General features: G+C 39.7%; 12 protein-coding genes and 1 long non-coding RNA gene across 18 annotated transcripts in view; 3 read left to right on the forward strand and 10 right to left on the reverse strand.

Moving 5' to 3' along the window:
- The window catches only part of LOC122053250 (aspartic proteinase nepenthesin-2-like), a 7,980-nt gene extending 2,201 nt beyond the window's left edge, over nucleotides 1-5,779 (reverse strand). Inside the window, exons 1-8 of the mRNA XM_042615207.1 lie at nucleotides 5,448-5,779; nucleotides 5,146-5,266; nucleotides 3,169-3,596; nucleotides 2,909-3,065; nucleotides 787-869; nucleotides 595-691; nucleotides 366-438; nucleotides 38-223 (exon numbers count right to left, since the gene is read on the reverse strand). Of these exons, the coding sequence (XP_042471141.1) occupies nucleotides 38-223; nucleotides 366-438; nucleotides 595-691; nucleotides 787-869; nucleotides 2,909-3,065; nucleotides 3,169-3,596; nucleotides 5,146-5,266; nucleotides 5,448-5,701 (1,399 nt within the window). The 5' untranslated portion in view covers nucleotides 5,702-5,779. The remainder of the gene's footprint in view (nucleotides 1-37; nucleotides 224-365; nucleotides 439-594; nucleotides 692-786; nucleotides 870-2,908; nucleotides 3,066-3,168; nucleotides 3,597-5,145; nucleotides 5,267-5,447) is intronic.
- A 312-nt stretch (nucleotides 5,780-6,091) lies between these two features.
- LOC122053252 (indole-3-acetic acid-amido synthetase GH3.8-like) lies at nucleotides 6,092-8,421 on the reverse strand. The gene is made up of 3 exons (XM_042615208.1): nucleotides 7,856-8,421; nucleotides 7,681-7,782; nucleotides 6,092-7,592 (listed from the first exon to the last, which is right to left on the reverse strand). Exons 1-3 carry the CDS (start codon nucleotides 8,290-8,292, stop codon nucleotides 6,215-6,217), a joined length of 1,917 nt encoding a protein of 638 aa, XP_042471142.1. The 5' UTR covers nucleotides 8,293-8,421; the 3' UTR covers nucleotides 6,092-6,214.
- A 1,626-nt stretch (nucleotides 8,422-10,047) lies between these two features.
- LOC122053253 lies at nucleotides 10,048-13,463 on the reverse strand. The gene is made up of 2 exons (XM_042615209.1): nucleotides 12,586-13,463; nucleotides 10,048-10,405 (listed from the first exon to the last, which is right to left on the reverse strand). The coding sequence occupies exons 1-2, from the start codon at nucleotides 13,417-13,419 to the stop codon at nucleotides 10,322-10,324; spliced, it is 918 nt and encodes a 305-aa protein (XP_042471143.1). The 5' UTR covers nucleotides 13,420-13,463; the 3' UTR covers nucleotides 10,048-10,321.
- A 12,960-nt stretch (nucleotides 13,464-26,423) lies between these two features.
- LOC122054221 lies at nucleotides 26,424-26,881 on the forward strand. Its single transcript, XR_006132605.1, has 2 exons — nucleotides 26,424-26,523; nucleotides 26,623-26,881. It is a non-coding gene; the product is annotated as an uncharacterized LOC122054221 (long non-coding RNA).
- Nucleotides 26,882-46,661: 19,780 nt separating this feature from the next.
- Nucleotides 46,662-52,200, reverse strand: LOC122053254 (probable WRKY transcription factor 4). Its single transcript, XM_042615210.1, has 4 exons — nucleotides 50,969-52,200; nucleotides 48,557-49,245; nucleotides 48,337-48,477; nucleotides 46,662-47,271 (listed from the first exon to the last, which is right to left on the reverse strand). The coding sequence occupies exons 1-4, from the start codon at nucleotides 51,437-51,439 to the stop codon at nucleotides 47,130-47,132; spliced, it is 1,443 nt and encodes a 480-aa protein (XP_042471144.1). The 5' UTR covers nucleotides 51,440-52,200; the 3' UTR covers nucleotides 46,662-47,129.
- A 3,818-nt stretch (nucleotides 52,201-56,018) lies between these two features.
- Nucleotides 56,019-58,644, forward strand: LOC122053255 (EID1-like F-box protein 2). Of its 6 annotated transcripts, none has more exons than XM_042615215.1 (3): nucleotides 56,019-56,247; nucleotides 56,964-57,367; nucleotides 57,500-58,644. In XM_042615215.1, the coding sequence occupies exons 2-3, from the start codon at nucleotides 57,043-57,045 to the stop codon at nucleotides 57,793-57,795; spliced, it is 621 nt and encodes a 206-aa protein (XP_042471149.1). In that variant the 5' UTR covers nucleotides 56,019-56,247; nucleotides 56,964-57,042; the 3' UTR covers nucleotides 57,796-58,644. The 6 variants fall into 6 exon arrangements, with proteins under 6 accessions (XP_042471149.1, XP_042471150.1, XP_042471146.1 ...); XM_042615212.1 differs by having other exon boundaries at nucleotides 56,023-56,247; nucleotides 56,964-57,825; nucleotides 58,273-58,644; XM_042615213.1 differs by having other exon boundaries at nucleotides 56,023-56,247; nucleotides 56,964-57,825; nucleotides 58,327-58,644.
- A 4,978-nt stretch (nucleotides 58,645-63,622) lies between these two features.
- Nucleotides 63,623-64,537, reverse strand: LOC122050867 (UDP-glycosyltransferase 83A1-like). The gene has a single exon (XM_042611735.1). The coding sequence runs from the start codon at nucleotides 64,535-64,537 to the stop codon at nucleotides 63,623-63,625; it is 915 nt and encodes a 304-aa protein (XP_042467669.1).
- A 30,810-nt stretch (nucleotides 64,538-95,347) lies between these two features.
- Nucleotides 95,348-95,869, reverse strand: LOC122050868 (UDP-glycosyltransferase 83A1-like). The gene is made up of 3 exons (XM_042611736.1): nucleotides 95,699-95,869; nucleotides 95,457-95,652; nucleotides 95,348-95,391 (listed from the first exon to the last, which is right to left on the reverse strand). The coding sequence occupies exons 1-3, from the start codon at nucleotides 95,867-95,869 to the stop codon at nucleotides 95,348-95,350; spliced, it is 411 nt and encodes a 136-aa protein (XP_042467670.1).
- A 7,337-nt stretch (nucleotides 95,870-103,206) lies between these two features.
- On the forward strand, nucleotides 103,207-104,271 carry LOC122050869. Its single transcript, XM_042611738.1, has one exon. It carries the CDS (start codon nucleotides 103,207-103,209, stop codon nucleotides 104,269-104,271), a length of 1,065 nt encoding a protein of 354 aa, XP_042467672.1.
- Nucleotides 104,272-113,025: 8,754 nt separating this feature from the next.
- LOC122050870 (UDP-glycosyltransferase 83A1-like) lies at nucleotides 113,026-205,126 on the reverse strand. The gene is made up of 3 exons (XM_042611739.1): nucleotides 204,933-205,126; nucleotides 154,528-154,548; nucleotides 113,026-113,662 (listed from the first exon to the last, which is right to left on the reverse strand). The coding sequence occupies exons 1-3, from the start codon at nucleotides 205,124-205,126 to the stop codon at nucleotides 113,026-113,028; spliced, it is 852 nt and encodes a 283-aa protein (XP_042467673.1).
- Nucleotides 205,127-205,211: 85 nt separating this feature from the next.
- Nucleotides 205,212-205,721, reverse strand: LOC122050871 (UDP-glycosyltransferase 83A1-like). Its single transcript, XM_042611740.1, has one exon. It carries the CDS (start codon nucleotides 205,719-205,721, stop codon nucleotides 205,212-205,214), a length of 510 nt encoding a protein of 169 aa, XP_042467674.1.
- A 13,011-nt stretch (nucleotides 205,722-218,732) lies between these two features.
- Nucleotides 218,733-219,724, reverse strand: LOC122050872 (UDP-glycosyltransferase 83A1-like). The gene is made up of 2 exons (XM_042611741.1): nucleotides 219,250-219,724; nucleotides 218,733-219,184 (listed from the first exon to the last, which is right to left on the reverse strand). Exons 1-2 carry the CDS (start codon nucleotides 219,722-219,724, stop codon nucleotides 218,733-218,735), a joined length of 927 nt encoding a protein of 308 aa, XP_042467675.1.
- Nucleotides 219,725-286,301: 66,577 nt separating this feature from the next.
- LOC122054222 (UDP-glycosyltransferase 83A1-like) lies at nucleotides 286,302-287,689 on the reverse strand. Its single transcript, XM_042616035.1, has 2 exons — nucleotides 287,077-287,689; nucleotides 286,302-286,999 (listed from the first exon to the last, which is right to left on the reverse strand). Exons 1-2 carry the CDS (start codon nucleotides 287,549-287,551, stop codon nucleotides 286,386-286,388), a joined length of 1,089 nt encoding a protein of 362 aa, XP_042471969.1. The 5' UTR covers nucleotides 287,552-287,689; the 3' UTR covers nucleotides 286,302-286,385.
- Between the last annotated feature and the right edge of the window lie 669 nt (nucleotides 287,690-288,358).

A 288,358-nucleotide genomic window follows, 5' to 3' on the forward strand; every position in this document is an offset into this window, starting at 1 on the left:
CATTGCTGACTAGCCTGCAATCGGATAACTTTCTTACCTGGCAAAACACTAGGAGAAGGAGCAGGTGAATCGAATATGGTGGAATTTGCTGACTGTGAAGGTGCAGGTGATGGGGCTCCACCCGCATGTAATCTCTCCCATAATTCAGAACAATTGGTTTTCCAAAATCCAATTCTCTCATTCTGACGATCATAAGTCACCAGTGTATTCCTAACAACAATACCTGAAATAGGAACAAGAAAATACAAGTTTAAAATGAGATATTAATATTAGTATAGAAGTAACATGGTTGAATTTAAAGAGGAATGAAGCTAGCATAAATGGGTGTTATTAAACTAAAGGTCTTAGGAGAACAATTGTTGTACCTCCTAAAAGTGTCGTTTGGTCTCTTCCATTCTGAAAAACTCCTAGGCAATAACCACCGCTAACCTTTGAGTGCTTTAGGATGGCAAAACACAAAACAGATGCAGGGAAAAAAGTTATTTAAAAGAATTTATAACAACATACAAGCAAGCCACACTAAAAAGGCAATGTCCATCTGCTAAATTACTAACTCTGATATATATATATATATATATATATTGCCATACTTACCCGAAACAAGTAGTTCTCTGGTGAAAGTGTTAGCTTTTCTCCATTACCAAATACCATATCAACCTTTGGGAAGATGTTTGAAAGTTGAGAGACATCACTGGGAACAGTTTCAAGATCTTGAATATAATGCATAACTAACAGGATCACACATTTGTAAGCAGAATAAATTTCTAAAATGAATGGCTATGATACCTTCCCGCACCAGAAAAGCAAATATCTTTATAATTTGGATCAGGTCCAGGAATTTGCTTAAGAGATTGTAACTTGCCCAGGATCTGTGAGATGTGAGGTAATATTAATCCAAGAATATATCTAAGTTGTGTAGCTTAGCTTCAATTGTAAATATATGCATGGACAAATAGATGACACTCATGAGTAGGTAATTCAGAAAAGTTCAACTTCACTATTCTGTAGCCATATTATATCTGGATCGGATTTTAGTATTACTACTTATGAACCTTCAACAAATGCAATACTTCAGAATGGCATAGAAAAGGTAGAGTTTTTACCAATCTCTAATTAGTAAAAACTTAGCCATTTATTGGGGGTGGATGCATCCACAATCAAAGCTCAGCATTATTTTTAAGTATCTGAAAACCAATTGGAATTAACATCCCAGGATAGGTTTCAAGTAGGCACCAAAGATAAGCCAATAGAGATAGAGTGCAAATGATGAAAATGAAACAACAAACAATGATATTAAATTTAAATGAAAAACTATAAAGATTTCCAGTCTCCTCTTATTTCTTCTCTAAAATCTCTACTCTTTTTACCTTAAATTTCACTCTCTCTCTCTCCCTTCTTTTGTTTCCTTTACATCAGGTAGATTCAAGATCCACATATAGAAAAGTATACATAATTGAATCATTTACTGCTAGAATTACCTGGGTTTGATTCCCATTAGAAAAAAACAAATGTAATTTTCAACTGGGGTAGCACTGAACCCCAAATTTAGAAGAAAAAAAAAATACTTCTCAGTTTGTTTCCTACTCTAAAACTACCAGGAAGCCAAACCTGAATCCGCTAATAAAGCATATAACTGACGTGTACAAATATAGAGGATTCAGGATTCTTTTGACTTCTTAGCCATTACCAACAACAGAAAGTTTAGTTTTGACTGGGATACCACTGAACCCCAAATTAAAATAAAAAATAAAAAAATACTTTTCAGTTTGTTCCCTACTCTAGAACAACTAGAAAACCAAACCTGAATCCACTAAATAAAGTATATAACAGATGTGTACAGATATAGAGGATTCAGAAATCTTTTGATTTCTTAGTCATCATTACCAACAACAGAAAGTTTCGTTTTGGTTAACATTTTGTTTAAACTTCTAGCGTATTTTGTTACGCGTTTCTTGTTTAAACTAGTACTATAAGTGGTAGAGTCCTTTAGACATTGACATAATCTATTGGTATTGGCCCTACTAACAAGCTAGATAAAAGAAAACATGATTAAATAAGGTAACTGCATTATTCCATTCCAACAGGCCATAAAGCCAGGCTTCTGTTCCATATTAAGAGGGTAGACTTGAATTCCATAACCTAAGAACTACAAGTTTGGCCTACAAGATGGATGAATTCCGAGTTTTTGTATGGGAAACTGAGTCACCAAAACATTACTACCCTGCCCATAGTGCAGTAACATCAAATTAAAAAATTTTCAATTTTATCCTAGCAATGAAATTGGAAATTGGAAATTGGAAAATATTAAAGAATCTTCGTAGCTAATATAACATTCACAAACAATCATCAGCTACTCTAAACGGGAAAGCAGCATTAGCAGTGTGCTTCCAGGTGCCAATTAAAAGTACTATCAAATAAAAGATTAATCAAATTGAATATTAATTGTCAAAATAAGCCAAAAATATTAGATAAAATTGAGAAGTGAAGAAAGCCATTGTATATTGCATGGGAAGATTTTTATTTATGGGAGTTGAATGGTATAGTCAATATTGTTTTCCCACCATCAAATATTTTCAGCAGTTAGTCCAGCTTTTAAGTTTCGTTGTCGATCCCAACCCCAACTGTTAAATAAGATTTTTCTACCATTAAATCCCCAAGTTCAACATAGTTGCATATGGTAATGTCCACTAAGATATTTCAACTTGCAAACAGAAACATTATTATATAATGAAAATAGATTATTAAACTATGAATGTTCCTATAGGTTCACTGATGCCAACTGTATTTCAAGTATGTTACAGTTGTCATCAGTTGCCGCCACTGATACCAACTGTAACATACTTGAAATACAATACCTGTTACTTGTGCAAATAAAGCATGTTAAAACAGAAAGTAAACAGATACTTACAGCGTCTTGAAAAGCTAAAAATGCTTCCTCTGGTAGATATGCATATGTGGTTCCGCTATCCAAGACTGTGCCATGCCTGCCATCAAATACTCTTGAATCTATTTGCAGTGGCCTACCATCCACATATATTCCCTTGAGCTCGATATTGTAGTATGCACTGTTGCCATCCGGAGATAAAAAAAAAATCTGGGAGATGCATTAAACGTATATGGAGAGAAAATCTAGTGTTCTTTATTCATATAAATGCAGATATGGCATACCTTCGAACAGGATCTGATCGGGAAAACACCATGTCAGTAGGTGGGGTTATCTCCCCAAGAACCATTGTACCTCCACCAATATCCATCCCTCCATAGCATAAAGAAAATGAATCACCAATAACACCCTTTTCAACAAGCTGGTCCATTAAACTGAGCGGTCCACGGCCCAGACCAATTATGCCATCAGCATGTTGACTAAATAAATCACCAGTTTCAGAATTTTCACACCCAAAAGTAGCACGCTGAGGTTTAAGTTCACTTTCTGTTCCAAATGATATAAGGTCCTCGCCGAGCACACCAGTACTAGAGCTCATTTCAGCATATTGCCTCTCATAAGTACACTGCTTTTGATCCTGGTCACAGGTACAAGCAACATTGCATTTTACAGGTTCATATGTGCTTGATAAATCAGGTTGAAATCTTGGGTCCTGCAGAACAAGATTAAATATAGATGAGAAGAAACATTGACCAAATCTGCTAGGTGTAGGCTAAGATAATCATAAAAGGTAATGAATAAAGCCAGGTTAAATAGTATTTACGTCATCTAGTTAATGAGCTAGGAAAATAACACTCCACTGTGTGAAGCAAAGGAAGTGTGCGCTAACTACAGAGTTCCTACTTTACTACAGTCTTTTTTGAAGTGTAAATACCACCTGAAATAGAAAAGACTGCACAACGGCTGTATGCGTGCTAAGCGCATGGATAGGAAATCTAACAGCTCAGAATCTCAAAAAAATTGTAACACAAAAGGACGCAGTTCATTTGTTGAAGGAGAATGGAATGCCTAAAAATTAACGGATGTATCATATAAGAGGCTTTTCTGATGAATAGAAGAATTCACTTGATAAAAGAAGAAACGGGAATAAAATAATTACACGTGAGTTTGCTACAGAAAAACCAGAATACTTCAGATTAAGATACATTTCACTAGCGGAACTTCGAAGAATCCAACTCAAAAAGAAAAATCTAATTTTCAATAAGAAACCATCTCCAAATACTCAAATAGGCTCAAGCATAGCTAAAGTTCCAAACCATTCAAGGATTGAGATGAAAGACCAGAAAATGCAGGCAAGGTTCTATTTGTCTATTCTGGGTAGAGGCCTACTAGACTATCAAACTTATCTAGAATAAACAAATTTTTAAATGGCACCTAGCCACTACCATTTGGCTTGTACTGTTGCATGATTTGTGCAATAGAAAATTTTTCTAATGTTTTGCACTCTAAAAGTTGGTTCGTTGTGAAAGAAAAAACATCACAATATAAAAATGGTAAGTTCTTTGTGAAATGTATATTATGACATGAAGTTGGATCCTCCCTAATCTTTAGAAAAGTTTTAACCATTTAGGAAGTTTAGCACGTAAATCCAACTTTCAGTTAGTTTTCACCATGATTATGAACATGTGCATAGTTCATGGTTTGGCAAAATAGTACCCCCGGAGCAGGGTTGAGTTGGTTAGTGCAGGGCAGAGTTGCTACTATAGGACAAGGGTTCGAATCTCGACAAAGCCGAGGAAACAAACCCTCCTCTACATTGGCCAACTACAGTTTTCCGATTTACCTTTTCACAGATGATCGTGGGGCCGACCGTGTGGGGCCGCTAGGGTGGCGGATTCCACCTTTTGCTACCATGGTCTGGCAAAATAGTAACTTGTTAATTCCACAAGGTAACCTAAATAAAGTGGTGCCACATACTATTATTTGGTAGATGTGATAATTAAAATTGTCTAAGCTGATTTCATTAGCTGATGCTAAACTTACAATTCAGTCTACTTGGCAAGCATTCCAAGAAGGAAATAGGTTTTAAATTTTTGGTATATCGTTTTACATTTCTACATCAATTCAGGAATTTAGACACAATAAAGGAAAGGAAGGGAACTTCGAGGAACCTGAAATAATGTCGGAAAAGCTGTCTCTCGTCGTATTTCATAAAGAAACATAAATGCGATGTAAAGAAGAGATCTAAGACGGAAAAACACCTGATGATTCCCACATTGCTCGCATGTGGAGCAAGGAACATATGTGACCGTACTCCCTGAATCGACAATCAAAGCAAATTTTTGAGGCGGCGAGCCGATAAAGAGCCTCGTAGTGTAATACCTAAACAAGAAAACAAACGGAAAGAAAATAATTATCAAACAGAGGCTCAATTGTGTATTCCCTAACGAGATCTACGATACATTAATCGGAATTATCCGATTTTATTTTATTTATTTTTTAAAAAAAAACTTAAATGTAAAGCGCAGCGGACGAGGAAAGGACGCTAGGGAGAGAGGCGCACCCGTTGGTGAGGAGATCATCGTAGAGCCTCATCCGAGCGTTGGCTGAAAGTTGACGGGAAAGAAAGCGCCTCGAACCGGGGGATCGGCGAGTTGAGTTCGCGCGGGAGAGGACTAGCGGCAGGACCAAGTGAGGTGACCCAGCGAGGGAGTGGAGCGGAGTTCCCGGCGCCGGTCCGGCGGCATCCACGGAGATGGAGAGGACGAAGAGGAAGAAGGAGACGGCGGCGGAGGCCCGATCCCTCGCGCGGTCCATCGAGGCGATTGCAAAAACGGGATCCGGCCACGGCGGAGGGAGGGGTTGGTCGTTCTGCGACGGGATCGATTTACGTTGTGCGCCTCCCCGTTGACGACCATCCCCATTGGCTCCTCACCGGCGGGCCCCGGCGAAACTGCCCACGTGGACCGTGAATAGCCGCGAACGGCTACGATCGATTGACTGAGAAATAGCGGACGAGATCTGAGGGAAGCAGATCGGTATGCATCCCAATCAAGATGTGGTCATAGGATTTAGGGTTGGGCCGACAAGGCCCATTAATAGTCCAAGATCTTGAGCCCAACAATGGCTGAAAGTTCCTCTTCTAATTAATTGTAAACAAACAAAGCAATTAACGCTTAAGATTCATTATATTAATATGATCTCAGCGATGCTAAAACCTTAATCGCATCCCCAGAAAGTAGAAAAAAAAATCCAGTGAAAGTCAAAGATTTAGTTGTCCTTCTCTCTCTCTCTCTGGACGACACGTCAGCCGTTGAGCTTCTTCGCTCTTCAGTTGCTGGGGTGCGGCGACCACCGGGGAAGGGCGGGGCTGAAGTGGGCGGAGACGAGGCGGGAATCGAGCAGCTCGAGGATTGGCGGGAAGGTGACGCAGCGCGGCACCTTGAACTGGTTGATGGATGCGCCCCTTGAGATGGCGTAGTCCATGAGCTCCTCGAACGTGCCCCCGCGGACCAGCCGTATCTCCAGCGGACCGATGGAGCCGTCGGCCGCGCGGCTCTGCCGGTACACCGAGTTCAGCGCTTCCTCCATCGCCAGGCAGCACCGCTCCATCACCCCTTCGCGCGTTAGCGCCTCCATTAGCGCCTCCGCCGACCTGCCCGCCTTGGTCAGAAGCTCCCAGTAGACGACGTAATGCCCCGGGATGGACTTGGTGCAGGCGTGGCTCGTGTACTCCACCACGCTGCCGCCGTACGGTCGAAGCAGCGCCGACGCGCTGTCCACCGCCTTCTGCAGCTCCGCCTCGTTGGTCTTGTCGGAGTCGATGCTCAGCAGCACGTTCTTGCGGCGGATGAAGCGGAACTGCGGCGCCGCGTTGTGGAAGCCGGTCACCCGCAGGATGTCGCCCACACGGTACCGGTTCAGGCCGGCGTAGGTGGTGATCACCAGCTCGTACTCCTTCCCGATCTCCACTTGGGCCAAATCCACCAGCTGCTCCGGCGCCGAGTGGCCGTGGGGCAGGAACTCGAAGTATGCCATGTTGGGCATGATGGTGTAGGAGACCTCGGAGGGGTTGCACATAGGCTTCAGGTTGAGGCCGAAGTAGCATTCGGAGGAAGCATACATGGTGCAGGCCATGGGGAGGCCGCCGCTGTAGTACTCCAGGGTGGGGATGTACTGCGCCATGGCCCCCGTCACGATCACGTCCAGGTACTTGGTGTTGGGCCAGATCCGGGTGATGATCCCCGCCCAATCCCCCTTGGCGCACTCGCCCGTCACGAATCGGGCCAGCTCCGGGTCCGGCAGGACCAGGAGCTCGCCGACAGCGGCCCGGATCGAAGGGTCGGTGACCTTGGCAGACAGCGCCCCGCTCGCGATGTCGTGGGACAGCTCCGGCCAGTGGAGCTGGAGGAAGCGGATGGCACGGAGTAGGCCGGAGGCGAAGACCGCGCCCACGCGGAGCACGTCGAGGCGCTGGAGCAGGCCGCAGAGCATCTGCGCGTACATGCTCTGGAACGCGTCGGTGCAGAGGATCGCTGCGGTCGGGCTGGTGTAGACGTTGTAGGGGTCGTAAGGGCGGCCCTTGAAGTGATCGCTTTTGTAGTAGCTCGTCAGCACCGGACGCGCCGTCAGCCCGCCGGGCGTCTTGGTCTCCGACTTCACGAATAGGAAATAGAGCCCCTTCCCTTTGTCCAGCCCCGGCATGTAACTGCCATCAAATGGAGGAGGATTAATTAAGAGGTGGTTTTCAAGCTTAATTATCCCTTTAAACAAATTAAAAAAAAAAAAACACTCACAGGTTCATCACCGGCATGAGAAGGCTGTAAAGGAGCTGCCTCCGATCGAGCTCCTCTTTGATGGTGGGCATCAGCTTCCGTTCTCCGGCAGACGTCCCCGAGCTTAAAGATTTTGGTTCCAATAATCGATGACAACGTGCTCCTTGAACAAGTTAAGAAGAGAATTTGGATGTACCTGGTGAGGAACTCGGATATGGGATGGGCGGAGAGGATGGCGGAGCGGTCGCCATTGGCAATCCTCTGAATCTCCGGCTGCAGGTCCTCGTAGGTGACCACGGGGACCTTGGCCTTGAAGGTGTCGCGGTCGGTGGCGCCGCCGAGCCTGTACCTCCGGAGGTACTCTGTCTCAGCGTTGCGCGTCAGTATCTTGGCGAGCACCTTCTCCTGCACCGCGTCGGCGTTGGCGGTCATTTCCTCTATGAACCTCAGCTTCTCGGCGTGTTTCTCGTTGGCCGCCGACCCAAGCTTACCCCCGTTCGCGGCAGCAGGCACCACGGTCTCCACTGCCATTGTCAACACTAATTCACTTCGATTCCGGCGAGAGCAGAAGAAATGGAGAAAGCAAGAGAAAACCCCGGGAAGCTCCGGAAAGAAGAGGATGATGGACGCCATGGCCACTGCGAGCCTTTTATAGGCGAACCCCGGGATGCCAGGTCGGCCGACGTCCACCAGAAAGCGAGGGCGGTGGAGCCACGCCAGGGCGTGTGACTCCCAGCCGCGACAGTGTGGTCCTTGCGGTCTCGTCGGCTTCCCGACATCTACCCGACAGGCGGACCCCCGCCAGCGCTCGCCAGGTCAGCACCCGTCAGAATCATATCCACGAATCCCGTCTCGACTGGCCTATCGGAGCCTACCGCTGTTACCCTGCCGGCGGCTGCTGCTGCTACTGCTTCGATACCGAGAGTTTGCGTCTCAAAATCTCCGTTGTTTCATTTGCTATCCAAATGATTCTCAACGCACGTCTGCTATCGAATTTAGATTCTGCTCGCAGAATACTGAATTCTGGTAGTAAACTGTGTTTTCTTTGAATCTCTGTACGGGTAATACCTCTAAGATTCTGCAGAGGAAACAATTACCATGAACTCCTGCCGATCGCGAGACTTGCAGAGAAGGTTCATACATATTATCCATTGAAGAAACTCCATGCTTCTGGGCGCAACTCTAGGGAATGCTTACAAGGCCGAAGAATATATGTGCAGACTGATATCTTTCTTTTGATCTGATGTTCCAAACCAGAACGAATTCATTTCTAAATCTTGTTTTCTCTAGAGGTGCAACAGCTCGACTGATGTACTTCTCTGTGTCCCCTCATTCCAAACCATGAGCCTAATGCTCCATGTCGTCGGAGATGCCTGTCATGGCCGTTGGTAGATCATACATGCTCGACCTCAAATTCATATACAATTAGTTGTAATTGTTTGATCATTCTTGATTTCTTTCTCGTCTCCACAGGTGCTGACCACTACAGTTTGCGACATATGTTGCAGTGGCTGCCTCCGGAAAGGGGGCTCAAAATGAGAGCGCACGCACGGGGAACCATGCGAGGCTGCTTTTGTACGCTTCTAACTATACACTTTCAGGTTTATCATTGAAGACCTTTTTTTGTCTCATCAGGAGTCTTTTCTTGCCGGAGGTCGCTAATCGTGATAATCAATCCCCACGAACTAATAAATATAAAAATTGATGCGGTGCGTGGATCGACAAGCCATGCAAAGTGAACGAGCGAACCTGGTCTCATTATTTTATCAGCACATGTGAGAATCGACTAATGAATGAGTCCGAATAAGTATACGGATATTGAGGAGAAAATAATGAGCGGAAACATGGAAATTTTCCGATGAGGTGATTGATAGATAGGGAATTCATTATGGCAGTCGATGGAAAATTAATGGTGGAGTCCGGTAAAAGTCATCTCAGAAAAGTGGTTTTTGTGTTGGAGTGGAGCTGTGTCTCCCCACGTGTCGAAGAATGAACTCCATGTGCAAGGGAGAGACAAAACCAAAGAGCAGGAACGAACTGCTGTGAATGGTGTGAGTGCGTGAGTTCCTCTGCTGCTACAGCAAGATAAGCACTAGCAAGCATCAGTGGTAGTATCTGATGCTTTGGGTTTCCAGGACAACACCAACACTGGCAATTGGATTAGGATGGACTTTAATCAGAAAAGGTGACGATCGAGATGAAGGAGGTGTCGGTGAACATGTCAATTTCATTTGCTTTTGCTGTTGCTGCAACTGCTGCTGATACTGCTACAGGATGATCGTGTGGAATGACAGGAGGTAGTTATCAGCGAATTAAAGAATAGCATCATACTTGCTCTGCTTTTTCCTCCATCAGTCGCTACAATTGTGTTTATTGCAGTCACACGTGTTGAATTTGACATGCTCCTCTAAATCCTCACCTTGTAGTTGGTGTATATCTGTCGCAATGAATACAAAATGACATTGTTCTTTAGCATAAATTTATTTACAACCACCAAGAAATGTGCGCTATTAATTTCTTGTCTATCGGAAATGTCTTTAACAAATGTAGAGTAAAGAAAACAACTACGTGGTGAGGGCAAATGATGAAATCCCATTGGGAGGCTCAGTTTGGATGCCCAAGGAGAGAACAGAAACGTAGTCAGGCACATAAGAATATATTTTCAGGTGTTCCTCAGAACAGAGACTTCATGGGCATTTATAATACGGCTCATCAATGCAATCTGATTCAGCAAATCTCGTATCCTCTGTAATATGAAAAGATGGATTAGCATGGTCTTTTGGCACCAAAGAGATGAAATGAATATCATTTATACATCAAACATAATCCTTCTAGAGAACTCTGTATATATTGTTGTTAGTAGTGGTAAAGAAGCACAACTATACAAATTAAAAGAGTGAAAGAAAGAGTTCATCAGGCCAGAATGAAAAGAAACAGGAAATCATCAATGAGTTTTGTGTATCAGATGGAGTTCCAATGTTAAAATGTTTCCTCATCATGCAAGCGAATTTTATTAGAAATACTAACAAGGTAGAGTGATTGCAGTAGATTTATATAGTTACTAATTCAGTAGACAACTAGGTAATTCATGATTTCATTTTTTTTTTTTGAAACATTCCCTTGTAATTATATCACAAACTGTTTCATATCCTAATATGCTTAAACATTTGCTATGCTCATGTTATTAAAAGTTAAAAATAATAACATTAGAAGTGCCTTGCCATTTTGCTAAACCCAGAGTGAGGAGAAATTCATTTATTCTATACCAAATTGCTATAACATATTACATAAGGCTATTTTCAGATAACTGAAATGAATTAGCTATTTTAAGAGAGCAAATACAAAGAATATAAATGTCACAAAATCAACAATGAAATATAAGTTCATGAAAAAGAGATTGAGCTTTAATGGCAAGGTTGGGAATATTTGTTCCCAGCCTGACAGGGATAACTAAATATATATACTCCATAACAAACCTTCAGACTTCTGACAGGTAATAGATTGAACAATTTAACTCAAGCTAACCTACATTTTCCATGATTTTTCAGCTGACAATTGTTAATATGATTAAAGTATCACTCCATCAGTTGATTTCTCACGTGATGGCACTATTACCTTGATTTGATTTATTTTCTCCCCTGATGGTTCTGGGATAACAAATTAAGCCATAACATGTTATTTTCATTTCATAACTTTGATAAACTTTAAACAATATTAATGTCTATGCTAATGAGGCATTTTGGTCTTTGACATAATATTATAAATCACTTCTAGTGCAATTCTTCTTAGCCAAATGACAAATCACTATTCTTTAATAATTCTCATTTTAGATTAAACAATTGAATTACTCATTATTTTATTTCTCATCTATCCCAATTCCCTAAAGAACATTAATAGATAGTGAATAGGTGTCCAATTATTTGATTATATACCTTTTTAATCAACAAAAGTGTATGGATATGTTTTGTTTCTCATCTCCACCACCATATAAGGCAAGAAGAGGAAAAGATTTCAAAGTCCAAACCCTTTTCCTTTCTTGTGCCCCCATTGCCATGGGCTTCGCCACCATGAAATCCTACCATCAGCCCCTCATTCTCTTCCTCCTCAAATGAGTAGGGCCAGGGAGTCCTCGTCAACATACCCCGCCACCACCCTTCTCCTCCTCTTTTAATTCCTTATCATAATTGTCAATTGTAGTTACTTAAGTAGCATCTTCCACCTCTTTCACTTAACCTTCCCGCCGCCCCCCGCCCCCCGCCCCCTCGAATTTGAGGTTCTGTTGCTTCTCGGCGTCAGGGAATAAGAACCTCAAGTGAATTTTCCATCTAGAACATGGCTGTGCAGCTTATTGTACTTGAAAAATGGCATGATAGAGGATGAGAGAAAAGAAGGAAAAGAGGTAGTGGTAGATGGATTGACTGAGGGAAAAGAGGAGCTTGTGGGTGACAAGGTAGCTGGATTGAAGTTGGCAGAGAAACCACAAGTCGTGTAGGTGAAGGAGGATCTTGGATGGATAAGGTGTCAAAGGTGAATGAGCTGGTGGAAGAATTCCAATAAATATTTGGTTGTTTATTTCAGCCCAAGAAAAGCGAAAGAAAATGATTCCTAGGTATTCTAATCCCTCTCTGGAAATGCATAATTGATTCTTTCCGATGAAACTTTTTCACAATAAAATCAAAGAAGAAGGTAAACTTTTAAGGCCTTTATCTTCAGTCCCAACTAAACAGATACAATTTATTCTTCAAGGCATAGCGAAACAGAGGTTCTGAGAAATCCCGAAACAATGCAGGAAACCATATCCTCAATCAGAGAAAACCAAAATGTAGCAACATCACGTATGGATTGACTTGAGCGAAAATTGACATCAAGGTAAATTATCAGGGAGCAAAGATTTGTTTAATTGTATAAAGGAGAAGACAAACTCACCTGATCTTTCTCTTGATACAAGAGGAAGAGCAGCTCCTTCTCTCGTCTGTGCCCCCGTCTCATAAAAATCAGAGCACCGACGAGTCCAGCCACAACTGCAAACGACCAAACTCCGACGGACAAACAACCTGACCCACCTCCTTCGTTTTCCCTGAAAAGAGTAATTCTTGCATGTATCGCCTCGAGACCCGACCTAATCAACCGCCACGCGGATTCCGAGAGCGGCCCCCATCGAGCAGGAACGATCTGACTGACCACCTCGTCCCCCGCGGAATCAGATGGCGACTCCTCGACAACGCAATCCTGGTCTTGGACAGGAGGGGAAGGGGCTAGGGTCGGAAGGGGGGCAGGGAGGAAGTGGAGTCCCTCATGGAGGATCGGGGGGAAGACGGAGCTGGGGCCCTCCGCCACCGTATCCCACCCTCTTGGGTGCTCCACGAATCGGGAATGCGCAACCGACTCCAAACTGTCAGCCTCTCCAGCAGGGCCGAGGGTCTCGTTGAAGGGTAAAAGCGTCGCCTCAGTCGAGGCGTCCATCGCGACCGCGGCCGGTGTGGTTTGGCCAAGGCAGGCAGGATGACAATCCTGGTCTTGGACAGGAGGTGAAGGGACTAGGGTTGGAAGGGGGTCAGGGAGGAAGCGGAGTCCCTCATGGAGGCTCGGCGGGAAAATGGAGCGATCGCCGTCCGAAGAGGGGCCGGTCGCCACCATCTCCCACCCTTGCCGGTGCTCCACGAATCGGGAATGCGCGACAGCCTCCCAGCCGTCGGCCTCTCCGGCACGGCCGCGGGTCTCGTCGAAGGGGAAAGGCGTCGCCTCAGTCAAGGCGTCCATCGCTGCTGCGGCGTATGTGGTTTGGCTTGGGCAGGATGAATCGCTACATTAGATTCAACCAAAAATTTATTCGAAAATAAATTATTTGATTTATATATTTATTCAATTTCTACCAAAGCTAATACGCCGAACATGTCATCACATGGAAAGGGTGTTTCCGAATGGACCAATCCATTTCTACACACAGGAAATAATACCTTGATCCCTTTATTTTCAATATAAATAGAATTTTACTCCTATGATCCTGTTTAAAAAAAAAAAACAAGACTAGCTGAAGATATGACTTCTCAGTTGATCATGTGAATACTCTCTTTTGATTTTTAATACAAGAAATGTCAGTGTTAGAGCAAGGAAAGAGTCTCAGTGTTAGTCCTCCGATGTTCAAATCAGTCATCGGAACAGTAGAAGAAGGCGGAGCAACGTAATAACAGTGATAGCCCAAGCATGAATAATGAATAGCACATGTCTTTGTCGGTGCATAGACCCCCTTTATATAGTGCTATAGTAGACAACGTGCACACTCCCCAAGGCATAGACACACTTTCTTAACGCTCTATGAAAAGACATGTCGGAAAAATATCTCTGACACCATACCTTAACAGGACATGCAAATCTCTAACAAGACAGTAGAAGATTCTGTCGTACGATTTACCTGTTGGTCATGTCTTGCTGTTAGGGGCATTACCTCCCAGAGAGATATTAAGAGATATGGGAGGGGTCCCACTATTTGGAAGGGCGGGGTAGCCGCTCGGCCTGGATTCCTGACCCGATCGACCTCGGTTGCTTTTCTTCGTAATGACGTGGTTTGACAGATTGTTTCTGGTCCGACCGGACATGAGCTCCGATCGGCCTGACACTCGCTTAGTCAATTGCGAGCATTTGATGTTCTGGCTATACTAATCCCATTCGGACGAACAATCTATCCCAATGAACCTGCAGGCCGATCGAACACTTCTAGACCGATCGGCAGTTGGCATCGAATATTGCGCGACCCACTTTTGGTGAACCTGTTGGTCCTCTGGCTTTGACTTTCCTAACTTTGATATCTACGTCGATTGTTGTCTTCGCCCTTGACTCATGCTCAGTGACCTCCCTTTATTACTGCATCATAAGTTTTCCCCTCAAGTTTAGTCAAAGGAGACTATAAGTCTGACTGACTGGACGAACAGTCTTCAATGACGTCCCTGTGACCGGACATTCTCTGTTATAGGGTTGTTGATCTGCTGACATCATCTTCATAGTAGTTGTTCTACTTTACCTTGTTGACTTGAGTTTAGAGTCACCGCTCGACTTTCAATTACTGACCTGAGTTTAGAGCCACTGCTCAGCTTTCAATTACTGATCTAGGTTTAGAGCCGACACTCGGCTCCATAAGTGTGTCTGGTTTCCCATCTTATAGTCTTGTAATCCTCGTAGAAATATTTTAAGTGTGAATCGTTGTGCTTTCGCTCTTCTATGTAACTAGTCGCTAAGATGTCCGACCGACCATTTCAGCGTAGGTCGAACGACCTCTTTGCCTTTCCAATTTAAAATCTTATCTGTCAATCGACAGTAAAATTGGGGTTTACCGTCGTCACTCAATTGTCCAATAACTTTCTTCTTATGTTTATACCTGTCGCTTGGTTATTGTCGTTGACTCTCAGGTTTATAGTCGTCGCTCGACTTTCTAACATACTCTCAGGTTTATAGCCGCCGCTCGGCTATTGATTTCGTCAACTCTTGGGTTTATAGTCGCCGCTCAACTTTAGTTGGCGTAGACTCTCGAGGTTATAACTGCCCTCGGCTGTTGATTTTCTTTGACTCAAGGGTTTATAGTCGCCGCTCAATTGTTGATTCAGGGTTTATAGTCATCGTTCGACTGTGAATTTCGTCAACTCTTGGGTTTATTGTCGTCACTCGACTGATGGTCTGAGGTTTATAGTCGCCGCTCGACTGTTGATTCATCAACTCCCGAGTTTATAGTCGTCGCTCGATTTTTGTTTGCAAAGACTCTTGGGTTTATAGAAGCCGCTCGACTGTTGAACTTTTCTTCAATAATTTCATATCAAGGGTTTATAGTCGCTGCTCAACTTTTAACTTGGCCGGTCGGTGCAAGAGTCTGGGACACTTGGAATTTTCATTCATCATTCCCTTGCAATTATAAAATAGATTTTTTTTTACAATTGTAGGTATTCGATTACGCACTTATCACCAGTCCAGGGTCACTCAAGATCTCTTCCGTTATCATCTTGTAAATAATAAGCTCCCAAGTGGAGCTTTCAAATAACTTTGTAGGGTCCTCCCTACGGGGCTTCTAATTTAGTGACATCGCCAACCAACTTAACTCTTTTCCATACCAAATCGCTGACCTGAAATAATCTTGGGATCACCCTTCGATTGTAGCTCTATTTCATGCGTTGCCGATATGTCATAAGCCGGATGGCTACCTTATCTCGTACTTCATCTACCAAGTCAAGTTTCATGAGCCTCCAATTGGCGTTTCCTTCATCGTAGAGCTGCACTCGGTCGGACTCTACTCCAACATCCACCAGAACAACTACTTCACCGCCGTACACCAGATGAAACGGGGTTATGTCAGTCGACACTCAGGGTGTGTTGCGATAAGGCCACAATATGCTCGGGAGTTCATCGACCCAGCTGCCCCTGGCCTGATCGAATCGAACTCATAACCCTCTAAGGATCTCCCTGTTAGTGACTTCTGCCTGATCATTACTTTGGGGGTAGGCCATTGAGGTGAAGGCCTGCAATATGACATAGCCCTCACGCCACTCCTTAAGCTTCCGTCCTACGAACTGCCTTTCATTGTCCAAGATAAATCAGTGAAGGATGCCGAACCAACATAGGATGTTTTACCATATGAACTTGACAACCATATGCTCGGTTATCTTGGCGAGCGGCTCGACCTTCACCTATTTTAAGAAATAATCTACCGCAATGAGTAGAAATCTTCTTTGCCCTGTCTTAATAGGAAATGGTCCAACAATGTCCATGCACCACTGGTCGAACGGACAAGACATGGTGGATGCTTTTGTTGGGACCCATTGGCTGACTAGAACGAGGATTGAATAGCCCTGCACAAAATCAAAGAAAAATGAACCTTTCTCGGACCTAAAAGAATACTTGCATAAAAATAATTGAATAAACAAAAAGACAGAGGCTCAAAGGATTTACTTAGTTACAACTGGGGAGGTTGTTAATCCAAGGAATAGAGTAGTACTAATTTCTCCTTCAGACGGAGAAGCCTCTTTACAACAGTGTAAAAAAACCTCTTTACAGCAGTGTAAGCACAGAAAATGAGAAGTTAAATGAAAACTAAGGTGTGTACAAGTGTTGATACAAGAATGCTTGTTATTTTTTAGCTTCTGAATCAAGGCTATATTTATAGCCTTGGTTGGGGCGCTTGGAAGGATTCCAGGCGCCTGTAGTGGGATAGAATTCTATCCTCGACAAGTCGGTCAACATCCACGTCGAACATGATAAAAATCAGGTTCCGAGCCTTTTGCTCCAGTTCTGCTCACCTTGGCCCGGGTCTTCCGCTCCGGCTCTACTCACTTGGGTAATTTCGGTCATCCAAAATAGGGCTCACCCGAACCCAACTTCTTACTTTCTCGAGCAACCTTCCGCTCCGGCTTCTTGCCCCTCGGAAACGTTGTGCGCCTCCTTCTTATCCGCTCACGTACTCTTCCGCATCACCTCATCCCTCAGATGCATCGAACCCATTGGCTCTCTCCCGTGTTGTCCTTCTCGCTAGCTGCGCCTTTTGTTCGACTTCTTGTGCTCCTAAGCTCTTGCACACTTAGACACAAGGTTAAACACAGCAGGACCTAACTTAACTTGTTTGATCACATCAAAACAACCTTGGGTACCAACAATCTCCCCCTTTTTGATGTGAGCAACCCAAGTTAAGTTAGGGTAAACCAACATAAAGTACTATAAAGTAAAAAATAATAAATTTTACAATAATGTGCAAGAAGTTAAAAAATTTAAGTCACCTCCCCTAGACTTAATTTTCTCTTCTGCCCCTTTGATCACATAAAAAATGGGATACCATAAAATCTAAGGGTACTTCTGAGTTTAAAATAATTTTGAAAAAACTTATAAAAAAAATTTAAGAAGAAAATTTTAAGCAGAAAAATTTTCTAAAATTAAAAACAAGTTTGTGCAATGTATAAAATTTTGGTAAAGCAAAGTTTATAAAATAACTTAAAAACTTTAAGTTAAACAGATTAAAAAAATGAGAAATTTTTCTAAGTTAAATAAATTTTTCAAAACCTAATTTTGTAGAAATTTATCAAAACTAAAGCTAATACTTAAAAAAAACCTTAAGCCTTTTTTTTTATTTATAAGTAAAAATTTTCTAAGAAGAAAAAAAAATCTAAATTAAGGGTACTGTAAAATATTTAATTAACTATTAGAGCATTCTCGAATTTCAATTTTAATACTCTATCAGTTAGTCAATTAAATATTTATCTCAATATTTAGCTTCTAAGTTGTAACGAGGCACTAGACCTTAAAAAAATTCAAACGTTTAATTTTTTTCACTGAAAGTGATAAGTCTAATTAAAGTTCAGGTTAAACAAGACTTTAAAACCCAATATAGGTTCCAACCAACTGGGTTAATTATGAATTTCTTAGGGGCATATTTCTTTGAAATGTTTCTAATTTATCCTTTATGATATTTAAAATACCAGTTTAAATTATATCTTCTTGTACTATATGTACATGTATGACTTTTCAAGTTTTTTATTTCTTTTTGTAAATTATCATTTTCTAGCTTTAATTTATCAAACTCTTCTAATGGACAAGATTTTGCTAGAATTACTTTTAATTTTTTAATTTCTTTTTTTAATTTACAACAATCTTTAGTAACAATTTAACAAACTTAAACAACTTGTCAAGTAGGAGAGATCGTACCTGACTTACCTTATCGATCTCGTTGTCCATAGCTCTCCCTGAACTGTTGTTTTCTTCCGATGTAGATCCCCCTTCATCGATGCTCTCGATGCTCATTTCGGACGAGCTTGCTTCGTGTTCATCTTCTTGATGACTTGCCATTAATGCAAGTCCGTAGAAAGCTTCAACTTCCGATTCGGACGACGTTTCTGTTGGTGCAGCGTAGACCGGCAAGAGTGGGGTGAATTGCTGAAAACAAAAACGAAAATACCCTCCTCGGATTTCAACTCAGAATAAACGCAGTAGTAAAATAATAAAGATAGAAACTAAAAGCAGAAACAGGAATTTAACCTGGTTACAACCAAGGAGGTTGTTAATCCAGGGCAGTGAAAAACGCACTAAGAAAATTCTCCTTCTCTGAAGGCGGAGAAGCCTTTTACACTCTAATTGCTCAGAACTACTGTTAGGAATTGCTTACAGATTGATTGCTTGAGTTGTTCTTTAATTCCTAGCTCCAGGGGCCTTTAAATAGCCTCTGGAAATTCTATCCCGAGGGTCCAAGGCGCCTCCACAGCTCGGTCAGCGGAAAGAACTCTATCCGAACGCAAACGGTCATTTTGACCTGTTGAAGGCGCCTCCAATCAGGCTGAAGGCGCCTCCAGCCTGGCTGAAGGCGCCTTCAAGCTGGAGGCGCCTCCAGCCAGGTTGGAGGCACCTCCAAGCTGGCAGCTGAGCTCTTTTGACTTCGTTTCCAGCTTGTTGCGACTTCCGATGCTCCGATCTTTTGGGTGATTGTGGCCAACCGAAATAGGGCTCACCCGAACCCAATTTCCGGCCTTCCTCGAGCAGCCTTCCGTCCCGGCTTAACATCCCTCGAACGCCGCGCACGCTCTTCACACCCACCGGAGTACTCTTCCGCAGCTCTCTCGTCCTTCGGACGCACCAAGCCCGTCGGCTCCCTTCCCGTGCCGTCCTTCTCGCTAGCTGCGTCTTCCGCTCGACTTCCTGTGCTCCTAAGCTCCTGCACACTCAGACACAGGAATCAAATACAACGCAGGACCTAACCAACTTGGTTGATCACATCAAAACTACCATGGGGTCCAACAGTTTCATCCTATGTCGCTTTTAAAGTCTTGTACTTGTTCGTTTGGATAGACTTCTTTCCTTTATCCTTGTTCCTTAGCTTAGAGCAGTTATCCTTAACGTGCTATTCTTCATTACAGTGGTAGCATCTGATTGTCCTTTTCTTTCTACCCTACGGATAGTTAGTTTTTCTTGATTTAAATAACTTTTAAAATGCCTTACCATCGTTACCATTTTTTCATCATCAAGAGAAAATTCTGACTCATGTTTGTTTCTCGTTGCCTTGAAGGCGATGTTGTGCTTCGGCTCCTTCGTACCTGCACATCTCGATTCATGCACTTCAAAAGTTGAAAATAATTCTTCTAACGTAATAGATTCTAAGTCCTTAGAGATATAGAAGGCACCTACTAGTGATGCTCATTTTATATTTCTAGAAAATGCATTAAGAGAGTACCTTAGTGAACCTCGGTTGCTTACCTTTTCTCCGAGATTCGAAAGGCCAATGATGAGCTCCTTTATCCTCGAGTGAAGGTGTGCAATCATTTCGTCTTCTTTAAATCGTAGGTTGGTGAGCTAGTTGCAAAGTAAGTCCCGTTTCGCGAGCTTGGCTTCAGACGTCCCTTCGTGTAGCTTAAGGAACTTCTCCCAAAGCTCCTTTACTGAGTTGTAGGTGCCGATCTGGTTGACTTCTTATCACAGAAGGACGCTCAGCAGATAGAATTCTGCTTTATCGATTGCCACGTAGTCAGCCTGCTCCTTCTTCATCCACTGGTATTCTTCCTTACCCTCGGGTGCTACAAACCCGAACTTCATTATTAAAAGTAATTCAAAGTCGATTTTAAAGAATGCCTGCATTCGCTTTTTCCAACTAACGAACTTCCCCTCGAATTTCGGTGGGTATATGGTCGGCCCGGACATTGATTCGGTGCTTCGATCGACGATGAGTCCTCTAAAAGCATCCTGGCTCTGATACCACTTGTTGGGATCCGTTGGTCGGCTAGAAGGGGGGTTGAATAGCCCTGCATAAAATCAAACAAAAATGAACCCTTCTCGAACTTAAAAGAACACTTGCATAAAAATAATTGAATAGACAAAAAGGCAGAAGCTCAGATGATTTACTTGGTTACAATCGGGGAGGTTGTTAATCCAAGGAATAGAGTAGCACTAATTTCTCCTTCAGACAGAGAAGTCTCTTTACAGCAATGTAAGCACAGAAAATGAGAAGCTAAATGAAAACTAAGGTGTGTACAAGTGTTGATACAAGAATGCTTGTTATTTTTTAGCTTCTGAACCAATGTTGTATTTATAGTTGACTTTTTCTGTCCGGACCCTTTGCTCCAGTTCTGCTCGGCTAGGTCTGGGTCTTCAGCTCCGGCTCTGCTTGCTTGGGTGATTTCGGCCATTCAGAATAGGGCTCACCCGAACCCAACTTCCGACCTTCTCGAGTAACCTTTCGCTCCGGCTTCTCGTCCCTTGGAAACGTCATGCACCTTCTTCTTGTCCGCTCGCGTACTCTTCCATAGCACCTTGTCCCTCAGACGCACCGAGCCCGTCGGCTCTCTCCCGTGCCGTCCTTCTCGCTAGCTGCGTCTTTTTCTCGACTTTTTATGCTCCTAAGCTCCTGCACACTTACACACAAGGTTAAATACAACAGGACTTAACTTAACTTGTTTGATCGTATCAAAACAACCTTGGGGTACCAATAGCTTTCAACTCTTCTGTAGGTCAGTGCGGGATATTCTGGTACTTTTGGCAGGACAAATAAGTGACAACCGTCCGAGCGGTGTCTTCTTGTAATGTTGGCTAGAAATATTCGGACAACAAGATCTTGAGGGCCAGTTATCTGCCGCCTGGATGACTACCGCAGGAGTTTTGATGAACCTCCTGCAAGATGTATTCAAGGTCCTCTGATCCGACGCACTTGATGTAACGCCCCAGATTTTTTTTATCCATAACTTTTAAGAAAATACATAAACTGCGGACGTCACTTGCTCATACTTCCATAGCAGGTTTTCAGTTCAAATAAAATTACATACACGGCTCGAAGAAAATAAACATAGCTAAATGCGGAAATTAAACTGGAAGGTCTTTGGGTTGTACTGTCATTGTTCCGAGCTGGCTCACTGGTCAACGCCACCTGTCTGAAAAAAAAGGTTAAAGTCTGGGAGTCGAGAGACTCAGCAAGTTCAAAACTATGTTATGCAATAATTAGCATCTATGACCTAGTATACTAAGGAAAAACATATGCTAGGTAACTTAGGACCTGATCACTGGCATATCCTAGATGTGAACACAAACATATGGGTCGATATAAGCATAAGAACATATAATAAACATAGACCTGATCATGTACATAGGCATATACATAAGTATAAATATGAACATAAACATAAACATAATAAGAAACATGAGCATAAATATAAGCATGAAAATGGATCTATGTATAATGATAGACTTTGATCATGAGCATGTACATAGGCATAGGTGTAAATGTTTGAACCTCAAGGTTGTTTTGGTGTGATCAACAAGTTAAATTAGATCCTGTGTGTCTCTAACCTTGTGTCTAAGTGTGCAGGAGCTTAGGAGCACAGGTACTCGAGCGGAAGACGCAGCTAGTGAGAAGGACGGCATGCGGTGCGACCGAGGGACGAAGACTACGGAAGAGTACGCCGGCGGACGAGAAGGAAGCGTGCGGTGGTTCCGAGGGACGAGAAGCCGGAGCGGAAGATTGCTCGGGGAGCAAGAGACGCAGCTAGCGAGAAGGTCGGCACGGGGTGCGATCGAGGGACGAAGACTGCGAATGAGTACGCTGGTGGACGAGAAGGAAGCACGCGACGATTCCGAGGGACGAGAAGTCGGAGGGAAGTCTGCTCGAGAAGACCGGAAGTTGGGTTCGGGTGAGCCCTTTTCCGGATGGCAGAGATCACCCAAGCGAGCGGATCCGGAGTAGAAGACCCGGACCGAGCCGAACCGAACTAGAGCAGTGGTCCCGGATGAAAAAGTCAACACGGGTTGACTTTACTAGTCCGGCCCCCGGACCATTGATTTTGACCAGATCGAGAGTTATCTCGACCTAAACGTTGGGGGATAAATTTTATCCCCCCATAGGGCGCCTGGAACCCTCAGGGCACTCCGACCAAGGCTATAAATATAGCTTTGGTCCAGAAGCTTAACAACGAACTCCAAGTAATCATTTTCAACGCTTGTATGCTTTAGAGTTTTAGTTAAGCTTTTGTTTCTGCGCGTCAACGTTGTAAGAGGCTTCTCCTCTTGAAGGAGTATTCTAGTGCTTTCAACTTCCTTAGATTAACAACCACATCGGTTGTAACCAAATAAATATCTTGTGCCTTGTTCTTTATGATTTTAATTATTGCTTTGCTTTATTTATGCAAGTATTAGCTTAAAAATTCGAGAAGAGTTTTTGCTTTTGCAGGCTATCCAACCCCCCTTCTAGCCGATCGCAACAGTCCTACAGTAAACATAAACATGAACATAAACATAAATATAAACATAAATATTAGTGTAAACATAAACATAACTTGAACATATCTGCATGCGTACTTATAAACGTATCGTGGTGGTGGCTTGGTTGTGTTGGTGCAATACCCCCTGGTTCAGGTTGACCAGATTGACTAAGCTTGAGTTGGCTCAAACTTGAGTCTTGATATTTGGGTTTCGATGTTTGGCAATACATGAAAATTGAAGATGTAATCATCTGATTGGGAAGATTGTTGATATATTTTTCTTTTGGTCAAAGACTGACCAGTTTGATGTGAAGAAAAGTCAAGTAGGTCAAATTGACCAGATACTTGACTGGGAAAGTCCTAACTGTAGGTTAGGCAATAGAAAATCCTGGTGAGTGAAGCCAGGCGAAAGACCTAGTGAGTGAAGCTACGCAGTTGGAAAATCCTGGTGAGTAAAGTCAAGTGAAAGACCTAGTGAGTGAAGCTAGGCAGGTGAAAGTCCCAGTGAGTGAAGTCGAGCAATGGGAAAATCCTGGTGATCAGGTGAAAATCCTAGTGAGTGAAGCTAGGTAAAAGTCCTGGTAAGTGAAGCCAGGCAGATGGAAGGCTCTAGTGAGTGAAGCTAGGCAGAAGGAAAGTCCTAGTGAGTGAAGCTAGGCAGATGGAAAGACCTTGTGAGTGAAGCCAGACATGTGGAAATCCAGGTGGATCAAGATTGACAGGACACTTGGTGTTAGGAAGTCCAAGTGGGTCAAAGGATTGATCGGATACTTGACACGAGGTAATTGGACATCTGGTGGAAGTCCAAGTGGGTCATGGAGGACCAGACACTTGGCACGAGATGGTAAGTCCAAGTGGATCAAGGTTGATCGGACACTTGGCATGAGGTGAAAAGTCCAAGTGGGTTAAAAAATTGACCGAACACTTGGCGAAAAAGTCTCGACAAGTCAAGGTTGACCGAATGCTAGGCATGAGAAGTTCCAACAGATCACGGTTGACCGGTTGTTGGAATTGGAGACCCTAGGCTTGAGTTAAGCAAGTTAAAGGGAAGTCAATCGATCAACCGATTGATTGAACTGTGGTTCAATCGATCAACCGATTGATTGAAATGTGGTTCAATCGATCAGCCGATCGATCGAAGGTGTGCTGTGAAGAAGGCTGACTCAATCGATCGGTCGATCGATTGGGAAGTGAAATCGCAAACACATAATGCTCCTCAATCGATCGCCCGATCGATTGGGCTCCCCAATCGATTGGTCAATATATTGGGACAAACACTACAAGAAAATTGGGATTCTACAACACTTAAACGACAACGCTTTTTTTAAAAAGCGTTGTCTATTTTTTTTTTAACAACGCTTTTAGTGAAAAGCGTTGTCTATTTCATTATTCTGTTATTAATAGACAACGCTTTTCTAAAAACCGTTGTCTATTAGTGATTTTTATTGGTCAAAGACAACGCTTTGTAAAAAGCGTTGTCTATTAGTTTTTTTTTAGTGTCTACGACAACGATTTTTAAAAAGCGTTGTCTACTGTCAAGTTATCATCTCAATCTTAAGTGATCTAGACCGCTTATCTCAAGATCTGATGGCTGGATCTTCATCCATCTTCATCACAATATGGACGGCCCAGATTAAAGGAGGAGAAAACTTCATTTCCTTTTACCCATGCGATGACACGGTGCTGTGATTCCTTTCTATTCGCGACATCTCCTCTCGCGCGGCTAGGGCACGCAGCCTCCCACCGCCGGCCGTCTCTTCTTCCTCACCAACGGTCGGCAGCTCTTTCTTCTCTTCACTGCCGCCGGCCGGACCTCCATAGCCCACCCTTCTTCTTGATTCCAGCGGCGACAGCAGCAAGCACCGACGACGACTCCGAGCATCCACCTCACCTGTACGCCATGTGGTTGAAGCACATCGATGCATCATACGGGTTCTCTACCTCAGGTCCGAAAGGCTATTTCCTTTTAGCTATTCCCCGTCCTTTCCGTGTCCTTCAAAGTTGGCTTTTTGGTTGATACGAGGAACATCTCCTAGTGGATTCTTATTCAGCTTCTGTGTGCCTAGTCTCTACCGATGAATTTAATTAATGGATATATGTGTTTGGTGCTACTTTTCGCAGGTAGGGTGTGCTGGGTGTGCAGACGTTGTTAATAGAATCCGGGGAGTGCTTGGCGGGAGAGGGGATTTTCGGGCTATCAGGGAGATGAACTACAGGAGCAGTTCGATTTCTTCAGGTTTGCTTCCCTTTGTTTCTTCCACTTTCGATCTCTTGTTTTCAGTGGGGATTGATTGATCTTATGCTTTTGGATTGAAATCAAGCTGCTAAGGCTTCTGCCAGGGCATTTGATTTCGGAAGGACCCATGTGGTTCAACCCAAGGGAAGGCATTTGGCCACTGTCATGTGGCTTCATGGCCTAGGTGATAATGGAGCAAGGTACTTGACATTCCCTTTGTTTTCCTTTCTTTGGTGTGTGTTCTCTATCTGTGATTACATATTCTGAATTATGGTATTAGCAAGACTGATTTTTGGTGTTTGCGAATCTTACCCATGATTTTTAATGGCTGCTTGTTCGGTAAGTGAAGTCAAAACTAATTCCCCTGCCTTTTGGTGTTCGGGGTACAACAATGACTACTATGCATTGTTTCCTTTGATATAGTAAGATGTGCTATGTGAATTAGAATCCATGCATGTTCGCCTGATGCTCATATGTTTGTTATCTTGCTTCTCAGGAAGTTAGTTATCTATACCATCTGTGCTCGTAGGAAATCTTTGTTCATCATAGGACGTTCATTTTATTGTGCTTGAGTTGACTGCTTGCTGAGACATTGACTCAATACACATTGAGAAGTGTAAAATTTTTCTTATGATGGTAATTCGAAAATTAGTTTGTATTCTTATTGATTTTAAATGAAGGAGATTTGCTCCTGTTCTTCTTGATCCTGCAATAGAATTCACGTTTCTAAATTACAATAGCAGGATGTTTTTAGCTTAGTTAGTTGGATTTGTATCATATGTAGTTCTTTTAGTGAGAACTCAAAATGATAAAATCATTAGATTCTGATTGAGTCTTTGCTATTTTAGAGCTTTATGTAGATTTCATTTCATGCTTTAGGTTTCGTTCTATGTTTTTCTTCATGTTGTCTTTCATATTGAATAATGTTTCATGTGAATGTTAAGTGCTTGTATTAATTTGACCTCCTATGTTTCAATTTACACACATTATGATTTTATTGACTCATGCCCATCAAATGTTTGATTAAATGTCTCTTCCATTATATAGATTTTAGTTGATACACAAGGAGAGCACCATTTCAAAGTTGAAGTTGGAACTATCAGTCGTGCACAACATCGCCATTTGGTTTCTCTTGTAGGTTACTGTGTATCAGAGAATCAGAGATTGCTCGTCTATGATTATGTGCCCAATAGAACTCTTTATTACCATCTCCATAGTGAGTAATGATTTTTATTCTTTTTTTTTCGGGACCAAGTTAATTCACACAGGTCTTCAAAGTCTACCATCAAATTATATTTAGTGATGCATGTATTCCAATCCTATCTGGCATTGCTTTTGCAGGAAAAGGAAGAGCAGTAATGCAATGGACCAAGAGGGTTAAGGTCGCTGTTGGGACAGCTCGTGGAATAACATACCTTCATGAGGAGTGTAATTTCTATTTTCTTTCTTGTTCCACTCAGCTTTGTTGACTTGAAATAAATCATACATTAAATCAGAAATTTTTGTCAATCTTATTTCTTGTATCAGGTAATCCTCGGATAATTCACAGAGCTATCAAGTCCTCAAACATTTTATTAGATTACAACTTTGAGGCTAAGGCTGCCATACATCTTATTTGGTGCACTGAAACTGCCAGAACTTTGAAATAGAACTATCTACTTTGTCATCATATGTTTTAAATTCGAATGTCATTATTTACTTTGAAACAGAACTATTTAGTTTTTGTGTATAGTTGAATTCTCTTGTAAATACTAATACTTTATAATTGAATTCTATTGTTTTGGTACGAGTTTGAAATCATTAGCTGAGCTAATTAATGTTATTTTATATGTCAAATTCAAATCTAGACATGGTAAAAGAAAATTAATAGTTTTGTAAATATAAAAAAATGATTTTGTAAATATATTTTTTTTTTTATTTTTATTTTAAAAAGACAACGCTTTTAAAGCGTTGCACAAGTGTTGTCTTTGCCAAAAACAACAACGCTTTTAAAGCGTTGCAAAGATGATGTTTTTTGCAAAAAAAAATACACAATGCTTTTAAAGCGTTGTCTTTGCTACAAACGACAACGCTTTAAAAGCGTTGTCGTTGAGCAAACTTTTAACAACAGTGCCTTTAACAACGCTTTTTCAGGCACAAAGACAACGTTTTAAAAGCGTTGTCTATTAGCTTTTTTCTTGTAGTGAAATTTTCTCGCGCAGACACAAGAGCACAGAAGAAGGTTGAATCGATCACTTCATAATCACTTCATTCCATAAATATAGACATAATCATAATCATGATCACTACATAGGCTTGAATATAAGCATGTACATAAACCTAAACATAATCCTTACATAGACATGCATATAAACATATACATAAACATGATCACTACATAAGTATAGAATGCAAATATTAACAGGTGCATCATCGTAAGTGGCTTAATTTCCTAAGCATTTAAGGTTATCATAATGAAAAGCAAGAAGCAACATGAACTTACCTAATCTAAAGGTCTGAAATCTAGATGTAGCATATATATATATATATGATGACTATATATATAGTTATGTTCTACTTATCATGATGACTATATATATATATATAGTCATCATGATAGGTAGAACATAACTAAAAATCAAAACCTCATTTAAAGTACCTAGACATGTGTGAACTTCAAGAACTAAAATAAAACAATAATTGTTAAACCTCTCAAATAGAATTTAACCCAAGCCTTAAAGAATCCGAAACTTGGAAGTCCTACTCTATAAATTGAGCATGCAAAGATCTTTAACTTTTAAGGATAAACAAGTAGTAAAACATGAAGAAACTTGTAGTGCAACATCATAATAATTAACTTTTAAAAATAGAATTTAAACATACCTTTATAAATATGAAATTTACTAATTTGCAAGTTGAATTAAGCATGGAAAAGTTTCCTATCTTCTAAAGGAAACAACTAAAAGCATGGAGCTAAAAAGGTAGTCAAACATCCATATACATACCTCTTAAAAACAAGACTTAAACCTACTTTTATCATGTCCAAAACTTGCAAGGTTTATAACTTATGTTGAGCATGCATAATTTCCTAGTTCCCAAGAGTATACAAATAGAAAGTATGTGGAACTACTTGTAGAGCAAGATCATGATGACTATGGTTCTACACAGAATTTAAAACTCACTACAAATAAACTGAAACATGGGAATCCTACTCTATAATTTGATCATGCAAGGTACTCCACCTTCTAGCGTAAACACATGGAAAACATGGAGCCATTGTGGAGGTATCTTTAGGATGAACTATCCCCTAAAATCAGTGACTAAATTTAAATCTTTAGAATATGAAATCCACACTAGCTAGAGCTTGAATCAAGGTAGGGAACTTGCACCATTTATTTGGGCGAAACATGAAATCCTTAGCAAGGAAAACAAGCCAACCTTATTGTTGGAACCCCAAGGTTATTTTGGTGTGATCAACTAGTTAAATTAGATCCTGTGTGTTTTTTAACTTGGTGTCTAAGTGTGCAGGAGCTTAGGAGCACAGGTAGTCGAGCAGAAGACGCAGTTAGCGAGAAGGACGACACGCGGTGCGTCCGAGGGACGAGGCATTGCGGAAGAGTACGCCGGCGGACGAGAAGGAAGTGTGCGATGGTTCCGAAGGACGAGAAGCCGGAGCGGAAGACTGCTCGAGGAGCAAGAGACGCAATTAGCAAGAAGGTCGGCACGGGGTGCGACCGAGGGACGAAGACTACGGATGAGTACGCTGGCGGACGAGAAGGAAGCACGCGGCGATTTCGAGGCACGAGAAACTGGAGCGGAAGCCTGCTCGAGAAGACCGGAAGTTGGGTTCGGGTGAGCCCTATTTCGGATGGCAGAGATGACCCAAGCGAGCGGAAGACTCAGTCTGAGGCGAATGAAGTCGGAGCAGAAGACCCGGGCTGGAAAAAGTCAACGAGATTGACTTTTCTAGCCAAGGCACTCAGACCCCTCCGAGGCGCCCGGACCCCTCCGGGGCGCCCGGAACCCTTCCGGGTGTCCGGAGTTGACTTTTTCACAGGATCAAGTTTTGACTCGATCTGAACATTGGGGGATAAAGTTTATCCCCAAAAGGGCGCCTAGAACCCTCAGGGGATAAATATAGCCTTGGTCCAGAAGCTTTTTAATAATCAGAACTCAGACAATTCTTTCAACATTTGTACTCCGTTTGTAGTTTAGCTTCTTTTTGTGCGCTTTATTACTGTAAGAGGCTTCTCCGCCTGAAGGAGATAGTAGTGTGATTATCTTCCTTGGATTAACAACCTCCCTGATTGTAACCAAGTCAAATATGGTGTGCCTCGTCTTTTCTGATTTACTTTCTGCTTTCATTATTTTACAAGTGTTAGTTTAAGAGTTCGAGAAGGGTTGTGTTTTATTTTTCAGGTTATTCAACCCCCCTTCTAGCCGGCCGCCGCGGTTCAACACTTACAAGCTATAAAATTCCCAAACTTCACAAGATTATAGAAACTAAACTAGAACACTAACATAATTGAAACCATGCACAATTCATATGGTGCGAAACATGATATCATAGCAAGAAAACAAACCAAAACCTTATGAGCCATAAAAGTCCGAAACTACACAAGACATAGAGGCTAATTTAAACAATAACATGGTTGAGGACATTTTTAGAGTATATACTAAAAGCCTAGCTTTTGTATAAATATTTATTTAGAAATAAAGAATCACAATGGTCAAATACCTACATTTATTTGTTAAATGTAATTTGTTCAATTAATTTATATAGTAGACAACATGGTGTGTGGTGTCACACACAGAAGATCATGTTGTCTGTTCTTTATAAATTATAAACAGTTGCTCGCGACTAAGATGGAAAGAAACAAACCGTTGAAGTAGTCGTAGTGTAATTAAGTATTAGTTTATCTTAATTAATAAATTACACTGATACACTCTAAATGTATTGAGTAGGACCATTTTAGGTATGTTCTTTTTGTACTGACTTTATAAAAGAACTAGGCCTTAGTTATTATGGAAGTATGTGCTCTTAATCCTAATATAATAACAAACACATATATTTAGTATTTATTTCTTTGACTTATCAATGGGTGAGATTTAACTCAATAAGTCAATAAGTCCGATAAGTTGGGAAATAATATTACTTATACTGTGTGTTGTTGATTATAGAAGGAATCTGTGTCCTAGTTATCTAGGTTGAGAATGTCCTCAAGAGGAGCTCATAAGGATTGTCATGTTAAACCCTGCAGGTGGACTTAGTCTGACATGACAATGAAGTTGAGTGGTACTACTCTTGGAGCTAGATATTAATTAAGTGAGTTGTCAGTAACTTACTTAATTAATGGGCATTCATTATCTTAAACACAGGGAGACTAACACACTCATGATAAGAAGGATCGCATAATGTAATTTGGGATTGGTGCGGTAGTGCGATAATAACTCTCTAGTGGAATGAGTTATTATCGATGAACTTGAGTTGTGTGTTCGGGGCGAACATGGGATACTTAAGCTCATCGGAAGGCCAAAACTAATTTCTCCTCTAGGTCCCTGTCGTAGCCTCATTAAAGCCTCAAGTCCATCCAAATATAAGTTCATCTTGGTGTCCAAGAAGGGGGCCGACTCAATGCTTGGTGACCAAGCAAGGGCCGACCACATTGTCCGCTTAAGGGGGCCGACCCCTTGCTTGGTGCCCAAGCAAGAGGGGGCCGACCACAATAATTCAAAATAGGAGGGGTGTTTTTAAAATTTTAAAATCTTCTCTTTATAAAAAACTACAAGTTTTAAAAGAGAGATTTTAAATTTAAAAACTTTCCTTATTTGAATTAAGCCACATGTTTTAAAAGAAAGTTTAAAAGTTTTAAAACTTTCCTTTTTTAACCATCCTCATGGTTTAGAAAAAAAGGAAGAGAAGTTTTAAAATTTAAATTTTCTATCACATGTTAAAAAACGAAATTTTATAAGAGAAGTTTTAAATTTTTAAACATGATTTTAATTTTTAAAACTTTCCTTTTTTAACTCCTACTTTAGGAAATTGAAAGAGAGTTTGTAAAATTTTATAAGAGGATTTCTTCTTGTAAAATTTTATAAAAAAAATATCTCCTTCCTTATAGGGGACGACCACCCTTGCTTGGTGCCCAATCAAGGGGCCGACCAATAGGATTAAATCATCATCCAATCAAATATATGATTGGTGATTGATTCAATCAAGAGGAAAGAAAAGGAAAAATTAAAAGGGAAAAGGAAAAACATGAGGAAGATTTTAATTTTTTTGTAAAAAGTTTTTCCTTATTTGTCTTGGACAAGTATTATATAAAAGAAGGGGAGGAGAGGTTTTATGAATTAATATATTTTTTTCCTTCTCTCTAGTCTCCTCCTTAGGGCCGGCCCCTAGCTCTTTATCATGCTAGGGCCGACCACATATTGCTTGTGGTTCCTTTAAGTGGCCGGATATAAGAAGGAGGAGAAGGAGAAGAAGAAGAAGAAGGAGGAGACATCTAATTCTAGTCTCTTGCTTGTGCTCTCTCATGATGGCCGGATCTCTTCCCTTCCCTTTTCCTTGCTCTCTTTGGTTCCTAAATTGGTGGTGGTGGCTGGATTTTAGAGGAGGAAGAAGAAAGCTTTTTGGGTGGCGTTCATCTTGGAGGATCGTCGCCCACACGACGTCTAAGGTGAGGCGAGGAATACGGCAGAAGATCTCGAGGTCATTAGCATACAAAGAGAAGGTATAATTAGCAATTGTTTTCCGCATCATGCTAGTTATTTCTCTTTGTAAGAATTTCAAACACAAGAGACATTCGATTTAGTATTTCGAATTAGTTTTTCGAGTTTGTGATTCAATTGTTCTTTTTGGTTAACCTAGAGTTATTTAAGGAAATTAAATATTAGTTTTCCTTAAAATGCTTTGTCTAGGCGGTGGTGGTTGCTCCCATATCCAAGAAGGCCATGTGCCTCGCCATACAGTCCTGGAAGATAATTTTGAAAATTAATATTTAATGAAATTAATAACATAGGTGGATTTGAATCAATATTGTTAAGTTCCGCTTGCGATTCAAATATAAACAATTAAGAACAGATAAGTTAAATTTGGAATCAATGATGTTAAGTTCCGTCTGCGATTCCTAATTTAACTTCTAAAGAACACAATAGGTTATTTAAGGAAAGGTTCGATACTTGTACAAAATTTGTGTATAGTGGAACCGGTACGATTTTCCTAGGACTAACCAACAGACATGCCTTAAGTATTTAGCTATTACTCCTTGGCTTCCCTTGAAACTCTAGTACCGGTGGAGAAAACCAAGAGTGGGGGAACCTCCTTAGGCTGGCGGCAACAAAAGGACAATGTGGAGTTGAGAGTTTAAATAAAAGAGGGAACTTATGACTTAGTCTCAAATTCTATTTCTATATCTATTCACATATAAATTAGTAATTTATATAAATGCTAAGTCATTTATTTTATTTTATTATTATTTATAAAACTTAATACCAAACCCCACCCATAGTTATATAATTCCGTATATATTTTATACGGTCATATAAATTTATTTATAATATATATAATTTATAATATATAGTTTCTTAACTAGTTTATATACATTATATATTTTTTACATGTTCTATATCTCATATTTTTCTTATTTAAATTTTATTTATGCTTTATAACTTATATTATACATTTTATATTATATATTATATAATATATTATTTATATAAAATTTTACACGTTCTATATCTTATATTTTCCTTATTTAATTTCTTTTATGCTTTATAATTTATATTATACATATTATATTATATAATATATTATTTATATTTTATTTCTATATTAATTAGATGAATTATTTATAAAAATTTATATTCCTTTATTAATATTAAGTCCTATAATCTTTATATACTAAGTTTTATCCATTCATAAATGCTAAATAGTATAATTTTTATATACTAAGTCATTAATTTGATATTAAATTAAATTTTCTATATATATATTATTTATATTTCATTTCCATATTGATTAGATGGACAATTTATACCCATAAATTGTATAAATACTAAGTCTTTATATATATTTGTATATTGCTATTTTTTAATATAATTCACTAATCCAAATTTTCTAATTGTTGGCTAACTTAATTAATTAAGTCTATCTATGTAAATAAATTCCTAATTAAATCAAATAAATAATTACAATTAACCCAATAAATATCCTTAATTAAATAAATTTGAAATCTAATTAAATTGTAATTTAATCCAATAACTCCTTTTAATTAAATAAGTGGTTTCGAACACTACACTTGAGCAACGACCATGAGAAAGATCTTTTATATAACTAGTCTCCAATTAGGGTGAACCGCCTGACCCTCTTTTTTTAACAAACGAGCTTTCTCCCGGTTGGCCGGTGTGAAACTCGATCGGAGGAACTCTATCAGAGGCGTCCTCCAGTCACTCGGAAAGGTCATTCTAGCTCTTCGGTCAATGTGTGCCACCGGCAAGGCCTGTTCGACTGGGTTATCTAGGATGATTGGAGATAAAGAATTAGCTAATTTAGCTAGCTCATCCGCATAGTGGTTCTCCGACCGAGAGATCTTCTATATAGCTACTTCTTGGAAACTTATCTTCAATTTCTCAAAAGCTTCGGCATACAATTTATTATTTATCTTGAACGTTCCCGATAGCTGCTAGGCTGTCAGTTGAGAATCTGAATAAATGAGGACTCTTGTGACTCCCACATGTCGAGCTGTCTGCAGGCCAGCTATCAAGGCGATCATATTATGTCTCATTATTTGTCACCCGATAATCTAGCCATACGGACAAATGCATCCTATCCTCGCACTGTGATATTAAAAGGATGCCTATTGCGCTGCCTTGTCGAGTGGATGAACCGTCCACATATATCTTCCAAGTCAAAACCAGCTCGATATTTTGAACCTCAGTGACAAAATCAGCTAAGATATGGGTCTTGATTATTGTATGTAGTTGATATTGTATGTCAAACTTGCTTAGCTCGGTGGTCCATTTGATCAGTCGTCCGGATGCCTCGGAGTTGAGGAGGCAATGCGCTGTTAGTCATCACCACAAATAGGATGTGAGAGAAAGTATGAACAAAGCTTTTAAGCGGCGAGTACTAACACGTATGCCAATTTTTCGAGACCAGTATAGCGGGATTCTGTATTTTTCAATATATGGCTAAGAAAGTACACCAACTGTTGTTCAGATCCATTCTACTACACCAACGCTGAGGCAACCACATGTTCTGTGGATGAGAAACAAATCAAGAGCGGCTCGTCGACATTGGGCTTTGCCAATACAAGTAGGGAGTTAAGATATTTCTTGAGCTCCTCCAGTGCCTTGTCACATTCCGTGTCCCACTAGAATTTCGTCTCATGGTGCAGTATCTTGAAGAATGGATGATTCCGGTTCAACGATTTGGAGATGAATCTTGACAACACAGTTATCTGTCCAGTCAGCCATTATGCCTCCTTCAAGTTTAGGGGTGGGGGCATGTCCTGCAACGCCTTTACCTTGCTTGGATTTGCCTCTATTCTCTGCTCAATCACTATGTACCCGAGGAACTAGCCACTCTTCTCCCTGAACAGGCATTTGCTCGGGTTCAACTTGATTTTGTACATCCTCAGGGTTGGGCAGGTTTCTTCATTGTCATAAAGGTCAGTGGCTCGGAGAGATTTTATTAATATGTCATCGACATATACCTCCATGTTACGGTTGTGTGCCGTTGGAATACCTTGTTCATCAGTCATTTATAAATGGCGTGGCGTTCTTCAATTCAAACGGCTAAATGTTGTAGTAGTAGGTTCCGTCGGCTGTAATGAAGCTAACATTCTCTTGGTCTTCCTTGGCGAGCGACACTTGATGGTAGACTTGGTACTATCAAGCATGCAGATCAGCTCACAGTCCACCTTGGAGTCTACCATTGATCTATTTGAGACAGGGGACAGAAGTCCTTTAGGAAGTCTTTATTTAAATCGTAGAAGTCGATGCAGACTCGTCACTTATTGCCTAGCTTAGAGACTAGCACGACATTGGCTAGCCAACTTAGAAATTGTACCTCGCGGATGTGACCAACATCCAATAATTTTTTTATCGCTGCTCGGATGATCTGATTTTACTCCAAGCTGAAGTCCCTCTTTCTCTGTTTCACCGGCCAAGCATCTGGTCAGACGTGAAACTCGTGCTAAGCCACGCTCGGAGAGATGCCTGGGAGCTCATGAGTTGACCAAGCAAACATGTCATGCTTTTGCCTAAGGTAGGCTACCAACTTTGCCTTCTTCTCGTCTGTCAGGTCCGCGACGACAAATGTCGTGTCTTTCGATCGATAAGGATGGATCCGAACCTCCTCTTTTTCACGTAGACCAACGTCGGTTGTTCTTCCATGATTGTGTTCACATCTAGATGTTGAGCATTTCAAACGGCCTTCATTCGATGTAGCACCGTTGAGCGGTCAATTGGTCGCCCTTGACTTCGCCTACCACATTATCCACTGGAAACTTGATTTTCTGGAAGAAGGTGGACACTACAGTATGAAACTCATTTAGGGCAGGTCGGCCCAATATTACGTTGTAGGCGGATGGAACATCAACCATGATAAAATTCGTGGTCCTTGTCCTCTTGAGAGACTCCTCTCTGAGCGATATGGCCAGTCGAGCCTGGCCAATCGGTAAGACTACATTGTCTGTGAACTCATACAGTGGGGTTGTCATGGTCTACAATTCACTCCAGTGGATCTGTAGCTGGTCGAATGTCTTCTTGAAGATGATATTCACTGAGCTGCCTGTGTCTACAAAAGTTTGGTAATAGTATAATTAGTTATTACCACTCAGATGATCAAGGCGTTGTCATGAGGGATCTCCACTCCCTCTAAGTCCCGAGGGCCAAAACTGATCTCTGGTCCCTCAGCCTTATCTTTGCTGCATCCCACAGCATGTATCTCAAGTCGTTGGGCGTGCGACTTCCTTGCTCGATTGGAATCACCGTCGATTAGCCCCTAGCGATCATTTCGATTTCACCCCGAACGCATTGCTTCAATTTCCCTCTTCTCGAACCGAAGGTCTGGTCTGCTCAACAAAAGCTTGAACGGGACTTGTGTTACCTCTCCATTGAGGCGAACGCTAATGCCGCTCGGCCTCCGCTCTTTCTTCTTCCTGCCGCCCATCTGATCAGCGTGGATGATGTCGATCAGGAGATGGTGACTGACGGCGATATCCTAGAGAAGGCGGTCAATTTGAAATTGGCCTCAAGTCATAACGATCTCAAGTGTTGCGTGTCATCGATTGATGGAACGAGCAAAACAATGGTGTCCAAGTCTTTCCTTTTGTAGCTTTCAGCCAATCTGCTGCTACGTGCCACACGGCATGAGTTCGGGGCTCTGGTACGATTGTGTGACTCTCGCTCGGGGGCCCTTTGGGGGTTGATGACTTCTATCTGGCCGTCATTCAAGGGCGGCGGTAGGTTTGGCGGGTGCCTCCTTCCTCCGTGCCATCTGCGCTTCCTCCACATTGATGTATTCGCTGGCGTACCTGAGCAGGTGGTCGAAGTCTTTAGGAGGCCTCTGGATGAGCGAGCTCTTGCCCTTTGAAAGTCCTTATGAGAAGGCACTTACTAATAAATCCAGCGAGGCCGATGGAATATCTATGACCACTTGGTTGAACATTTTAATATAGGGTCTTAGTGCCTTCTTGGGCCCTTACTTCAAAGCGAACAAGTTAATGCTCGTCTTCTGGTAGTGACGGCTGCTGGCGAAATGATGTAGGAACGCCGTCCGGAAGTCTCTGAAGTTGCAGATTGATCTAATCGACAACCGCCTAAACCACCGCTATGCCAATCCAGAGAGAGTGGTGAGGAAGACCCTATACTTCACTTCATATGTATACTGATGGAGCATTGTCGTATTATCAAACCTGGTCAGATGGTCCTCCGGGTTTGTCGTTCCATTGTACTCACCGATCGTCAATGGAGTGTAATGGCGTGGAAGTGGGTCGTCCAAGATCCCTTGCGAGAATTGCCTATTGACCTATTTTGGGGCATCATCGACCATTGGTGCCTTTTGTTAGGACCAAAAGTAGCTAGAGGGGGGGTGAATAGCTCGTCGCGTGCTCGTTGCTCGGTGTTGCTTGTTTCTTCAAGAATGCGCAGCGGAAAATACATAAACAAACACAAACACGCTAACACTAGGAGTTTACTTGGTATCCACCTCCAACGGAGATGACTAATCCAAGGATCTACACCACGCACGCACCCTCCACTATGAAAACACTCCTTTTCGGTAACTACCGAGGGCGGAGAAGCCCTACAAGACTCTCAGTACAAGAAGAAGAAAGGGTAGTAAAGAATAAGCAAAAGCTTACAAGAAATGCAGTAAAAACCCTAGCTTCTTCTTCTTCTCGTTGCAACTCGCCTCTAGACTTGGATGAACCTCCAAGAACCTTCAAGAACTGGCGGTGAGGAGCTTAGAGAGTGCTGGGGAGGAGCTGTGTTGAATCTGGAGTGAATCGGTGAAGTTCTGCTGAAGAAATCGCACGCCAACAGCTATAAACGACGCCAACGGTCGAATCCCAATCGATTGGATTGCTCCCAATCGATTGGGGAGGCTTTGGATCGATCCACGGATCGATCCACGGATCGATCCAGAGCGCCTCTGTGCTCTGGAAAAACTTCTGGATCGATCCACGGATCGATCCAGCACTTATCGCGCGAAGCAGCAGCGTCCCAATCGATCCACTGATCGATTGGGACCTCTGGATCGATCCACGGATCGATCCAGAGAGGTTCTGTTCGTGGGGACTCACCGGATCGATCCACGGATCGATCCAGATCTTCTGGATCGATCCACTGATTGATCCAAACCTGCTGGATCAATCCACGGATAAATCCAAACCTGCTGGATCAATCCACGGATCAATCCAAACCTGCTGGATCAATCCACGGATCAATCCAAACCTGCTGGATCAATCCACGGATCAATCCAAACCTTGGTTTTTGCCCAAAACCAAGCCCAAAGCCCCCTAAACCAACATCTAGTCAACCATGACTTGTTGGTACATAAGACCTAGCATCCGGTCACCCTTGGCCAGCTAGGACTCTCTCACCAAGTGTCTGGTCAATCCCTTTGACCCACTTGGACTTTTCTCTTCTTGCCAAGTATCCGGTCACTCCCTAAGACCTACTTGGACTTTTCTTCCTCGTGCCAAGTATCCGGTCAATCCCTTTGACCTACTTGGACTCTCACCAGATGTCTGGTCAACCTTGACCCATCTGGATTTCTCTTGCCTGGCTTCACTCACCAGGACTTTCCCAATTGCCTAGTTTCACTCACTAGGTCTTTCAACTGGCTTCACTCACCAGGATTTTCCTCCTGCCTGACATCCCAGTTAGGACTTCCCAGTCAAGTATCCGGTCATCCTTGACCTACTTGACTCTTCTTCAATCAATATCTTATTGTCAAACATCTAAACCCAAACCAAGACTCAGCTTGGTCAACCAGGTCAACCTTGACCTGAGGGATGTTGCACCAACAATCTCCCCCTTTTTGATGTTTGACAATACCACAATAACACTTACAATGCCACATGTAAGTTAGGCTAATCCCATAGCCTCATTCTTCATGCCACTAGGTAATGAAAGCATAAGTTAAGCTTTTCATTCTCCCCCTAAGAGGGAAAACTCCCTCTTAGATAATGAAAGCCTAACTTACTCCCTTTCACACGTCCTTTCATTCTCCCCCTATTGGCACACATCAACCTATGCCCCCTCTTTGGGCACACTTCAACAAATCCATTTGTTGAAAACTCTCCCCTGAAGAGTTGCTCATCATTGGTTACAACTTCACTCGTTGAACCAACATGATAATGAAGGTCCCATACCCTTCATTTATCCTTAACTTCTTCCTCAATGTAGACAAATACCCAACCTTGAGCATGTTCTAACATCTTGAGTTCCCACTTGAAATAATGAGGATATCCACTCCCCATTTCAAGTTCAAAAGCTCGTCCATGAGCATTTTCTTTAAAGAAGGTTAACCACCTTCCAAGGTTCATGAAAAATAATTTTCATGCCTTTAAAGAGTCCCTCCCCCTAAAGACATGGTGGTAACTTCTGTCATTGCACCAACAATGACTTGGAATCCCTAAACCTTTAGGAAACCCAAATTTATAAGTTTTGAGGTTCAAATGTTCAAAATTTGAAACAAACCTCAACCTAAACTTCAATGAAGTCTTCCTTAACCATTCCATCCTTGTTTTCAACACGAAAACACCATTTTTATGTATACAAATGTATTTTAAGGGTTTGAAATGGTTACATAGACTAACCATGGTTCAAAGATGCTGAAATCAGGCCTTCCCAGCCAAAATCAGCAACTTGGATCTATTGGAGTTGGGATCCAATCGATTAAACCAACTGAATCGATCCACTGATCGATTCAATCTTCTTGGATCGATCGGCTGATCGATCCAGCGAGCTTCTGCTCGCGAGAAATGCCTTCTCAATCGATCGGCTGATCGATTGAGGAACTCCAATCGATCCACTGATCGATTAGAGGCCTGAAATTGCTGAAATTCAATTTCAGCCAATTTCAGAAACCCCTAGAAAATTCTACAAAAATTCAAAAATCATGAAACTTCGTGTAGACATTATTTAGGGCATACTTAATCATGGAAAAATAGTTTTCTATGAAAATACTTCATATTTTCAAAGATTGACACAAACTTGAAAACTTGCAAAAACTTTAGCGTTTTCTTCAAGTTTGTGTCTAACTATTCAATGGTGATTACTATCAAAAGATAGTCTTCACCAAGGTTTTCCAAAAATATTTTAAAAACATTTTCAAAACCAATATCCCATCATGTTCCTTGGGCATAATGCACATGACTTGTACATTAGCTTTCCCAATGATGGGAAAACACATAACTATGTGTTTTGATGAACTTAAAACTCAAAAGAATGCACTAAATCAACATCTTGAGTTTTGTTCATCATCCTAACATCTCACTTGTATCTAATGTGCACTGAAACACATACAAGTCATCTTATAGGTCTTTGTGAGATGTAAGATTTTGGTTTTGCCCTATTCTAGGGATCATGCATATCTATCTAGGCATTTTGAGAGGTAGACATCCACAAAGGATGTTACTTGTTGATTTACTTGTTAAACAAATGTCACTTGTTTATTCCACTTGTTGTAAACAAATGCCACTTGTTTAACTAATGCCATATGTCCTTAATTTTTAAGGAAATAAACATAATGCATGATAATGTTATGGCATACATCAAAATAAAATAGCTTTCAAAAGAAAGATTCCTATAACTACATGATGTATGTATGGCATGACATGGTATTTTTGTATTTTTCATGATAAGTCATGAATGCAAAATACAAATAAGATAAAATATGATGTCATGGCATATTATGAGCAAACAATCATGGCAAGGTTTAGCATAAATAAAATATACCTAGATTACCTATCTAAGTATCGTTAATCTTAGCTAATCCTAAAACTTAAACCCTAGATTGCCCAAAGTGCTTCAAGAGAGTGCCAAAACCTAAATGGGCATTTCTAATTCTCTTGATTAATTTATGCCAATTGAAATTAAGCTTATCCTCAAATGTTGGCATATTCCATTTTTCCTCAAGAGTAATCACATAAATCAAGGCCCGGAGTGCCTTAAAATTTCTAAGAGAATATCAAAATCCCAACTTGGTATTTCTCTAGGTTTTCCCAATTTATGCCTTTTTAAGATAAAATCAATTTTCCACCATTAGGCACATTCTACTCTTTCAAGGAGTAAATGATAATTCCATTTCATTTTCAAAGGTTAACAAAAACCTTGAAAATGCTCCTTGAGTGTCAATTTCCTCAAAGTTGGGTTAACTACCCTTCTAATCGGAGTTGACACTCTCTAACCCATCTATGGGGTAGAGAAGATGCTCCTAGGAACCCAACACCTATTGGTGCTCCTTGGATGCTCTAGGTACTCACTAGGGATAACTTCCCTAGATACCTTCCTAGTGACCTTGTTGAGCTTCTTAGAAGCCTTGGTCACATTTTCTAGGTCAACTCTAGGGATAGCCTCTCTTGTGACCTTGTTAGTGACTTTCTTAGACTTCTTAGAAGTCTTAGTCACTTTGGTTGCAAAGATACTCTTAGGATATCTTCCTTGTATCTTGGACTTGACCTCTAGACTTAGGGTTTGTTCCATAGCTATATGGAACCCTATGATAACTAGGCACATCCTTTTTAGCTTTGGGTTTGTATCCCAAACCTCTATGACCATTGGATGACCTTTGTGCTCCTAGACCTAGGCTATGCTCATTTTGGCCTAATAGGATATTTTCCATCCTTCTTAGGGTCTTTTCCATTTTATCAAGTCTTGACCTCAAGACTTGATTTTCCATCACTAAGTCCTTAGTTTTGGTTTTCCATTAAGTCCATGAGCATTTTTGTTTCTAGGCTTGTAGCTACAATCCTTAGAGTTCTTGCCTAGACTTTTACCTACATTCCTAGCCTTAGGTGTAGTAGTTTTGGCATGTAGGGCCACATGCTTTTCCTTAAAGCCCTCATGCTTCCTATTCTTATGGTAAATCGCATTAAAATGATAAAAATTAGAACTATCATGCTTTTTACCATAATGTAAAGGAGTAGGCTCAATAAATGTTACCTTCTTCTTTACCTTGGAGGCTCCCCCTTGACTAATGCCTCCTTGAGCCTTGACCATCTTCTTCCCCTTGAGGCATTGACTCCGGTAATGCCCCTTTTGATTGCAAGAGAAGCATATGATATGCTCCTTGCTCTTCTTTGTTCCGGGAATGGTCTCCTCGGACTTCTCCTTGCCCTTTTGCGTCACTTGACCCTTCTTCTTGGCCAAGTTGGGACACTTGCTCTTGTAGTGCCCACTTTCCCTACACTCAAAACATATTATATGATTTTTATTTTTAATTGAAACATTTATACCTTCTTGTGTAGGGATGGCACTTGCTCCTCCATTTGCTATTTCTTGAATTTCGGAGGTGGCACCATCTTCTTCTTCTTCACTTGACCCGGATGTAGAAACTTCTCCTTCTTCTTGATCCGGCGTCACCAAGGATTGCTCCCCCTCAATCCTAGAGGTGGAGGCTTCATCATCTTGAACATGAAACAAGGAGTATGCTCCCTCCTTGTTCCCTTCGTTGCATTCCCTTGAGGATGAAGCTTCTTGGATTTCCTCTTCTTCGGAGGTTGAGCATCTCTCAATCTCGGAGTCCTCCTCTTGGTCTTGCTCCAAAGAGTCACCCTCTCTGGATTCTTCATGATCTTGTACAGTGGAGGGGATCTCTTCATGAAGCTTGGCAAATTTGCTCCATAGCTCCTTTGCATCTTCAAACTCTCCAATTTTGCAAAGGATGGTGCTTGGCAATAAATTGACCAAAAGCTTGGTCACTTTGTCATTGGCCTCGCACCTTTGGACTTGCTCCGGGGTCCATTTGCTTTTCTTTAGAACTTTGCCTTTTGAATTTCTTGGAGCCTTGAAGCCTTCCATTAGAGCAAACCATTGCTCTATCTCCATCATAAGAAAATTTTCGATTCTTGATTTCCAAGAATCGAAACTCGTAGAAGTGTATGGTGGAGCCACCCTTGTGTCAAATCCAAGCCCATCTTGGAATTGCATCTTGAAGTTGAGCTTGATAAAGTCTTGAACTTGAAGAATTTTCTCCAACTTCTTCACCCTCTAGCTTTTCTTGATATGCTTGACCCTTCCGGCGATGATTCCGGTGAAGAGCGGCCTTGCTCTGATACCACTTGTTAGGACCAAAAGTAGCTAGAGGGGGGGGGGTGAATAGCTCGTCGCGTGCTCGTTGCTCGGTGTTGCTTGTTTCTTCAAGAATGCGCAGCGGAAAATACATAAACAAACACAAACACGCTAACACTAGGAGTTTACTTGGTATCCACCTCCAACGGAGATGACTAATCCAAGGATCTACACCACGCACGCACCCTCCACTATGAAAATACTCCTTTTCGGTAACTACCGAGGGCGGAGAAGCCCTACAAGACTCTCAGTACAAGAAGAAGAAAGGGTAGTAAAGAATAAGCAAAAGCTTACAAGAAATGCAGTAAAAACCCTAGCTTCTTCTTCTTCTCGTTGCAACTCGCCTCTTGACTTGGATGAACCTCCAAGAACCTTCAAGAACTGGCGGTGAGGAGCTTAGAGAGTGCTGGGGAGGAGCTGTGTTGAATCTGGAGTGAGTCGGTGAAGTTCTGAAGAAATCGCACGCCAACAGCTATAAACGACGCCAACGGTCGAATCCCAATCGATTGGATTGCTCCCAATCGATTGGGGAGGCTTTGGATCGATCCACGGATCGATCCAGAGCACCTCTGTGCTCTGGAAAAACTTCTGGATCGATCCACCGATCGATCCAGCACTTATCGCGCGAAGCAGCAGCGTCCCAATCGATCCACTGATCGATTGGGACCTCTGGATCGATCCACGGATCGATCCAGAGAGGTTCTGTTCGTGGGGACTCACCGGATCGATCGGTGGATCGATCCAGATCTTCTGGATCGATCCACTGATCGATCCAAACCTGCTGGATCAATCCACGGATCAATCCAAACTCAATCCAAACCTGCTGGATCAATCCACGGATCAATCCACGGATCAATCCAAACCTGGGTTTTGCCCAAAACCAAGCCCAAAGCCCCTAAACCAACATCTAGTCAACCATGACTTGTTGGTACATAAGACCTAGCATCCGGTCACCCTTGGCCAGCTAGGACTCTCTCACCAAGTGTCTGGTCAATCCCTTTGACCCACTTGGACTTTTCTCTTCTTGCCAAGTATCCGGTCACTCCCTAAGACCTACTTGGACTTTTCTTCCTCGTGCCAAGTATCCGGTCAATCCCTTTGACCTACTTGGACTCTCACCAGATGTCTGGTCAACCTTGACCCATCTGGATTTCTCTTGCCTGGCTTCACTCACCAGGACTTTCCCAATTGCCTAGTTTCACTCACTAGGTCTTTCAACTGGCTTCACTCACCAGGATTTTCCTCCTGCCTGACATCCCAGTTAGGACTTCCCAGTCAAGTATCCGGTCATCCTTGACCTACTTGACTCTTCTTCAATCAATATCTTATTGTCAAACATCTAAACTCAAACCAAGACTCAGCTTGGTCAACCAGGTCAACCTTGACCTGAGGGATGTTGCACCAACACCTTTTCCTTCCATCTGTCCTGGATAGGCGCTTCATCCTAAGAAGATCCTTGCTCTTTGTCTGCTCGACCTTGTTCCTCTGAAGGGGTATTGAACAACGCTCGGTTAAAGGAGATCGACGCATTCGACGAATCCCCGTATGTGTCGGTCGACTTCTTGTTCTACCCCCGAATGGATATATTTTCCTGTTGGTCTCTATATCCGGCTTGTTGTCTCGTCATTGACGCACTGTGTTCATTTACATGTAGCTCGACCATCGCCTGCTATTGCTGCTCCACAATCTTTGTTGCTTGGGTTTGTATCAGCATGTCTAATTTCTCCTTTGTTAGTGTCACCATCGTGAGTCGTCTAGCGTCTTCTATCTCCACGTCTCGAATACAAGCTATATTCCCACAAATGACGCCAATATGATCCCGTCCGAAAATCGTGAAGAAGGCTGGCTGAGGAAGGTGACTCCTCGGTTGACTGCGTGAAGACTCTGCTTTGATATGCAACACAAGAGATGTTAATGCCAAGCCAAGGAAAGAGTTTCCGACGTTGGCCCTCTGACGCTCAAGCCAGTCATCGGAACAGTAGAAGAAGGTGGAGCAACGTAGTAGCAGCGAAAGTACAAGCGTGAATAATGAATAGCACATACCTCCGCTGATGCATAGACCCCCCCTCTTATATATTGCTACAGTGGGCGACATGCACCCTCCCCAAGGTATGAGCACGCTTTCCTAACGTCCTATGAAAAGATATGTTAGGAAAATGTCTTTGACACCATACCTTAATAGAGCATGCAAATCTCTGACAAGATAGTAAAAGCTTCTGTCGTATGATTTGTTTGTTGACCATGTCTTGTTGTCAGTGGCATTACCTCCCAGAGGGATATTAAGAGATATATGAGGGGTCCCACTATTTGATCGAGCGGGGTAGCCGTTCGACCGGGATTCCCTGCCCGATCGACCTCAACTTCTTTTTTTCATAATGACTCAGTTCAGCAGATTGTTTCTAGTCCGACCGGACATGAGCTCCGGTCGACCTGGCACTCACTTTGTCAATTGTGAGCATCTAATATTCTGACTGTACTAATCCCGTTCAGACGAGCAATCTGTCCTAATGAACCTGCCAACCGATCGGACACTTCTAGATCGATCGGCAGTTGACGTCGAATATCGTTCAACCCACTTTTGGTGAACCTGTTGGTTCTCTCTCTTTGACTTCTTTAAATTTGACCTCCACGTCAACTGCTGTCTTTGCCCTTGACTCATGCTCGGTGGGCCCGATTTTATCATCGCATCACCCTATATTTAAAAAATAATATTTAATTTATCAAAATCAAATGTGAAAAAATTGGTAGAAGGTAATTATGTCCTTATATTTTTGATAATATTAAAAGAGAAAACACATATTTAATTTATATGTAAAATAATTTACATATATGTTCGGATTTCTTTAATTATTGATATATATTTCTTTAATTATTGATTATTTACATCGATCATATATATACATGGAGAAAAATATACATAAAAAGATAAAAAAAAATATAAAAACATCTAGTGATACTGTCCTTCGTTGCTCACTCATATATGTGGTTGATGTTGGTGCATTCGCTCTCAATATCCTGCAATGCCAAGATTGTCAGCTGAGGGCTGGCATTGTCGGTGTTACCTTTTTTGACGATTAAATCAGTGATGAACTGAGATGTGAGACTCGGGTACATACATGAGAAAGCAAGAGAGCTCGAAGAAGATGAAGAAAATTTACCTTCGCGTAAGAAAAAAAAATTATACCTTTACATATTTTTACGGAACCTTATATAATCATGGACAAGAATGAATCTAAAATTTTAAATTTACAGGGAAGTGAAGAAAATAATTATTATACATTATATTCGAAGGATGCGCAGCTAGGGCGACAAAAATATATTTTTTTAAACTATTTAATTTTATGATATTTATATAATTAAATATTAATTTTTATATATGGTTAGAAATATTAATTTTTATATATGGTTGGAGGTTAGATACAATTTATTAATTTTAATTAGTAAATTAACAATCATGAACATATTAAAAATATCAATTATTACTTTAAATTATCTAAAATTAATTCATATATTAATAAAAAAAATAGAAATGTACTTACATTATTAATAAATTTAATATATTTTCCCATAATAAAATATTAAGATCTTTTATAATTTTTTTTCGCATTTAACTTTGATAAAAAAAACGGTTAAATATTATTTTAAAAATATGAAGAGGACCAAATACTACTAGATGCAAAATAGAGGGGGTCAAAGTCCCTTTCTACAAATCTAGCTGGGCGATTTTTCTATTTATTTAAAGATCTTAGGACAGAATGGTGTATAAATATTTTACCAGGTGATGAAATAAAAAAAATCCATAATTTACCATTCCTCCTCCTGGTGCCCATATTTTGGACACAAATGGAACACATTTACAATTTTTTTTCTTCTCATTTTATGTTGCACAAATGATATACAACAGAAAATGTGAATTGCCTAACTACAATTTAAAAATAATACATAAGATAATTGCAATCAACAAACATGTACCAGCACACTAATGACACAACAACAAATACAGAACTACGACGGGGTTGAATAATGTTACAGTAGAGAATGTTTAAGCGCCTTTGTTGAACTTTCTTTCAAATCTGTGGCACCTAAAAATGCAGTTCATGCTCCATGATCTTTGCTCTAACTTGAAAGGCATTGCCAGCGAAAGACTCATACTACTGCTTATCTGCTTCTTTAAGTTGGAGAAATAATATTGGCTTTTCGCGATGATTTCACATGTTATGCAGGGTTGGGAGCAGCTTTGGAATCACTGTTTATGGCTTCCTATTTCTAGCAGCTGGGATGTCGTGGTTGTGTTTTCCCTCGTAAGACGTAATTACAGCCTTGGGGTCGGTCGGAGATCTTTCAATGTGTTTTCTCACACTGCACCCAGCATAAGTGCATTTATAGTAGCTCCTGGATTGAACAAGTTAACAGTGTCAAGCCACATGAACTTTAGTATAGTTACAACGAAATGATGAGATCAGAATCTTTTGATCCAAGTCAATGATAGATCTAACGACAAAAGTAACACAGAGATGGTAATTTTAAAAGAACTTTAACAGATCTTTCATTAAAAAGCAATCATGCTTGTAACTGAGATTAGTAGGTGATGTATCACGTAGACAATAAATTCACAAACTGGCCCAGATAAATTTTGCTAAAATGGAAAATAAATTAACAAGAGAGAATGGAGATGCTTTTATAGGTCCTAATCATGACATTTCCATCTTTTGTCTATTGATCTTTCAGTTTAACAAAAAAAAAATGGTTCTCTTTGTTAGTTTCGTAAATTTGTTGATCTCAATGGATGCATGATCTCCTTAAGTCCTTTCATATTAGCAGGAGCCCTCTCATCACAAGATTTTTTATTGATCAATTTAAACCTAACATTTCCTACGTTATCCCATCAATAAAATGTTTAATATTAATTAATGAGGTTTAAATTCTAGGTCAAAATTTCAAGAGATAGGATTGACAATATACAAATCTCATTAACTTTTATTTGGTTCATTGATAGAGTAAAAAAGTTGGGAGATAAGGATTCACAAATAGTAAAACCAGTAACGGAGATCTGAAGATTGGTACTAAAATATTAGGATTGTTCCACTAATATACATGACCATATTGTCAAAAGGCATTTGCATGATCCATGTGGAATTGTTTATGAAATACCAATAACCAAAGATTAATTTTTGAAAGGATTAATCTGAGAACTTATCCAGATTTAAATAACAAGAATAGAAGAAAGTTTGATAAAACAAGTAAATTGTTGATCTTCCAGCTCTCTCTCCATTGGTAGCTAAATGTTTTTGAGGCTTGCTAATAGGATGAAATAACTTTCCAACACAATTGCAACCTCCTGTAACTAATTTGCTATCCTAAATTACTAGAGAGAAGTGAAAATAAGACATGAATATACTCAAAATATACATGCAAATAAGAATGGCAATATTGAAAAAATGTACTCTAAGATACTACCTTGGATTAGGATTTCCTTTTACTACTTTTTGCCCATATTTGCGCCATTTGTAGCCATCATCAAGAAGATCAACCTCACTTCTTGTCTGGACGATGATCCTAGGCTCATTAGAAGTCTTTTGAGAAGATGCTGTCACGTTCCTACAGATAAGAGAAAGACAATTACACCATCTGAAAACAATATAAATGTTAAAAAAAATTAGTAACATCTCGAGTATACCTTCTTTTGGGATCACACTCATCCTCATCCTCCTCATCCGGCCTACTTTCAATTACTTCTTCACCATCACTAGATCCAGATAATTGTTCTGGTGAACCATATCCTGATTCTCGGTCTTTACTGGAAAACAGAGCAGTGTTTTCACTGTTTGGTTTGCTGAAATTACCATGACAACCAAGAAAACCTGGTTCCAGATTGTCAATGTGCCCATTAGTCTCATTCAATCTACTAGAATTACCTTCCTTGGTGTGTTTGTTTGGTTTAGGGAGTTCATGGTTATGTTGGCCCTTATATGTTATTTCAGTTACTTGACCATCAACTGAACGCTCGACCTTTTTCTTAACTGGACATTTTGGATGAGTGCATTTGTAATAGCTCCTAGGATATTCACTCCCTTTTACAACCTTCTGCCCATACTTCCGCCAATTGTAACCATCATGAGAAGGTTTGCCAACAACAGTTGTATTAGGTTGAGATTTTTGATTAAAAGTTTGTGAACCTTCCTCAGATTTTGTACTAGAATATGTAGGTTTAGGAGGACTCTCCTGGATTGGTTGTGATGAGAATTTTGTCATTTCTGTTGAGAAAGGTGAAGGTAGCTCTGCTTTGGTCAGCATACTAAATGGAGATTGTGCAGCCTGAGCAGTGACTTGAGCAAGAGCCTCCTGGTGGGACATTGCAAAATTACCCTATGGGGATCCAAAGGAAAAGAAAAATTGAAGGAATTAATCCAAAAGCTTCTTGGTAATATTCTGAAATTGAATCAGACATACTTCAAAGTATCTTAATTTTTGGGGGGAGAAATTGATTGAGAAGATAAACAGCAAAGTTCAATTAGGTGGAACTAAAAATTCCAAAATAAATAAAAACATATTGCAATCAAGAAAAGAAGATCTCCAAGTTACAACAGTATAAAATGTTCTCTTGATACCAAAACAATCATAGAGTTATTGGTTTTCTACAAATGATTAACAATTTATTTGTTCAAGGAAATGTTAAGTGTCAAAGGTCAAAAAAACTATATTCCAGATTTTGCTTATATAGTCAGATAAGTAAGAAATGAAGTAAACGAGCTGCTACTTTGGTTCATTCAATGTCAAATATTCACATGAAATATAATGAAGTAAACTTGATAAGGCTAGTGCAAGTGTAGAAGTAACAAAGGTTGTTTCCTCAAATCATAGAAGTTTGATATAACAGACAACACAAAACAAACCACACGTCTTCTTAAGTTGGTTCATCTTGTCATCCTCTGATAAAAAAGAGAATTTTTCTTCATTGTTACCCGGTGTTACTTCTAGATGCCCAAGGGTGAAATCCTCACAAGATATTTGCCTTATTAGCAATAAGTACAGGCCATCCTAAATGTCTTTCTTTTGCCTACATTAACAGTATTTGCTACTATGCCACAATTATAATGTTAAAGAATGACATTCAATGTCATTCTTTTGCAGTCAAAGTTGTGGTTCATCCTTATGATGGAGACTATGAGTGTAAAGTTCCTTCAACTTTAATTCCTTGTTCGAGCTTAAGTTGTTCTGTAATCACCTTTTATTACTATACCATATGATAAAAATAAATAAATCATTGATTGATATTTGATCATGCAGGATCAAATTGTCTGTTTCTTAGTACCTTGGTCAAATTTTATCTGCTTGCTCATCAAACTCAGTGCAACAAGTTAAGAGTTCTACACCATTGATGAAAATCAGACCATGTTATATAGCTACATGACACAATAACATGCTGGTAATTGTTTCTTAAACTAGCATAGTGTAAATGTAACAGAGTGACACATTTAGGTTCATTGTTACCTAAGAGTTTGGGCACTTGGAAAGTGAATATTGTTTTCTCCACTAACTACGGCTTGCGACTAAAGAGCCATACATGATAAGTGATGTATCACAACTAGTACACAATTTCATTTACCAGTCAACCATTATCTAGTAGCAACAATTAAATTATTATTTCTGTTTGTTTGAAAGATATATTATCATTTACCAGTCAACCATTATCTAGTAGCAACAATTAAATTATTATTTCTGTTTGTTTGAAAGATATATTTTATCAGTCCAAATTGACAGAAGCATGAACTATTCTCCACATTCAAAAGTTGTAATATCAGCAAAAAAATTGAAAAAAAAAGATCCGTCTTCAATTGATGGAGATTGATAAAGGATTTCTGCTTCTCTCTACATGTGAAATCGTTGATTCATAGCCAATCAACTGTAAATAACCCAGCATCTACACAACAATAATCACAAATAATTAAGAACCTCCAAATTGATGTATTTGGTAATTTCAATACTGAATTTAACACCTATTCCGGACTACCTAGGCACTCAACTCCATCTATCAACCAACAATTGCAGAAAAAATTGCATCAAATCAGATATTTAGTGAATCACATACCAGGGCAGAAGAAAAGAAAGAAGGAGAATCGAGCAAGTCAGTAGGACTCAACCCAGGCGGCACAGTGAAAATCTTCGGGTGGTTAATCGCCAGGCTCGGTGGCTGATTGTACCCCGAACGGACCAAACCGCCACCACTCTCCTCGCCATCGCTCGAGAGCTTCTTCGCATCCTTCCCCTGCTCTTTCGTAGCTCCTCCTGTCCTCCTCGCCACCGCCACCGGAGAATTAATCGCGCCGACAAGAAGCTGAGTGAAGGAGCGGCACTCCGAGTCGGGGTCCTCGGCGAAGAAACTCGACACCAGCGTCAGCGGTCCGGGGCTCAGCTCCGACGCGCCCCCGCGGAAGAGGCTCTCGAAGGAGGAGCGGGGAGGGAGGGTTATGGTAGGCCGCGGTGGCGCCCCCGCCCTTGGGGCCGCCGCCGCTTCTTCTCCGATGCCATCTCGGCCACCGCTTCCCCCATTATCCTCCATCTGATTCGTACCAAACCTCTCTCTCTCTCTCCCCCTTACACACAATAAACACACCCACTTGCACTCACACAATTAAATATCAATGGCAACTAAAAAATATAAAAAAATAATCTGTGGATAAACTCCCACCAAATTATCTAGCACTTGAGAGTAAAAGAGAAAGTTGACTTTCGCTGCCTCATTCATGGCTGTTCTTCCCAGTTGCCACCGAGTTGACGTGTACAAGGAGTGGCTTACCATCCTCTTCTTGCAGTCTTTATCGAGCGATGCAAGATAAAATTCAATCTTTTTCATACTATATATATTTTTTACCCAGCAGACACTAAAAACCTTGTTTTTTTTAAAATAAAAAAGTCTGGAAACATCAGTACGGGAATCAAATCCAGGAGTAGGGACAAAAAAATTATTGTGTAAGCTGTGTTAGTTGCAACTTTGCTGTGTTTCACAAACGCAGCAGGGCAACTATCGACTACACCAATGGGGAAGGCGAATAAGTATTAGAGGAGGAAAAGAGCTTACAAATTTTTTGTGCATCATGGGATGCTAGAGCTAGAGAAGTACCTGCCAAGTAGTCCTCCTTGTAGTTTTCAGATTTCACTGCACAGTGGAACAGTTCTAACACGTTTGCCATGACTGATGTAAGAAAAGCTTGCGGCAATGATTTGTATCCAGTCCACTTCGATACACATGGATGTCATAACAATCAACGACAGTCCATCAAGCACACTTTTTTATTTAAGATGCGTCGAGCTTTCTCTATCCTGGACCATAAGATGTGCAGTGAATTTTGTCTTTTGAGTAGTTGGAATCATTATTGACAGTCTTACTAACTTTCAAGATTATTAACATCAGATTGGTTGGTTTTCAACATTCAAGATTATTGTTTGCCAGAAAAAGTTTCAGGAACCACAATCCAAGCGCAAAGGAAATAGTATTGTAGGTTGGAAGATTCATGTTGATGAGAATACAATAAATACTGTATCAAAGTACATTTACTCTCATAGATGCTTCATATATCTGCAGCCAGTATTGTTGCATTAAGTTTGTGTCTGTACCCAAATTGGTGGACAAATTTTGTCAAATTTACCATGAGCAGTGCGGACAAATTTATCTAATGATTTCCAATTCAAAAACACTGATTGTATTTAAACACAGGACCACCACTGCTATCATCTCAATCAAACAGAAAGGATGGCAGTGGTGCTATAAAAACTGCTGAACTCAACTGGGAGATATTGCTCACACAAACAAGATTTTAAGATGGAACCTCCAGTTTTAAATTTTAATATAAACTTAAATCCTATCTGGTCATTAATTACCCCCAAAACTTTAAGCTTTCAGAAAAGGATCCAATAGACATACCTTAAATATATGTCAATCAAACAATTTGGAAGATAGTAGCCAGTAGTACTAATAGCAGTAGCAGCAATAAACTTATATCTTATATGTCCTTCTTCAGATGTGGCATTTAGTAGAGGAATTACTCGTTCAGCCACTTAGCAGTGAAGTGATCGAGATATTGTCAGATTGATACAACGATATTAATTAAGAAATGGCATGTAGTAACAGTTTATAATGAGTAATTGGAGGTTGTGACTTCCGCCACTTATTCCAGAATTCAATATGAACCAGTGAAGAAGTTAATCCGAGCATCTAGAAATTAGCTGAACATGTAGCTTCAACTCACAGGCAATCTCTCTTATTCAATTAGAATAGCAAAATATTGCCTGGAGAAACGGTTGCATATGCACTTTTAAGTTTGAACTAGGAGAAAATATGATGAATCAAGTTGCAAACTGTTCATACGTTTGCCTATGCGAAAAAAAAATACTGACACAGTTCAGTGAAGCAAAAGTAACCAGAAACGCCGATCACCAGTTGAAAATTACCAAAAAATTTTTTGGCGAAATAATGCAATTGGTTGCAAAGGCGAAATGGAAAAAACAACCACATAGGACGATTACGATTCTAGACGAAGGTCTATATGTACCTGTTGCAGGGAGATAGCTTGGAGGCTCCAGTATCCATCTCGGATGTCGAACGGCGCCGTTCCTCGTCGGCGACATTGCTACAATGATCTACGAGATGACACAGCGCGATGGAGATCGAGAGGATAACAACAAAGCCGAGATGATGCATCAAATTGATGAAACCAAACGCAGATGGAGGAGAAGCGATCGATGGTGATCGCAAAAGCGAGAGAAAGGGCCGACGGCTGAAGACCCAATCGCAGGCCCTGGTGTTCAATCGAACCGGCTTAATCATCGAGCAGGTGAGTGATCTCAACCATGTGCATTTTGGCCCTTATAATTTATTACTTTTACACTTTTACTTTTAACTTAGTTTGTGTGCATAAATTATATTTTTATTTGACAGATGAATTAATAAAAAATTATGGATAGTGCTAAATAATCACATAATCTGATTAGTTGGAATATATATATATATATATATATATATCTATATATATATATATATATATATATATAATCGAAAGATAGAGATTTTTAATTAATCAAATTTTAACCAATAAAATTTATTAAAAAATTATATATATATATATATAAAAGAAATATTAATTTTGTATAATTAAAATGTAAAAAAAATAATGAAAACCATGTCTCATATGCTGTGCGCACGGTCTCGACAGATATTAGGGAATTATATAAGAAATATTGATTTTTTTAATTGAAATCTAAAAAAAATAATGAAAAAACAAGTCTGATATCTTGCGCTCAAGATATCACACTTGTTTTTTCATTATTTTTTTAGATTTTAATTTAAAAAATTAATATTTCTTATATAATTTTGTTTTTTTATATTATTTTTAAAAATTTTGAATTAAAAAAATAATTAAAATATATTTTTAAAATTTTATTTTTAGGATTATGTTTTCTAATTGGATGATAATTTGTAAGTTATTTTTTTTTAAGATTTTATTTATAGAGTTTATTTATCAATTGATTATAGTGTTTAGTAAAAAGAAAAATTAAAAATGAAATAAATTTAAGTATTTATATTTATGTATTAAAGAATTATATAAGAAATATTAATTTTTTTAATTAAAAATCTAAGAAAATAATGAAAAAACAAATTTGTGCGCACAGTGTCGGCAGGTATTACTATTAGGAAATTATATAAGAAATATTGATTTCCTTAATTAAAATCTAAAAAACTAATGAAAAAAATAAGTCTGACATGGTACAGTGCGTGACTGTTCGCGCAAACATATCAGACTTGTTTTTTTATTATTTTTTTAGATTTTAATTAAAAAAATCAATATTTTTTATATAATTCCCTAATGCCTGCCGAGACACGTCGCGCAGGATATTGGTTTTTTTTTCTTTTGTATTTTTTTTAATTTTTAATTAAAAAATAATTAAAAAATATTTTTAAGATTTTATTTCTAGATTTATACTTTCCAATTGGATGATAATTTATAAATTATTTTTTTAAGATTTTATTTTTAGTATTCAGATTACCAATTGTGTTAGTGTTTAGTAAAAATAAAAATAAAAAATAAAATAAATTTAAATATTTATGGAGTATTGTAATATATTTAAGGGATATATTTATGTATTAAGGAATTATATAAAAATTATTAAATTTTTTAATTAAAATCTAAAAAAAATAATGAAAAAATATTACGCGTAGGTCGTGCACTGTATGACACATAATATATCAACACTATATATATATATATATATATATATATATATATATATATACCATTAAATACGGGGACTGATAACCAATTAATATTAAATGATATTGCATTTAGGACGATAAACAAATTAAGTGACATTAAATTTAGAGTATTTAAATTTATTTGGTAAAATAATCAAATCAAATTTAGTTGAATTTAAAATGAATTAAATTATTAAAAGAAATATTTATTTAATTAAATGAATTGTTTAAATTTATTTATTTAATTGATTTGATGTATATTAAACAAAATTTAAAAAATTCTCACTAAATCAAATATTAAAATTCATGAACAATTGATTCATTTAGTATTCCTTCTACCATTTGGTGGCTAAAAAACTATCTAGTTACCATTTGTTTTTTTTTTAATTCAGAAATTGTAAAAAAAAATTAAATGTTTACATAGGACTGAATCTACTCCCACAAATAAAAACTAATAAACAAATACCATTAGTGTTTAAATTAGCTTAATTCTGAACATTTTAAAGTTAATTGCATATCAACAACTAGTATACACAGTCTGGAAAGGCCAGCGTGCGTGTACGCGTGGCCACTTGATCGTCGTCTAAATCCGGAATGCTGTTCGCGCAAAATAGCCGTCCTCCCATCTCCCGGCCTACCCTTCCTCATTGACTGGAAGAGGAAACGCTGCTCGTGCTTGGCGTCTTCTGAGCGGTTAGAAATGTACAGTCCGTGTCTCGCCGATGCAGCGAATTGAGATTCGTTTGTCCCCCTTTGATGTGTCGCTTCGCTTGTCTTCTCCGTCTCTCTCTCTTCTTGTCTCAGACCAATTGGCGGGTGAGATGTCTTTTATTTGGACTAAACTACCCTTGAAAACGGACAAAGTGGTGAATCTCTGTGTAAAGAAGGAAGGCATCATTGTAATTATGTGCTTCGTGAGTGGCTTTTACTTTGCCCGCTGCTGCTCTCTCCCGTCGCCAAGCAAGCAGGCAAGCGCTCTGATATGAGATAGATCTCTCAAAGTCTCAATCTCTCTCTTGACTTGGTGTTGTTCTCCGGCCATCGGTCAAAGGTGACGGATTTCCTCTTCCGAGCTTTTGTAAGCGTAAAAGGGAGGATCAGAAGGAGCTTCTACGAATCGGGTGAGAGAGTTGTTTGTTTGATTCTTTTGAAAATAGGGTTTTTTAGGGGTGATTTTCGTTTGATTTTTCGAGGCGTTGAATGTGATGCTTCTTTCATCTCTTGTTTGGACTTGTTTGTACGCGATTTGGGTTCGATAATCAAGGGCCGTCTCGTGAAGTATGCATGCAATATGAATATCGCTCGGATTGAGTAATCGTTGGATCGCTTTGTGAAGAAATTGGGGAATTAAAACCTTGGAGTTGGATTTTTTTGTAGAGTTGGGTACCTTTCGATCTTTTGTTCGTGTTGATAGCAAGGGATAGTTTGGATTTCGTTCTTTCTGTTAAAGGATCTGATGTCCTCTCGTGAAATCAGAACCAAGGATATAAGAGTGAATCCATGGGGATGGGTGGTTGCTTACTCGTACATCAACTGGATGAAAGATACTATTTTGGGCGAATATCCGTGTGAAAATTTCCAGTTTGAATCTCATCTGTTCGTATTGTGATTTTTCTTAGTTGAGACCATACCAATGAGTTGAACTAATCCAAGTTTTAGGTTAACATTAATCAGGATATGGGATTATGATATTTAGTAATGTTACTTTCTTAAAGATTTTAGTATCGTAGAACCATTTTACCTTCTCGGTAATGTATCAATCATATTAGATTTCATGAATCTTAGTTGGAGCCTGCTTTTGCTATTATTTACTTAATTCTTTCTTTTTTTCTTACAGAAAAGTTACTGGTTATTCAGTCACTGAGATAGAGGCTCGCAGTTGTTTGCTGGTGTTAGAACAGGAGTGTAGCTTGCGCATGCTTGTTAATAAGATGTTGGTGCCGAAACAGTATCGTTGCACACACTCAGCTACATGCTTATGCACAAAAGGTCACTTGAGCGAGGATGCAATCTACCTTGTCTTCCAACATCTGAACTGGAACCCTAGATCGATTGCAGTAATGTCTTGTGTTTGCAAATGGTTTGATGAGATTGCCAAGCGTGTCTTCTGGAAGGAGTTTTGCCGGGCAAGGGCCCCCAAAATGATGCTGGATATGCAGTCATGTGGGAGTCACAGTGTTGATGGAAACTGGAAAGCACTTGGAAAGCTTCTTATTCATTGTTCAGGTTGCAGTCTCTTTGGTATTGCCCATGTCCCAGGTCACTTTGTTTATAGGACTAGGTTTTCTAGGACTTCGGGGAAAAGCTTTCTTCTTCCACAATGTAGGACAGATGTTTTGTATGTGTCTGACCCATGTGAACACCTTGATCAAGGTGATGATGGTGATGTAGGAATCTTTCGTGGTATGTTCAAGTCGTTTTCGGTGTCGAGGGTAAGAAAGATGCTTATCGATAGGCAGGCCCAATTCCATCCGACGCAGGTGTGTCCATATTGCAAGGCAAAATTGTGGGATATGTTGCAGGCCAAGATGATACCCAGGAGTGCTTGCATCAGGCTGTGTGCTTACGATGACAGCATCGAGTGTTTTGTATGTCTCAATGGGCACATGTTAGGTGCATGCACTCTGCTGCCACTATCTGACTCTGAGGAGGCATCAGATATTGACTGATGCTTAAAAATGAGTAAAATTTTGTTTGAGGTTAGTTCTCTTGATCTTTTCTGTTTGATCCCTCCATGGTGATTTTAGCTGAATAAATTAACAAAATCCCTATAACTTGCTGTTTTTCAGTGGTGTGTTTTCCTTGTCTAATCGCTTGAGTAAGCAAGCAAAAGGATAACCCATGGATTTCCTCCCATTTTATCCCGTCACAATAAGTGAAATCATGCTAAAGTTTGTTTGGATGAATCTAATTTGCTATATGTTAATTCAAAGTACTGTAATTAGATCAGATATCTGTTTAACTGAGTTGTATTGCTCAAAATGATCATTTGCAAAATCCAACAGCAATTGTAGCTCAATTGCATTTTTTACATTTCTAGAATCGCATGAATCTATTCTAATGAGTTTATAGCAAAATGGCATGTTGGTTGGCATTTGAAGGCTGTTAACCACATGCCATGAAATGGCTGCATGCTCTCTTTCCAGGTATCTCTGTTCAATCACTGTTTAGCATGACAAAGATCTACAGTTTATTTGCAGAACAGAAAAGAGGATCGATACAAAACTTGTTCTCATTTTAGAAGCTGTGTCAACTGATAGCTGTCCTCTTATTCTAGTTCAAGTCTCTCTATTTGTGCACAGAATTTCAGTCGGTGAGAAGGCACAGAAAATTGCTCAAGGGCTGTCTTATAACGCCAGAGAACAAGTAAAAAAGTCGCGTCATGAGGAACTAGTTGAGTACTGGTCCGAAGAGTCTTGTATATTTGCTGCTTCAAAATTAAGACCAAAACTGTTGGTGTAATTTTGCCAAGCCAGTTGGTGTAAGTATTTATCATCGATCCATAAAATTTTAAGTTACTTTTCTTCCTAGAGCTTTACCTACAAAGGTGAGTTATCCGTCTGAACTACCTGAACTCGAATTTTATGTAAACCAGCCATAGTAAAATAGGATAAATCATCGAACTCAACAATAATTAACATGCATTATTGGAATAATAAAAGATACATTAATGATAATAATGAAAATAATTTTTAATTAATTTCAATCAATTAAGATTTATTATATTTGTCACACAATCAAGATGAATATAAATTAAATAGGAAAAATAATATTTTCTATTATATTACTATGTTTATAATTATTATGATTATATGCTTTATTTAATATTTCTATTATTGTGTTGGACAATTTGTATAAATAAGTCTATTGATTTTACTAATAAGATTATCAAAAAATTTTATATTATTTTTTTCCTCTACTTATTGATTTCAACATGTATGATATCATTGTCTACAGTGCCGTAACTTCGGCAATAATAATTTTTCTTTTCCTTTCATCAGTAATTTTTTTTTATTGACAGTAGCAGTTTCAACAAAGACAAAGTTATTATTTGTTCGTTTAATTTTTTCTCTTTGTTTTTTTTGTCTTCTTTTTTTCTCTTCTGTTTTTGTTATGAAAAAAAGTTTTAAAAAAAACAGAGGAAAAAACGAAAAAAAAAATAGAGGGTGGAAAATTTTTTTTCTCGAGTCTTATTTTTCTCTTCTTTCTCTGTCTTTTCTCCTAGTGTTATTTTCCTATTAATTAGTCTTGTTATTTTTTATTACTATTCATCTCCATAGTAGCAAGTGCTTCTATTCACCACCGATAGCTGCCTAAGCCAACGTAGAAAAGCCTTCTGCTTTCTTATCGTCGTCGATAAAAAGTTACTCTGCCACCCACAACAAGTGGTCGTCACTATCCACCAAGCTTCTAATTTGTCGCTTCCATTGGACAGCAAGGTTCCAGTGCCAAGTATTATTTTTGGCCATTAGTTCTTCCAGTAAAGTCTATTATTATCAAGGGACGAGTTATTTATTTTCGATGTCAGATACTCAACAACATCAAGGTGGCCAAAAGTAAAGTTTAGACCGATGTCAAATTTATCACATCGTTGGTCATACTAGTATTCATTGCTCTAAAAGATTTGATTGGTCTTATAATCGGAGAAGATGTCAAATTTGTCTTAGAATTGGACATATTAGTATTCAATGTCCTAAAAGATTTGACTCAAATTTTGCTGGTGGTCCTGCAGCATTGGGACAACCAACTATTTCACAAGGAGAGCATGTATCTTCAAATCGACCACCACCTTCTTGGCATTCTACAGCCCAGTCATCTCATTCTAGAATATTCTCACATTCTATCTCTCCTAATATAGTTTCATCGACTCTTGAGAACCCAGGATAGCATCCGGATTCTGGAGTAACTCATCATGTTATATCGGAATATAATATTATCACAGAAGCTTCGCCTTATGATGGACCCGACATGGTACAGATAGGTAATGGCTCAGATTTGCAAATTACTCACATTGAAAATACATCTTTTCACTCATGTGATCGTACTTTTCGCATGCGCAACACTTTTTATGTTCCTTCTATTACTAAAATTTTACTTTCCGTCCATCAGTTTGCTCTTGATAATAATGTGTTCTTTGAATTTCATCTTCATCATTGTCTTGTGAAGTATTTATCATCTTCAGTCCACTTACACTAATGCGTTTGTTAGAGAACGCATTGATAAATTCTCTTGGCACGCATGTCTTGGTCATCCGTCTCTACATGTTGTTCAGAATATCATTAACCAGTATGGTTTATCAATTTCTTTAGCCTCCTCTTCTCATTTATGTGAAACTTGCATGAAAGCAAAATCTCATAAATTACCTTTTATGTCTTCTTCTCGCATTTTTAGTTTTTCTTTAGAAATTATTCACTCTAATGTGTGGGGTCCTGCTCCTATTCTATCTAATCAAGGTTTTCTTTATTATGTTATTTTTATTGACAATTTCAGCAAGTTTACTTGGATTTTTCCTATGAAAAGAAAGTCCGATCTCTTTGATATTTTTTGTCGCTTTCAAAAATAGGTTAAGCGCTATTTTGATCGTAAAATCCTCTCCCTTCATTTTGATTGGGGTGGAGAGTATTAAGTGCTTTATCGTCATCTTACTTTCTCTGGCATCATCCATCGAGTCTCTTGTTCCCACACTCCTGAAGAGAAAACATCGTCATATGATTGAAACTGCCTTAACTCTTCTTAATCATGCCTCGGTTCCTCTTAAATTTTGGGATGATGTCGTCCAAAGCGCAATCTACCTTATCAATCGTTTACCCACAACACTACTTCAAAATAAGTGTCCCTTGGAAAGACTTTATAATTTTCTTCCAGATTACTTCTTCTTTCGTACCTTTGGTTGCGCATATTATCCTTGACTACGACCTTACTCTAAGCACGTTAAACCCTCGCTCTTTACAATGTGTTTTCTTTGGTTATAGTAATTTGCATTATGGGTACCGTTGCCTCCATATTTCGACCAATTAGATATATATTTCTCGACATGTTGCTTTTGATGAATCTCTATTTCCGCTTGCAGTTGCTACCTCAGACCCTCCTTCAAATAATCAAGGAAACTATCTAATATCACCAAGCAATATACTAGAAGCCCCACATATTGATTCATCAGGACATATTGAAAGTACAAGGGGGATGATATCTTGGGTCCTGCTTCATCTCCACAAGTTCCTGTAGACTCGACGGCTAGTGGTGATCCACTCTCTAGTTCTGATTCTCATCTGTCTGACCATTCATCTCCAAGTAGCTCTGATGATGATATTCCTCTAAGCGATATTTATGCACGATGTCAACCAGTTTCCACTCGTTTTCCTCTTCCACGTGCTTTTATTGCTTCTTTAAATTTTGTTGAACCTTCTAGTTTTACACAGGCAATCAAAGATATAAATTGGCATACTGCGATGGTTACAGAATTTGATGCTCTTCTTCGTAATATAACCTGGAGCTTAGTCCCTCGTATCCCATCTATGAATATTGTGGGCTCTAAATGGGTTTACCGAATTAAATATCATGCAAATGGTTCTATTGAACGTTAGAAAGCTCACCTTGTTGCTAAAGGCTTTAATCAACAGGCAGGTATTGACTTCAATAATACTTTTAGTCCAGTCGTCAAATTACAACTATCAGATTGCTACTATTTATAACTATAAACTCCAATTGGCCAATACGCCAATTAGATGTTTCTAATACTTTCCTTCATGGACACCTTGAAATTAAGAAACTGCTTATATGGAGCAACCTCCTGGATTTATCCATCCGCAACTTTCAACACATGTGTGTCAAGTTCAGAAGTTTATATATGGTCTTCGACAAACACCTCGTGCATAGTTTCATCGTCTATCTACCTAGCTTCATACTCAGGAATTTTCTGACTCAAAAACAGATTCTTCCCTATTCTACAAATGTAATGAGGAATTTTCAATATTTGTTCTGATTTATATGGATGATATATTAATATCTGGTAGTGATCAAAATGATATTACTACTTTACTATATCTTCTCCGTCAAGAGTTTCCTATTCGGGATCTTGGCAATACTTGTTTTTTTTCTTAGCATAGAATTTCTCTCACATTCTGAATGTTGTCTTCTCTTTTAGAGCAAATACATTACTGGGCTCCTACAACGAACTAAAATTGATGGTGCATGTCCTATCTCCACACCAATCATTGAGGGTGGTTTCACTGCACCTTCATTCTCTTCTTTGATGTTTGACCCCCAGATCTACCGTAGTATTGTGGTGCCCTACAATATGTCACAATTACACGACCTGATATTGCTTTCGCTGTGAATCGTGGCTGTCAATTTATGCATGCTCCTACTGAACATCATTGGAAAAGTGTTAAGCGAATTCTTTGATATCTCAAAGGCACTATTCTACATGGTCTTCTTTTATATCGTCAGTCTTCATGAGAGTTGATTGCCTACGGTGATGCAGATTAGGCTGGATCTCCCAAAGATAGTCGTTCTACTAGTAGATATGCTATATTTCTTGGGTGAAATTTTGTTTCCTGACTTTCAAAGAAGCAACCCACAGTCTCTCGCTCGAGTACTGAAGCTGAATATAAAGCTATTGCTAACGTAACGTCAGAAATTGTTTGGCTACGGTATCTTCTTTTAGAATTACACTTTTTCTCAACTGTTACGTCTAAAATACGGTGTGATAAAATTAGAGCAACTTATCTTACGTCAAATCCTATTTTTCATGCTGGTACTAAGCATGTAGAGATTGATTTGTATTTTGTTCGCGAGCGTGTGGCGACTCGACAACTTTCGATATCTTATATCTTTACGGAAGATCAAATTGTTGATATATTTACTAAGTCATTATTTAGACAACGTTTCATCAAATTAGTACTCAAACTCAATGTTCAAGTACTCTCGTTAAATTTGTCGGGAGTAATGATAATAATGGAAATAATCTCTAATTGATTTCAATCAATTGAGATTTATTATATTTGATACACAATCAAGATCGACATGAATTAAATAGGAAAAATAATATTTCCAAGTCTATTATATTACTATGTTTATAATTATTAATGGTTATATGACTTATTTAATCTTTTCATTATTATATTAAAAAAATTATATAAATAAATCTATTAATTTTAATAATAAAATTATCAAAAAAATTTTTATATTATTTCTTTCCTCAAAATACATCACTTTACCTCTGTGAAGAGCCCTGTAGCTGATGTCTTCAGCAGGAGCGGCCGAGGTGACAATGAGCAACAGGAGAAAGATGGACAAGGAGAAAAACGAAACAGATGTCTGCTTCGATTTCTCCATATTGCCCCTCTTTCTCCTTTGCTTGCCTTTTTTGTTTGCTTATTTGTTCTTGTTTTGCATTTTACAATGGAGGGTGTTTATATAACATCGATGGGGAAAAACAAACCACACAAAATGTGAGAAAGAGCATTATTTTCGAACAATTTGGTCAAATTTAGATTAAGGATTCGCCGCCTTGATAGTGTCGATGAACCTCTTGAGACTGTGGAATGAAGTCCCTCCTTGGTCAGTATTGCTTTGAGCTTTCTCCTTCAACGACGACGCTCTTGCACTCATCTCCGCATCCCCCAGCAGCGCTTCCACCTTGGATTTGAGCTGTTCACGCTTGACGATCCCGCTCTCGTCAGGCGTCAAGCTCAGACCCACCTTCCAATGGTCGCAAATGTAGCTCTGGTTCAGAAACTGGTTTGCGAAGTATGGCCAGCAAAGGAAGAGCTTCCCGTTCCTGACGCCTTCCATGGTGGAGTTCCAGCCGCAGTGAGACACAAAGCAACCGACAAAAGGGTGGGCCAGCACCTTCTGCTGCGGCGCCCAAGCCACCATCATCCCTCTGTTTCCCACGCGGTCTTTGAAGTCATCCGGACAAACGTCGGCCGAGTCATCTGCATCAAGGACGCCTCTTGAAATCAACTCTGTTATGCTCAGGATCGCGGCCAGCATCTGGGCAGCCGCCGGCCAGAACGCGGCAGATCTGAGACCCTTCTTCCGGCCAACCTCGAGAGCCCATCCCATGCCCTCGTCCACCAACATGCAAGTCATCGGCTCCCCCGTCTCGTTGCTCTTCTCGATTAGTTCCTCTAAGCACCGAGGCATGGTGTTCTGGAGTGCTTCCGTTTGCCTCACCAGATCGTGCGGATCATCCTCCTCCCCTAATCCATCAGGAACCGAGACCAGAGCGAGCTGGCGCACGGTGCTCTCTGCCGACAACACGGCGATGACGCGCTTGTGGTTGAATTCAGTGTTGACGAAGGTGACCTTGAAGCCATGATCCACCAAGCAGTAGCAGAGCTCCATGAGGGGAATGACATGGCCTTGAGCAGGGAAAGGCAAGGCAAGAACATGTGGCAAGCCCATGCTTGTTAAACTTCTCCCCGTCGTTGTGCAAATTTCCCCACCTTGGTCGACCATACTTGTACCCTAGTTTCGCTGATAAAGGAGAAAACACACACACAAGAGAAAATTATATTTTAGTCCTATAATTTATATCTTTTTCAATTTTAATCTTGTTATGAGTTAATTTACGTTTTTAATCCTGTAACTTGTAATATTTTTCAATTTCAGTCCTTTTTCCTTCAAAATTGAAATTTTTCAATAGAAAATGTCTAATTTATGGTTGAAATATAAAAAGCACATGGGTCATAAAAAATTAAAATCTCCAAATTCAATTTACAACTTATCATTTTCCATTGAAAAATTTCAAGTTTAGAAGAAAAAGGATTGAAATTGAAAAATATTACAAGTTATAGGATTAAAAATGTAAATTGATCCATAACAGGACTAAAATTGAAAAAATGTAAGTTACAGGACTAAAAACATAATTTTCTCCACACACACACAAAAAAAAAGGTTTGCTGTAGAAAAGAAAAAGAAAAGGTAGAAAGCGTTTGGTTTGTAATTTTTTTTTATTTTCCACTTCTTATTTTCTATTTTTATTTTTGTGTTTTCGAATATAATTGATAGAAAACAGAACATGCTTTTGGTACGAGGGGGAGGAGCGGCTGGACCCTAGCGGTCGCGGTCATGATCGCAGATGATGCGACACCACAAGCGTGCGACGAAGGGGGAGGAGCGACAGCGTGTGAGCAACAGGAGGCGAAGGAGGAGTGGCGGTGCGAGAGCAACCGGGGGCAAAGGAGGAGCGACGACACTGTGAAAGGGAAGGAGCAACAACGCGTGATTAACGAGGGTGAAGGAGAAGCGGCGGCGAGGAGATGCAACGGGGCAAAAGGGGATGCAGAGCCAGGTCAGGATTCGCATATCAAGGAACTTATAGGTCAGGCTATGTAGGTCATGCTGTGTAGGTCAGGATTTACATATCAGGATTTATCAGTCAGGATATGCAGGTCAAAATTCACAGATCAGGGCTTACAGTTCGGGCTATACTGGTCAAGATGGATAGTGTTGGTTGCTACTCGGAAAACCTATAGGTTCCACTGTACAAAAATTTTGTACAAAGGTCTGAACCTTTTCCTAGCTACCATGTGTTCTTTTAAATTAAATTTTGGATCGCCTGCGGAACTTAACACGTTTGATCCAAAACTTAATCTATTTGTTCTTTTAGGTTTTGACTTGGATCTCCTGCGGAACTTAACACGTTCGACCCAAGTCTCCTTAAGTTATTAATTCCATTAAATATTAATTTCCATAATTGGTTCCCAGTACTGACGTGGCGAGGCACATGACCTTCTTGGATATGGGAGCAACCACCACCGACTAGACAAAACCTTTTATAGAAAGCTAATATTTAGTTTCCTAAAATAACTTTAGGTTAACCAAAGAGAACAATCAAATCACAAGGAAAAGAAAATACAAAAGAACACAACATCGAAAAACATATTCGAAATTCTAGAACGTAAGCCTCTTGTATTTGGTATTATTTCCATAAATAACTAGCATGATGCGGAAAGAAAAATTACTAGTTATACCTTGTAGAAAAACCTCTTGATCTTCTACCGTATTCTTCTTCTAACCTCGGACGTTGTGTGGACAACGATCTACCGAGATGAGAAACCACCAACCACCTTCTTCTCCTCCAAGCAAGGTTCGGCCACAAAGGAAAACTTCACCAAGGAGAAAAACCAAAATACTAACCAAGCTCCAAGAGATGCTAGCTTTCTCTCCTTCTTCTTCTTCTTCTCCGAGTAGTATCCGGCCACCACAAGAGCTCCAATGGAAGAAGGAGATTCGGCCACCACAAGAGGAAGAGAAAGAGAGGATGGCCGGCCACACCAAGGAACAAAAGAGGGAGAGAAAACAATAGAGGTTGTGTCTCATGAAGACACCCCTACCCCTTCTTTTATATTCCTTGGCCGAGGCAAATTAGGAAATTTAATTACAATAAAATTTCCTTAATTTTCCTTGACATGAATTAATTGAGAAAAATAAAATAAAATTTCCCAATCAATCTTGTGATGGCCCGCCACAATCAAAAGAACAAATTAGGAGAGTTTCAATCAACAAATTAAAACTTCCTAATTTATTTCCGGAAATTTTAAAAAATAAAATTTCTCTTTAAAAATATCTTCATGGTTGATAAAAGGAAATTTCTATAATTTTAATTTTATCAACATGTGGATAATTTTAAAGAAAAAATAAAATATCTCACCAATCTACAAATTAGGAAAGAGATCTAATCTCTTTCTTTAATCTTTTGTAGATCTTTTACAAGAGAGATATTTTAATTTTAATTCTCTTTAATAAATTATTTCTTCCACATAATAAAAATTAAAATTAAAATCCCTTTTTAATTTAATTTGGCCGGCCCCCACTAGCTTGGGTTCAAACTAGGGCCGGCCACCCAAATTCATACCTAGGCCGGCCCTAGCTTGTTCCCAAGCTAGCTTTGGCCGGCCCCTATTGGGTGGTTATAGTAGGTGGGTATAGGTGGGTATAGAACTCTACAAATAAGAGGCTACGATAGGGACCGAGAGGAGAAATTGGTTTTGGTCTCCCGATAAAATTAAGCATCCCGTGTTCGCCCCGAACACACAACTTAATTTTATCAATGATAATTCATTCCACTAGAGAACTATCATTGAACTACCGCACCAATCCCAAATTACATTTTTGGGCTCCTTCTTATTATGAGTGTGTTTGTCTCCCTGTGTTTAAGATATCGAATGTCCACTAATTAAGTGAGTTACTAACAACTCATTTAATCAATATCTAAGTCCAAGAGTAGTACCACTCAACCTTATCGTCATGTCGGACTAAGTCCACCTGCAGGGTTTAACATGACAATCCTTATGAGCTCCTCTTGAGGACATTATCAACCTAGTATCTCTAGGACACAGTTTCCTTCTATAATCAACAACACACACTATAAGTGATACCATTTCTCAACTTATCGGGTTTATTGATTCATCGAACTAAATCTCACCCATTGATAAATTAAAGAAATAAATATCAAACAGATGTGCTTGTTATTATATTAGGATTAAGAGCACATACTTCTATAATAACTGAGGTCTTTGTTCCTTTATAAAGTCAGTATAAAAGAAACGACCTCTAATGGTCCTACTCAATACACTCTGAGTGTACTAGTGTAATTATATAGTCAAGATAAACTAATACCTAATTACACTACGACCTTCTAATGGTTTGTTTCTATCCATTTTAGTCGTGAGCTACTGTTTATAATTTATAAGGTACTGATAACATCATCTTCTGTATGTGACACCACATACTATGTTATCTACAATATAAATTAAATGAACAACTACAAACAAATGTAGACAATTTGACCAAATGTGATTCTTTATTCATAATGAATGTTTACAAAGCTTAGGCTTTCAATATACACTCAACAATCTCCCACTTATACTAATGACTAAGCCATATCTTCTACCATACATCTGATTCCATTCCTCCACATGCCGATCGAAAGCTTTCGGAAGGGCCTTAGTGAAAGGATCTCTCATGCTATGCAATCTTGGCGATGACAACTTCTCCTCGCTTCACAATATCTCGTATCGGGTGGTACTTGCGCTCTATATGTTTACTTGCCTTATGGGCTCGTGGTTCCTTGATTTGCAAGCACCGCTATTATCACAATAAATTGTGATGATTTTGGGCAAACCAGAATCACATCTAAGTCCATTAGAAAGTTCCTGAGTCATACTGCTTCTTTAGCCGCCTCGGAGGCTGCTACATACTCTGAGTCCGAAACGCATTTCGCTTAACACTCCTCCATGAAATGGCTCCACCTCCTAAAGTAAACACATAGCTTGATGTAGACTTATTACTATTGTCTCGATTCAATCCGAATCCGTGTAACCCATAGGAGCAAATCAATGCTTGATAAACTAGCATATAATCTCTAGTCCTTCTCGTGTACTTTAATATATGCTTTACATGATCAATGTCCTTGTCGAGTTACTCGATATCTGACCATGCCCACAAGAAAACAGATATCGGTCTCATACATAGCATTGCATACATTAGGCTTCCTACAAGCATAAGAACTGCTTTCATGTCCTCAATCTCTTTTGATGTCTTTGGAGACATCTCTTTAGATAGAGCTACTCCATGTCTAAAGGTAAGAAACCTTTCTTGGAATCCTGCATGCTAAAACGAGCAAGGATTGTATCTATATATGAAGCTTGGGACAGACATTCTTTTCTTACGATCCCTTATAACTTTGATCCCAAGAATGTGTGCACAATCTCCTAAGTCCTTCATATCAAATTGTTTGGACAACCATACCCTTACGTCTGATAATACCTTGACATTGTTGCCAATTAACAAAATATCATCTACGTATAGTACAAGAAATACCACCACGTTTCCGTTACACTTCTTATATACACAAGATTCATCCGGACTTTGAATAAACCCATATGACTGGATTACTTCATTAAACCGGATGTTCCAAGATCTTGAAGCTTGCTTTAGTCCATAAATGGACCAATTGAGCTTGCACACTAGATGCTCTTTGCCTTTTTCAATGAACCCTTCTGGTTGCTTCATATGGATGTTCTCTTCAAGACTTCCATTAAGGAAAGCTGTCTTGACATCTATTTGCCAAATCTCATAATCCATATGAGCATCAATGGATAAGAGTATCCGGATAGACTTAAGCATGGCTACCGGTGAAAATGTTTCCTCATAATCGATTCCCTCTTTCTGAGTGTACCCTTTCGCAACAAGCCTAGCTTCGAAGGTTTCTACCTTCCCGTCTGTCCCTCTTTTCCTTTTGTAGATCCACTTGCATCCAACGGCTTTTATACCATCAGGTGGTTCTATAAGCTCCCAGACCTTATTAGAGTACATAGACTCTATTTCAGAATTCATTGCCTTTTGCCAAGAATCTTGCATCTATATCTTGGAGTGCTTCATATGTCGTGGATCGGGTTCATGTTTACCGGGATCAAGTCCGAAGACTCTCCCAAAAACATGAATCTATCAGGCTTACAACCCTCCCACTCTGACGAGACACATGCGTGGTTGTGTATCATGTGTGACACGTGTTGCGGTCTCTTGTGGTACTTCATCTTGTACTATTGGTACTGACATGTCCTCTCTAAGTTCTTCTAAAACAACTTTACTCCTGGGCTTTTGATCCAATAGTCTTCTTCAAAAATTGGGCATTGGTGCTAACAATGACCTTACAGTCTTTAGGACTATAAAATAAACCTCCTTCGTTCCTTTGGGATATCCTACAAACACGCGAACTTCTGTAGAGATTCTAACTTATCTGGTTTTAGCACATGTCTTGGACTACCCCAAATCCGAATATGTCTTAGGCGGGTTTCGCCCATTCCACAATTCTATGGGAGTAGAAGAAACGATTTAGAAGGTACTAAGTTCGAGCGTATCTGCTGTTTCCGAGCATATTCCCAAGAATTTGGTAATTTCGAATAACTCATCATCGATCTAACCATCTCCATAAGAGTCATATTCCTTCGCTACACCATTACGGGGTGTTCCAGTGCAACAATTGGGATTGAATCGACCACGATAAGTAATTCTAAACTCTCCTAAGAGGTATTCGCCACCACGATCGGATCGTAGTGTTTTGATACTTTACCTAATCGTTTTTCCACATCCGCCTTGTATTCTTTGAACTTATCAAAGCACTTTCGAGGCGCATTAGGTAAATATATCCGTATCTTGAATAATCATCTATGAAAGAGACAAAATATTCAAAACCTCCTCTTGCCTGGAAAGACATAGGACCACACAAATCAGAGTGAACCAATTCTAACACTTCTTTGGCTCTATACCCCTTGGCCTTAAAAGGCCTCTTGGTCATTTTACCTTCCAAGCAAGATTCACAAGTTGGAAAATTTTCCAACTCTAATGAACCCAAAAGTCCATCGGCTATAAGCCTCTGAATCCTACTTAAGTTAATATGACCAAGCCTTAGATGCCGAAGATATGCTTGGTTCATTCTGTTCTTTTCTCTTCTTTGAGTTAGAAGATGAATTATAAATTTCCATATTTTGCTTTGTGGAAGAAATTGGATTTAAAGTATACAAATTGCCAACTAATGCACCAGAACAAATAATCACTTTATTTCTTTTAATAACTACATCGTTACTGAAAGAAACTGAATATCCATCTAAAAACAGTTTAGAAACTGAAATTAAATTCTTTCTAAAACTGGGTACATAAAGACAATTTCTTAAAACCAAATTTTATTTCTACTAAAGATAAGTAGGCGTCTCCCATTGCAACAGCCACCTTAGTAGCATTGCCCATGTAGACGGTAATCTCCCCTTCAGATAGTCGTCGGGTTTCCTGGAACCCTTGCAAAGATGATCAGTGGCTCCCGTATCTACACACCAGGTGCTGGTAGATAACACCGCTAAACATGTTTCAACAACTAGAGCATGAGATTTACCTTTGTTTTGGTTCCTACGAGGACAGTCCGCCTTCCAATGTCCTGCCTGCTTGCAGATGAAGCACTTGCCCTTCGGCTTCTTCACTCCAGATTTATTCACTTTCTTTCTGAACCACTTGTTTCTTCTTCTTCTTTCCTCTCGGTTTAGAAGTAGAACCATTTTCAACATAGTGAATTTGAGAATTGTGACGAAATAATCCTTCTGCTGCTTGAAGTCCTCTTATTCATATTATAGTTCAGTGAATCGCTCAAAACTTCTAGGTAGCGTTTGGAGGATCATATCGATCCGGGTTTCCCATCAATTTCTCCTCCAAGGATCATCTCATTCGGATAAGCCATCATCTTTAGGATATGATCCCTTACGAGTACCCTCTTGCATGGTGGTCATTATCTTTCTCATAGCTTCTTGTCTAGAAGCCCTATCTGATGACCAAATAGTTCCTTGAGATTGTTCATAATATCATAAGTTGTTGGTAAATCTTTATCTTGATGTTGCAATACATTTGACATTGAAGCCAAAATATAACACCGCCATCTCATCCGCCTTTACCCATCTCTTATGATATTCAATCTCCTCTTGGGTAGATTCACCAGTGCATCGAACAGTACAAATTTATAGCTTTCAGCAGTTAACAATGTTCGGGTTTCTTTTCCAATCTATGTAATTAGGTCGAAGTCTATTTTGTTGAAGTATGATGGACTGGGTTGAAAGTCATCCTAAGAATCACAAATAACTTTTGGTCGAACTCTAAATTTAGAATAATATTGATTCCTCAAACAATACTATTTTAAATTAACCAACACCTCATAACACCGTGAATTTTGTATGCCACGTTAGTGTGGACGATACAAATTCAACATTTGTAAAAGGAGGGTTTAACCCATTAATTTTATTATCTTGTCAACCTAACTTTGACAAATAAAATTAATAGTTGGTATTATTTGGTCACACAAATAGTGACTCCGTTGGGAGAATACTATTAGATGTGTCTAAGTGTATACCATTACTTGACACTAAGTCCATTAATAAGATTATGCCCTTCCGTTGGGGAAGATCACACGCTCTTAATTAACTTCCTATAGTCATCCAAAATGGAAGTGTGTTCTAGTGATCCGCAAACAAGCTCATCAGAGGAAGGCACTTAGAGCCAACGCCAAGTTTGTTTGCATCACTTACAAACCAATAATGGAGACCATGGGATTTATTTAAAATCCCTCTCCCATAGTTATTTATAAATGAGGAATTTTAACTATGCTAGCCTACTTTACTTGTAAACATGCACACATAGCACAATATAAAAGTAATAAATAGAAAATCTAATTTCAACTATTATGGCTTTTATCTCTAGTTGTCCTCCGTGTGTTGTCATCCCAAGCTGCCGCCATATTTGGCCACTGCCACCATCTATCCTTGTTCCGCTGCGCCTCTGGTCCTTAGAAGGTTCCACGCTTTGCAAGATTCGATCCACGACATAAATAGAATTTTACATTTTGATCTTATATTCCATAAAAGGAATGTACATGTATCTAGATCAAAATAAAATCCTAATAAAACTAAATACAGCGTATTTTAATACAATCATGCACACATATAAATGCCCTTGACATGTCCAAGGGTCCAATCACACACATAATAACTAAAGCCATAATAGTTGGATCCTGCATCCACAAAGTTAGCACATCCTACTATTAACCCGCCTAAATTATGTATGACATGTGCATAATTAAACTAAATACCAAATACACGAGGCAAACCCTAGCTCGATACCAATTGTTGGTTGCTACTGGAAAACCTATAGGTTCCACTGTACAAAAATTTTGCAATCTGACCTTTTCTAGCTGTGTTCTTTTAAATTAAATTTTGGATCGCCTGCGAAACTTAACACGTTTGATCCAAAACTTAATCTATTTGTTCTTTTAGGTTTTGACTTGGATCTCCTGCTTAACACGTTCGACCCAAGTCTCCTTAAGTTATTAATCCATTAAATATTAATTCCATAATTGGTTCCCAGCACGGCACATGACCTTCTTGGATATGGGAGCAACCACCAGACTAGACAAAACCTTTATAGAAAGCTAATATTTAATTTCCTAAAATAACTTTAGGTTAACCAAAGAGAACAATCAAATCACAAGGAAAGAAAATACAAAGAACACAACATCGAAAACATATTCGAAATTCTAGAACGTAGCCTCTTGTATTTGGTATTATTTCCATAAATAACTAGCATGATCGCGAAAGAAAATTACTAGTTATACCTTGTAGAAAAACCTCTTGATCTTCTACCGTATTCCTCCGGACGTTGTGTGGGCAACGATCTACCGAGATGAGAAACCACCAACCACCTTCTTCTCCTCCAAGCAAGGTTCGGAAAACTTCACCATAGAAAACCAAAATACTAACCAAGCTCCAAGATGCTAGCTTTCTCCTTCTTCTTCTTCTCCGAGTAGTATCCGCCACCACAAGTGCTCCAATGGAAGAAGGAGATTACCACCACAAGAGGAAGAGAAAGAGAGGATGGCCACACCAAGGAACAAAAGAGGAGAGAAAACAATAGAGGTTCCCTCACACCTTCTTTTATATTCCTTGGCCTAGGCAAATTAGGAAATTTAATTACAATAAAATTTCCTTAATTTTCCTTGACATGAATTAATTGAGAAAAATAAAATAAAATTTCCCAATCAATCTTGTGATGGCAGGCCACAATCAAAAGAACAAATTAGGAGAGTTTCAATCAACAAATTAAAACTTCCTAATTTGTTTCCGAAAATTTTAAAAAATAAAATTTCTCTTTAAAAATCTCTTCATGGTTGATAAAAGGAAATTTCTATAATTTTAATTTTATCAACATGTGGATAATTTTAAAGAAAAAATAAAATATCTCACCAATCTACAAATTAGGAAAGAGATCTAATCTCTTTCTTTAATCTTTTGTAGATCTTTTACAAGAGAGATATTTTAATTTTGATTCTCTATAATAAATTATTTCTTCCACATAATAAAAATTAAAATTAAAATCCCTTTTTAATTTAATTTGGCCAGCCCCCACTAGCTTGGGTTCAAGCTAGGCCTACCACCAAATTACCTACCTAGCTTTCCCAGCTTGGTCATTGGGTGGTTATAGTAGGGGGTATAGAACTCTCATAAGAGGCTACGATAGGACCAAGAGGAGGAATTGGTTTCCGATAAAATTAAGCATCCCGTGTTCGCCTCGAACACACAACTTAATTTTATCAATGATAATTCATTCCACTAGAGAACTATCATTGAACCGCACCAATCCCAAATTACATTTTGGGCTCCTTCTTATTATGATCCCTGTGTTTAAGATATCGATGTCCACTAATTAAGTGAGTTATCGACAACTCATTAATTCATATCTAAGTCCAAGAGTAGTACCACTCAACATCATCATGCCGGACTAAGTCCACCGCAGGTTTAACATGACAATCCTTATGAGCTCCTCTGGGACATTATCAACCTAGTATCTCTAGGACACAGTTTCCTTCTATAATCAACAACACACTATAAGTGATACCATTTCCCAACTTATCGGGTTTATTGATTCATCGAACTAAATCTCACCCATTGATAAATTAAAGAAATAAATATCAAACATATGTGCTTGTTATTATATTAGGATTAAGAGCACACACTTCCATAATAACTGAGGTCTTTGTTCCTTTATAAAGTCAGTATAAAAGAAACGACCTCTAATGGTCCTACTCAATACACTCTGAGTGTACTAGTGTAATTATATAGTCAAGATAAACTAATACCTAATTACACTACGACCTTCTAATGGTTTGTTCCTTTCCATTTTAGTCGTGAGCTACTGTTTATAATTTATAAGGTACTGATAATATCATCTTCTGTATGTGACACCACATACTATGTTATCTACAATATAAATTAAATAAACAACTACAAACAAATGTAGACAATTTGACCAAATGTGATTCATTATTCATAATGAATGTTTACAAAGCTTAGGCTTTCAGTATACACTCCAACAGACAGATCATGCTTACAGGTCTGGTTGTGCATGTCAGGATTTATAGATCAGGACTTACCAGTCAGGATTAACAAATCAGGGCTTACAGTTCGGGCTATATTGGTCAAGATGGGCAGATCATGCTTACAGGTCAGGTTGTGCAGGTCAAGATTTACAGATCAAGACTTATCAGTCAGGATATGCAGGTCAAGATTCACAGATTAGGGCTTACAGTTTGAGCTATACTGGTCAAGATGGGCAGATCATGCTTACAGGTCAGGATTTACAAATCAGGACTTACCAGTCAGGACATGCAGGTCAGGATTCACAGATCAAGGCTTACCAGTCGTGCTATACTAGTCAAGATGGGCAGATCATGCTTATAGGCCAGAATGTACAGGTCAGGATACGCCGGCCCGGATAGACCAGTTGGGATCTCCAGGATGGACCTTCTTGAATGTTATTTAGTTATACCCAAGATGGGTGTTGGAGTGTATACTGAAAGCCTAAGCTTTGTAAACATTCATTATGAATAAAGAATCACATTTGGTCTAATTGTTTACATTTGTTTGTAGTTGTTCATTTAATTTATATTGTAGATAACATAGTATGTGGTGTCACATACAGAAGATGATGTTATCAGTACCTTATAAATTATAAACAGTAGCTCACGACTAAAATGGAAAGGAACAAACCATTAGAAGGTCGTAGTGTAATTAGGTATTAGTTTATCTTGACTGTATAATTACACTAGTACACTCAGAGTGTATTGAGTAGGACCATTAGAGGTCGTTTCTTTTATACTGACTTTATAAAGGAACAAAGACCTCAGTTATTATGTGCTCTTAATCCTAATATAATAACAAGCACATATGTTTGATATTTATTTCTTTAATTTATCAATGGGTGAGATTTAGTTTGATGAATCAATAAACTTGATAAGTTGGGAAATGGTATCACTTATAGTGTGTGTTGTTGATTATAGAAGGAAACTGTGTCCTAGAGATACTAGGTTGATAATGTCCTCAAGAGGAGCTCATAAAGATGGTCATGTTAAACTCTCGCAGTGGACTTAGTCCGACACGATAATAAGGTTGAGTGGTACTACTTTGACTTAGATATTAATTAAATGAGTTGTCAACTCACTTAATTAGTGGATATTCGATATCTTAAACACGGGAGACTAACACACCATAATAAGAAGGAGCCCAAAATGTAATTGGGATTGGTGCAGTTCAATGATAGTTCTCTAGTGGAATGAGTTATCGATAAAATTGAGGGGGCGAACACGGATGCTTAATTTTATCGAGACCAAAACCAATTCCTCCTCTCGGTCCCTATCGTAGCCTCTTATTTGTAGAGTTCTATACCCACCTATACCCACCTTCTATACCCACCCAATAGGCGACCAAGCTAGCTTGGGAACAAGCTAGGCCGGCCTAGGTATGAGATTGGGTGGTCGGCCCTAGCTTGAACCCAAGCTAGTAGGGCCGCAAAATAAATTAAAAAGAAATTTAATTTTAATTTTTATTATTATGAAGATATAATTTAAAGAGAATTAAAATTAAAATATCTCTTGTAAAAGATCTATAAAGATTAAAGAAAGAGATTAGATCTCTTCCTTATTTGTATTGGAGAGATGTTTTATTTTCTCTTAAAATTATTCACATGTTGATAAAATTAAAATTATAGAAATTTCCTTTATCAACCATGAAGAGATTTTAAAGAGAAATTTTATTTTTTAAAATTTCCGGAAACAAATTAAGAAGTTTTAATTGTTGATTAAAACTTGTCCAATTTGTTCTCCAATGATGTGGCCACCATTGAAGTTTGATTTGGAAAATTTATTTTATTTTTCTAAATTAAATCATGTCAAGGAAATTGAGGAAATTTTATTGTAATTAAATTTCCTAATTTGCTAGGCCAAGGAATATAAAAGAAGGGTGAGGGTGCCTTCACGAGACACAACATCTATTATTTCTCTCCTCTTTTGTTCCTTCTCCCTCTCTTTCTCTTGTGGTGGCCGAATCTCCTCTTCCATTGGAGCTCTTGTGGTGGCTGGATACTACTTGGAGAAGAATAAGAAGAAGGAGAGAAAGCTAGCATCTCTTGGAGCTTGGTTAGTATTTTGGTTTTCTCCTTGGTGAAGTTTTTCCTTTGTGGCCGAACCTTGCTTGGAGGAGAAGAAGGTGGTTGGTGGTTTCTCATCTTGGTAGATCGTTGCCCACACAACGTCCGAGGTTAGAAGAGGAATACGGTAGAAGATCAAGAGGTCTTTCTAGAAGGTATAACTAGTAGTTTTTCCTTTTCCGCATCATGCTAGTTATTTATGGAAATAATACCAAATACAAGAGGCTTACGTTCTAGTATTTCGAATATGTTTTTCGATGTTGTGTTCTATTCTTTCTTTTCCTTGTGATTTGATTGTTCTCTTTGGTTAACCTAAAGTTATTTTAGGAAATTAAATATTAGCTTTCTATTAAAGGTTTTGTCTAGTCGGTGGTGGTTGCTCCCATATCCAAGAAGGCCATGTGCCTCGCCACGTCAGTACTGGGAACCTTTTATGGAAATTAATATTTAATGGAATTAATAACTTAAGGAGACTTGGGTCGAACGTGTTAAGTTCCGCAGGAGATCCAAGTCAAAACCTAAAAGAACAAATAGATTAAGTTTTGGATCAAACGTGTTAAGTTCCGCAGGCGATCCAAAATTTAATTTAAAAGAACACATGGTAGCTAGGAATAGGTTCAGATCATTGTACAAAATTTTTGTACAGTGGAACCTATAGGTTTTCCGAGTAGCAACCAACAATTGGTATCAGAGCTAGGGTTTTGCCTCTGTGTATTTGGTATTTAGTTTAATTATGCACATGTCATACATAATTTATGCAGGTTAATAGTAGGATGTGCTAACTTTGTGGATGCAGGATCCAACTATTATGGCTTTTAGTTATTATGTGTGATTGGACCCTTGGACATGTCAAGGGCATTTATATGTGTGTGCATGATTGTATTAAAATACAGCAGAAGCAGATTTAGTTTTATTAGGATTTTATTTTGATCTAGATACATGTACATTCCTTTTATGGAATATAGGATCAAAATGTAAAATTCTATTTATGTCGGATCGAATCTTGCAAAGCGTGGAACCTTCTAAGGACCGGAGGCGCAGCTGAACTAGGAGCAAGATGGATGCGATAATTAGACCCGGGCAAATATGGCAGCAGCTTGGATGACAACACACGGAGGACACTAGAGATAAAAGCATAATAGTTGAAAATTAGATTTTCTATTTATTGCTTTTATATTGTGCTATGTGTGCATGTTAGTTTACAAGTTTAGTAGGCTAGCATAGTTAAAATTCCTCATTTATAATTAACTAAGTGGGAGAGGGATTTTTAAGTAAATCCCATGGTCTCCATTACTGGTTTGTAAGTGATGCAAACAAGCTTGCTCGTTGAGTGTCTTCCTCCATAACGGATGAGCTTGTTCATGGATCACTAGAATGTACTTCCATTTTGGATGACTATAAAGTTAATTAAGAGCGTGTGATCTTCCCAACCAAGGGGCATAATCTTATTAATGGACTTAGTGTCAAGTAATGGTATACACTTAGACACATCTAATAGTATCCTCCCCATCGGAGTCACTGCTATTATTTGTGTGACCAAATAATACCAACTATTAATTTTATTTGTCAAAAGTTAGGTTGACAAGATAATAAAATTAATGGGTTAAAACCCTTCTTTTACAAATGTTGAATTTGTATACGTCCACACTAACGTGGCATACAAAATTCACGGTGTTATGAGGTGTTGGTTAATTTAAAATAGTATTGTTTGAGGAATCAATATTATTCTAAATTTAGAGTTCTGACCAAAAGTTATTTGTGATTCTTAGGATGACTTTCAACCCACTGTCCATCATACTTCAACAAAATAGACTTACTGGACCTAATTACATAGATTGGAAAAGAAACCTGGACATTGTTCTGACTGCTGAAAGCTATAAATTTGTACTGACTGAACCTTGTCCTGATGCACCCACTGGTGAATCTACCCAAGAGGAGATTGAATATCATAAGAGATGGGTAAAGGCAGATGAGATGGCGCGGTGTTACATTTTGGCTTCAATGTCAAATGTATTGCAACATCAGAATTACCAACATCTTATGATATTATGAACAATCTCAAGGAACTCTTTGGTCATCGGGATAGGGCTTCTAGACAAGAAGCTATGAGAAAGATAATGACAACCACCATGCAAGAGGGTACTCCTGTAAGGGATCATATCCTAAAGATGATGGCTTATCCGAACGAGATATGGATCCTTGGAGGAGAAATTGATGGGAAACCCGATCGATATGATCCTCCAAACGCTACCTAGAAGTTTTCGCCCGAACTATAATATGAATAAGAGGATTTATTCATTAGGGAGCTACCGACGTAACTTCAGAAGGATTATTTCACACAATTCTCAAATTCACTATGTCGAAAATGGTTCTACTTCTAAACCGAGAGGAAAGAAGAAGAAGAAACAAGTCGGTTCAAGAAAGAAAGTGAATAAACTTGAGTACTGGATTTAAAGTCGAGTGAAGAAGTCAAGGGTAAGTGCTTCATCCGCAAGCAGTCAGGACAAGGCGGACTGCCTCGTAAGAACCAAAACAAAGGTATATCTCATGCTCTAGTTGTTGAAACATGTTTAGCGGTGTTATCTACCAACACCGTGTGTGATACGGAGCCATCGATCATGTCTCGCACCTCGTGGGTTCCGTGAAACCCACGACTATCTCAAGGGGAGATTACCGCTCACATGGGCAATGCTACTAAGGTGGTTGCAGTGGGAGACGCCTACTTATCTTTTAGTAGAAATAAAAATTTGGTTTTAAGAAATTATCTTTATGTACCAGCTTTAGAAAGAATTTAATTTCAGCTTCTAAACTGTTTTTAGAGATTCTTTCAAGAACGATGTAGTTATTAAAAGAAATAAAGTGATTATCTGCTCGTGCATTAGTTGGTAATTTGTATACTTTAAATCCAATTTCTTCCACAAAGCAAAACATGGAAATTTATAATTCATCTTCTAACTCAAATAAGAGAAAAGAACCTTCAGAAATTAACCAAGCATATCTTTGGCATCTAAGGCTTGGTCATATTAACTTAAGTAGGATTCAGAGGCTTATAGCCGATGGACTTTTGTTCATTAGAGTTGGAAAATTTCCAACTTGTGAATCTTGCTTGGAAGGTAAAATGACCAAGAGGCCTTTTAAGGCCAAGGGTATAGAGCCAAAGAAGTGTTAGAATTGGTTCACTCTGATTCCTATGTCTGTCCAGCAAGACGAGGTTTTGAATATTTTGTCTCTTTCATAGACGATTATTCAAGATATGGATATATTTACCTAATGCGCCGTAAGTCCGAGTGCTTTGATAAGTTCAAAGAATACAAGGCCGATATGGAAAACGATTAGGTAAAAGTATCAAGACACTACGATCGATCGTGGTGGCGAATACCTCTTAGAGAGTTTAGGAATTACTTATCGAGTCGATTCAATCCCAATTGTCTCGCACTGAACACCCCAATGTAATGGTGTAATGTAATCGAAGGAATAGGACTCTTATGGAGATGGTTAGATCGATGATGAGTTATTCTGAATTACCAAATTCATTTTGGGGATATGCTCGAAACAAGAAGATACGCTTTGAACTTAGTACCTTCTAAATCGGTTTCTTCTACTCCCATAGAATTGTGGAATGGGCGAAACCCACCTAAGACATATTCGGATTTGGGGTAGTCCAACACATGTGCCGAAACCAGATGTCGATAAGTTAGAATCTCGTATGTTTGTAGGATATCCCAAAGGAACGAAGGTGGTTTATTTTATAGTCCTAAGACCAAGGTCATTGTTAGCACCAATGCCCGCTTTTAGAAGAAGACTATATAATGGATCACAAGCCCAGAGTAAAGTTATTTTAGAAGAACTTAGAGAGGACATGTCTACTTCACTACCAAGACAAGATGAAGTACCACAAGAGACCGCAACACGTGTCACACATGATACACAACCATAGACAGTGCCTCGTCGTAGTGGGAGGGTTGTAAGGAACCTGATAGATTCATGTTTTGGGAGAGTCTTGGACTTGATCCCGGTAAACATGAACCCGATCCACGAATATATGACGAAGCACTTCAAGATATAGATGCAGATCTTGGCAAAAGGCAATGAATTCAAATAGAGTCTATGTACTCTAATAAGGTCCGGAGCTTGTAGAACCACCGATGGTGTAAAAGCCGTTGGATGCAAGTGGATCTACAAAGGAAAAGAGGGATGACGGGAAGGTAGAAACCTTCAAAGCTAGGCTTGTTGCGAAAGGTACACTCGTAAAGAGGGAATCGATTATGAGGAAACCTTTTCACCCAGAGCCATGCTTAAGTCTATCCGGATACTCTTATCCATCACGCCATATGGATTATGAGATTTGGCAAATGGATGTCAAGACAAATTTTCCTTAAAGGAAGTCTTGAAGAGAACATCCAAATGAAGCAACCGAAGGATTTATTGAAAAGGCAAAGAGCATCTAGTGTGCAAGCTCAATCGGTCCATTTATGGATTAAAGCAAGCTTCAAGATTTTGGAACATCCGGTATAAGTAATCCACCATATGGATTTATTCAAAGTCCGGATGAGTCTTGTGTATATAAGAAGTGTAACAAACGTGGTGGTATTTTGTACTATACGAGATGATATTTTGTTAATTGGCAACAATGTCAAGGTATTATCAGTCGTAAGGGTATGGTTGTCCAACAATTTGATATGAAGGACTTAGGAGATGTGCACATTCTTGGGATCAAAGTTATAAGGGATCGTAAGAAAAGAATGTTGTGTCTATCCCAAGCTTCATATATAGATACAATCCTTGCTCGCTTTAGCATGCAGATTCCAAGAAAGGTTTCTTACCTTTTAGACATGGGTAGCTCTATCTAAAGAGATGTCTCCAAAGACATCGAAGAGATAGAGGACATGAAAGCAGTTATGCTTCGTTTGTAGGAAGCCTAATGTATGCAATGCTATGATTTAGACCGATATCCGCTTTTGCGGGCATGGTCACAGATATCGAGTAACCTCGGACAAGGACATTGATCAGTAAAGCATATATTAAAGTACCTAAGAAGGGCTAGAGATTATATGCTAGTTTACCATGCACGATCCGCTCCCCGTGGGTTACACTTGATTCGTCCAATCGATAGGGATAACAGAAGTCTACATCAGCTGTGTTTACTTTAGGAGGTGGAGCCATTTCATGGAGGAGTGTTAATGCTTTTGGACTCAACCATGGAAGTTGAGTATGTAGCGGCCTCTGAGGCGAAGATGTATGGCTCAGAACTTTCTAATGGACTTAGATGTGATTCTGGTTTGCCCAAAATCATCACAATTTATTGTGATAATAGTGCAGTTGCAAACTCCAAGGAACCACGAGCTCATAAGGCAAGTAAACATATAGAGCGCAAGTACCACCGATACGAGATATCGTGAAGCGAGGAGAAGTTGTCATCGCCAAGATTACATCAGACCTGGCGGATCCTTTCACTAAGGCCCTTCCAACGAAAGCTGCATGTGGAGGAATGGGAATCGGATGTATGGTAGAAGATATGGCAACTTAGTCATTAGTATAAGTGGGAGATTGTTGAGTGTATACCGAAAGCCTAAGCTTTGTAAACATTCATTATGAATAAAGAATCACATTGGTCAAATTGTCTACATTTGTTTGTAGTTGTTCATTTAATTTATATTAGATAACATAGTATGTGGTGTCACATGTAGAAGATGATGGTCCTTATAAATTATAAACAAGAGCTCACTGACTAAAATGGAAAGGAACAAACCATTAGAAGGTCGTAGTGTAATTAGGTATTAGTTTATCTTGACTATATAATTACACTAGTACACTCAGAGTGTATTGAGTAGGACCATTAGAGGTCGTTTCTTTTATACTGACTTTATAAAGGAACAAAGACCTCAGTTATTATGGAAGTGTGTGCTCTTAATCCTAATATAATAACAAGCACATATGTTTGATATTTATTTCTTTAATTTATCAATGGGTGAGATTTAGTTTGATGAATCAATAAACTTGATAAGTTGGGAAATGGTATCACTTATAGTGTGTGTTGTTGATTATAGAAAGAAACTGTGTCCTAGAGATACTAGGTTGATAATGTCCTCAAGAGGAGCTCATAAAGATTGTCATGTTAAACCCTGCAGGTGGACTTAGTCCGACATGATAATAAGGTTGAGTGGTACTACTCTTGGACTTAGATATTAATTAAATGAGTTGTCAGTAACTCACTTAATTAGTGGATATTCGATATCTTAAACACAGGGAGACTAACACACTCATAATAAGAAGGAGCCCAAAAATGTAATTTGGGATTGGTGCGGTAGTTCAATGATAGTTCTCTAGTGGAATGAATTATCATTGATAAAATTAAGTTGTGTGTTCGGCGAACACGGATGCTTAATTTTATCGGAGACCAAAACCAATTCCTCCTCTCGGTCCCTATCGTAGCCTCTTATTTTAGAGTTCTATACCCACCTATACCCACCTTCCATACCGACGGCCAAGCTAGCTTGGGAACCAAGCTAGGGCCGGCCTAAGCTTGGGTTTAAGGTGGCCGGCCCTAGCTTGAACCCAAGCTAGTAGGGCCGGCCATAAATAAATTAAAAAGGAATTTAATTTTAAATTTTATTATTATGTGGAAGATATAATTTAAAGAGAATTAAAATTAAAATATCTCTCTTGTAAAAGATCTACAAAAGATTAAAGAAAGAGATTAGATCTCTTTCCTTATTTGTAGATTGGAGAGATGTTTTATTTTCTCTTTAAAATTATTCACATGTTGATAAAATTAAAATTATAGAAATTTCCTTTTATCAACCATGAAGAGATTTTAAAGAGAAATTTTATTTTTTAAAATTTCCGGAAACAAATTAGGAAGTTTTAATTGTTGATTAAAACTTGTCCAATTTGTTCTCCAATGATGTGGCCGGCCATTGAAGTTTGATTTGGAAAATTTATTTTATTTTTCTAAATTAAATCATGTCAAGGAAATTGAGGAAATTTTATTGTAATTAAATTTCCTAATTTGCCTAGGCCAAGGAATATAAAAGAAGGGGTGAGGGTGCCTTCATGAGACACAACATCTATTATTTCTCTCCCTCTTTTGTTCCTTGGTGTGGCCGGCCAACCTCTCCCTCTCTTCCTCTTGTGGTGGCCGAATCTCCCTCTTCCATTGGAGCTCTTGTGGTGGCCGGATACTACTTGGAGAAGAAGAAGAAGAAGGAGAGAAAGCTAGCATCTCTTGGAGCTTGGTTAGTATTTTGGTTTTCCTCCTTGGTGAAGTTTTTCCTTTGTGGCCGAACCTTGCTTGGAGGAGAAGAAGGTGGTTGGTGTTTTCTCATCTTGGTAGATCGTTGCCCACACAACGTCCGAGGTTAGAAGAGGAATACGGTAGAAGATCAAGAGGTCTTTCTAGAAGGTATAACTAGTAGTTTTTCCTTTTCCGCATCATGCTAGTTATTTATGGAAATAATACCAAATACAAGAGGCTTACGTTCTAGTATTTCGAATATGTTTTTCGATGTTGTGTTCTTTTGTTTCTTTCTTTTCCTTGTGATTTGATTGTTCTCTTTGGTTAACCTAAAGTTATTTTAGGAAATTAAATATTAGCTTTCTATTAAAGGTTTTGTCTAGTCGGTGGTGGTTGCTCCCATATCCAAGAAGGCCATGTGCCTCGCCACGTCAGTACTGGGAACCTTTTATGGAAATTAATATTTAATGGAATTAATAACTTAAGGAGACTTGGGTCGAACGTGTTAAGTTCTGCAGGAGGTCCAAGTCAAAACCTAAAAGAACAAATAGATTAAGTTTTGGATCAAACGTGTTAAGTTTCGCAGGCGATCCGAAATTTAATTTAAAAGAACACATGGTAGCTAGGAAAAGGTTCAGATCTTTGTACAAAATTTTTGTACAATGGAACCTATAGGTTTTCCGAGTAGCAACCAACAATGGGTTCCCTCCCAGACGATCGATCATCGAGAGCTTCTCCCTTCAAGTTAGTAGGGCACTACACGATAACTAAGTCAGAGAATCGTAATTACTTGTCAGAGGATAACTACGACGTGCCAGGGTATATTCTAATGGTTTGTGACTCGCTACTAAAAGAACCTTCCTTTAACCTATGACAGGATGCCACGTGTCACTTACCTTCATACAAGGTCTGACACCCGACATTCTCTGACATATGTCAGAAACCAAAAGTACGCATTGTCATATAAAAAGGGGTGCCCTCTCCTTTACGCAGGTACGCTCACTCACTTTTTCGCATCTGTCTTCTAGTTTCTGTATTTTTATTGTTCTTTTGGGGAAAAAGTATCTGACTTGAGTGTCGGAGGGCTTACTCCGGGACTTTTTCCCTGGTTCTTGGTCCCTAACGGGGAGGGGGTTAGTCTGCGTGTGCGCAGGAAACTATTGCTTCATCATCCTCATCATCACCCCCCGTCAGCAGCTTATGGAACCTACTCGTGCATCATTGTACTCGTAGGAATTCTCCATCGCCCTCTATCAACGCCAGCGATAATGCAGCCGGCCTCCATCTGACTCAGATTCCGGACGGGATCAATTTGGTGGCGTCTGTGAGAACACATCTACCCGTTCCGGAGCGTGAAGATGGACAAGACTGGCAAAATCAATGTGACCATGACTGTGATGGATCGAAAGCGCTAGAGGGGGGGGGTGAATAGTGTTCGTAACTATTTTAGCGATTAAAACTAAGAGTAGAAACGCAGCGGAAAGTAAATGCAAACACAAAAGACGTAAGTGTTTTACTTCGTTCGGAGCCTATCTCGACTCCTACTCGAAGGCCCGCGATCCTTGACCGCTTTTGGTGGACAACAACTATAAATTCAGGATTATTACAAACTAGAAGCAATTACAGTTAAGTACAAATAAGAAAGTTATACCAACGAACACGACAATAGGAGAGCTTTGGAGTTTCAGTTCGTTATAGCAGCAGAGCGTTGTTGAAGCGTACGAAGCACACAAGAGCACAGAACTTCTGTTCAGAAAAATGATTGGTTTGAGCTACACCTCGAGGCCTCTTTTTATAGCTCTGCAAGGTCTGATCCAGATCCCCAAGTCTTGGGATCAGGTTTGACCCGAAGCGGATCGGTCGACCGATCCTCATGTTCGGTCGACCGATCCTCATGTTCGGTCGACCGATCAGATGATCTCCACCGCATCTAATCCGTCGATTCGTCGCTCCGCTTCGATCTGGTCAAACTCTATCCCTGGGTTCGGCCGACCGATCCCAGGGTTCAGTCGACCGATCAGTCTCCTCTGACCCGCACACCTCGGCTTGATCCAGTCGATACCTATCCCAGGTTCGGTCGACCGATCCCGAGGTCCGGTCGACCGATCCCTGGTCGAGCCGGGTCCAACTTCTGGAGATCTGATCTGGTAGCTTGGAGGTTCGATTGACCGATCCCAAGGTTCGGTCGACCGATCCTGGTCAGTTCTAACCCTGCACAAAAGTATTAGTTTCCTACAAGACAGAGTTAGAACACAAAGGATAATATATGGAAATAAATTTGACAGTCACCGGACTGTCCGGGTCTGACTTCGGGTTTCCGACCGGAAACCCTAGGTCGACCCTCAGGAGATTTTACCTTTTGCCAGTGTGATCCTCCGGATCGACTGGACTTTTGCTCGGTGTTCGATGCCTCCGGACTTTCTGCTGGACGCCCGCTTCCCGACCCGTCCAGTCTTCCACCTGGTTAGCGACATCAGGATTTTCCACCTAGGGTTACCACCCCCTAGGATTTTTGCCTGAAGCACTCGACCCACCAAGACTTTCCGCATAGGGTTACCACTCCCTATGACCTAGGGTTTTTACCTTGCCTAACCTATAGTTAGGACTTACCTGAAACACTCAATCAAACACGTCAGTTCACAACACACCTTAACTTTGAATCCTTTGCCATTATCAAAACTCAGGTTCGATCGTCGGATACTTTCCGCACCAACAATCTCCCCCTTTTTGATTATGACAACCCAAATTCAAAGTTAAGTAAAATAACTATATTAACAAATTTTAAGTGAGCAAGCTTAAGTATATATAAAAACATAAAAACATAACTTAAGCTAACACTTGAACTTTGTGAAGCTCCCCCTTAATACAGGGCTTCCTTTTACTTTTGAATTTCCTACTCTCCCCCTTAATAAAAGCAATTTCCTACTCTCCCCCTTAATGAAAGCAATTTTTAATTGAATTTTTTACTTTTGAATTTCCTACTCTCCCCCTTTGTCATATATCAAAAATAAGCTAGTTGAAAGCAGGTTCTAAGTTTTTAGAAAGAGAACAGATTTATTCTTTGAAATCACAGATGCCTGTGTAACACTTAGCTTATCATAGAACAGATTTATTCTTTTTACTTAGCAAAAATTTTGAAAGTCATAAGTTAAATTTTGCAAGTAAAGAAATATGTGTTTAATACCTTTAGCTAAGTATAGAATGAATCTAATAGGTAACGAGGCACAAGTTCATAAAGATAGCTAAGTTTGAAGGTTGCTATCTGTGCCACTTAGCTAAGCCTTTTGCAAACTTTAAATTTTGAAAATGTAGTTTCAGTTTGAAAAGGTATTTAAAAGATAATTTTAAAAAAATAGGAGTAAGAAATCTTAGGATGAAGAGGGAGTAACTAAAAATTTAATTTAGGTTATTTATTCAAGTGGTCCTTAAGTCCAAGCATGAGTTAAGTTAAATAGTTGTTAACTTATTTAAGTTGTTTTGATCAGGTATCAGAGCCCTAAAGTATAAGCATGCTTAAGCTTAGCATTTCCTTCACCAACTGTCTAACCATTAGCTACTTGCTGATTGCCTAGAGGGCAACAACTTTCACTTGGTTAGTCAAGTAAAGTCATTTAGTCCAGTTAGATTTGACTAAGGCTGGAAGACTTGACTTGATTACTGTTAATACAGTATTTAACGCCCAGACTCATATTGATGCACAGAAATAAGCATTCTTGAGTCAAAAATATTTTAAAAACTTAAATTTCAAAATTGTTTTAAAAACTTAAATTTTAAAATTATTTTAAAAAACTTAAATTTCAAAATTATTTTAAAAACTTAAATTTCAAAATTGTTTTAAAAACTTAAATTTCAAAATTATTTTAAAAACTTAAATTTCAAAATTGTTTTAAAAACTTAAATTTCAAAATTGCTTTAAACTTAAATTTCAAAATTGCTTTAAAACTTAAATTTCAAAATTATTTTAAAAACTTAAATTTTAAAATTATTTTAAAAACTTAAATTTCAAAATTGTTTTAAAAACTTAAATTTCAAAATTGCTTTAAACTTAAATTTCAAAATTGCTTTAAAACTTAAATTTCAAAATTATTTTAAAAAATTAAATTTTAAAATTGTTTTAAAAACTTAAATTTCAAAATTATTTTCAAACTTAAATTTTAAAATTATTTTAAAACTTAAATTTCAAAATTATTTTAAAAACTTAAATTTCAAAATTATTTTAAAAACTTAAATTTCAAAACTGTTTTAAAACTTAAATTTCAAAACTATTTTAAACTTAAATTTTAAAATTGTTTTAAAACTTAAATTTCAAAATTATTTTAAAAACTTAAATTTCAAAATTGTTTTAAAAACTTAAATTTCAAAATTGCTTTAAACTTAAATTTCAAAATTGTTTTAAAAACTTAAATTTCAAAATTATTTTAAAAACTTAAATTTCAAAATTATTTTAAAAACTTAAATTTCAAAATTGTTTTAAAAACTTAAATTTCAAAACTGTTTTAAACTTAAATTTAAAAATTGTTTTAAAAACTTAAATTTCAAAATTGTTTTAAAAACTTAAATTTTAAAATTGTTTTAAAAACTTAAATTTCAAAATTATTTTAAAAACTTAAATTTCAAAACTGTTTTAAACTTAAATTTCAAAATTATTTTAAAACTTAAATTTCAAAATTGTTTTAAAAGTTAAAATTCAAAATTATTTTAAAAACTTAAATTTCAAAATTATTTTAAAAACTTAAATTTCAAAATTGTTTTAAAACTTAAAATTCAAAATTGTTTTAAACCTAAATTTCAAAATTGTTTTAAACTTAAATTTTAAAATTATGTTGAAACGTTAAACCATAAGGTTAACTGCTTAGATTGGGTAAGATAGAAAATCTAAGGAGTCTACTTCAATTACGCTATCTTTAAATCCATTAAAAAGCAACCAATTCAACTACTTCATGTGTAGGAATTGGATCAATGGATGTTGGATAGTGGATGCTCCAGACATATGACTGGAGATAAGTTGAAGTTTACCAAACTCAAGTATAAGAATCTAGGATCAGTTGCATTCGGCAACGACGGTAAACTTAAAGTAATCGGAAAAGGTAATATTGAACTTAGTTCCGATTTCATTATTCGAAATGTTTTATTGGTTGAAAATTTTAACTTTAATTTACTAAGTATAAGTCAATTGTGTGACAGCGGATATCTAGTCAATTTTGATAAATCTGGATGTCTAGTTAAAAATATTGAAACCCCGGAAATTAAACTTAAAGGACTTAGAAAGAATAACATCTACACAATTGACTTATCAATATCCTCAATAAAGTGTCTCTTGACACAACAAGAGGAAACCCAACTGAAGGCTGGATCACACTCACACTAGACTCATTTCAAAAATGAGTCAAAATGGTCTAGTTAGAGGTTTGCCCAAATTAAAATTTATTGAAAACTCAATCTGTGATGCGTGTCAAAAAGGAAAACAAACCAAGTCAACCCACAAGTCAACCAACCTAGAAAGAAATAACACCATACTTGAGCTCCTTCACCTTGATCTATTTGATTCACATGGAGCTAAATCACTAAGCAAGAACCAATATTGCTTAGTAATAATTGATGACTACTCTAGGTACACATGGGTAAAATTCCTAAAAATAAAAGATGAAACCTATGAAATATTTAGTAATTTTTGCAAATTAACGGAAAATGAAAAAGATACTAAAATCAAAAGAATAAGAAGTGATCACCGGGGGGGGGGGGGATTTGAAAATCAAAGGTTTACCCAGTTTTGTAAAATAAATGGATATCAACATGAATTTTCATTTCCTAGAATCCCCCAACAAAATGGTCTAGTGGAACGTAAAAATAGAACACTGCAAGAAGCCGCTAGGACTATGCTAAACGAATATAACTTAAACCATCAATTTTGGGCTGAAGCAATAAATACTGCAAATTACATTCAAAATAGAATTTTAATTAACAAACTTCACAATAAAACACCTTATGAACTTTACTACCATAAAATTCCTAATCTAAACTATCTAAAAGTATTTGGGTGTAAAGTTCACATTTTAAATACTAAAGATTACTTAGGAAAATTTATACCCAAGTCTAACCAAGGAATATTCTTAGGATACTCCTCTACCAGTAGGGCCTTTAGAGTATATAATCAAAATACTTTGAAAGTTGAAGAAACAACTAATGTAATATTTGATGAAGAAAATAACCTATCCAATATAAATGGAAATAATGACATCACCCCAAGAGCTATAGATGATGATGAAATCCAACCTAACCCTAATGAGTCAGAAGAACCAGTACTTGAACCACAGCCAAGACCAACTAGAGTAAGCACTTCTCACCCACTTGACCAAATTTTGGGTGACCCAAACCAAGGAGTCAGAACTAGGTCATCCTATAGAAACCTTAGTCAGATTGCCCTTATTTATAAAATTGAACCTAAGACTATAGAAGAAGCCCTTCCTGACCCAGACTGGATCATTGCAATGCAGGAAGAATTAGCACAATTTGAGAGAAACCAAGTCTGGGACCTAGTACCTAAACCCATAGATAAATCAATAATAGACACCAAATGAGTTTTTAGGAACAAGTTGGATGATCACGGTGATATAATAAGAAACAAAGCTAGGCTAGTAGCCAAAGGGTTTAGTTAGGTCGAAGGCTTAGACTATGATGAAACCTATGCTCCGGTAGCTAGACTTGAATCCATTAGGATGTTATTAGCCTATGCAGCAAATAAAGGGTTTAAGTTATTCCAAATGGACGTTAAGTCAGCCTTTTTAAATGGGTTTATCAAAGAAGAGGTCTACGTAAGCCAACCTCCAGGATTTGAAGACTTAGACTACCCAAACCATGTATTCAAATTAAAAAAGGCATTATATGGACTAAAACAAGCCCCTAGGGTTTGGTATGAAAGATTATCTAATTACTTAATTTCCAAAGGCTTCAACCAAGGACAAATAGATCCGACCTTATTTGTAAATACTATAGAAAAAGACATTTTTATAGCTCAAATCTATGTTGATGACATAATTTTTGGTTCAACTAACTCTAAGTTTTTAAAAGAGTTTGTTAAATTAATGGAAAATGAATTCGAAATGAGTATGGTTGGTGAACTTAACTTCTTCTTAGGCTTACAAATTAAACAAACCAAAGATGGAATCTACATTTATCAAACTAAATATGCTAAGGAGTTAATTAAAAAATTCTGCATGGAAAATTCAAAAATTATAAATACACCAATGACAACCAACATTAATATTGACTCTGACCCTGAAGGAAAATCAGTAGACCCAAAGTACTATAGGAGTGCCATAGGAAGCTTACTTTACCTAATTGCAAGTCGGCCCGACATATTGTTTGCAGTAGGTATGTGCGCAAGATACCAATCCTGTGCAAAAGAGTCACACCTATCATATGTTAAAAGAATACTTAGGTATATTAAAGGAACTCTAAATGTAGGACTTTGGTATCCAAGAACTTGCACCTTTGACCTTTATGGCTATTCTGATTCAGACTATGTCGGGTGCAAGTTAGACAGAAAAAGTACAAGTGGTAGCTGCCAGATTCTAGATCAGTGCCTAGTAAGTTGGTCAAGCAGAAAGCAACATTGTGTTGCTCTATCCACTACAGAAGCTGAATACATAGCTCTAGGAGAATGTGCATCTCAACTGTTATGGATGATGCATACATTAAAAGACTATCAACTAGAATATTAAAATACACAAATCTTTATTGATAATATCAGCTCAATTAATCTCACAAAAAATCCTATTCACCACTCCAGGACTAAACACATAGAGGTAAAACACCACTTTGTAAGGGATCATGTAGCTAAAGGTGAAATTGCACTCAACCACGTTGAGTCCAAATCAAACCTAGATGACATCTTTACAAAACCCTTACCTGAACTTGAGTTCAGTGCACTTAGAAGGCAAATAGGAATGTGTTGGGTAGAGTAGGTGTCTCATTTTGTTATCTTGTTTTTCAAATTTTAGGAAAAATAAATTTCAAAATTTCCAATTTCCTAGATTTTTCAAAATTTTGGAATTAGCCTAAGCTTTTCCCCTAGAAATCATGTTCCCCTAGAATTAAGCCAGAGCATCTCACGAACACCTAGGTTTACCTTGATTGTGTTTGAAAGACATAGAACGGCGTGAGATGCATATGGTACAGCCTGAACTCAAAAATGCTTATATCTGTGCATCAATATGAGTCTGGGCGTTAAACACGCAATAAACATCAATCAAGTCAAGTCTTCCAGCTCTAGTCAAATCTAACTGGACCAAATTGACTTGACTTGACTAACCATGTGAAAGTTGTTGCCCTATAGGCAGTCAGCAAGTAGCTAAAGGTTAGACAGTTGGTAAAGGACACTCAGCTTTCTGATTAAGCATGTTTTGATCTTTAGGGCTCTGATACCTCTTAAAAATCAATCTATTAAACTTGACTCATGCTTGGACTTAAGGCCAACTAAAATTGAATAAATAACCTAAACCAAATTTAAAAATTGTTCAAACTTAAGCTAAGCTTACTGTTTTCAAAATTCTATACATACAAAGAGCTAAGCTAAATTTTTAAACCCTGATGAATGTAGATAACTTTGAAATCTAACCTTATAATTCCTGTACAGTTTTTCAAAACTTAACTCAGTACCTTCAAAGATTACAAAGCAACTTTTCTCCTAAAGAAGAATTATATTTTAAAATCTATCAAACAGTTACACTTCCTAACAGTTTTATAATGTTAAATTTCCAAGAGCTAACATCATCTTTTCACTTAGCTAAAAATTAAAAATAACTGTTAAGTGGTCTCAAAATCTAGTTACTCAATTATTTTTGATATATGGCAAAGGGGGAGAGTAGCAAAATGGCAAATTCAAAATGTAAAATTCAATGTAAAATTCAAATTTAAAAGAGGAGCTACAATTAAGGGGGAGCTACAATTAAGGGGGAGCATATAGTTGGCGCTAAAACTTTAAATTCGTAAGGTTTACTTTAGCAAATTTGCTTTGTTAAATGTGTTCATCTATTCTTAGCAAATTTGTCTGTGTTAAAAGTATTCATCTATTCATCTGTTTACTTAACTTTGAATCTGAGTTGCCATAATCAAAAAGGGGGAGATTGTTGATGCGGGAAGCATCCGACGATCGAACTCGTGTTTTGATAATGGAAAATGATTCAAAGTTAAGGTGTTGTGTTATCTAACATGTTGAATGAGTGTTTCAGGAAAGTCCTAACTGCGGTTAGGCAAAGGAAAAACCCTAGGGGGTGGTAACCCTATGCGGAAAGTCTTGGCAGGTCGATGACTTTAGGCAAAAGTCCTAGGGGGTGGTAACCCCAGGTGGAAAGTCCTGGTGTCGCGAACCAGGTGAAAGACTGGACTAGCCGGGAAGCGGATGTCCAGCAGAAAGTCTGGAAGTATCGAGTGCTGAGCAAAAGTCCAGTCGATTTGGAGGATCGACTGGCACAAGGTAAATCTCCTGAGTGGAGTAGGTGAGGACGCGTTCCCCGTAGAGGGAACAGTAGGCGTCGGGTCGACCTAGGGTTTCCGGTTGGAAATCCGAAGTCAGACCCGGACAGTCCGGAGACTGTCTTAAACATTCTTTATTATCCATACTGTTATTTTGTGCTAACTTTGTGTTGCAGGATGTTGTTTGGGACTAACATGTCTTGCAAGTACAAAATAACGAAGATTTACCTCGGATGAACAGTGTCCGAGGCGCCTCCATGGAGCTTGGAGGCGCCTCGGGTGCAAAAGCTGACCTGGCTGCGAAGCTTCATTGGAGGCGCCTTGGTGAGGGTATAAGGCGCCTTGGAAGGCGCCTTGAGTAGGCCATAAGGCGCCTTAAAGGGATAAAGTTCGACCAGATCAGATTTGATCCACGCGGAAGACTCGGCAGCATGGAGGCGCCTTAAACAGCCTTCAAGGCGCCGTGAACACCCTTTATAAAGGGGTTTCGACCAGCACTTCAAAACATCAAATTCCAGGCTTTCCTTCTTCAACGTGCTGCTAACAAAGTCATTCCGAAGTGCTGCTGCGACATTCCGACGACCCGGAGCTCTAATTTTCTTCTTTCTTAAGTTGTCGGTACAAAGTTATTTCAATACTTTAATTGTAATTTGTAATTTCTATCGAGCTTATAGTTGTTGCCCACCGGAAGCGATCAAGGATTGCTGGCCTTCGAGTAGGAGTCGCCTTAGGCTCCGAACGAAGTAAATTCTCTGTGTCCTTCTGTTTGTGTTTCTTTGTTTTAATTCCGCTGCTTTAACTCTTACGTTTCCTTTACAATTTCGATAATCGAACAAAATAGCCACGAGTGCTATTCACCCCCCCTCTAGCGCGGTCTCGATCCAACACCTTCTTCTCCTTCTTCTTCTTCTTCTTCTTTCGCAAGATTGTTAGATCGACGAGCTCTATAGGAAGAACAATGACAATTCGGCTGCATTCAGGTTTTTTGTAATTACAGTATTTACTTTCTTACGCCATGTTCTCGATGAAACAAAGATCCATGCTTATATGTTCCTGGTTTTACTATTCGAATTCTTATTTTATTTGTTTAGAATTCATGCAGCTTAGGTTTTTACGAGAACTATCACGAGTTCCTAGAGCTAACGGCGGCCCAAGATGGTGAGGCTCCCGAAAGACATGTAGACGACAAAAATCGACGGGTGCTCGTAGAGCCACGACAAGCAAGTTGCGTCCTCCGGCCGGAAGTAACCCATGGCCTGGCTCGGCCGGAGGCTGGTGGCCAGTGGCCCGATGGGGAGAATCTTTGGGGCGTAAGAGAAGGTCGGCTCTTCGAGCTCTTTGAAGGAGTTGCAGATGATGAAATCCACGACGTCAAGGACTCTGATGTTGTTGAGGAAGTAGTTGAAGATTGTTTCTCTGCTCCTTTCATCTCCGATTAGGTTCCATATCAAGTGGGCAGCGTCGATGAATGGCATTCCGGGACCGAGCTAGAACATCTTAGGTTCTGGGATGGGTGTACCTATGAAGATTGCTGTTAGTAATTTTGCAAGATCAAAAACTGTCAGGATGTGTTTTTGTATGTTCTTGATCGATCACCATGTGCATCAAGGACGCCTCTTGAAATCAACTCTGTTATGCTCATGATCGTGGCCAGCATCAGGGTAGTCACCGGCCAGAACACGACAGATCTGAGACCCTTCTTCCGACCAAGCTCGATAGCACATTCCATGCCCTCGTCCACCAACATGCAAGTCATCGGATCCCCTGTCTCGTTGCTCTTCTCAATTAGTTCCTCCAAGCAATGAGGTAGTGTTCTGGAGTGCTTCCGTTTGCCTCACCAAATCGTTCCGATCATCCTCCTCCCCTAATCCATCAGGAACCGAGACTAGAGCGAGCTGAGGCATGGTGTTCTCTGCCGACAACGCGATGATGACACGCTTGTGGTTGAATTTAGTGTTGACGAAGGTGACCTTGAAGTCATGATCCACCAAGTAGTGGAAGAGCTCCATGAGGGGAATGACATGGCCTTGAGAGGGAAAGGCAAGGCAAGAACATGTGGCAAGCCCATGCTTGTTAAATGTCTCCTCGTCGTTGTGCAAATTCCACACTCGGGATGGACTAGTGGCTAGCTAGTACATGGGATGTTACTTTAATGAGGTCTGGGGGGTAAATTCCCACTAGTAGTCGGGTTTCTACCCTCCCCTATGTACTAGTCATTATCCAGGCTAGTAACCCCCGTGATTTACCTCCTCCGTATTGGTCTAGGGACAAGTTGACAGAGACGCTAGGGATGAGCGAATCATCTATTGTCACAATACTTATACCCTAGTTTCGCTGATAAAGGAACACAAACAAAAAAAAAAAGTTTGCTGTAGAAAAGAAAAAGAAAAGATAGAAAGTGTTTGGTTTGTAAATTTTTTTTATTTTCTACTTCTTATTTTCTATTTTTATTTTTGTTTTTTTAATATAATTTTAAGAAAACAGAACATGCTTTTTGGTATGAGGGGGAGGAGTGGTTGGACCCTAGCGGTCGCGGTCACAATCGCAAATGCTGCGACGCCATAGGATTAGGGACCGCGTGCGGCAAAAGAGGAGGAGTGATGACATGTGTACAACAGGAGGCGAAGGAGGAGTAGCGTTCCGTGAACACCGGGGGCGAAGGAGGAGCGACGACATGGCGAAAGGGAAGGAGCTGCGGCACATGATCAAGGGTGAAGGAGATGCGACAACGAGGAGCTGCAACGGGGCAAAAGGGGATGCAGTGCACGGAGGGAAAATATCCGCATTTTACGTGATTGCCGATTGATTTTTTTTGTTTTCATGGAAAATAACTTTAATTCTTTAGTTTTTTTTAAAAAAATATTATTTCTTTTTTTTTTTGAAATTGATATAAAAATATAAATTAAATACTATTTTCTAGAAAATTACATTTTCTCATAAAATTATTTATTTTTAATTTATGCATGTTCGGTATTAAATGGTTACAAATATAGGAAAAAAAAAGCTCTCCAAATTAAGTTAAGAGAAATATTAGTTGAGCCTCTTGTTTTTCAAACAAAAATTAAATGGAAGTTCCTCATGGTTTTATTTTCAAATTACCTTTTAACTTATCCATATTTTAGAAGCTATCAGCGAATTATTATAAGATATATATTGAAGCTGCCTAGTAATTGTTATAATATATTTAGGATAAATTAAGAATTTAAAATATATATAGTATAAAAGATTAAAAGTTATTTCAACATATAGAAGATATTCAATAGTTATTACAATATATAGAAATTACTCAATAATTATTATATAACGTGTAAGATGAATATAATTTAAAATTTATAATGTATAGAAATTACTCGGTAGCTATTATAACATATAAAAACCACTCGACGTCTACTATAATATATAAAAGTTACCGAATAAATGGTACAACGTATTTAGTATAAATAGATCGGAAGCTTCTAGTTGACGGGTGGCTTATATTGAAGGTTAATGTGAGGGAATTTATGAAAGAAAAATCTGTTAATATTTTTCGTAATAAAATTCTGTTAAGATTTTATATAACAGAATTTTGTTGTAATTTTTCATAAAAAAATTCTGTTACGATTTTACCGTCTCTGGGTTTGGCATTATTTATAGGGATCATTGTAAACCTATTGTACAATAACAATCATAAAAATAATGTAATGTGATTCTCTTATGTAGAGAGAATTCTAATAAAACTTTGGCTTTTTTGTGGAGTAGGTGCGTCGCCGAACCACGGTAACTCTTCTTTTCCTTCCTTGTGTTTGCTCTCCTTTCATGCGTCTTTATTTTGTTGCTCCGCACGATCTCTTTTCCCTCTTCCTCTTCTTCCGTGTTAGAGGTTGAAAGTTGTTGCCCCATTCTTTGTGCAACAATTGGTATCAGAGCTACAAATTTTGACGGATTTCTTCAATATGTTAGGAACGACTTCTGTGAAGTTTGATATAGTGAAGTTTTACGAAACCGGAAACTTTAGATTATGGCAGAGAAGAGTCAAGGACTTATTGGTGCAACAAGGCATGGTGAAGGCGCTAGGAGAAAGGAAACCGGAAAGCATGGAGAGATCAGATTGGGAAGAACTTTAGGCGAAGGCAGTAGTAATAATCAGGCTTTGTCTTATAAATGATGTGATGCACCATGTCATGGACTAGGAGTCATCGGTGGCAGTTTGATAAAAGTTGGAAAGGCGGTACATGTCAAAGTCATTAACAAAAAAATTATATCTCAAGCAGAAATTATTCGGACACAGGAAATTGCTCAAGGGTTGTCTTATAACGCCAGAGATCAAAGCTTCCTCAAAGAACAAGTAAAAACTCCGAGAGACACGTTTAAGATGGTACGGACATGTACTTAAACGACCAATAAATGCTCCAGTTAGGCAATGTGAAATTATAATTGATCCTGTCGGGAAGCTGAGAAGACGGACCTACCGGTGTGACGTGTCTGGAAGGTTGACCGCATCCCCATGACCCGGTGGTGAGCTGTCCTCCATGTCGACCGAGTCATCCGAAGTCCTCCAGTCAATAGTACCTGTATCCAACGGCCAGATCGCCCCGGCCTCTGGTACCTCGGTGCTCGAGGCAAATCCCAAAGATATATAAGCAGTCGAATATTGATAACAAAATAGTGAAATAAATGCAAGAAAGGTACGGTAACGTACCCTGGCCCCGGGGGCGCCCTCGGATGGATGGATGAGCTAGTCGCGGTGCTGATCGAGTCATCGCGGCCGTGAAGGGTAGATGAGTATGAGCCAGCTGAGGAGCTGACTCAGGCAACTCGGAGCCGGACATGATGTGGATCCGCAAGACGGTGCGCGGTCCATCTACAATGGCTCATAGGCCGGAATACAATATCGGCACGAAGGCCGGAATACCACCGTGGCTCTCAGGCCGGAATATAAGAGCGGTATGAAGGTTGCACCACTGCAGCGGCTCGCAGGCTGGAATATAGCGGATATACACAAAGAGGGGGCCCGATCTGTGATACCAACGTGATCTACACCTAACGGCAGCTATATTCGCACTGGAAGAGGTGGCGGCGACTAGATTTGGTGGAGAAAGAAAGGGGAGGAGGGCCCGTGGCGGCCAAAGGCGGCAGCGACCTCCACATCTGCACTGAAGACAGCAGGACTGGGCGACATCTAGCTGACGTAGTACTGGCGTGGCCGGCACTAAGGGAGGAGGGCCGGCGAGGGGTGCTGCCGGTGGAGGGTGCCGCCGGTGTAGGGTGCTGGACGAGGAGGGCGGTCGTCCACGGTGTTTGATGACAGGGAGGTGGCGCGAGGTCGTCGGCGTGTATGAGATAGGCGCTCAGGCCGTCAGAGAGAGTGAGGATGCAGCCGACGACGAGGCTGGTGGCGTCCGTCGCAGGGGAGAAGATGGCGACGCTTGAGAGCAGCAGCGTGCCTTCGGGCGAGAAAGAGAGGGCAACGGCTGGCCAATGATGAAGGAGGTGACGCTGGGGACAACGCGAGGCCCGTCGGCGCTGGGTGGCCCGCAGTGGTGATGAAGGCGAGAGCCTGAGGGAGGGGCAGCATGCACGAGAAGAGGGGGTTGTGGTGGCCGGAAGGAGAGGAGAAGATGCTAAGGTCGGCGGCCGACGAGAAGCTCGAGAGGGAGAAGGAAGACGTCTCTTCCTTTTGGTTCCTGTTGACGGCCTCCGGTCCGAACCCCCCCCCCCCCCTAACGCTACGAACAGTGCTCTTTATGAGCACAAAACAAAACCCTCAACCAATGAAATGACAAAGCTGCCCTCCCTTCCTTCTCTAATTGCTCCTATGCCACAGACTACATCCACATCACACAAGCCTCCCCTTCAAATCTAGTCGAAGGAGGTGCAAGTCTAACTGACTAGACCAAGTCCCAAAACAGAATCGCTGTCGAACACGAAATCAGATCACTGTGCTCATCTTATCACGTCGAACAAGTAGCTGTGGTGATGCCGAGCAAGTGACTAACTAGTAGCGAGCAAGCGACGAGAAATAGTGCGGTCCGGTCAACGGAGATAGTGTTGATCGAGTAGAAAGGCAGGAGATCTGATCGAGCGCGCGATCGAGGAGATGCCGATTAGGTAACTGAAAAAATATGAACCGAGTAATCGAGAGCTTATCACGCGGGAGATGGTAGCGATGCTGAGTGAACTATGAGAGATGATGCCAAGCGTGCGACCTAGTTCAAGCATGCGGTCGAACGGACGATCGTAAGGATGTCGATCGAGTGAGTAGATGGCGAGCGGACAATGCCAAATGAGTGACGGAGAAAATGACAATCAGTCGATCATAAAATACTGGCCGGGCGAACGAGCGGACGACCGAGAAAGTGATGACTAGACGATCGTAAAATGCTGGCCCGACCATCTAGAGAATGTCGAGCGTTCGACCAAGTATCTCAAGTGTGTGGCCGAACAGATGACTGAGCGATACCGACCGGATGACTATGAGAGTGCTGATTGAGTAGCACCGAGAAGGGTCAATAAGCGAACGCAAAATGTTGGCACGACGATCAAGTAGCGATGAGTGGGCGATACCGAACGGGCGCATCGCACGTGAACTGCCTTAGAGTGCAACCCATGCGTTGAAGGCGCATGGAAGCAAAAGTCGTGAGCCGAACAGGCGCAAAGCCCAGAGATATCCTGGTCCACAACCAGTGGGGATACTCCTGTCCGTGACCATCAGTAATAGCTCGACCCTGGACGGGGGAGATAAGAGGCTTCGGTATGCTCCGTGACCCGTGAAAACTGCTCGACCTCGAACGGGGGAGATAGATGCTCGCGACGACTGCTCGACCCCGAACGGGGGAGATAGATAATCGTGACAAGCTGGTTCATGACCAGTGAAGGCCGCTCAACCCCGAACGGAGGAGATATGATATCTGATAAGCTGGTCCGAGACTAGTAATAATCGCTCAACCCCGAACGGGGGAGATAAAATATCTGATACACTCGACCCCAAACGGGGGAGATAGATGCTCGTGACAACTGCTCGACCCCGAATGGGGGAGATACATAATCGTGACAAGATGGTCGGTGACCGGTGAAGGCCGCTCAACCCCGAACGGGGGAGATATGATATCTGATAAGCCGGTCCGAGACAAGTAATAATAGCTCAACCCCGAACGGGGGAGATAAAATATCTGATACGCTCGACCCCGAACGGGGGAGATAGATGCTCGCGACGACTGCTCGACCCCGAACGGGGGAGATAGATAATCGTGACAAGTTGGTCCGTGACCAGTGAAGGCCGCTCAGCCCCGAACGGGTGAGATATGATATCTGATAAGCCGGTCCGAGACCAGGAATGATCGCTCAACCCCGAAGGGAGGAGATAAAGTATCTGATAAGCTCAATCCCGAACGGGGGAGAAACAATATCCGATAGGCTGGTATGTGAAGACTGGGGTTTAACGTTGCCGATCGACGGTCTTCAAGCCGGGGTTTTTATAGTCGTCGGTTCGACTCTAGAGTTTAATGTCGCCGCTCGACGATCTTCAAACCGGGGTTTTTATAGTCGTCGGTTCGATTCTAGAGTTTAACGTCGCCACTCGACGGTCTTCAAGCCAGGGTTTTTATAGTCGCCGGTTCGACTCTAGAGTTTAACGTCGCCGCTTGACGGTCTTCAAGTCGGGGTTTTTATAATCGCCGGTTCGACTCTAGAGTTTAACGTCGCCGCTCGACGGTTTTCAAGCCGGAGTTTTTATAATCGCCGGTTCGACTCTAGAGTTTAACGTTGCCGCTCGACGGTCTTCAAGCCGGAGTTTTTATAGTCGCCGGTTCGACTCTAGAGTTTAACGTCGCCGCTCGACGGTCTTTAAGCCGGGTTTTTTATAGTCGCCGGTTCGACTCTAGAGTTTAACGTCACCGCTCGACGGTCTTCAAGCCGGGGTTTTTATAGTCGCCGGTTCGACTCTAGAGTTTAACGTCGCCGCTCGACGGTCTTCAACAATGAGTCCGCTGCTCAGATAATATACGTCCGGCCGATCGGCACGGGGTCTTCAACATCGAGCCGGTGGCTCGGATAATATACGCCCGGCCGATCGGCTCGAGGTCTTCGACATCAAGCCGGTGGCTCGGATAATATACGCTCGGCCGATCGGCACGGGGTCTTAGACATCGAGCCGATGGCTCGGATAATATACGCCCTGTCGATCAGCTCGGGGTCTTCGACATCGAGCCGGTGGCTCAGATAATATAGGCCCGGCCAATCGACACGAGGTCTTAGACATCAAGCCGGTGGCTCGGATAATATACGCTCGACCGATCAGCATGGGGTCTTAGACATCAAACCGGTGGCTCGGATAATATACGCCCGACCGATCGGCTCGGGGTCTTCGACATCGAGCCAGTGGCTCGGATAATATATGCCCGGCCAATCAGCACGGGGTCTTAGACATCGAGTCGGTGGCTCGGATAATATACGCTCGACCGATTGGCTTGGGGTCTTCGCTCGAGAAACTATGATAAATTCTATGACCGAAAGGGAATATAACTGAAAAACTGACCTGCCGACCAGCAGAGGATCTGACTCAATTTCTCGACTCCCGAATACCCGTGGAGTGAGGAGGATACGATATACTCGTCGAAACCCATTAAGGCCATGAGGATGGCGGAACTTTCCGGGTCGTCCGTCTTCACGTTCCAGACCAGGTGCGTTTCCACAGACGGCACCAATTTGATCCTGTCGGGAAGCTGAGAAGACGGACCTGTTGGTGTGATGTGTCTGGAAGGTTGACTGCATCCCCATGACCAAGTGGTGAGCTGTCCTTCATGTTGACTAAGTCATCCGAAGTCCTCCGGTCAACAATATATGTATCCAGCGGCCAGGTCGCCCCGGCCTCGGTACCTCGGTGCTCGAGGCGAATCCCACAGATATATAAGCAGCTAAATACTGATAACAGAATAGTGAAATAAATGCAAGAAAGGTACGGTGACGTTGTGAGAATTTAATCCTCGACATAATTAAGCCACGTTAATCTCTCCTATCTTAGCCTTTCCTATGGGATAAACATTGAATTAGTCTTCCTATTTTAATTCCTATTTTAATTCCTATTTTAATGGGATAAGTAGTGGAATAAGTCTTGTTTTGTGGTGCATTTAAAGAGGCCCTCGAAGCTGTAATTGATAATTCCATAACAGTAAAGATTTTCTTACGTTTTTTCACTGTGCGTTTTTTTGAGTGCTGTGTGTTTCTTTTGAGAACAGAAGTGAGGCAACTTCTTCTTTCGTTGTTTTATTTTTTGTTCGCTGCATCCTGCTGCTACTCACCGATTCTGAGCCAACACTTGGTATCAGAGCGTTGGTAGTATAAGACATCCAAGAATCTACGATTCCATAAAATGTCGAGCATCCCAGTAAAGGAGAACGGCGGAGTGTCATTTCCCTATCCGATGCTAAGTCCTCACAATTATACTGTGTGGGCAATAAAGACAGAGGCGATCCTTGATGCCCAGGGAGTCTGGGAGGCGGTGGAGCCAGCGGAAGGAGCCCAGGTGGATGCAAAGAAGGACAAAAAGGCACGTGCATACATCCTGCAGTGTGTCCCCGAAGACATCCTTCTCCAGATCGCAACAAAGAAGACGGCGAAGGAAGTCTGGGACAGCCTCAAGACGAGGTATCTTGGTAGTGATCGGGTGAAGAAGGCACGTGTACAAACATTGAAGAGCGAGTTTGACGCTCTCCGGATGAAAGAAACCGAAACGATTGATGAGTTTGCTGGCAAACTCAGTGCCCTAAGTAGCAAGTTCTCCACCCTTGGTGCCACGCTTGAAGATTCCTCGTTGGTAAAAAAATTGCTCGATTCTGTCCCTGATAAATTCTTTCCTATTGTTGCTGGTATTGAGCAATTCTACGACCTTGAGTCTTCTATACCATTTGAGGAGGCTATAGGACGACTGAAGGCGTACGAAGAACGAACGCTACGACTACGCAGCAACACCAACGGCACTGAAGGTGAGCTCCTATTAACTCATGCCGAATGGCAAATGCGACAGAAGGGGAGCAACGTGGACACTTCGTCAGGAGGAAAGGGGCGTGGGTCCAGCAGCCCTAGTCGTGGCAAATGGCGTGGACGTGGGCGAGGGTGCGGCCGTGGCCGTGGTACGCAACGCCAAGACAGTGCAGGAGGGACTAGCGGCAGCAACAGTGGCACTCGAGACAAGAGACATATAAAATGTTTCAATTGCGAGAAAATGGGGCATTATGCGTCCGAATGCTACAACAAGCGGCGTGATGATGAGGCTCACCTCACTTGTGCCACCGATGAAGAGCCGGCACTGATGATGACCGTGTCCCACGAGGAGTCTGACGCTAGGCGTGAGCGGCAGGATACCATTCTACTCAGTGAAGAGAGGTTGCTACCGGAGATGTACCGAGACGTTAAGAAAGAAGATAAGGACGTCTGATACCTTGACAATGGTGCCAGCAACCACATGACTGGCCATCGTGAGAAATTTCAAAAGCTGGATGAAACCATCACCGGGAGGGTGAGGTTTGGCGATGGATCAACCATTGAGATCATGGGCAAGGGAACGGTTGTGTTCGAATGCAAGAACGGCGATCAGAAGGCTCTCCACGAGGTATACTACATTCTGAGACTTTGTAGTAATATCATAAGTCTTGGTCAATTGACAGAAACTGGGAACGAGGTGCACATGGAAGGAGATGCCATGAAGATAATTGATAGAAGCGGGAAGCTCTTGATGCTGGTAAAGCGAACGCAAAATCGCTTGTACAAGATAACCTTGAAGACATTCAAGCAAATCTGTCTCCTAGCAAGCCTAGAAGATCCGACCTGGTTATGGCATGCAAGGCTTGGACATGTCAATTTCCATGACTTGAAGCTGTTGGGGGAGAAGAAGTTGGCGGTTGATGTGCCACTATTGCCTCAGCCGAACAAGCTTTGCGAGGTATGTGTGGTCGCTAAACATGGAAGGTCGCCATTCCCGCACCAAGCTAACTTTAGAGCGACGAAGCCGTTGGAACTTCTCCATGCTGATATTTGCGGGCCAATTTCACCAAGTACACTGGCTGGTAACAAATATTTCCTGTTGATTGTTGATGATTGTACAAGATGGATGTGGGTATTTGTATTGGCAGCAAAGAAAGATGCATTCCAAGCATTCAAGAAATTCAAGTCCGTGACGGAGAACACGACTGAGTACAAGATCAAAACACTCCGGACAGACCGTGGTGGTGAATTTCTATCCACAGAGTTCACTCGATTCTGTGAAAATGAAGGAATCGAGCGGCACCTTACGGCTCCCTACACACCCCAACAGAATGGCGTTGTGGAGCGCCGTAACCGCACTGTGATGGCCATGGCAAGATCTCTCCTCAAGGGTACACATATACCGGCAAGGTTCTGGGGAGAGGCAGTTAGGCATGCTGTCTATCTGCTAAATCGTCTCCCAACTAAGGCACTAGGAGACCGTACCCCATTTGAAGCCTGGATGGGGAGAAAACCACATCTTACCCACTTGAAAGTGTTCGGTTGTGTTGCATATGTGAAAAATACAACCCCTCACCTGAAGAAACTTGACGACAAAAGTTCACCTATGGTATACTTGGGTGTCGAGGAAGGCTGCAAAGCTCATTGTCTATTTGATCCAAGGCATGGCAAGCTACAAGTAAGTAGAGATGTAGTATTTCAAGAAAATAGTGAATGGACATGGACTGCAGGTGCTAACCATGAAGAAAACCTACCGGAGTTTATGGCGGAAGATGTACTCGACACCGACGAGGTGATTGTTGTAGCAGACATTGAGGCAGGAACAGAAGACGTCACAACATCGCCAGCAGCGTCAAGTCCATCTACACCATCATCGAACACCCATACAGCTTCCTCGCCTTCGATAACAAACTCACCCGAGTCTTATGAAGGACCGGTCCGTTTTAGATCCATTGCTGATATCTATGCCAACACTGAGGAAGTGGTTGGTATTGATGAAGAAGAGAATGAGGTAATGCTGATGATGTCTGAAGAGCCAACCTGTTACCAAGAGGCTGCAACCGAGGCTTGCTGGTACGAAGCAATGAAGGAAGAACTGGAAACTATTGAGATGAACAAGACCTGGACCCTAACTGAGCTCCCATTAGGCCACAAACCTATTGGCCTAAAGTGGGTGTACAAACTGAAGAAAGATTCAGCTGGGAAAGTTGTTAAGCATAAAGCAAGATTAGTTGCTAAAGGCTATGTACAAAGACAAGGCATCGACTTTGAAGAGGTATTTGCACCGGTCGCTAGACTTGATACTATTCGAGTCATTCTTGCACTTGCAGGGAATCGAAGCTGGGAGGTACACCATCTAGATGTGAAGTCAGCATTCCTTAACGGAGAGTTAGAAGAAGAAATATACGTCTCTCAACCGGAAGGGTTTGAGGTACAAAATCAGAAACATAAGGTGTACAGGTTATTCAAGGCCCTCTATGGACTGCGGCAGGCTCCACGAGCTTGGAACATGCGGCTGAACAGGAGTCTGGTAGAGCTCGGCTTCAAAAAATGTATTCAAGAACATGCAGTATATACAAGAAGTGAAGGAGAAACAAGTATACTTGTTGGAGTGTATGTCGACGATCTCATCGTGACAGGAAGTAGCACAGGAAGAATCAACAAGTTCAAGCAACAAATGATGACAGAATTTGAGATGAGTGATTTGGGTCTTCTCTCCTACTACTTAGGGATTGAAGTGGAACAACAGAAGAGCCGAATTTTACTTAGACAATCAACTTATGCTAAGAAAATTCTGTCTCAATTCAAGATGGCAGATTGTAATGCCACAAAACATCCGATGGAACCCAAGACACAACTGCATAAAGACTTGGAAGGGACTCCAGTTGATGCCACAGAGTACAGACGTGTCATTGGTTGCCTGAGATATTTGCTACACACACGACCAGACTTGTCATATCCTGTCGGGATGGCGAGCAGATACATGGAAAGGCCTACAACCATGCATCACAAAGTGGTCAAACAGATTCTCAGGTATTTGAAAGGTACAATCCATTTTGGACTTGCTTACATAAAGGGACCCCCGGAAATTAGTATATTCGGCTACTCGGACAGTGATTTAGCCGGTGATCTTGATGGGAGGAAAAGCACAAGTGGAATGACTTTCTATTTTAATGAAAGCTTGGTGTCCTGGAATTCACAGAAGCAGAAGACAGTGGCGCTTTCATCTTGTGAGGCAGAATTCATGGCAGCCACAACTGCGGCCTGTCATGCTTTGTGGTTGAGGAGTCTTACTAGCGAATTAACCGGTGAAAAGCCAAAGCCGGTAACTTTGTTTGTTGACAACAAATCTGCTATAGCACTCATGAAGAATCCGGTATTCCATGGTCGAAGCAAGCATATAGACACAAGGTTTCACTTTATCAGAGAATGTGTTGAGAAGGGACAAATTGTGGTTGAGTTCGTTAATACCGGAGAACAGCGAGCGGATGTTTTAACTAAAGCATTGCCAGGAGTGAAGTTAGCTACTATGCGACAACTACTCGGCATCCGAGACTTAGAGTCATGTCAGGATTAGGAGGGGTAATGTGAGAATTTAATCCTCGACATAATTAAGCCACGTTAATCTCTCCTATCTTAGCCTTTCCTACGGGATAAACATTGAATTAGTCTTCCTATTTTAATTCCTATTTTAATGGGATAAGTAGTGGAATAAGTCTTGTTTTGTGGTGTATTTAAAGAGGCCCTCGAAGCTGTAATTGATAATTCCATAACAGTAAAGATTTTCTTACGTTTTTTCACTGTGCGTTTTTTTGAGTGCCGTGTGTTTCTTTTGAGAACAGAAGTGAGTCAACTTCTTCTTTCATTGTTTTATTTTTTGTTCGTTGCATCCTGCTGCTACTCACCGATTCTGAGCCAACAGACGTACCCTGGCCCCGGGGGGCGCACTCGGATGGATGGATGAGCTGGTCGTGGTGCTGATTGAGTCGTCGCGACCGTGAAGGGTAGATGAGTATGAGCCAGCTGAGGAGCTGACTCAGGCGACTCGGAGTTGGACATGATGTGGATCCGCAAGACGGTGCACGATCCATCTACAATGGCTCGTAGGCCGGAATACAATATCGGCACGAAGGCCGGAATACCACCGTGGCTCTCAGGCCGGAATACAAGAGTGATATGAAGGTCGCACCACTATAGCGGCTCGCAGGCTAGAATATAGCGGATATGCACAAAGAGGGAGCCCGATCTGTGATACCAACGTGATCTACACATGACGGCAGCCATATTCGTGCTGGAAGAGGTGGCAGCGACCAGATTTGGTGGAGAAAGAAAGGGGAGGAGGACCCGTGGCGGCCAAAGGCGGCAGCGACCTCCACATCCGCACTGAAGACAGCAGGACTGGGCGACATCTAGCTGACGTAGTACTGGCGTGGCCGGCACTGAGGGAGGAGGGTCTGTGAGGGGTGCTGCCGGTGGAGGGTGTCGCCGGTGTAGGGCGCTGGACGAGGAGGGCGGTCGTCCACGGTGTTTGATGACAGGGAGGTGGCGCGAGGTCGTCGGCGTGTATGAGATAGGCGCTCAGGCCGTCAGAGAGAGTGAGGAAGCAGCCGACGACGAGGCTGGTGGCGTCCGTCGCAGGGGAGAAGATGGCGACGCTTGAGAGCAGCAACGTGCCTTCGGGCGAGAAAGAGAGGGCAACGGCTGGCCAATGACGAAGGAGGTGACGCTGGGGGCAACGCGAGGCTTGTCGGCGCTAGGTGGCCCGCAGTGGCGACGAAGGCGAGAGCTTGAGGGAGGGGCAGCATGCACGAGAAGAGGGGGCTGTGGTGGCCGGAAGGAGAGGAGAAGATGCTAAGGCCAGCGGCCGGCGTCGGCGAGAAGCTCGAGAGGGAGAAGGAAGACGTCTCTTCCTTTTGGTTCCTGTTGGCGGCCTCAAGTCCGAACCCGATGCCTTCAGCTGGATGTGCAGATCAAGAAAGGATGTGCATCAGTGCATTCATGGCGTAAACATTAGCTAACAATATATATTTATATACAATCAAATATCTTGAGATAGCTAGACATATTCAATGACAAATGTGTACGTATGTTGCAGTACCAGATTTGACCAGCACAAGGGAAGAGGAGAGAAGAAAGGCGACGAAGAGAAGGAGGAGAAAGCAGTGCTGCTTGGAAGCCATTTGGATCGCCAAGGTTTTTTTATTTAATTTGTGCCTTGGACGTCCATGATGATTGATCATATTTATAATCTGCAGGTGGGGGAGGAAATCTTTAAACGGAAGGAACGCGCCAACAGGCAGACAATTAATTTGGTTCCCAATTTGGATTTTCATTTTTTTGAAATAAAATTTTAATAAAAAAACATTAAGCCTGGCTATTTTTTAATAATAAAAAGTATATATATAATTAATGCACCTATTATATATAACTATACAAATGCAAAATAATATGGCGAATGATTTTTATATGTTCACAAAGGTTTCTAAATTTTATCATATCTGATGTGATTATAATTGACTACCAAAATAATTTTAAAATTTTCAAAAAATATTTTAAAATATGTATCTCTCTTTTTTATGTTCAGGAAGGATTCCAAATTTTATCCATTTTTTTTCCTCTTAAGTAAATATGTATCTCTCTTTTTTACTAATGTTTTACTCTCAAAAAAAATATCCTTGTTCTCTCTCATTGATAATATTTCTTCCTCATTTCTTTTCCATAAATAATAGGGAATAAGGGTTACTTATCCCTTAGAGGCAAAATAACATACTGTTTTTAAAAAAAAAATCAAATTATTCTTTTTCTATTTTTATTACATAAATAAAAAATGATCATTTTTAATGATCTGCTCCGGTTGACTGTACGTGGACCTCCTATTGGTTGAGCTTGCAATCACAGACCGTCAGTGCCGAGCCAGGAAGGGGTTCCCCGGCGTTGGCCCTCTGACGCTCAAGTCATATCATCGGCGGCAAGAAAGCGAAGTAAAGGAGCGGAGCAAGAGAGGCAGCGTAACAGTATCTATAGTAGAACTTACTTACCTTCGTCGAAGCTTGAGACCCTTTATATAGGGCATCAGGGACGCGCGTGCATACTTCTCGAGATGTGCACGCTTCTCAAAACTTATTCTGAAAAGACGTGTAAGTAAAGTGTCCCTGACACCATACCTCAATGACCCGAGTATATCTCTGAAAAGACAGTGGAAGCTTCCGCCGTACGATCTTCTGTCTGACCATGCCGTCCACCACGCCGCCTGTCGGTGGTACTGGTTCTTAGAAGGATATCACCACCTGCTCCTTTTGTCTGTTACCTGACTGAACGGAAGAACCACTCGGCCGATCCTCACCTATCTGGACGGTTGTCTCTCCTGGGGACTATGCTCCCTAGGGTTGAGCGGGCTGCCCGCTCAACCAACCTTCCACTATCCCAACTCCCTTGTCATGTCGACCGGGCAGCCATGCCTGCATGTCGTCCGCTCGGTTGTGTCTCTGATGTAAGTCTGAGCAGGTCATCCGCTCGGTGTATGCTTTGCCACCAATTTTGTTTTCTGGGTGCCGGAAGCTCGGTGCGCTGCCGAACTGTGATGATGTTGCATCAGATACCCCTCAGTCCGATCGGGCGAGTGTGCCATCCGATCGGACAATGACTCGAGATCACTGACCGCCTTGACTTTGACCTCCATCGTGGCAATGAGCCTCTACGGGGCGGGCCTCGCCTTACCACCGGATCAGTCAGCACTTTATACTAGAATCGAGTATATTTTCTATTAAATTGAGTACGATTCTTTTTCCAGATAGAAACTATACTAGATTTTTTTAAATGATACTCAATTGGATGGAAAAACTATTAGATTTTCTTTAAATGATGTTGTATTTAGATATAAATAGTTTAAAACAAATATAATTTCTATTAAATACAGTACTTTAAATTAGAATCAAGTATATTTTCTATTAAATTGAGCATGATTTTTTTCTACTTAATATAATTTTTCTTAAATTTAGCATCATTTAAAGAAAATTTAGTATATTTTCCATCCAATTGAGTACTATTTAAAGAAAATTTAATATATTTTTCATCTAATTGAGATGAAAAAAGAATCGTACTTAAATTAAGAGGAATTATACTCATATTTAGATTTTTTATACTTAAAAATATCAGTGTAGGACAGATGTTTTGTATGTGTTAGGCCCAATTCCATCCGACACAGGTGTGTCCATATTGCAAGGCAAAATTGTGGAATATGCTGCAGGCCAAGATGATACCCAGGAGTGCTTGCATCAAGCTGTGCGCTTACGATGACAGCATCGAGTGTTTTGTATGTCTCAATGGGCACATGTTAGGTGCATGCACTCTGCTGCCACTATCTGACTCTGAGGAGGCATCAGATATTGACTGATGCTTAAAATTGAGTAAAATTTTGTTTGAGGTTAGTTCTCTTGATCTTTTCTGTTTGATCCCTCCATGGTGATTTTAGCTGAATAAATTAACAAAATCCCTATAACTTGCTGTTTTCAGTGGTGTGTTTTCCTTGTCTAATCGCTTGAGTAAGCAAGCAGAAGGATAACCCATGGATTTCCTCCCATTTTATCCCCTCACAATAAGTGAAATCATGCTAAAGTTTGTTTGGATGAATCTAATTTGCTATATGTTAATTCAAAGTACTGTAACTAGATCAGATATCTGTTTAACTGAGTTGTATTGCTCAAAATGATCATTTGCAAAATCCAACAGCAATTGTAGCTCAATTGCATTTTTTACATTTCTAGAATCGCATGAATCTATTCTAATGAGTTTATAGCAAAATGGCATGTTGGTTGGCATTTGAAGGCTGTTAACCACATGCCATGAAATGGTTGCATGCTCTCTTTCCAGGTATCTCTGTTCAATCACTGTTTAGCATGACAAAGATCTGCAGTTTGTTTGCAGAACATAAAAGAGGATCGATACAAAACTTGTTCTCATTTTCGAAGCTGTGTCAACTGATAGCTGTCCTCTTATTCTAGTTCAAGTCTCTCTATTTGTGCACAGAATTTCAGTCGGTGAGAAGGCACAGAAAATTGCTCAAGAGCTGTCTTATAACGCCAGAGAACAAAGCTTCCTCAAAGAACAAGTAAAAAAGTCGCATCATGAGAAACTAGTTGAGTACTGATCCGAAGAGTTATATTTGCTGCTTCAAAATTGAAGACCAAAACTGTTGGTGTACTTTTGCCAAGGCAGTTGGTGTAAGTATTTATCGTCGATCCATGAAATTTTAAGTTGCTTTTCTTGCTAGAGCTTTACCTACAGCGGTAAGTTATCCGTCTGAACTACCGGAACTCGGAATTTTATGTAAACCAGCCATAGTAAAATAGGATAAATCATCGAACTCAACCACAATTAACATGCATTATAATAATAGAAGATACATTAATGATAATAATCAAAATAATTTTTAATTAATTTCAATCAATTGATATTTATAATTGATATTTATTATGTTTTGCAGGTCGGTATGAATTAAATAAAAATAATAATATTTTTAAATCTATTATATTACTATGTTTATAATTATTATGATTATATATCTTATTTAATCTTTTCATTATTGTGGACAATTTATATAAATAAATCTATTAATTTTAGTAATAAAATTATCAAAAAAAATTTATATTATTTATTTCTATTATAAATCTTTCATTATATATCTTATTTAATTTTTCTATTATAAATCTATTAATTTTAATAATAAAATTATCAAAAAAAAATTATATTATTTCTCTCCTCAACATACATCACTTTATATTTTGGTTGGAAGAACAAATAAGCTCATCACTTTATATCAGCCGCCTCGACAATCTTGAATCTGAGAGCAAGCACGTTTGTAAGGGTTGGCCGGTCTGCTTTCATGGCAGTTGAAGTAGGAGGTGCTTCGACGAGAGCAAGGTGTTTGATCGCCTCTGCGAAGAGCCCTGCAGCTGATGTCTTCAGCAGGAGTGGCCGAGGTGACAATGAGCAACAGGAGAAAGATGGACAAGGAGAAAAACGAAACAGATGTCTGCTTCGATTTCTCCATATTGTCCCTCTTTCTCCTTTGCTAGCCTTTTTTGTTTACTTATTTGTTCTTGTTTTGCATTTTACAATGGAGGGTGTTTATATAACATCGATGGGGAAAAACAAAACCACACAGAATGTGAGAAAGAGCATTATTTTCGAACAACTTGGTCAAATTAGATTAAGGATTCGCCGCCTTGATAGTGTCGATGAATCTCTTGAGATTGTGGAATGAAGCCCCTCCTTGGTCAGTATTCCTTTGAGCTTTCTCCTTCAACGACGACGCTCTTGCACTCATCTCCGCATCCCCCAGCAGCGCTTCCACCTTGGATTTGAGCTGCTCACGCTTGAATATCCCACTTTCGTCAGGCGTCAAGCTCAGACCCACCTTCCAATGGTCGCAAATGTAGCTCTGGTTCAGAAATTGGTCTGCGAAGTATGGCCAGCAAAGGAAGAGCTTCCCGTTCCTGACGCCTTCCATGGTGGAGTTCCAGCCACAGTGAGACACAAAGCAACCGACGGAAGGGTGGGCCAGCACCTTCTGCGGCGGCGCCCAAGCCACCATCATCCCTCTGTTTCCCACGTGGTCCTTGAAGTCATCCGGACAAGCGTCGGCCGAGTCGACGGGGAGATTGGGCCGGACCACACACAGGAACGGTCGGTCAGTCACCTCCAGCCCGAGGGCGAGTTCCTGGAGCTGACTGCGGCCCAAGACGACGAGGCTACCGAAAACCGCGTAGACGACAGAACCCGACGAGTGCTCGTCAAGCCACGACAGGCAGCCTGCATCCTCCGGCCAGAAGTAACCCACGGCTCGGCTCGACTCGGCCGGAGGCCGGTGGGCAGTGGCCCGATGGGGAGAATATTTGGGCGTAGGAGAGGTCGGCTCTTCGATGGCAAAAGGCGAATACGTTCGCCTCAGCGCCCCCGCCAACTCGTCCGAGGGCCAACAAGGAGAAGGTAAATCACGGGCCGCTACTAGCCTTTGAAATAGTGACTAGCACATAAGGGAGGTATTTACCTCGGCTTTGCCGAGATTCGAACCCCAGATCTCATGATGGCAACACCTCATGTGCTAGCTACTAGACTCATCCGAAGGTCGGCTCTTCGAGCTCTTTGAAGGAGTTGCAGATGATGAAATCCACGACGTCAAGGACTCTGATGTTGCTGAGGAAGTAGTTGAAGACTGTTTCTCTGCTTCTTTCGTCTCCGATTAGGTTCCATATCAAGTGGGCAGCGTCAATGAATGGCATTCCGAGACCGAGCTGGAACGTCTCATGTTCTGGGATGGGCGTACCTGTGAAGATTGCTGATAGTAATTTTGCAAGATCAAAAACTGTCAGGATGCATTTTTGTATGTTCTTGATCGATCACCATGTGCATCAAGGACGCCTCTTGAAATCAACTCTGTTATGCTCATGATCGTGGCCAGCATCAGGGCAGACACCGGCCAGAACACGGCAGATCTGAGACCCTTCTTCCAGCCAACCTCGAGAGTGTTGAATAAGTGTGAATGGAGAAGAGGTGGAAGAGAAGAAGTTCCATTGTGAATGGGACTTTAGTCCCATATTGGAAGTTTCAAAGCAAGTTTGTTGGTTTATATTGATTCACATAAATTGAGGATGTGAACAAATGCATGGGGAGAGGCTCTCTCTCACGCGTGGGTGCGCAGGGGGGTGTGCAAATCCAAGGCCCGGATTTGCACTGAACCAAGTTGACTCGTGTTCGAGCGCGACCTGCGCACACGAATGCCGGACCGGTCGGGGCAAAAATTTATCCAAGTGGAACAACTAACATTTTGCCACGTAGATCTTTTTGCTGCTTGTGTAACGGATGCATTAAAGAAAAATTAATGGAGAATCAAAACGGCCAATTGCGGTGAGTAATGATCATTAATTGTTCATTAGTGTTGTCCTTTGGTCTTGAGCTCCTATATAAGGAGGCTGCGACCACAGGCAAAAGGTTACGCGTGTAACGCAGCAAACAGAAGCTCTCCACTTTATTTCCCTCCTCTGTCGCACGATTCTTGCTCGGCAGAGTGCCCATGATAACATTCGGGTACCACTCAGTTCGCCGTGACCACCAGTGCTTGGTGGAATCCATGGTCGACCGTTGTATCCTGTAAAACAAACGACCCGAGTAAACCTCGAAGCACAGCCGGAAGTGAGCAAATCTGTTTCAAGGAAATTGCTACTCGTAGGCCTCGGTCAGCTCGCCCGGTCGGGATTTTCGCCCTACCTTATTGCCCGGTCAGACTTTCTGCTCTGTAGATCTGGTCTTCCATACTGCAGATCTGGACTCCTGGTCTGTCAAGACTGCTGACCTACTCAAACAAACCTGGTCATTCTGCTCTGCAGACCTGGTCTTCCTTTCTATAGACCTGCACAAACAGACCTGGTCTTCCTTTCTGCAGACCTGCTGCTCTGATCTGCCGCTCTGCAGATCTGTTCTGCTGCGCTGCCCTGCCACTCTGGTCTTCCGCACTGCAGTGCTGGTCTGTTGCTCTGTCCTGCCGCTCTGGTCTGCTGCTCTGTCCTGCCGCTCTGGTCTGCTGCTCTGCAGATCTGCCCTGGTCTTCTGCACTGCTGACCTGGTGTTCCGCTCTACAGACCTGGTCTTCTGCTCAGATCTGGTTTTCCGCTCTGCAGACCTGCTCGACTGCTCTAGTCTACCGCTCTGCAGACCTGGTCTTTTGCTCTGCAGACTTGGTCTTCTGCTCTGGTCTGCCGCTCTGCAGACCTTGTCTTCCGCTCTGCAGACTTAGTCTTCCACTCTGGTGTGCCGCTCTGCACTACAGACCTGTTCTGTCGATCAGCTCTGCTGCGTTACGGAAACCAGTCCCTACTGACAGCCTGAGATTATCTGCTTAGGTCATTTTCGACTATAAGTTGAATTTAAATTATGTGTAAATTTTAAATTCAACTAAGCTCCCTAAAATCTCCGGCAACAAATTGTTTGTATCCAACAATCTTGAAACAGATTTTGACTTTGTTGAGATGGCCACAGAACAAACTGTTGAGGTGCAACAGACTTAATACGTGCAGGCTCCCTCCGCCCCGATTGGAACTGTGCCAATCAACCACGGAGAAAAGCCAGAGAAGTTCAGTGGACTGAACTTCAAGAGGTGGCATCAGAAGATGCTCTTCTACCTGACCACGCTCAACCTGGCTCGGTTCTTGACCGAGGACCCTCCCAAGCGAGCTGAGGATGCTGATGCGTAGACCATCAGTACAGTGGAGGCATGGACTCATTCTGAGTTCCTTTGCCGAAACTACATCCTCAACTACCTTGCTGACTCGCTGTACGCAGTGTATAGCATGAAGAGAACGGCTAAGGAGCTGTAGGAGTCCCTGGACAAGAAATACAAGATGGACGATGCAGGGGCAAATAAGTTCATCGTGGGTCGATTCCTGGACTACATGATGGTTGACTCCAAGACAGTTATCAGCCAAGTCCAGGAGTTTCAGGTGATCTTGCACGAGATCCACTCAGAAGGGATGGTTCTGAGTGAAACCTTCCAGGTGGCTACTATCATTGAGAAGTTGCCTCCCGGCTGGAAGGACTTCAAAAACTACCTGAATCACAAGCGGAAGGAGATGAATATGGAGGAACTCATTGTTCGACTTCGCATCGAAGAAGACAACAAGAGTTCAGAGAGAAAGTTGTTCTCTCCGGCTACTGTGAAAGCCAACGTGGTCGAGCACGGTCAAAGCTCGAAACGGAAGAACCCCAAATCTTCCAATATTGGACCCAAAGGAGGCATCAGCAAGAAGAAGTTATCTGGGACGTGCTTCAACTGTGACAAAGTGGGTCACAAATCTTCGGAGTGCAGAAAACCGAAGAAGAAGCAAGAGACCAACCTGAACGAGAGACCATAAATGGACGACCTCTGCGCTGTGGTCTCAGAACTGAATTTGGTTGTTTCAAACCCACGGCAATGGTGGATCGATACTGGAGCCACCAGACATGTCTGCTGCAATAAGGAGCTGCTCCACAACTTTGAAGAAGTCATTGGAGACAAGCTGTTCATGGGGAACTCAGCAACCTCATACATCATGGGCCAAGGAAAGTTGGTGCTGAAGATGACCTCGGGCAAGGATCTCACTCTGAACAATGTGCTGTATGTTCCGGAGATTTGAAAGAATCTAGTATCCGGATCACTGTTAAGCAAGCATGGCTTTCGCATTGTCTTTGAGTCGGACAGAGTTGTACTGTCCAAGAATGGAGTGTTTGTAGGAAGGAGCTATGTATCTGATGGCTTGTTTATGCTCAATGTAATGACAATTAGGCCTAGGATAAATAAAACTGAAAGTTCTTCCACTTATATGCTTTAGTCTTCATGTTTGTGGCATGGTAGACTAGGACATGTTAACTACAATGTATTGCGTAGATTAATAAACATGCAAAGCATACTTACATTCCACCTTGACCCAAAACACAAGTGTGAGATTTGTGTTGAAGCAAAAATGACAAGGTCATCCTTTCAACATATTGAAAGAAGTAACGAACCACTTGACCTAATCCACACCGACTTGTGCGACCTTAAAGGTACACCAACACGTTGTGGGAATAAATACTTCATCACTTTTATAGATGATAAAACAAGATACTGTTATGTGTATCTTCTCAAAAGTAAGGATGAAGCTATAGAGAAATTCGCTCTCTATAAGAATGAGGTTGAAAACCAGCTTAATAGAAAGATTAAGGTGGTTCGAAGTGACTGAGGCAGTGAATATGTGTCACCGTTCGCTGAGTTGTGTGCTGAACATGGGATCAGACACGAAACAATAGCTCCTTATACTCCTTTAGCAAAATGAAGTTGCTGAGCGAAAGAATCAAACTCTTAAGGAGATGATGAATGCTCTTCTATTGAGCTCTGGATTGCCAGAGTCCACGTGGGGGGAAGCTATGTTAACAGCTAATTACCTTTTAAATAAGGTGCCCCGGAAGAAAATAGATAAGAACCCTTATGAGTTATGGAATGGAAGACAATCGTCCTACAAATATTTATGAATGTGGGGGTGTCTTGCCAAAGTGTTGGTGTCTGATCCGAAAAGGGTTAAGATAGGACCAAAGATTGTTGATTGCATATTTATTGGATATGCACATAACAGCAATGCTTATCGATTTTGTGTGTATGAGTCACACATACCGGAGATACACAAGAACTCGATAATTGAATCGAGAAATACCTCGTTCTTCGAGCATGTGTTTCCATATAAGACCCGAGAGAATGCTAGCTCCTCAAAACAGGCAAATGAAACACAAGGCGAAGAAGAAGATGATGATGATGATGAACCAGTTGAGGTTGAGCTTAGACGGAGTAAAAGAGCTTGGGTAGAAAAATCCTACGGATCAAATTTTATCACTTTCATGCTGGAAAGTGAGCCCTGGAGTTACTCAGAAGCAGTAAGCTCGTCTGATGGGCCTCACTGGAGAGAGACAATTGCATCTGAGATAGAATCTATCTTGCAAAATCACACTTGGGAACTTGTGGATCTTCCTCCAGGAAGTAAACCACTAGGTTGCAAGTGGATTTTTAAGAGAAAAATGAAGTCAGATGGCACAATCGATAAATACAAGGCCAGATTGGTAATCAAAGGATACCGACAATGAGAAAGCCTTGATTATTTTGATACATACTCTCCGGTGTCGAGAATAACTTCCATTAGAGCATTGTTGGCTATTGCCGCTCTATGGAATCTCGAAATATATCAAATGGATGTAAAAACAACCTTTCTAAACGGGGATTTAGAAGAGGAAATCTATATAGACCAACCTGAGGGGTTTTCTATGCCAGGATAGGAAAACAAGGTCTGTAGATTGGTGAAGTCATTGTATGGCTTGAAACAAACACCAAAGCAGTGACATGAGAAATTTGATAATGCTATGAAGGAATGTGGATTCGAGATCAATGAATATGATAAATGTGTCTACATGAGAGCCATAGAGAGTGACTATGTCATCTTGTGCCTCTATGTAGATAACATACTTATCATTGGGAGTAATGATAAAATAATCAAATCCACTAAAGACATGTTGAACTCAAGATTTGATATGAAAGACATGGGCCTAGATGATGTGATTCTAGGAATCAAAATTCTTAGAACAATAGAAGAACTTGTTCTTAGTCAGTCTCATTACATGGCCTAGCTGATGGGAGGAATGTGTTTGGTGTCGTTGTCAGCGATCAGTGCAGAGGACACCCAACCTATGCTGACTGGAGATTCCAAGAACTAGGTTTAAAGGGACAACTAATCTGCACTGACTAGACACATTGTGGGGGATAGCTCAATGAAACAGTGACTAGAGCAGGATAAGCCGATGAACTTTTAATGATAAAAAAGAGTAGATGGTAACTCTTGAGGGACCACCTATGTGAGAAAGAAGTGGGGCTGCTTCGAAGAGAATTAGAGGCACAATTCTTAGAGCTTCTCACAGAACCATGTGTGTTCATGGCCAAGAACGAACATACACATGAGAACTGAGTTGTATCAGGGAGAGTCTTGGGTGAGATTTGTCACTGCTTACACAGACGGCAGTATAGTTCAAGGACATCGTGTCTACTATCAACCCGTAAGCAACCAGATCTCCACAAGGGAAGGTTCAAAGGGTAAAACCTACTTATCCTATACTTGACTCAACTGTTGAATGTTATCACATACCCTATCTCCATTCATGTGGGGGATTGTTGAATAAGTGTGAATGGAGAAGAGGTGGAAGAGAAGAAGCTCCATTGTTAATGGGACTTTAGTCCCACATTGGAAGTTTTAAGGTAAGTTTGTTGGTTTATATTGATTCACATACATTGAGGATGTGAACAAATGCATGGGGAGATGCTCTCTCTCACACTTGGGTGCGCAGGGGGGGTGCAAATCCAGGGCCCGGATTTGCACTGAACCAAGTTGACTCATGGGCGAGCGTGACCTGCGCACACGAATGCCAGACCGGTCAGGGCAAAAATTTACCCAAGTGGAACAACTAACATTTTGCCACGTAGATCTTTTTGCTGCTTGTGTAACGGATGCATTAAATAAAAATTAATGCAGAATCAAAACGGCCAATTGCAGTGAGTAATGATCATTAATTGATCATTAGTGTTGTCCTTTGGTATTGAGCTCCTATATAAGGAGGCTGCGACCACAGGCAAAAGGTTACGCACATAACGCAGCAAGCAAAAGCTCTCCACTTTATTTCCCTCCTCTGCCACACAATTCCAGCCCAGCAGAGTGCCCGTGATAGCATTCGGGTACCACTCAGTTCGCCGTGACCACGAGTGCTTGGTGGAATCCACGGTCGACCGTTGTATCCTGGGAAACAGACGACCCGATTAAACCTCGAAGCATAGCCGGAGGTGGGCAAATCTGTTTTAAGGAAACTGCTACTCACAGGCCTTGGTCAGCTCGCCCAGTCGGGATTTTTGCCCTACCTTACTGCCCGGTCAGAATTTCTTCTCTGTAGATCTGGTCTTCCATACTGCACATCTGGTCTCCTAGTCTGTCAAGACTGCTTACCTGGTCAAACAGACCTGGTCATTTTGCTCTGCAGACCTAGTCCTCCTTTCTGCAGACTTGGTCTTCCTTTCTGCAGACCTGCTCAAACAGACCTGGTCATTTTTCTCTGCAGACCTGGTCTTCCTTTCTGCAGACCTGCTGCTCTGATCTGCCGCTCTGCAGATCTGTTCTGCTTCTCTGCCCTGCCACTCTGGTCTTCCGCACTGCAGTGCTGGTCTTCTGCTTTATCCTGCCGCTCTGCAGACCTGCCCTACCGCTCTGGTTTGCTGCTCCGTAGATATGCCTTGGTCTTCCACTCTGCAGACCTGGTCTTCCGCTCTGCAGACCTGGTATTCCACTCAGATATGGTTTTCTGCTCGACTGCTCTAGTCTGCCTCTCTACAGACCTGGTTTTCTGCTATGCAGACTTGGTCTTCTGCTCTACAGACTTGGTCTTCTGCTCTGGTCTGCCGCTCTACAAACCTGCTCTTCCTCTCTGCAGACTTAGTTTTCCACTTTGGTCTGTCGCTCTGCAGACCTACCCTGTCGCTCAGCTCTGCTGCGTTACGGAAACTAACCCTTACTGGCAGCTTGAGATTATATGCTCAGGTCATTTCGACTGTAAGTTGAATTTAAATTATGTGTAAATTTTAAATTCAACTAAGTTCCCTAAAATCTCCGGCAACAGATTATTTGTATCTAACCAAGGGGTTAAATCGAGAGTTAGTTGCAAGCTCATTAAGAGGAATGAGCTTGATTAAAGAAGTAGTGAAACAAGCGAGGAGACTAGGAGATATTGCACACTTCGAAGAGGACAACAAATCCACACATGATTCTCAATGAGTTGGGAGATAGCTGACCTAGAGGAATTCTAAAGTAGCGGCTCACTACGGAAAAAAGGGGATGGACGGGGAAGCGGAGACCGACAACAAATTGCTCCTTAAAGAAAGTAACATACCCCTCGGGAGGGGTAGAAGCTCGATGGATCGCGGAGGGTATCTCCTCAGAAACCTCATAATTATAACGAAGGTCATCTAGATCCACTCCATAGAAAGTAGAAACTCCAGGAGCATAGATAGGTGCAGGGGAAGCCATGTGGAAGATCAAAGCAGGAAGCGGCAGCTAGTCACAGCAGGCGGAGGGAGCCAAGAGAAAGAGGAGGTGAGAAAAGTTTAGAAGATGGGAGAAGGAAATATATTTATAGACGCCACCCCCAGGGGTATTATTGTCATCAAGTATCTGACGGTTCGTAGCATAGATAACTCAAGTCATCAAGGCAAAGGAGTCGTTGGATCGTCATAAAAAGAGGAGCCACGGAGAAAGTGTTAGAAAAAGTAGCGGAGAGAAGTACGAGGGTAATAAAAAGATGTGGTAGCCTCGGGAAGGGACGTAGCTACAGTTATTGCTCTCTTGGGCCTTATAACAATAAATATACTTACAAGAGTAGGCTATCAGAAATCCAGATCGGTAATACTGATCAGGATATAAGGGAGGTTTAAACAGGATCCCGACCGAGGGACAGGCAAACCCTGCTCGTAACTTTTGATAACTGAGTGGTATTAAGGTGGGGAACGCTTAAGGAAGGGGCATACACCTAATAGATCTTGTAAGCAAGTCGGAGGGGACACCAACACAAAATATCCATTAACGGGAAAATGTTCAAAATAAGGTGCTTACACCCGAGCCTAGTTCATTGCAAAGTTATATAAGTAAATACAAACTCATCGTCGTCATCAAAGGAAGGTACCTCATCGTCGTCATCATCGTCGTTCATTGCAAAGTTATAGAAGTAAATACAAGTCGGAGCTGTAAAGAATCAAGGTACCCTCAGCTATCACAGCTTCAAGAACAAATTTATTCTCAAGAAGCTGTTTCTAATTATCGGCCACCTGCTGATACTTCTATGAATCCGGTAGGATACCCTCCAAACCGGACCCTTAAAGATGAGCCAGTTAGTATGGTACCACCGATGGAGCCAAAGGGAACACCTTTTAAAAGAAAAGATACATCAAAATGGTGGAATCTACCAACGACACATCAGCAGACAGGAGCACTACTCACTTTACCAATACAACTCAACAGAGTCGAAGATGTTTTCCTCAGATGGGAGGCGATTACAAAAAATGTAGTTGCTCAGCAGAACTTTACTGATGCACATGACAAGGCAGATTTTATAGAAAATCTATTAGGAGAAACTGAAAGATTGACATGGATACAATGGAGAACACATACCCAGGTGAGTATCAAGAATTATTAAATTCTAGTGATGGAAGAAATGACACTCAGAATATTATATCCCAAATTAGAAGGGTATTCTTGTTGGAGGACCCTTTTCAAGGATCCACTGATATGCAGGACAAGGCATACCGAGACCTAGAGAGACTCTCCTGCTCTCAGGTAAAAGATGTAATTACCTTTCTAAATGAATATATAACTCTAGTTGCCAAAACAGGAAGGCTGTTCATTGGACCAGAATTATCAGAAAAATTCTGGCTAAAGCTACCAGGAGATTTAGGCCGAAGACTCAAAGCTGCCTTTGATGAAAAATATCAAGGCAACACCACTGGAGTCCATCCAAGGGTGATATTTACATACAAATATCTGGAGGAGGAATGCAAGAATGCTGCTTTTAGTAGATCACTCAAAGATTTATCCTTCTGCAACCAGATTCCGATTCCTGGATACTATGATGGACCAAAGAAGAAATATGGAGTCAGAAGGTCAACAACATATAAAGGAAAGCCACATCAATCACATGCCCGAATTGAAAAGAAGAAGCATTTAATCAGAAATAAAAAATGCAAGTGCTTCTTATGCGGCGAAGAGGGACATTTCGCAAGAGATTGTCCAAAAGAATATAAAAATATCAAACGAGTGGCTATGTTTGAAAGTCTGGATTTACCTGAGGAATATGAGATATTATCAGTACAGGAAGGTGATGACAAGTCTGATGCCATATATAGCATTTCAGAAGGCGAAGACCAGCAGGTTAACTCTATCCTTCATAAGGAATTTCTATTTGTTTTCATAGAAAATACAAATTCCTATATGATAGGTAAAACTGGCGGCTGGCAACCCATGGTTAAAGTCTCTAAAGCACAACATGACTGTCAGCATATATGGGAAATAAATGGGGATATTCCTACCAATTATCTTCACTGCCATTGCTGCAAAAGGGAGACTTTGAAGCGCCATAGGATGCATTGTGGAACTTGCAAGATAACATCCTGCGGACTATGCACTAGCAACTACTTTGATATGAAGATCCCAGTCGAAAGGTCCATACCTACCCCTTTTATTCCGACTAATGTTATACAGGAACAGGCTACCTATATAGCATGGGCTAAAACTGAAATTGAGAGACTAAATCAAGAGCTACTTGGTGTACAAGCATTAGCCAGGCTTCAGTCAGAAGAAGCTCAGAAGGCATTCTCTCTCCAAAAGGAAGATCTAATAAGAAACTTTAAAGCTGATGAGTTAGAGTTCACTACCGAAAATGAAGAACTCAGGTTAAAGGTGGAATTTCTGGAGTTAGAAAATCAAGATTTGAAGAAAAGTCTTAAAGATTTACTTCCAACTCTACCTGCCTTAGAAGCCATCGAAGAAGAAAGCGAAGAAATAAATGTGTTTATCAACAATGGCAAGGAGAAGGTCTTCTCTATGGAACAAACAAGGCAGCCAGCACCTAAGAGCAATGGGCTTTTTAACCTTATTGTGGAGCTTGATATTCAAGGAATCGAGAAGTTCAAAGTCAATGCAATACTTGACACCGGAGCTACAACCTGTTGCATTGATCAGGTATCTATTCCCCCTGAATCAATCGAAGATAATACTTTCATTGTTAATTTCAGCGGTATCAATTCGAAGACTACTGCAAATAAAAAGTTGAAAATGGGCAATATGAAAATTGGGGAACATAATTTTCGGATTCGTTACACATATGCATTTCCCCTTACTTTGGGAGGAAATATTACTATGATATTGGGCTGCAACTTTATACGAGCTATGTACGGAGGAGTCCGTATTGAAGGAAATGAAGTAACATTTTACAAAAATATCACCACCATCCAAACACAACAAATAGCAACTGCTGCCCCAGCTATTGAAGAGCTTGAGCTAGAAGAGGAGGAGTACAACCAGATTCAAGAACAGGTATGTACTTGGCAGCTTAGCTCAAAATTAAACGATATGATGCAACGTCTAACCAATACAGGCTACATTGGTAATGACCCTATGAAGTACTGGAGGGCAAATCAAATATTGTGCAAACTGGAAATCAAAAATCCAGATCTTGTTATTGAGGACAAACCCCTGAAACATGTTACCCCTCAAATGCAAGATTCCTTTAGAAGGCATATTAAATCTCTTCTGGATCTTAAAGTTATAAGGCCTTCTAACAGCAAGCACAGGACCACTGCCATTATAGTATACTCAGGTACTACTGTTGATCCAAATACCGGAAAAGAATCAAAAGGAAAAGAAAGGATGGTGTTCAATTACAAACGTCTTAATGACAACACACATAAGGATCAATACAGTTTACCAGGCATAAATACTATTATTCAGCGAGTAGGAAGGAGCAAAATTTATTCAAAATTTGATCTCAAGAGTGGTTTCCATCAAGTTGCAATGAGCCCAGAATCTATTCCCTGGACTTCATTTTGGGTACCAGAAGGACTATTTGAATGGCTTGTCATGCCATTTGGACTAACGAATGCCCCTGCAGTTTTCCAACGAAAAATGGATAATTGCTTCAAAGGTACAGAACAGTTCATTGCAGTATATATTGATGATATTTTGATCTTCTCAGCTACAGAAGAAGAACACAGGGCTCATTTGAAAATCTTACTAGAAATATGCCAGAAAAATGGGTTAATCCTAAGCCCAACAAAAATGAAGATCGGAAGCCCAACAATAGAATTCCTCGGAGCAACTATAGGCCAGTCAACCATAAAGCTACAAGCCCATATAATTTCAAAAGTGGCGGATTTTAAGGATGAAGAGCTTAAAACTACTAAGGGGCTACGTTCATGGCTGGGCCTTCTCAATTATGCCCGTTCTTACATCCCAAATCTGGGAAAAACTCTAGGGCCTCTATATTCAAAAACAAGCCCAAATGGAGAACGAAGAATGAATTCACAAGATTGGCGTCTCATTCGGGAAGTAAAAGCTATGGTTAAAAATCTCCCAGATCTTACTATTCCTCCAGAAAAATGCTTTGTTATCATAGAAGCAGATGGATGTATGGATGGATGGGGAGGGATCTTGAAATGGAAACAACAGAAATATGATTCAAAGGCGTCTGAACAAATTAGTGCTTATGCCAGTGGAAAGTTTTCACCACCTAAATCTACAATTGACGCAGAAATCCACGCTGTCATGAATAGCCTTAATTCTTTCAAGATTTATTATCTGGATAAAGAGGAATTACTTATCAGGACTGATTGCCAAGCTATTATTAGCTTCTTTAATAAGTCAGCCCAAAATAAGCCATCTAGAGTTCGATGGATTGCATTTACTGACTTCATTACCGGCTTGGGAATTCCAGTGCAATTTCAACATATAGAAGGTAATGAAAACATATTGGCTGATGCTTTATCTCGACTTGTCTGCTTAATCACAGGACCATGCATCCTGGAGACAGAAGACCATCAGATCATGGTTCAAATAGAAAGCGCCTTAAAGGAGATGAAAGAGAAGCCCAATCCGCAGGCAACTCAAGCTCTGATCGGAGTTATCAATTCCTGGCTCAATACGAGTCCCTTAGCGGTGGAACCGGCCCATGGGCCTGCACAACACAAGAAAAAGATCTGCGATCACACCTTACCGACATTGAGTGGACAATTGGCCAGCACTCTCTTGACCACATCTGGGAACTCAAGCTTATCCTGGATTCCAAAGAACAAGACTTTATACAAAGGAGCCAACTCAACAGGGGCCTCCACCTCTACTACTCAGATGCTTTACCAGAAGTGACTACTACCAAACGTGAATTATTGAATGCCTTTATTCACATCCAAAGCGTCATCCAACGCATCAGGGCCACTCCTCCTTGAATTATTAAAGACAGAAGCAAGTGGTGGGCCTTCTACCCAACAAATCCAAAGAAAAGAGATCTGCATATCTCTTTAGCTTTAATAAGGATTCTTAAATAGTGGACTGAGCCTCGGGGAGCCGTCCATCTGTCTACGAATCTTTATAGCCTTAGCTGTAAAGAATATAGACTGAGTTGTAAAGGCAAAAGAGATAAGAACGAAATTCACATCCGTGAATGAAGATGGGGCCCAATGAGCACCCTATTCACATGTGAGGTTTCATTCCTTAGCTCTATATAAGCCTTACCATAGCTCATTGCAGAACACACACCGAGTACCGGTACAAGTTCTACTTTGAGATTGTAAGTTCCTTCTTTGTAATTTCTAAGTTCAGTTCCTTTCTTGTAAGCTTAATCTTGTATTTTACTCCTTTATTACACTATCTAAGTTTGCTTGAAAGAAGCGTTTCCGCAATCTTTTTGGTATCAGAGCGTGTTCTCATGGCTGAGTAGTTTCCCATTCAGGGTACTCAAAGGGGAAAAGTGTGTTAAGGTATTACCTGAACTATTGAAGTTCTTTTCAAAACTATAAAAAGATATCTTTCTTTAAAACCCTTGGATTAGCGAATTGCAACTGTTGATCAGTTATAGCGAAGCTTTGGGACATGACTAGCGAATTACAACTGTTGATCAGTTATAGTGAAATCATGTACTGATATAGTATCTGATTAGCTTAAGTTTACTAAGACTTACTGATAGATAGAGTTACGATAAGTCGACCGAGGAACTGCGGGTGGATTACAAAAGAACCAGTCCTAACTTGGCAGTAAAGGGCAAGGGTGCCTAAGAGTAAGTCCAAGGGCACACTGGTGTGAGCAAGTAAGCCTTTAAGAACCTCCTAAGACGTAAGTAGTTCTAAAAAGAAAGTAAGTCCTATGTAAAAGGAAGCTAAAATAGTGTTCAGCTTATGTCTAAACATTGGGAAGAAAAGATACAGGAATGGTATACTAAGTCACACACTTCGAACCTGGAGTACCTTGATTTAGCCCAATCCAACAAACAGCCAACAAAAGGAGAATTAGCTCATAACATCTCGGTAATATACGACCGATTGTGTTTATCTTGTAGAGTGCATCTTAAAAACTTCAAACAAATTCAAGATCAACTACGAGAAGTACAAAGTGAAAATCGAAGGTTAAGGGAAGCCTTAGAAAATCTCACTAAAGAGGTAATAGAAAATAAACCCTTAACTGAGAAACAGTTAAAAGAGATACTTGTTCAGATAACTAAGCAGCCTAAGCTTATTGAACAACGAGCAGTACAGGGTCCAGTGTGGCTATGGAAGGTAAGTGAAAAGAAGAAGAAAAGGCGTATCTAGTTTTGGACTGCTCCTTGGTACGAGAAGGAGCTGGCTCTGAAATAGTCGTGGGAATGGGGACCGAAGGGGTCGAGGAACCCCCAGGTTGATCTCCCGCCGGGTATCTAGCCTACCTGGGAGTCATAGCTGGTGTTGGAGTAGAAGTTGCGACTGCTTGCCCGGGAGTCACAGCTTGGGTTGGAGGAGAGGCTACGATTTCTGGATAAGGGAAGGGAGACATCCGAGAAGGAGTCTTTGCCTTGGCCTTGGAGGCCCTGGAAGAAGTTCGTCCAAAGGGAGGAAGAGAGGGAGATGATTGGATGGAGGAAGTAACCCTTTTCCTCTTGCGTTGAAGACGCAGGCGCTTATCTGAGGGAGGAGAAGGGGCCCGTTCTTCCTCGGGCAACTCCACGGGGACAGAACCTGCTTCAGAGGGCTCAAGTTCCGCAGGGAGTGGGATCGAGGTCCCTGCTAGTTCACTTATGGGGGCCACAGAGGAGGCTGCTAAACCCTTAGTTATCTCCTCTCCTAGGTTCTTCAAAATGTTGTCGGGCATCTTGGACGAGTCGGATGAGAAAGCACGAAACATGGCGGCCTCTGTAAAACAGGAGGGAAATACCTCAGTTAGCGAAGATTGGGAGAATAAGCTGTGTGGTCTTACCAAAAGGAGCTCCTATAGCCGCAGGGACCGGGCTAAGCCCAAAGATATGTAAAAAACCCTCTCGTATAATCACAGACAGGTGGAGTTGCACTCCACCAAGTTTCTCTGAAGCTGTATAATAGTCGAGTTGATGTTGGTGTTCTTGCAGTTCGAAGGCAGAGGGAAGGGTATAACGCCATATGATCGGCCACGATACTGACTCAGGCAGCCGAATAAAGAAAAAATGAGACTTCCAATCTTTGTTGGAAGAAGACATATCCTTAAAAAACATATACTAGACCTGGAATTGTACCATAAATACACTAGCTTCGATCGCTTGAGGGACTAAAAGTGGAGAAATAGTTGGGGGGTTAAGGAAATTTGATACAAGCGGCATAGAATCACCATTCCGCACATGGCGCGGAAGGCATTGGGAGCAAACTGAGAAAGTGGGATGGCAAGGTGCTGACTCAGAGAGGTGAAAAAGGGATGAATGGGAAAGCGAAGGCCTCCGAGGAGTTGGTCTTTGAAAAAAGTTATAAATCCTAGGGGAGGAGAGGACGGATGCTCATTCGGTCTCGTAGGCCGGAGTTGGTAATCGTCAGTAAGGCGTAGATTGGCATGAATCGATGATAGGTCGTTGTTATCCAAGTTAGAAATAAAATACGAGTGCTAGGGTATCTCCCTCTCCTCAACCATGAGAAAAGGTGGAAATGAGGAAGAAGAAGAGGAGAGTACTTACAAAGGACAAATACGAAAACGAATGCTTAGCAGGCGAAAGCAAGAGGAAGTCGAAAGAGCAAAGGAAAGTGAAGCAGGAAGAAGGAAAAAGGTCAAAGGTTGTTGAAGCAAGGAGATTGCGACGACGGACAACCTTTAGGGTTTATAAAGCAAATCCCTTAGGAAGCATTGAAGGGGGGGAAGGTATGATAACTCGAGCCGTCATATCAGAAGGCGAAAGGCCTCTAGGGTCGCGTGCAGAAAAGCGCATATCAATCACCATAATAGGAAAGGTTGGTGGGGCACGTGTCACGCTTCGGTGAAAGGTATTAATGATGGATGTGACAAGGAAATCATGGAAGGAGATCTATGTACGGCAACACTTCAACACAGGAAGACCATACGTCAGGCGGCGAGACGACCATGTGGTTACCTTGGGAAAGGAAAAGAAAGACCATGCGTCAGGCACCCTGATGGTAACGCAGTTACCTCGAGAAATGGGGAGGAAGACGAAAGGAAGCATTGATTTGAATTTGGCGCCCTCATTTAATTTTTCTACCTCGAAAGCAGAGTAAGATATAAAGATGACTTATTTAATTAAAGCTTACGTAAGGTATTTTGAGATTGCAGGGAACATCGCCAGTTACGCACAATTGGCTCGACCTCTAGGTGCAACACCAAAGCAGGAGTTCCTAGACTAATTCCGGGGTCATCCTTCAGACGCCAATTGGATCTCTAGACCAAGTCCGAGGAGTTTCTGAATGACCTCTCGGTCGGGTCCTAGACTCTCACCCAGTGAGAGTTATAAATGAGCCTGCACTCACGCCCAATGACCTCTTTGTCGGATCCCAGACTCTCGCCCCAGTGCCATTTATAAGTGAGTCTGCTCTCACACCTAACGACCTCTCGTCGGTTCCCAGACTTTTGACCCAGTGTGAGTTATAAGTGAGCCCGCTCTCATGCCCAACGACCTCTCGGTCGGGTCCCAGACTCTCACCCCAATGGGAATTATAAGTGAGCATGCTCTCACGCCTCCAAACTCTCACCCCAGTGTGAGTTACAAGTGAGCATGCTCTCACGCCTCCAGACTTTCGCCTAAGTGTGAGTTATAAGTGAGCCTGTTCTCACGCCCAATGACCTCTCTGTCGGGTCCCAGACTCTCACCCCAATGCGAGTTATAAGTGAGCCTGTTCTCACACCCAACGACCTCTCGGTCGGGTCCCAGACTCTCGCTCTAGTGCGAGTTATAAGTGAGCCTGCTTCACATCCAACGACCTCTCGATCGGGTCCCAGACTCTCGCTCCAGTACAAGTTATAAGTGAGCATGCTCTCACGCTTCCAGACTCTCGCCCCAGTGTGAGTTATAAGTGAGCATACTCTCACGCCTCCAGACTCTTGCCTCAGTGCGAGTTATAAGTGAGCCTACTCTCATGCCCAACGACCTCTCGGTCGGGTTCCAAACTCTCGCACCAGTGCGAGTTATAAGTGAGTCTGCTCTCACGCCCAACGACCTCTCGGTCGGATCCCAGACTCTCGCCCTAGTGCGAGTTATAAGTGAGTCTGCCCTCACGCCCAACGACCTGTCGGTCGGATCCCAGACTCTCACCCCAGTGCGAGTTATAAGTGAGCCCGCTCTCACGCCCAACGACCTCTCAGTAGGGTCCCAGACTCTCGCCCTAGTATGAGTTATAAGTGAGTCTGCCCGCACGCCCAACGACCTCTTGATCGGATCCCAAACACTCGACTCAGTGCGAGTTATAAGTAAGCCTGCTCTCACACCCAACGACCTCTCGGTTGGGTTTCTGACTCTCGCCCCAGTGCGAGTTATAAGTGAGCCTGCTCTCACGCCCAACGACCTCTTGGTTGGGTCCTAGAATTTCGCCCAGTGCGAGTTATAAGTGAGTCTGCTCTCATGCCCAATGTCCTCTCGGTCGGATGTCAGACTCACGCCCCAGTGCGAGTTATAAGTGAGACTGCTCTCACGCCAACGACCTCTCTGTCGGGTCCTAGACTCTCGCCCCAGTGCGAGTTATAAGTGAGTCTCCTCTCACGCCCAACGACCTCTCGATCGAGTTCCAGACTCTCACCTCAGTGCGAGTTATAAGTGACCCTGCTCTCACGCCCAACGACCTCTCGGTCGGGTTCCATATTCTCGCTCCAGTGCGGGTCATAAGTGAGCCTGCTCTCACGCCCAACGACCTCTCGGTCGGGTCCCAGACTCTCGCCTCAATGCGAGTTATAAGTAAGCTTGCTCTCACACCCAACGACCTCTCGGTCAGGTCCCAGACTCTCATCCTAGTGCGAGTTATAAGTGAGCCTGCTCTCACGCCCAACGACCTCTCGGTCGGGTCCCAGACTCTCGCCCCAGTGCGAGTTATAAGTGAGCCTGCTCTCACGTCCAACGACCTATTGGTAGGGTTCCAGGCTCTAACCTCAGTGCGAGTTATAAGTAAGGCTGCTCTCACGCCCAACAACCTCTCGGTCAGGTTCCAGACTCTCACCCCAGTGCGAGTTATAAGTGAGTCTGCTCTCCGCCCAACGACCTCGCGGTCGCGTCTCAGACTCTCATCCCAGTGTGAGTTATAAGTGAGCCTGCTCTCACGCCCAATGACCTCTCGGTCGGGCCCCAGACTCTCATCCTAGTGCGAGTTATAAGTGAGCCTGCTCTCACACCCAATGACCTCTCGGTCGGGTTCCAGACTCTCGCCCCAGTGCGAGTTATAAGTGAGTCTGCTCTCACGTCCAACGACCTCTCAGTCGGGTCCCAGACTCTCGCCCCAGTGTGAGTTATAAGTGAGCCTGCTCTCACGCCCAACGACCTCTCGCCCCAGTGCGAGTTATAAGTAAGCTTGCCCTCACACCTCCGGGTGCTCGCCCCAGCACAAGGTATAAGTGAGTATGCTCCCACAACCATAGATATCTCGGGCTGGATTCAATACCCTTACCTCAGCGCAAGTTTTTTGTACTTCGAAAGGTCACACTAAAGAAGCAATACCATGGAAGGGAAGAGAGTACATGAGAAAAAGCATGAACAAGGGCGCACAACATAGCCTGATTAGCATTCATTTGATAAAGCTCAGGGAACATTATTCAAAATATATATTATCATATTAGGTGGGCCAGCCATGCCGCATTCTCTTTCAGATGGCAAGATCAGGCGGGCACTGATGGCTGAAGTGTTGGTTGCTACTCGGAAAGCCTATAGGTTCCACTGTACAAAAATTTTGTACAAAGATCTGAACCTTTTCCTAGCTACCATGTGTTCTTTTAAATTAAATTTTGGATCTCCTGCGGAACTTAACACGTTTGATCCAAAACTTAATCTATTTGTTCTTTTAGGTTTTGACTTGGATCTCCTGCGGAACTTAACACGTTCGACCCAAGTCTCCTTAAGTTATTAATTCCATTAAATATTAATTTCCATAAAAGGTTCCCAGTACTGACGTGGCGAGGCACATGGCCTTCTTGGATATGGGAGCAACCACCACCGACTAGACAAAACCTTTAATAGAAAACTAATATTTAATTTCCTAAAATAACTTTAGGTTAACCAAAGAGAACAATCAAATCACAAGGAAAAGAAAGAAACAAAAGAACACAACTTCGAAAAAACATATTCGAAATACTAGAACGTAAGCCTCTTGTATTTGGTATTATTTCCATAAATAACTAGCATGATGCGGAAATAGAAATTACTAGTTATACCTTGTAGAAAAACCTCTTGATCTTCTACCGTATTCCTCTTCTAACCTCGGACGTTGTGTGGGCAACGATCTACCAAGATGAGATACCACCAACCACCTTCTTCTTCTCCAAGCAAGGTACGTCCACAAACGAAGAACTTTACAAAAGAAGAAAATCAAAATACTAACCAAGCTCCAAGAGATGCTAGCTTTCTCCTTCTTCTTCTTCTTCTCCAAGTAGTATCCGCCACCACAAGAACTCCAAGAGAGATGAAGTATTCGGCCACCACAAGAGGAAGAGAGGAGAGGGTAATGGCCGCCACAACACCAAGGAGAAAGGAGAGAAAACAATAGAGGTTGTGTCTCATGAAGGCACCTCACCCCTTCTTTATTCCTTGGCCTAGGTAAATTAGGAAATTTAATTACAATAAATTTTCCTTAATTTCCTTGACATGATTTAATTGAGAAAATAAAATAATATTTCCCAATTAAACAATGATGGCCGGCCAAAACAATAGGAAGCAAATTGGACAAGTTTCAATCAACAATTAAAACTTTCCTTATTTGTTTCGGAAATTTTAAAAATAAAATTTCTTTAAAATCTCTTCATGGTTAATAAAAGGAATATCTATAATTTTAATTTTATTAACATGTGAATAATTTTAAAGAGAAAATAAAACATCTCTCCAATCTACAAATAAGGAAAGAGATCTAATCTCTTTCTTTAATCTTTTGTAAATCTTTTACAAGAGAGATATTTTAATTTTAATTCTCCTTTAAATTAAATCTTCCACATAATAATAAACATTAAAATTAAATTTTCTTTTTAATTAATTATGGCCGGCCCTACTAGCTTGGGTTCAAGCTAGGGCCGGCCACCTTAAACCCAAGCTTAGGCCGGCCCTAGCTTGGTTCCCAAGCTAGCTTGGCCGGCCCCCTTTAGGTGGGTATAAAAGGTGGGTATATGTGGGTATAGTACTCTATAAATAAGAGGCTACGATAGGGACCGAGAGGAGGAATTGGTTTTGGTCTCCCGATAAAATTAAGCATCCCATGTTCGCCCCGAACACACAACTTAATTTTATCAATGATAATTCATTCCACTAGAGAACTATCATTGAACTACCGCACCAATCCCAAATTACATTTTTGGGCTCCTTCTTATTATGAGTGTGTTAGTCTCCTGTTTAAGATATCGAATGTCCACTAATTAAGTGAGTTACTGACAACTCATTTAATTAATATCTAAGTCCAAGAGTAGTACCACTCAACCTTATTATCATGTCGGACTAAGTCCACCTGCAGGGTTTAACATGACAATCTTTATGAGCTCCTCTTGAGGACATTATCAACCTAGTATCACTAGGACACAGTTTCCTTCTATAATCAACAACACACACTATGAGTGATACCATTTCCCAATTTATCGGGTTTATTGATTTATCGAACTAAATCTCACCCATTGATAAATTAAAGAAATAAATATCAAACATATGTACTTGTTATTATATTAGGATTAAGAGCACACACTTCCATAATAACTGAGGTCTTTGTTCCTTTATAAAGTCAGTATAAAAGGAACGACCTCAAATGATCCTACTCAATACACTCTGAGTGTACTAGTGTAATTATATAGTCAAGATAAACTAATACCTAATTACACTACGACCTTCTAATGGTTTGCTCCTTTCCATTCTGGTCGTGAGCTACTGTTTATAATTTATAAGGTACTGATAACATCATCTTCTGTATGTGACACCACATACTATGTTATCTACAATATAAATTAAATGAACAACTACAAACAAATGTAGATAATTAGACCAAATGTGATTCTTTATTCATAATGAATGTTTACAAAGCTTAGGCTTTCAAGATACACTCCAACAATCTCCCACTTATACTAATGACTGTTGCCATATCTTCTACCATACATCCGATTCCCATTCCTCCACATGCCGATCGAAAGCTTCCGGAAGGGCCTTAGTGAAAGGATCTCCCAGGTTATCCGCCGATGCAATCTTGGCGATGACAACTTCTCCTCGCTTCACGATATCTCGTATAAGCGCCCTATATGTTTACTTGCCTTATGAGCTCGTGGTTCCTTCGAGTTTGCAATCGCACCGCTATTATCACAATAAATTGTGATGATCTTGGGCAAACCAGAATCACATCTAAGTCCATTAGAAAGTTCCCGAGCCATACTGCTTCTTTAGCGCCTCGAGGTTGCTACATACTCAGCTCCATGGTTGAGTCCAAACGCATTTCGCTAACACCTCCATGAAATGGCTCCACCTCCTAAAGTAAACACATAGCCCGATGTAGACTTACTATTGTCCCTATCTGATTGAAAATCAGAATCCACAGGGAGCAAATCATCTGCTTGGTAAACTAGCATATAATCCCTAGTCCTTCTCGTGTACTTTAATATATGCTTTACCGCAATCCAATGTCCTTGTCCAGGTTACTCCGATATTCACGACCATGCCTACCAAAATGATATCGTGTCTCGACATAGCATTGCATACATTATGCTTCCTACACCAAGCATAAGGAACGCTTTCATGTCCTCTATCTCTTTGATGTCTTGGAGACATCTCTTTAGATAGAGCTACTCCATGTCTAAAAGGTAAGAAACCTTTCTTGGAGTCTTGCATACTAAAACGAGCAAGGATTGTATCTATATATGAAGCTTGAGATAGACACAACATTCTTTTCTTGCGATCCCTTATAACTTTGATCCCAAGAATGTGTGCACATTCTCCTAAGTCCTTCATATCAAATTGTTTGGACAACCATACCCTTACGTCTGATAATACCTTGACATTGTTGCCAATTAACAAAATATCATCTACGTATAGTACAAGAAATACCACCACGTTTCCGTTACACTTCTTATATACACAAGACTCATCCGGACTTTGAATAAATCCATATGACTGGATTACTTCATTAAACCGGATGTTCCAAGACCTTGAAGCTTGCTTTAGTCCATAAATGGACCGATTGAGCTTGCACACTAGATGCTCTTTGCCTTTTTCAATGAACCCTTCTGGTTGCTTCATATGGATGTTCTCTTCAAGACTTCCATTAAGGAAAGCTGTCTTGACATCCATTTGCCAAATCTCATAATCCATATGAGCAGCAATGGATAAGAGTATCCGGATAGACTTAAGCATGGCTACCGGTGAAAAGGTCTTCTCATAATCGATTCCCTCTTTCTGAGTGTACCCTTTCGCAACAAGCCTAGCTTTGAAGGTTTCTACCTTCCCGTCTGTCCCTCTTTTCCTTTTGTAGATCCACTTGCATCCAACGGCTTGTACACCATCAGGTGGTTCTACAAGCTCCCGGACCTTATTAGAGTACATGGACTCTATTTCGTAATTCATTGCCTTTTGCCAAGATGTCGCATCTATATCTTGGAGTGCTTCATCATATGATGGGATCGGGTTCATGTTTACCCGGATCAAGTCCAAGACTCTCCAAAAACATGAATCTTTCAGTCTGTTACAACCCTCCCACTACGACGAGGCACCGTCTGTGGTTGTGTATCATGTGTGACACGTGTTGCATCTTGTGGTACTTCATCTTGTATCGTTGGTACTGAAGTAGACATGTCCTCTAAGTTCTTCTAAAACAACTTTACTATCGGCTTGTGATCCATTATATAGTCTTCTTCTAAAAGCGGGCATTGGTGCTAACAATGACCTTCGTCTTTAGGACTATAAAATAAACCACCTTTCATTCCTTTGGAATATCTTACAAACACGCGAACTTCTGACGAGATTCTAACTTATCAAGATCTGGTTTTAGCACATGTGCCGGACTACCCCATATCCGAATATGTCTTAGACTGGGTTTTCGCCATTCCACAATTCTATGGGAGTAGAAGAAACCGATTTAGAAGGTACTAAGTTCAAAATATGTTTCCCGAGCATATCCCCAAAACGAATTTGGTAATTCAATAACTCATCATTGATCTAACCATCTCCATAAGAGTCCTATTCCTTCGCTCGCCACACCATTCTTGGGGTGTTCCGGTGCGCATAATTGGGATTGAATCCCTCGATAAGTAATTCCTAAACTCTCCTAAGAGGTATTCGCCACCACGATCTGATCGTAGTGTCTTGATACTTTTACCTAGTCGCTTCTCCACATCACCCTTGTATTCTTTGAACTTATCAAAGCACTCCGGACTTGCGCGCATTAGGTAAATGTATCCATATCTTGAATAATCGTCTATGAAAGAGACAAAATATTCAAAACCTCCTCTTGCCCGGACATAGACCACACAAATCGGAGTGAACCAACTCTAACACTTCTTTGGCTCTATACCCTTGGCCTTGAACGGCCTCTTGGTCATTTTACCTTCTAAGCAAGATTCACAAGTTGGAAAATTTTCCAACTCTAATGAACTTAAAAGTCCATCGGCTATAAGCCTCTGAATCCTACTTAAGTTAATATGACCAAGCCTTAGATGCCAAAGATATGCTTGGTTCATTTCTGAAGGTTCTTTTCTCTTATTAGAATTAGAAGATGAATTATAAATTTCCATGTTTTGCTTTGTGGAAGAATTTGGATTTAAAATATACAAATTGCCAACTAATGCACCAGAACAGATAATCACTTTATTTCTTTTAATAACTACATCGTTATTGAAAGAAACTGAATATCCATCTAAAAACAGTTTAGAAACTGAAATTAAATTCTTTCTAAAACCGGGTACATAAAGACAATTTCTTAAAACCAAATTTCTATTTCTACTAAAAGATAAGTAGACGCCTCCCACTGCAACAGCTGCCACCTTAGTAGCATTGCCCATGTAGACAGTAATCTCCCCTTCAGATAGGGTTTCCTGGAACCCCTGCAAGGAATTGCAGTGGCTCCTGTATCTACACACCAGGTGCTGGTAGATAACACCGCTAAACATGTTTCAACAACTAGAGTATGAGATATACCTTTGTTTTGGTTCTTACGAGGACAATCCGCCTTCCAATGTCCTGCCTGCTTGCAGATGAAGCACTTGCCCTTCGGCTTCTTCATTCCAGCATTGAGATTTATTCACTTTCTTTGCTGAACCGCTTGTTTCTTCTTCTTCTTACCTTTCGTTTAGAAGTAGAACCATTTTCAACATAGTGAATTTGAGCATTGTGACGAAATAACCCTTCTGCGAAGTTCTGTCAGTAGTTCCCCTAATGAATAAATCCTTTTATTCATATTATAGTTCAAGCGGAACTGCTCAAAACTTCTAGGTAGGGTTTGGAGGATCATATCGATCTGGGTTTCCCATCAATTTCTCCTCCAAGGATCTTCAGATTCGTTCGGATAAGCCATCATGTTTAGGATATGATCCCTTACAGGAGTACCTGGTGGTTGTCATTATCTTTCTCATAGCTTCTTGTCTAGAAGCCCTATCCCGATGACCAAAGAGTTCCTTGAGATTGTTCATAATATCATAAGTCGTTGGTAAATCTTTATGTTGATGTTGCAATACATTTGACATTGAAGCCAAAATGTAACACCGCGCCATCTCATCCGCTTACCCATTTCCTATGATATTCAATCTCCTCTTGGGTAGATTCACCAATAGGTATCAGGGCAATGGGTCGAAAGTCATATTTATATCTTTCAGCAGTAAGAACAATATCCGTGTTTCTTTTCCAATCTATGTAATTTGGTCCAGAAGTCTATTTTGTTGAAGTATGATGGACAAGGGTTGAAAGTCATCCTAAGAATCACAAATAACTTTTGGTCGAACTCTAAATTTAGAATAATATTGATTCCTCAAACAATACTATTTTAAATTAACCAACACCTTAAATCACCGTGAATTTTGTATGCCACGTTAGTGTGGACGTATACAAATTCAACATTTGTAAAGGAGGGTTTTAACCCATTAATTTTATTATCTTGTCAACCTAACTTTTGACAAATAAAATTAATAGTTGGTATTATTTGGTCACACAAAGTGACTCCGATTGGGAGGATACTATTAGATGTGTCTAAGTGTACACCATTACTTGACACTAAGTCCATTAATAAGATTATGCCCCTTCCGTTGGGGAAGATCACACGCTCTTAATTAACTTCCTATAGTCATCCAAAATTGAAGTCTCTAGTGATCCGCAAACAAGCTCATCCGTTATGGAGGAAGGCACTCGAGCCAACGCAAGCTTGTTTGCATCACTTACAAACCAGTAATGGAGACCATGGGATTTACTTAAAATCCTCTCCCACTTAGTTATTTATAAATGAGGAATTTTAACTATGCTAGCCTACTAAACTTGTAAACTAACATGCACACACAGCACAATATAAAAGCAATAAATAGAAAATCTAATTTTCAACTATTATGGCTTTTATCTTTAATTGTCCTCCGTGTGTTGTCATCCGAAGCTGCTGCCATATTTGGCCACCGCCACCGGGTCTAACTGTCGCATCCATCTTGCTCCGAGTTCCGCTGCCTCTGGTCCTTAGAAGGTTCCACGCTTTGCAAGATTCGATCCGCGACATAAATAGAATTTTACATTTTGATCCTATATTCCATAAAAGGAATGTACATGTATCTAGATCAAAAATAAAATCCTAATAAAACTAAATACAGCTCCTGCTGTATTTTAATACAATCATGCACACACATATAAATTGCCCTTGACATGTCCAAGGGTCCAATCACACACATAATTAACTAAAAGCCATAATAGTTGGATCCTGCATCCACAAAGTTAGCACATCCTACTATTATCCTGCCTAAATTATGTATGACATGTGCATAATTAAACTAAATACCAAATACACAGAGGCAAAACCCTAGCTCTGATACCAATTGTTGGTTGCTACTCGGAAAACCTATAGGTTCCACTGTACAAAAATTTTGTACAAAGATCTGAACCTTTTCCTAGCTACCATGTGTTCTTTAAAATAAATTTTGGATCTCCTGCGGAACTTAACACGTTTGATCCAAAACTTAATCTATTTGTTCTTTTAGGTTTTGACTTGGATCTCCTGCGGAACTTAACACGTTCGACCCAAGTCTCCTTAAGTTATTAATTCCATTAAATATTAATTTTCATAAAAGGTTCGACGTGGCGAGGCACATGGCCTTCTTGGATATGGGAGCAACCACCACCGACTAGACAAAACCTTTAATAGAAAACTAATATTTAATTTCCTAAAATAACTTTAGGTTAACCAAAGAGAACAATCAAATCACAAGAAAAAGAAAGAAACAAAAGAACACAACTTCGAAAAAACATATTCGAAATACTAGAACGTAAGCCTCTTGTATTTGGTATTATTTCCATAAATAACTAGCATGATGCGGAAATAGAAATTACTAGTTATACCTTGTAGAAAAACCTCTTGATCTTCTACCGTATTCCTCTTCTAACCTCGGACGTTGTGTGGGCAACGATCTACCAAGATGAGATACCACCAACCACCTTCTTCTTCTCCAAGCAAGGTTCGGCCACAAAGGAAGAACTTTACCAAAGAAGAAAATCAAAATACTAACCAAGCTCCAAGAGATGCTAGCTTTCTCTCCTTCTTCTTCTTCTTCTCCAAGTAGTATCCGGCCACCACAAGAACTCCAAGAGAGATGAAGTATTCGGCCACCACAAGAGGAAGAGAGGGAGAGGGTAATGGCCGGCCACAACACCAAGGAGAAAGGGAGAGAAAACAATAGAGGTTGTGTCTCATGAAGGCACCCTCACCCCTTCTTTTATATTCCTTGGCCTAGGTAAATTAGGAAATTTAATTACAATAAATTTTCCTTAATTTCCTTGACATGATTTAATTGAGAAAAATAAAATAATATTTCCCCAATTAAACAATGATGGCCGGCCAAAACAATAGGAAGCAAATTTGGACAAGTTTCAATCAACAATTAAAACTTTCCTTATTTGTTTCCGGAAATTTTAAAAAATAAAATTTCTCTTTAAAATCTCTTCATGGTTAATAAAAGGAAATATCTATAATTTTAATTTTATTAACATGTGAATAATTTTAAAGAGAAAATAAAACATCTCTCCAATCTACAAATAAGGAAAGAGATCTAATCTCTTTCTTTAATCTTTTGTAAATTTTTACAAGAGAGATATTTTAATTTTAATTCTCTTTTAAATTAAATCTTCCACATAATAATAAACATTAAAATTAAATTTTCTTTTTAATTAATTATGGCCGGCCCTACTAGCTTGGGTTCAAGCTAGGGCCGGCCACCTTAAACCCAAGCCTAGCTTGGTTCCCAAGCTAGCTTGGCCGGCCCCTTAGGTGGGTATAAAGGTGGGTATATGTGGGTATAGTACTCTATAAATAAGAGGCTACGATAGGGACCGAGAGGAGGAATTGGTTTTGGTCTCCCGATAAAATTAAGCATGTTCGCCCCCAACACACAACTTAATTTTATCAATGATAATTCATTCCACTAGAGAACTATCATTGAACTACCGCACCAATCCCAAATTACATTTTGGGCTCCTTCTTATTATGAGTGTGTTAGTCTCCGTGTTTAAGATATCGAATGTCCACTAATTAAGTGAGTTCTGACAACTCATTTAATTAATATCTAAGTCCAAGAGTAGTACCACTCAACCTTATTATCATGTCGGACTAAGTCCACTGCAGGGTTTAACATGACAATCTTTATGAGCTCCTCTTGAGGACATTATCAACCTAGTATCACTAGGACACAGTTTCCTTCTATAATCAACAACACACACTATGAGTGATACCATTTCCCAATTTATCGGGTTTATTGATTTATCGAACTAAATCTCACCCATTGATAAATTAAAGAAATAAATATCAAACATATGTGCTTGTTATTATATTAGGATTAAGAGCACACACTTCCATAATAACTGAGGTCTTTGTTCCTTTATAAAGTCAGTATAAAAGGAACGACCTCAAATGATCCTACTCAATACACTCTGAGTGTACTAGTGTAATTATATAGTCAAGATAAACTAATACCTAATTACACTACGACCTTCTAATGGTTTGTTCCTTTCCATTCTGGTCGTGAGCTACTGTTTATAATTTATAAGGTACTGATAACATCATCTTCTGTATGTGACACCACATACTATGTTATCTACAATATAAATTAAATGAACAACTACAAACAAATGTAGATAATTAGACCAAATGTGATTCTTTATTCATAATGAATGTTTACAAAGCTTAGACTTTCAGTATACACTCCAACATGAAGTTATTGGCCTGACTTGCTTGCTCCAACTGAGCTCTTACCTGAATCAGTTCCGTCTTGATATGTTGAAGGGAGCGGCGTTGTTGGGCGATAGTTTCACCTTTTATATGGTTTTCTTCATGAAAAAGGGTTAAAGAATCCTCATGTTTTATCTTCATATATGTAATAAATTGGGTCTGGCTCTTCAAGTCTGCATAAGCCTTATGCTTCAAAGCCGATTCAGCTCGGGTCCGGGACTTAGCCGCTAACCAGAGTTCCTCCATCTCTCGAAGAAGGGAAGACTGAAGGTCCCTACTCTGAGTCATCTCCAATAATGCCTCATCTTTCTGTGCAAGTAACTGAGTCAGATGGGTAAGTTGGTGACGTAGAAATGATACTTCGACAGACTTTGTTACAAGTTCGATGGTGTAAGGGAGCACAGGGAAAGCATAAGGGTAGGAGTGGGATCATCTCTTCTTAAAGAGATGAAAATAAAGCGTTTTCCTCGGGGCATACAAATACCTCTGGGAAATAATGTCGCCTTTAACGACACGATACATATTCCTTGGACTGGGGATGGATGCAATAGCCTAAACACCCGAGAATCATACTTCACCTGAGAGCATGATAAATTCCCAAGGACCAGGGGAAAGGGAGAAGTGATTAATGTCTCGATAAGAGGGTCAAGTGAAATCGGATTCTAGTCTAGTCAGTCGGTCCTGAGCCTCCTTTGACTAGGCTTGAGGGAGAGGATTGTGATACGGTGCATAAGGGTAGGGTCTGGTTAAGGGGACGTGGCAGTCAGAAGTCAAGGGGACGTGGCGGTTAGAAGTCAAGGGGATGTGGCGGTTAGAAGTCAAGGGGACGTGGCTGTTAGAAGTCAAGGGACGTGACAGTCAGAAGTCAAGGGAACGTGGCAGTCAGAAGTTAAAGTTGGGAATTCGAACAGGTTACTCGAGCGAGAGGCCCAGGGTGGGAATATAGATAGGTTGATCAATCGGGATACCCAGGACAAGAGTTCAGCATGGAGGCTCGGGCAAGATACCCAAGTAGGGAGTGCAGATGGGGTGATTAGGTTGATATGTCCGGGTCGAGAAATCAGACTGGTAACACAAGGAACAGAGAAGGAGGAGAAAGAACCGTCTCTACGAGACAAGTTTTCTCACAGTAGACTTATATATAAGATCTTGATGCGCTAGGTCAAGATTCACAGATCAAGGACTTAGAGGTCAGGACTTACCAGTCAGGAAATGCAGGTCAGGACTCACAGATCAAGGCTTACAGTTCGGGCTATACTGGTCAAGATGGGTAGATCATGCTTACAGGTCAGGCTGTGCAGGTCAAGATTTACAGATAAGGACTTACCAGTCAGGATATGCAGGTCAGGATTCACAAATCAAGGCTTACAGTTCAGGCTATACTTGTCAAGATGGGCAGATCATGCTTACAGGTCAGGTTGTGCAGGTCAGGATTTACAGATCAGGACTTATTAGTCAGGATATGTAGGTCAGGATTCATAGATCAGGGCTTACAGTTCGGGCTATACTGGTCAAGATGGGCAAATCATTCTTACAGGTCAGGATTTACAGATCAAGACTTACCAGTCAGGATATGCATGTCAGGATTCACAGATCAGGGCTTACCGGTCGTGCTATACTAGTCAAGATGGGCAGATCATGCTTACAGGCCAGAATGTACATGTCAGGATATGCCGATCCGGATATACTAGTTGGGATCTCCGGGACGGACCTTCTTGAATGCTATTCAGTTATACCCAAGCTGGGTTCCCTCCCAGACGATTGATCATCGAGAGCTTCTCCCTTCAAGTCGGTAGGGAACTACACGACAACTAAGCCATAGAATCGTAACCACTTGTCAGAGAATAATTGCGGTGTGCCAGGGTATATTCCAATGGTCTGTGTCTCGCTGCTAAAAGAACCTTCCTTTAACCTACGACAGGACACCACGTGTCACTTACCCTCATACAAGATCTGAGATCCGACATTTCCTAACATCTGTCAGAAACTAGAAGTCTGCATTGTCATATAAAAAGGGGTGTCCTCTCCTTTATGCAGGTACACTCACTCACCTTTTCGCATCTGTCTTCTACTTTCTGCAATTTTTACATTTCTTCTAGGGAAAAAGTGTTGGTGCAGGAAGCATCCGACGATCGAACCTAAGTTTTGATAATGGCAAAGGGATTCAAAGTTAAGATTCTCTGTTATCTAATATGTTGAATGAGTGTTTCAGGAAATTCTTAACTGCGGTTAGGCAGGTGAAAATCCTAGGGGGTGGTAACCCTAGGTCCTAGGGGGTGGTAACCCTAGGTGGAGAAAAGTCCTAGCTGCGGTTAGGTAAAGGGAAAACCCTAGGGGGTGGTAACCCTAGGTCATAGGGGGTGGTAACCCTATGCGGAAAGTCTTGGCAGGTCGATGGCTTCAGGCAAAAGTCCTAGGGGGTGATAACCCTAGGTGGAAAGTCCTGGTGTCGCGAACCAGGTGAAAGACTGGACTAGCCGGGGAAGCGGATGTCCAGCAGAAAGTCCGGAAGCATCGAGTGCTGAGCAAAAGTCCAGTCGATCTGGAGGATCGACTTGAAACAGTAGGCGTCGGGTCGACCTAGGGTTTCCGGTTGGAAATCCGAAGTCAGACTCGGACAATCCGAAGACTGTCAGTTATTCCTTACTATGTTTTATCAGATTCTAACACTGTCTTGCAGGGGATTTTGCTCGGACTAACCTTGTTTTGCAGGTGAGGAACCTGTTGGAAAAAGGTGGTCCAGGCGCCCGGGATGGATCCGGGTGCCCGGAGGTCCGGGCGCCCGGGACCAAACTTTATCCTTGTCGCGACTTCGCCACGTGGAGCATCCTGGTTGGTTGGCCACGTCACACTCCAGGCGCCTGGAAAGGATCCAGGCGCCCGGAACCGCATATAAAAGGAGGGTTGAGGTGCAGCTTCAAAAGACAACGAATTCTAAGTGATCTTGCATCAACACGCTGCTCCAAAAGACGCTCCGAAGTGCTACTACAAGTGACCGACGACCCGAAGCTTCAGAATTAGCATTTCTTGTTGTCGGTATAATTTTTTATAGCCTTTATTTGTACTCATAATTGTAAACCTTTAACGAGCTTATAGTTGTTGCCCACCGGAAGCGATCAAGGATCGCGGGCCTTCGAGTAGGAGTCGACTTAGGCTCCGAACGAAGTAAAATCGACCTGTCTCTTTGTGTTGTCTCTTTATTTTATTTTCGCTTATTCCGCTGCACGTTTTAACTCCGATAGTTTTCCGATAATCGAACGAAATAGCCACGAGCGCTATTCACCCCCCTCTAGCGCTTCTCGATCCAACAATTTATTGTAGGATCGAAAAGAATTTAGATATCTCCACAATGGTATGATATTATCCACTTTGGGCCTAGGCCCTCATGGCTTTGCTCTTGGGCTCTCCCCAAAAGGCCTCATGTCAATGGAGATATCTTTTCTCTTATAAACCCATGATCTTTCCCATGTATTTCCAATATGGGACTATGTTTGCAACCTTGCAACCCCAACAATCCCCCCCCTCAAACAAAGGACCATAGACTTCCCACGTCCGATCCTCGACCCACCAGGTCTTCCTGCCCCTCGATCCACCCGACCTACTAGGACTTTCTTGCCTAGTCGCAACTAGGACTTCCTGCCTGGTGTCTAGTCCTCTTGATCCGAATATAGGAGCCCTCACTTTCTTTGTTCGAGGTCAATATTGTACTCGCATGGCTTAATCAGACCATAGCTCTTGTGCACAGTCGGCGGTTAAACCTTCTGGCAGTCCGGGCTCTGATACCAATTGTAGGATCGAAAAGAATTTAGATATCTCCACAATGGTATGATATTGTCCACTTTGGGCCTAGGCCCTCATGGCTTTGCTCTTGGGCTCTCCCCAAAAGGCCTCATGCCAATGGAGATATCTTTTCTCTTATAAACCCATGATCTTTCCCATGTATTTCCAATATGGGACTATGTTTGCAACCTTGCAACCCCAACAAAAAGTACCTGACTTGAGCGTCGGAGGGCCTGCTCCGGGGACTTTTTTCCTGGTTCTTGGTCTCTAATGGGGAGGGGGTTAGTCTGTGTGTGCGCAGGAAACTATCGCTTCATCATCCTCGTCATCACCCCCCGTCAACAGCTCGTGGACCTTGCTTGTGCATCACTGTACTCATAGGAATTCACCACCGCCCTCCGTCAACGCCAGCGACAGCTCAGCTAACCTCTATCTGACTCAGATTCTGGACGGGATCATGGAGGTTCCTCATGATTTTATTTTCAAATTACCTTTTAACTTATCAATATTTTAGAAGCTATCAACTAATTATTATAAGATATATATAGAAGCTGTCTAGTAAATGTTATTATATATTTAGGATAAATTAAGAATTTAAAATATATACAGTATAAAAGACTAATAGCTATTTCAACATACAAAAGATATTCAATAGATATTACAATATATAGAAATTACTCAATAGTTACTATAACATGTAAGATGAATATAATTTAAAATTTATAATGTATAGAAATTACTCGGTAGCTATTATAACATATAAAAACCACTCGACAGCTACTACAATATATAAAAGTTATCGAATAAATGGTACAACGTATTTAGTATAAATAGCTGGAAGCTTCTTGTTGACGGGTGACTTATATTGAAGGTTAATGTGAGGGATTTTATGGAAGAAAAATCTGTTAAGATTTTTCGTAATAAAATTCTGTTAAGATTTTATATAATAGATTTTTGTTATAATTTTTCATAACAAAATTCTGTTATGATTTTACTGGGTCTGGGTTTAGCATTATTTATAGGGATCATTGTAAACCTATTGTACAATAATCATAAAATTCATGGAATCTTATTCTCTTGTGTAGAGAGAATTCTAATAAAGCTTCGATTTTTTTTGTAAAGTAGGTACGTCGCTGAACCACGGTAACTCTTCTTCTTTCTCTTTTTCTTCCTTCCTTATGTTTGCTCTTCTTTTGTGCATCTTTTTCTTGTTGCTCCGCACAATCTCTTTTCTCTCTTCCTCTTCTTCCGCGTTAGAGGTTGAGAGGTGTTGTTGCCCCCTTCTTTGTGCAACAATTGGTATCAGAGTTATAGATTTTGGCGGATTTCTTCAATATGTCGGGAACAACTTCTGTGAAGTTTGATATAGTGAAGTTTGACGGAATCGGAAACTTTGGATTATGGCAGAGAAGAGTCAAGGACTTATTGGTGCAACAAGGCATGGCGAAGGCGCTAGGAGAAAGGAAACCGGAAAGCATGGAGAGATCAGATTGGAAAGAACTTTAGGCGAAGACAGTAGCAATAATCAGACTTTGTCTTACAAATGATGTGATGCACCATGTCATGGACGAGGAGTCATTGATGATAGTTTGGCAAAAGCTAGAAAGTCGATACATGTCAAAGTTATTAACAAAAAAATTGTATCTCAAGCAGAAATTATTCGGACACAGAAAATTGTTCAAGGGTTGTCTTACCACGCCAAAGATCAAAGCTTCCTCAAAGAACAAGTAAAAAAGTCACGTCATGAGGAACTAGTCGAGTACTGGTCCAAAGAGAGTCTTTTATATTTGCTGTTTCAAAATTGAAGACCCGAACTATTGGTGTAATTTTGCCAAGGCAGTTGGTGTAGGTATTTATCGTCGATCCATAATATTTTAAGTTGCTTTTCTTGCTAAACTACCTGAACTCGAATTTTATGTAAATCAGCCATAGTAAAAATAGGATAAATCATTGAACACGTGAATGCGTAAATGCTAAATTAGAATCTTGGAGGGAAACACTAGAAGGGAAATGTTTTAAGCTTAGTAGATTAAAGACAGAATATATGGAATTTAAGTTTAACAATATTAGAAGTAATGAAACAATTGTTAAGATAGGAGACGACGAGTTGCCTGGAACCGAGAGATTTAAATATTTAGGATCATTTTTATAAAATGATAAAGGGATTGAGAGAGATGTCTTACATAGAATACAAGTACGATGGGTGAAATAGAGGGGAGCGTCGAATGTTTTATGTGACCGTAAAGTACCTCTTAAACTTAAAGGTAAGTTCTATAAAACCACAGTTAGACCTGCTATGTTATATGGAGCTAAATGTTGGGCTATGACTCGAGCACATAAGCAGAAGATGACAGTTGCAGAGATGAGGATGTTAAAGTGGATGTGTGGTTATACGAGGATAGATAAAATAAGAAATGAGAACATTAGAGAGAAAGTCGGAGTTGCATCTATTGAGGAAGAACTCCGAGAGGCACGTTTAAGATGGTACGGACATGTACTTAGACGACCAATAAATGCTCCAGTTAGACGATGCGAAACTATGATAAATATTCATATCAAACGAGGAAAAAGAAGACAAAAAAAAACTTGGTTAGCAAAAATAAAACAAGATAATTATATAAATATAAATGATGATATAATAAGAGATAGAGTTCAATGACGTAAAATGATTCATACAGTCGACTCCACCTAATGAGAAAAAACTTAGTTATTATTGTTGTTATATTGAACACAACAACAATTAACATGCATTATTGGAATGATAAAAGATGCATCACTTTATATTTATATTTTGGTTGGAAGAACAAATAAGCTCATCACTTTATATCAGTCGCCTCGACAATGTTCAGTCTTAGAGCAACCACGTTTGTAAGGGTTGGCAGGGCTGCCTTGGTGGCAGTTGAAGTAGGTGGTGCTACGACGAGAGCAAGGTATTTGATCGCCTCTGTGAATAGCCCCGTAGCTGATGCCTTCAGCTGGATGTGCAGATCAAGAAAGGATGTGCATCAGTGCATGCATGGCGTAAACATTAGCTAACAATATATATATATATACAATCAAATATCTTGAGATAGCTAGACATATTCAATGACAAATGTGTACGTATGTTGCATGCAGTACCAGATTTGACCAGCACAAGGGAAGAGGAGAGGAGAAAGGCGACGAAGAGAAGGAGGAGAAAGCAGTGCTGCTTGGAAGCCATTTGGATCGCTAAGATTTTTTTATTTAAATTGTGCCTTGACGTCCTTGATGATTGATCATATTTATAATCTGCGGGTGGATCCTCTTATCCGTAAAGATTGAAACGCGCCAACAGACTGGCAATTAATTTTTTAATAAAATTTTAATAAAAAGAAAATGGGCCTGGCTATTTTTTAAAAATAAAAAAAAATATATATAATTAATGCACCTATTATATATAACTGCACAAATGCAAAATAATATGGCGAATGATTTTTATATGTTCACGAAGAATTCTATATTTTATCCTATCTGATGTGATTATAATTGACTACCAAAATAACTTTAAAATTTCCAACAAATATTTTAAAATTATTTAAAATGATGCCCTATTATTATATTTTTATATGGAATAATCTAATTTTATATGTTCACGAAGGATTCTAAATTTTATCCTATCTGATGTGACTATAATTAACTACCAAAATAACTTTAAAATTTCCAAAAAATATTTTAAAATTATTTAAAATGATACCCTTTTATTTGTTGGTTACTAAAAAAAAAAGTATGCTCTGTCATCTAATTGCCTAAGCGAGCGCTAACATAAAAGGTGTGTATTGAAAGTATATTTCTCAAGCAAGACTTTAAAGTGATTTATAAATTATAAATTTATAATTTTTATATAAAGGTCTGTGTCTAGGTCTAATTTTAATTTTTATTCATTTTTTAAAGAAAATATCCACTTTTAATCTTAAATTACATTAATTTTATTTATTTCAGATAGTTTTATAATCAATAATTATTTTTAATTATGTGTGTTATTTCTTTTAAACCTAATAACTCTTTTTGATCTTTCAAAAATATATGTCCTCATATATATAGGTGATTTCATATCTTTCTCATTTCTGATCGATGTTGTGTATCCGTTTTTTTTCCTCTCAAGTAAATATTGCGTATCCGTTTTTTTTCCTCTTAAGTAAATATGTATCTCTCTTTTTTACTTAAGTTTTACTCTCAAAGAATATCTTTTTCTCTCTCATTGATAATATTTCTTCATCATTTCATTCCCATAAATAATGGGAATAAGGGTTCCTTATCCCTTAAGGCAAAATAGTATACTATTTTTTTTAAAAAAATCAAATTATTCTTTTTCTATTTTTAATACATAAATAAAAAATGATCATTTTATATATATATATATATGATCCTGTTCGAAAGTCGAGGCGGTGGACGCTAGAGAAGTGGCGGTCCAGTTGACTATACGTGGATCTCCTGCTGGTTGAGCTTGCAACCACAAACCATCAGTGCCGAGCCAGGGAGGGGTTCCCCGGCGTTGACCCTCTAATTCTCAAATCAGATCATCGGCGACAAGAAAGCGAAGTAAAGGAGCGGAGCAAAGAGAAGCAGCGTAATAGTATCTACAATAGAACTTACTTAACTTCGTCGAAGCTTGAGGCCCTTTGTATAGGGCTCCGGGGACGCGCGTGCACACTTCTCGAGACATGCACGCTTTCTCAAAGCTTACCCTGAAAAGACGTGTCAGTAAAGTGTCCCTGACATCATACCTCAACGACCCGAGCATATCTCTGACAAGACAGTGGAAGCTTCCGTCGTACGATCTTCTGCCTGACCATGCCGTCCACCGCGCCGCCTGTCTGTGGCACTGGTTCCCAGAAGGATATCACCACCTGCTCCTTTTGTCTGTTACCGGGTCGAACGGAAGAGCCGCTCAGCCAATCCTCACCTATCCGGGCGGTTGTCTCTCCTGGGGACTATGCTCCCTAGGGTCGAGCAGGTTGGCCGCTCAACCAACCTTCCACTGTCCCAACTTCCTTGCCATGCCGACCGGGCAGCCATGCCTGCATGTTGTCCGCTCGGTTGTGTCTCCGATGTAAGTCTGAGCGGGCCATCCGCTCAGTGTATGCTTTGCCACCGGTTTTGTTTTCTGAGCGCCAGAAGCTGGTGCGCTGCCGAGCTGTGATGATGTTGTGCCAGATACCCCTCAATTTGATCGGGCGAGTGTGCCATCCGATCGGACAATGACCCGAGATCGCTGACCGCCCTGACTTTGACCTCCATCGTGGCAATGAACCTCTACAGGGCGAGCCCCGCCTTACCATCGGATCAGTCAACATTTTATACTAGAATTGAGTATATTTTCTATTAAATTGAGTACGATTCTTTTTCCAGATGGAAACTATACTAAATTTTCTTTAAATGGTACTCAATTGGATGGAAAATCTACTAAAATTTCTTTAAATGATACTGCATTTAGGTACAAATAGTTTAAAACAAATATAATTCCAGTTAAATTCAGTATTTTAAACTAGAATCGAGTATATTTTCTATTAAATTTAGCTTGATTTTTTCTGCTTAATATAATTTCTCCTAAATTCAGCATCATTTAAAGAAAATTTAGTATATTTTCCATCCAATTGAGTACCATTTAAAGAAAATTTAGTATATTTTCCATCTAATTGAGATGAAAAAAGAATCGTGCTCAATTTGATAGAAAATATACTAGATTTTAGTTTAATGTACTAAATTTAAAGACCGACTGGAACAACTCTCTATCTGGGGACAAAATAGAGGGTTGACCGACACGTAGGGAGAGGCGCCGCCTCGCCTGATACTGTTCCACCAAGCATTGTTCCAAACGCCTTCAGAAATCGCACAAGCAAATTTAAGAGAGGTTCTTCCTCGGATGAAGTCTCGTTCGGGACGCGCAGAAAAGCAAAGCCCCCCGATACCACGCCTCGCCTGAGCTGGTCAACAAGCAGTTTTCTGAAGAGATTATACAGGATCCTTTACCGAGGCACTATGCCCCCTTGGCGATTGGAGAGTACAATGGTTCAACCGATCCGGACGACCATCTCGGTAAGTTCGACAACGCTGCTACTCTCCATCTATATACTGACGGAGTCAAGTGTCGAGTCTTCCTCACCACTCTGTCCGGCTCGGCACAACGCTGGTTTCGGAAGTTGCCGGACGGATCGATCCGGAGCTTTAAAGACTTTCGGACGACCTTCCTTCACCACATTGCAAGCAGCAGGCGCTATCAGAAGACAACTGTCAATTTATTTTCTATGAAGCAGGGTCCAAGGGAGACTCTCCGAGCCTACATCCAGCACTTCAACCAAGTGGCAATGGACATTCTCTCGGTCTCGTCTGAGACCATGATGAACGTGTTCACGCAAGGGCTCGTCGAATGGGACTTCTTCCGCTCGCTCATCAGGAAGCCACCTCAAGACTACGACCACATGCTGAAGAAAGCCAATGAGTACATCAACGTGGAGGAAGCTCAGGCAGCAAGAAGAAAGGAAATGCCATCCAAGCCGCCTTTGTCGACCGAACGGAAGGTGACGAGCAGCCATCAGCCTCCTAGAGTGCCTAGAGCAGAAGGAGCGCGACCACACCTTGAGCCGAGGGCACATGTCGCTCAGCACGTGACTGTCAGACAACCAAAGTCGAAAGGAAAGGTATGGACTTCCATGTTCTGTTCTTTCCACCAATCAACCACCCATAACACCCATGACTGTCGCGGGTGTTGGTGCGGTTAGCACTAACGGTTTAACCCAGGTTTGGATGAATGAAAAAATAGGTTAAGTTAGTTTTGTTGTTGATCCAACACTCTGATCGAGTGTGCAGGAGAAGTCCAGACAGGTCGACGGGCTGACCGGATGTCTGGAACGAAGCCCAACTAGGTCGATGGATTGACCGGATAACTGACACGAAGTCCAAATGGGTCGACGGGCTGACCGAACATTTGGCACGAAGTCCAGCTAGGTCGACGAGCTGACCGGATAGCTGGCACGAAGTCTAGATGGGTCGAAGGGCTGACCGGACGTCTGGAAGGTAAGTCACTGGAGGGGAGTAACTGTAAGGATGCGCTCCCAGGAAGGGAACTTAGGCGCCGATCCGACTTAGAGCCATTTCGAAACTCTAAGTCGAGATCTTGACTAGATTCCGGTCTCGGGGAGACGAAATCTATTTCATACTCTGTGTTCTGTTAATCATAAATTGTTCTAAGATTTTATTTTGCAGGATATATATATTATTTGTCTCTGTTACGATTTTATCAGGTCTGGGTTTAGTATTATTTATAGGAATCATTGTAAACCTATTGTACAACAACAATCATAAAAGTCATGTAATGTGATTCTCTTGTGTAGAGAGAATTCTAATAAAGCTTCGGCTTTTTTGTGGAGTAGGTACGTCGTCGAACCACGGTAACTTTCTTTTCATTCTCTTCCTCTTCCTTCCTTGTGCTTGCTCTCCTTTTGTGTGTCTTTGTTTTGATGCTCTGCACGATCTCTTTTCCCTCTTCCTCTTCTTCCGCGTTAGAGGTAGAGAGGTGTTGTTGCCCCCTTCTTTGTGCAACAATTGGTTCAGAGCTACAGATTTTGACGAATTTCTTCAATATGTCGAGAATGACTTCTATGAAGTTTGATATAGTGAAGTTTGACGGAACCGGAAACTTTAGATTATGGCAGAGAAGAGTCAAGGACTTATTGGTGCAACAAGGCATGGTGAAGGCGCTAGGAAAAAGGAAACCGGAAAGCATGGAGAGATCAGATTGGGAAGAACTTTAGGCGAAGGCAGTAACAGCAATCAGGCTTTGTCTTACAAATGATGTGATGTACCATGTCATGGACGAGAAGTCACCGGTGGTAGTTTGGCAAAAGTTGAAAAGTTGGTACATGTTAAAGTCATTAACAAAAAAATTATATCTCAAACAGAAATTATTCGGACATAGAAAATTGCTCAAGGGTTGTCTTATAACGCCAGAGATCAAAGCTTCCTCAAAGAACAAGTAAAAAAGTCGCATCATGAGGAACTAGTCGAGTACTGGTCCGAAGAGAGTCTTGTATATTTGCTGCTTCGAAATTGAAGACCCAAACTGTTGGTGTAATTTTGCCAAGGCAGTTGGTGTAGGTATTTATCGTCGATCCATAATATTAATTGTTGTTGTAGGTACGGACATGTATTTAGACAACCAATAAATGCTCCAGTTAGGCGATGTGAAATTATGATAAACATGCATATCAAACGAGGAAGAGGAAGACCAATAAAGACTTTGTTAGTAACAATAAAATAAGATAAAATTTATTTAAATATAAATGATAATATAATAGAAGATAGCGCTTAATGACGTAAAAAGATTCATACAGCCGACCCCACCTAGTGGGAAAAGACTTTATTGTTATTGTTATTGTATTGAACATAACAACAATTAACATGCATTATTGGAATAATAAAAGATGCATCACTTTATATTTATATTTTGGTTGGAAGAACAAATAAGCTCATCACTTTATATCAGTCGCCTCGATAATCATCAAGAGTATTGATGTCTGCAGCAACAGGAGAAAGATGGATGATCCTGTCTGAGAAGCTTGACAAAACAGAGAGCTAGAAGGAAAAAACTTACTGCCTTGATGAAGAATAATACCTGACTGACTGAATGCCAATTCGAGAAACCCAAAGCGGATTGGGGAGAGTAGAATCACAGAATACCTTCCTGGTGTAAAGCCCCAATGGCGAGAAGGAAATCTAATAGGAGAAAACCCAAATCTGGAGCTTCCAAGGCTTCCTGCGCACAAGAGACCGACCAACACTATCGTCAGTGACCTAAGACCGGGGTGGTAATCCCTGGCTAGGCCCTCCGACGCTCAAGTCAGTGATCTCTCTTGGTCTGGAAGAAGGAGGAAGAAAAAGAAGATGAACAGTAGTCGAAAATTAGGGTTATGAGTGTGCGCAATGATGTGAACTTACCTAGCCAACGGAGAGGATTTCCCTTTTTATACCACTTCATATAACCTCCGTAGTCATAAAATGGACCCTGGTTTGTTAGAGTTTGTTATGAGATGACGTAAGCTGTGTACTTGTGGTAAATGACTTTTAAGGAATCTTTTTTGTACCCCAGATGTACCTTTTTTGTCGTCTAGTACATGCAAAATAGTATAAAAACACATTTCTCGCCAAATATATAACACCTGTTATACAATCATATACTACAAATATCTTCATTAACTATTTTATTTAAAATATTTACTTCTATCCTGTTTCACAGGTCCTTTTAAAGTATTTCTATAGTTCCTACTTGCCCCTCCTGTTTTTGCTATATCATAGATAGCTTAATATAACAATGTTCCTTGTGTCGGTCGGAGCTGGGCTTAACTAGGTTTGATAAATTATTAGTACCTCTCATGAGACTCCTGGGGCAATGCCCGTCTGTGCTCCTCTATGTTTATTATCCCAACTAGCACTGGGCTATATTTTATCAAGTATGTGATTTTTATCAAGTATCTTTTCAAGGTATTATTCAGCTCGGCCGATATTGGATTTCCTTCCTGAAGGCATGTCTCGATCGATACTGGTCTACTCACTCGGAAGTATATTCCGGTCGATATTGGCCTTCCTCTTTTGAGGTATATCTTGGCTGATCTTAGCCAACCTCCTTGGAGGTATATCTTGATAGATATGGGTCTGCCTCCTTGGAGGCATATCCCGGTCGATATTGGTCTTCCTTCCTAAAGGTGTGTCTCGATCGATATTGGCTTGCCTCCTTGGAGGCATATACCGGCCGATATCGGCCTACCTCCTTTGAGGTATATCCCGGTCGATATTGGCCTACCTCTTTTGAGGTGTATGCTGATCAATATTGGCCTACCTCCTTTGAGGTATATCCCGACCGATATTGGCCTACCTCCTTTGAGGTATATCCCGACCGATATTGTTCTTCCTCTTCAGAAGTATGTCCTGCTCGATATTGGCCTACTTCCTTTGAGGTATATCCTGGCTGATCTTAGCCAACCTCCCCGAAGGTATATCTCGATCGATACTGGCCTGTTCATTTGGAGGTATACCCCGACCGATATCGGCTTACCTCATTTGAGGTATATGTTGATCGATATTGGCTTACCTTCTTTGAGGTATATCCCGGCCGATATGAGCCTTCCTCCTTGAAGGTATATCTCGATCGATACTGACTTGTTTATTTGGAAGTATATCCCGACCGATATTGGCCTACCTCCTTTGAGATATATCCCGACCGATATTGATCTATCTTCTCCGCTTGATTATCTCCTTTCCCTTCCTTATCGGGGATCCATGAAACCTAACCCATATCACTAGCCTTCCCCTTAAGTCTAGTCGAAGGAGGTGTAGACGACTGACTAGACACAAGTCTGATTTTATTTTTTCCATACCCGTGACTTTGCCACAGGTACTAAAGTGACCTTACAAATTTTATGTACAACTATCTTGTGAACCTGAGTACAGTGATCCCGTGAACCTTAGTACAGTGATTCCTTGGGTCCTTTGATCCTTTAAATAGGGCTACAACCCTCTCTTCGTTCATCACCCGCCTCAGTTCTTTTCCTTCCTTGCTAACTTTTCCTGCTAAGAGTATGGTCTGGGATCCCCCTCTTTGGGGGTGATTCTTGTTGGACAAGGCGAGATCTATGTATGAGTTTATTCAAGTTTTTACTTTGGCTACTCTAGGGTTTGAGAAACCCTCCCAAAGAACGACGTTTCTCGAGGTTTAGAATCTCCAACTGAAGGCGCAACTGCTCTAGAGACTCAACGAGCTTCAGAGGAATTCTCCTTACTCACGGAGGACCAACAAAATAGCCCATGGATGTCGCTACGAACGCGTAGCCCATGTTACCCTTGGGCTAGGATTGGTTGCTCTAGTTGCAGAACTCTAGGGCTCGAACATGGGAGAGGCTCTTTCAGTCACCTTTGCACCATGGCTTGAATAGATCTGTCCCCTTCCCCTTGCTCTTGAGTCTCCCCGCTTCATAGTTTCCTTCATCCCGGGCAAAATATTGTCACTTCTGTCGCCCGGGCCAGCTTCCTTCGTGCCTGGTAAAATATTTCCACTTTTGTTGCCCGGGCAAGCTTTCTTCGTGCCAGGTAAAATACTTCCACTTCTGCTCCATGGTAAGTTTGACTCCAGTGGGATTGACATTTGCTAAGCATTTCGAGAGCTTATGTCTGTAATTTTTGTTGACTTTTCTAGGTTTAATTTTTTGGAGAGGAAATGTAATGTTATGTATTTAATCAGATTCTAAATGTAAATTCAAACAATCTTTTGTATTGAATCGGGTAACTCTATTGAATCCCTTTAATTTCTAAGGATAGATGTGATGTTGTGCCCCCCCAATATTCACTCATATGTCATAGACATTGTTACTTCGATAAATATTTCCTTGTTTTATTACAGACAAGGTTGTCTCGGTCGATATTATACTTACTTATTGTGGCTAATCGTTATACCGACCGATATTCACTTGTTTATCACAAACAAGGTTATCTCGACCGATATTATACTTATCTATCATAGCTAAAGTTATGCCAGCCGATATAAGTAAAAATTATCTCGATCAATGCTAGTTTACGCTTTATAATGATACTAACTTAGGACATGTTATATGCCTAAATAGCTATCCTTAGTTTTTCTTGTCCTCAACCTGGATTTAGTCAAACTCAATCTCTCTTCCTTTATTATGCCTAGTAAACTATGTCTTCTTTCAAAATTTCCTTGCTTGTGATTGACTTTTCCCCTAGTAAGAGAATGTCGGAGGCGTATAACGAGGTGTTACCAACCCCGGCGTGATCCGATCTGTCGCGTCCAACATAAATATTTCTTTATGATTATGTGACACATACTTTCTCTCTCTGCTACGTCATGTAAGTATTTGTCCTTTTTCCTGTAATCCTCAACGTCTACTGAGATAAAAATATTTTGATCTAACGACGGCTATGTATTTTTCAAAACCCTAAACCCTTTGTCTTCTTTTCAACTTTGTCCCTTCCTTTCTTGCCTTAGCGTTCTTTTCTTGCTGCAGTTTTTGATCAAATCTCGTGCTCACCGTTTCCCGGCGGTCTCTTTTCTTGCTTCCAGTAAGTAACTTGTTGTTATGCTAGCCTTTATTTCTGTCTATGGCTGAGGAAACGATTGCTCCTTGGTATGTCCAAATATCTTCTTCCTTTGATAAAAATGCTAGGCTTACCATCCGCCGTCAATATGAAATCCCTAGGGAGTATAGCATCTTAATCCCGAAACCAGATGATCATTCTCATCGTCCCCCCGCTAATTGCGTGACTTTTTTCAAGGATCAGTTGATAGGAGGTTTAGGTTTCTCATTCCTCCTTTCTTAATCGAAGTAAGCCAGTATTTTGATATTCCTTTGCAGCAGTTTACACCTAACGCCTTTCGTTATCTGTGTGGTGCTTACATGTTATTTCGTCTATTAGATATCCCCCCTACTTCTCAAAATTTCTTCATGTTTTCTTACTCGAAGTGTTCGGAACCTGGTGTTTTCTTGTTCCAGTCCTGAACTAAAATGGTCCTTTTTGAGGATATGCCCTCGTCTCTTAAAGCTTGAAAATCTCGTTTCTTCTTCATAAAGTTTCCAGGACCCATTCCTTGGTCTCATGCCTGGAAATCCTCCTTACCCCCCTTGCCCGACATCAGGGAGTTTCACCTTCATCCTTCTTTTCCTATTTATTGTGAGAAGTTGTTAAGTCGTCGACTTTCTATTCCCAAGTGGCTGAGAGTCGATCTTCTATACTTATTCGGTCTAAGCCCCGTCAAGCCTGCTACGTAAGGCTCTTTAGGTAAAATCCTGCTTCTTTCTTGTTGATTTTAACTAACTAAAATATTTTTATTTTCTATGTAGTGGAAAACTTTTATTCTGCTTTAATCGATGAAGAACTGCGTCTGGAGGAGGACGCAATTCGCGCAAAAGAAAAAGAGCTTCTTGCTGCCATCACTCCTCCGCCTCCAATCGAAGATCCGTCTCCTTTAGCTGAGGTACCCAGCTCTCCGGCGGTTCCTGAGGCTCCCGAAGGTCTTCCCGCAGAAATCCCTGTTGTTTCTTTGCCCACTGTTGCTTCACCAGTGGCTGCTGCTACCTCATCAGCCACCCCCTTCCTATCATTGAACTCACGTCTCCTGGGAGTTCTGGTAAATTGATAGTTGAAGTTGCTACCAGCAAACGCCCTGGACGCAAACTCACCAGGGCTCCCCCTCCCAAAAGGAGACTCATCCTTCCCGCCAATGAGCTTGTCTCAGAAGGTTTTGCTCCTGCTGACCTTCCTTCTGACGAACCTACTTTGGCTGAGCTCTATCCTTCTCTAACCTTCTCTGCCTCACCCTCTTTCAGCACTAGTGCCCCTGGTGATGCTTCTTTCACCTTTTCATTGTCTATTCCAGAATCTGGATCCTTACCTTCCTCACCCTCTTCTTATTTAGTCTTTGCTCCTCCATCTGTTCCTACTTCCTCCTTCTCCGCGGGTTCTTCTGCTATTCCCGTCCTCCCCATATTGCTAGGAGGTTCCTTTGCTAATGCTTGGGAGAAAGTTCGTCCTATTTTTGAAGAACTTACCACTCCCAAAATAATTGATCGTTTTTCCCATAGTGAGAATCAGGTATGTTTATTAACGTCTACTTTTTATTCATCAGTGATTATATCATAATCCTTTATTATATTTCTAGCGATGGATAGAAAATATGGGCTTGTCTCGGCTAATGCACAATTTATACAACGAGAATAAGAAGCTGAGATCCGAAAACGACAAACTGAAACAGCAAGTTACTGAGTTATCTTCTGCCACATTTTCTGCTGCTTCAAAGAAACAACTTGAAGTTCAAATTGAAAGTCTCCAGACACAGTTCAAATCAGCTATGGATCTTAACCAAGAATTAACTTCCAATTTGGAGAAACGGACAATTGAGCTTGGCAAGTTAAAGGCTGATTATGAATCGGCATTGGCTAAAAAACTTAAGGCCTTGCAGCTGAAGGATGACAAAATAACTTCCTTGAATACTTCCCTGAATTTAGCTAAAACCGAGGTCTCCACCAAAGAAGCCGAACTGAAGACTTCCCAAACGGCTTTGGTTGTCTACAAGACTAATGAAGATACTCGCTACAAGGAAAGGGCCACTATCATGATTAAATCTACTAAGTTCAACAGGCCGATCGTGAAGTCGATCCTAGCAGCCTTCAATGCTGGAGCTGAAGGGGCAGTGCGACAATTGAGAGAGGAAGACTTTTTATCTCGTGATCCCCCTCCCAACTTCCTGAACCGTCGCAAACTTCTCGAGAACAGGCCTCCTGATCTGTTTCCTCAGCTGACCTTAGAATGATTTTCTTCCTTGAATCCAAATCCTTATAAAGTGGGTTAGGATTTTGTGATGACAATCTAGTAAACTCATGTAAAGTTGATCCTCCCTTTTCATTGTTAAACCTGTTCTTCCTCATGGCGATTGTTTGTTTTGTTTAAATATATTGAATGTCACCTGGCCGACCACCATAAAACTTCGCTCAACATATTATAATGTTCTTTATTTTGACCGTTCTATTGTGACCGGCCGGTGTATGTCAACGCTGATAAATACCGTCCGATGTTTTATAGCTAATTGTGTCCCGTTCAATTTAGTACAGTCCTATTGCACTATTCTCAATATTGGTCGATTTGTTATACTCGATTAATTTATACTTGTATTTATGCATGTCATCTTATGTATTATACTTAACCAAATTTCATATGGTTTTATCATGGTGGATGTCACCTGACTTACCATTATAAACCTCTGATCGACATATTAGAATAGTATTTATCTCGGTCGGTCTACTATGACCGACCGATTCATATTCATATTTATGAATCTCGTCTGGTATTTTTTGACCAAGTCTTGTTTGCTATGCTAATTTTGACATCCATTAGTTTACTATACCCGGTCGATATATCCTTATGCGGGAATATATCGACTAATGCCTCCTACTCAACTTTTATCCGGTCCATTATGCCCATCTGGGTTTGTTGTTTTATTAAACAAATAATCTAAACTTATAGTACCTGACCGATGTTCCTCATATTTGTCGGACTCTAAAATTATATCTAGGGAAACTTGGTTGTATTTTTCGAGGAAGATTACTCACCTTAATAAATTCGATTTTATCCTTTAATGTCATTACCTATTTATGATGGTTGGAATTCCGAGTACTTTTCCTTTTAGTATTTCTTCTGCTATCTTCATTTGGGGGGTTTAGCACAGGACCGAAAGGAAAACAAGGGTTTTAAGAAGTTCTCTTCCGCTTTCTAACTTTTTCCTTCATCTCCCTCGGCTCATCCTCCTTTTATTGTTCCACCATGGCTACTTCCTCTCCTGTGTGGTTTCTCTTGTGCGCTTCTGATCTTACGGAGACAGAGGGGGTGGACTTAAAGGCGACTTATGATTTTCCTTCTTATATAGTTCGCCCTACTTCACTGGATAGTCCACATCTTCCTCCTTTAGGGTGTATATTTATCTTCCGAGAACAAGTCCTACAAGGTTTTCGATTCCCTCTTCATCCCTTTTTTTTTTTTTTCTGATGTTAGTGTATACTTCAATATTCCCCTCAACCAGCTTATCCCTCAGTCTTTTTCTATCCTCATGGATTTCATTGGAGTATCTAAATTGCTAGATTTTCTTTTATCCTCTCGTCTTTTTCATCACTTCTTCGTTCCGCGCCAGGTAGACATGGGTGTCTTCAAGTTTCAGTCTCACCCTAAGGCTATTTCGTTTAACCGCATTCCCCCTCAAGGGGAATGACACCATAAAGTTTTCCGTATGCGTCTCCCTTCTCCTTCTCCTTTTCCTATCCAATGGATATATGATTTACCTCCGGTTCCTAGTACCCATAATCTCCCCAGTGATCCCTCTGTTGCCTTTGCTTTATCTAAACTGAGGGGAGCAAAATTCAGCTTGCCGCATTTAATTGTGGAGGGTTTGATGTTTCCTTTTGGGATAAGCAATATTGACACTCCCTTGGATGACTCTTTCGGTACGTATAAACATTTCACCCTACGTTTACTGATTGATATATCTTCTTTATAATGGTGCTTAATTCCTGTGTTTCAGCTAATGCTCTTCTTCCGGCTTTCATGTACAAGAACCCTACTATGACTAAGTCCTTTGTGAATAATCTCGGAAAAGAGTGGTTGCGAACTCGCCGAGCTAATCCTAATTCCTCTACCCTGGGCCTGCTGTCTAAAGAAGAGCAACAAGCAGAAGCTGTTGCATCCATGGAAGAGGAAGAAGAACAACCTTTTATTGCCTTAATAAAAAAGCCAAAGCTTACTGAGGATGCTTCCTTTGGCGATCTTTTTGGTACTTTTGTGCAAGTTCCTCTTGTTCCAGCGTCTATTTCTCTTGAGAGAGGTAAGGCACCGATGTCCCCTACCATATTATTTCCAATCCTACTCTCAGGATGATGAGACCTGCTCTGCTCATCCCTTCTTCTTCTGCTATTATTTCAGCTTCTTCTGCTTCTGCTTCTGAGATGGCCGTTATCCCTTCTATATCTTCTCAACCTCTTGCATTGGCCTTACCTCCTTTGGCTTCTGGGCCGCGAGCAAAACGAACACCTTGCCGTAGATCTTCTCCTAGTGTCGGGCCCTCAGTGATTCGCGTTTCAACGATTGAGTCAGCACCCCTTGCATTGCCACCTTCCATCCCATCTAGTTCTTCTTCTGCTGCTCTTGTTTCTACTACTTCTTTCCCTTCTATTGCGTCTTCTTCCTCCCTACCTCCTTCTTCCTCCGTTCCCCCGTCTTTATTCAAACAAGCTATGGGTCTACCTTCCCAAATGGGATATGCCTCTGATCTGCCTAGTTATGGCTCCCTACAACTACAAGGCCTATTGGCTGAATCTTGGCTACATGGCCAAGAACAACTAAGGGGCATTAGTCTTTCAAATCGGGCCGACCACCACAGTCGTCAGGCGGTCGCTGTAAGTATTCTTAGTTATATGTTGTTAACTTCTTATCACTATCTCTAACTGTATCATTATTTTGTTTAGTTCCTTGCCTCAAGTCTTCACATAGACCAGCTACTTATGGCTCGGGACCGGGAGAACAATAAGCTAAAAGCTCAAATAGAGGCATTGAAAGCTACTCTACCTCCTTCTCATGATGACCTGACTCAATTGCAAGAGAAAGTGGCCTTGCAATATCAACAACTAAGGGTATTGAGGCAGGAATTACAAGAATCACAACAATTATTGAAAGACAAAGAGCTTGCAAGGAGAACTTTGGAGCTACAGGTGGACCGATTACATTCTGGTCTTCGACTGGAAATTACTTTAAAGGAAAAAGCTCTCTCAGACGCTTCTCATAAAAGCCTTGTTTTAGAGAAAATAGAGAAGCTTCATAATATCTGTCTTTCTGAACAAGCTCAAGACCTAGCCTCTCATGATTTCACTATCCTACAGGAACAAGAGCAAAGAAAGGCTCAAGATGTCGAGCTGTCACTACTCCAAAAGGAACTGGAACAACTCAGATTGGAGAAAGATGCTTTAAAAGATCAAAACACTAAACTACAAGCTGATTTTCAGAGTTATAAGGAGCAGGAGAAGAACCAATGGAAAGAGTGGTGCCTAGCTTATCTAAAGTCTCCGGCGCTTGTTCAAGAATATGTCCGTCGAATGGTAGGGGCTTTAAATCATTCTGTGTCGGGAATTCTTCAACAACTGAGAGAGGGTGGTTATCTACCTAATGAACCTCCTCCTTCATTCATAAGCCGTCATAGACTTAACAAAGAACTATCCGCAGATTTAACAAGTCATTTTAAGTAAGCATGGTTGTGTATTCAAAAAGATGGGCAATGAAAAGATTTGTAACGAAAAGAATTGTAATTGAAAACTTTGTAATTAAGTGATTGCAACATAGGGGAAAGTTTTGATACTTGCCTGTTTCCTTTTCCATCTTGTGTTAGCTTGAGATGGCTCCCTTTGAAATGTTTCCAGATATTGAGTATAAGTGCTATTTTATTCAAGAATTCCTTGCTTGATTTTTGAGATTAAATCTTGTCTTAATAAACTTCTTTGCTGAGAACATCTTCCACGACCATATAACTTTAATCAGTAACAATTTCCATAATCTCCCTAAGTTTCACTCAGATAGGTATGTGTCAAGTATGCTTCATACTTCAAAAGAATGAATAATCCCGAGCGATTTCATATAAGGAACTTTATAAGATTCCTGAGCTCCGAGCCGGGAATAATACTCCGAGCGATTTTAAATAAAGAACTCCATGTGAACGGGTCTCCAGATAGGAAATGTAACGTATGTATAGAATCCCCCTCGAACCTTGGCTTTTGATTCAGTGTAGAATGTCAAACGATTTTTGTGAAGAAATCTGTATAACTTTGAATTTACCTTGATAATATAATCCCGGTCAATTAGGCTCTGTGATAGTTTAAAGTCTCCGGTTCCTCCTATTGGGGTTGCAAGGTTGCAAACATAGTCCCATATTGGAAACACATGGGAAAGACCATGGGTTTATAAGAGAAAAAGATATCTTCATTGGCATGAGGCCTTTTGGGGAGAGCCCAAGAGCAAAGCCATGAGGGTCTAGGCCCAAAGTGGACAATATCATGCTATTGTGGAGATATCTAAATTCTTTTCGATCCTACACCTCCCATGAAGACCCGTCCGAGTTACTTCATGAGATTTCTCAATCGACTATGTTCTGCGATAGTTTAAAGTCTCCGGTTCCTCCCATGAAGACCCGTCCGAGTTACTTCATGAGATTTCCTGATCGACTATGTTCTGTGATAGTTCAAAGTCTCTGGTTCCTCCCATGAAGACCCGTCCGAGTTACTTCATGAGGTTTCCCGATTGACTATGCTTTGTGATAGTTTAAAGTCTCCGGTTCCTCCCATGAAGACCCGTCCGAGTTACTTCATGAGGTTTCCCGATCCACTATGCTTTGTGATAGTTTAAAATCTCCGGTTCCTCCCATGAAGACCCGTCCGAATTACTTCATGAGATTTCCCGATCGACTATATTCTATGATAGTTTAAAGTCTCCGGTTCCTCCCATGAAGACCCGTCCGAGTTACTTCATGAGATTTCTCGATCGACTATGTTCTGTGATAGTTTAAAGTCTCCGGTTCCTCCCATGAAGACCCGTTCGAGTTATTTCATGAGGTTTCCCGATCGACTATGTTTTGTGATAGTTTAAAGTCTCCGGTTCCTCCCATGAAGACCCGTCTGAGTTACTTCATGAGATTTCCCGATCGGCTATGTTCTATGATAGTTTAAAGTCTTCGGTTCCTCCTATGAAGACCCGTCCGAGTTACTTCATGAGATTTCCCGATTGACTATGTTCTGTGATAGTTTAAAGTCTCCAGTTCCTCCCATAAAGACCCGTCCGAGTTACTTCATGAGTTTTCCCGATCGACTATGTTCTGTGATAGTTTAAAGTCTCTGATTCCTCCCATGAAGACCCATCCGAGTTACTTCATGAGATTTCCCGATCGACTATGTTCTATGATAGTTTAAAGTCTCCGGTTCCTCCCATGAAGACTCGTCCGAGTTATTTCATGAGGTTTCCTGATCGATTATGTTCTGTGATAGTTCAAATTCTCTGGTTCCTCCCATGAAGACCCGTCCGAGTTACTTCATGAGGTTTCCTGATCGACTATGCTTTGTGATAGTTTAAAGTCTCCGGTTCCTCCCATGAAGACCCGTCCGAGTTATTTCATGAGATTTCCAGATCGACTATGCTTTGTGATAGTTTAAAGTCTCTGGTTTCTCCCATGAAGACCCGTCCGAGTTACTTCATGAGATTTCCCGATCGACTATGTTCTATGATAGTTTAAAGTCTCCAGTTCCTCCCATGAAAACCCATCCGAGTTACTTCATGAGGTTTCCCGATCGACTATGCTTTGTGATAGTTTAAAGTCTTCGGTTCCTCCCATGAAGACCCGTCCGAGTTACTTCATGAGATTTCCCGATCGACTATGTTTTATGATAGTTTAAAGTCTCCGGTTCCTCCCATGAAGACCCGTCCGAGTTACTTCATGAGATTTCCCGATCGACTATGTTCTATGATAGTTTAAAGTCTCCAGTTCCTCCCATGAAGACCCGTCCGAGTTACTTCATGAGTTTTCCCGACCGACTATGTTCTAATGCGAAATTATAATGTTTGCACTGACCTTGTAATGATTTTAAAGCTTCTGAGTTTTTCTTAGGGGAGTTGAGTAGGTCCTTAGGGTTCCCAACTGTTGATCGTTCGAATAGATTATAAAAGTTCGGCCGATAATTGTCAATCTGTGTGAACCACATTTATTTCTTGGGCGATGTTTGTCTTGCATTGTATCTATTGAAAGAAATAGAGTACATAAACTTTAAGCATACTTGTCCTCAGTTCACCAGGAACTTACTTCAAATAATTACGATCTGTTCCTTCAGATGTATTCTTGAATGGTATGTTCTTGTTAGGTTCGGTAAGGTTGTAAATGATTTGCACTCCAGGGGCGTTTGAGAATTCTTCCTTCAGTATCCTGGAGTTAATATGAACCCGATGCGAGCTTTTCCACCACTTTGTAAGGTCCTCCCCATTGTGGTACTAACTTACTAACATCCCTGACAGGTTTAATACTCTTCCATACTAGATCTCCCACTTAGAAAAATCTAGGGATAACTCTTCTGTTATAATTTTGCCTCATTCGTTGTCGATATGAGGCGAGACGAGTTGCAGCTTTATCTCTAATTTCCTCTATCAGGTTCAGCTCCATGAGTCGTCGACCATCATTATCTGCATCATATAATTGTTTTCTATCAGATTCTACTCCCACCTCAATGGGAATTATTGCTTCTCCTCCATAAACTAATTGAAAGGGAGTAATTCCTGTAGCTTCTCGAGGTGTAGTACGGTATGCCCAAAGAACGCTGGGTAATTCATCTACCCAGCTACCTCCGACATGATCCAGTTTAGTTTTTAAACCTCTTATAATTTCTCTATTGGTTACTTCCGCTTGACCATTACTTTGCGGATAAGCTACAGAGGTGAAGGCCTGAATAATACCATAACTTTTGCACCAATCTAAGATTATATCCCCTTGAAATTGTCTTCCATTATCAGAGACTAATTTATGAGGAATGCCGAATCTGCATATGATATTTTTCCACAGAAATTTAATAACTGCATCTTCAGTAATCCGGGCAAGTGGTTTTACTTCTACCCATTTAGAAAAATAATCCACTACTACCAATAAAAACCTTCTTTGTGCAGCTGCCATAGGAAATGGTCCTACTATGTCCATGCCCCATTGATCGAAGGGACATGAGACTATAGAGGTCCTCAATAACTGTGTAGGATGATGCAAAGTATTTTGATGTTTCTGACAAGAAATACAAGTTCTTACCAGCTTATTGGCATCCTCGTGTAGAGTAGGCCAGAAATATCCTGCTAGTAAAATTTTACGAGCCAAGGATCTTCCTCCTATATGACTACCACATGAGCCTTGATGAACCTCCTGTAAAATAAATTGTATATCTTATGTGCCAATACACTTGAGCAGAGGTCTAGAAAAAGCTCCTTTATATAACTGTTCTCCTATCATAGTGTACTGAGCAGCTCTTTTCTTAAATATCCTTGCTTGTTCTGCATTACTCGGAAGAATACCCTGCTGTAGATACAATATGATTTGGGCCCTCCAGTCGCCGTGTATTTCTGCATCAGCTTGTCTTTCGATACAAGATATTAACAGAGTTTGTTCCACTGGTCGATCCAAATTCCATGGTGTTATAGCGGAGGCCAGCTTAGCCAATTCATCTGCTACCTAATTTTCAGATCGAGGAACCTTTTGTATATTTACTTCTTGAAACTGGGACTTTAACTTATCAAATGCCTCAGCATATAACTTGAGTTTGTCATTATTAATTTCAAAATTACCTGATAGTTGTTGGGCTGCTAATTGAGAATCAGAATAGATGAGGACTCGAGCTGCTCCTATATGCCGAGCGGCTTGCAATTCAGCTATCAAGGCTTCATATTCTGCCTCATTGTTAGTAGCTTTGTAATTTAATCTGACAGAGAGTTGGAGTCTGTCTTCCCTTGGAGATATAAGAAGAATACCAATTCCGCTACCTTGTCTGGTTGAGGAGCCATCCACATAAATTTTTCAAATATTTTCTTCCTTAAGGCCTTGAACTTCTATAATGAAATCTGCTAGAGCTAGTGCCTTGATGGCCGAGCGGGGTTGATATTGTATGTCATATTCACCAAGTTCAGTAGTCCATTTGATCAGCCGACCTGATGCCTCTAGGTTGAGTACCACTCGTCCGAGGGTACTGTTGGTCAATACAACAATTTCATGTGCTAAGAAATATGAGCGCAACCTCCGAGCGGTCAACACTAATGCATAAGCCAACTTTTCTAGTGTAGTATATCTACACTCAGCTCCTTTTAATAAATGGCTAGAGAAATATACAGGTTGTTGTTCCTTCCCTTCTTGCCTAACTAATACAGAGTCTACAGCGTTTTCATTAGCTGACAAATATACCCAGAGGGTCTCTCCTACTATAGGCTTAGCTAATACAGGAAGAGTAGATAAATAATCTTTTAACTCTTGGAAGGCCTTATCACATTCCTCGTTCCACTGAAATTTGTTTGCCTTCCGGAGTATTTTAAAGAAATGGAAGATACGATCGGCCGACCTGAAAATGAACCTAGACAAGGCTGTAATCCGGCCAGTAAGTCTTTGAGCTTCCCTCATGTTACGCGGAGGCTCCATGTTCTGAAGCGCCTTGACTTTGCTCGGGTTGGCCTCTATTCCTCGCTTAGACACTATATATCCCAGAAAATTTCCCCCTTTTGCTCCAAATAAACATTTGCTCGGGTTCAACTTGAGCCCATATTGCCTCAATGTCTTGCAGGTCTCCTCTACATCCCTGCACAGATCAACATCTTGAAGAGACTTAATCAAGATATCATCAACATATACTTCCATATTTCTTCCAATTTGATTTTGGAAGACCTTATTCATAAGCCTCTGATAAGTTGCTCTTACATTTTTTAGTCCGAAGGGCATAACATTATAACAATAAGTACCTTCAGATGTTATAAAACTGACCTTTTCTTGATCCTCTTTAGCTAGGGGGACCTGATGATAGCCTTGATAAGCGTCTAGCATAGAGATGTACTCACACCCAGCATTGGAGTCTACCAGTTGATCGATTCGGGGTAACGGATAATAATCTTTTGGACAAGCCTTGTTGAGATCCCGGAAATCAATGCATACTCGCCATTTGTTTCCTGGCTTAGAGACTAGAACCACATTAGCTAGCCAGCTAGAAAATTGTACCTCCCTGATGTAACCAACCTCCATGAGTTTAGTTATTTTTTCCTTAATGATTTGGTTTTGCTCCGCGCTAAAATTTCTTTTTCTTTGCATGACCAGGCGGGCATCTGGGAAGACATGTAAAGAATGCTCCATGACTTCAGGAGAAACGCCCGAGACCTCTTTGGGCGTCCAGGCAAACACATCATTATTCTTCTTCAGGCATTGCACCAGTTCGGCTTTCAGAGTGGGATCAAGATCAGCCGCAACATAAGTAGTAGCTTCAGGTTGCCCGGTCTGAATCTGGACTTCTTCCTTTTCTTCATAAACCAGCACAGGCGTCTTTTCCTGAATGGCATTGAATTCCATTTTTTGAATTTTTCGGGCAGCATTAGCTTCAGCCCGAACGATCTCTACATAACATTTTCTAGCTGTCTTCTGATCACCTCGTACTTCTCCAACCTGATCATCAACAGGAAATTTAATTTTTTGACAGAAAGTAGAAACGACCGCCCTAAACTCATTTAAGGCCGGTCTACCCAGTATCATATTATAAGAAGACGGGGCATCCACCACCATAAAATAAGATCTTCTTGTTCTCATTAGGGGCTCCTCCCCTAGAGATATGGCCAGCTTTATTTGACCAAGCGGTTGTACTTCATTACCCGTGAATCCATATAGAGGAGTTACCATCTGTTGAAGTTCGCTCGGGTCGATCTGTAATTGATCAAAGGCCTTCTTAAAAATAATATTAACAGAACTACCAGTGTCAATAAAGGTACGAGAAATAGTATAGTTGTCTATCACGACCTTGATTATCAAGGCATCATCATGGGGTATTTCTACCCCTTCAAGATCTCTAGGTCCGAAACTTATTTCGGGACCGGCTGCTCATTCCATGCTACACCCCACAACATGAATCTCAAGTCTTCGTGCATGTGCTTTTTTGGCTCTATTAGAATCCCTATCAGTGGACCCACCTGCGATCATATTGATATTTCCCTGGGCGGCATTACTCCTATTTTCTTCTTGTCTGGCTGTCATGGTTTCAGAAGGAGCCTTCTCCGATACCTGGCTTGTACCGGCCAGGGCAGGCAACGTATCCTGCCGAGGCTCAACCGGGCGATATTCCAATTTGAGTGGACTTTGCTGCCTAGGATACTGCTGCCGATAATAGTTTTGCCTTTGGTAGCACTCCCTATTTGCTCTTTTATTTCTTAAAAAAAAACAGTCTTCGGTATGATGACTGCTAGTTTTATGATAAGTGCGCCATCTTCTTGGTGCCTTTGGCTGTATCTCCACATATTGTACTGCTTGCGGGCGATATTCTGGATGGCGATGAGGTGGATGAACTGCCCGAGGTCCTCTAGGTGGAGGAACAGGAGTAGGAGCTTTCTCCTTAATCGGAGTAGGAGAAGAAGTAGTGCCCTCTTTTCTGTGGGCGGCTTGAGCTTCCTCAACATTAATAAATTCAGTGGCTCGTTCAATTAAGGAGTCAAAATTGGCAGGAGGATTTCTTACCAGATCTTTAAAGAAATCATTATCATTTAAACCCTGAGAGAAAGCATTCACTAAGATTTCAGTAGTAGCATTGGGTACATCGATAGCTACCTGATTGAACCTTTTGATGTAGGCTCGGATGGACTCTTTGGATGCTTGCTTAATTGAAAATAGACTCCAAGGAGTCTTATGATACCTTTTGTTGCTAGAAAAGTGATGTAGAAAAACTTTCTTGAAGTCCTTGAATTTTCGGATAGATTTTTCTGGTAGTCTCTTGAACCAGCGTTGTGCGACTCCTCCGAGTGTAGTAAGAAACATCTGACATTTCACCCCATCAGAGAATTGTTGTAATAATACTACATTCTCAAATTTCAATAGATGATCCTCTGGATCTGTGGTTCCAGTGTACTCGCCGATCTTAAGATTTTGATACCGCTTAGGAAGCGGATCATCCAGTACACTTTGAGAGAATGGAGAGATGACTTTTTCTGGTGAGCTATCACTAGTTATCATTTTAATCTTACACTTTTCTCTATCTGGTGCTTCGCCAGAAGATTCTTGGAACACGGGCCTTCGACACCCCTGCTCCATGGGAGTGCGAAGAAAGGCTCGCGGACATGTTTAAAATTCCTGCTCCAGTAATGGAGACCGTGGAATTTATTTAAAATTCATCTCCCACTTAGTTATTTATAAATGAGGAATTTTAACTATGCTAGCCTACTGGACATGTATACTAACATGCACACACAGCACAATATAAAAGCAATAAATGAAAAACTATTTTTCAACTATTATGACTTTTATCTATTGTTGTCCTCCATGTGTTGTCATCCCAAGCTGCTGCCATATTTGGCCACCGCCACCGGGTCTAGCTGTCGCATCCATCTTGCTCATTGTTCCGCTGCGCCTCTGGTCCTCAAAAGGTTCCACGCCTTGCAAGATTCGATCCGCGACATAAATAGAATTTTACATTTTTTGATCCTATATTCCTCGAAGGAATGTACATGTAAACTAGATCGAACATAAAATAAAAATTTACATCCATCGATCTTATATTCCTTAAAAGGAATGTACATGTAATTAGATCAAAAATAAAATCCTAATTAAAAACTAAATACAGCTCCTGCTGTATTTTATAATACAATCATGCACACACATATAAATGCCCTTGACATGTCCAAGGGTCCAATCACACACATAATAACTAAAAGTCATAATAATTGGATCCTGCATCCACAAAGTTAGCACATCCTACTATTAACCTGCCTAAATTATGTATGACATGTGCATAATTAAACTAATACCAAATACACAGAGGCAAAACCCTAGCTCTGATACCAATTGTTGGTTGCTACTCGGAAAACCTAGAGGTTCCACTGTACAAAAATTTTGTACAAAGGTTTGAACCTTTTCCTAGCTACCATGTGTTCTTTTAAATTAAATTTCAGATCGCCTACGGAACTTAACACGTTTGATCCAAAATTTAATTTATTTGTTCTTTTAGGTTTAGACTTGGATCTCCTGCGGAACTTAACACGTTCGATCCAAATCACCTAAGTTATTAATTCCATTAAATATTAATTTCCATAATTGGTTCCCAGTACTGACGTGGCGAGGCACATGGTCTTCTTGGATATGGGAGCAACCACCACCGACTAGACAAAACATTTTAAGGAAAGCTAATATTTAATTTCCTAAAATAACTTTTAGGTTAACCGAAAGGAACAATCAAATCACAAGGAAAAGTAAAAACAAAAGAACACAACATCGAAAAACATATTCGAAATACTAGAATCGTAAGCCTCTTGTATTTGGTATTTATTTCCAAAAATAACTAGTATGATGCGGAAAGGAAAAATTACTAGTTATACCTTTTAGAAAGACCTCTTGATCTTCTACCGTATTCCTCTTCTAACCTCGGACGTTGTGTGGGCAACGATCTTCCGAGATGAGAAATCACCAACACACCTTCTTCTCCTCCTTGCTAGGTTCGGCCAAAACAAGAGCTTCACCAAGGATGAAGAAAACCACCAACCAAGCTCCAAGGGATGCAAGCTTTCTCTCCTTCTTCTTCTTCTTCTTTTCCAAGTAGTATCCGACCACCACAAGAGCTCCAAGGGAGATGAAGAATTCGGCCACCACAAAGAGGAAGAAAGAAAGAGAGGATGGCCGGCCACAACACCAAGGAAAAGAGGGAGAGAACAATAGAAGTTGTAACCCATAAAGGCACCCCTACTCCTTCTTTTATATTCCTTGGCTTTGCCAAATAAGGAAATTTATTTATAATAAAATTACCTTAACTTTCCTTGACAATAATTAATTAATAAAAATTAAATAAAATTTCTTAATCAATTAATCATGGTCGGCCACCTCAAATAGATAAATTAGGAGAGTTTCAATCAACAATTAAAACTTTCTTATTTGTCTTTGGAAATTTTAAAAAATAAAATTTCCCTTTATAATCCCTTCATGGTTGATAAAAAGAAATTTCTATAATTTTAATTTTTCAACATGTGAATAATTTTTAAAGAGAAAAATAAAATATCTTTCCAATCTACAAATAAGGAAAGAGATCTAATCTCTTTCTTTAATCTTTTGTAGATCCTTTTAAGAGAGATATTTTAATTTTAATTCTCTTTAATAAATTATATCTTCCATATAATAAAAAAAAAAAATTAAAATTCTTTTTAATTTAATGGGGGCTGGCCACCTAAGCTTGGGTTCAAGTTAGGGCCGACCACCCATGAATTAAGGCTTGGCCGGCCCTAGCTTGAACCACAAGCTAGCTTGGCCGTCCCCTATATCATGGGTACAAAGGTGGGTATAGGTGGGTATAGTACTCTATAAATAAGAGGCTACGATAGAGACCGAGAGGAGGAATTGGTTTTGGTCTCCCGATAATATTAAGCATCCCGTGTTCGCCCCGAACACACAACTTAATTTTATCAATAATAATTCATTCCACTAGAGAACTATTATTGAACTACCGCACCAATCCCAAATTATATTTTTGGGCTCCTTCTTATTATGAGTGTGTTAGTCTCCCTGTGTTTAAGATGTCGAATGTCCACTAATTAAGTGAGTTACTGACAACTCATTTAATTAATATCTTAATCCAAGAATAGTACCACTCAGCCTTATCGTCATGTCGGACTAAGTCCACCTGCAGGGTTTAACATGACAATCTTTATGAGCTCATCTTAGGGACATTATCAACCTAAATTACTAGGACACAATTTCCTTCTATAATCAACAACACACACTATAAGTGATATCATTTCCCAACTTATCGGGCTTATTGATTCATCGAACTAAATCTCACTCTTTGATAAATTAAAGAAATAAATATCAAATATATGTGCTTGTTATTATATTAGGATTAAGAGCACACACTTCCATAATAACTGAGGTCTTTATTCCTTTATAAAATCAGTATAAAAGAAAACGACCTCTGATGGTCCTACTCAATACACTCTAAGTGTACTAGTGTAATTATATAGTTAAGATAAACTAATATCTAATTACACTACGACCTTTTAATGGCTTGTTCCTTTCCATTTTGGTCGTGAGCTACTGTTTATAATTTATAAGGTACTGATAACATCATCTTCTGTATGTGACACCATATACTATGTTATCTACAATATAAATTAATTGAACAACTACAACAAATGTAGATGATTTGACCAAATGTGATTCTTTATTCAAAATAAATGTTTACAAAGGCTTAGGCTTTCAGTATACACTCTAACAATCTCCCACTTATACTAATGACTAAGCTGCCATATCTTCTGCCATACATCTGATTCCCATTCCCTCCATATGTCGATCGAAAGCTTTCGCCGGAAGGGCCTTAGTGAAAGGATCTGCCAGGTTATCCACTGATGCAATCTTGGCGATGACAACTTCTCCTCGCTTCACGATATTTCGTATCAGGTGGTACTTGCGCTCTATATGTTTACTTGCCTTATGAGCTCGTGGTTCCTTCGAGTTTGCAACTGCACCACTATTATCACAATAAATTGTGATGATTTTGGGCAAACCAGGAATCACATCTAAGTCCATTAGAAAGTTCCTGAGCCATACTGCTTCTTTAGCTGCCTCAGAGGCTGCTACATACTCAGCTTCCATGGTTGAGTCCGAAACGCATTTATGCTTAACACTCCTCCATGAAATGGCTTCACCTCCTAAAGTAAACACATAGCCTAATGTAGACTTACTGTTGTCCCTATCTGATTGGAAATCTGAATCCGTGTAACCCACAGGGAGCAAATCGTCTGCTTGGTAAACTAGCATATAATCTCTAGTCCTTCTCAGGTACTTTAATATATGCTTTACCGCAGTCCAATGTCCTTGTCCAGGGTTACTCTGATATCTGCTAACCATGCCCACGACAAAACAGATATCAGGTCTCGTACATAGCATTGCATACATTAGGCTTCCTACAGCCAAAGCATAAGGAACTGCTTTCATGTCCTCTATCTCCTTTGATGTCTTCGGAGACATCTCTTTAGATAGAGCTACTCCATGCCTAAAAGGTAAGAAACCTTTCTTGGAATCCTGCATGCTAAAATGAGCAAGAACTGTATCTATATATGAAGCTTGGTACAGACACAACATTCTTTTCTTGCGATCCCTTATTACTTTGATCCCAAGAATGTGTGCACAATCTTCTAAGTCCTTCATATCAAATTGTTTGGACAACCATACCCTTACGTCCGATAATACCTTGACATTGTTGCCAATTAACAAAATATCATCTACGTATAATACAAGAAATATCATCACGTTTCTGTTACACATCTTGTATACACAAGACTCATCCGGACACTGAATAAATCCATATGACTGGATTACTTCATCAAAACCGGATGTTCCAAGACCTTGAAGCTTGTTTTAGTCCATAAATGGGCCGATTGAGCTTGCACACTAGATGCTCTTTGCCTTTTTCAATAAACCCTTCTGGTTGCTTTATATGGATGTTCTCTTCAAGACTTCCATTAAGGAAAGCTGTCTTGACATCCATTTGCCAAATCTCATAATCCATATGAGCAACAATGGATAAGAGTATCAAGATAGACTTAAGCATGGCTACCGGTGAAAAGGTCTCCTCATAGTCGATTCCCTCTTTCTGAGTGTACCCTTTCGCAACAAGCCTAGCTTTGAAGGTTTCTACCTTCCCGTCTATCCCTCTTTTCCTTTTGTAGATTCACTTGCATCCAACGACTTTTACACCATCAGGTGGTTCTACAAGCTCCCAGACCTTATTAGAGTACATAGACTCTATTTCAGAATTCATTGCCTTTTGCCAAGATGCTGCATCTATATCTTGGAGTGCTTCGTCATATGTTCGGGGATCAGGTTCAGGTTTACCCGGGATCAAGTCCGAAGATTCTCCCAAAAACATGAATCTTTCAGGCTACCTTACAACCCTCCCACTACGACGAGGCACTATCTGTGGTTGTGTATCATGTGTGACACGTGTTGCAGTCTCTTGTGGTACTTCATCTTGTACTGTTGGTACTGAAGTAGACGTATCCTCTCTATGTTCTTCTAAAACAACTTTGCTACTGGGCTTGTGATCCATTATATAGTCTTCTTCTAAAAACTGGGCATTGGTGCTAACAATGACCTTCTGGTCTTTAGGACTATAAAATAAACCACCTTTCGTTCCTTTGGGATACCCCACAAACACGCGAACTTCTGTACGAGATTCTAACTTATCAGCATCTGGTTTCAGCACATGTGCTGGACTACCCCAAATCCGAATATGTCTTAGACTGGGCTTTCGCCCATTCCACAATTCTGTGGGAGTAGAAGAAACTAATTTAGAAGGTACTAAGTTCAGAATGTACACTGCTGTTTCCAGAGCGTATCCCCAAAACGAATTTGGTAATTCTAAATAACTCATCATCGATCTAACCATCTCCATAAGAGTCCTATTCCTTCGTTCTGCCACACCATTCTGTTGGGGTGTACCAGGTGCAGACAGTTGAGATTGAATCCCGACGTCTGATAAGTAATTCCTAAACTCTCCTAAGAGGTATTCGCCACCACGATCAGACCGTAGTGTCTTGATACTTTTACCTAATCGTTTCTCCACATCAGCCTTGTACTCTTTGAACTTATCAAAGCACTCGGACTTGCGGCGCATTAGGTAAATATATCCGTATCTTGAATAATCGTCTATGAAAGAGACAAAATATTCAAAACCTCCTCTTGCCTGGACAGACATAGGACCACATAAATCAGAGTGAATCAATTCTAACACTTCTTTGGCTCTATACCCCTTGGCCTTAAAAGGCCTCTTGGTCATTTTACCTTCTAAGCAAGATTCACAAGTTGGAAAATTTTCCAACTATAATGAACCCAAAAGTCCATCAACTATAAGCCTCTGAATCCTACTTAAGTTAATATGACCAAGCCTTAGATGCGAAAGATATGTTTGGTTCATTTCCGAAGGTTCATTTCTCTTATTTGAGTTAGAAGATGAGTTATAAATTTCGATGTTTTGCTTTATGAGAGAAATTAGATTTAAAGTATACAAATTGCCAACTAATGCACCAGAACAGATAATTGTAGGACCGTTGGGCCGGCTAGAGGGGTTGGTAAATAACCTATCAATTAAAAAAAGACAACCCTTCCTCGAACTCTTTAAACTAACACTTGTAAAATGAATTAAGCAGATAAATAAAAGCATAAAAGAAATGACGAGGCACCAGATGTTTACTTGGTTACAACCGATGTGGTTGTTAATCCAAGGAAGATTAAGCTCAAAAACTCCTTCAGGCGGAGAAGCCTCTTACAGCGTTTAGGCACAGAAAATAGAAGCTTAACTACAACTAAAGCATACAAGTGTTTGGAAATAGAATGATCGTGATTGTTGAAAAGCTTCTGGACCAAGGCTATATTTATAGCCTTGGTCGGGGCGCCTGGAAGGGTTCCGGGCGCCCTAGGGGGGGATAAAATTTATCCCCCAACGGTTGGATCGAGTCAAAGCTCGATCCTGTGAAAAAGTCACTTCCGGGCGCCCCGAAGGGTTCCGGGCGCCCCGGACAGTTCCGGGCGCCCCGGAGCCAAAAGTCAACCGCCCCGGAGCCTGGTCCGGGTCTTTCTGCTCCGGCTCCGCTTGCTTGGGTGATCTCTGACATCCGGAATAGGGCTCACCCGAACCCATCTTCCGGTCTTCTCGAGCGTGCTTTCCTCCGGCTTCTCGTCCCTCGGAATTGCCACGTGTCCCTTCTCGTCCACCAGCGTACTCATCCGCAGACTTCGTCCCTCGGTCACACCCCGTGCCGACCTTCACGCTAGCTGCGTCTCTTGCTCCCCGAGCAATCTTCCGCTCCGGCTTTCGTATCTCGAAACCACCGCGCGCACTTCCTTCTCGTCCACCGGTGTACACTTCCGTAGCACCTCGTCTCTCGGACGCACCGCGTGCCATCCTTCTCGCTAGCTGCGTCTTCCGCTCGAGTACCTGTGCTCCTATGCTCCTGCACACTTAGACATCAGGTTAGAAACAACGCAGGACCTAACTTAACTTGTTGATCACACCAAAACAACCTTGGGGTTCCAACAATCTCTCCCTTTTTGGTGTGATCAACCCAAGTTAAGCTAGGGTCAAAAATATATATGAAATTAAACAATTTATTGCAATAATGTGCAACAAGATAGAAAAAATTAAATTTCAAAAAATTTTAATTTAAAATTTGTCCCTCCCCCTAGACTTATACTTTCCTTCTCCCTCTTTGATCACAATAAAATGGGGTTTAAAATTCTAAGGGTTTAAAGACTTAGAAAATTTTGAAAAGTTATCTGTTAAAATATTTCTAAGTCGACAATAGCTTTTTGAAAAGTTTCTAAGTTAAAAAAAACTTTCTAAGCCCAAAAAGACTTTTATGCAAGAAAATTTAAACATTAAAAAAAATTCTATGCATTTATTTATTTATTTAGTTCTTAATTCTATTTATCAGAAAGTTTTAAATTTCCATTTTAACTTATCATAATTTCTTAAATCAATCTTTTTCAGATTTAAAACCGCAAGTATTAAACATGTAAAAATTTGTATCATGTTAATTTCTATTTTTTGAATTTTTACTTCACAAAAATATTTGAATAGCATAAATTTTAACTTGATAAAATTTTTTGACAATATAAGAAGTTCTTTCAGAAATGTGCAAAATTCGTTCGAAAGACTATTTTGTGATTTGCAAGAATTTGACGACAAAAATTCTAACTTGCAAAAATCTTTTAACAGTCGATCTCTTAATCCGAAAAATTCTTTCGATAACCTATTTGGAAATAAATCTTTTGATAAAGTACTTAATTCGCAAGAATCTAGTTTGCAAGATTTGTTATACAAAAGTTTTTCTGAACCGAAAATCTCTTTTGATGAATCAATTTCTAATTCGAAAAAATCTTTAAGCAGCTTTTCGACTGGTTTAACCAATTGATTAGAAGATGGAGACCATACCTGACTTACCTTTTTGGCCATTGATTCTCCCCTTGTCGAGTTGCTTTCTTCTGACAACTCTCTCTCTTCATCGATGCTCATTGAAGAAGGGTTTTCTTTATCCTCGGGATGGACCTCGGCTGCTGTGGCTGTTGCAGCACTTACCTCGATTTTGGACTCTTCAGATGGCAGATCGGTGTTGTAGTCATCCTCGACTTTGGTTGGTTCTTCGTAGATCTTCAAGAACTTTTCCCAAAGTTCTTTTGCGTTTTTGTATTCGCCAACTTTACCGAGATCTTCACTTGATAGCACGCTTAGGAGATGAAATTCTGCCCGAGCATTTGCCATAGATTCATCACGTTGCTTGTAGGTCCAGAGGCGTAAATCGAGTTTCTCTCCGTTCGAGTTCTTCGGTGCTTCATAACCAGATTTTAAAATTAAAGAAATACTAGGGTCTGAGTTAAGGTATACCTCCATTTGTTTCTTTCATGAAGAAAACTCCCCCTCGAATGCTGGTGGATATTCGCTAGCTTTGGCCATCGTTTTGGTGCTTCAGACGACGGTTAGTCCTTCTGAGGCGTCTCGGCTCTGATACCACTTGTAGGACCGTTGGGCCGGCTAGAGGGGTTGGTAAATAACCTATCAATTAAAAACAGACAACCCTTCCTCGAACTCTTTAAACTAACACTTGTAAAATGAATTAAGCAGATAAATAAAAGCATAAAAGAAATGACGAGGCACCAGATGTTTACTTGGTTACAGCCGATGTGGTTGTTAATCCAAGGAAGATTAAGCTAAAAAACTCCTTCAGGCGGAGAAGCCTCTTACAGCGTTTAGGCACAGAAAACAGAAGCTTAACTACAACCAAAGCATACAAGTGTTTGGAAATAGAATGATCGTGATTGTTGAAAAGCTTCTGGACCAAGACTATATTTATAGCCTTGGTCGGGGCGCCTGGAAGGGTTCCGGGCGCCTTGGGAGGGATAAAATTTATCCCCCAACGGTTGGATCGAGTCAAAGCTCGATCCTGTGAAAAAGTCACTTCCGGGCGCCCCGAAGGGTTCCGGGTGCCTCGGACAGCTCCGGGCACCCCGGACAGTTCCGGGCGCCCCGGAGCCAAAAGTCAACCCAGTTAACTTTTGATCCGTGCTCTCTTCTCCGGTTCAACTCGCCTCTGGTCCGGGTCTTTCTGCTCCGGCTCCGCTTGCTTGGGTGATCTCTGACATCCGGAATAGGGCTCACCCGAACCCATCTTCCGGTCTTCTCGAGCGTGCTTCCCTCCGGCTTCTCGTCCCTCGGAATTGCCACGTGTCCCTTCTCGTCCACCAGCGTACTCATCCGCAGACTTCGTCCCTCGGTCACACCCCGTGCCGACCTTCGCGCTAGCTGCGTCTCTTGCTCCCCGAGCAATCTTCCGCTCCGGCTTTCGTACCTCGGAACCACCGTGCGCACTTCCTTCTTGTCCGCCGGTGTACTCTTCCGCAGCACCTCGTCCCTCGGACGCACCGCGTGCCGTCCTTCTCGCTAGTTGCGTCTTCCGCTCGAGTACCTGTGCTCCTAAGCTCCTGCACACTTAGACATCAGGTTAGAAACAACGCAGGACCTAACTTAACTTGTTGATCACACCAAAACAACCTTGGGGTTCCAACAATAATCACTTTATTTCTCTTAATAACTACATCGTTACTAAAGGAAACTGAATATCCATATAAAAACAGTTTAGAAACTGAAATTAAATTCTTTCTAAAACTGGGTACATAAAGACAATTTCTTAAAACCAAATTTCTATTTCTACTAAAAGATAAGTAGACGTCTCCTACTGCAACAGCTTCCACCTTAGTAGCATTGACCATGTAGACGGTAATCTCTCCTTCAGATAGTCGTCGGGTTTACTGGAACCCCTGCAAGGAATTGCAGACATGATCAGTGGCTCCCGTATCTACACACCAGGTGTTGGTAGATAACACCGCTAAACATGTTTCAACAACTAGAGCATGAGATATACCTTTGTTTTGGTTCCTACGAGGACAGTCCGCCTTCCAATGTCCTGACTGCTTGCAGATGAAGCACTTGCCCTTCGGCTTCTTCACTCCAGCTTTAAATCCTGTACTCTGAGATTTATTCACTTTCTTTGCTGAGCCAGCTTGTTTCTTCTTCTTCTTTCCTCTTGGTTTAGAAGTAGAACCATTTTCAGCATAGTGAATTTGAGAATTATGACGAAATAATCCTTCTACTGCTTGAAGTTCTGTCAGTAGTTCCGCTAATGAATATATCCTTTTGTTCATATTGTAATTCAGGCGGAATTGCTCAAAACTTCTAGGTAGTGTTTGGAGGATCATATCGATCTGGGTTTCCCCATCAATTTCTCCTCCAAGGATCTGTATTTCTTTTAGATAATCCATCATCTTTAAGATATGATCCCTCACAGGAGTACCCTCTTGTATGGTGGCTGTCATTATCTTTCTCATGGCTTCTTGCCTAGAAGCCCGATCCTGATGACCAAAGAGTTCCTTGAGATTGTTCATAATATCATAGGCTGTTGGTAAATCTTGATGCTGATGTTGCAATACATTTTGACATTGAAGCCAAAATGTAACACCGCGCCATCTCATCTGCTTTTACCCATTTCCTATGATATTCAATCTCCTCTTGGGTAGATTCACCAGTGAGTGCATCAGGACAAGGCTCAGTCAGTACAAACTTATAGCTTTTAGCAGTAAGAATAATGTCTAGGTTCCTTTTCAAATCTATGTAGTTAGGACCAGTAAGTCTATTCTGTTGTAGTATGATGGACAGTGGGTTGAAAGTCATCCTAAGAATCACAAATAACTTTTGGTCAGAACTCTAAATTTAGAATAATATTGATTCCTCAAACAATACTATTTTAAATTAACCAACACCTCAAAACACCGCGAATATTGTATGTCACAATAGTGTGGACGTATACAAATTCAATATTTGTAAAAGGAGGGTTTTATCCCATTAATTTTATTATCTTGTCAACCTAACTTTTTGACAAATAAAATTAATAGTTGGTATCCTTTGGTCACACAAATAATAGCAGTGACTCCGATGGGGAGGATACTATTAGATGTGCCTAAGTGTATACCATTACTTGACACTAAGTCCATTAATAAGATTGTGCCCCTTCCGATGGGGAAGATCACACGCTCTTAATTAATTTCCTATAGTCATCCTAAATGGAAGTTTGTTCTAGTGATCCACAAACAAGCTCATCTGATATGGAGGAAGGCACTCAGAGCCAACGCGCAAGCTTGTTTGCATCACTTACAAACCAGTAATGGAGACATAGGGTTAGAAAGTGATCCTACATCTTTCCAAGAAGTCAAATAATGCTCTAACCCTGAAAGGTGTATTAACGCCATGCAAGAAGAGTTAAAGTCTATGGCTGACAATGACATTTGGGAACTTATCGAATTGCTTGAAGGAAAGAAGTCCGTTGCCTGTAATTGGATATTTAAAACCAAGCGGGATTCAAGGGGTAATGTCGAAAAGTATAAGGCTCGTCTTGTTGCCAAGGGATTCACTCAGAAAGAAGACATTGATTACAATGAGACTTTCTCACCTGTGTCAATGAAAGACTCCCTGAGGGTAATCATGACACTTGTGGATCATTATGATTTGGAGCTACATCAAATGGACGTAAAGACTATATTTCTTAATAGCGACATAGAGGAGTCTATATATATGGTGCAACCAGAGAACTTTGAGTCTAACGACTCAAAGCACCTAGTATGTAGATTAAAGAAGTCCATTTATGGTTTAAAATAGACATCTCATCAGTGGTACCGAAAATTTGATCAAGCGGTTATTGTTGGTGCGGAAAGCATCAGACGATCGAACCCAAGTTTTGATAATGGCAAAGGGTTCAAAGTTAAGTCATTTTATGATCTAACAAGTTCATGGAGTTTGCAGGAAAGTCCTAAGTGGTACTTAGGCAAAAGTCCTAGCTGTGGTTAGGTAGGTGGAAAACCCTAGGGGGTGGTAACCCTAGGTCATAGGGGGTGGTAACCCTATGCGGAAAGTCTTGGCGGGTCGAGAGCTTCAGGCAAAAGTCCTAGGGGGTAACCCTAGGTGGAAAGTCCTGGTGTCGCAAACCAGGTGAAAGACTGGACTAGCCGGGAAGTGGAAGTCCAGCAGAAAGTCTGGAAGCTTCGAACGCTGAGCAAAAGTCCAGTCGATCTGGAGGATCGCACTGGCAACAGGTAAATCTCCTGAGTGAAGTAGGTGAGGATGCGTTCCCCGTAGAGGGAACAGTAAGCATCGGGTCGACCTAGGGTTTCCGGTTGGAAATCCAAAGTCAGACCTGGACAGTCCGATGGCTGTCGATTATATCACTTATGATATGTCTGTGCTAACTTTGTTTTGCAAGGTTTGTGTTTGGGACTAACACATTTTGCAGGAACAAAGAAACACATTTGACCTCAGATGAACAGTGTCCGAGGCGCCTCCATGGGGCTTGGAGGCGCCTCGGGTGCAAGCCGAAGCCAGCTGTCCAGAGGAGCTGGAGGAGCCTCGGAGGAAGCTGGAGGCGCCTTGGACCAGGCGTTGGAGGCGCCTTGGACCAGCCTTGAGGCACCTTCAAGGGGATAAGGCACGACCAGATTAGAACTGATCCACGTGTGCGACTCGGCGGCCTGGAGGCACCTCAGACAGGCTTGGAGGCGCCTCCAGCTCTGTTTAAAAGGGTGGTCGAGGCAGCATCTCAACATATTAATGCTAAAGCAATCTTTCATCGACCTACTGCCTACGTGATGACCTTGAAGTGCTATTTCAAGTTCCCGACGACCCGGAGCTCCGATATTGTTTGATTCTGTCGTCGGTATAAGTTTTATTTGATTATTGCACTTATTGTAACTTACATTTGTACAAACTCTTTGCGCGATATAGTTGTTGCCCACAGTAAGTGATCAATGATCGCGGGCCTTGGAGTAGGAGTCGCCACAGGCTCCGAACCAAGTAAACGACCTGTGTCTTCTGTGTTTGTGTGATTCTTTCTATTTATTCCGCTGATTTATTACTCGAATGATTTATGATTCTGAAACGTGAAATAGCCACGAGCGTTATTCACCCCTCCCTCTAGATCTTCTCGATCCAACAATTGGTATCAGAGCGGGGTCACGTTGATCTGGTGCAACCACTGATCGCGTAATTTTTTAGTGGTATTTTCAATTTTTATGGAGTCAATTAGAATCTAGCTTAATAGCTACATTCTAATTATTTTTTTGAATCGATTTTAGCTCGAAGCTGGTGCAACACCACTCGAGCAAGTAATCTTAATTTTATTTCCCGCACTGCTAATCCAAGACCTAGTCTTGGGGCATTTCTATTTTTCTTTGTTTTTGCATATTATCAATGGCCCAACAAGAGAGATTCAACACCGTTCATCCCCCACTCTTCACCAGAGAAGACTTCGGATATTGGAAGGGGCGAATGGAAACCTTCCTCAAAATACAGTTCGACACGTGGATGATCATCAAGACGAGATTGCAACTACTAACCGATGAAGACGGCAAGCCTACACCTTGCGAAAAATGAGAACCAACCCTAATCAAGAAGGTGGAAGTCGATGCCAGAGCAACCTGCACCCTCCAGTGCGGACTAACCAAGGAAGAGCTCAATAGAGTTGGACCATTCTCCAGCGCAAAAGAGCTATGGGAGAACCTGATCGAACTCCACGAGGGCACCTCCGACACCAAGGTGAGTAAAAGAGACCTTTTGTTTAATAAATTATATAATCTGAAAATGTAGGACAGAGAGACAGCAAGTCAACTCCACTCACGCATACAAGACATTCCCAACTCCCTCCATACGATCGGGCAAAGAGTCGAGAATCGGGACATCATAAGGTACGCACTCAACGCTTTTCCGAGGAGTACATTGTGGGCATCAATGGTAGATGCCTACAAAGTCTCCAAGGACTTATCTTCCATTAGATTAGATGAATTGTTTTCGGAATTCGAACTGCATGAATAGACTAATACACAGCCAACCGAGAAGGGTATTGCTTTGGTTGCAGGTACCAGTTGAACACGCGAACCAAGATCACGGCGAAGAACTGAACCGGAGTCGAAAGACGAACCCGACTAAGACAATGAAGATGACGAATTGACCTCCGAGCTCGTGAATCTTGTGAAGAAGCTCTACAAGAAGAAGAAAGGCTTCAACAAGAGGGACCTAAAGAAAGCAGTCCAATCCAAGGAGAGTCAACCAAGCTCTAAAGTCAAGTTCGAAGTAACTTGCTACGGGTGCAACCAGAAAGGGCACATCAAGCCCAACTGCCCAAATTAGAAGGATGCAAAGAAGCAGAGGAAAAAGAAGGTGCTGAAAGCAACATGGGACGAATCCTCAGAAGAAGATACCGATGACAAAATTGATCAAACTAGTCTACTTGCACTGATGGCCCGAGACCAGATCAATCTGTTCGAGAGCGAGAGCGAGTCGGAAGCCGAGTCCCAGCGAAGCCACGGATCCGTATCCATTTCCGAAGGGCCTGACACCGCTGTAAGTATTCCTCGGTTAAACAATTTAGTTAATTACTTATTACGCAAATTAGCTAAATCAAACCTTAAGGTCAAGTCACTTCTAAAGGAAGTAGCAGTCCTTAAAGAAGTGACCAACTCCAAAACCTTGTCTGACCCTGTTCAGACTAGAAATTCAACTCAAGTTCAAAAACTTGAGGAAAAAAATTCCAATCTGAAAACTCAGGTCAAGGATTTGAAAAATACATTAGAACGGTTCTCTTTAGGCTCCAAGAAGCTTGACCTGATTCTTGGGACACAAAGAGTCGTTTACAACAAAACTGGGCTAGGCTATAAAACTAAAAGAAAATATAGATCTTACTTGTCATTAATAAATAGACAAAATAATAAATCAGTCCAAGCATGGGTAACCCAAGTCTAACCTGGTTAATCAAGTTGGACTTGGTCAATATTGGGTCCCTAAGGATCAAATACATTACTTCGATAGATCATACCAAAGTTATGATCCAGGGGGAGCTAGAAGAAAAACAATAAACATAAAATTAAATTAAAACTCAAAGTTAAATTAAAATTTAAATAAAATCAAATTAAAATTAAATTCAGAAATTAAATTCTTACAAAATCTTAAAAATCCAAGGGAAGGCTCCAGAATAGCTGGCACCTCCAAACTTAATCCACCTGACAAGGGTAACCAAGAGTAGACTACCCGGCAAGGTAATTAAGGTTAGATTAAAAAGGGTTAGGGTTAACTTGATTCACGGTACTGGTGAAATATTGGATGATAGTACGTTGGGGAAGCTTAGTCATCGCATGTCTAGGAAGATATGGCTTCGACCTGGTGCATTTGGCTAAGTGGAACTAACCGAAGCTACCCTTTATGGATCCTAACCAGTTAGACCAAGGTTTTGTACTAAGTTCAATAAGTAGGACTATTTGGAAAACCTTGAAGCATGGTTACTTTAATGATGTCCTTGTGACTCACCATAGTCCAAAAGTTTATCCAAAGAATGTCTATTTGTTGAACCCAAAGCTAAACCCGAATCTAACACAAAGTTAAACCAAACCCTAAAATTGAACCTAATTCATCTAATAAAAATTATAGGATTACCTGATTGAAAATTTAGATCGGGTGAGATGACTAAGGAATAAAAAAAATATAAATCAAATTCGAAATTCAAATTTAAATTCAAATTCAAAATTCAAAATTAAAATTTGAATTAAAATTAAAATTCAAATCAGTTTCCTACCTTGACTCTTAAATGTTTTACTTGTTTTCAAAATCTGCTTCAGTTTAAAATTATATTTCTAAATTCTAGGCAAAATTTTATTTTCAAAATCTCAATTTTACTAGTTTTTCAAATTTGGACTTAGCCTAGGCTCTACCTTAGAAATCATGCTCCCCTAGAATTCAGCCAGAGCATCTCACAAACACCTAAGCTTACCTTGATTGTGCTTGAAAAATATAGGATGGTGTGAGATGCATAGGGTACAGCCTGGACTCAAGAATACTTATATCTGTGCATCGATATAAGTCTGGGCGTTAATATACAGTAATCAAGTCAAGTCATCCAGCCCTAGTCAAATCTAACTGGATCTATTGACTTAACTTTACTAACCAAGTGAAAGTTGTTGTCCTCTAGGCAATCAGCTAGTAGCTAGATGGTTAGAATTGTGGCCAAGAAATTAAGTATTTAATTTTTTTTAAAGGTTACTCAATTTGAACATTAGGGCTCTGATACCTTTCTAAAAGAACCTAATTAACTTGCAATCAATTTAACTCAACTCATGCTTGGACTTTCAGATTTAAACTTACTGCTCCTCCTCGGCCATTAAGTATTTTGGAATTCATTATTCGTTTAAATATTTTTTTACCTTTTTAAAACTTTTGAAAATTTAATGAAGTTTTTCCTTTTCTTTCCAAAGTTATGATTCAAAAAGCTTGCACCAAATTAAGAAAATATTTTCCAACAAAGCTTTTCGAATCTATCTAACAAAGTTTGAAAATTTTTCTAAAGATTTCAATTACGTTATTTTTCAAAATACACTTGTTACTTAGTTGAAAGAAATATTCTCTCTTTGGACATTTAGCTAAGAGGTCTACAATGAAAATTAATTATAAAAAGCTAATTGTTGAAAAATTCTTTAAAATTAAGAAAATCCTTAAGTTTAATGATAAATCTTTAAATAAAATCTTTAAAAGCTTAAGTTTTCAATATTTTGGCTAAACATAGTTGTTCTATACTTGAACTATTTTTACTTAGCAAATTTTTTTTTGAATGTTTTGAACTTAAACATAGTTTACTTAACTCAGATGTTTTGAATGTTACTTTTTGGACTTCAACATTTTTTTACTAAGTTTTTCCTACAAAGTTTTTTGATATATGGTAAAGGGGGAGAGTAGGACAAAAAAAAAATCAAATTAAGGATAAGAGTTAAAAAAATTCAAATTAAGGAAAAGAGTTCTCTTATTAAGGGGGAGCCTTAACCTTGAGAATATTTAATTTGCCTTAACTTTTATAAAGTTTAAAATGTCTTTAGCTTGTACTTAACATGTTACTTAAGTATGCTTTCCTTTGTGCTTAAACTTCTCATTAAAAAGCATGCTTATGTTTATTTATGCATTTTATTTTACTTAACTTTGAATTTGAGTTGCCATAATAAAAAAGTGGGAGATTGTTAGTGTGGAAAGCATCAGACGATCGAACCCAAGTTTTGATAATGGCAAAGGATTCAAAGTTAAGTCGTTTTGTGATCTAACAAGTTCATGGAGCTTGCAGGAAAGTCTTAAGTGGTACTTAGGCAAAAGTCCTAGCTGCGGTTAGGCAGGTGGAAAACCCTAGGGGGTGGTAACCCTAGGTCATAGGGGGTGGTAATGTTGGATCGAAAGTGCTAGATGGGGGGGTGAATAGTGCTCGTGGCTTTCACTATTTTTGAATTCGTAAATCGTACGAGTTTAAGCAGCGGAATAAAGAAAAGGGGAACAAAACAATACACAAGGACACGAGGAGTTACCTAGTTCGGAGCCTGTGGCGACTCCTTCCCCAAGGCTCGCGATCGTTGATCACTTATTGTGGGCAACAACTATATCGTGCAAAAGTTTGTACAAATGTAAGTTACAATAAGTGCAATAATTAAAGAAAACTTATACCGACGATAGAATCTTAAAGTAGCGGAGCTCCAGGTCGTCGGAAACTTGTAGCAGCACTTCAGGGTGTTTTTGAGGCAGCGCGTTGTAGCTTAATCACTTAGAAATTGTTGTTCTGAGCCTCTGCCTCGACCCTCCTTATAAACAGTGCTGGAGGCACCTCCAAGCCTGTCCGACGCGCCTCCAGGCCGCCGAGTCGCACGCGTGGATCAGCTCTGATTTGGTCGCACCTTATCCCATTGAAGGCACCTCCAAGCTGCTCCAAGGTGCCTCCAACGCCTGGTCCAAGGCACCTCCAGCTTCCTCCGAGGCGCCTCCAACTTCTCTGGACAGTTGGCTTCGGCTAGCACCCGAGGCACCTCCAAGCCCCATGGAGGCGCCTCAGACACTGTTCATCTGAGGCTAAGTGTGCTTCTTTATTCCTGCAAAATGTGTTAGTCCCAAACACAAACCCTGCAAAACAAAGTTAACACAAAAATAATATGATAGATATAATTGACAGTCATCGGACTGTCCGGGTTTGACTTCGGATTTCCAACCGGAAACCCTAAGTCGACCTGACACCTACTGTTCCCTCTACGGGGAATGCACCCTCACCTACTCCACTCAGGAGATTTACCTGTTACCAGTGTGATCCTCCAGATCGACTGGACTTTTGCTTAGCATTCGAAGCTTCCGGACTTTCTGCTGGACTTCCGCTTCCCAGCTAGTCCAGTCTTTCACCTGGTTCACGACACCAGGACTTTCCACCTAGGGTTACCCCCCCCCCTAGGACTTTTGCCTGAAGCTCTCGACCCGCCAAGACTTTCCGCATAGGGTTACCACCCCCTATGACCTAGGGTTACCACACCCTAGGATTTTCCACTTGCCTAACCGCAGCTAGGACTTTCCTGAAACACTCAATTAAGTGCGTTAGATCACAAAACAACTTAACTTTGAATTCCTTTGTCATTATCAAAATAACGGTCGATCGTCGGATGCTTCCCGCACCAATAATCTCCCCCTTTTTGATTATGGCAACTGAAATTCAAAGCTAAGTAAAATAGATGCATAAAGTTTAAGTAAGCAAGCTTAATAAATTTTAAATGTCGGCATGGTTAAACTAAAACTTAAACTTTGTCAGGCTCTCCCTTAATAAAGGCTTTAAATTTTTCTTTTGAATTTCCCTACTCTCCCCCTTTGCCATTTATCAAAAAAAATAAGCATGTTTGAAAAAAATCTTAACTTTTCACTAAGATTTTAGGAAAAAGATAAGAGGAAAAAAAGACTAAGAAAGGATTCCTTAAATTACTTTGTTTTAAAAGCAATATTTCTTGTAAATCAAATTCGCTAAGTAAAATAATTTGAGCTCGAAGTTGGTTTTCTAAAACTTTATCAATTAATTTTGCTAGAGAAAGATTTTTCTTTGTAACATAGTAAAAACTATAGTTTCAAACATTTTCTTTTAAAAATTCCTTAGGACACTTAGCTTTTTATAATTCATTCTAAACTTTAGCCAAAGTCTAAAGATCAATTTTTCTTTCAACTGAGTTTAAAAGGCTAATAAAAAGTTGACTTTGAAATATAACTTTAGCCAATTTTGAAGCCTAGTTGAATTCTTTGAAAAACATGTTTTAGAATTTGAAAAGCATCTTGGAATAATTTGAAGTTCTTAGCTAAATTGTGAAAATCTGTTAGAAAGTACTTAGCTAAATTTTCAACAATTATTAAGGGAGAGATTTGAAAGACTTAGCTAAATTTTCAATAGTTATTAAGGGAGAGATTTGAAAGACTTAGCTAAATTTGAAAAATGCTTTGTTGGCAATTATTAATTTCAAAAATACTTTTAAGAACGGCTAAGGCTAAAAAGAACAAAATGATTTTTGAAGGGAAATTTTTGGAAGTAATAAGCTAAATTTTGCAAAAACTTAGCTAAATTTGAGGGGATTTTTCTTTTAGACGAATAGTCAATTTAAAACTTTTTGAAGGCAAAAGAGGAGCTTAAAGCCTTAATGTCCAAGCATGAGTTGAGTTAGATTGATTTTAAATTAGCTAATTTCCTTAAGTAAGGTATCCGAGCCCTGATGTTCAAGCCAGAGTGAACTCAAAAATTTAAAAGTCAAGCACTTAGGTTCGCGGCCACATGTCTAACCATTTAGCTACTAGCTGATTACCTAGAGGGCAACAACTTTCACTTGGTTAGTCAAGTTAAGTTAATAGATCAAGCTAGATTGTACTAGGGCTGGATGACTTGACTTGATTACTGCTAATTAGGTGTTTAACCCCCAGACTCATATTGATGCACAGATATAAGCATTTTTTAGTCCAGGCTATGCCCTATGCATCTCACACCATTCTATGTTTTTCAAGCACAATCAAGGTAATCCTAGGTGTTTGTGAGATGCTCTGGTTGAATTCTAGGGGAACATGATTTCTAAGGTAGAGCATAGGCTAAGTCCAAATTTGAAAAACTAGTAAAATTGGAATTTTAAAAACAAAAAATTTTGCCTAGAATTTAGAAATATTATTTTGAAAACAAGTAATACATTGAAAAGTGAAGGTAGGAAACTGATTTGAAAATCAATAACTATTCTACCCAACACATTCCTATTTACCTTCTAAGTGCACTGAACTCAAGTTCAGGTAAGGGTTTTGTGAAAATGTTAGCTAGGTTTGATTTGGACTCAACATAGCTGAGTACAATTTCACCCTAAGCTACATGATCCCTTACAAAATGGTGTTTTACTTCTATGTGTTTGGTCCTAGAGTGGTGAATTGAATTTTTGGTTAAATTAATTGAACTCACATTATCAATTAAAATTTTTGTATTTTTGTATTCTAGCTGATAGTTTTACTGTATGCATCATCCATAAAAGTTGGGAAGCACATTCTCTTAGGGCTATGTATTCAGCTTCAGTAGTGGATAGAGCAACACAGTGTTCCTTTCTGCTTGACCAACTTACTAGGCACTGACCTAGAATTTGGCAACTACCACTTGTGCTTTTTCTATCTAATTTGCACCCGGCATAGTTTGAATCAGAATAGCCAAAAAGATCAAGGGTGCAAGTTCTACGGTACCAAAGTCCCACATTTAGGGTGCCCTTAATGTACCTAAGTATCCTTTTAACATATATTAGGTGTGATTCTTTTGCACATGATTAGTATCTTGCGCACATACCTACTACAAATAAAATATCGGGTCGACTTGCAGTTAGGTAGAGTAGGCTACCTATTATACTTCTATAGTATTTTGGGTCTATTGGTTTTCCTTCTGGGTCAGAATCAATGTTGCTATTTGTTGCCATTGGAGTGTTTATAATTTTTAAGTTTTCCATGCCGAATTTTTTAATTAGTTCTTTAGCATATTTGGTTTGATAAATATAGATTCCATCTTTGGTTTGTTTAATTTGTAAGCCTAAGAAAAAATTGAGTTCCCCCACCAAACTCATCTCAAATTCGTTTTCCATTAAATTAACAAATTCTTTTAAAAGTTTAGTGTTGGTTGAGCAAAAAATTATGTCGTCGATATAGATTTGGGCAATAAAAATATCTTTTTCTATGGTTTTGACAAATAGGGTCTGATCTATTTGTTGGTTGCTACTCGAAAAACCTAGAGGTTCCAGTGTATAAAAATTTTGTACAAAGGTCTGAACCTTTTCCTAGCTACCATGTGTTCTTTTAAATTAAATTTTGGATCGCCTGCGGAACTTAACACGTTTGATCCAAAACTTAATCTATTTGTTCTTTTAGGTTTTGACTTGGATCTCCTGCGGAACTTAACACGTTTGATCCAAATCACCTAAGTTATTAATTCCATTAAATATTAATTTCCAAAATTGATTCCCAGTACTGACGTGGCGAGGCACATGGCCTTCTTGGATATGGGAGCAACCACCACCGACTAGACAAAACTTTTTAAGGAAAGCTAATATTTAATTTCCTAAAATAACTTTAGGTCAACCGAAAAGAACAATCAAATCACAAGGAAAATAAAAACAAAAGAACACTATATCGAAAACAAATTCGAAACACTAGAATCGTATGCCTCTTGTATTTAGTATTATTTCCAAAAATAACTAGTATGATGCGGAAAGAAAAATTACTAGTTATACCTTTTAGAAAGACCTCTTGATCTTCTACCGTATTCCTCTTCTAACCTCGGACGTTGTGTGGGCAACGATCTTCCAAGATGAGAACCACCTAGGCACCTTCTTCCTTCTTCCTTCAAGTTTCGGCCAAGCACAAGAACTTCCAAAGGATGAAGAATTTTCCACCAACCAAGCTCCAAGAGATGCATGCTTTCTCTCCTTCTTCTCCTTCCTTGATCCGGCCACATCCTCCAAGCTCCAAGAGATGATAGATTTCGGCCACAACAAGAGGAGAGAAGAGAAAGGGAAGGGCCTACCACCACACCAAGGAAAAGAGGGAGAAAAATAGAATAGAATCCTTTTTCTTGAAGCCTCCTCTACCCCTCTTTTATAATCCTTGGTCTTGGCAAATAAGGAAAATTTAATAAAAACTTCCTTAATTCTTTTGCCATTGAAAAGAAAAATTTATTTAATTAAAACAATTTTCTCTTTTCAAATTACAATGGCCGGCCATAACAAATAATATCTCCAAGCAAATAAAATTTTAAACACCAATTAAAACTTCCTTATTTGCTTCTAGAAATTTATAAAAATTTCTCCAATAATTTTATCCCTTCATGATTGGTTTATAAAAAGGAAATTTAATAAATTAAAATATTTCTTTTAAATATGTGGATAAAAAGAAAGTTATCTCTATAAATTAAAATCTCTTTTAATCTACAAATAAGGAAAGATATCAAATCTTTTCTTAATCTTTTGTAGAAACTTATAAAAGAGAATATTTAATTTTAAACTCTCTTTTAAATCATGAACATGGTTAAAAAGGAAAGTTTTCTTAAAATTTAAAATCCTCCTTTAATCAACAAATAAGGAAAGATTTCAAATTTTAAACTCTCTTTTAAACATGTAGATGATTTACAAATAAGGAAAGTTTTTACCAAAAATTAAAACCATCCTTTTAAACTACAAATAAGGAAAGAGATTAATCTCTTCTCTTAATCTTTTGTAAAAAGCTATAAAAGGAAATTTTTAATTTTTAAACTCTCTTTTAAAATCATGATATCCACATAAGAAATAATTTTAATAAAAATCCTGTTTAATATTCTAGTGGCCGGCCACCTAAGCTTGGGACCCAAGCTTTGGCCGGCCACCTACATGGCTCATCCACTTGGTCTTGGCCGGCCCTAGCTTGGGTTCCAAGCTAGCTTGGTCGGCCCCATTGGATGGGTAAGTAGGTGGGTATGCGGTGGGTATAAATCTCTATATACTAGAGGTTACGATAGGGACCGAGAGGAGGAATTGGTTTTGGTCTCTCGATAAAATTAAGCATCCCGTGCTCGCCCCGAACACACAACTTAATTTTATCAATAATAATTCATTCCACTAGAGAACTATTATTGAACTACCGCACCAATCCCAAATTACATTTTGGGCTCCTTCTTATCATGAGTGTGTTAGTCTCCCTGTGTTTAAGATAACAAATGTCCACTAATTAAGTAAGTTACTGACAACTCACTTAATTAATATCTAGCTCCAAGAGTAGTACCACTCAACTTCATCGTCATGTCGGACTAAGTCCACCTGCAGGGTTTAACATGACAATCCTTATGAGCTCCTCTTGGGGACATTCTCAACCTAGATTACTAGGACACAGTTTCCTTCTATAATCAACAACACACACTATAAGTGATATCATTTCCCAACTTATCGGGCTTATTGATTCATCGAACTAAATCTCACCCATTGATAAATTAAAGAAATAAATATCAAATATATGTGCTTGTTATTATATTAGGATTAAGAGCACACACTTCCATAATAACTGAGGTCTGTGTTCCTTTATAAAGTTAGTATAAAAGAAACAACCTCTAATGGTCCTACTCAATACACTCTTAGTGTACTAGTGTAATTATATAGTTAAGATAAACTAACACCTAATTACACTACGACCTTCCAATGGTTTGTTCCTTTCCATCATGGTCGTGAGCTACTGTTTATAATTTATAAGGTACTGATAACATGATCTTCTGTGTGTGACACCACACACCATGTTATCTACAATATAAATTAATTGAACAACTACATTTATCACAAATGTAGACATTTGACCAATGTGATTCTTATTTCTAGATAAATATTTTATACCAAAAGCTAGGCTTTTAGTATACATTCTAACACTATTTGACCTTGGTTAAAGCCCTTGGATATTAGGTAATTAGATAATCGTTCATACCATGCCCTAGGTGCTTGTTTTAGTCCATATAAAGTCTTTTTTAGTCTAAATACATGGTTTGGATGATTTAAGTCTTCAAAACCTGGGGGTTGACCTACATGTACTTCTTCCTTAATAACCCCATTCAAAAAGGCTGACTTGACATCCATTTGGCATAATCTAAATCCTTTATGTGCTGCATAAGCCAGCAGCATCCTAATGGATTCGAGTCTAGCTACTGGTGCATAGGTTTCGTCATAATCTAAACCTTCAACCTGATTGAAACCTTTGGCTACTAGTCTGGCTTTGTTTCTAACTATTTCACCTGATCATCTAATTTGTTCCTAAATACCCATTTGGTGTCAATTATGGACTTATCTACGGGTTTAGGTACAATTTCCCAGACTTGGTTTCTATCAAATTGGGCTAACTCTTCCTGCATAGCAATGATCCAATCTGGGTCAGGTAGGGCTTCCTCTATAGTCTTAGGCTCAATTTTAGAAATAAGGGCAATCTGGCTCAAGTTTCTATAAGAAGACCTAGTTCTCACTCCTAGGTTTGGATCACCCAAAATTTGGTTAGGTGGGTGAGTAGTACTTATTCTTATTGGTCTTATATTTGTGTTAGGAGTTAGTTCCTCTGGTTTACTAATGTTAGGTTGAATTTCATCATCTTCTGTAATTTTTGGATTGATGTCAACGTTTTCATTTATATTAGGTAGGTTATTGTCTTCATCAAAGATTACATTAGTTGTTTCTTCAACTTTTAAAGTATTTTGGTTATATACACTAAAGGTCCTACTAGTTGAGGAGTATCCTAAAAAGATTCCTTGGTTTGATTTGGGTGTAAATTTTCTTAAGTAATCTTTAGTGTTTAAAATATGAACTTTACATCCAAATACTTTTAAATAGTTTAAGTTGGGAATTTTATTATAATATATTTCATAAGGGGTTTTATTGTGAAGTTGTTAATTAGAATTCGATTTTGAATGTAGTTTGTCGTATTTATTACTTCAGCCCAAAATTGATGATTTAAGTTATACTCGCTTAACATAGTTCTAGCAGCCTCTTGTAGGGTTCTATTTTTCTGTTCCACTAGATCGTTCTGTTGAGGGGTTCTAGGGCATGAAAATTTATGTTTGTATCCATTAATCTTACAATGGTAAACTTTTGATTTTCAAATTCACCTCAATGATCACTTCTTATTCTTTTAATTTTGGTGTCTTTTTCATTTTCTATTAACTTGCATAAATTATTAAAAATTTCAAAGGTTTCATCCTTCGTCTTTAGAAATTTTACCTAAGTGAATCTAGAGTAATCATCAATTATGACTAAGCAGTACTGGTTCTTACTTAGTGATTTGGCTCCACGTGAATTAAATAGGTCTAAATGTAGGAGCTCAAGTAAGGAATCAGTTCTATCTAGGTTGGTTGACTTGTGGGTTGATTTGGTTTGCTTACCTTGTTGGCAAGCTTGACAAACTGTATTTTCTAGGTTTCTTAATTTGGGTAGCCCTCTAACTAAGTCATTTTGACTGATTTTTGAAATGAGTTTGACATGAGTGTGACCCAGTCTTCTGTGCGACAGGGTGATTTCCTCTTGTCGTGTCAAGAGACATTTTATTGATGATTTGGGTAGATCAATTATGTAGATGTTATTTTTCCTAAATCCCTTAAGTATGACGTCGAGGTTATCAGTATTTTTAACTAAACACCTAGATGTATTAAAAATAACTAGGTAGCCACTATCACACAATTGACTTATACTTAGTAAATTAAAGTTAAAATTTTCAATTAACAAAACATTTCGAAGAATGAAATCAGAACTAAGTTCGATATTACCTTTTCCGATTACCTTAAGTTTACCGTCGTTGCCGAATGCAACTGATCCTAGGTTCTTGTATTTGAGCTTAGTGAACTTCAATCTATCTCCAGTCATATGTCTGGAGCATCCACTATCCAACATCCATTGATCCAATTCCTACACATAAGGTATTTGAATTCGATTCATTTCGATGGATCAACAGATAGTTTGATTGACATAAGCTCTCTAATTCTCCATCTTACTAATTCTATATTAACAATCAGTTATGCCTTTGAGTGATTGTTAGATAGTTGATTTTACTTAAGTGAAAAATATTTTAAGTTAATTAAATTTTTGAAAAATATTTTAAGTTAATTAAATTTTTGAAAAATATTTAAGTTAATTTAATTTTGAAAAATATTTTAATTTTTGAAAAAATATTTAAGTGAATTTAATTTTTGAAAACTATTTAAGTTAATTTAATTTTTGAAAGCTATTTAAGTTAATTTAATTTTTGAAAACTATTTAAGTTAATTTAATTTTCAAATTCAAATTGACTTTAATTTATGTTCCTTAGTCATCTCACCCGATCTAAATTTTCAATCAGGGAATCCTATAATTTTTGTGAGATGATTTATGGTTTAATTATAAGGTTTGGTTTTAACCTTGTGTTAGATTCAGGTTTAGCTTTGGGTTCAACAAATAGACATTCTTTGAATAAACTTCTGGGCTATGGTGAGTCACAAGGACATTATTAAAGTAACCATGCCTTCGAGGTTTTCCAAATAGTCCTACCCATTGAACTTAGTACTAAACCTTGGTCTAACTGGTTAGGATTCATAAAGGGTAGCTTCGGTCAGTTCCACTTAGCCAAATGCACCAGGTCGAAGCCATATCTTCCTAGACATGCGATGACTAAGCTTCCCCAACGTACTATCATCCAATACTTCACCAGTACTGTGAGTCAAGTTAAACCTAACCTAGTTTAATCTAACCTTAATTACCCTGCCGGGTAGTCTACTCTTGATTACCCTTGTCGGGTGGATTAAGTTTGGAGGTGTCAGCTATTCTGGAGCCTTCCCTTAGATTTTTAAGATTTTGTTTGAATTTGATCTTAATTTGAATTTAATTTAATTTCAATTTTAATTTGATTTGATTTAATTTGAATTTTAATTTAAGTTTATTTTTAATTTAGTTTTATTTTTATTGTTTTTCTTCTAGCTCCCCCTGGATCATAGCCTCGATATGGTCTATCGAGGTAATGTATTTGATCCTTAGGGACCCAATATTGACCAAGTCCAACTTGATTAACTAGGTTGGACTTAGGTACTCATGCTTGGACTGATTTATTATTTTGTCTATTTACTAAGGACAGGTAAGATCTATATTTTCTTTTAGTTTTATAGCCTAGCCCAGTTTTGTTGTAAACGGCTCTTTGTGTCCCAAGAATCAGGTCAAGCTTCTTGGAGCCCAAAGAGAACCGTTCTAATGTATTTTTCAAATCCTTGACCTGAGTTTTCAGACTGGAATTTTCTTCCTCAAGTTTTTGAACTCGAGTTGAACTTCCAGTCTGAACTGGGTCAGGCAAGGTCTTGGGGTTAGTCACTTCTTTAAGGACTGCTATTTCCTTTAGAAGTGACTTGACCTTTAGGTTTGACTTAGCTAATTTGTGTAATAAGTAATTAACTAAATTGTTAAGTCGAGGAACACTTACAGCTGGGTTAGGCCCTTCGGAAACGGATACGGATCCGTGGCTTCGCTCGGACTCGGCTTCTGACTCGCTCTCGCTCTCGGACAGTTCAATCTGGTCCCGGGACATCAGCGCAAGTAGACTCGTCTGATCGAGTTCATCGTCGGTGTCTTCTTCTGAGGATTCTTCCCAAGTCACTTTCAGCACCTTCCTTTTCCTCTGCTTCTTTGCATCCTTCTGATTTGGGCAGTTGACCTTGATGTGCCCTTTCTGGTTGCATTCGTAGCAGATCGCCTCGAACTTGACTCTTGAGTTGGGTTGACCCTCCTTGGATTGTACTGCTTTATTTATGTCTCTCTTGTTGAAGCCCTTCTTCTTCTTGTAGAGTTTCTTTACAAGATTTACTAGTTCGGTTGTCAATTCATCGTCTTCATCGTTTGAGTCAGGTTCGACTTCTGATTCCGGTTCAGTTCTTCGCCGTGATTTTGGTTAGCGTGTTCGACTACTACCTGCAACCAAAGCAACCCCCTTTTCGGTTGGTTGTGTATTAGTCTGTTCATGCAATTCAAACTCACAAAATAACTCATCAAATTTTATAGAAGATAGATCCTTGGAGACTTTGTAGGCATCTACCATTGATGCCCACAATGTACTCCTTGGAAACGAGTTTAGTGCGTACCTTATGATGTCTCGATTCTCGACTTTCTGCCCGATTGAATGGAGGGAGTTGAGAACGTCTTGTATGCGCGCGTGGAGTTGACTTGCCATCTCTCCTTCCTGCATTTTTAGATTATATAGTTTATTGAATAGAAGATCTCTTTTACTAACCTTGGTGTCGGAGGTGCCCTCGGGGAGTTCGATCAGCTTCTCCAAAAGCTCTTTTGCACTAGAGAACGGTCCAACTCTATTAAGCTCCTCCTTGGTCAGTCCGCACTGGAGGTTGCAAGTAGCTCTAGCATCAACTTCCACCTTTTTGATTAGGGTCGGTTTCCATTTTCGCAGGGTGTCGGTTTGCTGTCTTCGTCGGTTGGCAGTTGTACTCCAGTCTTGATAATCATCCAGGTATCAACTGGATCTTCAGGTAAGTTTCCATTCGTCCCTTCCAGTACCCGAAGTCTTCTCCGGAGAAGAGCGGGGGGCGAACGGTGCTAAAACCCTCTTGTTGGGCCATTTGTTAAATATGCAAAACAAAAATAGCAGAAATGTTCCAAGACTATGTCTTGGATTAGCAGTGAGGGAAATAAAGTTAAGAAATAACGAACTCGAGTGGTGTTGCATCACCCTCGAGCTAAAACCGATTCGAAAAAAAAATAATTAGAATAGAGCTATTAAGCTAATTCTAATTGACTCCGTAAAACTGAAAATACCACGAAAAATTACGTGATTGGTGGTTGCACCAGATCAATGCAACCCCGCTCTAATACCAATTGTTGGATCGAAAGCGCTAGAGGGGGGGGTGAATAGCACTCGTGGCTTTCACTATTTTTGAATTCGTAAATCGTACGAGTTTAAGCAGCGGAATAAAGAAAAGGGGAACAAAACAATACACAAGGACACGAGGAGTTACTTGGTTCGAAGCCTGTGGCGACTCCTACTCCAAGGCCCGCGATCGTTGATTGCTTACTGTGGGCAACAACTATATCGCGCAAAAGTTTGTACAAATGTAAGTTACAATAAGTGCAATAATTAAAGAAAACTTATATCGACGACAGAATCTTAAAGTAGCGGAGCTCCAGGTCGTCAGAAACTTGTAGCAGCACTTCAGGGTGTTTTTGAGGCAGCGCGTTGTAGCTTGATCACTTAGAAATTGTTGTTCTGAGCCTCTGCCTCGACCCCCCTTATAAACAGTGCTAGAGGCGCCTCCAAGCTTGTCCGAGGCCCCTCCAGGCCACCGAGTCGAACGCGTGGATCAACTCTGATCTGGTCGCACCTTATCCCATTCACTTCAAGAAAAATCCTCATAGACATCGGTGGAACAACAACGATTTTAAGCAAAAACCGATGTCTTTGAGTATTTTACACTAGTTTTTCCAAAAACCGATGTCTATGAGCGCAGATTTTCGCTCATAGACATCGGGTTTTTAAGCGATGTCTATGAGCGCCTTTTTTCGTTAATAGACATCGATTTTAACAGCGGTTTTTAAAATCCGGTGTCTATGAACCAAAATTCTCGCCGACTTTCTTAGCGCGCTTTCTTTTGGGCTTCTCCTCGCCCACCATAAATCGAAACCCTAATCCTCAGGCGCCGATCCCGCTCCTCAGGCGCTTTCTTTTGCCTCTCGCTCCTCAGGCGTCGATCCCAGCTCCCCCCGCCAACTGCACTCCTCCCTAGCCCCCGGTGCCTTCCCCAAATCGAGTCCCTCCCGCTCTTCCGCGATGTGCCCATACTCGAGCGCCAGGCGCTCTTTCTCCGCAAACTCCGGATCTGCTCTGTGCTCTTCAACTTCCCTGATACGCTCAAGTCAGCCAGCGAGAAGGAGGTGAAGCGGCAGACGCTGTCGGAGCTCGTCGAATTCGTGCAATCTGGTTCCGGCCGGCTCAACGAGCAGGTACAGGAAGAGCTCGTCCGTACTGTGGATGTCAATATCTTCTGCAGTCTCCCTCCGGCTTCCCATGAAAACACCGGCGTCGAGCCCACCGACCCGGAGGAGGAGGACCCCTACAGGTGGGTGCGCCGAGACGAGTGCTTATTTTTTTTTCATTTTGTTTGTTGGGCGTACAATTTGAAGGCGACAGAGAGCGTCCTCCCTCACACGTTGTCGTTGCCTTCTCTTCCCGTAGTGCGCTGCTGCTGCTGCTACTATTTTTGAGCTTTTTGCCTGACTACTTGCATTGTTTTCACTCCCTGCATCGTTGGATTTTGAACTTCTTGAACTTGTCTTCGGATTCAACCTCAGATTCTGGGTTGCTTTGCTTCAAGATCACGGTTTTAGATCCCATACCTTGTGAAGAAGGGTCAAAAGTCCCTTTCTTTTTTTCTTTGTCCTTCTCTCTTTCCTTCTGATTTGGGTATCCGACTGTGTCTTCGATCTGTTGTATGTGAGAAGCTCGTGAGTAATGTAGCACATTAGGAATATTACATCACATCTGCTTGTTCTATCCCATGCATAGCTTTGTCGTCTTTCTTCTTTCTTCTTTCTTCTTTCTTCTTTCTCCTTGCGAGTTAGTATTTCTTGACCCTCTTTCTTCCCTAAACCTCTTCAATAGACCTCTTTCTTCCCACGAGGTTCAGATTGTCGCAGGTCCTTGGGAGTGTTTGGCAAGCTAACTTACAGCCACTGCATGAAGGAGTGCTGCAACGATGAGAGATGATGATCCAAAGAAAAGCAAGGTTTTTTTTTTTTGCAAGAAAAGCAAGGTTTTTTTTTTGCAGGAACAAAGAAGCACATTTGACCTCGGATGAACAGTGTCCGAGGTGCCTCCATGGGGCTTGGAGGCGCCTCGGGTGCAAGCCGAAGCCAGCTGTCTAGAGGAGCTGGAGGCGCCTCGGAAGAAGCTAGAGGAGCCTTGGACCAGGCGTTGGAGGAGCCTTGGACCAGCCTTGAGGCTCCTTCAAGAGGATAAGGCGCGACTAGATCAGAACTGATCCATGCGTGCGACCTAGCGGCCTGGAGGCGCCTCGAACAAGCTTGGAGGCGCCTCGAACAAGCTTGGAGGCGCCTCCAGCACTGTTTAAAAGGGTGGTTGAGGCAGCATCTTAACATATTAATGCTAAAGCAATCTTTCATCGACCAATTGCCTACGTGATGACCTTGAAGTACTATTTCAAGTTCCCGATGACCCGGAGCTCCCATATTGTTTGATTCTGTCGTCGGTATAAGTTTTCTTTAATTATTGCACTTACTGTAACTTACATTTGTACAAACTCTTTGCGCGATATAGTTTTTGCCCATAGTTAGCGATCAACGATCGCGGACCTTGGAGTAGGAGTCGCCAAAGGTTCCGAACCAAGTAAACGACCTGTGTCTTCTGTGTTTGTGTGATTCTTTCTATTTATTTCGCCGCTTTATTACTCGAACGATTTATGATTCCGAAACGCGAAATAGCCACGAGCGTTATTCACCCCCCCCCCCCCTCTAGCGCTTCTTGATCCAACAGTTATCTTATTTAGATTTAAAGAGAACCCCGTTGATCAGTACATATATGTCAAGTTCAGTGGGAGCAAGTTTGTTATACTTGTTTTGTATATGGACTATATATTGCTTGCGAACAATAATAAGGGTATGCTGCATCAAACCAAGTCATTTTTATCTGATAATTTTGAAATGAAAGATCTTAGTGAAGCATCCTTTGTTTTAGGCATACAGATCTATCGTGATCGTTCAAGAGACATTCTTGGACTTTCACAACATGCCTATATTAAAAAAGTGCTTCTAAGGTATGGTATGCATAACTGTACACCCGGTGACACACCTGTCTCAAGAGGTGACAAGTTCAGCTTGCAGTAGTGTCCACGGCTTGAACTTGAAATAAAGGAGATGGAGCAATTCTCATATGCTTCAGCAGTGGGAAGTCTCATGTACGCACTAGTTTGTACTCGACCAGATATAGCATTTATAGTTGGGATGTTAGGCAGATATATTAGTAACCCAGGACTATCACACTAGAAAATAGTAAAGATAGTGATGTGATATTTACAAAGAACTAAAGGACATATGCTCATGTATCGGAGATCAGATCATTTGGAGGTGATTGGATATTCAGACTTCGATTTTGTTGGATGCTTAGATAACAGAAGATCTATTTCAGACTATATTTTCAGGCTTGTTGGAGGGGCTATATCTTAGAAGATCGTCAAACAGACGCTAGTAGCCACTTATACTATGAAGGCAGAGTTGGTAGTATGCTATGAAGCATCCAATCACGGGATTTGGCTGCAGAACTTCATCACAACATTACAAATTGTTGATGACATTGAATGGCCACTGAGGATCTACTGTGATAATAAAGCCGTAGAACTTTATGCCAAGAACAACCGCAGTTCGTCGAAATCTAAACACATCGACATCAAGTTTCTAGCGGTTAAAAAAAAGAGTTCAGAGTTGTCAGATTATGGTAGAGCACATCAGAACAGATTCCATGTTGGTTGATCCACTCACCAAAGGCTTTGTGCCTAAGGTGTTTCATGTGCATGTTGTGGATATTGGAGTTCTGGAAGAAGAACTCATCTAGTAGGAGTCTGTATTTATTTTTATTGCTTTATGTTGATTAATAAAGATAAACATTTATTTTGATTATTGTACGTACTTAAAGTTCAAAATATTAATGGGAATTTATATGCTTGTTTGACACTCTGACTATGATATCATCATTTACTACTGTTGTTTAGCATTTCGTGTTTATAAATATAATATAGATTCCTTTTGGAATCATACAGTTTGGATCATGATTTGCTATTACAGTTTAGAATAAAATATTTTGCAAATATGATCTGACCTCTTTTGAGGTCATCTTTGGACCAATTAGAAATTGACATGTATTGATCACATTTCATGTAATTTATACTCTACACATCTACATCTTGATATATGTCATTAATAATATTGGTATTGTGATTACTGTTGGGGCTTGTTACGATCATATATAATAGCTATGAACTCTTTAGTTCTATACCAATGAAGTTAATGGCCCAGATTATTTATAGGGATTTTTTCTACCAATAAAGTTTGATATCAACTAAAGTTTTACTTGTATTTCACATACAACTCACATATAGCCCAAGTGGGAGATTGTTGATATAATTATCTCTATTAGGTGGACTTATTTGTAAGTTGCACACGTGAATACGATCCGAACCCTTTAAAGTGATACAACTTATGTCTAGTGGGTTTCGGGTAATTGGATGTGGATCTCATATGTGAAGAACATATAGTCCTGCATCTATTATCATCTTTTTGCTGATAATAGATGTTCAGTATATATATGGACTTATAGTCTCACATCTATGATTATTTATGGGTTGATAATAGATGTTCACTATATAATGGGTTGGTCCCCGAAGATTAGGGTAATTTCTCTAACTCTGAGACGTCTCTTCATTCCCCATTGACGAAGAGAATTTGGAGCCGTCAACCCTAACTCCTCCGGAAGGCCAACCTTCTTCTCCTTATTCTTCTTCCGCAGGATTGTTGGATCGACGAGCCCTACAGGAAGAACAATGGCAATGCCGCTGCCTTCAGGTTTTTTGTAATTACAATATATACTTTCTTACACAATGTTCTCTATGAAACAAAGATCCATGCTCATATGTTCTTGGTTTTCTTATTCGAATTCTTATTTTATTTGTTTAGAATTCATGCGGTTTAGGTTTTTACGAGAACTATCATGAGTTCCTAGAGCTAACAGCGGCCCAAGACGGTGAGGCTCCCGAAAGCCATGTAGACGACAGAAATCGGCGGGTGCTCGTCGAGCCACGACAGGCATGCTGCGTCCTCCGACCAGAAGTAACCCATGGCCTGGCTCGGCCGGAGGCTGGAGGGCAGTGGCCCAATGGGGAGAATCTTTGGGGCGTAGGAGAAGGTCGGCTCTTCAAGCTCTTTGAAGGAGTTGCAGATAATGAAATCCACGACGTCAAGGACTCTGATGTTGTTGAGGAAGTAGTTGAAGATTGTTTCTCTGCTCCTTTCATCTCCGATTAGGTTCCATATCAAGTGGGCAGCGTCGATGAATGGCATTCCGGGACTGAGTGGAACGTCTCATGTTCTGGGATGGGCATACCTGTGAAGATTGCTGTTAGTAATTTTACAAGATCAAAAATTGTCAGGATGTGTTTTTGTATGTTCTTGATCGATCACCATGTGTATCAAGGACGCCTCTTGAAATCAACTCTGTAATGCTCATGATCGCGGCCAGCATCAGGGCAACCGCCGGCCAAAACGCAGTAGATCTGAGACCCTTCTTCCGACCAACCTCGAGAGCCCATCCCATGCCCTTGTCCACCAACATGCAAGTCATCGGATCCCCCGTCTCGTTGCTCTTCTCGATTAGTTCCTCCAAGCACCGAGGCATGGTGTTCTGGAGTGCTTCCATTTGCCTCACCAGATCGTTCTGATCATCCTCCTCCCCTAATCCATCAGGAATCGAGACCAGAGTGAGCTGAGGCACGGTGCTCTCTACCGACAACGCGACGATGACGTGCTTGTGGTTGAAATTTGTGTTGACGAAGGTGACCTTGAAGCCATGATCCACCAAGCAGTGGCAGAGCTCCATGAGGGGAATGACATGGCCTTGAGCAGGGAAAGGCAAGGCAAGAACATGTGGCAAGCCCATGCTTGTTAAATGTCTCCTCGTCGTTGTGAAAATTCCACACTTGGGATGGACTAGTGGCTAATGCATGGGGTATTATCATAATGAAATCTGAGGATCAAATCCCCGCTAGTAGCCGGGTTTCTGCCCTCCCCTAGGCACTAATCATTATCCAAGCTATTAGCCCTTGTAATTTACCTCCTCCGTATTGATCTAGGACAAGTTGACGGAGACGCTATGGACGAACGAATAGTTTGTTGTCCCAATACTTATGCCCTAGTTTCACTGATAAAGGAACACACAAACAAAAAAAAAAAAAAATTGCTGTAGAAAAGAAAAAGAAAAGGTAGAAAGCGTTTGGTTTGTAATTTTTTTTATTTTCTACTTCTTATTTTCTATTTTTATTTTTGTGTTTTCGAATATAATTTTTAGAAAACAGAACATGCTTTTGGTACGAGGGGAGGAGCGGCTGGACCCTAGCGTTCGCGATCACGGTCGCAGATGCTGCGACGCCACAAGATTAGGGACCGCGTGCGGCAAAAGGGGAGGAGCGACGGCGTATGAGCAGCAGGAGGCGAAGGAGGAGCGGTGATGTGTGAGCAACTGGGGGCGAAGGAGGAGCGACGACACGGCGAAAGGGAAGGAGCTGTGGCGCGTGATCAACTAGGGTGAAGGAGAAGCGACGGCGAGGAGCTGCGACGGGGTAAAAGGGATGCAGAGCACGGAGGAAAAATATCCGCATTTTATGCAATCGTCGATTGATTTTTTTGTTTTCATGGAAAATAACTTTAATTCTTTAGTTTTTTTAAAAAATATTATTTCTTTTTTTAAAATAGATATAAAAAATATAAATTAAACACTATTTTCTAGAAAATTACATTTTCTCATAAAATTTAAAAAAAATGCTCAAACATCTCTCTAAATTATTTATTTTTAATTTATGCATGTTCGGTATTAAATAGTTAAAAAATAGAAAAAAAAAAATAGCTCTCCAAATTAAATTAAGAGAAATATTAGTTGAGCCTCCTTGTTTTTCAAACAGAAATTAAATGGAGGGTCCTCATGATTTAATTTTCAAATTACCTTTTAACTTATCGATATTTTAGAAGCTATCAGCGAATTATTATAAGATATATATAGAAGCTGCCTAGTAATTGTTATAATATATTTAGGATAAATTAAGAATTTAAAATATATACAGTATAAAAGACTAAAAGCTATTTCAACATACAGAAAATATTCAATAGTTATTATAATATATAGAAATTACTCAATAGTTATTATAACGTCACTACAAGAAATACGACTTTTTACGACGCATGATATGATCAGCGTCGCCAAATGTTACCATATGGCGATGCACAATATGCTTAGCGTCGCTACAATTGCGAATTGCACAACTACTTTTTCCCTCTTTTATTTTAGGTTATTTGGCGACCGGACAATGTTAATGCGACGAAGAACACTCACATCGCTAAAATGTAGCGGGAAATTTTCCATCCCTCGCTTTATATCTTTTGGCAACGTGACTTAGTTATGAGTCGCAGAAAGATAAGTTAGAAGCGTCGCAAAATAGGTATATCATTCTACAACGCATTCCAAACGTAGCCAAATAGTTTTTTTTTTTTTTACCAAATCATAATTTCTCTTCCCTTATTCCATTAAGACTTGAACATAGCAAAATTGGTATATTATTTATTATAAGTATTATATATCTAAATAATTATTGTATATTTAATGTGTAGAATTTCATCTCCCACCAAAACCCTCCTCACTCCTCATTTTCCTGTCACCGTCAAATCCCTAAAAAATCATCAACACTATCTCCCCGCCTACAATCCCCAAATCATCTCATTCCAAATCTATTTTTTCTATTGGGAAGTGGCGTCAAATGAAAGATTCTCAGAGAGCTGCTGTTAATCGGAAGCGGCAGAGTCAAAATTTGATTGCAATCGATAAGGGGAATCACGGAATGAGCGTTGGGCCCATTGGCTTCGTCGTGCTCCTCCTGTTTCAACTTCAAAGTTGGGTTATTCGAGGACCGATCTGAGGTTGCTTCTCGGCGTTTTGGGTGCGCCGCTCACCCTGTGCACATCACCAATAACCACCCATTGCCTCACCTCTGTATTAAAGACACCCCCATTGTTAGTCATCTCTTTCTATTTGTTTCAGTTTCTTTTTATTTTTTATTATTTATTTAGTTGTATTTAATTTTTCTTTTTCGCCTATATCTCCTTTTTTTAGGCATTTACTTGCATTGCTATATTAAACTTGTATTGACTGTGAAAAAGTTGGATTGGACAAGAATTATTTTTTGTGACTCATAAACTAATAAGTTGTTTTCTTGCAAGTTTTTTTTATGGTTATTTTTGGCTGTACGATGTTCTATCTTGTTATACTTGTTTCTTTATGCATATGATTCAGATACATTCAAGAGCAAGAGAGATTTGTGGATGGAAACTATTTACAAGCCTGCTTGAAATCATTTTTCGTTAGTGTTTTGGTATTCTTTTTTGTTTTTTTATTTGCAATTCTTTAAACAAAATCTTCTCTTTTGCCATAAAATTCAATCTTTCGGTTCTTGCTAAATTATTGAATTCATCATTTATTCAAATTCAATTTTTAAAATTTTATTTTTTTTCCTTTGTCTTTATATGGTTTGTTTGTAATTTTTGTTAGAGGTTTTTTATAAATGCAATATTCGGCTAGATAGTAATGTATGGAATTGGTTGATTTCATGGCATGTAATGAAATTTAATGTATATGTTTGCTTGCTCTATAGTTTTACAAAATGACGATTGACAAAAGTTGGATGAGTATGAAGAATCGAATCTCTCTCGAATATAAAAATGGTGTTCGGATGTTTGTAACACAAGCTATGGAGTACGCCAATGAAGAAGGAAAAATAAGATGCCCATGTAATACTTGTTTGAATCATCTGTATAAACCACTGCGCTTAGTAGAGATACACCTAATAAAATATGGGATACAACAGTCATACAAAGTGTGGGATTACCATGGTGAGCAATATGAACATCCACCAATAGAGCATGAAGTTTTATCTGATAATGATGCCCAAAATGAAATGGTAGATGTTATGGCTGATTTGACTGGACCAGTGAAGATAGGAGAATCTAATGAGCCTGTTCGACATCAAGATTTCCAAACTGAGAAATTTGATGATATGATGAAGGAGATTGAGAAAGAATTGTATCCGGGATGTGTAAATTTCTCAGCTCTTAATTTCTTGGTAAAATTTATGAATGTGAAAGTGCTAAACAAATGGAGTAACAAATCTTTTGATATGTTAAGTTATTGAAGCAGACATTTCCTCAAGCAATATTACCTGGCTCACACTATGAGGCAAAGAGAAAGTTAAGTGAACTAGGATTGGGGTACGAGTCAATCCATGTATGTGAACATGATTGTGTTCTTTATTGGAAAGAGAATGTTGGGCTTCTGAATTGTCCTGTATGTGGCGTGAGTAGATGGGTTGACAAAAATACAAAAGGTAAAAAAATACCAAAAAAAAGTGATGCAATACTTTCCCCTAACTCCTAGATTAAAGCGTTTGTATAGTTCTAGGCACACTGCAAGAGATATGAGATGGCATGATGCTGAACGGTTAAAAGATGATGGTGTTTTAAGGCACCCCGCGGATGGTTCTGCTTGGAAGATGTTTGATGAGAAATTTCCAACATTTGCCATTGATCCTAGAAATGTGCGTCTTGATTTGGCAACAGATGGTTTTAATCCATTTGGTAGCATGAGCACGACTTACAGCATGTGGCCTATTATGGTTGTTCCATATAATATGCCACCTTGGAAGTGTATGAAGTCTGAAAACATGATGTTGCTTTTATTAATACCTGGACCAACATCACCTGGAAAAGACATGGATGTTTTCCTTCAGCCACTAATTGAAGAGTTAAAAAAATTATGGGAAGGCGTGAATACTCGAGATGCAGTGACTAATGATACTTTCTTAATGCGTGCAGCAGTTTTATGGACCATTAATGATTATCCTGCATATGCTTTAATGTCTGGATAGAGTACAAAAGGGTATAAAGCATGTCCAACTTGTAACGAAGACACTCCTTCAAAAGGCATAAGGAGTAAGATAGCTTACATTGGGTATAGACGTTTTCTTCCTTTAAATGATCCAATGAAGCGAAGCAAACAATTTGATGGTAAGGTGGAACCAAGATCTCCTCCTAGAGAATTAACTGCTGAAGATATATTAGCTCAATTAGAACATGTGCATGTTGGTCTTCCTGGAAAGCATAAGCAATATGGAGGTATAAAGCGCAAACGTTCAGTTATCGAGCTTAACTGGTCGAAAAAAAAGCATATTTTCTAGCTTGAATACTGGAAACACTTACCTCTTCGACATAACTTGGATGTAATACATATCGAGAAGAATGTATGTGATAGTGTTCTTGGCACCTTGTTGAACATAGAAGGAAAATCAAAAGACACAGAAAAGGCAAGACTAGATCTTCAAGACATGGGGATTAGGAAAGAATTGCATCTCTACAAAGATGGAAATAAATGGAAGAAGCCATCAGCAACATATATGTTAAGTGCTGAAGAGAGACGTTTATTTTGTCAATTTATCAAATCGGTGAAGTTTCCGGAGGGTTTTGCTGCCAACATATCAAAAAATGTCAATGAGACCACTTGTAAAATTTTGGGACTTAAGTCTCATGGCTGTTATGTTTTGCTCCAACGTTTATTACCTACAGGAATCATGCCATACTTGAAGAAACAAGTGGGTGAAACTATCATTGAGTTGTGTAATTTCTTCCAACAAATATGTGTCAAGACTTTGAATGTCAGTGATCTTAAATTGTTGAAGACAAATGTTGTGCTTATTTTATGCAAGTTGGAAAGAATATTCCCTCCAGCGTTCTTTGATATTATGGTTCACTTGATTGTTCATTTACCACAAGAGGCAATAATGGGTGGTCCTGTACATTTTAGATGGATGTATTGCATTGAGCGAGCTATGGGTATTTACAAACAATATGTTAATAATCGAGCACGTCCAGAGGGATCAATTGCTGAAGCTTACATTGTTAATGAGGCTTTAACCTTTTGCTCGATGTATTTTTGAGATATTGAAACTCGATATAATCGCCCAGAAAGAAATGATGATAGGGTGAACACATGCCCTTCCCGAGTTATTTCTATATTCAAGCATGTTGGTCGACCCTTGGGCAAGAAAGAGGTCAAAGTTCTTGAACCTTCTTTACGGAGTAAGGCAGAGTGGTATGTGCTAAATAATTGTCAAGAAGTTGAAAAGTACCTTGAGTAAGTCATCTATAACTCGTTCAATTATTTCATTTGCCTAAATTCATATTATTTACTAATAATATTATTTTAAATATCATGTAGCTAATAATAATATTTTAAAATGTAGGGAGCATCGAAATGATCTACTAGCTAGGGGAGTGCGGAATGTGGAACAACAACAAGAAATTGAATTTCCAATGTGGTTCAGGGATAAGGTAAGTAAAAAACATGTTCAAGTCAATATAATAAATTGTTCAATCCTAAATAAAAATAGGTTGCATTTGAATTGAATAATTTCAAATCAAATTAAATCTCTGCATCGTACTTTTCTAAACATTTTTTAGGTTAATGAAATGCGAGCAATGGGGTCATGTGAAGCCACAGATGAATTGTATGCATTAGCTAATAAATCCAATTTCAGTGTGTACTCATACTCTGGTGCTATTATCAATGGCGTTAAGTTTCTTGTGGAACAACGAGATGTGAGACGAACCACACAAAATAGCGGTATTCTTGTACCTGGTGTAGGAGGGCAAAACTTTTATGGTGTTCTTCAAGAAGTTATAGAGTTGTGTTATTTAAAAGATTGCATAGTGTTAATATTCAAGTGCAAATGGTTTGACACTGATCCTAGGAAAAGAAGAATTCAAGTGGACAATATATTCACAAGCATCTAGGGGCAGAATGGTACAAGAATGATCCATTTATACTTGCATCGCAGGCGAAATTAGTGTATTACTTGAATGACAACAAGAATGGCTCAATGTGGAAATTGGTTCAAGCTTATACTCCACGGATTTTGTGGGACTATCCAAATATTGAAGTTGAAAATGATGTTGACACAACTAGTATTGATGCTCACATAGTGCAAGAAATTAATTCACGATCATTGCAATTGGTGGTAGAATTACCTGAGTTTGAGAATGTCAGCTTCCATCGTGATGATATCGAACCGACAGAGATTATAAATATCGATCATTTGTTGCACAATATAGGTGATTTTGTAGTTGATGATGACGATTTTGAGGATGACACAATAGAAGAAGATGATTGTGGTATTGAAATTGATGATGATGATAGTATTGAAAATGAGACTAATGATGCAACATCAGAAAAGAAATATATTTATTCATATTAATGTTGGTTTATCTATTCTTTATGTTTTGCCCATTTATTCCATGATTTATGATGTCATTCATTTATTCATGTTATTATTTTTTTCTTTTTATATACAGGATGTCTAATTTGAATGCTAGTGGTTCTAGTACTGGAGATGGTGGATCAAGAGAGGATGAAGGCAGACAAACAACATGGAGAGGGCAATCTTGTAGTAAAGTTCTTGAGAAGGCATTGACAAAGTGAAAAAATGAAAAATTGGAGGTTGAGTTTGAAGAGTATACAGGGGGTAGTGTTGGAGAAACTGTAAAATGGTTTAATAACTTAATAGCTCAAATTGTTCGAGATACAATATCTCCTCGTATTACAGCTTGGGACGATGTGGCTTTGGTTGAAAAACAACTCATTTTTTATCGTCTTGATGTAAGTTTGGAAAACTATGTTATGCTATTTTAATTATATAATAATAATAATAATAATAATAATAATAATAATAATAATAATAACCTAAGTATTAATGAATTTTTTTTTTAAGAACAAATTTATATATCCAAAGACGAGCTTGGTGAAGGCAGAGGTGGAGAGACTTGCCATGAGAGCAATTCGAGAACGAAGGTGTAAGATGAGGAGGCACTGGAAGCAGCTCGATGGGTTGCAAAATAAGGATGTGCCAAAGAGGAAACCGTATAAGGGAGTAAGCCAAGATGATTGGAATTTTCTTTGTGATTATTTTGGAAAAAAGAACAAATGGTTAGTAATAATGAGATTAGTTGATAAATATTTTAGTATTACTGAAACTAATATTCTTCTTTATTTTTTCAGGAACAATCTGAGAAGAATACGAATAATCGATTTTGTAGGCCACTTGAGGACGCTCATGGATCGAAGTCTTTGGTCCAACACTATCATGCTGCTGTAAGTTTTATTTAAAAATAATATTTATTTTTAAATTTATATGATAGTAATGCTTTTATTTTTAAGGCTGATCCTGTGACGGTAGAGCTTCCAAGCATGATTGACACTTTTGAGTAATTGTTTCAGAAAGAAGGACAATGGAAGAATGATTGGGCTGAATAAAAATATGTAAGTGTATTTTATTATTTTTGTTGTAGGAGAGCGATGGTAATTATTTTTTTCCCACTTGATGTATTCATGTCTTGGAATTGATTTTGGTTTTTGATGGATTGAATTAGTTTTACTAGATTCTAGTTTTGATAGATTGAATATATCTCTCAACAATTTTGCTGGCATGGATTATTGAATGTTGATTACATCTTTTTGGCATGTGTCAAATATGTATTATTGTTTTACTGCACACATCTCATACTTTATGTTTGACATTATTCTTTACCATGTCTTGTAAGTTGTAACATTCTTATGGCTTTTCGTGGACACCAAGGATACAACTCAATGGTTTCAATATTTTCTTCTCGTAGAGCCTGAGGGACTTTATCTACCTTATCTGAATATAACTATATCTTACTCACCTAGAAAGTCAGTATTCATATGTTTTGCTCTTTATTTGATTTTTCTTTTTTAGCGTTGGGTGTTAACTTTGGTAGGTTATGCTATTCATTAACATTTTTTGAGTGACTCGGATTTTGAGGTGTCATTCTGATTATTTGCTGTATCAAATATCTTAACCTTGGTTTAAATGTCTTTGTATAATGTTTAGGTATTCATTAGTTGTATTTGCCTTAGGTGGCATTCACATTATATCTAATTAATTTTCATACTAAAATTTTATTTCCTTTTTAGGCTGAAATGATGGAAATTCGATCTACTCAACTAAAAGGTGAAGTTCCTGTCTCTACTGTCGATAATGTGCGTCATCCTAAAGATATTGATATCATGACACAAGTCTTAGGCTCACGGTCTCGTTACATCAAGGGTTTAGGTCCATTACCTAAATTATCTATAGCAGGTGGTCCTAGGGCCACAAACATCAGCTCAAAGCATAATGATGATGGTGAAAAAATTACGGCTATACAATATAATAGGAAATAGAGTTCAATGACGTAAAAAAATTCATACAGCCGATCCCATCTAATAGAAAAAGACTTTATTGTTATTGTATTGAACACAACAACAATTAACATGCAATATTGAAATAATAAAAGATGCATCACTTTATATTTATATTTTGGTTGGAAGAACAAATAAGCTCATCACTTTATATCAGTCGCCTCGACAATCATCAATCTTATTGCAAGCACGTTTGTAAGGGTTGACCGGGCTGCCTTCGTGGCAGTTCAAGTAGGAGGGGTCTCGACGAGAGCAAGGTGTTTGATCGCCTCTGCTAATAGGCCCGTAGCCGATGCCTTCAGCTGGATGTGCAGATCAAGAAAGGATGTGCATCAGTGCATGCATGGCGTAAACATTAGCTAACAATATATATTTATATACAATCAAATATCTTGAGATAGCTAGACATATTCAATGACAAATGTGTACGTATGTTGCATGCAGTACCAGATTTGACCAGCACAAGGGAAGAGGAGAGAAGAAAGGCGACGAAGAGAAGGAGGAGAAAGCTGTGCTGCTTGGAAGCCATTTGGATCGCCAAGGTTTTTTTATTTAATTTGTGCCTTGACGTCGATGATGATTGGTCATATTTATAATCTGCAGGTGCGGGAGGAAATCTTTAAACGCAATGAACGCGCCAACAGACGGGCAATTAATTCGGTTCCCAATTTGGATTTTCATTTTTTTGAATTAAATTTTAATAAAAGAACATTAAGCCTGGCTATTTTTTTAATAATAAAAAATATATATATAATTAATCCACCTATTATATATAACTATACAAATGCAAAATGATATGGCGAATGATTTTTATATGTTCACGAAGGATTCTAAATTTTATCCTATCTGATGTGATTATAATTGACTACCAAAATAATTTTAAAATTTCCAAAAAATATTTTAAAGTATGTATGATCTCTCTTTTTTATGTTCAGGAAGGATTCCAAATTTTATCCCTTCTTTTTCCTCTTAAGTAAATATGTATCTCTCTTTTTTACTAATGTTTTACTCTCAAAAAATATCCTTTTTCTCTCTCAGTGATAATATTTCTTCCTCGTTTCTTTTCCATAAATAATAGGGAATAAGGGTTCCTTATCCCTTAGAGGCAAAATAGTATACTATTTTTTTAAAAAAAATCAAATTATTTTTTTTCTATTTTTATTACATAAATAAAAAATGATCATTTTTAATAATCCTGTCCGAGAGTCGAGGCGCTGGACGCTAGGGACGTGGCGCTCCGGTTGACTGTACGTGGACCTTCTATTGGTTGAGCTTGCAATCACAAACCATCAGTGACGAGCCAGGGAGGGGTTCCCCGGCATTGGCCCTCCGATGTTCAAGTCAGATCATCGACGGCAAGAAAGCGAAGTAAAGGAGCGGAGCAAGAGAGGTAGCGTAACAGTATCTATAGTAGAACTTACTTACCTTCGTCGAAGCTTGAGGCCCTTTATATAGGGCCCCGGAGGCGCGCGTGCACGCTTCTCAAAGCTTACTCTGAAAAGACGTGTTAGTAAAGTGTCCTTGACACTATACCTCAACGACCCGAGTATATCTCTGAAAAGACAGTGAAAGCTTTCGCCGTAGGATCTTCTGTCTGACCATGCCGTCCACCACGCCGCCTGTCGGTGGCACTGGTTCTCAGAAGGATATCACCACCTGCTCCTTTTGTCTGTTACTTGGCTGAACGGAAGAGCCGCTCGGCCGATCCTCACCTATTCGGACGGCTTCTCTCCTGGGGACTATGCTCCCTAGGGTCGAGCGGGCTGGCCGCTCGACCAACCTTCCATTGTCCCAACTCCCTTGTCATGTCGACCGGGCAGTCATGCCTGCATGTTGTCCTCTCGGTTGTGTCTCCGATGTAAGTCTGAGCAGGCCATCCACTGGGTGTATGCTTTGCCACCATTTTTGTTTTCTGGGCGCCGGAAGCTCGGTGCTCTGCCGAGCTGTGATGATGTTGCGTCAGATACCCCTCAGTCCGATTGGGCGAGTGTGCCATCCGATCGGACAATGACTCGAGATTACTGACCGCCTTGACTTTGACCTCCATCGTGGCAATGAGCCTCTACGGGGCGGGCCTCACCTTACCACCGGATCAATCAGCACTTTATACTAGAATCGAGTATATTTTCTCTTAAATTGAGTATAATTCTTTTTCCAGATGGAAATTATACTAAATTTTTTTAAATGGTACTCAATTAGATGAAAAATTTACTAGATTTTCTTTAAATGATGCTGCATTTAGATATAAATAGTTTAAAACAAATATAATTCCTATTGAATTCAGTACTTTAAATTAAAATCGAGTATATTTTCTATTAACTTGAGCATGCTTTTTTTCTACTTAATATAATTTCTCTTAAATTCAGCATCATTTAAAGAAAATTTAGTATATTTTCATCCAATTGAGTACTATTTAAAAAAAATTTAGTATATTTTTCATTTAATTGAGATGGAAAAAAAATCATGGTCAATTTGATAGAAAATATACTAGATTCTAATTTATTATACTAAAATTAAGAAAAATTATATTCATATTTAGATTTTTTATACTTAAAAATATCAATGTATGACAGATGTTTTGTATGTGTTAGGCCCAATTCCATCCGACACAGGTGTGTGGCCATATTGCAAGGCAAAATTGTGGGATATGCTGCAGGCCAAGATGATACCCAGGAGTGCTTGCATCAAGCTGTGCGCTTACGATGACAGCATCGAGTGTTTTGTATGTCTCAATGGGCACATGTTAGGTGCATGCACTCTGCTGCCACTATCTGACTCTGAGGAGGCATCAGATATTGACTGATGCTTAAAATTGAGTAAAATTTTGTTTGAGGTTAGTTCTCTTGATCTTTTCTGTTTGATCCCTCCATGGTGATTTTAGCTGAATAAATTAACAAAATCCCTATAACTTGCTGTTTTTTAGTGGTGTGTTTTCCTTGTCTAATCGCTTGAGTAAGCAAGCAGAAGGATAACCCATGGATTTCCTCCCATTTTATCCCGTCACAATAAGTGAAATCATGCTAAAGTTTGTTTGGATGAATCTAATTTGCTATATGTTAATTCAAATTACTGTAATTAGATCAGATATCTGTTTAATTGAGTTGTATTGCTCAAAATGATCATTTGCAAAATCCAACAGCAATTGTAGCTCAATTGCATTTTTTACATTTCTAGAATCGCATGAATCTATTCTAATGAGTTTATAGCAAAATGGCATGTTGGTTGGCATTTGAAGGCTGTTAACCACATGCCATGAAATGGTTGCATGCTCTCTTTCCAGATCTTTCTGTTCAATCACTGTTTAGCATGACAAAGATCTGCAGTTTTTTTGCAGAACAGGAAAGAGGATCGATACAAAACTTGTTCTCATTTTAGAAGCTGTGTCAACTGATAGCTGTCCTCTTATTCTAGTTCAAGTCTCTCTATTTGTGCACAGAATTTCAGTGGTGAGAAGGCACAGAAAATTGCTCAAGAGCTGTCTTATAACGCCAGAGAACAAAGCTTCCTCAAAGAACAAGTAAAAAAGTCGCATCATGAGGAACTAGTTGAGTACTGATCCGAAGAGTCTTGTATATTTTCTGCTTCAAAATTGAAGACCAAAACTGTAGGTATACTTTTGCCAAGGCAGTTTGTGTAAGTATTTATCGTAAAATAGCATAAATCATCAAACTCAACCACAATTAACATGCATTATAATAATAAAAAATATAATAATAAAAATAATCTCTAGTTGATTTTAATTAATTGATATTTATAATTGATATTTATTATATTTGACATACAATCGTATGAATTAAATAAAAAAAATACTATTTCCAAATCTATTATATTACTATGTTTATAATTATTATGATTATGTGCTTTATTTAATCTTTCCATTATTTTGGACAATTTGTATAAATAAACCTATTAATTTTAGTAATAAAATTATCAAAAAAATTTATATTATTTATTTCTATTATAAATCTTTCTATTATGATTATATATCTTATTTAATTTTTCTATTATAAATCTATTAATTTTAATAATAAAATTATCAAAAAAAATTTATATTATTTCTCTTCTCAACATACATCACTTTATATTTTGGTTGGAAGAACAAATAAGCTCATCACTTTATATCAGCCGCCTCGACAATCTTGAATCTGAGAGCAAGCACGTTTGTAAGGGTTGGCCGGTCTGCTTTCGTGGCAGTTGAAGTAGGAGGTGCTTCGACGAGAGCAAGGTGTTTGATCGCCTCTGCGAAGAGCCCTGTAGCTGATATCTTCAGCAGGAGTGGCCGAGGTGACAATGAGCAACAGGAGAAAGATGGACAAGGAGAAAAACGAAACAGATGTTTGCTTCGATTTCTCCATATTGTCCCACACAGAATGTGAGAAAGAGCATTATTTTCGAACAACTTGGTCAAATTTAGATTAAGGATTCGCCGCCTTGATAGTGTCGATGAACCTCTTGAGATTGTGGAATGAAGCCCCTCCTTGGTCAGTATTCCTTTGAGCTTTCTCCTTCAACGACGACGCTCTTGCACTCATCTCCGCATCCCCCAGCAGCGCTTCCACCTTGGATTTGAGCTGCTCACGCTTGAATATCCCACTTTCGTCAGGTGTCAAGCTCAGACCCACCTTCCAATGGTCGCAAATGTAGCTCTGGTTCATAAACTGGTCTGCGAAGTATGGCCAGCAAAGGAAGAGCTGCCACGTAGACGACAGAACCCGGCGGGTGCTCGTCGAGCCACGACAGGCAGGCTGCGTCCTCCGGCCAGAAGTAACCCACGGCCCGGCTCGGCCGGAGGCCGGTGGGCAGTGGCCCGATGGGGAGAATCTTTAGGGCGTAGGAGAAGGTCGGCTCTTCGAGCTCTTTGAAGGAATTGCAGATGATGAAATCCACGACGTCAAGGACTCTGATGTTGTTGAGGAAGTAGTTGAAGACTGTTTCTCTGCTTCTTTCGTCTCCGAGTATGTTCCACATCAAGTGGGCAGCGTCGATGAATGGCATTCCGGGACCGAGCTGGAACGTCTCATGTTCTGGGATGGGCGCACCTGTGAAGATTGCTGTTAGTAATTTTGCAAGATCAAAAACTGTCAGGATGTGTTTTCGTATGTTCTTGATCGATCACCATGTTCATCAAGGACGCCTCTAGAAATCAACTCTGTTATGCTCATGATCGCGGCCAGCATCAGGGCAGCCGCTAGCCAGAATGCGGCAGATCTGAGACCCTTCTTCCGGCCAACCTCGAGAGCCCATCCCATGCCCTCATCCACCAACATGCAAGTCATCGGCTCCCTCGTCTCGTTGCTCTTCTCGATTAGTTCCTCAAAGCGCCGAGGCATGGTGTTTTGGAGTGCTTCCGTTTGCCTCACCAGATCGTTCCGATCATCCCCCTCCCCTAATCCATCAGGAACCGAGACTAGAGCGAGCTGAGGCACGGTTCTCTCTGCTGACAACGCGACAATGATGCACTTGTGGTTGAATTCAGTGTTGACGAAGGTGACCTTGAAGCCATGATCCACCAAGCAGTGGCAGAGCTCCATGAGGGAAATGACATGGCCTTGAGCAGGGAAAGGCATGGCAAGAACATGTGGCAAGCCCATGCTGGTTAAATGTCTCCTCGTCGTTGTGCAAATTCCACACTCAGGATGAACTAGTGGCTAGTGTATATGGTGTTACCATAATGAGATCTATGAGTCAAATCGTCGTTAGTAGCCGGGTTCCTTCCCTCTCCTATGCACTATTCATTATCCAGACTAGTAGCTCCTGTGATTTACCTCCTTTGCGTTGACCTAGAAACAGGTTGACGGAAATGATAGAAACGAATGAATCGTCTTTTGTCACAATTCGCTGATAAAGGAACACACAAACAAAAACAAAAAAAAAGTTTTCTGTAGAAAAGAAAAATAAAAGGTAGAAAACGTTTGGTTTGTAATTTTTTTTATTTTCTACCTCTTATTTTCTATTTTTATTTTTGTATTTTCGAATATAATTTTTAGAAAACAGACCATGCTTTTGGTAGAGGGGGAGGAGCGGCTGGACCCTAGCGGTCGCGGTCACGGTCGCAGATGTTGCGACGCTACAAGATTAGGGACCGCGTGCGGCAAAAGGGGAGGAACGACGACGTGTGAGCAACAGGAGGCGAAGGAGGAGCGGCGGTGCGTGAGCAACCGGGGATGAAGGAGGAGCGATGGCACGACGAAAGGGAAGGAGCAGCGGCGCTTGATCAATGAGGGTGAAAGAGAAGCGACGATGAGGAACTACAACGGGGCAAAAGGGGATGCAGAGTACGGAGGAATAATATCCGCATTTTATACTATTGTCCATTGGTTTTTTTGTTTTCATGTGAAATAACTTTAATTCTTTAGTTGTTTTTTAAAATATTATTTCTTGCTTTTAAATAGATATAAAAAATATAAATTAAACATTATTTTTTAGAAAATTACATTTTCACATAAAATAAAATAAAAAAAATGCTCAAACAGCTCTCTAAATTATTTATTTTAATTTATGCATGTTCTGTATTAAATGGTTAAAAAATAGAAAAAAAATAGCTCTCCAAATTAAATTAAGAGAAATATTATTTGAGCCTCCTTGTTTTTCAAACAAAAATTAAATGGAGGTTCCTCATGATTTGATTTTCAAATTACATTTTAACTTATCGATATTTTAGAAGCTATCAGCGAATTATTATAAGATATATATAAAAGTTGCCTAGTAATTGTTATAATATATTTAAGATAAATTAAGAATTTAAAATATATACAGTATAAAAGACTAATAGCTATTTCAATATAGAGAAGATATTCAATAGTTATTACAATATATAAAAATTACTCAATAGTTATTATAACAAGATGAATATAATTTAAAATTATAATGCATAGAAATTACTCGGTAGTTATTATAACATGTAAAAACCACTCGACAGCTACTATAATATATAAAAGTTACCGAATAAATGGTACAACGTATTTAGTATAAATAGCTCGGAAGCTTCTTGTTGACGGGTGACTTATATTGAAAGTTAATGTGATGGATTTTATAGAAGAAAAATCTGCTAAGATTTTTCGTAATAAAATTCTGTTAAGATTTTATATAATATAATTTTGTTATAATTTTTCATAACAAAATTCTGTTACGATTTTACTGGGTCTGGGTTTAACATTATTTATAAGGATCATTGTAAACCTATTGTACAACAACTATAAAAATCATGTAATGTGATTTTCTTGTGTAGAGTGAATTCTAATAAAGTTTCGACTTTTCTGTGGAGTAGGTACGTCGTCAAACCACGGTAACTCTTCTTCTTTCTCTTCTTCTTCCTTCCTTGTCTTTGTTCTCCTTTTGTGTGTCTTTGTCGCACGATCTCATTTCTCTCTTCCTCTTCTTCCACGTTAGAGGTTGAGAGGTGTTGTTGCCCCCTTCTTTGTGCAACAATTGGTATCAGAGCTATAGATTTTGACGGATTTCTTCAATATGCATGTCGGGAACGACTTCTGCGAAGTTTAATATAGTGAAGTTTGACGGAACCGGAAACTTTGGATTATGACATAGAAGAGTCAAGGACTTATTGGTACAACAAGGCATGGTGAAGGCACTAGGAGAAAGGAAACCGGAAAGCATGGAGAGATCAGATTGGGAAGAACTTTAGGCGAAAGCAGTAGCAATAATCAGACTTTGTCTTACAAATGATGTAATGTACCATGTCATGGACGAGGAGTCACCGTGGCAGTTTGGCAAAAGCTGGAAAGCCGGTACATGTCAAATTCATTAACAAGAAAGTTGTATCTCAAGCAGAAATTATTCGGACACATAAAATTGTTCAAGGGTTGTCTTACAACGCCAGAGATCAAAGCTTCCTCAAAGAACAAGTAAAAAAGTCGCGTCATGAGGAACTAGTCGAGTACTGGTCTGAAGAGAGTCTTGTATATTTGCTGCTTCAAAATTGAAGACTCAAATTGTTGGTGTAATTTTGCCAAGGCAGTTGGTGTAGATATTTATCATCGATCCATAATATTTTAAGTTGCTTTTCTTGCTAAACTATCTGAACTCGAATTTTATGTAAACCACCATAGTAAAAATAGGATAAATCATTGAACACGTGAAGACGTAAATACTAAATTAGAATCTTGGAGGGAAACACTAGAAGGGAAATGTTTTAAGTTTAGTAGATTAAAGATAAAATATATGAAATTTAAGTTTAGCAACATTAGAAGTAATGAAATAATTATTAAGATAGGAGAGAACGAGTTGCCTAGAACAGAGAGATTTAAATATTTAGGATTATTTTTGTAAAACGATGAAGGGATTAAGATTGATGTCTTACATAGAATACAAGAAGGATTGGTGAAATGGAGGGGACTGTCGAGTGTTTTATGTGACCGTAAAGTATCTCTTAAACTTAAAGGTAAGTTCTATAAAACCGCAGTTAGACCTACTATATTATATGGAGCTGGATGTTGGGCTATGACTCGAGCACATGAGCAAAAGATGAGAGTTGCAGAGATGAGGATATTTAGGTGGATGCATGGTCATACAAGGATAGACAAAATAAGAAATGAGAACATTAGAGAGAAAGTCGGAGTTGCATCTATTGAGGAAGAACTCCGAAAGACACATTTAAGATGATACGGACATGCACTTAGACAATCAATAAATGCTCCAGTTAGGCGATACGAAACTATGATAAACATTCATATCAAACAAGGAAAAAGAAGACCAAAAAAAACTTGGTTAGTAAAAATAAAACAAGATATTTATTTAAATATAAATGATGATATAATAGGAGATAGAGCTCAATGGCGTAAAATGATTTATACAGTCGACCTCATATAATGAGAAAAGACTTGATTATTATTGTTGTATTAAACACAACAACAATTAACATGCATTATTGGAGTGATAAAAGATGCATCACTTTATATTTATATTTTGGTTTGAAGAACACATAAGCTCATCACTTTATATCAGTCGCCTCGACATTGTTCAGTCTTAGAGCAACCACGTTTGTAAGGGTTGACCGGGCTGCCTTCGTGGCAGTTGAAGTAGGTGGTGCTACGACGAGAGCAAGGTATTTGATCGCCTCTGTGAATAGCCCCGTAGCTGATGCCTTCAGCTGGATGTGCAGATCAAGAAAGGATGTGCATCAGTGCATGCATGGCGTAAACATTAGCTAACAATATATATATATATATAAATACAATCAAATATCTTGAGATAGCTAGACATATTCAATGACAAATGTGTACGTATGTTCCAGTACCAGATTTGACCAGCACAAGGGAAGAGGAGAGAAGAAAGGCAACGACGAGAAGGAGGAGAAAGCAGTGCTGCTTGGAAGCCATTTGGATCGCCAAAGTTTTTTAATTTAATTTGTGCCTAGACGTCGATGATGATTGGTCATATTTATAATCTGCGGGAGGGGGAGGAAATTTTAAAACGGGGGCGGATCTTCTGATCCACAAAGATTGGAACGCGCCAACAGACTGGCAATTAATTTTTTAATAAAATTTTAATAAAAAGAACATTAAGCCTGACTATTTTTTAAAAATAAAAAAATATATATATAATTAATGCACCTATTATATATAACTGCATAAATGCAAAATAATATAGCGAATGATTTTTATATGTTCACGAAGAATTCTAAATTTTATCCTATCATAATTGACTACCAAAATAACTTTAAAATTTCCAACAAATATTTTAAAATTATTTAAAATGATGCCCTTTTATTATATTTTTTTATATGGAATAATCTAATTTTATATGTTCTCGAAGGATTCTAAATTTTATCCTATCTGATGTGACTATAATTAACTACCAAAATAACTTTAAAATTTCCAAAAATTATTTTTAAAATTATTTAAAATGATGCCCTTTTATTCGTTGGTTACTAAAAAAAAAAGTATGCTTTGTCATCTAATTGCCTAAGCGAGCACAAACATAAAAGGTGTGTATTGAAAGTATATTTCTACTTTAAAGTGATTTATAAATTATAAATTTATAATTTTTATATAAAGGTCTGTGTCTAGGCCTAATTTTAATTTTTATTCATTTTTTAAAGAAAATATCCACTTTTAATCTTAAATTACTTTAATTTTATTTATTTCAGATAGTTTTATAATTATTATTTTTAATTATGTGTGATATTTTTTTAAACCTAATAACTCTTTTTGATCTTTCAAAAATATATGTCCTCATCGGTAATTTCATATCTTTTTTTCTTTCTAGTCGATGTTGTATTGTTGCGTATCCGTTTTTTTCCTCTTAAGTAAATATGCATTTTTCTCTCTCATTGATAATATCTCTTCCTCATTTCTTTCCCATATATAATAGGCAATAAGGGTTCCTAAGGCAAAATAGCATACTATTTTAAAAAAAACTAATTATTCTTTTTCTATTTTTATTACATGTATAAAAATTGATCATTTAACATTATATATATATATATATATAATTTTTTCTTTAAAATAACACCCCCTTTGCTTGATTGGTGGTTACACCAAATCAGAGCGGTACCTGCTCTGATACCACTTGTTGGATCGTGAAAGTCGATAAGTGGGGGGGTGCGGAAAGTATAAAGATGAAACAACGCTAACACAAGAACCTTTTACTTGGTTCGGAACCTTTGGCGACTCCTACTCCAAGGCCCGCACACAAGGGGGCTTTCGTTGGGCAATCCACTAGCAATTCGAAGAATGTTACAATAATGAATTACAGGAATGCTAAGAAAATAAATACCGACAAAATGAAAAGAAATAAACTGAAGGCAGCGCTTTGTCGGAGTAGCATCGTGGCGTCGCAGGAGCACAGTAGAGCAGCCAGTTGTAGATCTCGTTGTCAGTTCTGAGTTATTCTTTGAAGCTCCACCCATGACCCTTCTTTTATATGATGCTCGGGGCGCCTGGAACCTTCAGGGTGCCTCGACCATAACGTAGCAAGCCCAACCAGCGAGCTCCACGTGTCAACGTCGCGTCAGCGGATGGAACTTGCCTCCAAGCGCCCGGATCCCTTCCGAGCACCAGGACCTTCGGGCGCCCGGATCACCTTTCTCCATAAAACTCCTTCTCCTGCAAGACAAGGTTAGTCCGAGGCAAATATATAATGTATATCCTGCAAAACAAAGTATTAGCATAGTTTATGATTTAACAGAAAAGAGTATGACTTAGATTCCGTCTTTCCGAGACCGAAATCTAGTCACGATCTCGACTTAGAGTTCCGAAATGGTTCTAAGTCGGATCGGCGCCTAAGTTCCCTTCCTGGGAACGCGTCCTCACAGTCATTCCCTTCCAGTGACTTACCTTTACTTACCTGCCAGACGTCCGGTCAGCCCTTCGACCCGTATGAACTTCGTGCCAGCTATCCGGTCAGCCCATCAACCTAGCTAGACTTCGTGTCAAATGTCCGATCAGCCCTTCGACCCATTTGGACTTCGTGCCAGCTATCCGGTCGACCCATCGACCTAGCTGGACTTCGTGCCAGACAACCGGTCAGCCCGTCGACCTGTCTGGACTTCGCCTGCACACTCGATCAGAGTGTTTAGACAATGACAAACCTAACTTAACATAATTTGTCATTCATCAAAACCTGAGTTAAACCGTTAGTGCTAACCGCACCAACACCAATGTCCCAACTCCCTTGCCATGCCGACCGGGTAGCCATGCCTGCATGTCGTCCACTCGGTTGTGTCTCCGATGTAAGTCTGAGCGGGCCATCCGCTCGGTGTATGCTTTGCCACCGGTTTTGTTTTCTGAGCGCCAGAAGCTCGGTGCGCTGCCGAGCTGTGATGATGTTGCATCAGATACCCCTCTGTCCGATCGAGCGAGTGTGCCATCCGATCGGACAATGACCCGAGATCGCTGACCGCCCTGACTTTGACTTCCATCGTGGCAATGAGCCTCTACGGGGCGGGGCCCCGCCTTACCACCGGATCAGCCAACACTTTATACTAGAATCAAGTATATTTTCTATTAAATTGAGTATGATTCTTTTTTCCATATGGAAACTATACTAAATTTTTTTTAAATGGTACTCAATTGGATGGAAAATCTACTAGATTTTCTTTAAATGATACTGGTACATGTCAAATGTTAGAGTGTATACTGAAAGCCTAAGCTTTTGTAAACATTTATTTTAAATAAAGAATCACATTTGGTCAAATTGTCTACATCTATTTGCAGTTGTTCAATTAATTTATATTGTAGATAACATAGTATGTGTGGTGTCACATACAGAAGATGATGTTATCAGTACCTTATAAATTATAAACAGTAGCTCACGACCAAAATGGAAAGGAACAAATCATTGGAAGGTCGTAGTGTAATTAGGATTAGTTTATCTTAACTATATAGTTACACTAGTACACTTAGAGTGTATTGAGTAGGATCATTAGAGGTCGTTTCTTTTATACTGACTTTATAAAGAAACAAAGACCTCAGTTATTATGGAAGTGTGTGCTCTTAATCCTAATATAATAACAAGCACATATATTTGATATTTATTTCTTTAATTTATCAATGGGTGAGATTTAGTTCGATAAATCAATAAGTCCGATAAGTTGGGAAATGATATCACTTATAGTGTGTGTTGTTGATTATAGAAGGAAACTGTGTCCTAGTAATCTAGGTTGATAATGTCCCCAAGATGAGCTCATAAAGATTGTCATGTTAAATCCTGCAGGTGGACTTAGCCCGACATGACGATAAGGTTGAGTGGTATTATTCTTGGATTAAGATATTAATTAAATGAGTTGTCAGTAACTCACTTAATTAGTGGGCATTCGACATCTTAAACACAGGGAGACTAACACATTCATAATAAGAAGGAGCCCAAAAATGTAATTTGGGATTGGTGCGGTAGTTCAATAATAGTTCTCTAGTGGAATGAATTATTATTGATAAAATTAAGTTGTGTGTTCGGGGCGAACACGGGATGCTTAATTTTATCGGGAGACCAAAACCAATTCCTCCTCTCGGTCCCTATCGTAGCCTCTTATTTATAGAGTACTATACCCACCTATACTCACCTTCATACCCATGATGTAGGGGCCGGCCAAGCTAGCTTGTGGTTCAAGCTAGGGTGGGTGGCCCTAGCTTGAACCCAAGCTTAGGTGGCCGGCCCCCATTAAATTAAAAGGAATTTTAATTTTAAATATTTCTTATGTGAAAGATATAATTTGTGGGAGAGATTAAAAATTAAAATATCTCTTTTAAAAGGATCTACAAAAGATTAAAGAAAGAGATTAGATCTCTTTCCTTATTTGTAGATTGGAAAGATATTTTATTTTTATTCTTTATAAATTATTCACATGTAGAAAAATTAAAATTATAGAAATTTCTTTTTATCAACCATGAAGGGATTTTAAAGGGAAATTTTATTTTTTTTAAATTTTCGAAGACAAATAAGGTATTTTAATTGTTGATTAAAATTGCCTTGTTTGCTCCTATTGAGGTGGCCGACCATGATGAAATTGATTAGAAAATTTTATTTAATTTTTATTAATTAATTGTTGTTAAGGAAAGTTAAGGAAATTTTATTGTAATTAAATTTCCTTATTTGCCAAAGCTAAGGAATATAAAAGAGGGGGTTGGGGTGCCTTCATGACACACAACTTTTATTATTCTTCTCCCTCTCTTCTTCCTTGGTGTGGCCGGCCCCTTCAAGTTCTCTCTTCTCCTTGTTGTGGCCGAACCTTCCCTTCCTCTAGGAGATCAAGTGGTGGCCGGATTCAAGCTTGGAGAAGAAGGAGAGAAAGCTTTATCCCTTGGAGCATTGGTGGTGTTTTCTCTTCATCCTTGGAGGAGCTATTGACTTGGCCGAACCTTGCAAGGAGGAGAAGAAGGTGTGTTGGTGGTTTCTCATCTTTGAACATCGTTGCCCACACAACGTCCGAGGTTAGAAGAGGAATACGGTAGAAGATCAAGAGGTCTTTCTAAAAGGTATAACTAGTATTTTTCCTTTCCGCATCATACTAGTTATTTTTGGAAATAATATCAAATACAAGAGGCATACGATTCTAGTATTTCGAATTTGTTTTCGATGTTGTGTTCTTTTGTTTTTTTTCCTTGTGATTTGATTGTTCTTTTCGGTTGACCTAAAGTTATTTAAGGAAATTAAATATTAACTTTCCTTAAAAGACTTTGTCTAGTCGGTGGTGGTTGTTCCCATATCCAAGAAGGCTATGTGCCTCACCACGTCAGTATTGGGAGCCAATTTTGGAAACTAATATTTAATGAAATTAATAACCTAGGTGATTTGGATCGAAAGTGTTAAGTTCCGCAGGAGATCCAAGTCTAAACCTAAAAGAACAAATAGATTAAACTTTGGATCAAACGTGTAAAGTTCCGCAGGCGATCCAAGTTTAATTTAAAAAAACACATGGTAGCTAGGTAAAGGTTCAGACCTTTGTACAAAATTTTTGTACAGTGGAACCATTATGTTTACCGAGTAGCAACCAACAATTGGTATCAGAGCTAGGGTTTTGCCTCTGTGTATTTGGTATTAGTTTAATTATGCACATGTCATACATAATTTAGGCAGGTTAATAGTAGGATGTGCTAACTTTGAGGATGCAGGATCCAACTATTATGGCTTATAGTTTTTTATGTGTGTGATTGGACCCTTGGACATGTCAAGGGCATTTATATGTGTGTGCATGATTGTATTATAAAATACAGCAGGAGCTGTATTTAGTTTTTATTAGGATTTTATTTTTGATCTAGTTACATGTACATTCCTTTTATGGAATATAGGATTGATGGATGTAAATTTTTATTTTATGTTCGATCTAGTTTACATGTACATTCCTTCGAGGAATATAGGATCGAAAAATGTAAAATTCTATTTATGTCGCGGATCGAATCTTGCAAGGTGTGGAACCTTTTTGAGGACCAGAGGCGCAGTGGAACAAGAAGCAAGATGGATGCGACAGCTAGACCCGATGGCGGTGGCCAAATATGGCAGCAGCTTGGGATGACAACACACGGAAGACAACCATAGATAAAAGCCATAATAGTTGAAAATTAGATTTTCTATTTATTCCTTTTATATTGTGTTGTGTGTGCATGTTAGTTTACATGTTTAGTAGGCTAGCATAGTTAAAATTCCTCATTTACAAATAACTAAGTAAGAGAGGGATTTTAAATAAATTCCACGGTCTCCATTACTGGTTTGTAAGTGATGCAAACAAGCTTGCGCGTTGGCTCTGAGTTCCTTCCTCCATATCGGATGAGCTTGTTTGTGGATCACTAGAACAAACTTCCATTTTGGATGACTATAGGAAGTTAATTAAGAGCGTGTGATCTTCCCCATCGGAAGGGGCACAATCTTATTAATGGACTTAGTGTCAAGTAATGGTATACACTTAGGCACGTTTAATAGTATCCTCCCCATCGGAGTCACTGCTATTATTCGTGTGACCAAAGGATACCAACTATTAATTTTATTTGTCAAAAAGTTAGGTTGACAAGATAATAAAATTAATGGGTTAAACCCTCCTTTTACGAATGTTGAATTTGTATATGTCCACACTATCGTGGCATACAAAATTCATGGTGTTTTGAGGTGTTGGTTAATTTAAAATAGTATTGTTTGAGGAATCAATATTATTCTAAATTTAGAGTTCTGACCAAAAGTTATTTATGATTCTTAGGATGACTTTCAACCCACTGTCCATCATACTACAACAGAATAGACTTACTGGTCCTAACTACATAGACTGGAAAAGGAACCTGGACATTGTTCCTATTGCTGAAAGCTATAAGTTTGTACTGACTGAGCCTTGTCCTGATGCACCCACTGGTGAATCTACCCAAGAGGAGATTGAATATCATAAGAAATGGGTAAAGGCAGATGAGATGGCGCGGTGTTACATTTTGGCTTCAATGTCAAATGTATTACAACATCAGCATCAAGATTTACCAACAGCTTATGACATTATGAACAATCTCAAGGAACTCTTTGTGTAACACCCACGAAATTATAAAATAGGTATAGGAATATTATTTTCCTTAAAGCATAGAAATGAAAAGAATAGGAGAAAAAGGAAAATAAAAACAAAAGAAAATATAGAATAAGAAGAGGTGAGGTCAAGGATTGAACCTTGAACCTCCCACAATAAATGGAGATAAATTTATGAATGATAACCATTAGGATAAGGAGAAATGATTGGATAGAAAGGAATGAAAAATTTAGTTAAAGGAGAAAAGAAAAGTAATAAAAAAGAACAAGAGAAAACCAAGTTGCTTACCTTCTTTTCCCTCTTGGTTAAGAAAAGGGAGCAAGCAAAAGAGGGATTTACTACTCCTCTCCCTCTCTCTATTTTCATGGGAATTAATGGAGTGGGGGAAAAGAGGAGTTGGGGGAATGAATGGGGACATGTCTCATTGGCAAAGGGATAAATAGGGTTAGAGAAGAAAAACAAAGGATTTAATTCATTTTCTTCTTCCTCCTTCTCCCTTCTTCATTCTCACCGAACCAAGAAACCCCTTTCCTCTTCTCATACCAATTTCTAAGTTAAGTTCTTCTCCAAGAAAGCTAATTTCCGAGAAGGAAACTTCAAGTCCTAGCCCTTACAAGCAAAGGAAACAAGAGGAGGTACAAGAAGAAGAAGCTTCCACCTTCCTTATCACTAGAACACTTTTCTCTCTAAGGAAAACCACAAGCGAAAGGATGTAAGTTCCCCTCACCTGTGGTACAATAGTTCTAAATTTTCTATGTAGAATTCGGTCACATAAAAAGCTAAGAAAACATCATGAAGAAATTCTAACCAAGATAAGACCAAAGGAAGGACCTAGAGAAAGAAAGGATCTAAAATTTATATGCTTGATATTTCTCTTGTAGCATGTATTTTATGGTAAGGAATTATCCATGTTAAAATGTTTGGTAGAACTTAGATTTATGAGTATCCGGCCATGGTAGAACTAAGGGCCTAGGAGAGCTTTAATTTAAAATTAAGTATGCCAAGATCTCCTTAAGATAAGATATGAAACTATTACGATATGCCCATGATTATATGTTAAGATAAACTTTATTTCATTTCCATGAAGGTTCGGTTAGGTTTGGATTTTTTAAAGCCTAGGAGAATTTAAAGCAAATCTAAGATGCTCATGATCTCCTTGATGAAATGTTATGTAGCTAATCCAATGTGCTTATGTTTATTGTTGTATGGAAATTAAATTCATGCTATATCACCTTCGGCCATTTCATGATTTAGGACTTAGGAAACTTAGAACCCAACTCAATCATGCTCATGTTATTCTTTGAAATGTTTGTTAAGAAAATTGTTAAGTGATCCTGTCCGAATCAGAAGTCAACGGACGCTGGGGACGTGGCGCTCCCTGCTGGACCCTCGAGTGCTCCGGCGAACCTGCAACAAACCGAGCCGGGAAGGGTGTCCCGGCGACGGCCCTCCGACGCTCAAGTCAGGCGAGGAATAACAAAGAGGTGGCTTCAGAGATTAAGACCCGCGTACCTCCGATGAAGAAATGGAGGCCTTATATAGACCTCTCGAAGGAGCCTGGGCGCGCCAATCAAAGCAATCACCTGCTTTCGACCATGCTCAGGTATGGGTTTGTCAGAAGGGCATCCATAAGGCCATACCGCTACTGTATCAACCTCTCCATGATGTGACGGCGAGATCCTCCATCGTGCACTCTTGTGTACGGCGTAATCATCAGTCATGCCTTTGTTGACATCCCATATCCTGAGCCGAACGAATAGGTCGCTCGGCTAATCTTTGTATTCTCGCCCTTATCCTGGCCGAGCGGACCACCCGCTCGGCCCTTCGGTCCCAGCCGGGCGGACACCCGCTCGGCCATTCAGTCTTCCCGCCTTGGCGTCCGAAACCCAAGCCCATGGCTGGGTTATCTTTGGCTCCACTCGGACCTACTCAACTGCTCGGCGCGGCCATTAACCGCTTAGTCAGCCCTCCATCTGTCCTCAAGCTGGGACCCTTCAGGAAGTGGGTCCCCCATTCTTACCGCCGGATCATTAAGGTTCTCATGTTTTTAGGGCACTTGAACCCTAATATGAAGCCCTACAAGTTTCGGCCACTTCAAGATTTAGGGCTTAGGAAACTTAGAACCTAACTTAACTATGCTCATGTTATTCCTTGATATATTTGCTATGAAGGTTGTTTAAGGTTCTCATGTTTTTAGGGCACTTGAACCCTAATTTTAAACCCTACATGTTTCGGCCACTTCAAGATTTAGGGCTTAGGAAACTTAGAACCTAACTCAACTAAACTCATGTTATTCCTTGATATATTTGCTATGAAGGTTGTTTAAGGTTCTCATGTTTTTAGGGCACTTGAACCCTAATTTTAAACCCTACATGTTTCGGCCACTTTAAGATTTAGGGCTTAGGAAACTTAGAACCTAACTCAACTATGCTCATGTTATTCCTTGATATATTTGCTATGAAGGTTGTTTTACGTTCTCATGCTTTTAGGACACTTGAACCTAAATTTTAAGTCCTATAATATTCGGCCATTACATGATGAATGACTTAGGAAACTTAGAACCTAACTCAACCATGCTCATGTTATTCCTTGAAATGTTTGCTATGAAAGTTGTTTAGGATTCACAAGCTTGAATGATAGTTTTTAACCCAATGTATGTTTGATAAGGTTCGGCCATGATAAGTTGTAAGTTTAAGTAACCTAGAACTCTACCTAATCTTGCTCATGATAATTCTTATGGTATAAGAAGTGATGCTTACTTAGGGCTCATGCTAGTTATTTATGGAAATAATATCAAATACAAGAGGCTTACGTTCTAGAATTTCGAATATGTTTTTTCGAAGTTGTGTTCTTTTGTTTTTTCTTTTCCTTGTGATTTGATTGTTCTCTTTGGTTAACCTAAAATTATTTTAGGAAATTAAATATTAGCTTTCTATTAAAGGTTTTGTCTAGTCGGTGGTGGTTGCTCCCATATCCAAGAAGGCCATGTGCCTCGCCACGTCAGTACTGGGAACCTTTTATGGAAATTAATATTTAATGGAATTAATAACTTAAGGAGACTTGGGTCGAACGTGTTAAGTTCCGCAGGAGATCCAAGTCAAAACCTAAAAGAACAAATAGATTAAGTTTTGGATCAAGCGTGTTAAGTTCCATGAGCGATCCAAAATTTAATTTAAAAGAACACATGGTAGCTAGGAAAGGTTCGGACCTTTGTACAAAATTTTTATGCAGTGGAACCTATAGGTTTTCAGTAGCAACCAACAATTGGTATCAGAGCTAGGGTTTTGCCTCTGTGTATTTGGTATTTAGTTTAATTATGCGCATGTCATACATAATTTAGGCAGGATAATAGTAGGATGTGCTAACTTTGTGGATGCAGGATCCAACTATTATGGCTTTTAGTTATTATGTGTGTGATTGGACCCTTGGACATGTCAAGGGCATTTAATGTGTGTGCATGATTGTATTAAAATACAGCAGGAGCTGTATTTAGTTTTTATTAGGATTTTATTTTTGATCTAGATACATGTACATTCCTTTTATGGAATATAGGATCAAAAATGTAAAATTCTATTTATGTCGCGGATCAAATCTTGCAAAGCGTGGAACCTTCTAAGGACCAGAGGCGCAGCGGAACTAGGAGCAAGATGGATGCGACAGCTAGACCCGGTGGCGGTGGCCAAATATGGCAGCAGCTTGGGATGACAACACACGGAGGACAATTAGAGATAAAAGCCATAATAGTTGAAAATTAAATTTTCTATTTATTGCTTTTATATTGTGCTGTGTGTGCATGTTAGTTTACAAGTTTAAGTAGGCTAGCATAGTTAAAATTCCTCATTTATAAATAACTAAGTGGGAGAGGGATTTTAAATAAATCCCATGGTCTCCATTATTGGTTTGTAAGTGATGCAAACAAGCTCGCATTGGCTCTGAGTGCCTTCCTCCATAACGGATGAGCTTGTTTGCGGATCACTAAAACAGACTTCTATTTTGGATGACTATAGGAAGTTAATTAAGAGCGTGTGATCTTCCCCAACGGAAGAGGCATAATCTTATTAATGGACTTAGTGTCAAGTAATGGTATACACTTAGACACATCTAATAGTATCCTCCCCATCGGAGTCACTGCTATTATTTGTGTGACCAAATGATACCAACTATTAATTTTATTTGTCAAAAGTTAGGTTGACAAGATAATAAAATTAATGGGTTAAAACCCTTCTTTTACAAATGTTGAATTTGTATACGTCCACACTAACGTGGCATACAAAATTCACGGTGTTATGAGGTGTTGGTTAATTTAAAATAGTATTGTTTGAGGAATCAATATTATTCTAAATTTAGAGTTCTGACCAAAAGTTATTTGTGATTCTTAGGATGTCTTTCAACCCACTGTCCATCATACTTCAACAGAATAGACTTACTGGACCAAACTACATAGATTGGAAAAGAAACCTGGACATTGTTCTTACTGTTGAAAGCTATAAATATGTACTGACTGAGCAGTGCCCTGATGCACCTACTGGTGAATCTACCCAAGAGGAGAGGAAATGGGTAAAAGCAGATGAGATGGCGCGGTGTTACATTTTGGCTTCAATGTCAAATGTATTGCAACATCGATCAAGATTTACCAACGACCTATGATATTATGAACAATCTCAAGGAACTCTTTAGTCATCGGGATAGGGCTTCTAGGCAAGAAGCCATGAGAAAGATAATGACGACCACCATGCAAGAGGTTACTCCTGTAAGGATCATATCCTAAAGATGATGGCTTATCCGAACGAGATACAGATCCTTGGAGGAGAAATTGATGGGAAACCCGGATCGATATGATCCTCCAAACGCTACCTTGAGCAGTTTCGCCCGAACTATAATATGAATAAGAGGGTTTATTCATTAGCGGAACTACTGACGACTTCAAGCAGCTGAAGGATTATTTCGTCACAATGCTCAAATTCACTATGCTGAAAATGGTTCTACTTCTAAACCGAAAGGAAAGAAGAAGAAGAAACAAGTTGGTTCAAGAAAGAAAGTGAATAAATCTCGAGTACAGGATTTAAATCTGGAATGAAGAAGTGCTTCATTTGCAAGCAGTCTGGACATTGGAAGGCGGACTGTTCTCATAGGAACCAAAACAAAGGTATATCTCATACTCTAGTTGTTGAAACATGTTTAGCGGTGTTATCTACCAGCACCTGGTGTAGATACGGGAGCCACTGATCATGTCTGCAATTCCTTGCAGGGGTTCCAGGAAACCCGACGACTATCTGAAGGAGAAATTACCGTCTACATGGGCAATGCTACTAAGGTGGCAGCTGTTGCAGTGGGAGACGTCTACTTATCTTTTAGTAGAAATAGGAATTTGGTTTTAAGAAATTATCTTTATGTACCCAGTTTTAGAAAGAATTTAATTTCAGTTTCTAAACTATTTTTAGATGGATATTCAGTTTCCTTTAGTAACGATGTAGTTATTAAAAGAAATAAAGTGATTATCTGTTCTGGTGCATTAGTTGGCAATTTGTATACTTTAAATCCAATTTCTTCCACAAAGCAAAACATGGAAATTTATAACTCATCTTCTAATTCTAATAAGAGAAAAGAACCTTCGGAAATGAACCAAGCATATCTTTGGCATCTAAGGCTTGGTCATATTAACTTAAGTAGGATTCAGAGGCTTATAGCCGATGGACTTTTGGGTTCATTAGAGTTGGAAAATTTTCCAACTTGTGAATCCTGCTTGGAAGGTAAAATGACCAAGAGGCCGTTCAAGGCCAAGGGGTATAGAGCCAAAGAAGTGTTAGAGTTGGTTCACTCTGATTTGTGTGGTCCTATGTCCGTCCAGGCAAGAGGAGGTTTTGAATATTTTGTCTCTTTCATAGACGATTATTCAAGATATGGATACATTTATCTAATGCGCCATAAGTCCGAGTGCTTTGATAAGTTCAAAGAATACAAGGCTGATGTGGAAAAACGACTAGGTAAAAGTATCAAGACAGTACGGTCGGATCGTGGTGGCGAATACCTCTTAGGAGAGTTTAGGAATTACTTATCGAGGCGGATTCAATCCCAATTGACTGCACCTGGAAGAATGGTGTGGCAGAGCGAAGGAATAGGACTCTTATGGAGATGGTTAGATCAATGATGAGTTATTGAATTACCAAATTCGTTTGGGGATATGCTCTGGAAACAGCAGTATCGTTTTGAACTTAGTACCTTCTAAATCAGTTTCTTCTACTCCCATAGAATTGTGGAATGGGCGAAAGCCCAGTCTAAGACATATTCGGATTTGGGGTAGTCCAGCACATGTCTGAAACCAGATCTGATAAGTTAGAATCCGTCTGAAGTTCGCGTGTTTGTAGGATATCCCAAAGGAGCGAAAGGTGGTTTATTTTATAGTCCTAAAGACCGGAAGGTCATTGTTAGCACCAATGCCCGCTTTTAGAAGAAGACTATATAATGGATCACAAGCCCGAGCAAAGTTGTTTTAGAAGAACTTAGAGAGGACATGTCTACTTCATTACCACAGGACAAGATGAAGTACCACAAGAGGCAACACGTGTCACACATGATACACAACCACATGCCTCGTCGTAGTGGGAGGGTTGTAAAGCAACTGAAAGATTCATGTTTTGGGAGAGTCTTGGACTTGGTCCCGGGTAAACATGAACCCGATCCCCGAATCTGAAGAAGTTGGTGCGGGTAGCACTAACGGTCTAACCAGTTTTGATGAATGACAAATAGGTTAAGTTAGTTGTGTTGTTGTCGACACTTTTATCAAGTGTGCAGGAAAAGTCCACTAGGTCGACGGGCTGACCGGATAGTGGCCGAAGTCAGCGGGTCGACGGGCTGACCGGACGCTTGGCGAGAAGTCCACTAGGTCGACGGGCGGATAGCTGGCGAGAAGTCCAAGCGGTCGACGGGCTGACCGCAGACGAGTCGACGGGTCGACGGGCTGGCCGGACGTCTGGCGGTAAGTGAGGTAAGTCACTAGAGGGAGTGACTGGGACGCGTTCCGGGTAGGGAACATTAGGCGTCGATCCGACTTAGATCCATTTCGGATATCTAAGTCGAGATCGTGACTAGATTCCGGTCTCGGAAGACGGAATCTAAGTCATACTTTGCTCATCTATAAAACGTGCTAACATTCTTTTCTGCAGGTACATTTGCCTCGGACTAACCTTTTCTTGCGGGAGAAGGACTTTCTGGAGAAGAGGGGTCCGGGCGCCCGGAAGGCAAATTTCATCCAGCCGAGTCGCCGCCACGTGGAGCATCATGGTTTGTGCAGCTACGTCACATTCCAGGCGCCCGGAAGGGATTCAGGCGCCCGGGACAGCATATAAAAGAAGCCCCAGGCAGGAGCTTCAGAATCAATCATCAACTAAGAATCCAAGATCTGCTGCTCTGTGCTCTTGCGACGCTACGAAAAGCTCTCCGACTCAGTGCTGGTTTTGTTTTAATTCTATTGTCGGTATTTTCTTTATCTGTCAATTCTTGTACTTAACTCTGTAATATTCGAATTGATAGTGATTGCCCAACGAAAGTGGTCAAGGACCACGGGCCTTCGAGTAGGAGTCGTCACAGGCTCCGAACGAAGTAAAAAACAACTGTGTTCATTTACTTTTCCGCTGCGTTTATACTCGTCTTTTTCAAATCGATATTCACCCCCCCTCTATCGAATCTAACGGTCCTACAAGTGGTATCAGAGCAGGTACCGCTCTGATTTGGTGCAACCACCAATCAGACAAAGAGGGGGTCTTTTTAAAGAAAAATTATATATCGTTCGTTTTTAAAATAAAACCTTACGCCTTTCGTTTTTTCCCTCCAAAACTATTTTTGAAAAATACATCGTCATCTTTTAACTATTATTTAGTATCGACAAAATATTACATTTTCAAAAATTTGAGATAATATTTTTTATTAATATTTTAATAATATTTTATTATTTTTTTTTTAAAAAAAAATTAGTGAAATATTATTTTTTCCAGCACTGCTAATCCAAGACCAAGTCTTGGGATTTTGTCTTTGTTTCATTGTGTGCAAGAACAATGTCTTTTCAAGAAGGATGGAACCCCAATGAACCACCACCGTACGATGAAGATTTCAACTACTGGAGGCGAAGAATGGAATGCTTCTTAGGAAGCATAGATATCGATTATATGCTAATATTGAAAAAACCTTCTCAGAACTCGGAACTGAATAAAAACGTAAGTAAAATTATTTGTAATATTTTACCTAACAATATCATATGCAGACTAGAAAAATACAAGAATGCATATGAGCTGTGGACCCAGTTGATCAAGCTTCACGAGACGCCAATGGAGCTAGAAGATCAAGTTAAAGTCGAACTCGAGTCAGATCCAACGGAGAAGCCTGCTGAATTAGGGGTTGCGCTCAAGGTTAGTAATATTTACCAAAACACCCTTGCTAGTAGTAGTTTAAAATATGTGCATGTTAATTTGGATATATCTGAAAGTATATGTGAAAATAGTGTACATGACAATACTTGCGATAATACCCCTAGGACATTTTCTGATAAAACAAATATAATTAATTCAGAAAATACAGAAAATACCCCTAGGATATTTTCTGATAAAACAAATATAATTAATTTAGAAAATACAGAAAATCTGAAAATAATTAATAAATCTAAAAATTCGAATTTAAACCTAAACAAATTTGAAAATTCAAACAAAAAGGATGACAAGGTCAATATCAATCTAGACACAATTAATAAATTGTTTAATAATCTAGACAATATCAATCTAGAAAATTCTATCCAAGATAATTTAATTAACAAAAAATTAAATTTTAATGATAAGACTTATTTAATAAATTCCACTAATTATATCAACTTAAAAGGTAAAGAAAATATAAGGATAAAATCAAACACTTTGATAAAATCAAAACGGAAGTTAACAAACTTAAAATTAAATGTTAAAGATAACATATTAAACAAAAATAATCTAGAAAATTCAAAATTAACAATTAATAAAAAGTTAAAAGATAAACCCTTAAAGAAATATAATTCAAACAATTTAATTAACTCAAAATTAAATAAAAACCTAAACTTTAAAAATAAGCTACTAAAGAAAGATAAGTCAATTAACCCAATAAAATTAAAATTGAAAGAAAATTTAAATATTAAATATACTCTTTTAAAGAAAGATAATTTGACCAATTTAATTAATTCAAAATTAAAAACTTAAATTTAAATTACAAATTAAACATTAAAACTTAACTAAAACTAACTCTAATTATACAAGAAATCTTAAAATAAAAATCAACAATTTAGGGGAGACTCCGAATAGCTGGCACCTCCAAAATAATTTACCCGGCAGGGTAACCAAAACAAAACTACCGGTAGGGTAACCCAAACCAACCTAGCAGGGTAGTTAGGAATAGAAAAAGGGATAAAGTTTAACTTGACAAGTAGTATTGGTGAAGTTTTGGATGATATCGTTGGGGAAGCTTGGGCATTGCATGTTTAGAAAGATATGGCTTCGATCGGTGCATTTGGAACCAACTAAAGCTACCCCTTACGGATCCTAACTAGGTAGACCAAGGTTTGGTACTAAGCTCCGTGGATAGGACTATTCGGAAAACCTCGAAGGGTTGGTTACTTCTAATGATGTCCAGGTGACTCACCAAGCTTAGAAGTTTATCCGAAGAATGCCTATTTGTTGAGACCAAAGCCAAACCTGAATCTAACACAAGTTAAACCAAACTCTGTAATTAAATCTAATTCATCTCACAAAATTATAGGATTTCCTGATTGATAATCTAGATCGGGAGAGATGAATAAGGATTAAATTAAATAAGTTTCAAATTAAAATTAATTTTTAAATTTAAAATTAAATTAAAATTAATTAAAATTAAATTTTGAATTTCATATTAAATTAAAATTAATTTTCAATTTTCAAATTAAATTAAAATTAAATTTCGAATTTCAAATTGAATTTCAAATTCAAATTATAATAACTTTAAAAACCATTTTAAAAATTCTTTAAAAACTATTCTTAAAAATTCATTAAAAAAAAATATTTTAAAAATTCTTTAAAAACTATTTTAAAAATTCTTTAAAATCTATTTTAAAAATTCTTTAAAAACTATTTTTAAAATTCTTTAAAAACTATTTTTAAAATTCTTTAAAAACTATTTTAAAAATTCTTTAAAAATTATTTGAAAAATTCTTTAAAAACTATTTGAAAAATTCTTTAAAAATTATTTTTTAAAATTCTTTAAAAACTATTTTTAAAATTCTTTAAAAACTATTTTTAAAATTCTTTAAAAACTATTTTAAAAATTCTTTAAAAACTATTTTAAAAATTCTTTAAAAACTATTTTTAAAATTCTTTAAAAATTATTTGAAAAATTCTTTAAAAACTATTTGAAAAATTCTTTAAAAACTATTTTAAAAATTCTTTAAAAACTATTTTTAAAATTATTTAAAAACTATTTTTAAAATTCTTTAAAAATTATTTTTTAAAATTCTTTAAAAACTATTTTTTAAAATTCTTTAAAAAACTTTTTAAAAATTCTTTAAAAACTCTTTAAAAAATTCTTTTAAAAATTATTTTAAAACATTTTAAAAATTATTTTAAAAACTCTTTTAAAAATCATTTTAAAAAACTTTAAAAAATTCTTTTAAAAATTATTTTAAAACATTTTAAAAACTATTTTAAAAATCATTTTAAACTTTAAAAAAAAATTCTTTTAAAAATTATTTTAAAACATTTTAAAAATTATTTTAAAAACTCTTTTAAAAATCATTTTAAAAATTTTTTTTTTAATTATTTTAAAACATTTTTAAAAATTATTTTAAAAACTCTTTTAAAAATCATTTTAAAAAAAAAACTTTAAAAATTCTTTTAAAAAATTCTTTTAAAACCTTTTAAAAATTATTGTTATTTTAAAAATTATTTTAACTTAAAAATTATTTTAAAAAAAAACTTTTAAAAATCATTTAAAAAATATTTTAAAAATCATTTTAAAACTATCTAAAAATTTTGTATCATTTTGAATGAAATTTTGTTAACTTAAAAATAGTAATAATAAATTATTTCTATAGATTATTTTCACTTTAAAAATTATTATTTTGACTTTAAACTCATTTTTAATCTTAAACATCATTTTAACCTTAAAATTAATTTTTAATTTGACTTAACTAAAAATTAAATCTTAAATTAAAACTTAATATTGAAATTACAATTAAAATTAAAAATTTTAACTTAAACTTAAAATTAAACTTAAACTTAAACTTAAATTAACCACTAATATTAATTTAAATCTAAAATCAAAACTGAATCAAACATATGTTAATTGACATAAAACATATTATAAAAATCATTTTAAATTCCTTTTAAATGCTGTTTTAGAAATCCCTTTAAATTTTTTTTAATAATAATAATAATTATAACTAACACTTTCATTGACCAGCTCAATCAAGTAATATGAAATTTAAATTATTTCACTAAGTATTAAATTATTAAATCAAGTAAAAACTAATCAATAAATTATTGATAATGCTTAACTGTTATTGAATTAATAAAATCTTATCTTATTTAACCTTAAACTAAAGTTAAGCACCTGAATCTAAAAATTAATTAATAATTGATTAATCAAATTCAAATAAACAGTTATACCAAGGATACAGAGATAATAATATATGTATTACTAAATTAGACAAATATGTTAGGGCTTTGAAATTTAACACAACCAAACCTTAGTATTAAAGGGGAGATATTAAATTAAGGGGAGTAACCAATTCAGGGGGAGGTTCAATTTCTTTTAAATCCCCTAGAAAAATTAATAAATAAGGAGGATTAATAAATTAAAGGAATATCAAATTCAGGGGGAGGTTTATTTTTTAATTATCTCCTTAAGCGTTATTTTTTTAATCTTCTCTTTAAAATCTCTCTAGAAAATTCTACCTCATTTAAAAAAAAAAAAAATTACTTTGAATATTTTTAGCAAATATTTTCAAACTTTTAAGTATCAAGTTCAGGGGGAGAAATTAATTAAAATTTTGTGTGTTTGAAAAATGTTTTTTTACATCTATTTTAAAACTAACTTATTTTTAAAACACCAGTTTTCAAAAAGTTAAATTTAACTAAGTTTAATCCCACCTAATTTTCAAACCTGATTTGAAAAATTAACTATTTCCAAATTTAGCCTTAAAAATTAATTTTGGCAAAAATTTTATTTCTTGAAAAGTTTAATTTTTGCTTTGTTTTAAAAATCGAAGTTGAAAAATTTACCTTTTTGAAAATTAAATGTTACTTAAACATAAAAAGTAAATTTGAAAAACCTGTCTTGAAAATTTCTACACGCTTGAAAAGTTAAACTTGATTAACTTTAACTTTTCAAAACTCAACTTGTCTACCCCAAGTCAACTTGACTATTTTTTAACTTGGTGTTAAAAATTGCACTTTTATCTTTCAAATTTTGAACCAAACTTAGTTATCTTTCAAAATCTGATTACCTATTACAGTAACTCTTCACTATGATTATTTACCTTTGTTCATTTTTTGATGAATGTCAAAGGGGGAGGAGGGTTAGGTGGTTAAGTTAGCTAAACCAATTTGAAAATACAAACTAACAAACTTTAAAACCACATAAATGCATGTTGTTTCTTGCATATGTTTTCACTAACTTAACCAGGTTGTCATTCCATCAAAAAGGGGGAGATTGTTGGTGCGGGTAGCACTAACGGTCTAACCCAGGTTTTGATGAATGACAAATAGGTTAAGTTAGTTGTGTTGTTGTCTGACACTTTTATCAAGTGTGCAGGAAAAGTCCAGCTAGGTCGACGGGCTGACCGGATAGCTGGCGAGAAGTCCAAGCGGGTCGACGGGCTGACCGGACGCTTGGCGAGAAGTCCAGCTAGGTCGACGGGCTGACCGGATAGCTGGCGAGAAGTCCAAGCGGGTTGACGGGCTGACTGGACGCTTGGCAAGAAGTCCAGACGGGTCGACGGGTCGACGGGCTGACCGGACGTCTGGCAGGTAAGTGAGGTAAGTCACTGGAGGGGAGTGACTACGAGGACGCGTTCCCGGGTAGGGAACATTAGGCGTCGATCCGACTTAGATCTATTTCGGATATCTAAGTCGAGATCGTGACTAGATTCCGGTCTCGGAAAGACGGAATCTAAGTCATACTTTGCTCATCTATAAAACTGTGCTAACATTCTTTTGCTGCAGGGTACATTTGCCTCGGACTAACCTTTTCTTGCAGGAGAAGGACTTTCTGGAGAAGAGGGGTCCGGGCGCCCGGAGGTCCGGGCGCCCGGAAGGCAAATTTCATCCAGCCGAGTCGCCGCCACGTGGAGCATCATGGTTTGTGCAGCTACGTCACATTCCAGGCGCCCGGAAGGGATTCAGGCGCCCGGGACAGCATATAAAAGAAGCCCCAGGCAGGAGCTTCAGAATCAATCATCAACTAAGAATCCAAGATCTGCTGCTCTGTGCTCTTGCGACGCTACGAAAAGCTCTCCGACTCAGTGCTGGTTTTGTTTTAATTCTATTGTCGGTATTTTCTTTATCTGTCAATTCTTGTACTTAACTCTGTAATATTCGAATTGATAGTGATTGTCCAACGAAAGTGGTCAAGGACCACGGGCCTTCGAGTAGGAGTCGTCACAGGCTCCGAACGAAGTAAAAAACAACTGTGTTCATTTACTTTTCCGCTGCGTTTATACTCGTCTTTTTCAAATCGATATTCACCCCCCCTCTATCGAATCTAACGGTCCTACAAGTGGTATCAAACATAGTCCCATATTGGAAACACATGGGAAAGATCATGGGTTTTATAAGAGAAAAGATATCTCCATTGGCATGAGGCCTTTTGGGTAGAGCCCAAGAGCAAAACCATGAGGGCTTAGGCCCAAAGTGGACAATATCATGTCATTGTGGAGATATCTAAATTCTTTTCGATCCTACAATTGGTATCAGAGCCCGGACTGCCAGAAGGTTTAACCGCCGACTGCGCACAAGAGCTATGGTCTGATTGAACCATGTGAGTACAATATTGACCTCGAACAAAAAAGTGGGGGCTCCTATGTTCGGATCAAGATGACCAGACACCAGGCAGGAAGTCCTTGTAGGTCAGGTAGACCGAGGGGCAGGAAGTCCTAGTAGGTCGGGTAGACCGAGGGGTAGGAAGACCTGGTGGGTCGAGGATCGGACGTGGGAAACCCATGGTCCTTTATTTGAGGGGGGGGATTGTTGAGGTTGCAAGGTTGCAAACATAGTCCCATATTGGAAACACATGGGAAAGATCATGGGTTTTATAAGAGAAAAGATATCTCCATTGGCATGAGGCCTTTTGGGTAGAGCCCAAGAGCAAAACCATGAGGGCTTAGGCCCAAAGTGGACAATATCATGTCATTGTGGAGATATCTAAATTCTTTTCGATCCTACAGAAGCACTCCAAGATATAGATGCAGCATCTTGGCAAAAGGCAATGAATTCTGAAATAGAGTCTATATACTCTAATAAAGTCTGGGAGCTTGTAGAACCACCTGATGGTGTAAAAGTCGTTGGATGCAAGTGGATCTACAAAAGGAAAAGAGGGACAGACGGGAAGGTAGAAACCTTCAAAGCTAGGCTTGTTGCAAAAGGGTACACTCAAAAAGAGGGAATCGATTATGAGGAGACCTTTTCACCGGTAGCCATGCTTAAGTCTATCCGGATACTCTTATCCATTGCTGCTCATATGGATTATGAGATTTGGCAAATGGATGTCAAGACAGCTTTCCTTAATGGAAGTCTTGAAGAGAACATCCATATGAAGCAACCAGAAGGGTTCATTGAAAAAGGCAAAGAGCATCTAGTGTGCAAGCTCAATCGGTCCATTTATGGGCTGAAGCAAGCTTCAAGGTCTTGGAACATCCGGTTTAATGAAGTAATCCAATCATATGGATTTATTCAAAGTCCGGATGAGTCTTGTGTATATAAGAAGTGTAACAGAAATGTGGTGGTATTTCTTGTACTATACGTAGATGATATTTTGTTAATTGGCAACAATGTCAAGGTATTATCAGACGTAAGGGTATGGTTGTCCAAACAATTTGATATGAAGGACTTAGGAGCATGTGCACACATTCTTGGGATCAAAGTTATAAGGGATCGTAAGAAAAGAATGTTGTGTCTATCCCAAGCTTCATATATAGATACAATCCTTGCTCGTTTTAGCATGCAGGATTCCAAGAAAGGTTTCTTACCTTTTAGACATGGAGTAGCTTTATCTAAAGAGATGTCTCCAAAGACATCAAAAGAGATAGAGGACATGAAAGCAGTTCCTTATGCTTCGGCTGTAGGAAGCCTAATGTATGCAATGCTATGTACGAGACCTGATATCTGTTTTGCCGTGGGCATGGTTAGCAAATATCAGAGTAACCCTGGACAAGGACATTGGACTGCGGTAAAGAATATATTAAAGTACCTGAGAAGGACTAGAGATTATATGCTAGTTTACCAAGTAGATGATTTGCTCCCTGTGGGATACACGGATTCAGATTTTCAATCAGATAGGGACAACAGTAAGTCTACATCAGGCTATGTGTTTACTTTAGGAGGTGGAGTCATTGCATGGAGGAGTGTTAAGAAGAAATACGTTTCGGACTCAACCATGGAAGCTGAGTATGTAGCAGCCTCTGAAGCAGCTAAAGAAGCAGTATGGCTCAGGAACTTTCTAATGGACTTAGATGTGATTCCTGGTTTGCCCAAAATCATCACAATTTATTGTGATAATAGCGGTGCAGTTGCAAACTCGAAGGAACCACGAGTCCATAAGGCAAGTAAACATATAGAGCGCAAGTACCACCTGATACGAGATATCGTGAAGCGAGGAGAAGTTGTCATCGCCAAGATTGCATCAGCGGATAACCTGGCAGATCCTTTCACTAAGGCCCTTAAAGCTTCGATCGGCATGTGGAGGAATGAGAATCGGATGTATGGTAGAAGATATGGCGACTTAGTCATTAGTATAAGTGGGAGATTGTTGGAGTGTATACTGAAAGCCTAAGCTTTGTAAACATTCATTATGAATAAAGAATCACATTTGGTCTAATTATCTACATTTGTTTGTAGTTGTTCATTTAATTTATATTGTAGATAACATAGTATGTGGTGTCACAGACAGAAGATGATGTTATCAGTACCTTATAAATTATAAACAGTAGCTCACGACCAGAATGGAAGGGAACAAACCATTAGAAGGTCGTAGTGTAATTAGGTATTAGTTTATCTTGACTATATAATTACACTAGTACACTCAGAGTGTATTGAGTAGGACCATTTGAGGTCGTTTCTTTTATACTGACTTTATAAAGGAACAAAGACCTCGATTATTATGGAAGTGTGTGCTCTTAATCCTAATATAATAACAAGCACATATGTTTGATATTTATTTCTTTAATTTATCAATGGGTGAGATTTAGTTCGATGAATCAATAAACTCGATAAGTTGGGAAATAGTATCACTTATAGTGTGTGTTGTTGATTATAGAAGGAAACTGTGTCCTAGAGATACTAGGTTGATAATGTCCCCAAGAGGAGCTCATAAGGATTGTCATGTTAAACCCTGCAGGTGGACTTAGTCCGACATGACGATAAGGTTGAGTGGTACTACTCTTGGACTTAGACATTAATTAAATGAGTTGTCAGTAACTCACTTAATTAGTGGACATTCGATATCTTAAACACAGGGAGACTAACACACTCATAATAAGAAGGAGCCCAAAAATGTAATTTGGGATTGGTGCGGTAGTTCAATGATAGTTCTCTAGTGGAATGAATTATCATTGGTAAAATTAAGTTGTGTGTTCGGGGCGAACACGGGATGCTTAATTTTATCGGGAGACCAAAACCAATTCCTCCTCTCGGTCCCTATCGTAGCCTCTTATTTATAGAGTTCTATACCCACCTTCTAAACCCACCCAATAGGGGCCGGCCAAGCTAGCTTGGGAACAAGCTAGGGCCGGCCTAGGTATAAAATTGGGTGGCCGGCCCTAGCTTGAACCCAAGCTAGTAGGGCCGGCCAAAATAAATTAAAAAAGAAATTTAATTTTAATTTTTATTACGTGGTAGATATAATTTAAAGAGAATTAAAATTAAAATATCTCTCTTGTAAAAGATTTACAAAAGATTAAAGAAAGAGATTAGATCTCTTTCCTTATTTGTAGATTGGAGAGATTTTTTATTTTCTCTTTAAAATTATTCACATGTTAATAAAATTAAAATTATAGATATTTCCTTTTATTAACCATGAAGAGATTTTTAAAGAGAAATTTTATTTTTTAAAATTTCCTGAAACAAATAAGGAAAGTTTTAATTGTTGATTGAAACTTGTCCAATTTGCTTCCTCTTGATGTGGCCGGCCATTAGAGTTTATTTGAGAAATTTTATTTTATTTTTCTCAAATAAATCATGTCAAGGAAATTAAGGAAATTTTATTGTAAATAAATTTCCTAATTTGCCTAGGCCAAGGAATATAAAAGAAGGGGTAGGGGTGCCTTCATGAGACACAACCTCTATTGTTTTCTCTCCCTTTTTCCTTGGTGTTGTGGCCGGCCATTACCCTCTCCCTCTCTTCCTCTTGTGGTGGCCGAATACTTCATCTCTCTTGGAGTTCTTGTGGTGGCCGGATACTACTTGGAGAAGAAGAAGAAGAAGAAGGAGAGAAAGCTAGCATCTCTTGGAGCTTGGTTAGTATTTTGATTTTCTTCTTTGGTAAAGTTCTTCCTTTGTGGCCGAACCTTGCTTGGAGGAGAAGAAGGTGGTTGGTGGTTTCTCATCTCGGTAGATCGTTGCCCACACAACGTCCGAGGTTAGAAGAGGAATACGGTAGAAGATCAAGAGGTTTTTCTACAAGGTATAACTAGTAATTTCTATTTCCGCATCATGCTAGTTATTTATGGAAATAATACCAAATACAAGAGGCTTACGTTCTAGAATTTCGAATATGTTTTTTCGAAGTTGTGTTCTTTTGTTTTTTCTTTTCCTTGTGATTTGATTGTTCTCTTTGGTTAACCTAAAGTTATTTTAGGAAATTAAATATTAGCTTTCTATTAAAGGTTTTGTCTAGTCGGTGGTGGTTGCTCCCATATCCAAGAAGGCCATGTGCCTCGCCACGTCAGTACTGGGAACCTTTTATGGAAATTAATATTTAATGGAATTAATAACTTAAGGAGACTTGGGTCGAACGTGTTAAGTTCCGCAGGAGATCCAAGTCAAAATCTAAAAGAACAAATAGATTAAGTTTTGGATCAAACGTGTTAAGTTCCGCAGGCGATCCAAAATTTAATTTAAAAGAACACATGGTAGCTAGGAAAAGGTTCAGACCTTTGTACAAAATTTTTGTACAGTGGAACCTATAGGTTTTCCGAGTAGAGAGCCGAGAAAATGGATATTAATATGGAAAGAAAATTATGAGATTAATAAATGGATTTGATTTTCTCCGGTTTAATTTCTAACTCATCATCATGACAAAATTTCTACCAATTTGTTCTCATTATATACTGGAGCTCAATCATCATCTTAATGGTCCCTTCATGACAGTCTCACATACTTTGTGATGTAGGATCGATATATATAGGAAGATCTAATTTTTTAAAAGAATATAATTTTTGATTTGGGATTTAGAATCATATTCTGTTAGCACTTATCGTGCAGAATTGAAAAATCTATATTTGTTACGGGTATCCATAACCGTTAAATTTTGGGCTCAGAATCAACTGTTTAGGTCTTTTTTTTAGAACCTCCGAAGATTTTTTGTATTATTTTTAATAATTTCTATTTTTGTGATATTTAGTATATATGAGTTAATGTTTATCTAAATTAACATCATGTTCTTATTAATTTATTTTTGTTAAGAATTTTTTTTGGAAGATTTCTTTTCTTTATTTACAAGAAGGAATCGAAATAATAATATTAGAAATAATAATATTTGGAAAAAGATCTATCGACCAAGTATGGGCGCTGGACCGGTTATGCGATTGCCTACAGTGATGCAGATTGGGCGTTGGATCTCCCGAAAATAGACATTCTACTAGTGGATATGCTATATTTCTTGGATGAAATCTTGTTTCCTGGCTTTCAAAGTAACCTACAGTCTCTCGCTCGAGTACTGAAGCTGAATATAAAGTTATCGCTAACGCAACGTCAGAAATGATTTGGCTACAATATCTTCTTTCAGAATTACACTTTTTCCCAACTGCTATGCCAAAAATATGGTGTGATAATATTAGAGCAACTTATCTTGCGACAAATCTTATTTTGAATGCTCGTACCTAGCATGTAGAGATTGATTTTCATTTTGTTCGCGAGCAAGTGGCGACTCGACAACTTTCGATTTCTTATATCTCTACGGAAGATCAAATTGCTAATATATTTACTAAGTCATTATCTAGATAACGTTTCATCAAGTTAGCACTCAAACTCAACGTTCAAGCACTCCCGTTGAGTTTGTCGGGGTAATGATAATAATGGAAATAATCTCTAATTGATTTCAATTAATTGAGATTTATTATATTTGACACACAATCAAGATCAACATAAATTAAATAGGAAAAATAATATTTCCAAGTCTATTATATTACTATGTTTATAATTATTATGATTGTATGACTTATTTAATCTTTCCATTATTATGTTGAACAATTTGTATAAATAAATATATTAATTTTAATAATAAAATTATCAAAAAAAATTTATATTATTTTTTTCCTCAACATACAACACTTTATATTTATATTTTGGTTGGAAGAACAAACAAGCTCATCACTTTATATCAGTCGCCTCGATAATCTTCAATCTTAGAGCAAGCACGTTTGTAAGGGTTGGTCGGTCTACCTTCGTGACAGTTGAAGTAGGAGGTGCCCCGACGAGAGCAAGGTGTTGGATTGCCTGTGCAAAGAGCCTTGTAACTGATGTCTTCAGCAGGAGTGGCCGCGGTGACAATGAGCAACAGGAGAAAGATGGACAAGGAGAAAAATGAAACAGATGTGTGCTTCGATTTCTCCATATTATCTCATGATCCTGTCCGGAATCTGAGTCAGACGGACAGCTGGGTGAGGTTTATGGAATGTTGACCGAGTCACGATGTCGTGGAGGAGGGGTGTGCTGAGATGGTTTCTATGTTGACCAAGTCTTCAAAAGTCCTCTGGTCAACGCTACCTGCAGCCAACGGCCGGGTTGCCCCGGTCCTTGGTACCCCGAGGCTCGAGGCAGATCCAACGAATATATGAGTAACAGGCTAATAATATAATAATGAGACAAATGAGGGGTGAGTTGGGAAAAAATACCCTGGCCCAAGGGGCACCCTCGGATGGGACGCTGCTCAAGTTGTCGTGACCCGAAAGAGCAAGTGCTTTGGAGTCTGATGAAGAGATGGATCTAATGACGCAGAGTCTGACTCAGTGGCACAAAATCGGATGCGATCTCGACATGCAGGACAGGCTATGACATCGGCACGCAGGCCGAGATATGACACTGATGCGCAGGCCGGGATAAGACAAAAAAACACACAATCTGAAATACAACCGCGTATGGCGGTCTAGAACACAATAACGACAACACATAGATCGGGATTCAACCGTGGCTCGCAGGTCGGAACATAATAAACCGCAGGGAGCTGTATCGACGACTGGATATCGTAGGATGATGGCAATCGGTTGTGGCAAGAAATCGACAATCCCCGAGTGCGAAGGCAGTCCCCTTAGCGTTGGATAGAGTCAAGATTGATCGGAAGCAACCGCTAGAGGACGACGTCGACAATCAGGGGCGCCAACGGAAGAGGTGAGGAGGTGGCTATGTCCGTGGCGGAGGCTTGGCCTACAGCGAGAGCTACGAGGTCGGTCGGCGGAGAGTACATTGCGAAGGAGATGACGTAGAGTACTAGTGGCCGACCGCTGATGGCTGAGAGGCCACCAACGGCTATCTGGAGACGCCAAAAAGGAAGGGAACCGGGTTGGGTGGCGCCTGTGCGGAGAGGGAGAGGAGGCACGATGGCTCTGTTGAGGGTCGGTTGTTGTAGTGAGGAGGAAAGGAGAACTGCAGAACGAGCCGACCATGGCCGCTTGTGGCCAACGGCGTGCGTGGCTGCGGCACAAAGGCCACGGAGTGCGACGGAAACACCCTGGGCTATGGAGCGAGTCGGGGTGGCCAGCGGACGGCCAACGAAGGCAATGTCGCTGGAGGTGACGATGTCTGGTGGCGTGGAGAGGAGAGAGGGGAGGAGGGGAAGTCGTCGTGCTCGCGTGAGGCCCCGTGCCTGAGAGCAAGGAGCTGCCGGCATCGGACGTCGCCAGCGTCGGAGGCAGCGAAGGTGGGCTCTTCCTCGTGATCTTCACAGCGGCGGACAAAAAATTAAAAAACTCCTTTCGAGTCGTGTCCACCCCTCCTCTTCAATCCCTAAACAATAAAAAGACGCAAATATCCCTCCCTTTCCACATCACAAGCCTCCCCTTTAAGTCTAGTTGAAGGAGGCGTAAGTTTGACTAAGCAGAGAAGGAATTAGGGGGAAAGGGAGGGATATTTACGTCTTTATACTGTTTAGGGATTGAAGAGGAGGAGGGGGGCATGGTTCATAAGAAGTTTTTTCGTTTTTGGCCTGCCGCCGTGAAGATCACGAGGAAGAGGCCACCTTCGTTGCCTCTGACGTCGGCGACGTCCGATGTCGGTAGCTCCTTGCTCTCAGGCACGGGGCCTCACGCGAGCACGACGACTTCCCCTCCTCCCCCTTCGTCGGCCGTCCAATGGCCACCCCGACTCACTCCATCGCCCAGGGTGTTACCGTCGCACTCCGTGGCCTTCGCACCTTAGCCACGCACGCCGCCGGCCACAAGTGGCCATGGCCGGCTCGTTCCATAGTTCTCCTTTCCTCCTCACTGCAACAGCCGACCCTCAACGGAGCCATCGTGCCGCCTCTCCCTCTCGGCGGAGGCGCCACCCAACCCAGTTCCCTTCCTTTTTGGCGTCTCCAGCTACTCTTCAGTGGCCTCTCAGCCATCAGCGGTCAGCCACTGGTACTCTCCATCATCTCCTTCGCAATGTACTCTCCACCGACCGGCCTCGTAGCTCTCACTACAGGCCAAGCCTGCACCACGAACATAGCCACCTCCTCACCTCTTCTGTTGGCGCCCCTGACTGCCGACGTCGTCCTCCAGCGATTGCTGCCGATCAATCTTGACTCTATCCACCGCCAAGGGGGTTGCCTTCGCACTCGGGGATTGTTGATTTCTTGCCACAGTTGATTGCCATCATCCTACGGTATCCAGTCATCTATCCAGCTCCCTGCGGTTTATTATGTTCCGGCCTACGAGCCACGGTTGAATCTCGATCTATGTGTTGTCGTCATTGTGTTCTAGACCGCTAGACGTAGTTGTATTTCGGATTGTGTGTTTTATGTCTTATCCCGGCCTGCGCGTCAGTGTCATATCTCGGCATGCATGTTGATGTCATAGCCCGGCCTGCATGTTGAGATCGCATCCAATTTTGTGCCACCGAGTCCGGCTCTATGTCATTAGATCCAGCTCTTCATCAAACTCCCGTGCACTTGCTCTTCCGGGTCACGACAACTTGAGCAGCATCCCATCTGAGGGCACCCCCTGGGCAAGGGCACTTTTTCCCAACTCACCCTCCATTTGTCTCATTATTATATTATTAGCATGTTACTAATATATTCGTTGGATCTGCCTCGAGCCTCGGGGTACCAGGGACTGGGGCAACCCAGCCGCTAGCTGCAGGTAGCATTTGTTGGCGCGGTTAGCACTAACGATTTAACCCAGGTTTTGATGAATGACAAATAGGTTAAGTTAGGTTTATTGTTGATCTAACACTCTGATCGAGTGTGCAGGATAAGTCCAGACAGGTCGACGGGCTGACCGGATGTCTGGCACGAAGCCCAGCTAGGTCGACGGGCTGACCGGATAGCTGGCACGAAGTCCAAGCGGGTCGACGGGCTGACCGGACGCTTAGGCACGAAGCCCAGCTAGGTCAACGGGCTGACCGGATAGCTGGCACGAAGTCCAGACGGGTCGACGGGCTGACCGGAGGTCTGGCAGGTAAGTAAGGTAAGTCACTGGAGGGGAGTGACTGCGAGGACGCGTTCCCAGGAAGGGAACATTAGGCGTCGATCCGGCTTAGATCCATTTCGGATATCTAAGTCGAGATCGTGACTAGATTCCGGTCTCGGAAAGACGGAATCTAAGTCATACTTTTCTGTTAATTCATACTTTATAAATTGTGCTAACAATCTGTGTTGCAGGATATATTTTGCCCCGGACTAACCTTGTTTTGCAGGAGAAGGAATCTCTAGAAAAAGGTGGTCCGGGCGCCCGGAGGCAACTTTTATCCTCTGCGTCGCCTCACCACGTGGAGCATCCTGACTGGACTTGCCACGTCGCACCAGGGCGCCCGGAAGGGATCCAGGCGCCCGGAGCAGCATATAAAAGAAGCCCCAGGGGTGGAGCTTCAATATCATTTCAGAATTCTCAGATTGCTTTGCTGCTCTGTGCTCCAGCGACGCTAACAAAGCTCCGACAATGCGCCCTTGCTCTTTAAGCTTTCTTTTCTATCGGTATAGCCTTGTGTTCTGTTTCATTAGCATTTCTCGTCACAGGCTCCGAACGAAGTAAAATCAATTGTGTTCATTTACTTTTCCGCTGCGTACTTTTACACTCGAGTTTTCGAATCGATATTCACCCCCCCCTCTATCGAACGATCACGGTCCTACAAGTGGTATCAGAGCAGGTACCGCTCTGATTTGGTGCAACCACCAATCAGACAGGGGTGAAAAATTAATCTTTTTTTTCGGTTTTCAGTTTTAAAAAAAAATTTTCTCGTTGCAATTAAATCTAAATTGGTGCAACACCAATTTAGATACTTCTATTATTTTTTCTTCTTCCGCACTACTAATCCAAGACCAAGTCTTAGGATTTTTGTTCTTCTTTTCTTTCTTCTGTGCGCAGGACTAAAATGTCTCAGACAGAAGGATTCAACACAGTACGACCTCCACTCTTCAACGGGGACGATTTTCCGTACTGGAAGAAGCACATGGAGGTTTACCTCAAAACAGACTTCGACCAGTGGATGAGCGTTACGAGACCCTATAAAATTCCAGCGGACAACTCCAGGAATATACTGGATCCTGAAGACTGGACAGCAGATTTGAAGAAAAAGGCGTCAACAGAAAATAAAGCGATCAACACTCTACAGTGCGGATTAACAAGAGAAGAACTGAACATAGTCGGTCCACACAAAAATGATAAAGAGCTGTGGGACAAATTGATCGAGCTGCACGAGGGAACGAGCGACGCCAAGGTAACAAAACGAGACCTGCTTTTAAATAAAATTCTTAATATAAAAATGCAGGAAGGTGAAACGGCGAATCAGCTCCACGCGAGGATCAAGGACATCCTCAACGGGCTTCATGCGATAGGCCACCAGATGGAAAATAGAGACTTAATAAGGTACGCATTAAATGCTTTTCCACGTAATAGTTTGTGGGCATCAATCGTAGATGCCTACAAAATTTCTAAAAATCTTTCTAAGTTAAAATTAGACGAGCTTTTCTGTGAATTAGAATTACATGAACAAACTAATGCTGGAGCCGAGAAAGGTATAGCTTTATTTGCAGGTTCCTCCAAAGAAAAGAAGAGCAAGCCTGAATATGAAGAAGATTCCGACCAAGACTCCGAAAACGAAGAACACCTGGTGAACTTGGTAAGAAAAATGTTCACCAGGAGAAAAAGGAGCTTCAGCAAAAAGGACCTTCAGCAAAAAGGACCTTCAAAAGATCAGTTCTCCCTCAGAACAAAAGAACGTGACTTGCTTCGACTGCAATAAAAGCAGATGCCCAAAGAGTTCGACAAACCGAAATCAACCAAAAGAAGGCCCTCAAAGCAACGTGGGACGACTCCTCGGACGAATCGGAGGAAGAAGGGCAGAAACATCGAGCCACCTCGCACTGATGGCGAAAAGAAGACGAGTCGGAAGATGAAGACGGGTCTGAACCCGAAACAAGCCACGAGTCCGTACTCGTTTCCGAAGGCCCAAATGAGGTATATTTTAATTTAAACAAAAAAAATTTTAGAATGATTTCCTGTTTAAATAGCAAATTAATTAAAATAGAAAATGAAAACAAATCACTTCTTGAGGAAAATCAAAACCTCAAGGAACAAATAAAAAATTCAAATCCAACTCAAGATCTAACACTTGAGGAGGAGAATTTATCATTAAAAAATGATATTAACAATTTAAAAGAAATGCTAGAAAAATTTACAACAAGATCAAAAAATCTTGACTTAATCCTGAACAATCAAAAAGCATGTTATAATAAAACCGGACTCGGATACAAGTCGAACTCAAATAAAACTTTTAAGTCATTAATAACTCAATACAAATCAACTAATCAAGCTTGGGTTCCAAAAGCGTGTCTGACCACGCAAGTAGGACTTAATCAATATTATATACCTAAAGAAAAAGTATATTATATAAACTCGATTAAACCAAATAAAAAACCAAAATACAAACCTAAATCGAAAAATTCAAAATTTAAAACTCAACAAAATATAAACTATCACCAAGTTAATTACAATTATAAAAGAAACAGACACAAACCTAAAACGAAAATTTAAATTAAAGGTCAATAATTCAGGGGGAGGCTTCAGAATAGCTGGCACCTCCAAAATTAACTAACCCGGCAGGGTAATTAGGATTAGTTAAAAAGAGACCAAGTTTAACTTGAATCATGGTACTGGTGAAGTTTTTGGATGATAGTACGTTAGGGAAGCTTGGGCATCGCATGTCTAGAAAGATATGGTTTCGATCTGGTGCATTTGGCCAAGTGGAACTGACCGAAGCTATCCTTAAATAAATCCTAACCAGTTAGACCAAGATTTAGTACTAAGCTCCGTGGATAGGACTATTCGGAAAACCTCGAAAGGTTGGTTACTACTAATGACGTCCATGTGACTCACCAATCTTAGAAGTTTATCCGAAGATTGCCTATTTGTGGAGACCAAAGCTAAATCTGAATCTAACACAAGTTAAACCAAAACTCCATAATTAAAAATCCAATTTCATCTCACAAAATCATAGGATTCCCTGAATGATAATATAGATCGGGTGAGATGAACAAGGCATACATTTGTTTAATTAAAAATTAATTTCAAAATTTTAATTTCAAACTTAAAAATTAATTTTAATTTTAAACTTAAAAATTAATTTTAAATTTTTAATTTCAAACTTAAAAATTAATTTCAAAATTTTAATTTCAAACTTAAAAATTAATTTTAAACTTAAAAATTAATTTTAAACTTAAAAATTAATTTTAAACTTAAAAATTAAAAATTTTAATTTTAAATTTAAAAATTAATTTCAAAATTTTAATTTTCAACTTAAAAATTAATTTCAAAATTTTAATTTTAAACTTAAAAATTAATTTCAAAATTTTAATTTTAAACTTAAAAATTAATTTCAAATTTTTAATTTCAAACTTAAAAATTAATTACAAAATTTTAATTTTCAACTTAAAAATTAATTTCAAAATTTTAATTTCAAACTTAAAAATTAATTTCAAAATTTTAATTTTAAACCTAAAAATTAATTTCAAAATTTTAATTTTAAACTTAAAAATTAAAAATTTTACTTTTAAACTTAAAAATTAATTTCAAAATTTTAATTTTCAACTTAAAAATTAATTTCAAAATTTTAATTTTAAACTTAAAAATTAATTTCAAAATTTTAATTTTAAACTTAAAAATTAATTTCAAAATTTTAATTTCAAACTTAAAAATTAATTTCAAAATTTAAATTTTCAACTTAAAAATTAATTTCAAAATTTTAATTTCAAACTTAAAAATTAATTTCAAAATTTCAAACTTAAAAATTAATTTCAAAATTTTAATTTCAAACTTAAAATTTAATTTCAAAATTTTAATTTTAAACATAAAAATTAATTTCAAAATTTTAATTTTAAACTTAAAAATTAAAAATTTTAATTTTAAACTTAAAAATTAATTTCAAAATTTTAATTTTAAACTTAAAATTAATTTCAAAATTTTAATTTTAAACTTAAAAATTAATTTCAAAATTTTAATTTTAAACTTAAAAATTAATTTCAAAATTTTAATTTCAAACTTAAAAATTAATTTCAAAATTTTAATTTTAAACTTAAAACTTAATTTCAAAATTTTAATTTTAAACTTAAAAATTTTAATTTTAAACTTAAAAATTAAAAAAAAAATTAAAAAATTTCTTAAACCTATTTTTGAAAACTAAGTTATTGAATTTCAAAATTAGACGTAGTTTTAAAAATTGAATTTAAAAATCTAGTTCTGAGAATTTGACTTTACTTAATTCAACTTAATTCTACAAGAATTAATTTTTGTAAACTAAACGTAAGTTTATAAACTAAGTCTTTTTAAAAATTTTTAATTTTTTTACAAACTTGAAAATTAGACTTCAATCAATTTTGAAATATATTTTAAAACTTAGCTTTGAAATCTTGCTTATGTTTGAAAAGAGTTGAAACCTGTTTTAATAATTTTTTTTTCTTGAAATTTATAACTTATTTAGAAGCTATACTTGAAAAATTAGCTATTTTTCACAAAACTTAGCCTTTAAATCTAAATTTTTTATATACACCTATTTTTGAAAAGTAGCTTTAAAAAAAAAAAATCAAGTCTTTTATGTTCTTAAGTCTTGAAAGTTGAATCCTTTACCAACTCAGTTTTAAAAAATCAATTTTACCTAGTTTTGAAAAATAGATCTTTTAAACTTGTCTCAGAACTTAGCTCTTTTGCAAAAGATAAATTACTAAATTTAACTCCCCCAGATTAACTTGACATGACTCCTTACTTTGTCTGAAGTCTGTATTTTTAATTACTTCAAACATGCTTATTTTTTATGAATGCCAAAGGGGGAGGGTTAGGTGGGTTAAGTTAGCCAAACCAATTGAAAATACAAACTAACTTAAAACCTCCACATAATGATGTTATCTGTTTTTCTTGCAAATATCTTCACTAACTTAACCAGGTTGTCATTCTATCAAAAAGGGGGAGATTGTTGGTGCGGTTAGCACTAATGATTTAACCCAGGTTTTGATGAATGACAAATAGGTTAAGTTAGGTTTATTGATCTAACACTCGATCGAGTGTGCGAGGATAAGTCGAACAGTCGACGGTGGCCGGATGTATGCACGAAGCCCGCTAGGTCGACGGGCTTGGATAGGCGGCACGAAGTCAAGCGGGTCGACGGGCTGACCGGACGCTTAGGCACGAAGCCCGGCTAGGACAACGGGTGGCCGGATAGGCGCACGAAGTCGGATGGGTCGACGGTGGCCGGACGTCTGGCGGTAAGTAAGGTAAGTCATTGGAGGGGTGTGGACGCGTTCCCAGGAAGGGAAAATTAGGCGTCGATCCGGCTTAGATCCATTTCGGATATCTAAGTCGAGATCGTGACTAGATTCTGGTCTCGGAAAGACGGAATCTAAGTCATACTTTTTCTGTTAATTCATACTTTATAAATTGTGCTAACAATCTGTGTTGCAGGATATATTTTGCCCCGGACTAACCTTGTTTTGCAGGAGAAGGAATCTCTAGAAAAAGGTGGTCCGGGCGCCCGGAGGGGATCCGAGCGCCCGGAAGGGATCCGGGCTCCCGGAGGCAACTTTTATCCTCTGCGTCGCCTCACCACGTGGAGCATCCTGACTAGACTTGCCACGTCGCACCAGGGCGCCCGGAAGGGATCCAGGCGCCCGGAGAAGCATATAAAAGAAGCCCCAGGGGTGGAGCTTCAATATCATCTCAGAATTCCCAGATTGCTTTGCTGCTCTGTGCTCCAGCGACGCTAACAAAGCTCCGACAACGCGCCCTTGCTCTTTAAGCTTTCTTTTCTGTCGGTATAGCCTTGTGTTCTATTTCATTAGCATTTCTTGCACTCTTTTTGTAATCACATTCGAATTGCTAGTGATTGCCCAACGAAAGTGGTCAAGGACCACGGGCCTTCGAGTAGGAGTCGTCACAGGCTCCGAACGAAGTAAAATCAATTGTGTTCATTTACTTTTCCGCTGCGTACTTTTACACTCGAGTTTTCGAATCGATATTCACCCCCCCCTCCCCTCTATCGAACGATCACGGTCCTACAGCATTGACCAGAGGACTTTTGAAGACTTGGTCAACACAGAAGCCATCTCAGCACACCCCTCCTCGGGACATCGCGACTCGGTCAACATTCCATCCACCTCACCCGGTGGTCCATCTGACTCAGATTCTGGACAGGATCAATTTGGCACCGTTTGTGGGAATCTTCTCCACCTGTTTTAGAACGTGAAGATTGATGACGTTGGGAGGTTCTCTACCATTATCAAAGTCTCGGAGGATTCTGACGAACGTATTATCTTCTACCCTCACTCCACGGGCATTCAGGAGTTGAGGAATTGAGTTAGAGCTTCAGCTAGTCGACAGGTTAGTTTTTCCATTATATTTTTTTCCTGACTCCACGAGTATTTGGGAGTCAAGGTATTGAGACCAAACCTTAACCGGTTGACATGGCTCCTCGATCAGGTACGCTATGGACTCTACTTTCTTTTATGGTTATAGGATCTGCTATACCTCCCTGATAAGAGTAAGATCCTAGATCCTTATTCAAAGATTAGGGCCTTCAATTTTTGATCGGACACTAGGGGCCCAACTCCTCGCTCATACACTAGGGGCACGACTCCCCGATCATACACTAGGGACACGGCTCCCCGCTCATACACTAGGGTGTTGGTGCAGAAGCATCCAACGATCGAACCTTAGTTTTGATAATGGCAAAGGATTCAAAGTTAAGTTAGTGTGTGATCTAACATGTTTGAATGAGTATTTCAAGAAAGTTCTAGCTGCGGTTAAGCAGGTGGAAAACCCTAGGGGGTGGTAACCCTAGGTCATAGAGGGTGGTAACCCTATGCGGAAAGTCTTGGCAGGTCGATGGCTTCAGGCAAAAATCCTAGGGGGTGGTAACCCTAGGTGGAAAGTCCTGGTGTCGCGAACCAGGTGAAAGACTGGACTAGCCGGGAAGCGGATGTCCAGCAGGAAGTCCGGAAGCGTCGAGTGCTAAGCAAAAGTCCAGTCAATCTGGAGGATCGACTAGCAACAGGTAAATCTCCTGAGTGGAGTAGGTGAGGACGCGTTCCCCGTAGAGGGAACAGTAGGCGTCGGGTCGACCTAGGATTTTCGGTTGGAAATCCGAAGTCAGACTCGGACAGTCCGAAGACTGTCAATTCTTCTTTACAATGTTTTATCTTATTCTAACACTGTCTTGCAGGGGATTTTGCTCGGACTAACCTTTGTTTGCAGGTGAGGAACCTGCTGGAAAAAGGCTGTCCGGGCGCCCGGGATGGATCCGGGTGCCCGGAGGTCCGAGCGCCCGGAACAGGTCTGGGCGCCCGGGACCAAACTTTATCCCTGCCGCGACTTCGCCACGTGGAGCATCCTGGTTGGTTGGCCACGTCACACTCCAGGCGCCCGGAAGGGATTCAGGCGCCCAGAACTTCATATAAAAGAAGGGTCGAGGTGCAGCTTCAGAATAACAATCTTCTAAGCAATCTCTCTGCGACAAGCTGCTAACGACTCGATCCAGAAAGTGCTGCAACGACACCCCGATAACCCGGAGCTTCAGATTTAGTTTTTGTTGTCGGTATAATCTGTTTATTACTTTGAATTGTAATTAGTCTGTAATATTTTTATTGTGCTTATAGTTGTTTCCCACGGAAAGCGATCAAGGATCGCGGGCCTTCGAGTAGGAGTCGCCTTAGGCTCCGAACGAAGTAAATCTCCTTGTCTCTCTGTGTTTGTTATTTCTTCATTCCGCTGCGCTTTTACTCATTTGTTTTACGAATCGAAAGAAATAGCCACGAACGCTATTCACCCCCCCCCTCTAGCGTGGTCTCGATCCAACAATTGGTATCAGAGCGGGGTCGTTTTGAATTGGTGCAACCACCTTTCAAAACAAATTTTTCGTGGTATTTTATATTTTTCGGAGTCAATTAGAATCTAGCCTTATAGCTTTATTCTAATTCTTTTATCGAATCGGCTTTTGCTCGAAGTTGGTACAACACCACTCGAGCTCGTTATTATTACTATTCTTTATTCCCGCACTACTAATCCAAGACTTAGTCTTGGAACATATATTTTTGTTGTTCTTGTTGCATAATACAAATGGCTCAACAAGAGGGGTTCAGTACTGTTCGTCCCCCACTATTCTCCGGAGATGATTTCGGTTACTGGAAGGGAAGAATGGAGACGTATCTGAAGATCCAGTTCGAAACATGGATGATCATTAAGACGGGACTTCAGCTACCTTCCGATGACGACGGCAAACCAACTCCCTGTGAGAAGTGGGACGCCCCTCTAATCAAAAAGGTGGAAGCCGACGCCAAAGCTACCTACACCCTCCAGTGCGGCCTTTCCAAAGAAGAACTCAACAGGGTCGGCCCGTTCTCTTCCGCAAAGGAGCTCTGGGAAAAGCTAGTCGAACTCCACGAAGGCACTAACGACGCCAAGGTAAGTAAAAGAGATCTTTTACTTAATAAATTATATAATCTAAAGATGCAGGAAGGCGAGACGGCGAATTCCCTACATGCGAGAATCCAAGACATCCTCAATTCTCTTCACGGAATCGGGCAGAAGATAGAGAATCGGGACGTCATAAGGTATGCTTTAAACTCATTTCCAAGGAATACATTGTGGGCATCAATGGTAGATGCCTACAAAGTTTCCAAGGACTTGTCTTCATTAAAATTATACGAACTATTTTGTGAATTTGAACTTCATGAGCAAACTAATGCACAACCAACCGAGAAAGGTATTGCGTTGGTTGCAGGTATAAGTCGAACACGGGAACCGAGATCACGACGAAGAACAGAACCGGAGTCGGAAGATGAACCAGACTCAGACGATGAAGACATTGAAATTACAACCGAGCTGATAAACCTCGTAAAGAAGCTCTACAAGACGAAGGGCTTCAACAAAAGAGATCTAAAGAAGGCAGTGAAAACGAAGGAAGGGTCACAGAACTCAAAGATGAAGTTTGAAGTTACATGCTACGGGTGCAACCAAAAAGGGCACATCAAATCCAACTGCCCTAACCTGAAGGAGGTCAAAAAGCAAAGAAAGAAAAAGGTCCTTAAGGCAACATGGGACGAATCTTCATCGGAGGACGATGACGACGAGCTCGAACAGACGAGTCTACTCGCATTAATGGCCCGGGACCAAATCGTCAAATCCGGAAGCGAGAGCGAGTCTGAGGCGGAGTCCGAGCAAAGCCACGGATCCGTATCCGGTTCCGAAGGACCAGACCCCGCTGTAAGCATCTCCCGGTTAAACATTTTAGTTAGTTATTTATTGCGTAAATTAGCTAAGTCAAACCTGAAAGTTAAGTCACTTCTAAAGGAAATAACTGTCCTTAAAGAAGTGGCTGACACTAAACCCTTACCTGACCAGAGTCAGACTGAATTTCCAACTCAAGTTCAAAAACTTGAGGAAGAAAATTCAAGTCTAAAAAATCAGGTTAAAAATTTAAAAACTACCTTAGAACGGTTTTCTTTGGGCTCCAAGAACTTGGATTTAATTCTTGGGACACAAAGGGTCATTTACAATAGAACTGGGCTGGGATATAAAAATAAATATAAATCTTACTTATCCTTAATATACAAACAAAGTAGTAACTCAGTCCAAGCATGGGTCCCCAAGTCCAAATTGATCAATCAAGTTGGACTTGGTCAATACTGGGTCCCGAAGGATCAAATACACTACCTCGATAGACCATATCGAGGCCATGATCCAGGGGGAGCAAAAAGAAAAACGATATTAAAAATTTAAATTAAAATATATATATATATATAATAAATTCAAAATTTTAAAATTCGAAGTTAAATAATAAATTCAAAAATACAAAATTCGAAATTAAATTCAGAAATTCAAAATATCGAAAATAAATAATTAAAATGCAAATTAAATTAAATCAAATTAAAATCAAGTTAAATTCGAAGTTAATTAAATCAAATTAAAATCCAAAGGAAGGCTCCAGATTATCTGGCACCTCCGAACTTAATCCACCCGATAAGGGTAACCAAGAGCAGACTACCCGGCAGGGTAATTAAGGTTAGATAAAATGGGCTAGGTTTAACTTGACCCACGGTACTGGTGAAGTTTTTGGATGATAGTACGTTAGGGAAGCTTGGGCATCGCATGTCTAGGAAGATATGGCTTCGACCTGGTGCATTTGGCCAAGTGGAACTGACCGAAGCTACCCTTAAATGGATCCTAACTAGTTAGACCAAGGTTTAGTATTAAGCTCAATGAGTAGGACTATTTGGAAAACCTCGAAGGCATGGTTACTTTAATGAGTTCCTTGTGACTCACCATAGCCCAGAAGTTTATCCAAAGAATGCTTACTTGTTAAACCCAAAGTTAAACCTGAATCTAACACAAAGTTAAACCAAATCCTTAAACTGAACCTCAATTCATCTCACAACAATTATAGGATTACCTGATCAAAAATTTAGATCGGGTGAGATGACTAAGCAATTAAAACTCATTTTTCAAAATTATTTTAAACTCAATTTCAAAATTATTTTAAACTCAATTTCAAAATTATTTTAAACTCAATTTCAAAATTACTTTAAAACTCAATTTCAAAATTATTTTAAACTCAATTTCAAAATTATTTTAAACTCAATTTCAAAATTACTTTAAAACTCAATTTCAAAATTATTTTAAACTCATTTTCAAAATTATCTTAAAACTCAATTTCAAAACTATTTTAAACTCAATTTCAAAATTACTCAATTTCAAAATTATTTTAAACTCAATTTCAAAATTACTTTTAAACTCAATTTCAAAATTACTCAATTTCAATATTATTTTAAACTCAATTTCAAAAATTTGAATTAATTCTCAATTAAACATGTTTAAAAAACAAGTTTACTTAAGCATCTTTAAGTTAATTAAAACATAAAAAAAAAATCTGTCTTGAAAAATTAGGTTTTTCAAAACTAGCTCATTTTTGATATATGGCAAAGGGGGAGAGTAGAGAAATTCAAAGAAAGAAATAAAATAGAAATTCAAAGAAAATATTTTAAAGGGAGCCTGTATTAAGGGGGAGCTATGTTTATGCTTATTTTTTATCACGCTTCTTGTGCTTATATATAACTGCATAATTTTTACTTAACATTGAATTTCTATGTTTATGCTTATTTTTTATATCACGCTTCTTGTGCTTATATATAACTGCATAATTTTTACTTAACATTGAATTTCGGTTGCCATTATCAAAAAGGGGGAGATTGTTGGTGCAGAAGCATCCGACGATCGAACCTTAGTTTTGATAATGGCAAAGGATTCAAAGTTAAGTTAGTGTGTGATCCTAGCTGCGGTTAGGCAGGTGAAAAACCCTAGGGGGTGGTAACCCTATGAGAAAAGTCTTGGCAGGTCGATGGCTTCAGGCAAAAATCCTAGGGGGTGGTAACCCTAGGTGGAAAGTCCTGGTGTCGCGAACCAGGTGAAAGACTGGACTAGCCGGGAAGCGGATGTCCAGCAGGAAGTCCGGAAGCGTCGAGTGCTAAGCAAAAGTCCAGTCAATCTGGAGGATCGACTGGCAACAGGTAAATCTCCTGAGTGGAGTAGGTGAGGACGCGTTCCCCGTAGAGGGAACAGTAGGCGTCGGGTCGACCTAGGATTTTCGGTTGGAAATCCGAAGTCAGACTCGGACAGTCCGAAGACTGTCAATTCTTCTTTACAATGTTTTATCTTATTCTAACACTATCTTACAGGGGATTTTGCTCAGACTAACCTTTTTTTACAGGTGAGGAACCTGCTGGAAAAAGGCTGTCCGGGCGCCCGGGATGGATTCGGGCGCCCGGAACAGGTCCGGGCGCCCGGGACCAAACTTTATCCCTGCCGCGACTTCGCCACGTAGAGCATCCTGGTTGGTTGTCCACGTCACACTCCAGGCGCCCGGAAGTGATCCAGGCGCTCGGAACTTCATATAAAAGAAGGGTCGAGGTGCAGCTTCAGAATAACAATCTTCTAAGCAATCTCTCTGCGACAAGCTGCTAACGACTCGATCCAGAAAGTGCTGCAACGACACCCCGACAACCCGGAGCTTCAGATTTAGTTTTTGTTGTCGGTATAATCTGTTTACTACTTTGAATTGTAATTAGTCTGTAATATTTTTATCGTGTTTATAGTTGTTGCCCACGAAAAGCGATCAAGGATCGCGGGCCTTCGAGTAGGAGTCGCCTTAGGCTCCGAACGAAGTAAATCTCCTTGTCTCTCTGTGTTTGTTATTTCTTCATTCCGCTGCGCTTTTACTCATTTGTTTTACGAATCGAAAGAAATAGGCACGAACGCTATTCACCCCCCCCCTCTAGCGTGGTCTCGATCCAACATAGGGCCACAACTCCTCGATCATTGACTCGCAGTACGACTTCCCAATCAGGATCTAGGAGCCTCGCTCTTTGATTACAGGCTAGGGGTCTTACCCTCCAATCAGGGACTAGGGGCCTAGCCCCTCGATCAGGTGTGTTATAGGCTCTGCATCCTCTTACTGCTACAGGCTCTGCACCCTTCACCATGAGGCTCTGCATCCTCTTACTACTGCAGGCTCTGCATCCTCACCATGAGACTCTGCATCCTCTTACTGCTATAGGCTCTGCACTCCTCACCATGGGGTTCTGTATCCTTTTACTGTTATAGGCGTTTCACTCTATTGTTACTATATGCTCTATATTCTCCACTTGTTTTGCATCATTTTACATCTACAGGTTCTGCTCCCTTCACCCGTGGTGCTCTGCTTCCTTCTATTGCTATGAACTCTGCTCCCTTATATGGCTATAGGTTTCATTCTCGTTGATGGTCAGGGCTCAGATTATTTTTCTCCCTGACTCCGCGGACATTTGGGGGTCATGGGATCGACACTATTTCGTTCACTACCTTCATGGGCATTTGGGAGTCAAGGGATCAAGACAGATCCTTAGTCAGTTGACACCACTTCGCAAGCAGGTATGATAAAGGCTCTGCCCCCTTATATTGCTACGGGCTCCGCTTCTATGGACTTCAGGGCTCATCTTCCCCCTTTTCGGGGTCGTGTTATCGGCACCGGTCTCGGACTAGACTATAGTCACTGGTCTCGGACCAAAGTATTGTCATCAATCTCAGATGGGAGTATCATCAATGACTTCTCAGTCGGGTCCCAGACTCTCTCTCCACGGCGAGTTATAAGTGAGCATGCTCTCACGCCTCCAGACTCTCGCCCCAGTGCGACTTACAAGTGAACTTGCTCTCACGCCCAACGACCTCCCGATCGGGTCCCAGACTCTCGCCCTAGTGAGAGTTATAAGTGAGCATGCTCTCACACCTCCAGATTCTCGTCCCAGTGCGAGTTATAAGTGAGCTTGCTCTCACGCCCAACGTGTTAGAGTGTATACTAAAAGCCTAGCTTTTGTAAATATTTATTTTGAAATAAAAGAATCACATTGGTCAAAAATATCTACATTTATGCTAAGTGTAGTTGTTCAATTAATTTATACTGTAGATAACATGGTGTGTGGTGTCACACACAGAAGATCATGTTATCGATTCTTTATAAATTATAAACAGTAGCTCGCAACTAAGATGGAAAAGAATAAACCATTGGAATAGTTGTAGTATAATTAGGTATTAGTTTATCTTAACTAATAAATTACACTAGTACACTCTAAGTGTATTGAGCATGACCATTTATGGTAAGTTCTTTTTATACCGACTTAATAAAAGAGCAAGACCTTAGTTATTATGGAAGTGTGTGCTCTTAATCCTAATATAATAACAAGCATATATATTTAGTATTCATTTCTTTGACTTATCAAAGGGTGAGATTTAGCTTGATAAATCAATAGCCCCAATAAGTTGGGAAATGATATTACTTATAATGTGTGTTGTTGATTATAGAAGAGAACTATGTCCTAGTAATCTAGGTTGATAATGTCCCCAAGAGGAGCTCATAAGGATTGTCATGTTAAACCCTACAGGTGGACTTAGTCCGACATGACGATAAGGTTGAGTGGTACTACTCTTGGACTAAGATATTAATTAAAATAAGTTGTCAGTAACTCAATTAATTAGTGGGCATCCGATATCTTAAACACAGGGAGACTAACATGTTGGTGCGGGAAGCATCCGACGATTGAACCCAAGTTTTGATAATGGCAAATGGTTCAAAGTTAAGTCTTGTTGTTATCTAACATGTTGAATGAGTGTTTCAGGAAAGTCCTAACTGCGGTTAAGCAAAGGTGAAAGTCCTAGGGGGTGGTAACCCTAGGTCCTAGGGGGCGGTAACCCTAGGTGGAGGAAAGTCCTAGCTGCAGTTAGGCAAAGGGAAAACCCTAGGGGGCGGTAATCCTAGGTCATAGGGGGTGGTAACCCTATGCGGAAAGTCTTGGCAGGTCGATGGCTTCAGGCAAAAGTCCTAGGGGGTGGTAACCCTAGGTGGAAAGTCCTGGTGTCGCGAACCAGGTGAAAGACTGGACTAGCCGGGAAGCGGATGTCCAGCAGAAAGTCCGGAAGCGTCGAGTGCTGAGCAAAAGTCCAGTCGATCTGGAGGATCGTACTGGCATCAGGTAAATCTCCTGAGTGGAGTAGGTGAGGACGCGTTCCCCGCAGAGGGAACAGTAGGCGTCGGGTCGACCTAGGGTTTCCGGTTGGAAATCCGAAGTCAGACCCGGACAGTCCGAAGACTGTCGAACTTTCATTCATATTTATGATATTATGTGTGCTAACTTTGTCTTGTAGGATATGTGTGTAGTTTGTAAACTAACACATTGTGCAGGGACAAAAGAGCAACATTAGCCTCGGATGAACAGTGTCCGAGGCGCCTCCATGGAGCTTGGAGGCGCCTCGGGTGCGAAGGTGAGCTGGCTGTGCGCTGGAGTTGGAGGCGCCTTAAAGGGCAGTGAAGGCGCCTTGAACCGCAGCATGGAGGCGCCTTGAAGGCGAGTGAAGGCGCCTTCAGAGGGATAATGCACGACTTGATCAGCGCTTATCGACGCATGCAACCCGGGGCTTGGAGGCGCCTCGGACAGCCTTGGAGGCGCCTCCAGCACCCTTTATAAGCAGTGTTCGAGCACCTCTTCCAAAACAACTCTCTCCGAATAATCTCTTGCTACATGCTGCGAACCTAACGACCCAGAAGTGCTGCGACGCGACACCAACGACCCAGAACTACGCTTCTCCATCTTTAGTTGTCGGTATAAAGTTTATGAGCTGTAAATTCCTATAATTGTACAAATTATCGTGCTTATAGTTGTTGCCCACCGAAAGCGATCAAGGATCGCGGGCCTTCGAGTAGGAGTCGATCTAGGCTCCGAACGAAGTAAATAGTTTGCCTCTTTGTGTGATTGTTTTTATTTTCGCTGCATTTACTCGAACGGTTTTATGATTCCGAAAAAGTGAAAGTCGCGAGCGCTATTCACCCCCCTTCTAGCGCTTCTCGATCCAACAATTGGTATAAGAGCGGGGTCGCTTTGAACTGGTGCAACCACCATTCAAGCATTTTTCGTGGCTTTGTCGTTTGTATAGGGTAAAAATAAAACCTTACGCCTTTCATTTTTTCCCTCCAAAATTATTTTTGAAAAATTCATTTTCATCCTTTCATGGTTTATTAGTATTGATAAAATATTGAATTTGGCAAAATTTGAAATAATATTTTTTAATAATATTTTTTTTTTATTATTTTTTTCTCGAAACTGGTGAACTTCTATTTCTATCCTTCTATACCGCACTGCTAATCCAGGATCAAGTCCTGATACATTTTTTTTTGCTATTTTTTGTATGCAAGGTTCTTTTAAAATGGCATTCCAAGAAGGATTCTGCACCGTCCGACCGCTACTCTTTTCTAGCAAGGACTTTGGATACTGGAAGAACCGGATGGAATACCACCTCAAGACGCAAGTTGAGATGTGGATCATCATCCAGACCGGACTCGAACTTCCACGTGACGACACCGGAGAACTTATCTCATGCATCAACTGGGATTCTAGCACAATGAAAAAAGTTGAAGCCGATGCCAAAGCAACCTGCATGCTACAATGTGGCCTAACCAATGAATAACTGAACCGCATCGGCCCCTTCGCAAGTGCAAAAGAGTTGTGGCAAAAGTTGATGAAACTACACGAGGGCACTTCCGACACTCAAGTAAGTAAGCATAATTTAATAAATGATTTATTTGAATTAGATGAGCAGAATAATACTACTTCGGCTGAGGAAGGTATTACGATGGTTGCAGGTACAAGTAAGACAGAGGAAAAGATATGGTCCGAGTCTTCAAATGAATCCGGGTCCGACGTAGAAGAACCGACGAGCTTCCTCGCTCTACCAGTACTAGCAACCGTGGCGGAAACTGAGTCCGAGTATGAGTCAGAAACCGAGAGCGAATCCGAGACTGAGTCTGATCGAAGCCACGAATCCGTATTCGTTTCCGAAGGACCAAAACCCATTGTAAGTTCACTACTCGCAGAATTTCAATTAGATAACTTGCATGAATTATTACCTTACTTAGTAAAAAAGTTGGCTAAATCCAACGTCCGGGTTAAGTCGCTCCAAAAGGAGGTAACAACCCTTAAGGAAGCGACTGACTCGAGCTCTTTAACTGAGTCAGTTCGAATTGGAAGTTCAACTCAAGTCCAACAACTTGAGGAAGAAAATTCCAATTTGAAAGCTCAAATTAAAGAACTCAAGGACACGTTGGAACGGTTCACCTTGGGCTCCAAAAATCTGGATCTGATTCTTGGAAAACAGCGAGCCTTTTACAACAAAACTGAACTTGGATTTAAAACTAAAATAAAATACAAATCATATTTATCGCTAGTTAATAGAAATAATAGAAAAATTGTCCAAGCATGGGTGCCGAAATCCAACTTGGTTAATCAAGTTGAAACTAGTCACTATTGGGTCCCCAAGGATCAAGTCTATCACCTTGATAGACCATATCGAGGCTATGATCCAGGGGGAGCTAATAGAAAAACAATATTAAGAACATAATTCAAATTAATATTCAAATTAAATTTGAAATTAAATTTGAAATTAAATTCAAAATTCAAAATTCAATTAAAAATTTAAAATTAAATTCAATTCGAAATTAATTCAAAATTAAAAGTAAATTTCAACTTAAGTTAAATAAAAATAGATGGAGGATCCAGACTCGCTGGCACCCCCAACTGAACTACCCGACAGGGTAACTGAACCTAATCTACCCGAAATGGGTAAAACAAGAGTAGATTACCCGGCAGGGTAATTAAGGTTAGATAAAATGGGCTAGGTTTAACTTGACCCACGGTACTGGTGAAGTTTTTGGATGATAGTACGTTGGGGAAGCTTGGGCATCGCATGTCTAGGAAGATATGGCTTCGACCTGGTGCATTTGGCCAAGTGGAACTGACCGAAGCTACCCTTAAATGGATCCTAACTAGTTAGACCAAGGTTTAGTATTAAGTTCAATGGGTAGGACTATTTGTAAAACCTCGAAGGCATGGTTACTTTAATGAGTTCCTTGTGACTCACCATAGCCCAGAAGTTTATCCAAACAATGCTTACTTGTTGAACCCAAAGCTAAACCTGAATCTAACACAAAGTTAAATAAAACCCTTAAATTGAACCTCAATTCATCTCACAACAATTATAGGAGAACCTGATTGAAAATTTAGATCGGGTGAGATGACTAATTAATTGAAATCAACCTGATAATTAATTCAAATTCAAATTAATTTCAAAGTTATTTTAAAACTTAATTTTAAAACTCAATTTCAAAATCATTTCAAAATTTTAAAAATTCTTTTAAAATTTGTTTTCAAAATCTTTGAAAAATCTTTTCAAAATCTTTAAAAATTCTTTTAAATTTTTTTTTAAAAATCTTTTCAAAATCTTTCAAAAATTAGTTTAAAAATCTTTTTAAACTTCATTTCAAAATTATTTGAAAAATCTTTCAAAAATCTTTTTAAACTTCATTTCAAAATTATTTGAAAAATCTTTTTAAACTTCATTTCAAAATTATTTGAAAAATCTTTTTAAAACTTCATTTCAAAATTATTTGAAAAATCTTCCAAAAATCTTTTTAAACTTCATTTCAAAATTATTTGAAAAATCTTTTTAAAACTTCATTTCAAAATTATTTTAAAAAATCTTTCAAAAATCTTTTTAAACTTCATTTCAAAATTATTTGAAAAATCTTTTTAAAACTTCATTTCAAAATTATTTTGAAAAATCTTTCAAAAATCTTTTTAAACTTCATTTCAAAATTATTTGAAAAACCTTTTTAAAACTTCATTTCAAAATTATTTGAAAAATCTTTCAAAATCATTTTAAAAATCTTTTTAAATTTCATTTCAAAATTATTTGAAAAATCTTTCAAAAATCTTTTTAAACTTCATTTCAAAATTATTTGAAAAACCTTTTTAAAACTTCATTTCAAACTTATTTGAAAAATCTTTCAAAATCATTTTAAAATTCTTTTGAAAAAATACTTTTAAAAACTATTTGAAAAATCTTTCAAAATCTTTTTAAACTTCATTTTAAAATTATTTGAAAAATCTTTTCAAAATCATTTCAAAATCTTTAAAAATTCTTTTAAAATTTGTTTTAAAAATCTTTTCAAAATATTCCAAAAATCAGTTTAAAAATCTTTTTAAACTTCATTTAAAAATTATTTGAAAAATCTTTCAAAAATATTTTTAAACTTCATTTCAAAATTATTTGAAAAATCTTTTTAAAACATCATTTCAAAATTATTTGAAAAATCTTTCAAAAATCTTTTTAAACTTCATTTCAAAATTATTTGAAAAACCTTTTTAAAACTTCATTTCAAAATTATTTGAAAATTCTTTCAAAATCATTTTAAAAATCTTTTTAAAACTTCATTTCAAAATTATTTGTAAAATCTTTCAAAAACCTTTTTAAAACTTCATTTCAAAATTATTTGAAAAATCTTTCAAAATCATTTTAAAAATCTTTTTAAAACTTCATTTCAAAATTATTTGAAAAATCTTTCAAAATCATTTTAAAAAACTTTTTAAAACTTCATTTCAAAATTATTTGAAAAATCTTTTTAAAACTTCATTTCAAAATTATTTTAAAAATCTTTCAAAAATCTTTTTAAACTTCATTTCAAAATTATTTGAAAAATATTTCAAAAATCAGTTTAAAAATCTTTCAAAACTTCATTTCAAAATTATTTGAAAAATCCTTCAAAATCATTTTAAAAATCTTTAAACTTTAGGGCTCTGATACCTGATAATCAACATCAATTAGATAATTTGATTGTTATTTAAACTTAACTCATGCTTGGACTTAAGGACCAACTGAATAAATAACCTAAAATTTTAGCTACTCTCTCTCTTCAACCTAAAAATTTACAAGTTCTTTTTCAAAAGTAAGTATTATTTTATTCAAAATTAAGCTAAGTCCCTTTTTCACTTAAGCTATATTTTCAAAATTTAATGTTTGCAAAAGGCTCAGCTAAGTGACTCATATAGCAACTTTCAAACTTAGCCATCTTTATGAATTTTTTGCTGAGTTACCTATTAGATTCATTCTATACTTAGCTAAAAGTATTAAAAGCATATTCTTTACTTGCAAAATTTAACTCATGGCTTTCAAATTTTTTTTTTACCAAGTAAAAAGAGCCTTCAAAATAATTTACCTCCAAAATTCTTTAAAATCTAGCTAAGTTTTTCTAAACTTAGTTACATTTTTTTTTTCTCTTTTCCTCTAAAACCAACAAAGTTTACAAAGAGGTTAAAGTCATCCTTCAAGTCATCCATAAATTAGCCTTTTTAACTTAGGAGAAAAATAACTAACAAATGTTTCAGTTACTAGCTAAGTGTTTCACAAGCATTTTTCAAAAGACTAAAACTATTTTTTTCTAAAAACTTAACACATGCTTTCCAACTGGCTTATTTTTTGATATATGGCAAAGGGGGAGAGTAGGAAATTCAAAATCATTAATTCAAAATCATTCAAAATCAAAAGTAAAAATCAAAAGTAAAAAGTGTTTTATTAAGGGGGAGAGTAGGTAATTCAAAAGTAAAACTTTATTTAAATTCAAAAAGGAAACCCTGTATTAAGGGGGAGCTTCACAAAAGTTTAAGTGTTAGCTTAAGTTAGGCGTTCATTTGAATTTATGTACTTAAGTTTGCTCACTTAAAACTTTTTAACATACTTATGCATTTGTTTTTACTTAACTTTGAATTTGGGTTGCCATAATCAAAAAGGGGGAGATTGTTGGTGCGGGAAGCATCCGACGATCGAACCCAAGTTTTGATAATGGCAAATGGTTCAAAGTTAAGTCTTGTTGTTATCTAACATGTTGAATGAGTGTTTCAGGAAAGTCCTAACTGTGGTTAGGCAAAGGTGAAAGTCCTAGGGGGTGGTAACCCTAGGTCCTAGGGGGCGGTAACCCTAGGTGGAGGAAAGTCCTAGCTGCGGTTAGGCAAAGGGAAAACCCTAGGGGGCGGTAACCCTATGTCATAGGGGGTGGTAACCCTATGCGGAAAGTCTTGGCAGGTCGATGGCTTCAGGTAAAAGTCCTAGGGGGTGGTAACCCTAGGTGGAAAGTCCTGGTGTCGCGAACCAGGTGAAAGACTGGACTAGCCGGGAAGCGGATGTTCAGCAGAAAGTCCGGAAGCGTCGAGTGCTGAGCAAAAGTCCAGTCGATCTGGAGGATCGTACTGGCATCAGGTAAATCTCCTGAGTGGAGTAGGTGAGGACGCGTTCCCCGCAGAGGGAAATCTGAAGTCAGACCCGGACAGTCCGGAGACTGTCGAACTTTCATTCATATTTATGATATTATGTGTGCTAACTTTGTCTTGTAGGATATGTGTGTAGTTTGTAGACTAACACATTGTGCAGGGATAAAAGAGCAACATTAGCCTCGGATGAACAGTGTCCGAGACGCCTCCATGGAGCTTGGAGGCGCCTCGGGTGCGAAGGTGAGCTGGCTATGCGCTGGAGTTGGAGGCGCCTTAAAGGGCAGTGAAGGCGCCTTGGACCGCAGCATGGAGGCGCCTTGAAGGCGCGTGAAGGCGCCTTCAGAAGGATAATGCGCGACTTGATCAGCGCTTATCGACGCATGCAACCCGGGGCTTGGAGGCGCCTCGGACAGCCTTGGAGGCGCCTCCAGCACCCTTTATAAGCAGTGTTCGAGCACCTCTTCCAAAACAACTCTCTCAGAATAATCTCTTGCTACGTGCTGCGAACCTAACGACCCAGAAGTGCTGCGACGCGACACCAACGACCCAGAACTACTCTTCTCCATCTTTAGTTGTCGGTATAAAGTTTATGAGCTGTAAATTCCTATAATTGTACAAATTATCGTGCTTATAGTTGTTGCCCACCGAAAGCGATCAAGGATCGCGGGCCTTCGAGTAGGAGTCGATCTAGGCTCCGAACGAAGTAAATAGTTTGCCTCTTTGTGTGATTGTTTTTATTTCCGCTGCATTTACTCGAACGGTTTTACGATTCCGAAAAAGTGAAAGCCGCGAGCGCTATTCACCCCCCCCCCCCTCTAGCGCTTCTCGATCCAACATAACACACTCATGATAAGAAGGAGCCCAAAATGTAATTTGGGATTGGTGCGGTAGTTCAATAATAATTCTTTAGTGGTATGAATTATTATTGGTGAAATTAAGTTGGGTGTTCGGGGCGAACACGGGAAGCTTAATTTCATCGGAAAACCAAAACCAATTCCTCCTCTCGGTCCCTATTGTAGCCTCTTATTTATAAAATATTATATCCACCTATACCCAAGAAGGACTAGTGCCTCGCCATGCAGTCCTGGAAGCTAATTTTGGAAATTAATATTTAATTAAATTTGTAACATAGGTGGATTTGGATCAATAATGTTAAGCATCGTTTGCGATCCAAATCTAAACCATTATGAACAGATAAGTTAAATTTGGAATCAATAATGTTAAGTTCCGTTTATGATTCCTAATTTAATTTCTAAAGAACACAATAGGTTGTTTAGGAAAGGTTCGACACTTGTACAAAATTTTATACAGTGGAGCCGGTACGATCTTCCTAGGACTAACCAACAATTGGTATCAGAGCTAGGGTTTGCCTCTGTGTGTTTGGTTTTCAGTTTAATTATGCACATGTCATACATAATTTAGGTAGGATAATAGTAGGATGCGCTAACTTTGTGATTGCAGGCTCCAACTATTATGGCTTATAGATATTGTGTGTGATTGGACCCTTGGACATGTCAAGGGCGTTTTATTGTGTATGCATGATTGTATTTAACTAATATAGCAGGAGCTATATTAGACCTAGAATTTTACATTTGTGTTTGATCTAGACTTGATGTACATTCCCTTGAGGAATATAGGATCGATGTATGTAAAATTTTATTTTCTGTCGCGGATCGTATCCTTGCAATGTGTGGTGTTATTGGAGGACCAGAAGCGCAGCGGAAAAGGAAGCTCGATGGACCCGACGACATGAACCCTAGGGCTGGCAACACGTGAAGGACAGTGATGGAAAAGATCATAATAGTTGAAAAATTAATTTCTATATTTATTGCTTTTATTTACTGTGATGTGTGTGATGTGTGCTTGCTGTTAGTGTGTATACTAAAAGTCTAGTTTTTGTAAACATTTATTTTTGAAATAAAAAAATCACGTTGGTCAAATGTCTACATTTATTTGTTAAGTATAGTTGTTCAATTAATTTATATTGTAGATAACATGGTGTGTGGTGTCACACACATAAGATCATCTTATCAGTTCTTTATAAATTATAAACAGTTGCTCACGACTAAGATGGAAAAGAACAAACTATTGGAATAGTCGTAGTGTAATTAGGTATTAGTTTATCTTGACTAATAAATTACACTAGTACACTCTAAGTGTGTTGAGTAGGACCATATTAGGTAAGTTCTTTTTATACTGACTTAATAAAAGAATTAGACCTTAGTTATTATGGAAGTGTGTTCTCTTAATCATAATATAATAACAAGCACATATATTTAGTATTTATTTCTTTAACTTATCAAAGGGTGAGATTTAGCTCGATAAATCAATAGACCCGATAAGTTAGAAAATAATATTACTTATAGTGTGTGTTGTTGATTATAGAAGGAAATTGTGTCCTAGTAATCTAGGCTTAGAATGTCCCCAAGAGGAGCTCATAAGGATTGTCATGTTAAACCTTGCAGGTGGACTTAGTCCGACATGACAATGAGGTTGAGTGGTACTACTTTTGGACTAAGACATTAATTAAAGTGAGTTGTCAGTGACTCAATTAAATTAATGGACATTCGATATCTTAAACACAAGAAGACTAACACACTCATGATAAGAAGGAACCCATAATGTAATTTGGGATTAGTGCGGTAGTGCAATAATAACTCTCTAGTAGAATGAGTTATTGTTGATGAACTTGAGTTGTGTGTTCGGGGCGAACACGAGATACTCAAGCTCATCGGAAGGCCAAAACCAATTTCTCCTCTAGGTCCCTGTCATAGCCTCAATGAAGTCTTAAATCAACTCATATTGGTGTCCAAGAAGGGGTCGGCCCATGGCTTGGTGACCAAGCCAAAGGGGCCGACCATAAACTCCTTGAGGTGGCCGACCACAAGTATTTTGAAGGGTGCCAGCCACATAATTCAAAACATGAGGGGTGTTTTGAATTTTTAAAATCTTCATTTGGTAGACATCTACAAGTTTTAAAAGAGAGATTTTAAAATTTAAAATTCTCTTTATTTGAATTAGGTCACATGGTTTAAAAGAGAGGTATAAAAGTTTTTAAAACTTTCCTTATTTAACCATCCTCATGGTTTTTTAAAGAGAGTTTTAAATTTAAAACTTTCCTTTTTTTGTAACCATGTTAAAAAAGAAAATTTTAGAAGATAAGTTTTAAATTTTAAAACTTGATTTTAATTTTTTTAAACTTTCCTTTTTTAACATCCACATAAGGAAAGAGAGCTTGTAAAATTTTATAAGAGGTTTTCTTCTTTTATAAAATTTTATATAAAAAAAATTTTCTTTCTTCTTTTAAGGGGCCGGCCACCTTGCTTGGTGCCCAAGCAAGGGGCCGGCCAATAAATCAATTAAAAGGAGAATAAGGAAAATTAAAAGGGAAAAGGAAAAACAAAAGAAAGATTTTATTTTTTTGTAAAAAGTCTTTCCTTATTTGCCTTGGGCAAGTAATATAAAAGAAAGGGAGGAGAGGCCTCATGGTACATCAATTCTTATTCTCTTGTTGGTGCTCTCTATTGTGGTCGGCCCTCTCTCCCTTCCCTTTCCCCTTGCTCTCTTTGGTTCCTTGGTGGTGGTGGTGACCGAATTCTAGAGGAGGAGGAAGAAGGCTCTTGGGTGGTGTTCATCTTGGAGGATCATCGTCCACATGGCGTTCAAGGCGAGGCGAGGAATACGGTAGAAGATCTCGAGGTTATTAGCATACAAGGAAAAGGTATAACTAGTAATTGTTTTCCGCATCATGCTAGTTATTTTTCTTTGTATGAATTCCAAACACAAGAGGCATTAGATTCTAGTTTTTCGAATTTGTTATTCGAGTTTGTGCTTTTTTTGTTTTTCGAATTTGTGATTCGATTGTTCCTTTTGGTTAAACCTAATGTTATTTTAGGAAATTAAATATTTAATTTCGTTAAGAGGTTTTGTCGGGGCAGTGGTGGATGCTCTCATACCCAAGAAGGTCATGTGTCTCACCATGTTTGTCCTGAGAACCGATTTCCGAAATAGATATTTAATTGAATTTGTAACATAGGTTGATTTGAATTAATAGTGTTACGTTCTGCTTGCGATCCAAATCTAAACCATTAAGAACAGATAAGTTAAATTTGGAATCAATAATGTTAAGTTCAGTTTGCGATTCTTAATTTAATTTCTAAAGAACACAATAGGTTGTTTAGGAAAAGTTCGACACTTGTACAAAATTTTGTACAGTGGAACCGGTACGATCTTCTTAGGACCAACCAACACTTGCTAGGTTAAAATTCCTCACCTTAAATAACCAAGTGGGAGAGGGATTAGTAAATAAATTCCACGGTCTCCATTACTGGTTTGTAAGTGATGCGACAAACTTGAGTGTTGGCTCTGAGTGCCTCCCTCCCCATCGGATGAGTTTGTTTGTGGATCACTAGATCAAACTTTCATCTTGGATGATTATAAAAAATTAATTAGGAGCGTGTGATCTTCCCTATAGGAAGGGGCACAATCTTATTTAATGGACTAAGTATCAAGTAATAGTATACACTTAGATACATTTAATAGTATCTTCCCCATCGGAGTCATTGCTATTATTTGTGTGACCAAAAGAAAACCAACTATTAATTTGTCATAAAGATAGGTTGACAAGATAATAAAATTAAAACCCCCTCTTACAAATGTTGAGATTTTGTATACGTCCACACTATCGTGGCATACAAAATTCATGGTGTTTTAGGTAATTTTATTTGTCAAGTTGACAAGATAATAAAATTAATGGGTAAAACCCCTCTTACAAATGTTTGGATTTGTATACGTCCACACTATCGTGGCATACAAAATTCACGATGTTTGAGGTAAATTTTTTTGTCATAAAGATAGGTTGACAAGGTTATTAATGGGTAAAACTCTGCTCTTACAAATGTTTGATTTTGTATACGTCCACACTATCGTGGCATGCAAAATTCACGGTGTTTGAGGTGTTGGTGAATTTAAATGATATTATTTTGAGGAATCAATATTATTTTAAATTTAAAATTTTGACCAAATATTTGATCAAAGATAGCCCAACTATTAATTTTATTTGTCATAAAGTTAGGCTGACGAGATAATAAAATTAATGGATCTCCTCTTTGATTTTGTATACGTCCACACTATTGTGACATACAAAATTCACGGGGATTTTAAGGTGTTGGTCTTGACCAAATATTTTTGTGATTCTTAGGATTTCAAATGTTAGTCAATCCTCTAGCTGTTATACTATAGAATAAACTTAGTAGTCCCAATTATGATTGGAAACAAAACTTGGACTCTAAGGTGGACTGTCCTCTCAGAAATGAGAACAATAAAAGTATATTAGTTGTTGAAACATGTTTAGTGGTGTTATCTACCGATACCTGGTGTGTAGATACGAGGAGTCGCTGATCATGTCTGCAATTCATTGTAGGGTTCCAGGAAACTCGACAACTATATGAAAGGGAAAACACCATCTTCATGGGCACTACTGCAAATATAGCAGTTGTTGCAGTGGAAGATGTGTATTCTCTAATAGGAATAAAACATGGATTTTGAGAAATTATCTTTACGTACCAAGTTTAGAAAGAACTAGATTTCAGTTTCTAAACTATTCAAAGAACTTGATATTCTGTCTTTTTTGATAATAAAGTTGTTATAAAAAAAAAAGAGGAAAGTTATCTATTCTGGTACATTGGTTGGCAATTTATATAAATCCAATAAATTCCACTATGCAACAAATGAAAATTAATAACACATCTTCTAACTTTAATAAGAGAAAGCAACCTTCAGAAATAAACCAATCATATCTTTGGCATCTAAGGCTAGGTCATATTGACTTGAGTAGGATTCAATGGAATAGCCAATGAACTTTTGGATTGTTTGGTGGAGGAAAACTTTCCAACCTGCAAGTCTTACTTGGATGGAAAAATGACCAAGAGTTTTTTTTAAGTCTAAGGGGTATAGAGCCAAAGAAGTGTTGGAATTGGTTCATTCTAATTTGTGTGGACCTATGACTATCCAGGCAAGAGGTGGCTTCGAATACTTTGTCTCTTTCATAGACGATTATTCGAGATACGAATATATTTACCTGATGCGCCGTAAGTCTGAATGCTTTGATAAGTTCAAAGAGTATAAAGCTGATGTGGAGAAACGTCATGGTAAAAGTATCAAGATGCTACGGTCTGATCGTGATGGTGAATACCTCTTAGGAGAATTTAGGAATTACTTATTAGAGATTGGGATTCAATTCCAATTGTCTGCACCTGGTACACCCCAACTGAATGGTGTGGTAGAACGAAGGAATAGGACTTTTATGGAAATGGTTAGATCGATGATGAGTTATTTAGAATTACCAACTTCGTTTTGGGGATATGCTCTGGAAACGACAGTACATATTCTGAACTTGGTACCTTTTAAATCAATACCCTCTACTCCCACAGAATTATGGAATGGGCGAAAGCCCAGTCTAAGACATATTCGGATTTGGGGTAGTCCAGCACATGTGCTGAAAGCAGATGCTGATAAGTTGGAATCTCGTACAGAAGTAAGCGTGTTTGTGGGTTATCCTAGAGGAACGAAGGGTGGTTTATTTTATAGTCCTAAAGATCAGAAGGTCATTGTTAGCACCAATGCCCAATTTTTAGAAGAAGTCTATATAATGGACCACAAGCCCAGAAGTAAAATTGTTCTAGAAGAAGTTAAAGAGGACACGTCTAGTTTAGTACCAATAGTACAAGATGAAGTACTACAAGAAACTGCAACACGTGTTACAAATGATACACAGTTACAGACATTGCCTCGTCGTAGTGGGAGGGTTGTAAGACAACCTGAGAGATTCATGTTTTTGGGAGAGTCTTCGGACTTGATTCCTAGTAAGCATGAACCTGATCCCCGGATATATGACGAAGCACTCCAAGATAAAGATGCAGCATCTTGGCAAAAAACGATAAATTCTGAAATAGAATCGATGTATTCTAATAAGGTCTGGGAGCTTATAGAACCACCAAATGGTGTAAAAGCCGTTGGATGCAAGTGGATCTACAAAAGGAAAAGAGGGGCAAATGGGAAGGTAGAAACCTTCAAAGTAAGGCTTGTTGCGAAAGGGTATACTCAGAAAAAAGGAATCGATTTTGAGAAAACTTTTTTTTTTGTAACCATGTTCATGATTTAAAAGGGAGTTTTAAAATTATAAAATTTTCTTTTTATAAGTTTCTACAAAAGATTACGAAAAGATTTGATATCTTTCCTTATTTGTAGATTGTAAGGAAATTTTAATTTTAAAGATAACTTTCCTTTTGGAAATTATCCATATGTTTTAATAGAGAAATTTTAATTTCCTTTTATTTAAATTTTTATTTCCGGAAACAAATTAGGAAGTTTTAATTCTTGTTAAAATTTTCCTTGTTTGGAGTTTTAGAGTGGCCGGCCATATAGTTTTAGAAAAGGAATTTGATTTTAAATCAAATTAAAAGTTTCCTTTTCATGACAAAGTAATAAGAAAGTTTTTATTTAAATTTTCCTTATTTGCCAAAACCAAGGATTATAAAAGAGGGGGTAGGGGTACCTTCATGGCGAATAACTCTATTCTATTCTTCTCCTCTCTTCCTTGCTGTGGCCGGATTTCTCTTCTCCTCTTCCCCTATTCTTCCTCTCAAGTGGTCGGCGGCATCATCCTCTTGAAGAAAGTTTGGTGGCCGGATTTTGCTTGGAGAAGAAGGAGAGATAGGAGGTTTTGTTTCTAGCATCCCTTGGAGCTTGGTGGTGGTGGCCGAAACTTGGAAAAGAAGGAGCTTGGTGGTTCTCATCTCGGTAGGTCGTTGCCCACACAACGTCGGAGATAAGAAAAGGAATACGATAGAAAATCAAAAGGTCGTCGCGTACAAAGAAAGGTATAACTAATAATTATTTTCCGCGTCATGCTAGTTTTTCTTTGTATGAATTTCAAACACAAGAGGCATATGATTCTAGAGTTTCGAATTTGAGATTCGAGTTTGTGTTTTTTTTTATTTTTCGAATTTGTGATTCGATTGTTCTTTTTAGTTAAACCTAGAGTTATATAAGGAAATTAAATATTAGATTTCCTTAAAAGGCTTTGTCTAGGCGGTGGTGGATGATCCCATACCCAAGAAGGACTAGTGCCTCACCATGCAGTCCTGGAAGCCAATTTTGAAAATTAATATTTAATTGAATTTGTAACATAGGTGGATTTGGATCAATAATGTTAAGCATCGTTTGCGATCCAAATCTAAACCATTAAGAACATATAAGTTAAATTTGGAATCAATAATGTTAAGTTCCGTTTGTGATTCCTAATTTAATTTCTAAAGAACACAATAGGTTGTTTAGGAAAGGTTCGACACTCGTATAAAATTTTGTACAGTGGAGACGGTACGATCTTCCTAGGACCAACCAACACAACGACCTCCAGGTCGGGTCCCAGGCTCTCGCCCCAGTGCAAGTTATAAGTGAGCATGCTCTCACGTCTCAACACTCATGCCCCAGTGTGAGTTATAAGTGAGCTTGCTCTCACATCCAACGACCTCTTAGTCGGGTCCCAGACTCTCGCCCCAAGGCGAGTTATAAGTGAGCATGCTCTCACGCCTCCAGACTCTCGTCCCAGTGCGAGTTATAAGTGAGCTTGCTCTCACGCCCAACGACCTCCCAATCGGGTCTCAGACTCTTACCTCAGTGCGAGTTATAAGTCAGTCTGCTCTCACGCCCAACGACCTCCCGATCGGGTCCGAGACTCTAGCTTCAGTGCGAGTTATAAGTGAGTCTGCTCTCACGCCCAACGACCTCCCGATCGGGTCCCAGACTCTCGCCTCAGTGTGAGTTATAAGTGAGCCTGCTCTCACGCCCAACGACCTCTCAATCGAGTCTCAGACTCTCGCCCCAAGGTGAGTTATAAGTGAGCATGCTCTCGTGCCTCTAGACTCTCGCCCCAGTGCGGGTTATAAGTGAGCTTGCTCTCAAGCCCAGCGGCCTCCCGGTCGGGTCCCAGACTCTCGCCTCAGTGCGAGTTATAAGTGAGTCTGCTCTCATGCCCAACGACCCCAGTCGGGTCCCAGACTCTCGCCCCAAGGCGAGTTATAAGTGAGCATGCTCTCACACCTCCAGACTCTCGCCCCAGTGCGAGTTATAATTGAGTATGCTCTCACGATCAATGACCTCCCGGTCGGGATTCCAGACTCTTGCCCCAGTGCGAGTTATAAGTGAGCATGCTCTCACACCCAACGACCTCTCGGTCAGCGCTCATCGCTCACTTGCCGCACTGCCTAATACTCATCATTCGCGTTTCGCTCACCGCTGTTACTCGGTCGGCACTCACTGCTCATTTTCTGCTCTGCCCGGCACTCATCATTCGCATTTCACTCATCATTGTTGCTCGGTCGGCACTCACCACTCACTTGCTGCTCTGCCCGACACTCATCACACTCACTCCACTTACCGCTTTGCCCGACACTCACCATTCACGTTTCGCTCACCGCTGTTGCTCGGTCGGCGCTCACCGTCCACTCGCCGCTCAGCCCGACACTCATCATTCGTGTTTCGCTCATCGTTGTTACTCGGTCGGCACTCACCTCTCACTTGCCGCTCTGCCCGGCACTCATCACACTCGCTCCACTCACCGCTCTACCCGGCACTCATCATTCGCGTTTCGCTCACAGCGGTTGCTCGGTCGGTGCTCACCGCTCACCGCGATTGCTCGGTCAGTGCTCACCGCTCACCGTCCACTCGCCGCTCTGCCCGACAGTCACCATTCGTGTTTTGCTCATCGCTGTTGCTCGGTCGGAACTCACCGCTCACATGCCACTGTGCCTGGAACTTGTCCCTCGCATCTCACTCATCGCACTGCCCGAAACTCATCCTTCGCATCTCACTCATCGCTCTGCCCCACATTTGCTGCTCGGTCGATACCCTCTTTCCTCTTTGCTTGGCATTCGCATAACTGCCTGATCATTTTGCTCCCGTTCGCAATCTATCCACAGGCTCTGCTAATGTTAGTGCTCGATCCACGGGCTCTACTCCCATTCTCATTTGGTCTCATAGGCTTCGTGTCCATCCAGCGCACAGGCTTCGCGTCCACTAGGCATTCTTTCAATCACATGGTCAGCCTTCTCTTAGTCGACCGATCAGTACTGTTTGGCCATCTGCTCGGTCGTTCGCTTTGCATTGGTCGACATTTTTTCGGTTGCGCCCTCGGAACCCCTCGCTTGTCATTGTTCCACCGGCTTAGGTTTCTCCTAATTGCCTAGGAATCATTGTTCAATTACCCGGTCGCGATATACTGTCACTCGGTCGTCACTTTTTTGGTCGCGCTCATGGCTTTGCTCGTCAATCATTCTCTCTATTGCCTGGTCACGATTTACGATCGCTAGGTCAGAATTTTTTTCTCGATCGCGCTCATAGATTTGCTCGTCTATCATTCTCTCTATTACTTGGTCATGATTTACTGGCACTCGGACGACGTTTTCTCGGTCGCGCGCTTGACACTGTTTGGCCATCGTCTTTTGACTCGCTCGGTAGTCGCCCTACTGCCCCGTCGGCACTTGCTTCTTACTTCTCGCTTGGCATTTGTATAATCGCCTGATCGCTGTGCTCAGCATTGCCCGATCATCTTCTCGATATCATTTGGTTTCCCTCGGCATTCGATCGATCGCTTACTTGGCATTCCGTACGTCGTTCAATTTGACATACTTTTATTCGATTGATCGCCCCTTAAGCGTTCGCTCGGTCGCCTGCTCAGCTTTCTATCCCTTGTTCAGCTCGGCATCGCCACAGCTGCTCATGCAACGTTATATGACAGGTCCCGCAATATAACCCTCTATTCAGTAGTGATTCTGTTTTTCATTTGGCTGGGTATAATCAGTCGGACTTGCGCCTCCTTCGACTAGACTTAAAGGGGAGGTTTGTGATGTGGATATAGGTTAAGGGGGCATAGAAGGAATTAGGGGGAAAGGGATGGATATTTACGTCTTTTACTGTTTAGGGATTGAAGAGGAGGGGGGACACAATTCGAAAGGAGTTTTTTCGCTTTTGGTCCGCCGCCGTGAAGCACGAGGAAGAGGCCACCTTCGCTGCCTCCGACGCCGGCAACGTCCGATGCCGGTAGCTCCTTGCTCTCAGGCACTGGGCCTCACGCGAGCACGACGACTTCCCCTCCTCCCCTTTCTCCTCTCCACGCCACCAGACGGCGTCGCCTCCAACGACATTGCCTTCGTCGGTCGTCCGCTGGCCACCCCGACTCGCTCCATCGCCCAGGGTGTTGTCGTCGCACTCCGTTGCCTTCGCGCCGCAACCACTCACGGCGCCGGCTACAAGCAGCCATGGCCAGCTTGTTCCACAGTTCTCCTTTCCTCCTCAGTGCAACAACCGACCCTCAACGGAGCCATCGTGCCGCCTCTCCCTCTCGGCGCAGGCGCCACCGAACCCAGTTCCCTTCCTTTTTGGCGTCCCCAGCTACTCTTCAGTGGCCTCTCAGCCATCAGCGGTCGGCCACTGGTACTCTCCGTCATCTCCTTCGCAATGTACTCTCCGCCGACCGGCCTCGTAGCTCTCGCTGCAGGCCAAGCCTCCACCACGGACATAGCCACCTCCTCACCTCTTCCGTTGGTGCCCCTGACGGCCGACGTCGTCCTCCAGCGGTTGTTGCCGATCAATCTTGACTCTATCCAGCGCCAAGGGGCCTGCTTTCGCACTTGGGGATTGTCGATTTCTTGCCACAGCCGATTGCCATCATCCTACGGTATCCAGTCGTCGATCCAGCTCCCTGCGGTTTATTATGTTCCGGCCTGCGAGCCACGGTTGAATCCCGATTTATGTGTTGTCGTCATTGTGTTCTAGACTGCCAGACGCGGTTGTATTTCAGATTGTGTGTTTTATGTCTTATCACGGCCTGCGTGTCGGTATCATATCTCGGCTTGCGTGCCGATATCATAGCCCGGCCGGCATGTCGTGATCACATCCGATTTTGTGCCACCGAGTCCGGCTCTGCGTCATTAGATCTAGCTCTTCATCAGACTCCCATGCACTTGCTCTTCAGGGTTACGACAACTTGAGCAGTGTCCCGTCCGAGAGCGCCTCCTGGGTCAGGATACTTTTTCCATACTCACCCCTCATTTGTCTCGTTATTATAGTATTAGCATGTTACTCATATATTCGTTGGATCTGTCTCGAGCCTCGGGGTACCAGAGACCGGGGCAACCCGGCCGTTGGCTGCAGGTATCGTTGACCAGAGGACTTTTGAAGACTTGGTCAATACAAAAGTCATCTCAGTACACCTCTCCTCCGAGACATCACAACTCAATCAACATTCTATCCATCTCACCCGACGATCCGTCTAACTCAAATTACGGACAGGATCATCCCTCTTTCTCCTTTGCTTGCCTTTTTTGTTTACTTAATTGTTCTTGTTTTGCATTTTTACAATGGAGGTTGTTTATATAACATAGATGGGGAAAAACAAACCATGCGTTAATGGCTGATTTTGGATTAAAATGTGAGAAAGAGCATTATTTTCGAACAATTTGGTCAAATTTAGATTAAGGATTCGCCGCCTTGATAGTGTCGATGAACCTCTTGAGATTGTGGAATGAAGCCCCTCCTTGGTCAGTATTCCTTTGAGCTTTCTCCTTCAACGACGACGCTCTTGCTCTCATCTCCGCATCCCCCAGCAGCGCTTCCACCTTGGATTTGAGCTGTTCACGCTTGACGATCCCGCTCTCGTCAGGCGTCAAGCTCAGACCCACCTTCCAATGGTCGCAAATGTAGCTCTGGTTCAGAAACTGGTCTACGAAGTATGGCCAGCAAAGGAAGAGCTTCCCGTTCCTGACGCCTTCCATGGTGGAGTTCCAGCCACAGTGAGACACAAAGCAACCGACGGAAGGGTGGGCCAGCAACCGACGGAGGCCGGTGGGCAGTGGCCCGATGGGGAGAATCTTTGGGGCGTAGGAGAAGGTCGGCTCTTCGAGCTCTTTGAAGGAGTTGCAGATGATGAAATCCACGACGTCAAGGACTCTGATGTTGCTGAGGAAGTAGTTGAAGACTGTTTCTCTGCTTCCTTCGTCTCCGATTAGGTTCCATATCAAGTGGGCAGCGTCGATGAATGGCATTCCGGGACCGAGCTGGAACGTCTCATGTTCTGGGATGGGCGTACCTGTGAAGATTGCTGTTAGTAATTTTGCAAGATCAAAAACTATCAGGATGTGTTTTCGTATGTTCTTGATCGATCACCATCTGCATCAAGGACGCCTCTTGAAATCAACTCTGTTATGCTCAGGATCGCGGCCAGCATCTGGGCAGCCGCCGGCCAGAACGCGGCAGATCTGAGACCCTTCTTCCGGCCAACCTCGAGAGCCCATCCCATGCCCTCGTCCACCAACATGCAAGTCATCGGCTCCCCCGTCTCGTTGCTCTTCTCGATTAGTTCCTCCAAGCACCGAGGCATGGTGTTCTGGAGTGCTTCCGTTTGCCTCACCAGATCGTGCGGATCATCCTCCTCCCCTAATCCATCAGGAACCGAGACCAGAGCGAGCTGGCGCACGGTGCTCTCTGCCGACAACGCGGCGATGACACGCTTGTGGTTGAATTCAGTGTTGACGAAGGTGACCTTGAAGCCATGATCCACCAAGCAGTGGCAGAGCTCCATGAGGGGAATGACATGGCCTTGAGCAGGGAAAGGCAAGGCAAGAACATGTGGCAAGCCCATGCTTGTTAAATTTCTCCCCCTCGTTGTGCAAATTCCACACCTTGTTCGACCATACTTGTGCCCTAGTTTCGCTGATAAAGTAACACACACACACAAAAAAAAAAAAAAAAACTAATGATTTTGCTATTACTCGGTAGCTATTACAAGTTTACAACAACTAAAAACGACTCGACAGTACGTGTTCAGTATAAGTAGCTGGAAAGCTTTTAATCATAGAAAGGACATCCATTTAATTTATTTTTTAAAAAAAATTAATGATTTTGCAAAATCCAGAATGCCTTTTTATTTTTTTCCCAAAAATGTTAGAATAAAAAAAACTAAAATGTCATTAATCGACTTCGTTACTCGCATCTAACTTTACACTAACTCAAATGATTAAATAATATATTTGTAAAAAATAATTTCTAACTCCTATAATTCTAAAAATTACTCAAATGCTTAGATAATATATTTATAAAAAATAAGTACTAACTTCTATAATTTTAAAAACTACTCAGATGATTAGATAATATATTTATAAAAAATAATTACTAACTTCTATAATTCTAAACACTAGTTGTTAGCGCTTACATAGCTCAATAATTAAATAATAAAATAGGTAAAAAGATTATCATCTTAATCAATTTCAGTCATCTAATAATCAGATATCCATATTAGTTTTTTTCAAACACGTTATGACCTTTGTGATTCTACTTCAACTGAACTTTGATATGTTATAGGAATATTTTGAAAGACTTCCTCATGTTGCTCATCTTGTAGGATCAAAAAGCGTTAGAGGGGGGTGAATAGCGCTCTTGGCTAATTCAT

This window comes from Zingiber officinale, chromosome 3A (genome assembly GCF_018446385.1).
Source record: "Zingiber officinale cultivar Zhangliang chromosome 3A, Zo_v1.1, whole genome shotgun sequence".
Lineage (NCBI taxonomy): Eukaryota > Viridiplantae > Streptophyta > Magnoliopsida > Zingiberales > Zingiberaceae > Zingiber > Zingiber officinale.

What these genes read in the sequence shown, in the direction of transcription:
- LOC122053252 (XM_042615208.1), bottom strand. Translation starts at nt 8,292, where the DNA reads ATGGCGTCCATCATCCTCTTCTTTCCGGAGCTTCCCGGGGTTTTCTCT. An exon ending in ATATCCGAGTTCCTCACCAG is followed by an intron (nt 7,783 to 7,855) that starts GTACATCCAAAT and finishes AAAATCTTTAAG; the next exon opens with CTCGGGGACGTCTGCCGGAG. An exon ending in CTCATGCCGGTGATGAACCT is followed by an intron (nt 7,593 to 7,680) that starts GTGAGTGTTTTT and finishes ATTTGATGGCAG; the next exon opens with TTACATGCCGGGGCTGGACA.
- LOC122053253 (XM_042615209.1), bottom strand. Translation starts at nt 13,419, where the DNA reads ATGGACGCCTTGACTGAGGCGACGCCTTTCCCCTTCGACGAGACCCGC. An exon ending in TGTATCAAGAGAAAGATCAG is followed by an intron (nt 10,406 to 12,585) that starts GTGAGTTTGTCT and finishes TTCATATTACAG; the next exon opens with AGGATACGAGATTTGCTGAA.
- LOC122053254 (XM_042615210.1), bottom strand. Translation starts at nt 51,439, where the DNA reads ATGGAGGATAATGGGGGAAGCGGTGGCCGAGATGGCATCGGAGAAGAA. An exon ending in GAGTGTGATCCCAAAAGAAG is followed by an intron (nt 48,478 to 48,556) that starts GTATACTCGAGA and finishes TCTTATCTGTAG; the next exon opens with GAACGTGACAGCATCTTCTC. An exon ending in AAAGGAAATCCTAATCCAAG is followed by an intron (nt 47,272 to 48,336) that starts GTAGTATCTTAG and finishes TGTTCAATCCAG; the next exon opens with GAGCTACTATAAATGCACTT.
- LOC122053255 (XM_042615216.1), top strand. Translation starts at nt 57,043, where the DNA reads ATGCTTGTTAATAAGATGTTGGTGCCGAAACAGTATCGTTGCACACAC.
- LOC122050867 (XM_042611735.1), bottom strand. Translation starts at nt 64,537, where the DNA reads ATGGGCTTGCCACATGTTCTTGCCTTGCCTTTCCCTGCTCAAGGCCAT.
- LOC122050868 (XM_042611736.1), bottom strand. Translation starts at nt 95,869, where the DNA reads ATGGAGCTCTTCCACTACTTGGTGGATCATGACTTCAAGGTCACCTTC. An exon ending in AGGATGATCGGAACGATTTG is followed by an intron (nt 95,653 to 95,698) that starts GTGAGGCAAACG and finishes CATTGCTTGGAG; the next exon opens with GAACTAATTGAGAAGAGCAA. An exon ending in AGGCGTCCTTGATGCACATG is followed by an intron (nt 95,392 to 95,456) that starts GTGATCGATCAA and finishes AATTACTAACAG; the next exon opens with CAATCTTCATAGGTACACCC.
- LOC122050869 (XM_042611738.1), top strand. Translation starts at nt 103,207, where the DNA reads ATGTCGAGCATCCCAGTAAAGGAGAACGGCGGAGTGTCATTTCCCTAT.
- LOC122050870 (XM_042611739.1), bottom strand. Translation starts at nt 205,126, where the DNA reads ATGCCATTCATCGACGCTGCCCACTTGATATGGAACCTAATCGGAGAT. An exon ending in ATTCTCCCCATTGGGCCACT is followed by an intron (nt 154,549 to 204,932) that starts GCCCTCCAGCCT and finishes GTGCGCAGGAAG; the next exon opens with CCTTGGAAGCTCCAGATTTG. An exon ending in CTTGGAAGCTCCAGATTTGG is followed by an intron (nt 113,663 to 154,527) that starts GTTTTCTCCTAT and finishes GGCCGAGTCGAG; the next exon opens with CCGAGCCGTGGGTTACTTCT.
- LOC122050871 (XM_042611740.1), bottom strand. Translation starts at nt 205,721, where the DNA reads ATGGGCTTGCCACATGTTCTTGCCTTGCCTTTCCCTGCTCAAGGCCAT.
- LOC122050872 (XM_042611741.1), bottom strand. Translation starts at nt 219,724, where the DNA reads ATGGGCTTGCCACATGTTCTTGCCATGCCTTTCCCTGCTCAAGGCCAT. An exon ending in AGGCGTCCTTGATGAACATG is followed by an intron (nt 219,185 to 219,249) that starts GTGATCGATCAA and finishes AATTACTAACAG; the next exon opens with CAATCTTCACAGGTGCGCCC.
- LOC122054222 (XM_042616035.1), bottom strand. Translation starts at nt 287,551, where the DNA reads ATGGGCTTGCCACATGTTCTTGCCTTGCCTTTCCCTGCTCAAGGCCAT. An exon ending in AGGCGTCCTTGATGCAGATG is followed by an intron (nt 287,000 to 287,076) that starts GTGATCGATCAA and finishes CAATCTTCACAG; the next exon opens with GTACGCCCATCCCAGAACAT.